The following is a 288358-nucleotide window of genomic DNA, read 5'->3' on the forward strand; positions in this document are numbered from 1 at the left end:
TTTCATCAATTTCATGCTTCCTCTGAGCAACATGGTTCTTCCAAGGTCCAGTAAGCTTTCCAACCAGAGGCACAGAGGTTGGTACCGACACCTGTTTGTCCTCTGTTGGGCAACGGTCTGTGATGTTTGGCATGGGGACAGTTGTGCCATCATCCAGTACCTTTCTGAATTCGCTCGTAGATAGCTCATTTCAGGGGATGCGGCATGCAAATTGTGGATGGATCTCCAATCAAATTGTAGTTGCCTCAGCCGATCACATCCCAACAATGCCATCCCCTTTTTGTTAACCACATACAAGCTCACTGTGACTTGTTGGTTGTATTTCACTGTCATGAATGACATTGCAACAAGATTTATCTTTTTTCCAGTTAAAGTTCTTAGCAGGCTTCAGTTGAGTATTTTGGAACTGCTTCTCAAACTAAATTTGTAGAATGACTGGAACAGCTGAACCAGTGTCTAATTCCATTTTAATTAATTTGCTGTTCACTTCTGGTATAAGCCATATTGTTTATTTATTCAACCAACACACATCAAAGTTGCTGGTGAACGCAGCAGGCCAAGCAGCATCTGTAGGAAGAGGTGCAGTCGACGTTTCAGGCCGAGACCCTTCGTCAGGACTAACTGAAGGAAGAGTGAGTAAGGGATTTGAAAGTTGGAGGGGGAGGGGGAGATCCAAAATGATAGGAGAAGACAGGAGGGGGAGGGATAGAGCCAAGAGCTGGACAGGTGATAGGCAAAAGGGGATATGAGAGGATCATGGGACAGGAGGTCCGGGAAGAAAGACAAGGGGGGGGGACCCAGAGGATGGGCAAGAAGTATATTCAGAGGGACAGAGGGAGAAAAAGGAGAGTGAGAGAAAGAATGTGTGCATAAAAATAAGTAACAGATGGGGTACGAGGGGGAGGTGGGGCCTTAGCGGAAGTTAGAGAAGTCGATGTTCATGCCATCAGGTTGGAGGCTACCCAGACGGAATATAAGGTGTTGTTCCTCCAACCTGAGTGTGGCTTCATCTTTACAGTAGAGGAGGCCGTGGATAGACATGTCAGAATGGGAATGGGATGTGGAATTAAAATGTGTGGCCACTGGGAGATCCTGCTTTCTCTGGCGGACAGAGCGTAGGTGTTCAGCAAAGCGGTCTCCCAGTCTGCGTCGGGTCTCGCCAATATATAAAAGGCCACATCAGGAGCACCAGACGCAGTATATCACCTCAGTCGACTCACAGGTGAAGTGTTGCCTCACCTAGAAGGACTGTTTGGGGCCCTGAATGGTGGTAAGGGAGGAAGTGTAAGGGCATGTGTAGCACTTGTTCCACTAACACGGATAAGTGCCAGGAGGGAGATCAGTGGGGAGGGATGGGGGGGAACGAATGGACAAGGGAGTTGTGTAGGGAGCGATCCCTGCGGAATGCAGAGAGAGGGGGGGAGGGAAAGATGTGCTTAGTGGTGGGATCCCGTTGGAGGTGGCGGAAGTTACGTAGAATAATATGTTGGACCCGGAGGCTGGTGGGGTGGTAGGTGGTTTATTTATTGTTAATTTTCAGACTGTAAATTTTAAGGCTACACAGTCCTGTGTCAATCTCATTGTTATTAGATTTTTCATCAACAGTGTGCATATTCATGCCCTTTTTGAATCTGCAACCTGACTTTTGTATCTTTTTTCTCTTCTCTGCACAGTGCATTTATTTTTGTTTACCCAACATTCTGTTTGTGTCTTTGTTGCATTTTCTGCAAGTTTCACCTTTAAATCTGCATTTGTTTGGTGTATGTGAGCCCCTGCCACAATGAATACACAATTTGTCTGGCCAGGCTGGTTTCTGTTTCGACAGTTCAATTTTATTCATGTTCACTTCCACTCCTGACTGCAACTCAATTGCGTCTCTGTCTGCAATTTCCTTTAAAAAAAGCTAATTCCACTGCTTGTTTGAATGTAAGCTGTGCTTCCGTTAGCCGTTTTTGAATGCTTTCCTTTTGACCATTAGGCGATATGTTGGAGGAGCAGAGTTAGGCCATTCAGCCCATTGAGCTCGCTCCGCCATTTCATCATGGCTGATCCCGGATCCCATTCAACTCCAGTCATCTGCCCTCTCTCCATATCCTTTGATGCGCCAACCAATCAGGAATCTATCGACTGCACTTTGCATATACCCACAGACTTGGCTTCCGCTGCAGTCTGTGGTGGAGCATTCCACAGATTCACCACTCTCTGTCTAAAACAATTCCTCCTTACCTCTGTTCTAAAAGGTCGCCCTTCAATTTTGAGGCTGTGCCCTCTAGTTCTGCATACCCCCACCAGAAGGAACATCCTCTCTGCATTCACCCTATCTAATCCTTTCAACATTCAGTTGTCTACAATTAGACTCCCACACATTCTTCTTCATTCCAGTGAGTATAGGCGCAAAGCTGCCAAACGCTCCTCATATGTTAACCTCTTCAATCCTGGAATCATCCTTGTGAATCTCCTCTGGACTCTCTCCAATGACAATACATCCTTTCTGAGATGAGGGGCCCAAAACTGTTGACAATACTCCATTCAGCCTGACTAGTGTCTTATAAAACTTCAGTATTATCTCCTTGTGTTTATATTCTATTCCCCTTGAAATAAATGCCAACATTGCATTTGTCTTTTTTACCACAGACTCAACCTGTAAATTAACTTTCTCGGAGTCTTGCACAAGTCCTTTTGCACCTCTGATGTTTGAATTTTCTCCCCATTTAGATAATAGTCTGCACTACTGTTCCTTTTACCAAAATGCATTATCATACATTTCTCAACACTGTATTCCACTTGACACTGTTTTGCTCATTTTTCTAATTTGTCCAAGTCCTGCTACAATCGCATTGTTTATTCAGCACTACCTACCCCTCCACCTATCTTCATATCATCTGCAAACTTTGTCACAAAGCCATCAATTCCACTGTCTAAATCATTGACAAACACTGTGAAAAGTAGTGGTCCCAATACTTAAAAAAAAATTTTTTTAATTCAATTTTCAAATTTAATTACATAGAATAATATCTACCCTCCCTCTCCCCTTAACCCTTCCCCATAACATACCCCTACCTAAAAAAAGAAAAAAAACAGAAAAAAAGAAAGAAATAAAAGAAAGATAAATTATAAAAAAAAGAATAACAAAATACCCCCCTACTAAAGTTGCGAGTAAAAAAACCCATAACATTACCCCCCTCCATTTTGCCAGCCATGGCTGCTGCCATGATTACACACATGAATCCCGTAGCAATCGATCAGTAGTTCTTCCAGCTCCCCCATAACAAAAAGAAAACATATATATAAAAAAAACTTTAATATCACTACTCCAAACTAATATTCCTCAAACTTTTACATTTCTTCACCTCTATCATATAATTAAGAATATATTTGTATATTCTTCCACCCTTAAAGATCCACCAAGTCTATTCCCTATCCCAGTCTTCATCTTTAATACATCTTGCTCCCCTAGATTTCTTTCTGTGTCTAGCGAATATTCAAAGATTCTTGTACAAACTCCTCCGCCTTCCGATAATCAGTAAAAAAAATTCTTTTTCCGTCAGCCAAAAAAATCTTCAACGTTGCAGGATGGCGCAATATAAATTGATAACCATTTTCCCATAGGACTTTTTTCACTGGGTTGAATTCCTTCCTTCTCTTCAAAAGTTCATAACTTATGTCAGGGTAGAAAAGAACTCTGTTCCCTTCTATCATCAATGGCCCGTTTCTTTTTTTTGGCACCTTGTGCAGCCGCCTGCAGGATCCTTTCTTTATCTTGATATCTTAAACATTTTATTAAAATTGATCGCGGATTTTGGTCATGTTGTGGTTTTGGTCTTAAAGCTCTATGTGCCCTTTCAATTTCAATTGACGGATTTCCCCCTTCCATTTGCAAAATTTCCTGGATCCATCTTTGAAAAAATTAATTGGATCCTCCCCCTCTATACCTTCTTTAAGACCAATAATCTTAATATTATTTCGCCTACTAAAATTTTCCAGCACATCCACTTTTTCCAACAGCCATTTTCTTTCTGTTGTCCAGGCAAGGGTATTATCTTCTATCTTGTCCACTCTAGCTTTGGTGTCCTCTATTATTTCTTTCAACTTTTTAATTTTCTTATCCATTTTCTCCTGTTTTTTTTCATAACATTATCAAACATAGTCTTCATGTTTTTAACATCTGTTTTTATTAATTTTAATTCAGCCATTATTTGCACTAAGGCCTCTCTTATGTCTCCACGATGTTTTTTACTTTTAATCTCTTCTTGTTCTTCTTCCTCCTTTTCTTCATCTGTATTCACCGGGGGATCTGATTCTAACTCCAAATCACTCTCACTTTCAGTGGCAATCGGATCTTGTAGTTCGGCTTGTACTGATTTGTGCATGCCCGCTTCTTTATGCATGTGCAATTCACACTTCTTCTTCCTAGAGACTGCTGCCATTGCCGCTCCCTCCTATTCTTCAATGCCGGAGACAAAGTGTGTCTCCTCGAAAGGAGATCCAACCTGAGCACGAGGTTCCATTGTAGTAGTAGGCCCTTTTTTCTTCCCATCTCGCGGTGTCATCAAAATGGTAGTCTTCTTCTGTTTCTGTTTATAAGGCATATCTTAAAATAATCTTGAGTAGTTTATAAGTAGTTTTCAAAAAATATTTATTAACTTTTCTTTATTTAAATGATACTTTACTGATTTTTTACAGGACAGCTGGATTTCCACGTCTCGATCCTACGTCATCACGTGACGTTCCCCGTGGTCCCAATACTGACCCCTGTGGAACACCACTAGTCACTGGCAGCCAGCCAGAAAAGGCCCCTTTTATTCCCACCCACTGCCTCCTCTATCCATGCCAGTGTCTTTCCTGTAACACCATACGATTTTACTTGTTAAGCAGTCACCTGTGAGGCACCTTATCAAACACCTTCTGAAAATCCAAGTAAATGACACCCACTGCTTCTGCTTTGTCCACCTGCTTGTTACTTCCTCAAAGAACTCTAGCACATTTGTCAGGCAAGATTTCCCTTCACAGAAACCATGCTGACTTTGATTTATTTTATCATTAGTCTCCCAGTACCCTGAAACCTTGTCCTTAATAATGGAATCCAACACTTACCCAACCACTGAGGTTAGGCTAACTGGCCTATAATTTCCTTTCTTTTGCTTTCCCCCCCTTCTTTTTTTTTAATTTTATTTTTATTTGGATAAGGAATTCACAATTATCATGTACTTTTTTCACACATATAACCTTTTCCATTTTTTTATATGTATAAAACTACAATTATTTATACATTCTTAAGTACACATTGAGATGATATAAAAGGAAAATAAACATTTAAATAGATAATTATGTACTGTGGTAAATCTAACCTATTAGGCTAAGTAATGAAATTAGTTGTTAAGAAAAATGGTAATAATAGTTTCCATACAACCCTTCTGGACCATTTCCACTGGTCCAAAATGTTGCATACAAGCCTATATACCAACCATTGTAGGTGTTTATATCCCAATTTGTTCGTGCTTGTTCCTGCCCGCAGACATAATTATCCAATCCCTATGTACTTATTTACTTAATTCTTTCATTTTTTTTATCCCTTTCCCAAATCTTTCCCTTTACTTGTGTTAATTCTCTATTTTCCAAAAAAAAACAACAAACATTTAGACTAGGGGTGCTTACGTTAGCAATATTACTGTGTTGATGAGAAGAGCAATATAAATCATTAGGAGAGTCATCTAAAGTCTGCTCGCATTGGGGTTATATATTCAATCCATTTATTCCAGATTTGATAAAATGTTTCTTTTTGAGTTCTCAGGGAGTAAGTCAACTTTTCCATTTTAAATATTTCCAAGATAATTTTGTACCAATCTTCTAATGTAGGTGGTATTGGATTTAGCCATTTTCTAGTGATTGATTTCTTACTTGCCGCTAAGAGGGCCTGCAGCAACTTTATATCTTCCTTCTGTTCAAGGAACAATACATGCCCCAAATAGAGCGTCTCAAAGTTCAGAGGTATCTGGGACCTAAGTACCTTAACTAATGTTCTATGAATACCTTCCCAAAATAGACTTAATTTAGGGCAATCCCAGAAAATATGAAAATGATTTGCCTCCTTGGAGCCGCACCTTCTCCAACACATCAGATTTGTATCTTTATATTTTTCCTGATATGGGGTCTTGAAGTATCTTATAATGTTTTTCCAACAATGTTTTCTCCAAGTCAAAGAATTAGTCGAGGAATGGAAAATTGCAAATGTCAAAGAATGGAGTGACATTTGCAATTTTCCATTCCTCTGGATTCTTGAAAATCATGACTAATGCATCTGTTATCTCTTCAGTAACATCTCTCAGGACTCTGGAATGTAGTCCATCTGGTCATGGTGATTTATCCACCTTAAGAGCTTTGAATTTGCCAGCACTTTTTCCTTTGTAATAGCAATGGCACTCACTCCTTGACACTTCCTGACACTCACGGACCTCTGGCACACTGACTACTGTCTTCCATAGTAAAGAATGAAGCAAAGTACTCATTAAGTTCATCCACCATGTCTTTGCCCCCTATTACTACCTCACCAGCAGCATTTTCCAGTGCTCCAATATTAACTCTCACCTCCCTTTTATTCTTTATATAACTGAAAAAACTTTTCAGTTCAAAGTCCACAAACTAAACAATCTCTTAGTGTATTTTTAAGACCATTACTGAACTGACAATGCTCAGACAATCACTTCAACTCAGCCACATACACTGAAATGGACTCTGCTTCTTTTTGATTCCACTTATGAAACCTAAATTGTTTAGCAATCAACAATGGCTTTGATTCTAAGTGTTTCTCTATTACTTTTACAATAGCAGCAAAAGGTAATTTCTGATGGTTTGGTTGGAGCAGTCAAACTTCAAAGCAAACTATAAGCCTTTAAACCCAATTAACTCAGCAAAATTGCTACTCGTTTCTCATTGGCTATTTCATTTGCTTCAAAATACTGTTCCAATAGCTCAATATACATGAGCCAAATGCCTGTTGTGTAATCAAACTTGTGAAATTTTCTGATGTAGCCAGCCATTTCTGATTTTTAAAAAATGATTATTATCACCCAGTACTCAATCTTTATGAACCCTGAATTCTTCCATTTTCAACTTAAAAAAAACTTGATCATGTCTTCCCTTCTGAAGACTGTCTCTATATGTGCTGGGCTGCGCTAAGCTGTTTTTTTACTTCAAACGTCTTGCTCCTTATCACATGGTAGCGTGATGACATATGCAATTAACGTAACTTTACACATAACCCATAATTAATTGTTCAAACAAATAAAAATGCTCAAACAACCTATATACAAAACTATTTAAATATTACTTGAATATTAAATTCACAACAGTTCTGAATGTTAGGCTGTTATTGTGACCAGTGGAACACTTGCACTGATAATTTGGTTGTTTGCGAACTGTGAAATGTGTTATTGATTCCGTGGGAATACCTATAAAATTACCAGATAATGTATATAAGTGTTAACTTTGCTATGATGCCATGGCAAATAAACCATTTGAAAATAAAAGGATGATGGAACTTGCAAATGAGTAGAAAGAAGGATAACATTGAATAGTGCCTCTCTGGAGTTGGTGAAATTAACCTGCATTATTTAAACATTCTTTGAATATACACAAGGTTGATTCTTCTCTCAGTGACTCATCTTTAACTAGCAATTCAGATAGAGCAGCCACATGAATATTGTGTCCACAAGAGTAGGTCATTGGCTGGTGATCTTGTGATAAGTGACTTATCATCTCCCTCTCCAAAATCTTTCAACCATCCATGCATAATGAGCCTAATAGGCTCTCAGCTTAACTAGATACACCATCCAACACATTTCTAGAAGCTCAAAATCACGCCAGACAAAGCACGTCCCTTGACTGTCACACCATGCACCATACCAACTAACCATTCTTCCCACAACCACTCTGCAACGGTTGCACAATTTATTCTACTCTGAAGCCAATACCTCTCAAGATCTTTCCTGAGCCCAACATATTGACGGCACTACAAAGAAGTCATACCAGCAGCTATATTTCAGTAGGAGTTTGATGAGATTTGATATATTAATAAGCTCCACGTTGCCATTGCCATTGCTTCAATATCTCCTTGAGTAATTGAATCCTCGATTTCCTCACCAGTGGTCCATCAGCCAGTCCTCATCGGAGGCTCGGAGGTGGAGAGGGTCGGCAACTTTAAATTCCTTGGTGTTATCATTTCAGAGGACATGTCCTGGGCCCAGTACAGAAGTGCAATTAAGATAAAAGTACGGCAGTGCCTCTACTTCCTTAGGACTTTGGTAGATTCGGTATGACATCTAAAACTTGGACAAACTTCAAAAGATGTGTAGTGGAGGGTATATTGACTGGCTGCATCATAGCCTGGTATGGAAACACCAATGTCTTTGAATGTAAAATCCTACAAAAAGTAGAGAATATGGCCCAGCCCATCTCAGGTAAAGCACTCCAAACTGTTGACCATATCTACATGAAACACTATTGCAGGAAGGCAGCATCCATCATGAGAGACCCCCACCACCAAGGTCATGCTCTCTTTTCTTGCTGCTACCATCAGGAAGAAGATACAAGAGCCTCTGGACTCGCACCACCAGGTTCAGGATCAGCTACTATCCCTCAACCATCAGGCTCCTGAACCAAAGAGGATAACTGCACTCATCTTCATTTCCCCTATCATTGAAATGTTCCCAAAATCAATGGACACACTTTCAAGGACTCTTCATCTCGCGTTCTCAATTTTTATTGTTTATTTAATTATTACTGTTGTTTCTTCTTTCTGCATTTGCACAGTTTGTTGCCTTCTGTTCTCTGGCTGAACACCCTAGTTGGTTGGTCTTTCATTGATTCTGTTATAGTCATTATTCTATAGATTTGTTGAGTCTGTCCACAAGAAACTGAATCTCAAGGTTGTATATAGTGACATATATGTACTTTGATAATAATACAATTTACTTTGAACTTTGACTCTTGCAAATTTCTTCTGATTGGTTGCATCGCCATCTGGTGTGGAGACACCACTGCACAGGATTGGAAAAAGCAGCAGCTGGTTGCAAACTTAGCCAGTTCCATCATGGTCACTAGCCTCCCTCCCAATGAGGTGATATTCAAAAGGCGATGCCTTTCAATACCTCCTACCTCACCTTTTTCTCTCCTTTTATATTATATATTGTAATTAACTCTATATTGTAATTTGTAGTAATTGTACTGCTGCCACAGAACAACGGATTTCACGACACACGTCAGAGATAGTAAACCTGATTCTGATTCTGGAGCATCAACACATCAAAGCTTCTCAACAGCATTTGCTAAACTGTAATCTCTGCCACCTTGAAAGTCAGGAGCAGCATTATGAGGTCCCGTTTAAGTTGCACTCCAAACTGACATGGAAACATTGCCATTGCTTCATCGCCACAGTTCGCAAACAACCAAATTATCAGTGCAAGTGTTCCACTGGTCACAATAACAGCCTAACATTCAGAACTGTTGTGAATTTAATATTCAAGTAATATTTAAATAGTTTTGTATATAGGTTGTTTGAGCATTTTTATTTGTTTGAACAATTAATTATGGGTTATGTGTAAAGTTACGTTAATTGCATATGTCATCACGCTACCATGTGATAAGGAGCAAGACGTTTGAAGTAAAAAAACAGCTTAGCGCAGCCCAGCACATATAGAGACAGTCTTCAGAAGGGAAGACATGATCAAGTTTTTTTTAAGTTGAAAATGGAAGAATTCATCATCATATCATCATATTAGAAGTGTATCCAAGCCAGTAAGTGCAAAACACTCAGGGATTCTTCAAACCAATCTATAAAGGACAAAATAACAAAGTGAGTCCAATCATGAAATGTGCTATTTTAAATAACTTATTTTCAGATGGGCCAACTACAAAACAATGGAGTTGATCTCAAAGTGGCACCTAATTATCAGGATATTGTGCGAAGTGCTTCACAACAGTTTTCACTCCGGTAGCATTGGGGTTAGTGTGGCCCTATTACAGCTTGAGGCGTTCTGGAGTTAGGAGTTCAATTCCAGCACTGTCTGCAAGGAGTTCAGACGTTCTCCCTCCGGGTGCTCTGGTGTCCTCCCACAGTCCAAAGATGTACCAGCGAGTAGGCGAATTGGTTATTGTAAATTGTCCTGTGATTGGGGCGAGTGGTTGGTTGCTGGGTGGAGTGGCTCGTTAGGCTGAAGGGGCTGTTCCGTGCTGTATCTCTAAATAAATAACATGAATGACATTTCAATAAACTTACAGAATAAAAGATGCAGAAAGCAATTAAAATCCCTTATCTGCTGGACCTCATCGACACCATTATGATCACTATTAGAAACTATAGATCACACAACTGATCTTCAACTTAATTACACTAATGAATTATGTAAAGATCTTGTTAGTCACTGACTTTCTTTAGTTTGAATGTTACTCAAGATAAATAATCTTGTTAACAAATTCAAATGTGTTTGAATGACATTCCATCAGTTCTTGATGTTAGGTATGATCTAAGGAAAATGGTGTTCCAAGGGAGACAAATAAAAAGATCACATTAACTATGCTTGCCTGAGTGTTTTATTTTTTTTAATTCTCGACATTTTGCAGACTTTGTTTTTTAATATATTTATTTCCAAAACTATAGATATGACTAACAAGACCAGCATGCATTGCCCACAAGAAATGTGGTTCTAGTTTAAAATGGCTCTGCTGAAGGTGGGCAACAACTTACTGGTGGTTCTGAAAGCAAGAATTACAACTAAATACTTTATTAATAACACTTTTTCTGTAAAAATAAATTATGGTAAATAATTTTTATTATTTACAACAAACAATGTTTACTGTAAATATTTTATTATTTACTGCGAACAATAAAGAGGTGAATGAAGGCGAGGCTGACTCGAGGGTTGAGGCATGTTCGAGGAGAAGTGGTCAGAGTTGGAGTGAGCAGAGTGGAGCAAAGTTGGGGCAGAGGAGAGGCAGATTCGGGGCTCATCCACCTAAATTGAGAGCGAGATTTGATTAATCTAAGCACTGGGCCGATTTGGAAAGGTCCTGTACGGGTACCAGTGTGACAGGCCCCGGGTCTTTGAGTGAGGAATGACCTGATAGTTGGATGATTTAAACACTGGGCCAGATGGATTAAAAAGGTAGGGTGTCAGTACAGAAATAGGCTACAGATGCAACGAATGATGGAGTTCATGTTCAGTACCAGTGTCAGAGTTTTTCTATTTCCCATAGCCTTTGCTGTATTCAGTGCTTCAGTTATGCTTCGATATCGTGTGGAATAAACTGAATTAGGTGAAGACCAGCTTCCATAATTGCAGGAGCAGTGGATCTATTTTCTGTCTGTCTGTTTTGTATTTTGTGTTGCACGTTTGTTACGGGTAATCTGTCGTATGGGTTGGAGTGTAGTAGAAGCAAATGAGTATAGTCACATATTCTTGCTTTGTTCAGCTTTGCTGGTTTCATTATAAAGGTTCGAATGTACTTTTTTCCACTTGGAAAGTTAATTTGGAAGTGCGTCATACACAGTCAGCTCCCGGAGTCAGTCTGTTAGTGGTTTCGATTTGCTTTCAAATAACCGCTACAAATAATTTGTGGGGATCTCAGGAGGAAGCCAAGACTGATCATCCACTCAACACCATAAGACCTCAAGGCATATGAGCAAAATTAGGCCATCCAGTCCATCTAGCCTGCTCCACCAATTAATCATGGCTGATTTATTATCCCTCAACTCTATTCCCATAACTTCTTCCCGTAATGTCTGACACCCTTACAATCAAGAAACTATCAACCTCAGCTTTAAATATATCTAATGATTTGGCTTCCACAGCCATCTGAGGTATTGAATTACACAGATTCACCACCCTCTGGCTAAAGAAATACCTCCTCATCTCTATTCTAAAGGATCCTCCTTGTATTCTGAGGCTGTGCACTCTGGTCCTAGACTCCCCTACTATTTGGAAACATTCTCTCCATGTCCACTCTGTCTAGGCCTTTCAATATTCAAGAGGTTTCAATGAGATCACCCCTTCATTCCTGTAAACTTCAGCAAGCACAGGCCCAGAGACATGAAACACTCCTCATGTTATCCCTTTATTTCCTAGGATCATTCTCGTGGTAGAAATGTTTCAGTATTACCTTTGGTGCGCACACAGAAGGCCCTGCCACCACTGTGGATGGGGATGTTCCTGAAACTTACTACTCCCATTAATTATTTAACTTCTGATGCCTTGGCGAAATAAGAATGTATCAACCTCTGTTCATACTCAATGCCTTGCCTCCATGGCCATTCATGACAAGGAGTTCCACAAATTCACCACCCTCTGGTTAAATAAATTCTTTCTCATCTCTGTTTTAAATAGACGTCCCTCTTTTCTAAGGCTGTGCCCACTGGCCCTAGACCCCTCCACTATAGGAAACATCCTCTCCATCTTGGCCTTTCAATATTCAATAGGTTTCAAAGAGATTCCCCACCTTATTCTTCTAAACAGCAGAACAAACACTATCAAATTAGTTTTTACCTCTGATTTTTGAATTTTCACACCATTTAAAGAATAATCTATGCCTTTATTTCTTCTACTAAAGTGCAAAACCATATATTTCCCGACACTATATTCCATCTGCCATTTCTTTGCCCATTCTCCCAACCTGTCTAAGTCTTTCTGCAGACTCTGTGCTTCTTCAATACAAATTGCCCCTCCACCTATCCTTATATTGTCCTTGTATTCTGAGGCTGTCCCTCTGATCCCAGACTCACCCACAGTAGGAAACATCTTTTCCACATCCACTCCAGACCTTTCAATATTCGAGAGGTTTCAATTAGATTCCCCCTCATTCTTCTAAACTCCAGCAAATACAGGCCTAGAGCCATTAAATGCTTTTCATACATTTATGCTTTTACTACTGGGATCACTCTTAGGAATCTCCACAAACTGTTCCAGTTGCTACCATCGGGGAAACGGTACTGCAGCATAAAAGCCAGGACCAACAGGCTCCGGGACAGCTTCTTCCACCAGGCCATCAGACTGATTAATTCAGATGCTGCTGTATTTCAATGTTATATTGACTATTCTGTTGTACATAACATTTATAATAAATTACTATAATTGCACATTACACATTTAAATGGAGACATAATGTAAAGATTTTTACTCCTCATGTATTTGAAGGATGTGAGAAATAAAGCCAATTCAATTCAACTTGAGATGAAAAGATCCAGTGTAGAAATCCAGATGGACAGTCTAGAGCGGGTAGAGATCCAGAGTGGAGTTCTAGGGTAGGTAGAAATCCACGGTGGGGTGTCCAGAGCAGGTAGAGAACCAAAACAGGTTGAAGAATGGTGATGGAAGGCACCTGTTCAGCTCCTGTTAAAGCCCATAGTCCAAGTTTGTGAGAGATGATAGTGTAAAGACACAGTAAATCCATATGCCTGCTTATTATAGATAGGGAAAGTGGCAGACAGCATCAAAAGAGTGACTGCAAATGAGCCATGACAAAGGGAACATAGAACTACAATGAAACATGCAGCTGCTGGCTTGTATTTCTTTACTTCTCGCCGAAGGCAAATTGTAAGCAGCTACTTCTGTCCAAACTGTGATCATCTAATTTTATATAAATGAGAGATCAGCTCTGAGAACTTTCTGATCTGAATAATGTAGCAGTATGAGAGTAATACATTTACTCAATATACGCTTTAGGGGGAAATCATTTATTTCCAAAAACCGTACATCCACAAAAATAATGAAAGTGCCTGTGCATGAACATGCAGTGACTTTAGGAACTGCAATAATAAGCCATATTGAATTAGAGCAGTGAAATTAAAAATGAGATTGAAGATAGGAAGATCATTTAGCCATCTTATTTCACTTGGCCAGAGGCTTCCCAATAGTCCACCAGTATAGCACCTCATTGATTTATGAATTTATCAGACCCTCTGTCTATTTTCTGTGAACTGGAAAGTTGTTCTACATTTTGTTACTCTTTATGTTCTAAAGAATTTTCTGACAACCATCTCAAAGCATTCTTCACTAGTTTGATTTGAGACTGCAGTCTAATTTATTTAACCGTTAACATTTTAAAAATATTATCTTTAAATAAAAGCAAAAGTGGGGGCAGATAATAGAGCAAAAATTAGCAAAAAGTTAGAGGATATACAGTATGCCCTCTTTTTGATTTTTATGTTGGCTTTGACTTCTCTTGTTAGCCATTTTGTATCATCTTTCCTTTAGAGTACTTCTTCCTCTTTGGGATGTATATATCTCGTGCCTTCTGAATTGCTTCCAGAAATTCCAGCCATTGCTGCTCTGCCATCATCCCTGTCAGTGTTCTTTTCCAATCAATTCTGGCTAACTCCTCCCTCATGCCTCTGTAATTCCCTTTACTCCACTGTAATACATTTGACTTTAGCTTCTCCTTCTTAAATTTCAGGGAGAATTCGATCATATTATGATAACTTTCTCCTTAGGTTTTTTTTGTAGCCTAAGCTCTCTAATCAATTCTGGTTCATTGCATGACACCTAATCCAAATAGCTGATCCCTCAGTAGGCTCAACCACAAGCTGCTCTAAAAAGCCATCTCATAGGCACTCCAGAAATTCCCCTTCCTGGAATCCAGCACAAACCTGATTTTCGCAATCTACCTGCAAACTGAAGTCCCCCATGACTGTTGTAACATTGCCCTTTTGGCATGTATTTTCTATCTCCCATTGTAATTTGCAGGCCGCATCCTTACTACTGTTTGAATACAATTCCCATCAGGGTCTTTCTACCTTGCAGTTTGTTAGCTCTATCCACAATGATTCAACACCTTCTGATCGTATGTCACCTTTTCCTAATGATTTGATTTCATTTTCTACCAACAGAGCAATGCCGCCCCCTCTGCCTTCCTTCCTGTCCTTTCAATGCAATGTGTATCCTTGGACATTTAGCTCCCAGCTAAAATCTTCTTTCAGCCATGATTCAGTGATGCTTACAAATTCATACCTACCAGTCTGTAACTGTGCTGCAAGTTCATCTACCTTATTCTGTATACTGTGCACATTCAAATATAACATCTTCAATCCTGTATTCACCCGTTTCAGTTTTGTCCGCCTTCTACATTGCAACTCACACTGTTGACTGCATTTTATCCCTATCAACAGCCTCTCCTCACTACACATTGCCTCTATTTGTAAACCAGCTACCTCACTTTCAGTACTATTATCTGCCTGTCCTGTGATACTTCTTGCAATGAAACAGGCAGCTCAGGACACTAGCTGTAGCATGCTTAACCTTTTCATTCCTTTTACATGGTCAAATTATTTCGTATTTAGCTAAGCTGAAGAAACAGACAAGAATGGAATTAGATAAAATTTCTAAACAAATTAAAGATTTAGATAACATTAACGCAACCTCTCCAAATGTTGATTTGTTTAAAAGAGTGGAATTACAATCACAATATAATTTATTATTAACTTATCCTATTGAAGGATATTTGCTTAAATTGAAAAGTCAGTTTTAAATTTTTGAGGATAAAAATAATAGGCTCTTAGCTTCCCAATTAAGGGCAGCTAGAGCTAAAAGACAAGTTTTAAAGATTCGTAAAGATAATGGAGATATAGTAAGTAATCATGAAGATATTAATAATATTTTTCAGGATTTTTATTCTGATCTTTATAAATCTCAATTTCCTACGGACTCTTCCAAAATGAGGGCTTTTTCACATAAGATTACATTTCCTCAAATTACTGTTGAAGATTAACAGACCCTTGATGCTCCAATTACTGAGCATGAAATTTAGAAAGCTGTGTTGTCAATGCAGTTAGGTAAAGCTCCTGGACTTGATGGTTATTCAGTAGGATTTTACAAAAAATTTGAAAAATTACTTTCTCCATATCTTTTGGAAATATTTCATGAATCTTTTGAGAAGGATCTTCTTTTTATGAAGCTTCTGTTTCCTTAATCCTTAAGAAAGATAAAGATCCTACTGAATGTTCATCATATAGACCTATTTCGCTGTTAAATGTGGACGCAAAAATTCTTTCTAAGATACTGGCTAACCGTTTGGAAAATATTTTAACTAAAATCATCTCTACGGATCAAACAGGCTTTATTAAAGGCCGTTACTCTTTCTCCAATGTTCGGAGATTGATGAACATTATATACTCATCACTATCCAAGGTACCCCAATGTGTTATTTCTCTTGACACAGAAAAGGCATTTGATAGAGTTGAATGGACATATTTGTTTAATGTATTAGAAAAATTTGGCTTTGGTAATAATTTTAATAAGTGGATTTAAATGATCTATAAGAATCCTATTGCTATTGTTATTACTAATAATTTCAGGTCTTTTGACAAGGTCCCACACAGGAGATTAGTGTGCAAACTTAAAGCACACGGTATTGGGGGTAAGGTATTGATGTGGATAGAGAATTGGTTGGCAGACAGGAAGCAAAGAGTGGGAATAAACAGGACCTTTTCAGAGTGGCAGGCAGTGACTAGTGGGGTACCGCAAGGCTCAGTGCTGGGACCCCAGTTGTTTACAATATATATTAATGACTTGGATGAGGGAATTAAATGCAGCATCTCCAAGTTTGTGGATGACACGAAGCTGGGCGGCAGTGTTAGCTGTGAGGAGGATGCTAAGAGGATGCAGGGTGACTTGGATAGGTTAGGTGAGTGGGCAAATTCATGGCAGATGCAATTTAATATGGATAAATGTGAAGTTATCCACTTTGGTGGCAAAAACAGGAAAACAGATTATTATCTGAATGGTGGCCGATTAGGAAAAGGGGAGGTGCAACGAGACCTGGGTGTCATTATACACCAGTCATTGAAAGTGGGCATGCAGGTACAGCAGGCGGTGAAAAAGGCGAATGGTATGCTGGCATTTATAGCACGAGGATTTGAGTACAGGAGCAGGGAGGTACTACTGCAGTTGTACAAGGCCTTGGTGAGACCACACCTGGAGTGTTGTGTGCAGTTTTGGTCCCCTAATCTGAGGAAAGACATCCTTGCCATAGAGGGAGTACAAAGAAGGTTCACCAGATTGATTCCTGGGATGGCAGGACTTTCATATGATGAAAGACTGGATTGACTAGGCTTATACTCGTTGGAATTTAGAAGATTGATGGGGGATCTGATTGAAACGTATAAAATCCTAAAGGGATTGGACAGGCTAGATGCAGGAAGATTGTTCCCGATGTTGGGGAAGTCCAGAACGAGGGGTCACAGTTTGAGGATAAAGGGGAAGCCTTTTAGGACCGAGATTAGGAAAAACTTCTTCACACAGAGAGTGGTGAATCTGTGGAATTCTCTGCCACAGGAAACAGTTGAGGCCAGTTCATTGGCTATATTTAAGAGGGAGTTAGATATGACCCTTGTGGCTACGGGGATCAGGGGGTATGGAGGGAGGGCTGGTGCAGGATTCTGAGTTGGATGATCAGCCATGATCATACTGAATGGCGATGCAGGCTCGAAGGGCCGAATGGCCTACTCCTGCACCTATTTTCTATGTTTCTATGTTTCCTTTTTTTTTCACTCTCGTGAGGTACTAGATAGGGATGTCCACTAAGTCCTTTATTATTTAATCTTGTACTGGAGCCTTTAGCTATAATACTCCGTGAAGCTAAAAATATTCATGGTATCTCTATAAATGGGACCACACGTAAGATTTCTCTTTACGCAGATGATCTTTTGGTTTATATTTTGAACCCTGAAGAATCTATTCCTAATCTTTTGGAAACATTAAATGATTTTGGAAAATTTTCAGGATATAAACTTAACTTAAATAAAAGTGAATTGCTTCCATTAAATGCTTCTGTTTTTATATATAACGATATTCCATTTAGAATTGTGAATTCTTTTAAATATTTAGGTATTATCATTACTAAAAAATATAAAAATCTTTATAAAGCTGATGTAGTTCCTTTAATGAACTATATGAAACAATTGTTTTCTAGGTGGAACCCACTTACACTTCCTTTAATAGGTCATATTCATGCTGTGAAAATGATGATTTTACCTGGATTTTTATATGTTTTTCAAAATATACCTATCTTTTTAACTAAAACATTGATTCTATTATTTTGTCCTTTATTTGGAATAATAAAAAAAAACAAGAATTAATAACTATCATTTACAAATATCTCAAAAAGATGGTGGACTTGCACTACCTAATTTAAGATTGTATTATTCGGCTGTTAATATTCAACAATTATGTTTTTGGCTATATTGGCTTAATAAGAGCCAAAAACCAGCTTGGATTGATTTGGAATTAAAAGCTATCAAACAATTTCATTTAACCTCATTATTAGGAGCTCCATTACCTTTACAACTTGCTAAAATTCCAAATGTAAATCTCTACCCCGTTATTAAACAGTTCTTACGGATTTGGTTTCAGTTTCGCAACTCTTTTAATTTTAAACAATTTAAATTGTCTAGCTCTTTATATCGAAATTTTCTATTTAAACCATATATAACCGATCCCATTCTTCTCTTATGGAGAAATAACGTTCTTTTGCAGATTTACTTTGTGGTGGTTGATTGATGACTTTTGAACAGTTAATTAGCAAATGTTCCCTCTCTCAGACACACTTACTGCAATATTTTCAGGTTAGACATTTTTTACAAAAATACTTATCTAAGTTTCCATATATGCAAGAATCTGATTAGTTGGATACTACTTTAAATATGAATCCTTTAGTGAGAGGTTCCATTGGTAGAATTTATAATTCATTTTTACTACAGAAAGATAACCTGAGGAGAGCTAAGGCACTGGTGACCCCTGTTGCCATCCAGGAGGTCAGTGTGGACGTGGTGGAGGATTACCAATACCTGGGGATACGTATTGACAATAAACTGGACTGGTCAAAGAACACTGAGGCTGTCTACAAGAACGGTCAGAGCCGTCTCTATTTCCTGAGGAGACTGAGGAGACATCTGCCCGACGATGCTGAGGATATTCTACGAGTCTGTGGTGGCCAGTGCTATTATGTTTGCTGTTGTGTGCTGGGGCAGCAGGCTGAGGGTAGCAGACACCAACAGAATCAACAAACTCATTCGTAAGGCCAATGATGTTGTGGGGATGGAACTGGACTCTCTCACGGTGGTGTCTGAAAAGGGGATGCTGTTTAAGTTGCATGCCATCTTGGTCAATGTCTTCCATCCACTACATAATGTACTGGTTGGGCACAGGAGTACATTCAGCCAGAGACTCATTCCTCCGAGATGCAACACAGAGCGTCATAGGAAGTCATTCCTGCCTGTGGCCATCAAAATTTACAACTCCTCCCATGGAGGGTCAGATACCCTGAGCCAATAGGCTGGTCCTGGACTTATTTCATAATTTACTGGCATAATTACATATTACTATTTAACTATTTATGGTTCTATTACTATTTATTATTTATGGTGCAACTATAACAAAAACCAATTTCCCCCGGGATCAATAAAGTATGACTATGACTATGAATATAACCTCTCACTAAAGATTAAACAAGATTGGGAGAGAGAACTTAATATGACTTTTGTTAATGAAGATTGGTTGTGAGTTTTGAAAATGATCAATTCTTCTTCGATATTGCAACTCCGATAAAGAAGAAGAGGGAGTTGTATGATGTGTATAGGAAGCAGGGAGTAAATAAGGTGCTTGAGGAGTATAAGAAGTGCAAGAGAATACTTAAGAAAGAAATCAGGAGGGCTAAAAGAAGACATGAGGTTGCCTTGGCAGTCAAAGTGAAGGATAATCCAAAGAGCTTTTACAGGTATATTGAGAGCAAAAGGATTGTAAGGGATAAAATTGGTCCTCTTGAAGATCAGAGTGGTCGGCTATGTGCGGACCAAAGGAAATGGGGGAGATCTTAAATAGGTTTTTTGCGTCTGTGTTTACTAAGGAAACTGGCATGAAGTCTATGGAATTAAGGGAAACAAGTAGTGAGATCATGGAAACTGTACAGATCGAAAAGGAGGAGGTCCTTGCTGTCTTGAGGAAAATTAAAGTGGATAAATCCCCGGGACCTGACAGGGTGTTCCCTCAGACCTTGAAGGAGACTAGTGTTGAAATTGCAGGGGCCCTGGCTGAAATATTTAAAATGTTGCTGTCTACAAGTGAGGTGCCGGAGGATTGGAGAGTGGCTCATGTTGTTCCGTTGTTTAAAAAAGGATCGAAAAGTAATCCGGGAAATTATAGGCCAGTAAGTTTAACGTCGGTAGTAGGTAAGTTATTGGAGGGAGTACTAAGAGACAGAATCTACAAGCATTTGGATAGACTGGGACTTATTAGGGAGAGTCAACATGGCTTTGTGCGTGGTAGGTCATGTTTGACCAATCTATTGGAGTTTTTCGAGGAGGTTACCAGGAAAGTGGATGAAGGGAAGGCAGTGGATATTGTCTACATGGACTTCAGTAAGGCCTTTGACAAGGTCCCACATGAGAGGTTAGTTAGGAAAATTCAGTCGCTAGGTATACATGGAGTGGTGGTAATTGGATTAGACATTGGCTCGATGGAAGAAGCCAGAGAGTGGTGGTAGAGAATTGCTTCTCTGAGTGGAGGCCTGTGACTAGTGGTGTGCCACAGGGATCAGTGCTGGGTCCATTGTTATTTGTCATCTATATCAATGATCTGGATGATAATGTGGTAAATTGGATCAGCAAGTTTGCTGATGATACAAAGATTGGAGGTGTAGTAGACAGTGAGGAAGGTTTTCAGAGCCTGCAGAGGGACTTGGACCAGCTGGAAAAATGGGCTTAAAAATGGCAGATGGAGTTTAATACTGACAAGTGTGAGATATTGCACGTTGGTAGGACAAACCAACGTAGAACATACAGGATTAATGGTAAGGCACTGAGGAGTGCAGTGGAACAGAGGGATCTGGGAATACAGATACAAAATTCCCTAAAAGTAGCGTCACAGGTAGATAGGGTCGTAAAGAGAGCTTTTGGTACATTGGCCTTTATTAATCGAAGTATTGAGTATAAGAGCTGGAATGTTATGATGAGGTTGTATAAGGCATTGGTGAGGCCGAATCTGGAGTATTGTGTTCAGTTTTGGTCACCAAATTACAGGAAGGATATAAATAAGGTTGAAAGAGTGCAGAGAAGGTTTACAAGGATGTTGCCGGGACTTGAGAAACTCAGTTACAGAGAAAGGTTGAATAGGTTAGGACTTTATTCCCTGAAGCGTAGAAGAATGAGGGGAGATTTGATAGAGGTATATAAAGTTATGATGGGTGTAGATAGAGTGAATGCAAGCAGGCTTTTTCCACTGAGGCAAGGGGAGAAAAAAACCAGAGGACATGGGTTTAGGGTGAGGGGGGAAAAGTTTAAAGGGAACATTGGGGGGGCTCCTTCACACAGAGAGTGGTGGGAGTATGGAATGAGCTGCCAGACGAGGTGGTAAATGCGGGTTCTTTTTTAACATTTAAGAATAAATTGGACAGGTACATGGATGGGAGGTGTATGGAGGGATATGGTCCGTGTGCAGATCGGTGGGACTAGGCAGAAAATGGTTCGGCACAGCCAAGAAGGGCCAAAAGGCCTGTTTCTATGCTGTAGTTTCTATGGTTTCTATGTGCCAATCACTGTTTAATTCAATTTAAAATTGTTCACCGTTATTATTTAACAAAGGAGAGACTATCCAAAATATTTCCTAACATAGACAACTATTGTGATAGGTGTAAAACTGAAGTAGCCACTTTGTCACATATGTTCTGGTCATGTTCTTCATTAAAATCTTTTTGGAAATTTTTATTTTCTACAATTTCTAAAGCTTTGAAAATTAATTTACAACCTAATACATTGACTGTCTTATTTGGAATAGTTCGGCATCATATTCAGGGTATTTCATCTTCAGACCAACATTTGTCACATTGTTGGCAAGAAGGGCTATTTTATTGAAATGGAAAGTTACTTCTGTCCCTACATTAATTCAATGGTTTTCTCAAATAATGTTCTGTTATGTCTTAGCTTGGAAAAAATTAGAAGTAGAACTTTTGATCCTCGATTCAATTTTGAGAGAAGATGGGGCTCTTTTGCCAAATATTATCATTTAATTTGAATTAATTTATATGGTTTCCTTCCAATCCTATTTTATATAAATGTGAATTGGCGGTTGGTGATTTATCTTCTTCATATATATAGATGATTGTAAGACGTATTGCTCTGGGAACTGGTTCCTAATGGGTTTTTTTTCTCTCTTTTTTCTTTTTCTTTCTCTTGTAGTTACTGGGGTTTTTTTCCTGTTAGTAGTTGGGGTTCTCTTTTTCCTTCTTTTCTTTATAAAAAGTATTTTTTTTCATTATCATATATTCTTCTTTTTTGATATTTTTACTTCAGCTTTATTAACTGTATATATATATTAATTTGTTGAAATCTTGTACTATTTTAAAGCTGTAGAAGATTATGTATCAAACCTTTTGATTCCTGACTTTGTTTGAGGTTTTACCAACATCTGCCTCCACAACCCCTCCACTATCTGTTCTGGCACTCTGGTTCCCGTCCTCCTGCAACTCTAGTTTAAACCCCACTGTGCAGCATTAACAAACCTTCCCACTAGGATATTAGTCCCTCTCCAGTTCAGGTGAAAACCGTCCCTTCTATCCAGGTCCCACCTTCCCTGGAAGAGAGCCCAATGATAAAAAAAATCTGACACCCTCCCTCCTTAACCACTTATTAAACTGTATAATCATCCTAGTTCTAGCTCCTAACTCCCTGAACTCCCTCTGCAGAACCTTGTCACTCATCCTACCCATGTCATTAGTACCTACATGGGCCATGACTTCTGGCTGTTCACCCACTTCGGAATGCTGAGGACTCGATCCAAGATATCCTGGATCCGGCACCTTGGAGGCAGCATTTGATCCGGGAATCTCATTCTCACCCACAGAACCGCTTGTCCGTTCCCCTAAAACTAACGAATCCTCTATCACCACAGTGTGCCTCTTCTCCCCACCTCTCTTCTGAGTCACAGAGATCCGACCACTGTGACTCTCCTCGGTTAGGTGATCCCTTGACAGTATCCAAAGTGATACACCAGTTGTGAGGGGGATGGCCACAGGGGTGCTCTGCACTGGCTCCTTAAACCCTTTCCCCTTCCTGGCTGTCACACAGTCTCCTGTGTCCTGCACCTTGGGTGTAACTTCCTCTCTATATATCCTATCTATCACCCCCTCACCCTCCCGAATGATCCGGAGTTCATCCAGTTCCAGCTCCTACTCCTTCATGGGGATTGTTAGAAGCTGCATCTGGATACACTTTTTGCAGTTGTGCAGTTGTCAGGGACACTGGAGGTCTCCCTGCCTTCACAAATCCCACAAGAGGAGCATTCAACTATCCTGCCTGTCATCCCTACTGTCTCAGCTGAGCAAATATAAAGAAGGGAAGGGGAAAAAAAACTTAGCTTAGAGCTTTTCCTTTCTTTTGCTTTCTCTGACTGAAGCCCCACTTTGCAGATGCCTCTAAATATAAAGGAGGATACCAGTAGCATGAATGGCAGTGATGTTTCACTATCAGATGAACTCAACGCCTTCTATGCCCCCTTTGAAAGGGAGAACACAACTACAGCTGTGAAGATCCCTGCTGTGACTGATGACCCTGTGATCTCTGTCTCAGAGGCCGATGTTAGGCTGTCTTTAAAGAGAATTAACCCTCACAAGGCAGAAGGTCCCAATGGAGTATCTGGTAAGGCTCTGAAAACCTGTGCCAACCAACTGGTGGGAGTATTCAAGGACATTTTCAACCTCTCACTGCTACAGGCAGAAGTTCCCACTTGCTTCAAAAAGGCAACAATTATACCAGTGCCTAAGAAGAATAATGTGGGCAGCCTTAATGACTATCGCCCGGTAGCATTCACATCGACAGTGATGCAATGTTTTGAGAGGTTGGTGATGACTAGACTGAACTCCGGCCTCAGCAAGGACCTGGACCCATTGCAATTTGCCTATCACCACTATAGGTCAACAGCAGACGCAATCTCAATGGCTGTTCACATGGCCTTAGACCACCTGGATAACACAAACACCTATGTCAGGATGCTGTTCATCGACCATAACTCTGCATTTAATACCATCATTCCCACAACCCTGATTGAGAAGTTGCAGAACCTGGGCCTCTGTACCTCCCTCTGCAATTGGATCCTCAATTTCCTAACCAGAAGGCCACAATCTGTGTGGATTGCTGATAAAATTTCCTCCTCGCTGACGATCAACACTGGTGCACCTCAGGGGTGTGTGCTTAGCCCACTGCTCTACTCTCTATATACCCATGACTGTGTGGCTAGGCATAGCTCAAATACCATCTATAAATTTGCTGACGATACAACCATTGTTGGTAGAATCTCAGGTGGTGACGAGAGGGCGTACAGGAGTGAGATATGCCAACTAGTTGAATGGTGCCACAGCAGCAACCTGGCACTCAATGTCAGTAAGACGAAAGAACTGATTGTGGACTTCAGGAAGGGTAAGATGAAGGATCACATACCAATTCTCATAGAGGGATCAGAAGTGGAGAGAGTGAGCAATTTCAAGTTCCTGGGTGTCAAGATCTCTGAGGATCTAACCTGGTCCTTGTGGTAAACCATATATATATGTTGTAACTGGGTTACCTGTCTGGACACGCCTCTCTGCTGACTGCCCCTGTGGCTCCTCCCACAGACCCCTGAATAAAGGCGATTGTGCCATTGCTCCTCCTCTCAGTCCAGGGGCAGATACTCAGCATGGTCGAGGTCACATTTTACTGCTAATAAAAGCCTTTCAGTATTTACTCTACTTCCAGTCTTTTGGAGTTATTGATGGTGCATCAATTTTATTAGCAGTAATTTTAAAGCATGGAACACGTCCTGAGACCCGACAAGTTAGACCTCGACCCGCAAACACCTGAAGCTGGAAACGCTTTCGAACTCTGGCTGGCCTGCTTCAAATCATACCTGAAGGAGATTGAAGTGACGGAGTCCGCCACGAAGTACAGAGTTCTCCTCTCCAGGGTCAGTCCACGGGTCTACTCGATGATCAGAGACCAACCGAGCTACGACGGCGCGATGAGCGCCCTCAAAAGACAATACCTGTGGCCGGTAAACACCGTCTACGCGCAGCATCGCTTAGCGACACCACAGCAACAGCCCGGGGAATTGAGCGCTGAGTTTGTCCAGGCCCTACAGACACTCGTGCGGACCTGCGATTGCCGGGGGCTGACGGCCGAAGAGCATGCGGAGCTCCTAGTGAGAGACGCCTTCGTCACGGGGACCAGGTCAGTGTATGTGCGCCAGTGGCTGCTGGAACACGCCGGTCTTACCTTACGTTCGGTGATTGAGCTGGCCGAAATGCTGGAGGCTGCTCTGCACAACTCGGAGGCTCTCCAGGCACGCAATCCCCGATGGCCTTGTGGGCGCCACAGACCCCGCAACCTGCCAATGAATTGACCACAGGTGCTGCCAGTCGCAAGTCCGCGAAGTGCTACTTCTGCGGACTTGAGAAGCATCCCCGGAAACGCTGCCCGGCCCAAGAAGCTACCTGCTCCAGCTGCGGAAAGAAGGGCCACTTCGCCAAGGTCTGTAGGTCCAAACCGCGAGCGGGATCGACCAGCGCCTCATGTGAGGCATGGGGTCACCATCTTGCCTGCACGTCGCCACCACGTGCGAGACATGGGGGCGGCCATCTTGGTCAGCACCACCTCCCACTGCCTACGACCCACTAGTGCTCACGGGGCACCCCACCACGCCGGACCAAGAGAGCAACTCAACTCTGGCCACCATGACCCTCGACCAAAGCGCTCCCCACCAGCTCGCAAGGTCAATGATGGACATCCTGGTGGAGGGGTGCAGGACAAGCTGCCTGTTTGACACGGGTAGCCGGAGAGTTTTATCCACCTGAACACGGTGCAGCATTGCGGACTCGCGATACGGCCGGTAAGTCAGAGAGTCGCCACGGCTTCCAGGTTGCATACAACAGACATTTGGGGGGGGTTCTGTAGCGATGCTAGTGGTGCAGGGCACAGAATATCGAGACTTTACATTACTGGTCATGCCTCAACTGTGTGCCCCTGTGCTATTGGGGCTCAACTTCCAGAGCCACCTGAAAAACGTGACAATGGAGTATGATGGGCCCCTCCCATCAATTACTGTCGTAAATCCCCAGTTTTGTAGGAATACGTCACATACCCGCTACTGACCACACACACACACCGACCCGCACACACCACCCAACATCATGCCAACTGCCACACTACCGACACCACTTGCGGCCTCTCCACCCTCAGGATCCCTCCCCCACCACTGTTCGCCAACCTGACCCCCGACTGTAAACCTGTGGCAACTAAAAGCAGGAGGTACAGCGTGGGGGACAGAGCTTTCATTAAGTCGGAGGTGCAGCGGCTGCTCAGGGAGGGGGTCATTGAGGCAAGCACAAGTCCTTGGAGGGCGCAGGTGGTGGTTGTTCGGAACGGGGAGAAGAATAGGATGGTTGTGGACTATAGCCAGACCATCAATAGATTCAGGCAGCTCGACGCGTACCCTCTACCCCACATCGCGGACATGGTCAGTCAGATAGCACAGTACAAAGAGTACTCTATCATAGACCTAAAATCCACTTACCATCAGCTCCCCATCCGCTGGGAGGACCGCCCTTACACTGCCTTCGAGGCGGACGGCAGGCTTTATCAATTCCTGCGCGTCCCCTTCAGTGTCAGGAATGGTGTATCTGTCTTCCAGAAGGAAATGGACCGGATGGTGGACCAGTGCCAACTTGAGGCCACGTTCCCATATCTGGATAACATCACCATCTGTGGTTACGACCGGCAGGATCACGACAACAACATCCAAAAATTTTTCCAAGCGGCCAAAGCTTTCAATCTCACCTATAACAAGGACAAGTGTGTGTTCAGAACCACCCGACTTGCTATTGTGACAAGAATACACATAAGATTAAGATGTTAGCTGTCCTGTGCTGGCACCAGTGGGATCAGCAGTTGGTCTGCCACCTGTCTTCAGGAGAGAGAGAGATAAGGAAAACAATGGAGCAGCATTTGGAGATGTTAATGAAGGGACGGGAGAGAGTAACGGAAGGAGAGCTGTCAAGATCGGCTCCCCCTTTGAACCCTGAACTGTTTGAAGTGATGGACAGGCGATACCCCAGCAGGGGGATAAAAAGGGACAGGTTCGCTAAGGCAGGACACACGACACCCCAAGGTAACGAGACCCTGGAAGCGATGCGTCTCTCACAAGTCGGTGGGAAGTTTTGGACGGCTGGTCGTGGGACAAGCCATAGACTCACAGGGTGGAAAGGCACGATCGGCGGGAACCTGGTGTGTGTCCACCCTTGCCTGGGTGCCAGGTTCACCGCAGAGAAACGATCGTATCTGGAAAGGAAGGGGTCACGGTCGGTGACCTCAGATGACATCACAAAGGACTCGCCCGAAAGCTGACTGCGAAAGTCTGTGAGGAAGCCGTTTGAATATTCATTCGTTTTGCTCTCTCTCTCCTTCCCCCCGCACTGTCCATCTCCCACGGCAGCGATTACTGCGAACTGAACTGAACTAAATTGAACTGAACTTTGCGTCACTTTGAAACTGGTCATTTACCCCTAGACAACGATAGAGCTTGATTGATCCTGTTATCTTAATTCTGTGTACATGTGTGTTTATCATTGCTGAACTGTTGCATTTATTATCCTTTTGATTAGAGTACTGTGTTGCTTGTTTCTTTAATAAAACTTTCTTAGTTCTAGTAATCCAGACTCCAACTGAGTGATCCATTTCTGCTGGTTTGGCAACCCAGTTACGGGGTACGTAACACTATCCTTGGGTGTGTTGTGGAGAATGGAGTCATTGGCCCTGACCCTGACCGTATGCGCCCCCTGTTGGAACTCCCTCTTCCCAACACCCTCAGAGCCCTCAAAAGGTGCCTGGGCTTCTTTTCATATTACGCCCAATGGGTCTCTAACTACGCAGACAAGGCCCGCCCCGGTCAAGTCCACCACATTCCCCCTCTCAGCCAAGGTCCGCGCGGCCTTCAGCTGCATAAAAGGGGACATTGCCAAAGCAGCAACGCATGCGGTGGATGAGTCCATTCCCTTCCAAGTAGAGAGTGACGCCTCCGACTTTGCGCTGGCTGCTACCCTCAACCAGACGGGAAGACCGGTGGCGTTCTTCTCCCCTACCCTTCAATGCCCTGAAATTCGGCACCCCGCGGTGGAGAAAGAGGCCGCTCAGTTGCATTCATGTTTAGTAACCAACAGCGGGGCAAAATCAAAAATGATAAAATTCTGAGGTGGAGAATCAAACTTCCCACCTTCAACTATGACATCATGTACAGGCCTGGGAAGCTCAACGAGCCCTCCGATGCCCTATCCCGGGGAATGTGCGCCAGCGCGCAGATCGACCAGCTGTACGCCCTACATGTAGATCTTTGCCACCCGGGGGTCACCTGGCTTTTCCACTTCGTGAAAGCCTGGAACCTGCCTTACTCCCGTGAGGAGATCAGGATGATGACCAGGGACTGCCAAGTCTGCGCAGAGTGCAAACCGCACTTCTACCGACCCGAAAAGGCACAACAAATCAAGGCCACCAGCCCCTTTGAGCAACTGAGTGTTGACTTTAAGGGCCCCCTTTCCTCCACCAACCACAATGTGTATTTTCTTAACGTTATGGATGAGTACTCGCGGTTCCCCTTCGCCATCCCCTGCCCCGATACCACTACCACGTCAGTTATAAAAGCCCTGCGCAAGCTCTGCACTCTGTTCGGATACCCATGCTATATCCACAGTGACAGAGGGTCCTCGTTTATGCGTGACGAGCTGCGCCAATACCTACTGGCTAGGGGAATTGCAACCAGTAGGACCACGAGCTATAATCCCCGGGGGAATGGACAGGTGGAGAAGGAGAATGGCACGGTGTGGAAAGCCACACTCTTAGCCCTCAGGTCAAAGGGACTGCCGGTCTCCCGCTGGCAGGAGGTCCTTCCCGAGGCACTCCACTCCATCCGCTCCCAGTTATGCACGGCCACCAATGCCACCCCTCATGAGCGACTCTTTTCTTTTCCCAGAAAGTCGACCACCGGGACCACCCTACCGTCTTGGCTGACGTCCCCGGGGCCAGTGCTGCTCCGGAAACATGCAAGGAGCAATAAATACTCCCCGATAGTCGAGAGGGTTCACTTACTTCAAGCGAACCCCCAGTATGCTTATGTGGTTTTACCTGATGGGCGGGAGGACACGGTCTCCATCTGCGACCTGGCGCCCGCAGGGGCACCGGGCCCCTACCCTGAACACTCCGTGGTGACTATTTACCCCATACCCACCGATATATATACACTTGAGACACCGTGCACTCCAAGCCCTACACAGACACCACACGACACTCCCATACTGGGCGCGACGCACACGCACGAGGGATTACCGACGCCTAACGTGCTGGCACCTGAAGTCAGGCCGGAGCCAGCACAACCACCATCGCCGGTGCAATCACCGTCGGTGCTACGTAGGTCACAGCGACGGACTCGACCGCCTGATAGACTTAACCTGTAAATATACTTGTAAATATTGTCAGTCACTTCACCCCGCAGGACTCTTTTTAAAAAAGGGAGGGGTGAATGTGGTAAACCATATATATATATATGTTGTAACTGGGTTACCTGTCTGGACACGCCCCTCTGCTGACAGCCCCTGTGGCTCCTCCCACAGACCCCTGAATAAAGGCGATTGTGCCACTGCTCCTCCCTCAGTCCAGGGCAGATACTCAGCATGGTCGAGGTCACATTTTACTGCTAATAAAAGCCTGGACTTTTGGAGCTATTCACGGTGCATCAGTCCCAACATATCGATGCAGTTACAAAGAATGCAAGACAGCAGCTATACCTCATTAGGAGTTTGAAGAGATTTGACAGGTCAACAATTTACACTCAAGATCTTCTATAGTTGTACTGTGGAGAGCATTCTGACAGGCTGCATCACTGTCTGGTATGGAGGGGCTACTGTACAGGACCGAAAGAAGCTGTAGAAGGTTGAAAATCTAGTCAGCTGCATTTTGGGTACTAGTCTACAAAGTACCCAGGACATCTTTAGGAAGCAGTGTCCCAGAAAGGCAGCATCCATTATTAAGGTCCTCCAGCACCCAGGGCATGCCCTTTTCTCACTCTTACCATCAGGTAGGAGATACAGAAGCCTGAAGGCACACACTCAGCGATTCAGGAACAGCTTCTTCCCTTCTGCCATCTGATTCCTAAACGGGCATTGGACACTACCTCACTTTTTAAAATATACAGTATTTCTGTTTTTTGCACATTTTTAAAATCTATTCAATATACGTATTCTGTAATTGATTTACTTACTTATTATTATTTTATTTATTATTTTTATTTTTTTTCTTCTATATTATGTATTGCTGCTAAGTTAACAAATTTCACATCACATGCGAGTGACAATAAACCTGATTCTGATTCCAAGGTTTTTCAGTCATACTGTATTAAGAGTAAAAGAGATGCAAGAGTGGAGATTGGTCTACAGCAAAATGACGCTGGAAGTGATAGTGGGGGACAAAGAAATGGAGGATTAATTTAATCAGCATTTTGCTTCAGTCATCACTGTGAAATATACCAGCAGTGTGGTGTGGCACACTAGTGTAGTGGTTTACACGTTTACAGTAACAGTGCCCTGGGTTCAATTCTTGCTGGTGCCTGTAAGGACTTTGTACATTCTCTCCGTGAACACGTGGGTTTCCTCCAGGTGCTCCGGTTTCCTCCCACAGTCCAAAGACGTACCAGTTGGTAGGTTAATTGGTCATTGTAAATTTTTCTGTGATTGGATTAAATTGGAATTGCTGGGTGGTGTGGCTCTAAGGGCCAGAAGGTTCTATTCTGTACTGTATCACAATAAATATATAAATAGAATTGGGGAGAGTCAGTGGTCAGAAGTAAGTGTAGTTGCTATGACTGAGGAGAAAGTGTTTGGGAAACTGAATGGTCTGCAGGTAGATAAGTCACGTGAAACAGATTGACTACACTCCACGGGTTCTGAAAGAGATTGTGGAGGCATTCATAGTAATCTTTCAAGAATCACTAGATTCTGGAATGGTTCTAGAGCACACGAAAATTGCAAACATCATTCCACTCTTTAAGCGGGGGGCGGGGGGCAAAGGAAATTACAAGCATCATCCTTAATAAAGCACAATAACATCTTCCCAACCACTGAAGAAAGGCTAACTAGCTTGCACAAGAAAGGGCAGCTGCATTCCATGCTGAGGACAATAGGAATGAAGTTGCAGAATCCCGGGAAATAATCTCCTAAACATCTTCAGTATGGAATCAGAGTTGGTGCCAGAGGACTGAAACATGCAAATGTTGCATTCTCATTCAAAAGCTGTGCAAAGCCAAGTGCAATAATTACAATCAATAATCAGGGACTATATTAGAAATCACCTGGACAAGTGTGCATTAATTATAGAAAGCCAACATGGGCATGGCAATGCCAAAACTCGTCCAACTAACTAGGAAGCAATTTTTTGATAAAGTAGCAGAGAGCTGAAGAGGGAATTGCAATGGATGAGGCATATATGGATTACCATAGTGCCATTGATAATATGCAATCTGGATTTTTGCCCATGAAATAAAGGGCCCTCAGCAGAATGGATGAAGATTCTGGCTAAGTTTCAGGAAACAGAGTAGATCTTAAAGGTTTATTATTGGACAAGGTTTATTAGTACCTCTTACTGAATAGCTGCAAGACCAAGGAGCTGATTATTGACAAACAAGAGAAAATCTGTAGATGCTGGAAATCCAAGCAACACACACAAAATGCTGGAGGAACTGAGCAAGCCAGGCAGCATCTGTGGAAAAAAAATACAGTTGACATGTCAGGCCGAGACCCTTCAGCAGGACCGGAGAAAAAAGATGAGGAGTAGATTTAAAAGGTGAGGGAGGGGAGGGAGAAACACAAGGTGATAGGTGAAACCAGATGGGGAGGGATGATGTAAAGAGCTGGGAAGTTGATTGGTGAAAGAGAAACAGGGCTGGAGAAGTGGGAGTCTGATAGGTGGGGATAGAAGGTCATGGAAGAAGGAAAAGGGTGAGGAGCACAGAGGAAGGTGATGGGCAGACAAGGAGACAAGGTGAGAAAGGGAAAAGGGGATGGGGAATGGTGAGGGAGGGGGTGAGGGGCATTACTAGAAATTAGAGAAGTCAATGTTCATGCCATCAGGTTGGAGGCTACCCAGAAGGAATATAAGGTGTTGTTCCTCCAACCTGAGTGCGGCCTCATCGTGACAGTAGAGGAGGCTGTGGATTGACATATCGGAATGGGAATGGGAGGTGGAATTAAAATGGGTGGCCACTGGGAGATCCTGCTTCTTCTAGCGGATGGAGCATAGGTGCTCGGCAAAGCGGTCTCCCAATCTACATCAGGTCTCACAAATATACAGGAGGCCACACCGGAAGCACTGGACACAGTATATGACCCCAACAAACTCATGGGTGAAGTGTCACCTCACCTGGAAGGACTGTTTGGGGCCCTGAATGGTAGTGACTTCAGGAGAAGGAAACTAGAGGTCCATGAGCTGGTCATCGTTGGAGGATCAGAGGTGGAGAAGGTCAGCAACTTTAAATTCCTCAGGGTTAATATTTCAGGGTGCCTGTCCTGGGCCCAGCACGTAAGTGCAATTACAAAGAAAGCATGGCAGTGCCTTTACTTCGTTAACAGTTTGCGAAGTGCTTGCATGACATCTAAAATTTTGACAATCTTCTGAAGATGTGTAGTGGAGAGTATCTTGACTGGCTGCATCACAGCCTGGTATGGAAACAGCAATGCTCTTGAATGGAAAATCCTACAAAAAGTAGTGGATACGGCCCAGTCCATCACGGGTAAAGCCCTCCCCACCATTGACAAACATTTACATGAAATGCTGTTGCAGGGAAAGCAGCATCCATGATAATGGAACCCCACCACCCAGGCTATGCTTTCTTCTCGCTGCTGCCATCAGGAAGAAGGTACAGGAACCTTAGGATTCACACCACCAAGTTTAGAAACAGTTATTACCTCTCAACCATCGGGCTCTTGAACTAAAGGGGATAACTTCACTCAACCTCATTTGTCCCTTCATTGAGATGTTTGCACAACCTATAGACTCATTTTCAAGGACCCTTCATCTCATGTTCTCATTATTTATTGCTTATTTATTATTATTACTTCTTTCTTCTTGTATTTGCAGAGTTTGTTGTCTTTTGCACACTGGTTGATTGCCCAAGTTGGTGCGGTCTATCATTGGTTCTATTATGGTTATTATTCTATAGATTTACTGTGTATACCCACAATATATAAATATCAGGGTAGTATATGGTGACATATATGTACTTTGATAATAAATTGTCTTTGCACTATGAAGAGATAATAAACCTTGTGCAATATGGTTTAATATTTTATATAAACATTATATATGTGCAGTGGTCCATATCAGGATAACACTTTTTTATAATTTGAAAATGAATGCTTGGTATTCATAACCAATAGCATCAAATTAAATTGGGGCAATTATAACTGCATGAATGTTGAGTTGTCCAGATCTCCTATAAGGTTAAGGAATATCCCAGTGGATGAATATGTGGCAGATCTTTTAAATATTACTACTACTACATTGACTCAGGCCTTTTAAGTAGCTGGTTTATAATGCTCAGTGCATATTTAGCCTAGTTAGGAAGAGAGATTCCAGAAAAAAAATGAATCAATTTTGCTATCTGCTGAAATTTTGTGAAATAGATGAGATCCTACAGTAAGTGCACCTGACAATGCAGATATCACTCGAATGGGGGGACTTTACTATAAGGTAAGGAGGTGGTCATTTAAAACTGAAGTATGAAAAAACAACTCACAATGGTTGGTGAACCTGTGGAATTCTTTACCCAGAGGATAGTGGCTGGATCATAGGAAGTAATTAAAGGGGAGGAAAATAAAAGTTTAGACGTATCAGCAAATTGGGGCAATGGGGGCCCAGCATAGAAAAGGAGACAAGGCCAGAAACTTGTAATCACAATCAAATTGAATAGTTGGGTAAGTTTGAAAGACCAAATTTGGAGGTATGGTGATCTGCGAGGGGGAAAGTTATGGACTAGGAGGAACTGTAAACAGGCACCTTCCCTGCATTCTCCCTCATTCCAGCTGTGGTCTCCACTACATAACCCTCTCCCTACTTCTTTCTTAACCCACTCCATTAAAAGTAGTCATTGCATTGTCAGCAGAGATTAATCAGTAGATTTAAAAAAAATGTGAGAGTTAATGTAAAAAAAGATTTTAAAATGGGATTTGGGGCCCTGTAGATAAAGTAAGCTAATGTAAAAGCATCGAAACAATTTCTGAATTTCTATGAGATTATTTTGGCTACAATTGAAGTTTTGTCTGTGGTTCTGGATATTCCATTTTGAGAAATGAAGCTAAGACTAAACATACAATTGGGAATTATCATGAGCCACCATACTGAGATTTTATCAGCATTCTCCATACAAGTATGGGGTTCTGAGATCCAAGAAAAAAATTTCCGATGCTTGCTGGTATTTTATTCATAAATGTAATTAATCCCTAGATGGCTATTTTTAAGGAACACACATTAGAAACAGAATCAGGTTCATTATCACTGTCTTATGTTGTTTTCTGACATCAGTACAATGAAACGACATAAAATTACTATAAATTACAAAACAAATAGATGGTGCAAAGAAAAAGGAATGACGAAGTTGTGATCATGGACCATTCATAAATCTGAAGATGGAGAGGAAGAACCTGTTCCTGAATCATTGAGTGTGCCCCATACATTCCCTTAAGATGCACTGAGCACTTGGAAACCTGGTAATACCTTGGCTAACATGCTAAAGGTCTGCAGGTCATATCTAATCAAAGCTCAGCTAAAGTTATTCCAGTGTGCCCCTGATACTGACAGAGACCATACAATGAAAACCTATTCATCAAATCCACAAAGTGTAGGGAAGAAAAACTTACAATTGATGTACCCAAACCTCATCCCAATTATAGCAAAATTATGCACAAAATCAATATTGCTTTACTCACTCTTGTTCTGAAGTATTATTCACCTGAAATGTGAACTTTTATTTCTCTCTTCCACAGCTACTTCCTAATTTGCTGAGTGTCTCCAGTATTTTCCATTTTTATCACATTCTCAAAATTCTGCATTAGGATGCTATCAAGGAAAATGAACTGTTTGCTCTTGTCATCATGGCAACATATGAAAACGTTTACTGGTAAGCGGAGAGGCAAAAAGAAACGAGCTTCAATCAGCTTGCGTCATATCTAACACGGAGAAGGAATGTGATGGTGCTCAAGGTCCGGAAACTGCACCAACAGAACTTCACCAGACAAGGCTGTTGAGAAGTGACTTCAGCCCAACATTTGCGACTGCTTCATCAGTACTAAGAACTAGATGTCTTCAGTGGAGTTCAGTTTCATTTGCAACTCTTGGAAGTGCCCAATTCTGTCTTTAACAGGACAGGATAAAATTTGGTAGGCATGGATCAAGGCTTCTGAATATTACAAATTCAAGTTTAATTGTCATTCATATGTAGCCAAACGTAACAGTGTTCCTCTGGGGTCAAGGAGCACCAACAGTCACACACAGCACAAGGCACATGTAGCACATATAATTACAATAGCTGTAAAACATACAGTCACAAAAATATGGTAATATTATACTCAAGTCCCTGTAGACTGATGGTTCCTGGAGCCACATTATCCGCAAGAACAAGCAGCAGTTCCTCACCTCGCACTATTGCAGCTGCAGCCGACTGCAATCCATCTTGTCTTCCACCGAGCGACCACTAGAGAGCAGCACTGATGGAGGGGTCCAGCCCCTAAACAAGCACGGATGCCCACCGTGCCCCACCATCTCCTCCCCTGGGTGGCTGCAACAGGGCACACAGCAGCTGAGCTCACACAGCTCTCTTGCCAATGAACCAGTGAACTGACCTTCGGTGTTCTACATTACCAACGTCCAACAGGGTCTTCCAAACACAAGAAAAAAGTCCAAGACAATCATTTTCACTTTTTTTGGGTCTGCACCTTGCCTCTGATGCCTTCCTGCTTGGATTGCTGCACAACAAATCCAGCTCCAGCGCTTTCAAGCAACTCATTGATGAGGTAGACCCTACAGTGCATGAATGGCGGTGCAGGCTTGAAGGGCCAAATGGCCTACTCCTGCACCTATTTTCTATGTTTCTATGTTAATATCCTGCAGTGCCTTGCGATCATAAAAAAGATGTAGAGGACGAACAATTACACCTTTGAGAGGCAGCTGCGATTAAGCCCGCTGCCATCTTACCGGAACAATGATGAGGTTTAAAAGCAAGGAAGAGAAATGTGATGTTAACACCAGGTAGCATGGTAAGACAAAAGACCTTGGAAAAGACAGGAAGTGGTGGAAGACGGGTAATTTGTACTGTTAAGGAAGTATACTTTCGTATTTGGATTAATTCAGTCTGGAAAATTGATGGCAAGGAAATTAGGATACTGGACAATGATGAAGGCATGCTATTGCAGTCCAACAATGAAGGAAAAAGAATGTAAAAAGTGGGTTCTGCATTGTTGTAGAATGGAAGAAGGTCATTTTCATGGAGAAAATTAAGTTCAGAGTTAATTGGTACACCACAGATTTGAATCTGTTCACTAAACTTGTAAAGTAACCAGGAGCTTTTAGAGCCAAGGTTAGATTCACATTAATGCTTCCAGGATAAAACAATTCAGAAGTATCTAGGTGAGTTAAATCTCTACTGATGTGAAACTTGGAGACACAGAGGCAGAAAAATAAACAGTTGGAGTGTGTCAGGCAGCATCTGCAATGGAATGAAATGGGCAGTCAACGTTTCAGGTCAAGACTCTTCACGCGGACTAAAACATAAAGGGAAGATAGCTAATAGAAAGACGTTAGCGAAACAGTTAAAGCAAGAGATGGCAGGTGATGGCTAGATCCACATGACAAAGAACAACAGCTAGATGGAGGAGGGAAGAGCAAAAATATGTGGCAAACCTGCAGCCGTGTATTGTACTGGCAGAAAGTCACCTCTGACTTCCACAGGTGATCAAAGCCTATCCAGTAAATCAATGAATCATAATTATTCTCAACAATTCACAATATATTTACTCAAATCAGACTGCCTTGTTCTGCTGACCTAATTCAGAGATTATCTAAGTTATATTATGTACTAAGAAACTAATTCAAAGTTTAAAATTCAAAGTAAATTTTATTATCTAAGTACATACAGTATATGTCACCATATACAACCCTGAGATTCATTTTCTTGAAGAAATCTGTAGAATAGTAACTATAACAGGATCATTGAAAGTTCAACCAGAGTGCAGAAGACAACTACTTGTGCGAATACAAATATAAATAAATAACGAGAGCACTACAGAGAGTGTGTTGCCCTTAAGGCATTTATTTGACTTTGTTGGGTCTGCGTTTTAAATGATTTGTTTGTAACTGTTTTCTAGTTAACGTTAAAGGTTGATAATTGTGTTACAGTTTAACAAAGGTAAATTCATTGTCTATGGTATAGCGCGGCATGCGATGACGTCACCTCGGGTTTCGCCGTGTCTTATGTGTAACCTCCAGTTCGGAGAAGGTGTGAAGGTGGGTGCCATGCGTGCAGCATGATTGTGAAGATTTCCGTTTCTACCCACAAAGAAACATTATAGAAGCAATGCCGCAAGTTCATAAGAATGTATTTGAAGTAAAAATATTAACGCGGTTTCTGTTAAGGAAGTGGCGGTTGGGGCAGCGCGCGTGCCGGCTTTTCAATTTCAAACGCGGGGTCGGCTCGAGCCCAATGGCGGTTTGACGGGACCCTCCTCGCCCGCTACTCGGGGCGGCTGGAGACTCTCGCTAAAAGAGGAGAGCACGCGTGGTCTCCAGAATGAAACAGACGCTGTATATGTTTGTATTTTTTTATCAACAGTTTTCACCATACGATGTTAATGTGGAAGAGTGAACCATAAATGGTTAACCTTACTGCAACTCTGTCTTTATTGGCTCCCGTTTAACTTGGTGTTTAGTCAGAGTTTCAACACACTGCACAAGAACACTGCAGAGAGAATGATATAAAGAGTCCTTAAAGTGAGATCATTGGTTGTAAGAACATTTCAATGATGGGGCAAGTGAGTGTAGTTATCCCCTTCTATTCAAGGGGTTGAGGGGTAGTATCTGTTCTTGAAACTGGTGGTGCGAGTCCTGAGGCTCAAGGTATCAACTATTGACCAAATATACAAAAATGTCCCTATCATTGTATGGAAAATATAATTACTGATTAAAAATACAGAGAGTGTTTCCGAAAATTAACTAAGTTATAATGACCTAGGCACAAATTTAATACTTCTAAAGATGCAAGTAAACTACAGATATACATTGTCAAAGCCCACACATGACTGGGGGTTCACAATTTATAGAACAAACCAATCTACCGTAAGTTAAATAAGAGTGTTACTTGACTGTCACCTTTTGCTTTGGCAGGCTAAGTATTTAGTCTGGCTAAATAAACTATCCGTGTGATTATGACATTAATGGAAAATAGACATCTTTCTTAACCTCTCTGAAAAGATTATTGGTCAAAAATTAAAATGAATATTGTGACTGCTGTTAACACAAAGGATTCTGCTCCAAGGTGTAGTAGAAACAAAAGCCAAGATAAATAAGATCACTCCAGTTTAAAATGATTTTGCCAAAGGCTGGATTCAAATTACTTTAGTTGACATAATGAACTGTTTTAACTGTTTTTTTTCAAAGTAAATACCATTATGCTCTCAATCAACTGTAGGATTATGAACTTTATTGACATTCAAAAGAAGAAGGAATTGTACCTTTGAATTGATTGTTTTTGTCAGTTCAATGCAGGGAATTAGTTACTTCAAAAGCACCTGAGAAACAAACACTTTGTGTCAAACTATGTACTGAATATGATATAAAATTCTATTTTTATTTGTGAATACTAAAATAAATAATTATAATTAACTCTTTTGACCTATGATTAGGGTTGGAGTTAGTGAGTGTGAGACATGCTATGTTGGCACTGGAAGCATAGCAGCACATGTGGACACAATCCTCACTGAGTTGATTTGGCACAAACAACACATTTCACTGTATGTTTCCATGTACATGTAACAAATCTAGCTTGACAAAGGTTTTTATTTTATCCACAGAAATTTAAAATAATTGGATCAATAACTGTGACTAGCCACTTGTAGCTCTTTGAGATTTGCAACTTGGAATGGTCATGCAAATTTACATTTATTTGTAAAATGAATAATACGTGATCCAGGTGCAATGCTCAGTTAAAAACAAATTCAAGAAAACCAAATTTGTACTTCAACAATTCTGAAATTTGTCTGCTCATTCTCCTTCATTAAATCACTGTGATGTCCTTTCTCTACTTTTTGCCACTCACAGGGAAAGAATATTGTTGGTTATAGTCAACTTGTGACTGGAGATTATATATATAAAGCTCTTGTTAAATGAGAATACTGTCATAAAATCAATCTCAGCATCAGCAAAGAGAATAACTAGGTTAATGGTTTCAGCATCAACAATGTCTTGTGATTCATTTTCTTACAAACTATCTTATCTTTCTATTTCGATTCCTAATTTCAAGTTTTGGAATCTTTTTTGATTCTTTATCAGTTTGTTTTAATTCACAGTGGAAATAAAGTTTGCTTGAGCTTTATTTTGTATGCGAATATTATGCGGGCACAGGAGCCTTAGGTCTCACACCATCAAGTTCAGGAACAGTTATTATCCCTCAGCCACCAGGATCTTGAACCAGTGGGGAAACTTCACTCAACTTCACTTGCCCCATTACTGAAATGTTCCCAGAACCTACGGATTCACTTTCAAGGGCTCTTCAACTCATGTTCTCAATATTTATTGCTTATTTCATTTTATTATTATTTTTCTCTTTTATCATCATCATCATCAGGTGCCATGCCCAGTTTGAGCTTTGACTGCCATGGCCCACACACTCCTGTTTCAGGTCAGGTGGATCAATTCATTGGTATTCATTTCCAGTTCTCTGGCTGCTGTCTCCATCATTATTTGTCTTTGTCTTCCTCTTGCTTTCTTCCCTTCAATCTTTCCCATAATTACCGTGCATTCTAACTCCTCTTTCCTAATCACATGTCCAATGAAGTTACGTTGCCTTTTCATGATCTCATACATTATTTCCCTTTCTGTGTTTGTTCTGTTCATGACATTCTCATTAGATATTCGTTTTGTCCATGTTATTCTTTGCATCCTCCTCAAAAACCACATCTCTGCTGCTTCAATTTGTTTCCTCATGTTACTAGGTATTGTCCAACATTCTGAGCCATATTACATAACAGGATAAACGTAACATTTCAGTACTCTGAGGCGGGTTGTCATGCCTAGTTTAGTATTGGTCAGTATACTCTTCATTCTCGTAAAGGTGTCTTTTGCCATCCCTATTCTTCTTTTGATGTCCAAGTCGCACCTGCCATCCGATGTCACCCAGCTTCCTAAGTAGCAAAAGTTCTGTACTTGTTTTATGTCTTCCCCATTTATTCTCAGCCTGCAGATAGGATTCTCTTTCTTTTTGGATATCACCACACATTCTGTCTCTGTTATATTTGCACAGTTTGTTCTCTTTTGCACATTGCTTGTTCGTCCACCCTGTTGTGTGTGGTCTTCCATTGATTCTAATATGGTTCTTGGATTTACTGTGTATGCCCGCAAGAAAATGAATCTCAGGCTCATATATGGTGATGTATATGTACATTGACAATACGTTTACTTTGAAATCTTGGTGCCTGCCTGCCCTGCAAAGACAATTGATCCTTTTGATGCTTTCATAATGATGGTGGCAGAATGGGAATTGAATAATTTGCCAGACATGCTGGAGATGTTTCAATAGATGTGAATAGAACAATACAAGTCCATCTGTTGCTGTAAAGTTATTAATGGCTTTGACATTTCTAATCCATAAGTCTGAACTTAAGCCAAGAATTGAAATGAACATGTGCCAGACACAGATGGGAGTTATTTGTTGGTAAAAGCAGATTTTAGGAATAAGCAATTGGAACTAGGAAAATTAAATGAAAAGGTATACGCTGACTAATAAAGAAATGACAATTGCCTGAAAATGTTTCAGTGTTCATTAGAGTCCAGAAGAAATACCTGACACTAATCATTAACTAGCCAGCAGTAATGCAACAAAGATGGATTTAAAACTAAGTGTAAGTAAAGAAACATACAAAAATTATATGAACAATAAAGGATAGGATAATAATGTATATTTTTAGAAACAAATGTAAAAAAAAACGAAGAAATCAATAAAAAGTTACAAAGGTTAAATTATCAAGCAGCAGAAGAAGATATAGGAAAAATACTCCACAGTCAGAAATAAAATTAAAAATCAGAATAGGGAGAAAGGCATTGAGGGAAATTCGGATCCAACATTTTAATTTGTATTATATTCAACTTGTTCTCATTGCTGAAGTATGAAGGCACACACGCAACTATTCAGGAACAGCTTCTCCCCCACTGCCATCCATTTTCTGAATGGACATTGAACCTACGAGCACTACCTCACTAATTTTTTTATTTCTATTTTTGCATTACTTATTTAAACTATTTTATATGTATTTACTGTAATTCATGTTTCCTATTATGTTTTGCATTCTACTGCTGCTGCAAAGACAACAAATTTCACGACATATACCTGTAATATTAAACCTGATTCTGATTCTTTGGAACTTGTACATGTACTATTTCTGTGTACAAATCATGTCTGTAATTGGGACGCCACTTGTTCACTCTTTACAGAAATGATTTGTTTTGCAAAGTTAAATCTGTGGATGCTGAAAATATGAAATAAAATTGGTAATTACTGGAATACTCAATAAGTCAGGCAGCATTTATGGAGAGAGGAGAATGTTAACATTTCAGATTAATGTTTTTGGCTGTTAATACTCAGAAACACTCAGCAGATTCTGCAGATGTGATGTTAGGTTTTCAACCTTAGGTGTTAACTCCATTTTTTCTTTTCGTAGATGTCGTCTAGCCTTGTGTCCGTTCCAGCATTTTCTATCTTTATTTTCAAATTTCCAGTTACTGCAATTTCTGATTTTCAAAGCAGCCCACACTCATCCTGGCATTCTCCAAAAATATCTCAGAGTGAAAGCGTCCTAAGAAAACAAACAATCATGATATGATTGAATTTTTAATGGCTCTAAGAGGAGAATTTTAAACTTAAATTATGCAATTATGAAGATATGAAATTAGATGTATTTGAAGGGGATCTATTAGAATACTTAGAACTTCAACATGAAAGAAAAATTCCAAGGGGTAACACCAACACTCATGGCTAAACAAACGACTACCAGAAGGGAAAAAATCAGGAGGGAACTAAAAACAACAGGAATTCTGCAGATGCTGGAAATTCAAGCAACATACATCAAAGTTGCTGGTGAACGCAGCAGGCCAGGCAGCATCTATAGGAAGAAGCGCAGTCGACGTTTCAGGCCGAGACCCTTCGTCAGGAGGGAACTAACTATCTTATAGGAAAAGTTTTCATGAGCATGTAAAGAGGAAAAGCAATTGAGTCTGGAGAAGTGATCATGAGAAAAAAGAAAGCAAAGTCAAAGTAAATTTATTATTGAAGTACATATATGCCACAATATACTACCTTGAGATTCATTTTCACATGGACACTTGCAGCAAAATAAAGAAACACAAAAGAATTAATGAAAAACTATACATAAACAAATACTGACAAGCAAAAATGTGCAAAAGATGATAAATTGTGCAAATAAAAAATAAATAATACGGAGAACATGAATCTTTGTAAGTGAGTCTGTAGGTTGTGGAATCAGTTCAGAATCGTGATAAATGACATTATCCTCACTAGTTCAGGAGCCTGATGGTAGTAGCAGATGTACTAAGCAGGTGCTTCACATTAGGCTTCACTCGAAGTTACATGTAACATTGTACTTTAAATTCCTTGGCGTCCTCATTGCAGAGGATCTGTCCTGGGCCCAACACGTAGGTGCCATTACAAAGAAGATACAGCAGCACCTCAACTTCCTTAGAAGTTTGCAAAGATTCTGCATGTCATCTGAACCTTTGACAAACTTTTATAGATGTGCAGTGGAGGGTATACTGACCGGTTGCATCACGGGCTGGTATGGAAACACCAATGCCCTTGAACGGAAAAGCTTACAAATGTAGTGGATGCAGCCCACTCCATCACGGGTAAAGCCCTCCCCACCGTTGAGCACGTCTGCAAGGAGTGCTGTCCAGGAGAGCAGCATCCATCATCAACGACCCCCACCACCTGGGCCATGCTCTCTTCCTGCTGCTGCCATCAGAAAGGAGGTACAGGAGCCTCAGGTTCAGGAACGGTTATTACCTCTCAACCATCAGGTTCCTGAACCAGAATCAGAATCAGGTTTATTATCACCGGCATGTGACGTGAAATTTGTTAACCGAGCAGCAGCAGTTCAATGCAATATATAATAGAAGAGAAAAAAAGGATAAAAATAATAATAATCAAACAAGTAAATCAATTATAGTATACGTATATCGAAAAGATTTTTAAAAAACGTGCAAAAAACAGAAATACTGTATATTTTTTTAAAAGTGAGGTGGTGTCCAAGGGCTCAATGTCCATTTAGGAATCGGATGGCAGAGGGGAAGAAGCTGTTCCTGAATCGCTGAGTGTGTGCCTTCAGGCCTTTGTACCTCCTACCTGATGGTAACAGTGAGAAAAGGGCATGCCCTGTGTGCTGGAAGTCCGTAATAATGGACGCTGCCCTTCTGAGACACCGCTCCCTGAAGATGCCCTGGGTACTTTGTAGGCTAGTGCCCAAGATGGAGCTGACTAGATTTACAACCTTCTGCAGCTTCTTTCGGGATAACTTCACTCACCCCAACACTAAAATGATTCCACGAAATATGGACTCACTTTCAAGGACTCTACCACTAGTTTTTTCGATATTAATTAAATCGTTTATTATTATGTATTTTCATTTTTTATTTGCACAATTTGTTGCTCATCCATTTTGCTGTGCGCAGTTGCAGTTTCTCATTGATTCCATTGTGTTTCTTTGTATTCACTGTGAATGCCTGCAAGAAAATGAATCTCAGGGTGACATGTCATTCTGAAGGCCCAATCAGTGGCAGGTGCAGCGCACGGCGAGGAGGTTACTCGCGGGTCAGTGGCGCTCATTTAAAAGGAGAGCTTCGTGGGCATTTGGTGTCATTCGGACGGCCCAATCAGTGGCAGGAGCAGTTCATAGAGGAGTAAATAAAAGTACAGAAGGAACAAGCAGAGCAGCCATAGTTCGGAGTGGGCCAGTGGGAGAGTGGGAGAGTCAGGCTTTGGCACAAAGGAGGCTACAGCTCGGAGGTATTGGCTCTAGGTAAGTCGTCCAGGTAAATTTCTGTTCAGTGTCCCTTTTTTCTTACTGTGTCAGGGGTACTGAGTGTAGTTTAAATGGCCATCGTGTGTTCTTCATGCCGGATGTTGGGGTCCTGCAGGATCTACACCTGCGTGAAGTGCATCCGGCTGCAGCTCCTTGTGGACCGTGTTAGGGATCTGGATGACCTTCGGCTTGTAATGGAGAGTGAGGAGATCATCGATTGGAGTTACAGGGAAGTAGGGTATATGGGGTGTCAGGGAGGGGTAGCACCTCTGGTGGGGGAACATGTCACGTCCTTTTCAGGGCGGTTAGTCCACCTTTGGTCCCCACCTGGCACTCAGCTCTCACCTGTGGCTCACCGAAGCTGTTTGCATGCGACAGCGGCCACACCCCGGGCAACGGCTTCGACAAGCCGGCTAAACCAGGTGAGGGTAGCCGATGGGTCTCAAACCCTCGGTGAGATAGGGAGTTGTCTATCCCAGCATGTGAAGACAGACTCTGGCGGATTGAGCTGACGAGACCAATGGAAGGTCCAACGGTCAAGAAGGCGGTCTCTGCAAGCGTCGTGGAACGTGTAGAGCAGGACAAGACATAGAAGACATCCTGGTCATCCACTGCGCCTAGTCCCAACTCCAGCCCTCTTGCCACTGGATCCAGATGGGAATTGGGAAGAGAGAGTGAGGCTGACGCTGCGCAACTCTCCCTCACTTAAATCCAAATCACGCGCTAGTCTCGACACCATCATAATGGTGTCGAGGTCCTCATCGACGTCAACGATGGACGAACAACACAAACACACAGGGAAGTAGCCATCCCTAAGATGCAGGAGGCAAGTAGCTGGGTGACCATTAAGAGAAATGGAAATGTGATTGGGCAGTTAGCATTGAGCACCCCTGTGGCCATTCCTCTCAATAACAAGTATACCATTTTGGATATTCTGTTGTGGGGTTTGACCTCCCAGGGGAATGCCACAGAGACCAAGTTACTGGCACTGAGCATGGGTCTATGGTGCAGAAGGGAACGAAGGAGAAGAAGGGAGCCGTAGTGATAGGGTACCTAGTAGTCAGAGAAACAGACACAAGATTCTGTGGATGTGAACAGGACACCCAGATGGTATGTTGCCTCCCAGGTGCCAGGGCCAGGGACTCGGATTGCATCCACAGCATTTTGGAGAGGGGAGGGAGAGCAGCCAGATGTTTTGGTACATATTGGTACCAGTGATATAGCAAGGAAAAGCAAAGAGGTCCTGAAAAGAGCATTTAGAGAGCTAGGTAAAAAGCAGAGAAGCAGGACCTCCTGGGTAGTAATTTCTGGATTGCTACCTGTGACACTCACCAGAGAGGGTAGAAACAGGATGATTTGGAAAATTAATGTATGGCTGAGAAGCTGGTGCAGGGGCCAGGGCTTCAGATTCTTGGATCATTGAGATCTCTTCTGGGGGAGGTATGACCTGTACAAAAGGGACAGGTTGCACCTGAACCCGAGGGGCACCAATATTCACACTGGCAGGTTTGTTAGTGCTGTTGGGGAGTGTTTAAACTTATTTGGTAAGGGGATGGGAACTGGAGTGATGGAACTCAGGATACCACAGATGGTAAAAGAAAAAAGCAAATAAAGTGTGCAGTCAGACTGTCAGAAAGGGCAGGCAGATATTGGGACATAATTGCAGCCAGCAGAGAGAGGTGAGTATCGGTGCATTATGGATGCAGAACCAGAAAGGGTAGTGAATGTGGCAGTCAAAGTGTTATATCTTAATGCACAGAGTATAAGAAATAAGATGATCATGGCTGAAGGATGGTTGTAGTTGGGAGCTAAATGTCCAAGGTTACACATTGTATCGGGGGGTTAGGAAGGTAGGCAGAGGGGGTGTTGCGGCTCTGCTGGTAAAGAATGGCATCAAATCATTAGAAAGATGTGACATAGGATTGGAAGATGTTGAATCCTTGTGGGTTGAGTTAAGAAACTGCAAGGGTAAAAGTACCCTGATGGCAGTTATATACAGGCCTCCAAACAGTAGCTTGGATGTGGACTATGGATTACAACAGGAAATAGAAAAGGTGTGTCAAAAGGACAATCTTATGATCGTTATGAGATTTTAACATGCAGATAGATTGGGAAAATGAGGTTGGTAATGGATCTCAAGAGAGTGAGTTTGTTGAAAGCCTACGAGATTGCTTTTCAGAATAGCTTGTTGTTGAGCCTAATAGGGGATCAGTTATATTGGATTGGGTGTTATGTAATGAACTGAAGGCGATTAGGAAGCTTTAGGTAAAGGACCCCTTAGGAGGTAGTGATCACAATATGATTGAGTTCAAATTGAAATTTGAAAGGAAGAAGGTGAAGTCTGACATAGCAGTATTTCAGTGGAGTGAAGGAAATTACAGTGGTATGAGAGAGGAGCCGGCCAAAGTAAATTGCAAGGCGATGCGGGCAGGGATGACAGTACAGCAGCAATGGCTCGAGTTTCTTGGAAAAATGAGAAAGGTGCAGGATAGATGTGTTCCAAAAACAAAGAAATAATCAAATGGCAGAATAGTACAACTGTGGCTGACAGGGGAAGTCAACGCTAATGTAAAAGCAAAAGAGAGGGCATACAACAAAGCAAAAATTAGTGGGAAATTAGAGGATTGGGAAGCTTTTAAAACCCTCCAGAGAGCAACTAAAAGAATCATTCAGAGGGAAAAGGTGAAATACGAAAGCAAGCTAGCAAACAGTATCAAATTGGATAGTAAAAGCTTTTTCAAGTATTTAGAAAATGAAAGCGAGTGGATACAGGACTGCTAGAAAATTAGGCCAGAAAAGTAACAGTGGGGGACAGGGAGATGGCAGATGAAATAAATAAATATTTTGCATCAGTCTTCACTGTGGTAGACACTAGCAGTGTGCCAGGTGTAGAAGGGTGTAAGGGAAGAGAAGTGAGTGCAGTTACTATTACAAGGGAGAAGCCACTCAAAAGGTGAAAAGAATTAAAGATGCACAAGTCACCCAGTCCACTGCACTAAAGGGTTCTGAAAGAGGTAGCATAAAGACAATGTGGAGGCATTAGTAATGATCTTTCAAGAATCATTGGACTCTGGCGTGGTTCCAGAGGAATGGAAAATTGCAGATGTCACTCTGCTATTTAAGAAAGGAGGAATTCACCAGAAAGAGAAATACAGAGCAGTTAGCCTGACCTCAATGGCTGGGAAGATGTTGGAGTCAATTGTTAAGGATGAGGTTATGGAGCACTTTGTGACACAGGACAAGATAGTCATAGTCATAGTCATAGTCATACTTTATTGATCCCGGGGAAAATTGGTTTTCGTTACAGTTGCACCATAAATAATTAAATAATAATATGTAAATTATGCCAGTAAATTATGAAATAAGTCCAGGATCAGCCTATTGGCTCAGGGTGTCTGACCCTCCAAGGGAGGAGTTGTAAAGTTTGATAGCCACAGGCAGGAATGACTTCCTATGACGCTCTGTGTTGCATCTTGGTGGAATGAGTCTCTGGCTGAATGTACTCCTGTGTCCACCCAGTACATTATGTAGTGGATGGGAGACATTGTCCAAGATGGCATGCAACTTGGACAGCATCCTCTTTTCAGACACCACCGTCAGAGAGTCCAGTTCCATCCCCAGAACATCACTGGCCTTACGAATGAGTTTGTTGATTCTGTTGGTGTCTGCTACCCTCAGCCTGCTGCCCCAGCACACAACAGCAAACATGATAGCACTGGCCACCACAGACTCGTAGAACATCCTCACAATTGTCCGGCAGATGTTAAAGGACCTCAGTCTCCTCTGGAAATAGAGACGGCTCTGACCCTTCTTGTAGACGGCCTCAATGTTCTTAGACCAGTCCAGTTTATTGTCAATTCATATCCCCAGGTAGTTGTAATCCTCCACCATGTCCACACTGATCCCCTGGATGGAAACAGGGGTCACCGGTACCTTAGCTCTCCTCAGGTCTACCACTAGCTCCTTAGTCTTTTTCACATTAAGCTGCAGATAATTCTGCTCACACCATGTGACAAAGTTTCCTACCGTAGCCCTGTACTCAGCCTCATCTCCCTTGCTGATGCATCCAACTATGGCAGAGTCATCCGAAAACTTCTGAAGATGACAAGCCTCTGTGCAGTAGTTGAAGTCCGAGGTGTAAATGGTGAAGAGAAAGGGAGACAAGACAGTCCCCTGTGGAGCCCCAGTGCTTCTGATCACTCTGTTCTACACACAGTGTTGCAAGCACATGTACTGTGGTCTGCCAGTCAGGTAATCAAGAATCCATGACACCAGGGAAGCATCCACCTGCATTGCTGTCAGCTTCTCCCCCAGCAGAGCAGGGCAGATGGTGTTGAACGCACTGGAGAAGTCAAAAAACATGACCCTCACAGTGCTCACTGGCTTGTCCAGGTCGGCGTAGACACGGTTCAGCAGGTAGACGATGGCATCCTCAACTCCTAGTCGGAGCTGGTAGGCGAACTGGAGGGGATCTAAGTGTGGCCTGACCATAGGCCGGAGCAGCTCCAGAGCTCCAGAGCGAGTCTGTCCAGGGTCTTCATGATGTGGGAGGATAGGACAAAGTCAGCATGGTTTCCTTAAGGGAAAATCTTGCCTGATGAACTTGTTGGAATTCTTTGAGGAAATTACAAGTAGGATCAATAGAGGGGATGTGGTGGATGTTGTATATTTGAATTTTGAGAAGGCCTGAAAAGAATCCACACATGAGGCTGCTTACCAAGTTAACAGCCCATGGTATTACAGGAACGTTAGTAGCATGGTTAAAGGCTGATTTATACTTGAGTGTCAACACGACGCCATAACCTACACAAGTGGCCTACGCGCGTTGTGAGCATTTATACCTGTGCATTGGTGTGTCTGTGTCACTCTGCAATTCAGGTACATCACATATGTGCACACACCTGCCTTTGCAAGGCTTCATGGTCATGGTAGTCTTTCTCGGGGTAAACAAGTTTAAAGCGAGCGTCTTTTTTTGTAAAGGCAAAATGTGTCCTCCATAATTCCAGAGGACTGTAAGGCTTTATGGAAAGCATTGCAGCCAGAGTTCCTTCCCTGCCCTTCAGTCGCCCAATGGGAAGCTATTGCACCATAGAAGGAAATGCGATGCTACCAAGTGGACCAATCACAGTTGTTGCAGTCTGTGTTGCCGCGACGCGTAGTTACATTTTGGGAGAGATGCGCGTCAGGCTATGGCGTAGGGATCCGCGTAGGCTCTGCGTAGGGTGCGCGGCTACGCCATACCTATGGCGTTGATTTGACACACAAGTATAAATCAGCCTTAAGGCATTGGCTGATTGGTAAGAGGTAGTGAGTGGGAATAAAAGGATCCTTTTCTGGTTGGCTGCCAGTGACTAGTGGCAGGGGTCAGTGTTGGGACCACTTCTTTTTATGATTTAGAAGATGGAATAGATGGCTTTCTTGACAAGTTCACAGATGATATGAAGACTGGTGGAGGGGCAGGTAGTGTTGAGAAAACAGGAAGGCTGCAGAAGGACTTCGACAGATTCGGAGAATGGGCAGGAGAGTGGCAAATGAAATACATCGTTGAAAAATGCATGGTCATGCACTTTGGTGGTAGAAATAAATATGCAGACTATTTTCTAAATAGGGAGAATACCCAAACTTCTGAGATGCAAAGGGACTTGGGAGTCCTTGTGCATAACACCCTAAAGGTTAACTTGCAGGTTGAATCGGTGATGAGGAAGGCAAATGCAATGTTAGCATTCATTTCAAGAGGACTAGGATACAAGAGCAGGGATGCGATGCTGAGGCTTTACAGTATAAGGTACTGGCGAGGCTTCACCTTGAGTATTCAAAGATTCAAGATTCAAAAAACTTTATTGTCATTCTAACCATACATCAGCTCTGCAGGGCAGAATGAGACAGCATTTCCCAGGAGCAGTGCAATCATAACATAACAAACGCAACACTAAATAATAAACGTAACAATAAATAGTAAAACACAACAGCCACATGTCAGTTAAAATCAAGTTATAAGTGTCCAGTGCAAGTTAAAAGTGTCCAAAAGCAAAGTCAGGTAGAGCAGCTATTTAGCAGTCTGACTGCCTGTGGGAGGAAGCTGTTTAGTAGCCTTGTGGTTTTAGTTTTGATGCTCCTGTAACGTTTGCCTGATGGCAGAAGAACAAACAGTTCATGGAGAGGGTGTGAGGGGTCTTTAATGATGTACCGTGTCTTCTGGAGGCATCGACTCTGAAAGAGGTCTTGGACAGAAGGTAGGGAGACCCCAATAACCTTCTCTGTTCCCCTAACCACCCTCTGCAAGGTTTTTTTTGTCAACAGCACTGCAGCTGGAGTACCAGGTTGTGATGCAAGAGGTCAGCACACTCTCAACCACGCCTCTGTAGAATGTAGTTAAGATGTTAGTGGGGAGTGATGCTTGTTTAAGCTTCCTCAGAAAGCGCAATCTCTGCTGGGCCTGTTTCACAATCCCAGTGGTGTTCCTGGACCAGGTGAGATTGTCCGAGATCTGCACCCCAAGGAACTTGATGTTTTCCACTCTCTCCACTGTGGAGCCGCTGATGCTGAGGGGTGTGTGCTCAGGCTGAGACCGTATGAAATCAACGATCACCTCCTTGGTTTTGGTGACATTAAGCATCAAGTTGTTATCACTGCACCAGCTCTCTAGATGTTTGACCTTCTCCCTGTACATTGTGTCATCATTTTTGCTGATGAGCCCCACCATTGTGGCATCATCTGCAAATTTAGTGATCAGGTTCTCCTTGAATCTGGCTGCACAGTCATTGTGAACTGTTCTGGGCTCCTTATCTAAGAAAAGATTGCTTAAGGAAAGGGTTCTGAGGAGGTTCACAAGGATGTTTCAGGGAATGAAAGGGTTATCATATGAAGAACATACCTGCCCTTCTTCTCATCTCTTTGCTCTGGCTATCTTCCCTCAGAGTTCCCAACCTGGGGTCCGCAAACCCCTTGGTTAATGGCAGGTGTCCATGATATAACAAAGGTTAGGAACCCCTGATCAACTCTCTCAGAACTGATTCAGTTCATGACCTGAAACATTAACTATCCCTTTCCTTCCACAGACACTTCACCAACATTCCATTGTATGTTTTAATTTTCTTTTATTGTAGGATGTTCAAGTAAATCTGCTATCAAAGTACAAAAAGACCATAAGACATGGGCAAAATGGCCTAATTCTGCTCCTATTGAGTCTGCTCTGCCATTCAATTATGGCTGATTCCGCTCCCCCCCCCCCCACCAGCCCCACTCCCCTGCCTTCTCCCTGTAACATTTGATGCCTTGGCCAATCAAGAACTTATAAATCTCTGCCTTAAGTACACCCAACAACCTGGCCTCCACAGCTGCCTGTGGTAAAAAAAGTTCCACAAATTCACCACCCTCTGGCTGAAGAAATTTCTCTGTATCTCTGTTTTAAATGGACATTGCTATATCCTGAGGCTTTAACCTCTTGTCCTAGACTGCCCCACAATGGGAAACATCCTTTCCACATCTACTCTGTCTAGGCCTTTAACAGTTATTCTGGGAAGCATCGGTCTCAAATATCGAAATCCTTCATAGAAATATTTGTGCCTGGTGATAGAAAATTTCATCCTTACAGTCCTGAACCCAATGGTTGTTACTAAAACCTGTTCTGCCATGCAGCAGCCACGCCACCCAAGCATGCCTGGACAAGATAGGAAACTTTCCAGCTTACATTGTAGGCAACATTTTCATTGACTTGAATTATGAATTGAAATAATAAACATGTTTATTAAAAAATGTTGCGTGATAGGGAAATTTCATGGTGATTTTCATGATCAGGAGCCCAAAATTCATAAGATACACCTAAAAGTATTCGGGAAGCAAAATCTTTGTTGTCCATTGGAATTAAAGGGATCTCGAGGCTCCTGCGCTGCCTGTGAGAAGTTTGTACTTTCTCCCCGTGACCACATGGGTTTTCTCCCACGGCACAAAGATGCACTGGTCGGTAGGTTAATTGGTTATTGTAAATTGTCCCATAATTAGGCTAGGGTTAAACTGGGGGATTGTGGGTGGTGCAACTCAGAGAGATTACTCTGCACTCTATCTCAATAAATAAATAATTACCTGAATTTTGAATTTGTGCCTGCACACGCTCTCAGACTTACACTTTTTCAATGAAGGAAGGCTGCAGGCTCCAAATACACACATAATTGTTATTAGGGACTGTGCATGCATCCAATAAATCCTGCAATTTTACTAAGGGAAGAAATAACCCCATTGACCGAATCATCCTGCACATAGAAACTTGTATTTTAATTTGTTTTTAGAGGTATAGCAGAGATATAGCCCGCTCTGCCCAATTGATCAATTAACCTACAAACCATTGCGTCTTTGGAATGTGGGAGGAAACCAGAGCACTCGGAGGAAACTCACGCGGTTACAGGTGGAACCTACAAACGCCTTACGGACAGAGGCTGGAATTGAACCCAGGTCGCTGGTGCTGTAATAGTGTGACTGCTCCACTGCTGTGCTCTTGTTACTTCGCTTCAGAGCATCACTACAGAAATTCCTAGGCCTAACCATCCTGAGCTGCTTCATTGATGATCTTCACTCATTAGATGGTTGTAAAATGTTGAAATTCCTTCATGGCTCCTCAATAAACTAAACGTTCCATATCTGCATTAGGCTGCTTGGGCAACACGCTGATTGCAGACTAATTTCAAATTTAAGAGCCTGGTGGACTGGCAAAGCACTTAACTTTGACATTAACGGTTTTGCTATTTGTTAATTGCTGATTAGATATCTGATCATTTGGGATCTCATAAGTATAATTTCTTAACTCACCTTCTGATACCCCGAAGTCATGTCACATTCTCCCATGCATCGATGAGAACAGTTCCATAAGCAATAAAGAACTCAATCCGCCACCCTAAACATTAATTCTCTACCATTTGCACATAGCGACCACAATGTGGATACGCTGCTGATACTGGTCTAACAGTAGCTTCCAAATACACAATCTCAGCCACCAAGGATAAGGGTATTAAAAAAACTCAGGAACACCTTTTATTGCGGATTCCCCTTCCATGCCGCGTCATTCTAACCCCGAAATAGAAATACATCGTAGTTATTTTCGTAATACACAAAATGCCTGCAGGAACTCAGCAGGTCAGGCAGCATCTATCCTTTCATTGTATCTTGGTTTAAATTCTGGAACACTGTGCGAGTACATGTCAAAGACGAAGCACAGTAGTTCAAGAAAGTACTTCACCAACCCCTCGAGGGAAAATAGGGATGGTCAACATATGCAATGCCCACACCATCCCAAAAATATTAAAAAGTCCAAACAAAATCTGGGTCGGCTCCCGGAGAAAAATATCAACGTTAGTCAGAGCTAACTCTATTACTCTTCTCTGAAGTAGTATTATCGTGTCTTTTACATCCAGCTGGTGGGAAGTCCTGCAGAGAGTTGAACTTGGCAAAGACACCAGGCGACACCGCAGGACTCCATCAGTCCGTCACTGGAGAACCAGCCCCGGTGATACTCACCGTAGAAGTGCAAGCTTGACATTAATATCTCTGGTCCCCATTCTTCTTCACTACCTTTTAATTTATCGCACGTACCGGGCAAGAACTACCTCCTTACCCCCGGGGAACTCGATGCCCGTATTAAACATGGCGGCGGCCTACTGGCGAGCGGACGATGATCGCGCACGCGTGGCTTTGCCCAGCTCTCGCCTTTCCATCCTGTTGAGGTCCCGGATCTCCCGACAACAAAAAAAAACCGCTCGGTCGGGTGCCCGCGGAAGCGCGCGTGCCCGTGTTAGCCTCGCGCTCCGCTGCCGTCGCCGGCACCGAGCTAAGTCCCCGGGCTCGGCAATGAGCGGCGCCAGGAACAATCGGGTGATGATGGAGGGAGTTGGGGCCCGAGTGGTGCGGGGGCCCGACTGGAAATGGGGCAAGCAGGACGGGGGAGAGGGGCATGTGGGTACCGTCAGGAGCTTCGAGAGTCCCGAGGAGGTGGTGGTGGTGTGGGATAACGGCACCGCCGCCAACTACCGCTGCTCCGGGGCCTACGACCTGCGCATTCTCGACAGCGCACCGACAGGTAAGGGAACGGAGGCCGGGCCAGCGGCTCATCATTGTTGCCTGTCCAAAGATCTGTACGGTGCAGGCCGCGCCGCGGCGAGGCCGAGAATCTTCATTGGACACAAAACAATTTTAAGTACTCTTTAAACATGTCCTCGTTAACAATGGATATGAATTACAATTAACTCCGAAAAATAGCAATTGAAGCAGGAAAACATTAATGTACTGCTGCAAATGAGGATCTGAGAGTAGTTACTGACGTTGAGTTGCCTATTGTCGCCCAAAAATAAACTTATGTAGAATTGGGCGATTTAAAAAAAAAATATAGCTTCTTCGCTGGAGTAGTGTAACTAAACGTACTCTTTCGGAATTTAATGCTTTCTTCCCTCTCAGCTTTACTTTTCACGAAATGTGTTTGTTATGTATTAGTTGAGAGCAATTCATTCGGTTGCTGTTAAAACAATCTGTGTTGTGATTAGAACTGACTACTTATTGAAAATAGAGCGTCAAAATTAACCACTACCTTTGAATGACCTTTTTTTTTGAATGAAAATGGATTATGACTGTTCACCCCCCCCCTCCAGTCTTATTGTATAAAGAAAGCATAGATTACATCATGGAAAAGATTTGCAAACTGCCATAGAGTCATAGAAGAGTACAGCACAAAAGCAGGCCCTTCTGCCCATCTAGTTCATGCTGAACCATTTAAACAGCCTACTCCTGCACCAGGACCATAGCCCTCCATAACCCAACCATCCATGTACATATCCAAACTTCTCCAAGTTTGAAATCGTCCTCATATGCATTACTCGTTCCACACTCTTGGGACCCTCTGTTTCAAGAAGTTTCCCCTCATGTTTCCTTAAATTTTTCACCTTTCACCTTTCACCCTTAACCCATGATATCTACTTGTAGTCCCACTCACCATCAGTCTCTCAAGTGTTTTGGTTGTTATTGTTGTACATCATATCACTGAGTCTGAAATATCTGCAAAGCTTTTTGTATGGATCCAGCTTTTATCTGAGGTGGTTGTCAGAAACAGTTATTTTTTTGAATCTGCACTTCTGGTGGGTTATTTAGAGCAGGTGTAATAACTTTTAGGGAAAGTACGTATTTTCAGAATCCAGTTGAGTCATCATGTAGGTTTCTATGTGCAATAAATCAATAGCTATTACTGGTAGAAATGTTAGTGTTATGAGCAAGAATATTGGTGTTATTTCATTTTGTTAGACTGTTACTATAATGGCACATTGGTGGTGATGATGAGCCTCCACTGGTCAGGGTCGACCATGGATGTTGTGTCCTAGTTATCTAGATACGCAAGCCAGGGCAGTACAATATGGAGATCAAGCTGTTGCCCTCTTCACGCATCTGATGAACCCAAAGGAACAGCAGAGACCAATACTGCTGGTGCCAAACTGTATCACAGGAGTTGCCAGTCAGCGTTAACTCCACGTAGGACTGCCTTAGACTCCAGCTCTGGATTTTTCCCTCTGGGTTTACCTCCGAAGCTCTCCCCATGAATGGGTACAGACGCAAGGCAGCAGAGGATTGAGATCAGAGATTTCGTTCTCCCAGATGAGCTGCCAACTATGGCTAATGAGCCCCATCTGCTCAAAAAATGATACAGCTAGGACCAAGTACTGGGTCCTTGGCTCTTTACAATCTTTAAGTTCATAGCCTTGGTAAGAGAGCAAGTAATTATATCAATTCATGGTAAAGTGAACTGATGAGGAAGATGTCAACAGTTTACATATGAAATATCTTAAGACTGTGGCTCATGAATTGTAATTTTGGAAAATGCCATGTTATTTATTTTAGTAGAAAGAAGAGAGTAATGAACAGTTACTTGGTGGTCTTGATTGTGCTTTTACTTGGTACACAGGAATTAACTGCATTTTACAGGAGCACCATTGACAGCCTCCTGACAAGCTGCATCTCCATCTGGTGTGGGAGCAACCAAGCGGCAAAATGGAAGCCCTTACAAAAGACTGAGAACAGCTGAGAGGATCATAGGGGTCTCCCTACCATTTATCAGGAGTGCTGCATACGCAGGGCCCTTAGTATTATCAAGGATCCCACCCATCCATCCAGCATCCTCTTTGACTTTCTACCATCAGGCAGGAGACTCTGATGCTTTAAAAACAAGAATGGTCAGGATGAGAAACAGTTTCTCCCCTAAGGCCAGTAGGCTTCTGAACTCCTGCCGCATCGCCTTAGGAGTGTCACTGGTTTATCTGTCCTGTACCTTACAATATTTAGTTTCTGCACTTTAGTTTGTTATTTATGTGTGATTCATCTGTAGATTTTATCCTTTACCTTCATGAGTTATTATGTGTACTACTGTGCTTTACACCCTGGTTCGGAGGAATGTCTCATTTCTATATACATTGTATAGTTAATGATGATAAACTTGACTTGCTGTAGTTAACGATAAGCAACTGCTATCACGACACATGCCGGTGATAATAAACCTGATTCTGAACCTTTCATGACAAGGCTTTGGAATACAAGAATAAGAAAGGCCTGTAGTAATATTCTTTGGTGAGATTGTGTCTGCAGTACTGGGCATAGCTTTACACCAAAGGAATAATATACTTACCTTAAAAGCAGTATAGGGTGCTTGGTTTGTTTGATGAATCTCTTGAATGAGGGGATTATTCTTTAAGGAGAAATCATTCAAGAATGGGCTATAATTACAGGGGTTTAAAAGAACAAATGGCGATCCTATTAAGTTTTCAGAGATTTTGAGGAATTGATAAGGTCAATGCTGAGAGGCTCTTTCATCTATTGTAGAGTCTATTGGACAGAATCACTCATTGAAGGGTTGGCAATTCAGGTACAAGTTGATGAGAAATTTCTTTACTCAGAAAGTTTGAGTCTTTGAATTCTACCTTTTGAATATTGTGGATAGTTGGTAATTAAGATTGATTTTTTAAAACAGAAAAAGAATAAAGGAATCTTGGGAAATGGGCATTAAATCTGTCGTAATTGGGTGGGAAGCTGTCAATGTCATTGAAATATTTGAGATTGTTTAACTTGAAGCTGCTGCGTGAGCAATTCAGAGTTGCTTTTGATAACAATGGTAACATTTGCCACTTTATCTGACACTTGGCACCAGTTTCACACTTTCAACATTGTTGGTTTGAGTGGATTTTTTTGCTTAATTATAAAAATGGCAAAATTGGCATAAGGTATTGCATATAGAAAATGTGTGCTTGCCTGTGTATTTAACTGCTTTGGTTTGTGTTGTGGAGACTGAACGTGAATTTTCTCTGAAGTCTTGTAGAAAAGGGAAGAATGAAGACATCATAAGCTTTCAACTGAGTGTATTGGAATAGAGAGGAACGCCAGCTTCAGTAGCATTACCAATAATATTGTTTTCACAATTGCCACTTGATGGGTTACCAGTGAGCTGTTGCTTGAAATTATGGACCTTAATGGCAGTGCAGTTGTAAAACAAGGGCCATGGCTCGCCTTTTGTTAGTTTTAGAAAATACAGCAAAGTAAAATGACCAAGGATATGGCAGAACAGGTGTAATGTAGAAAAATGTATAAATGTCAAGTAGTTTTTAAATATTGAGGGACTGAAGAGTGTTACTGTTCAGGGGATCTTGGTGTCCTTATACACAAATCACTGAGGAAGGCAAGTTGTATGTTAGCCTCTTTGGCAAAAGGCAGAAGAGTGGAGAGTTCTGCCCTGGTGACACTGCATTTTGGAATGTTAAATACATGTCTGGTCTACTGACAGAAGGATATATTTTTGAAAGTTCAGTAGATTAATTTCTTGCATAATGCTTTATCATATAAGAGATTAAATGGACTGGATGTAATAAGATGATTTCACTGAAATGTACAAAATGGTTAAGAAGCTTGATGGGGTAGACAGAGTTGATGCTTCACAAATATTAGAAAATCTGCAGATACTGGAAATCCAAAGCAACACACACAAAATGCTGGAGGAACTTGGCAGGCTAGGCAGCATCTTTGGGGGCGGGGGGGGGAGTAAACAATTGACATTTCAGGCCAAGATGCTTCCATCAGGTCTGTTGATGTTTCATCTAGCTGGGCTGTTGAGAATCAGGGGTTTTAGATATTAAGGGTGCCAATATTTAGAACGGATGTGAGAGGCAATTTCTTCATGCAGAGGAAAGTAAATCTTTGGAATTCTCTAACCAATGGGTTGTGAAGACTTGGTTGTTGATAAAAATCAGTAGATTCTTTGATATTAGGTGAAGTTAGAGATATGAAGTCTGTGTGTGCATGAAAGTGATAATGAGAAGAGAAGATCACCATTATTGATTATCGGAGCAGATATGAGGGCATAAAGAGCCTATTCTCATTTGTGCTGCATTCATTCTACCCTATCAATGAAGATCCAGTCAGGAAGGTGATAAAATATTTGCTGATTGCCCAGATGAGTATATTTGCAAAATCTAATGAATTTCATCTACACCCGTAACAAACCAGATTTGATTGCCATCTCTGTCAATGTAGTCATTTTGGATGCAGTACGTACAATTAACATTGCAGTTCCTCGACTAAGTTTCTGTAACAGCACTTTGCACTGTTTTATAATATCGTCCTGAATGGTGTTGTGGGAGCATCAGCTGCACATCTCATGTTGAAGGTTTGGTCTATTGTCACAATGTTAATATATTGGATATCTTTATTTACCATTGTTAAGGGCAAGCAATATAACCATTGCTGTTTGATAAAGTCCACAACCAGAAAACTGAAGTGTCCAGTAAGTTACGTAACCAGCATCGTCTACGTACCAAGAAAAATTAGAGGAAGCAGAGAGGCTACAGAAGGACTTAGACCAGTGGTCCCCAACCACCAGGCCACAAAGATGTGCTACTGGGCCACAAAGAAACAATATGATTTGGCGATATGAAGCGATATGAGTCAGCTGCACCTTTCCTCATTCCCTGTCATGTACTGTTGAACTTGAACCCGCCCCCATCAGCCGGTCCACAAGAATATCGTCAATATTAAACCGGTCCGCGGTGCGCAAAAGATTGGAGACCCTTGACTTAGACAGGTTAGGAGAATGGGCAAAGAAGTGGCAGATAGGAGATACTGTCAGGAAGTGTATGGCAATGCACTTTGGTACAAGAGTTGACTATTTTCTAAATGGAGAGAAAATACAAAAAGCTGAGGCACAAAGGGACTTGAAAGTCCATGTGCAGGATTCCCTAAAGATTAATTTACTGGTTGAGTATGTGGTGTGGAAGGCAAGTGCAATGTTAGCATTCATTTCAAGAAGACTAGAATATAAAAGCAAGGATATAATGTTGAGACTTTATAAAGTTCTGGTGAGGCCACAGTCAGAATATTGTGAGCAGTGTTGGGCCCCTTATCTTAGAAAGGACATGCTGAAACTGTAGAGGGTTCACAAAATGATTCCAGGATTGAACAGCTTGACTTGCGAAGAGTGTTTGATGGCTGTGGGCCTGTATTCACTAGAACTCAGAAGAATAAGGGGTGACTAATTGAAACTTAGCGAATGGTGAAAGGCCTTGATAGAGTGGATGTTCAGAGGATGTTTCCTATGATGGGAGAGTCTAAGAGCAGAGGGCACAACCTCAGAAAAGAGGGGCGTCCTTTTAGAATGCAAATGAGGAATTTCTTTGGCTACAGAGTAGTGAATCTGTGGAATACTTTGCCACAGGCAGCAGTGGAGGTCAAATCTTTACGTGCAGTTGCAAGAAAAGATTTGGGAACTCTTTGTAATTACCTGGTTTTCTGCATTAATTACTCATAAAATATAGTCTGATCTTCATCTAAGTCACAAAAATTTTACAAACACAATCTGCCTAAACTAACTCATCAATACTGAATACACCATTTAAACAATCACAGTCTAGGTTTAAAAAAAGTATGTGAACCTTGGGGTAATGCCTTCTGCAAAAGCTATTTGGAGTCAGGTGTTCCAGTCAGTGAAATGAGATTTGAGGTGTGGGTTGTAGAGATGCCCTATCCTGTATATTTTTTTTTAAAAAAGACACACAAAGTCAGGTTACTGACAGAGTCTGCTCTTGTCAAGAAAGATCTGTTCATGTGCACCATACCTCAATCAAAACAACTTTCAAGAGGACCTGAGGAGAAGAATTGTAGAGGTGAATGTGGCTGGAAAAGGCTACAGAAGCATTTCTACACCCCTAAGTGTCCATCAGTCCACAGTAAGAGAAATTGACGCAAATGTACTGTTGCTACTCTCCCTAGGATTGGACATCCTGCAAAGATCACAGCAACCGCACAATATGCAATGCTGAAGGAGATGAAAAAGAACCCAAAGGTAACAGCAAAAGACCTGCGGAAATTTCTAGAACTGCTAAAGTCTCTGTTCATCTGTCCATTGTAAGAAAAACATTGAATAAGAATGGTGTGCATGGATGGACACCACAGAGGAAACCACTGGTATCCAAAAAAATTGCTGCACGTTACAAGTTTGCAAAAGGCCATGTTCCACAGTGCTTCTGGGACAGTGCTCTATGGACAGATGAGATAGAAGTTTAAATTTTTGGCATAAATGCACGCCACTATGTTTGGAGGAAAAAGGGCACTGCACACCAACACCAAAACCTCATCATAATTGTGAAGCATGGTAGGAGGAGCACCATGGTTTGGGGCTGCTTTGCTGCCTCAGGGCCCTTCAGTTTGCAATCATTGAGGGAATAAAGAATTCAAAATTGTATCAAGACATTTTACAGGAGAATGTCAGGGTAGCAGTCTGCCTACCACTTAATAGAAGTTGGATAATGCAACAAGACAATGATCCGAAGCATGAGTAAATCAACAACAGAATGGTTCAAAAATTTTTAGGTAGCAGCTGAAGAAGTGGCTTACATATGGCAAGAAGTGTGAATGAGTTGTTGGGAAGTGGAATTAAGGAAAAGACTTGGATTGTTCTACATGTACATGAAGAACAGGAAGATGATGGTAGACTTCTCGGGGATAAAGGGGGACACATTTGCCTGAAGGCAGGGAGGGTCTTCAATGAATACTTTTCCTCTGTATTCACCAGGGTCAACATAGAACAGGCTAATCTGCTGGAGCATCTTGAGAGTAAGAACCATATAACAATTACAGCGCGGAAACAGGCCATCTCGGCCCTTCTAGTCCGTGCCGAACTCTTACTCTCACCTACTCCCACTGACCTGCACTCACCCCATAACCCTCCATTCCTTTCCTGTCCTTATAGCTGTCCAATTTAACTTTAAGCGACAACATCGGACCTGCCTCAACCACTTCTGCTGGAAGCTCGTTCCACACAGCTACCACTCTCTGAGTAAAGAAGTTCCCCCTCATGTTACCCCTAAACTTTTGCCCTTTAACTCTCAACTCATGTCCTCTTGTTTGAATCTCCCCCACTCTCAATGGAAAAAGCCTATCCACATCAACTCTATCTATCCCCCTCATAATTTTAAATACCTCTATCAAGTCCCCCCTCAACCTTCTACGTTCCAAAGAATAAAGACCCAACTTGTTCAACCTTTCTCTGTAACTTAGGTGATGAAAGAGGTAGTTTTGGAGCTTCTGAAAAACATTAAGATAGATAAGTCCCCAGGTAGGACAGGATAGTACCCCAGGTTACTTCGGGAAGTGATGGCTAAGTGTTGACATCCTCCTTGGCCACAGGAATGGTACCAGAGGATTGGAGGGTGGATATTGTTCCATTGTTCAAGAAAATTAATAGAGATAATCTTTGAAAGATCGGTGAGTCTTAATATTAGTGGTGGGCAAACTACTGCTGTAGAGGATTCTTAAGGTCAGGATTTATGAGCATTTGGAGAAGCAGTCCTGTTGGGGATAGTCAGCATGGCTTTATGAGGGGCAGATTGTCCCTCGCGAGCCTATTTGTGTTTTCCAAGGTAGTAGGATTTCTGTGGAATTGGCTTGCCCACAGAAGGCAGAAGGTGGTAGTACGTTCTGCCCAGAAGTGACCCCTACTCTTTGTGATTTTTATAAATGAGTGAAGTGAATTGGTGGGTTAATAAGTTTGTAGATGACACGAAAGCTGGTGTTGTGGATATTGCCGAAGGTTGTCGTAGGATACAGCGGGACATTGATGGGACGCAGAGCTGGGCAGGGAGGTGGCAGATGGAGTTCAATCCTGAAAAGCGTGAGGTGATATACTTTGGAAAGTGAAACTTAAAAAGTAGAATAATGGCAGGATTCTTAGTTTGGAGGATCGTTGGGATTTTGGGGTCAAAGTGATAAATCAGTCGAAGTTGCTGTTCAAATTCAAAGGGTAGTTAAGAAGTTGTGTGGTGTGCTGGCCCTCATTAAAGAGGGATTGAATTCAAGAGCTGCAGGGTAATGTTGCAGCTCATGAAACTCAGATTCGACCACACTTGGAATATTGTGTTCATTTCTGTTTGCCCCATTATAGGAAGGATGTGGAAGCATTTGAGAGGATGCAGAGATTTACCGGGATGCTGCCTGGACTAGAGAGCATGTTTATGAGGAAAGGTGAATGAGCTAGTGATTTTTTGTTTTGGAATGACAGAGGATGTGAGGCGAATTAATTGAGGTGTAGATGAGAGGCAAAGATAGAGTGAACAGCCGGTACCTTTTTTTTCCCAGAGCAGCAATAGCTAATACCAGAGGACATTGTTTTAGGGTGGGTGAAGGAAAGTTTAAGGGCAATGTCAGAGGTAGAACTTTTACACGGAGTAGTGAGTGCCTGGATACATGTCTGGGTGTGGTGGTAGCGGCTGATACAATAGGTACATCTGAAAGACTTCTAGATTGGCAAATGGGTTCAGGACAATGAGGTCCTATGGGTTGTGTATGAGGGGAGGGTTTGATAGATTGTGGAGGAGATACATATTGGCACAACATTGTGGGCTGAAGAGCCAGTACTCTGCTGTACTGTTATATGTTATGTTATACAGGGAAAGTGAAATACAGCTAACATCAAACAAAATGTTTGTGATCCGAAATGTTAACTTCATGACTCCTTCCTCAAGCATTGCGTAATCTACGGTGATTCTGGTACTTTTGCTTTTATTTCATCTTTTTGGCATGCGCTTGTTTTCTTTGATTGTTTGGCATATTAACCTTGTGCCAATAAATGTATTTTTCAATTCAGGTCAACCTAGGACTTTAAGTTCCTATAACATTGTTATTGACAATATCAGTGTTAGAGTGCAAATCTATAGCTCCCTGAAAGTGACAGCACAAGTTGATACATCATGTTGCAGCTGTATAAAACTTTAGTTTGGCCTCCTCTGGAGTATAGTGTGCATTTCTGGTCGCCACAGTATGGGAAAGATATGGCGGTTTTGGAGAGGTTGCAGAAGAGATTCGCCAGTTTATTTCCTGGGTCAGAGAATATTAACTAAGGGCGAGGTTAGACAAACCTGAGATGTCTTCTCTGGAGTGTTGATGGCTGAGGGACAATGTGATTAACTATATAAAATTATGAGAGATATAGGTAGGGCATATAGTCAGGGGCTTATACTTGGAGTCAAATACTGTAGGGTTGGGCAGTTTTGAGTATTCGTAGAGACTTCTTATCCACTGCAGTGCAGAATCCGTACCAGATAATAATGCAGCATGTTAGGATGCTCCGACTGTGCACCTGTAGAAGGATATGACTAGTCCAGCTCTCTACAGTCTCCTCAGAAAGTAGAAGTGTTGGTGAGCTTTCCTAATTGTGTAGAATGTGTTCTGCGACCACGAGGGGTTGTGTGAGATGTGCACTCACAGGAGTTTGAAACTTGTCACAGTTTCCACTGCTGTGCTGCTGATGTAAAGGGATGTGAGTAGGTCAAATTCTGAAGTCGTAGTCTTTGTTTTGTTGATGTTGAGGAAGAGATTATTTGCCTGACACCAGGTCTCTAGCTCTTCCACTTCCTCTGTGGTCCGTCTCATTGTTGTTGGTGATGAGCCATGATCACTGTTGTGTCATTGCTGAACTCGACAACGTGATTACTTGAGTGTTTGGCTGTGCAGTCGTGTGTGAGCAGAATGCACAGCAATGGGCTTAGCACACAGCCTTGGGGGGCACCTGTGTTGATGTTGATGGGGAGGCATGAGCGGTTGTGTTTCCTGACTGGGGCCTGTTGGTTAGGAAGTCCAACACCCAATTGCACAGTGGTGTATTTAGACTGAGGAGTAAGAGTTTGTTCAGCAAGGTCTGTGGGAAAGTAATGTTGAATGCTGAACTGATATCCAGAAACAACATTCTGACATAATTGTCCTTGTTTTTTAGGTGTCCCAGCGCCAGGCACATGACAGATGCTGTGGCATCTGTCGTAGAACAGTTCTGATGATAAGCATATTTGTGATTGTCCAGTGTGGTAGGAATGGTGTTTTTGATATGTGCTATCACCTGTTCAAAGCACTTCATGTTGATTAGTATCAGTGGCACAGGGCATTTAGTTCCATAAGTACAGAATTCTTTAGTACAAAGATGATGGTGGCTGATTTGAAGCATGTGGGGACAGCAGCCTGGATGAGTGAAGAGCTGTAGATGTCTGTGAAGACGTCAGTGAGCAGGTGTGCACACTCCCTGAGTGTTTGGCCTGGCTTCCTTATTGGGGTTGATTCTCTGCAGAGTCCTTCTCATGTCTGCTGCTATTACAGACAGTGGTTGCTCACCTGGGTAGTGGGGTAGGGTGACTTTCGTGGCCTGCATTGTGTTGCATGTCTCGAAGCGTGAATAAACGTTGCTTAGAGCATCATGGAGGGAGGCGTCATAGGTAGAGTTGAGGCTGTGTTTCCTTGTGTAGTCAGTAATGCCCTTGATGCCACATACACTGGGGATCGCCAGTTGGACAGGTGTTCCTGAATTTTTTGTGTGTAGGTGGTCTTTGCCCTCTTGATGTCTAAGATGAGGTTATTCTTGGCTGCTCTGAGAGCTGTTCTGTCTCCAGACTTGAAGGCAGTGGAAAGGAAGATGTTGTGAAAGAAACCATAAGACATAGGAATAAAATTAGGCCATCTGGCCTATCAAGTCTGCTCCTCCATTCAATCATGGCTGATCCTTATTTTTCTCCTCTTCAACCCTAGTTCCAGGCCTTCTCCCCGTAACCTTTGATGCCAAGAACCTATCAATCTCTGCCTTAAATACACCCAACGACCTGGCCTCCACAGCTGCTTGTGGCAACAAATTCACCACCCTTTGGCTAAAGAAATTTCTCTGCATCTCTGTTTCGAAAGGGTGCCCCTTTATCCTGTGGCAGTGCCCTCTTGTCCTAGACTCTTCCAGCATGGGAAACATCCTTTCAACATCTGCTCTGTAGGGGCCTTGCAACATGCGAAAAGTTTCAATGAGATCTCTCCTCATCCTTCTGAATTCCAGCGAGTACAGGTCCAGAGCCATCAAATGTTCCTCCTATGATAACCCTTTCATTCCTGGAATCTTCCTTGCAAACCTCCTCTGGACCCTCTCTGATGCCAGCACATCTTTTCTAAGATGAAGGGCCCAAAACTGTTCACAATACTCAAGGTGAAGCCTCACCAGTGCCTTATAAAGCCTCAGCATCACATCCTTGCTCTTGTATTCTAGACCTCTTGAAATGAATGCTAACATGGCATTTGCCTTCCTCACCACCAACTCCACCTGCAAGTTAACCTTCAGGGTGTTCTGCACAAGGACTGCCAAGTGCCTCTGCATCTCAGATTTCTGGATTTTCTCCCCATTTAGAAAATAATCCGCACATTTATTTCAACTACCAAAGTGCATGACCATGCATTTTCCAACATTGTATTTCATTTGCCACTTTCTTGCCCATTCTCCTAATCTGTCTAAGTCCTTCTGCATCCTTGCTGTTTCCTCAACACTACCTGCCCCTACACAAATCTTCATATCATCTGCAAACTTGGCAACAAAGCCATCTATTCCATCATCTAAATCATTGCTGTACAGCATAAAAAGAAGTGGTCCCAATACTGACCCCGGCGGAACACCACTAGTCACTGGTGGCCAACCAGAAAAGCATCCTTTTATTCCCACTCGCTGCCTCCTACCAATCAGCCAATGCTCTAACCATGTAAGTAAGTTTCCTGTAATAATACCATGGATTCTTAACTTGGTAAGCAGCCTCATGTGTGGCACCTCGTCAAAGGCCTTCTGAAAGTCCACATATACAACATCCAGTGCATCCCCTTTATCTATTCTACTTGTAATCTCCTCAAAGAATTCCAACAGGTTCGTCAGGCAGGATTTTTCCTGAAGGAAAATACTTTGGCCAACTTCTCTCTCATACTACTGTAATTTTCCTTACTCCACTGAAATACTGCTACATCAGACTTTACTTTCTCCCTATCAAATTTCAAGTTGAACTCAATCATATTGTGATCACTGATTCCTAACGGTTCTTTTACCTTAAGCTCCCTAATCACCTCTGATTCATTACAGAATGCCCAATCCAGTACAGCTGATCCCCTCGCAGGCTCAACGACAAACTGCTCTAAAAAGCTATCACTTAGGCATTCAACAAACTCACTCTCTTAATCCATTACCAACCTGATTTTCCCAATCGACCTGCATGTTAAGATCTCCGATGACTACCATAACATTGTCCTTTTGACTCGCCTTTTCTAGTTCCTGTTGTAACCCGTGGTCTACCTTCCAGCCACTGTTGGGAGGCCTGTATATAACTGCCACAACGTCCTTTTACACTTGCAGCTTCTTAACTCAACCCACAAGGATTCAACATCTTCTGATCCTATGTCACATCTATAAGACCATAAGATATAGGAGCAGAAGTAGGTCATTCGGCCCATCAAGTCTGCTCCGCCATTCGGTCATGGGCTGATCCAATTCTTCCAATCATCCCCACTTCTCCCCATATCCTTTGATGCCCTGGTTAATCAAATATCTATCTATCTCTACCTTAAATGCACCCAATGACTTAGCCTCCGCAGCCACTTGTGGCAACAAATTCCACGGATTTACCACCCTCTGACTAAAGTAATTTCTCCGCATCTCTGTTCTGAATGGATGTCCTTCAATCCTGAAGTCGTGTGTCCGGGACTCCCCTACCATGGGAAATAACTTTGCCATATCTAACCTGTTGAGGCCTTTCAACATTCGGAATGTTTCTTTGAGATCCCCCCTCATTCTCCTGAACTGCAGGGAATACAATCCAAGAGCTGCCAGCCGTTCCTCATATGGGAACCCTTTCAATCATGAAATCATTCTTGTGAATCTTCCCTGAGCCCTCTCCAATGTCAGTATATCATTTCTAAAATAAGGAGCCCAAAACTGCACACAATACTCCAAGTGTGGTTTCACAAGTGCCTTAGAGCCTCAATATCACATCCCTGCTCTTGTATTCTGTACCTCTAGAAATGAATGCCAACATTGCATTTGCCTTATTCACCACTGACTCAACCTGGAGGTTAACCTTTAGGGTATCCTGCACAAGGACTCCCAAATCTCTTTGCATCTCTGCATTTTGAATTCTCTCTCCAGCTAAATAATAATCTGCCCATTTATTTCTTCCATCAAAGTGCATGACCATACTCTTTCCAACATTTCATCCTTCTACTGATTTGATGCCATTCTTAACCAGTAGAGCCACACCACTCTTTCTGCCTACCTTCCTATCCCTCCGATATAACATGTAACCTTGGACATTTACCTCCCAACTACAACCATCCTTCAGCCACGACACCTGGCAATCTGTAATATTGCAACAAGATCATCCACCTCATTTCTTATACTACACACATTTAGATACAACACTTTGAGTACTGTATTTGCTATCCTTTCTGATTCTGCATCCCTAATGATTTGGTACTCAGCCTGTTGGCTGCAACTAAGTCCCATCACTTGCCTGCCCTTCCTGACAGTGTGATTGCATGCTATCTTAACTTTTTTACCATCCATCCAATCCCAAGTCCCTTCACTCCGGTTCCCACCCCCTTGCCAAATTAGCTTAAACCCTCCCAAACAGCTCTCACAAACATGCCCGCAATAATATTGATTCCCCGCAGGTTCAGGTGCAACCCGTCACTTTTGCATAGGTCATATCTCCCCCCCAGGAGGATCCCAATGATCTAAGAGCCTGAAGCTGTGCCCCCTGCACCAGCTTCTCAGCCACACGTTTGTCTACCAAATTGTCCTGTTTCTACCCTCACTGGTGCGTGGCAGGAATTTACTACCCAGGAGGTCCTGCTTCTCCGCTTTCTACCTAGCTCTCTAAATTCTCTTTTCAGGACCTCTTTGCTTTTCCTTCCTATGTCATTGGTACCAATATGTACCAAAACATCTGGCTGCTCCCCCTCCCTCTCTAAAATGTTGTGGATGTGATCTGAGACATCTCTGACCCTGGCATCTGGGAGGCAACATACCATCCGGGTGTCCTGTTCACGTTCATAGAATCTCTTGTCTGTTCCCCTGACTATTGAGTCCCCTATCACTACCGCTCCCTCTTCTCTCTCTTTCCCTTCTGCACCACGGACTCCTGGTCAGTGCCTGTAACCCGGTTGCCATGGTATTCACCCGGGAGGTCATCCCTCCCCCAAAAGTTTCCAAAACAAGTACTGTACTTGTTTTTGAGGGGAATGGCCACAGGGGTGAACTGGGGCTTGAACTGCCTATTTCCATTTCTCCTGACAGTCACCCAGCTACTCACCTCCTGCAACTTCGGGGTGATACTTCCCTGTTACTTCGATCAATTATGTCCTCACTTTCCCACACACGCCGAAGGTTATCCAGTTGCTGCTCCAGATCCCTAACACGGTCTTCAAGGAGTTGCAACCGGATGCACCATGCAGATGTAGTTCCCAGGAGACTCTGGATCTCCTAGTTCTCCAACATCCGGCACGAAGAACACACCACAGTCATTAAAATGGTGCAATAAGAGAGGAAAAAAAGATAAAAAGGAAACCTTAACAGATGATTTACGCAGAGCTGATGCTTCTTCTGAGCTGAAGCCTCTTTCGAGTCAAAGTCTGTCATTTCTACTCGCTTATTGGCCTACTCCCGCCAATAGCCACTCTGCTTATACCCTCTGTACTTTTGTTTGTAGAGCTCTGTTGACGCCGCTAATAGGCCCCACACAATGGACAAACACCCGTGAAGCGCTCTTTTTCAATAACCGCTGCCGACCTGCGAGAAACACCTCTTCTTCGTAGAGCACTGTTGACACCGCTGATAGGCCCTGTACCTTGAGACACTGCTTTGCATCTTGCTGAATGTATGATTGCGCCCATAATCTAATACTGTAGGAGGTAGTGGATAGCATTCATTGATGGGAGATGCTATCTGTTTTGCTATGGATTCAGTTTGTGGATCCAACTTGGAGATAAGTATCCTAAAAATTCCTGCTTGGAGTTTCATGTATGGAATGGACACTTCCAAATCAACAAGTAGTCCACTAATGCTCGATTGAAGATGGGAGAGAAATTCTCTCAACCTTGGCTTTTTTCACGTTTTCAATTTCAGTTTTCTGAATGTTCTTTCTTTCTTTTTAAATCTTTTTATTGAGTAAGTATACAAAAAAGGTAAGCCATATAAACATTAATACAATGTTAAAGTATAATAAAATTCCAAAAGATATCAATACCAAAAAGAAAATACTACAAACAATGTAATTTAAGCATAAGAAACCAAGATAACATAATAATATACTAAATTTTATATATATCAATGGAAAAAAAAGAAAAAAAAACCCCAAAAAAAAACCCACCGTGCAGCTAACTAAAAGCAAGGCAAAGCAATGGGCTAACTTGAAACCAAACAGAGTTAAACTTAAAATCACGTCCTCAATCCCGACCTCCATTAAAAACAGTGAAAAAAAAAACAAGAAGGGTAAATATTACATTAAATGAAAATATCGAATAAAAGGTCCCCAAATCTGTTCAAATTTAAATGAAGAATCATAAAGGTTACTTCTAATTTTCTCCAAATTCAAACATAAAATCGTCTGAGAAAACCAAAAAAAGGTAGTTGGAGCATTAAGCTCTTTCCAATGTTGTAAAATACATCTTTTCGCCATTAAAGTAAGAAATGCAATCATTCTACGGGCTGAAGGGGAAAGATTACTAGAAATTTTAGGTAGTCCAAAGATAGCAGTAATAGGGTGAGGAGAGATATCTATATTTAATACCTTAGAAATAATATTGAAAATATCTCTCCAAAAAGTTTCCAAAGTAGGGCAAGACCAAAACATATGAGTTAAAGAGGCTATCTGCCCCGAACATCTATCACAGAAAGGATTGATATGCGAGTAAAAACGCGCTAACTTATCTTTGGACATATGTGCTCTATGAACCACTTTAAATTGAATTAGGGAATGTTTAGCACAAATAGAGGAAGTATTAACTAATTGTAAAATCTGCCCCCAATCATCCACAGAAATGGTAAGCCCCAATTCCTGTTCCCAATCTACCCTAATCTTATCAAATGGAGCTTTCCTAAGTTTCATAATAATATTATAAATCATAGCCGATGCACCTTTCTGACATGGATTAAGGTTAATTATCGAATCTAAAATATATGTAGGAGGAAGCATTGGAAAGGAAGAAAGTATAGTACTTAGGAAATTTCTAACTTGTAAATATCTAAAAAAATGTATTCTTGATAAGTTATATTTATTAGATAGTTGTTCAAAAGACATAAGGGAACCATCTAAAAATAAATCCAAAAACCGTAAAATACCCTTAGTCTTCCAAGTTTGAAAAGCGTGATCCGTAAAAGAGGGAGGAAAAAATATGTTACCTAAAATAGGAATCGCTAACCCGAATTGATTAAGATCAAAAAATTTTCTGAATTGAAACCAAATGCGCAAAGCATATTTAACTATCGGGTTAGAGACCTGCTTAAGACGTTTCGAATCAAAAGGGAGAGAGGAGCCTAAAATAGAACCAAGTGTATAACCCTGAACAGATTGTAATTCCAATACTATCCATTTAGGAATAGATAGTATGTCCTGGTCAAGTAACCAAAATTTCATATGTCGAATATTAATAGCCCAATAATAGAATCTAAAGTTAGGTAATGCTAAACCTCCATCTCTCTTAGCTTTCTGTAAATGTATTTTACCCAGTCTCGGATTCTTATTCTGCCAAATAAATGAAGAAATTTTAGAGTCAACTTTATCAAAAAAAGATTTAGGAACGAAAATTGGTAATGCCTGAAACACATATAAAAATTTTGGCAAAAAGAACATCTTAACTGCATTAATACGACCAATCAAAGTTAAATATAAGGGAAACCATTTAGATGAAAGTTGAGTAATATGGTCTATTAATGGTAAAAAGTTAGTCTTAAATAAATCTTTGTATTTACAAGTAATTTTAATCCCAAGATATGAAAAGTAATTATTAATCAATTTAAATGGAAATTTATAATATAAGGGAAGATGTTTATTAATCGGAAAAAGTTCACTCTTACTAAGATTTAATTTATAACCTGAGAAAAGACCAAATTGTGCTAATAACTCTAAAACAGCAGGAATGGATCTCTCAGGATTAGAAATATATAAAAGTAAATCATCAGCATAGAGTGATAATTTATGGGACTTTAATCCCCGAGTTATCCCAGTAATATTTGAAGATTCTCGAATAGCAATTGCAAGAGGTTCTAATGCAATATCAAATAATAGGGGACTAAGAGGACAGCCTTGTCGAGTACCACGAAAGAGAGGAAAAAAGGTGAGTTTAAAGAGTTAGTACGAACCGAGGCTACAGGGGAGTGATATAACAGTTTAATCCAGGATATAAATTTCAAGCTAAAATTAAACATTTCAAGCACCTTAAATAAATAAGGCCATTCTACTCTATCAAAAGCTTTCTCGGCATCTAAAGAAATAACACACTCAGGAACATTTTGTGAGGGAGTATAAACAATATTTAACAATGTACGAATATTATAAAAAGAGTAACGACCTTTAATAAAACCCGTTTGGTCTTCCGAAATAATAGAAGGAAGTACTTTTTCTAGTCTATTTGCTAATAACTTAGAAAAAACTTTAGAATCAACATTTAATAAAGATATTGGTCTATAAGATGCACATTGAGCAGGGTCTTTATCCTTCTTTAGTATTAGAGAAATTGATGCTCTATTAAAAGATTCAGGAAGTTTACCAAGTTTCAAAGAAGCCTCAAAAACCCTACAGAGCCAAGGAATCAATAAAGAAGCAAAACATTTATAAAATTCAACGGTAAACCCATCAGGGCCAGGAGCTTTCCCCAGATTCATAGAAAAAATAACATTCTTAATCTCATCCATTGTAATGGAAGTATCTAATAAAGAAGACATATCCTGTGAAATCTGAGGGAAGTCTAACTTATCTAAAAAATCATTCATATATTTAGAATCTCGAGGAGACTCTGATTGATATAAAAAAGAATAAAAATCACAAAAGGTTTGATTAATCCCCACATGATCCAGTATCAATCGATCATTTTGGTTATAAATCTGATTGATTTGAGATTTAACATAATTAGATTTCAATTGATTAGCCAGCAGCTTGCCAATTTTGTCACTGTGAACATAAAAGTCACTTCTTGTTTTCTTTAATTGGTTTACAATCGAGGACGAGAGTAATAAACTGTGTTCCATTTGAAGTTCAGTTCTTTGTTTGTATAACTCCTCAGAAGGAGCCATAACATATTTCTTATCAATTTCTTTAATCTTGTCCACAATTGCCATCTCCTCCTGCTTCTGTTTCTTCCTCAAAGCAACAGAATACGAAATAATCTGACCCCGAATATAGGCTTTAAAAGTGTCCCAAAGAGTGTTAACCGAAATATCTTCTGTATGATTAATTGTAAAAAAAAGCTCAATCTGTTCATTCATAAAATTAACAAAGTCCGAGTCCTGAAGCAACAGCGAATTAAAACGCCATTGTCTATTATTTGGTATATTGGCCATAATTTTAATAGAAAGCTTAAGTGGAGCATGATCCGAAATGGTTATAGAATCATAATCACATTTAATCACTGAAGGAATAAGACGAGAATCAATGAAAAAATAATCAATTCTTGAATAGGAATGATGAACATGTGAAAAGAAGGAAAAATCTTTTTCCTGAGGATGCAGAAAACGCCAAATGTCCGTCGACCCAGAATCAGAAAGGAAAAAATTAATCAAATTTGCAGATTTATTAGGTAAAGTCCGTAAAGGAGCCGAACGGTCCAAAGCTGGAGACAAACAGGTATTAAGATCTCCGCCCCAAATCAATGAAAACTCGTTCAAATTCGGAAACTGACCAAACAATGATTTATAAAATTCCGGACAATCCATATTAGGAGCATAAACATTAACCAAAACTACTTTCTTATTAAATAGTAAACCACTAACCAATAAAAATCTACCATTCGGATCAGAGATAATATCCTGTTGTATAAAAGTAACTGAAGAATCTATAAAAATAGAGACGCCTCGAATCTTAGCATTGGAGTTCGAATGAAATTGTTGTCCCTTCCAGAATTTAAAAAAACGTAGTCTGTCCCCCCTCCGTACATGGGTCTCTTGTAAAAACAAAATTTGTGCTTTAAGTCTCCGGAACACTTTAAAAACTTTTTTCCTTTTAATAGGATGATTAAGACCATTAGTATTCCAGGAGACAAAATTAATAATAGGCTCCATAAATCCTAAAGTCAACCCACAACAAGGAGGATTGATGATAGGCGAGACCCACAAACCCGGAGAGGAAACAGAACATACAAAAGATACCGGGAAAAAGGACGCAACCAGTACTTCAATAATGTATATAGCCCAAAGAGAAACAAACTAAAACGTGAAGCCCCTCCCACCACCCCCCGCCCCAAGACCCCAAGGCAAAATCTAAAGCAGACCCGCCAGAAAGAAGCAAGCGCTAAAACTACCCCCATGACTTCCGGTATACGCTCCCTAAAAAAAAAAAGGTATAAATATGAAAAGGATCAGCTAATTGTAAAACAGTAAAAAAGTAAGTAAAAAAAAAAGTTAGCTCAATTAAAATACCCACAGAACAGAACAAAAGCCGGAAAATATATATTAAAAAAACCACAGTAAACCTCAAACCCATGAATAGACACAGCAACAAGAAAAAATAGGATTATTGACATAAAGTGGTTATAAAAAGCAAAACAGAATAAAATTTAAAAAAAACTACAAAATTTAAGGCCACACAGGAAATACGTAAAATGACAAAAGGGAAGTAACCACCCAGAATCCCCTGGGAAAAGAAAGAAATGACGCAGTTAAAAAGAAAGTTTAGCGACCATATTAAGAAATCAAAAATAAACTTTTCTGCCCAGATAGGGCACGAAAAAGTTAAAACCAACCAATTCACAGCCTCCGATCAACGGAGAGAATTAAAAAAAGACAATTAAGATGTTGAAGATGAAAGTTGATCCAGATAACTCTGGGCATCCGATGGAGAATCAACAAAACGAAGGGCTCCATCTAACATGCGAATCCTTAGACGTGCAGGGTACAGCAGCGCTGGTCTTAAATCCATCTTATAGAATTCCGACATCATGGATCTGTAACGAACCCGTTGGTCCCAGATTGGTTTACTGAAATCTTCCACGAATCGGAACTTAACATCCGAAAAATCAATGAAACCTTTAGATCGAGCAAATCGAAACAGTCTCTCCTTATCTTGAAAATAATGAAAACGTAAAATAACATGCCTAGGTCTATCTGACCTAGACGAATATGATGGGATTCTGTGAACACGATCCAGAAGCGGTGGTTGGTCAGGAAATACAGTAGGGAATGCATCTTTTAAAAGTTGAGAAAAATATTTCATGGGATTGTTGGATTCCACGGCTTCCCTCACCCCGATCATTCGTAAATTCTGCCGTCGCATTCTAGATTCCAAGTCAGAGTTTTTAAAAGTCAAGTTTCTTCTTCATTACATTAATTGTTTCTTCGATTTTCCCCATCTTAAGCTCACTTTGTTGCGCAAATTTTTGAAGATCAGATATAGCCGACTGATGTTCCGCAATAAATGTTTGCATCTTATCCATTGAATCGGCAATTTTCTGGAAATTAGTTGAGATTTCCGCATGAATCAGGTCTTTAACAGAACCTGCAATTTCCGTACGAATCATCTCCCTAACAGAGGTTGAAATTTCCCTCTGAATTAACTCCGATATCGCTTTCAAAGTCACCGGTGATTCAGTCGGAGGGAAATCCGTAGCTTTCGGTTTAACCGGAGGTTTACCATCCTTGCCGTCTTTCCCGTTCTTAGACATAGCAGATCTAAGTATCATCCAATTGTCGGAGAGTTCAGTTTAATTCAAAGTATTGTAAGAATTGATGCCTTAATGGTTAATTAAAGTATAGCTGACCATAGAGAAAAAAAACTCAGAGGTAATGGAGCGAGTCAAGAACGCGACTTCACTCCATGAGCGCTACCGGAAGTCCCCCCAGTTTTCTGAATGTTCTAATGTCTTTCTCTTTTCGCTGAGACTACAGTCAGTTTTGGACATAAAGTCCTAATCTGAGGCCTTAAATTACATCTCAAGGCTACAGGTGACCTCTGTGTTGCAGCAGTTGGGTAATAGAAATTAGCCCTAATAAACTTCACAAATTGCTGAGAAGCAAGATAAATTTCACTCTCATGAAATTTATGTCAATTTTTATTTTCAGATCACATTCATTTGTGCATATGCAAATTATGTGGCTTCACATCATCATGATGCAGATGGTTTTCTGGAATGCAGTCCCCATTTCCCCCCTGCCCCGATAACAGGAGTCATTGTTTTCCTGCTAACTGATGGCTTTGCTTGTTGCTCAGTGGCCAGGGTGGGGTCAAAGCACTCGGCACAGATGGTGCTCGGTGCTCAGTGTCGGAAGGCTGGTCAGAGGCTCGACGTTTTCGGACGGACTCAGTGTCGGCTGCGGTCGGGTGCTTCCAGGATGCTGCATCGGCAAGTTTGCAGCACTGGAGGCTCATGGCAGGGAGAGTTTCTCCCTTCTACCGTCTGCGTGAGATGTTGGGGCTATCGGTACTTTGAGACTTTTTTTTTACCGTGCCCATGGTCTGCTCTTCTCAAATTACAGTATTGCTTTGCACTGTTGTAACTATAATGTTATAATTATGTGGTTTTTGTCAGCTTTAGTCTTGGTCTGTCCTGTGTTTCTGTGATATTATACTGGAGGAACATTGTATCATTTTTTAATGCATGTATTTCTAAATGACAATAAACGTGGACTGAGTGTCTCATAATCTAATCTAATTTGCATGGGATAGGAACAGACAAGTTAAGGAAATGTTCAATTGGAGTAAGGGGAAATTTGAGGCTATCAGGCAGGAACTTAGAAGCATAAATTGGAAACAGATGTTCTCAGGGAAACGTACAGAAGAAATGTGGCAAATGTTCGGGGGATATTTGCGTGGGTTTCTGTATAGGTACGTTCCAGTGAGACGGAAAGGATGGTAGGGTACAGGAACCCTGGTGTACAAGGGCTGTTGTAAATCTAGTCAAGAAGAAAAGAAGAGCTTACAAAAGATTCAAAAACTAGGTAATGATAGAGATCGAGAAGATTATAAGGCTGGCAGGAAGGAGTTTAAGAATGAAATTAGGAGAGCCAGAAGGGGCCATGAGAAGGCCTTGGTGGACAGGAGTAAGGAAAACCCCAAGGTATTCTACAAGTATGTGAAGAGCAAGAGGACAAGACGTGAGAGAATAGGACCAATCAAGTGTGACAGTGGAGAAGTGTGTATGGAACCGGAGGAAGATAGCAGAGGTACTTAATGAGTACTTTGCTTCAGTGTGCACTAAGGAAAAGGATCTTGGCAATTGTAGGGATGACTTACAGCGGACTGAAAAGCTTGAGCATGTAGCTATTAAGGAAGAGGATGTGTTGGAGCTTTTGGAAAGCATCAAGTTAGATAAGTCACCAGGACCAGACGAGATGTACTCCAGGCTACTGTTGAAAGTGAAGGTGGAGACTGCTGAGCCTCTGGCGATGTTCTTTGCATCATCAATAGGGACAGGAGTGGTTCCAGAGGATTGGAGGGTTGCGGATGTTGTTTCCTTATTCAAGAAAGGGAGTAGAGCTAGGCCAGAAAATTATAGACCAGTGAGTTTTAGTTCAGTGGTTGGGAAGTTGATGGAGAAGATCCTGAGAGGCAGGACTTATGAACATTTGGAGAGGAATAATATGATTAGGAATAGTCAGCCTGGCTTTGTCAAAGGCAGGTCATGCCTTACGAGCCTGATTGAATTTTTTGAGGATGTGACTAGACACATTGATGAAGTGTATATGGATTTCAGCAAGGGATTTGATAAGGTACCCCATGCAAGGCTTATTGAGAAAGTAAAGAGGCATAGGATCCAAGGGGACATTGCATTGTGGATCCAGAACTGGCTTGGCCATAGAAGGCAAAGAGTGGTTGTATACGGGTCATATTCTGCATGGAGGTCAGTGACCAGTGTTGTGTCTCAGGGATCTGTTCTGGGACCCCTCCTCTTTGTGATTTTTATAAATGACTTGGATGAGGAAGTGGAGGGATGGGTTAGTAAATTTGCTGATGACACAAAGGTTGGGGGTATTGTGGATAGTGTGGGGGGCTGTGAGAGGTTACAACGGGACATTGATAGGATGCAAAACTGGGCTGAGATGTGGCAGATGGAGTTCAACCTAATTTACATCAGTGGTGCACAAGTGGAACTGGTCAAAAGCTTTAAGTTCCTCAGGGTCAATATCACAAATGATCTGACGTGGTCCAACCAAGCAGAGTCCACTGCCAAGAAGGCCCACCAGCGCCTTTACTTCCTGAGAAAACTAAAGAAATTTGGACTGTCCCCTAAAACCCTCACTAATTTTTATAGATGCACCGTAGAAAGTGTTCTTCTAGGGATGGTATGGAAGTTGTCCTGTCCAAGGCCAGAAGAAGCTGCAGAAGATCGTGAACATGGCGCAGCACATCACACAAACCAATCTTCCGTCCGTGAACTCACTTTACACCGCACGCTGTTGGAGTAGTGCTGCCGGATAATCAAGGACACGACCCACCCAGCCAACACACTTTTTGTCCCTCTTCCTTCTGGGAGAAGACTCAGGAGCTTGAAGACTTGTACTGCCAGATTTGGGAATAGCTTCTTTCCATCTGTGATAAGACTGCTAAACTGACCCTGACCCGGATCTGGGCCGTACCCTCCAAATATCCAGACCTGCCTCTCGGTTTTTTTTGCACTATCTTACTTTCCAATTTTCTATTTATGATTTATAATTTAAACTTTTAATATTTACTATCGATTTATAATCCAGGGAGCGGGAAACACAGAATCAAATATTGCTGTGATGATTGTACGTTCTAGTATCAATTGTTTGGTGACAATAAAGTATAAAGTATGTGTATACTGTTATTGATTTACCTGTTTATTATTATTTTTATTTTGTTTTCTGTCTGCTAGATTATGTATTGCTTTAAACTGCTGCTGCTAAGTTAACAAATTCCACGTCATATGCCAGTGATAATAAACCTGATTCTGATTTTGAAGCATGTAGAAATTTGAACACATTGCTATATGGTGATGGACCCCTTGCCCCTTGCTTTGTATGATCCAAGAAAGCTGTCCATTGAGTTGGTCAGGCATTGGTGGCAAACCCTGCTAGAAAATACAGAATTTTATTTACTAATAATAAACAATCTTAATGCATCCTGTATATATGTCACAGGATCTTAATGGATTTACTTGGAATGTAAGGCTGCAGTAGTCTGTTTGCGCAAGCCTTAACATGATTTCTGCATTATTTGACATATTAGGATATAACTCACTGAATGTCAATAGTACTTGATCCACCAAAAGCTCTTCAGTACAATTTTCTTTAGCATAATCAATTTGTAACATATTCTGAAATTAAATATTTTTTGTATGTTGCTACAAAATGCTGTGATCTTTACTGAGAATGTTTCTCTTGGCTAGCAGTTGTTTACTTAGACAGCTCATTTCATTGTATTAAGACAAATTAGGCAGCATGGCGGAAGCCTCATCCATGTAAATCAGAATCAGGTTTAATATGGGTTTATAAAATTTTTACGATGTATGTCAATGGTTTGGACTATGAGATTGATGGATTTGTGGTAAATTTGCCGATGATACAAAGATAGGTGGAGGAGCGAGTAGTGTTGAGGAAACAGAAAACCTGCTGAGAGACTTAGATAGCTTAGGGGAATGGGCAAAGAAGTGGCAAATAAAATATGTTGGAGGTGTATGGTCATGCACTTTGATGGAATAAATAAACTGGCAGACTGTTATTTAGATTGGGAGAGAATTCAAAATGCAGAGGTTCAAAGGGACTTGGGAGTCCTTTGGCAGGATACCCTAAAGGCTAACCTCCAGATTGAGTCGGTGGTGAAGAAGGCAAATGCAATGTTGGCAATTATTTCTAGAGGTATAGAATATAAGAGCAGGGATGTGATATTGAAATATAAGGAACTCGTGAGACCACACGGAATATTGTGTGCAGTTTTGGGCTCCTTATTTTAGAAATGATGTACTGACCTTGGAGAGGGTTCAGAGAAGATCCACAAGAATGATTCCAGGAATGAAAGGGTTACCGTATGAGGAATGTATTCCCTAGAATTTGGGAGAAAGAGGGGGGAAATCTCATAGAAACATTCTGAATGGTAAAAGGCCTGAACAGATTGGATGTGGCAATGTTATTTCCCATGGTAGGGGATTCGAGGACAAGAGGACATGACTTCAGGATTGAAGGATGTCCATTTAGAACTGAGATGCGGAGAAAGTACTTTAGTCAGAGGGTGGTAAATCTGTGGAACTTGTTGCCATGAACGGCTAAGTCATTCGATGTAACTAAGGCAGAGATAGATAGGTTTTTGATTAGCCAGGGCATCAAAGGTATGGGGTGAAGGCAAGGGAGTGGAGATGACTGGAAGAATTGGGTCACCCATGATTGAATGGCGGAGCAGACTTGATGGGCTGAATGGCCTACTTCTCATATACCTTATGGTCTTAATATCAGGCATTTGTCTCAAAGTTTGTGAACTTTGCAGCAGCAGTACAATGCAATACATGGTAATATAGGAAAAAATACTGAACTACAGGCAGTGTATGTACATCAAGTGGTTAAATAAGTAGTGTAAAAGCAGAAATAAAAAGAGTAGTGAGGTAGTGTTCATGGGTTCAATGTCTATTCAGAAATTGGATGGCAGAGGGAAAGAAGCTGTTCCTGAGTCACTGAGTGTGTGCCTTCAGGCTTCTGTACTTCCTTCCTGATGGTGACAGTGAGAAGAGGGCATTGATGGCTAATTTTGAGTAATGTAGTATTTTATGAAATAGTAAAACAGGAAATTACTGTAGTTTTTTAAACTTTGAATTAATAACTAAGAGTAAACAATATTGCACCATTATCGGAAAGCAGCTTAAGATATTGAGGGACAGCTTGCAATTGTAATTTTAAAAAATGATTCTAAATTGAGGACAATCATTGAATTTGTAAAACACTGATGCAGTCAAGAGTGACCATGAGAAAATTTTCACTGGGTATCTCTTTTTCAGCATTAAGTGGTGTAGTGTATCGGAAGAGTAGAATACAGGTGTCCCCTGCTTTTCGAACGTTTGCTTTACGACACCTTGCTGTTACGAAAGACCTATATTAGTTGCCTGTTTTTGCTAACAGCAGGTGTTTTTACTGTTATGATAAAAGGCAGCGTGCTGCCCAAGCAGCCAAGCTCCTATCCCGGAACTGCATTCTAGCCAGCATTGCTTAAACACGTACCTGTGAGCATCTGTGCTTTATGTCGATTTATTTTGAGCATTGGTTAGCAAGATGAGTTCTAAGGTATCGGAAAAGCCTAAAAGAGCTCGTAAGGGTGTTATACTTAGCGTAAAACTAGACATAATTAAGCATTTCGATCGTGGTGAATGAAGTAAGGACAAAGTGAGTTTGGCTTGTGGAAGTTGAGGAAGATGATGTTGAAGAGGTTTTGGCATTCCGCGACCAAGAACTGATAGATGAAGAGCTGATGTAATTGGAAGAGGAAAGGATAACAATCGAAACCAAATGCAGTAGTGAACGGACCGAAAGTGAAGTCGTCCAGGAACTGAACGTGAAGCAAGATTTTCGCTGCAATTGACAACACTTCAATGATTACAGAAAAGTACGACTTTAATTCTGAAAGGGTACGTAGGCTTAGGGCATATTTGCAGGATGGTTTGAGTGCTTACAAAGAACTGTATGAAAATGCGAGGCTAAGCAATCAAGCATAGTGTCGTTTTTGAAGTCTTCCACATCAACCTCAGCAGACGATGAACCTCGACCTTCAACATCGAGGCAGGCAGACATAGAAGAAGATGACCTGCCTGCCCTGATGGAAACAGCCGACGATGAGATTGCAGTCCAGTTTCCCACCACACCAACCTCCGACTCGGCCTAATACACCATCATCGGTGTGCTCGGCGCTGCCTTCCCGATTCCGGTAAGAGAATGTTCCTGCCGGGAGCGCTTGCGCTGAGTGTCTCAGCCGGGAGCGGTTGAGTGAGATTTTCGCTGCGCTAGACAGTGCTCCAATGATTGCAGAGAAATATTTCTACTTTATATAGGCTGTGTATTTATCATATCTTTCCTGCTTTTACTATATGTTACTGTTATTTTAGGTTTTATGTGTTATTTGGCTTGATTTTGTAGGTTATTTTTTGGGTTTGGGAATGTTCAAAAATTTTTCCCATATTAATAAATGGTAATTGCTTCTTTACTTTACGACATTCTGGCTTATAAACCGTTTCATAGGAACGCTCTACCTTCAGATACTAGGGGAAACCTGTATCTGGTATATTGCAAAATGATGTAGAATATATGCCCTTCAGAGATCTATGTCTATGCAAACCATCAAGTACCCATTTATTCTAATGTTACGGTAATGACTTTTTATTTTCCTGCATTCCCATCAACTAGTCCAGGTTCTATTTGAACTAGAGCATGTAAGAGAATGTGCAAATTCCATATTGTCAGCACTGGAGATCAGGGTTAAGCTTGGGCTGCTGGAGCTGTAAGCCATCAGCTCTACTTGCTGTGTCATGGTACCACCCCCTTTCCAATTCTGATTTCATTTGCATTTGTTTCCCCCCCCCACCTCCCACTAACAATTAAAATATATGCTTAGATTTCCATTTACTTGGCTTGCTTTATTTGATGTCTACCTATTATAACTTCTTCAATTTTATAGTTACATGATTTTCTAGAGGACATCAAGGTGAAGTGCTCCTGCGAAACTTGTCTTTTGTGAACCATGCAGCACTCATTTATGGTGGTAGATTTTATTTATTTAGAGATACAGCATGATAACAGGCCCTTCCAGCCCAACAAGCCCACGCTGTCCAATTGCTACCATATGAACAATTAACCTACTAACCCATGCATCTTTGAAAATCGGAGGAAACTGGAGCACCCCGAGGAAACCCACATGTTCACAGAGAGAACATACAATCTTCTTGCAGACTGCGGCAGATTATGCACTAACCAATATGTTAGTGTGCCACCCTTTTTATGTTTGCAGGTGTTTATGATTCCTTGACATTGTTATAGCCGGGGATGGTAATGGGGATAAGCTCCCACTACCTATTAAATACATCCAATGGGTGTACATCTCAAATAGTCTCTGACAAACAAGTTCAGCTCCTAGCCATACATGTGGCTTAGTTACTAAGCCTGGTGGAACAGTTTGTGCTGACAGGAGATGGAGCAAAAGTGGGTCACTGGAACCTTAAAACCAGTTGCTTTGGGCAGATGGGGCTCATCAGCTGTGATTGGCAGCTTATCTAGAAGAGGAAAACTTTGATCTCAAACCTCTGCTGTCTTGCAGCTAACCCACTCATGGGGAAGGCTTCGGGAGTAAATCCTGAGGAAAACTCCAGAGTTGGAGTCCCTAAGGCAGCCCTACGTTGAGTTCGATGCTGACTGGCACCTCCTGCAATGTCAGTGGTACCAAACTGTATCGGTCTCTGCCGTTCTTTTGAATTCATCAGCTGCTTGAAGAGGGGGAGCCTGGTACATGGGCAACAGCTTGTTCTCCAAATCATACTGACCTGGCTTGCATATCACGTAGGCAGCTGGGATGCTACATCTATGGTCAACACTGACCAACAGAGGGCCTCAAGATATTCATATGTAATAAATGTGGTTTAGCAGTTTTGAAATCTAAAACACTGTTTGAAAATTTTGCTGTAACGATTAATTTCATCAGCTTCTGTTTGTAGTCCTCAAGTTTCTTCCACTCTCCTCTTGTACCTAATAAAGTGGCCACTGAGTGTATGTTCGTGCCTTTCTGCTGACTATGCTTGAATACACTTCAAGGTTCAACATGTGTGTTCAGAGATGCTCCACTGCACAACATTGTAGTAATGCATGATTATTTGAGTTATATTGCCTTGTGTCAACTTGAACCAGTCTGGCATTCTCCTCTGATCTCTCTTGTAAAAAGGCATTTTCACCTACAGAACTGCTGCTCACTGGATTTTTTATCTTTTTCTCGCACCATTCTTTGTGAACTCGAGACTGTTGTGCGTGAAAATCCCAGGTGATCAGTAGTTTTTGAGGTACTCAAACCACCCAGTCTGGCACCAACATTTGTTCCATGGTCAAAGTTACTTGAATCACATTTCTTTCCCACTCCAATGTTTGGTCTGAACAACACCTGAACCTCTGCATGCTTTTTTGCATTGAGTTGGTGTACCAAATAAAGTGGCCACTGAGAAAAACATTAAACAAATACTCCAATGAAGGATTTAATCATCAAAAGTGAGTGTCACATTGGGGAACTGACAGGGAGAAGCTACAAAAATATAGAATAACATAATTTGTGGAATTAGTGTAATCAGATTACTGGGGTTAATATGATTTAGCAATTTGACCAAAGAAAATGATCAACGAGTGACCTGTGCATCTGTACAGGAAATCACTGTAGAAAATTAGTTTTACTCAATTGGTACACTAAAAATGTGTTATTCTACACTAATTCTGAGTCAGCTTCCTGCAAATTAAAAAAAAAGAGTTGCATTAAGGCACGTACAGTAAATTGGTATGAATGAAGTTCGTCATGGTATTACACTCAATTCTGCACATCTGGTGTATACCAGTGAAGGAAGAGTATTAACCCTAAGAAATGGTGCTCTTCATGGCAGCCAACTATACCCATGTTCATTGAAGACTATGGAGGGGACCAAGAGGGACATGGTGGTCTGGCACCATTGGACAGGCAGACAGCCTATTGTAATTATTTCAATTTTTTTGCATCGTTTTGTTTGTTAAACAATTTTTAACAGAAGCTTCAGTAAGTTATACCTTCATTGAAACATAGAAACATAGAAAACATACAGCACAATACAGGCTCTTCGGCCCACAAAGCTGTGCCGAACATGTCTCTACCTAGGCTTTACCCATAGCCCTCTATTTTTTTAAACTCCATGTAGCTATCCAGGATTCTCTTAAAAGACCCTATCGTTTCCGCCTCCATCACTGCTGCCAGCAGCCCATTCCATGCACTCACCACTCTGAGTAAAAAAACTTACCCCTGACATCTCCTCTGTACCTACTTCCAAGCACCAAATCACACAATTTATCTGCATCCTTCATTTTGCATAGATGTGGTTACTGCTAGCATTGCTGTAAGCATCTTTGTACATCTGAATAAGAAGGTTAATAATGGAGAACTGCCAGTAATATCATCACTGAAGCATCCAATGAATGGAAATGTCAGCAGTTAGATGCAAGAGAAAACATGCCATTGGTTTTGGCACACCTTTCTAAGTTATGGCATGCTAGAGTGGCTTGCACTGAGTTGTGAAGCTGCCCAATCAGGTATCTGATTTCTGTAGAGTGCCCCTTTTAAATAGGCACAATGCTTCACTTCATGTAGAGGAAGGATGAACATGCATATTGCGATGAATATTGATAGCTTTTTGCAGAGTGTCGGATTCCATTAAAATATTAAGTGTGCCAAGGTAAATACTGTACAAATGACTCTTGTTGGTGTAATTTCACCAGAGAATGATCATTAACACAGTTTAAAACATTAGTTAAATTACTTTCATCTGATTAGGACGCAGACAAAATGTCAAGACAGGAAAAGTTAATTTCTAGGCTGCAGTGTCCAACAAACATAGTTTAATTTTTCTTTTGTTGGTGTAACTGAGTGGTTATTTTAGGACTAGCACAGGCCAGGCAACTGTGGTGCCATTATGTCTTCGCCCCCATCACCCAGGAGATGTCCTGTTTTCATTGCTACCATCCTTTAGGAGGTATAGGAGTCTGAAGATACACACTCAGCAATAAGACCGTAAAACAAAGGAGCAGAAGTCGGCCATTCGGCCCATCGAGTCTGCTCCGCCATTTTATCATGAGCTGATCCATTCTCCCATTTAGTCCCACTCCCCTGCCTGTTTACCATAACCTTTAATGCCCTGGCTACTCAGATACCTATCAATCTCTGCCTTAAATACACCCAATGACTTGGCCTCCATTGCCGCCCGTGGCAACAAATTCCATAGATTCACCACCCTCTGGCTAAAAAAAATTTCTTCGCATTTCTGTCCTGAATGGGCGCCCTTCAATCCTTAAGTCATGCCCTCTCATACTAGACTCCCCCATCATGGGAAACAACTTTGCCACATCCACTCTGTCCATGCCTTTCAACATTCAAAATGTTTCTATGAGGTCTCCCCTCATTCTTCTAATCTCCAAGGAATAAAGTCCAAGACCGGACAAAAGTTCCTCATATGTTAACCCTCTCATTCCCCGAATCATTCTAGTGAATCTTCTCTGTACCCTCTCCAACATCAGCACATCCTTCCTTAAATAAGGAGACCAAAACTGCCCACAGTACTCCAAGTGAGGTCTCACCAGCGCCTTATAGAGCCTCAACATCACATCCCTGCTCCTATACTCTATTCCTCTAGAAATGAATGCCAACATTGCATTCGCCTTCTTCACCACCGACTCAACCTGGAGGTTAACCTTAAGGGTGTCCTCTAGGAGGACTCCCAAGTCCCGTTGCATCTCAGAACTTTGAATTCTCTCTCCATTTAAATAATAGTCTGCCCGTTTATTTCTTCTGCCAAAGTGCATAACCATACACTTTCCAACATTGTATTTCATTTGCCACTTCTTTGCCCATTCTTCCAATCTATCCAAGTCTCTCTGCAGACTCTCCGTTTCCTCAGCACTACCGGCCCCTCCACCTATCTTCGTATCGTCAGCAAACTTAGCCACAAAGCCATCTATTCCATAATCCAAATCGTTGATGTACAATGTAAAAAGAAGCGGCCCCAACACGGATGCCTGTGGAACACCACTGGTAACTGGCAGCCAACCAGAATAGGATCCCTTTATTCCCACTCTCTGTTTCCTGCCAATCAGCCAACGCTCTATCCATGTATGTAACCTTCCCGTAATTCCATGGGCTCTTATCTTGTTAAGTAGCCTCATGTGTGGCACCTTGTCAAAGGCCTTCTGAAAATCCAAATATACAACATCCACTGCACCTCCCTTGTCTAGCCTACTGGTAATTTCCTCAAAAAATTGTAATAGGTTTGTCAGGCAGGATTTTCCTTTAAGGCATCCATGCTGAGTTCTGCCTATCTTGTCATATGCCTCCAGGTACGCTGTAACCTCATCCTTGACTATCGACTCCAACAACTTCCCAACCACCGATGTCAATACAGGAATAGCTTCTTTCCCTCCGCTATCGTATTTCTGAATGCGCAATAAACCCATGCACAGAACGTCACTTTTTAATTTTTCTTGCTCTCTTTTTATATGCATTTCATTTAAAAAAAATATACTTATTGTAATTAGAGATTTATTAAGATTGTTTTACAATGTACTGCTGCCACAGACAACAAATTTCTTGACATAGGACAGCGATAGTAAACCTGATTCAGACTTTGAAGTGCTGCCAGTAATTAAAGATGCTGCAAAACTGAAATAACAAAAGATGCAAGTATTTGGCTCAAGCAAGATCGTGTGGGAGAGAGGGAACAGTTAACATTTTAAAGTCAGCTGGAAAAAAAGCATTGAAATATACTGAAGATAGATTTGTTAAGCCCCCGGCTACCCTCGGTTGGCACCATTCTCTTAGTCTATCGTGATCTCCAATCATAGATGTTATCTGTATTTTCTTCATCTTGCTTTTTGGCAACACTTGTAATTTATTCTTTGTTCTAACGAAAGGATATCAACTTGTAATGATAAATGTTTCTTTCTGCACAGAACATTTCGGAGTTGTTGATTATTTTTAGCTTTATGTACTTTGGGCTCATATAGAGATAGGGTAACTAATGAGACAGTACTCCAATGTGTCCATACAAAAAGATCTTTAATGAGAACATTAAATGAGAGGAAACTTAAATTCCTGGGCCATGTCAGCAGAAGGGGAGAAATAGAATGCCTTACATTACAAGGCCGTATGCTTGGGAAATGCGGAAGAGGAAGGCAAAGAAGAAAATATACAGACACTGTGAAAGAACCAACAGATCTAAGTGTGCTAGATATCACTGACGCTGCATGGGATCGTTCGATGTGGAAAGCCATGATTGCTCAAGCGTGTAACGCGCAAGGCACATGAAGAAGAAGTAGTACTTTGGGATTTCAACAATGTTTTATGTAAAAATATATTTTAAACAGATGATAGGGAATTCAAAGTTGTTTTGATGAGAATCTTGGGTGAATGAGTAAATTATGTCTTTGACTATATTAAATCAACTGGCACATAGCATGTAATGTGCAAAAAACAGAAGCATTGTTGCAAATATAAAACTGTGAATGTGCAAATTTGGAGCTGGACATCACTGTAGGGAAAATGCAGGGGGATGCATTTTAAAAGTAAAGAACAGATAAAGTCTTAGTTTTTGTTAAAAATTCTTGAGGATGCCAGACTGTTCAGAGTACAAATATAGAAGTAACTAAAATTGTGAGTACAAAAATCAGTTAAAAATGCTAATAGAAAATGGCCAGAATACAATCTTGACTGTCCACAACTATCAGGGAGACTTCTTCACGTGTTGAGTAGCAATGTAGGAGTTTTCCACAAAAAAAAACGAGGCCAAATTGATGGATCACCCATGACCTGTTCGAATGGCAGAAGTAATTTGATGAGCTAAAGAGTCAAATTTTGACTTTTGGGTAGTGAGTCATTGCGGCAAGTGAGTATATATTGTGAAAGCTGTCTGTACTTTCAATCCAAATGGAACGATGAGTTTTTTTTTCTTTTGTTGAATTTTTTTAAAGGAATCAAGCACGATGGAACTATGTGTGATACGTGTCGTCAGCAGCCAATTATTGGCATTCGGTGGAAATGTGCAGAGTGTACCAATTATGACCTTTGCACTGTTTGTTACCATGGAGATAAGCACCATTTGAGGCATAGATTCTATAGAATCACTATTCCTGGAAGTGAAAGGTAAGAATGTAGAAAATTTTACAATGCTTTTGATTTCCTTATTTTTGTTGACCTTTATCCTGCCATGTAATGTTGTAACATTCTAGAATAATTTTTCATTTAATGCTACTGGCTTTAATAGAAGCTTGTTGAACCTGTTCAGTAAGTGTCATAGTCATACTTTATTGATCCTAGGGGAAAGTGGTTTTCGTTACAGTTGCACCATAAATAATAAATAGTAATAGAACCATAAATAGTTAAATAGTAATATGTAAATTATGCCAGTAAATTATGAAATAAGTCCAGCACCAGCCTATCAGCTCAGGGTGTCTGACCCTCCAAGGGAGGAGTTGTAAAGTTTGATGGCCAAAGGCAGGAATGACTTCCTATGATGCTCTGTGCTGCATCTCGGAGGAATGAGTCTCTGGCTGGATGTATAGGCCTGGAAGGACCCAATTTCAATTTCTAATCTTGCAAAGTTAGCCAATTTAATTCAGGTTGATGAAAGGGTTACTGCTATCTGCTTTGGTTATCCTTTGTTGGTAAACGTTCCATTTACTGTTTAACATTTACCTCTGTAATATCATAGAGTACCAGATGATGATGTGGGATTCAAAGTTGTTAACGGGCAGAATTTCATTTTTCTTTTTTTCTCCAATTCAATCCCTATTTCCAGATTTCAGCGTCCAGCTGCTGTGTCACTGTTGAATTCATTCAAAATGCCTTTTTTTTTAAAGGATTAAATTTTCTTATTATTTTCCAAAATCTTACCATCTCTACAGATTGCATTAATTGTACAGTAAAATTCTGATAACTTGGTTGTTTGGAAATACTGGTGGTCAGCATCTCACTGTGAAAGTAAGTTTGAGGTTTAGACAGTTCCTCTCTTACCTTCATTCAGGACTCCAAACAGTCCTTCCATGTGAGGCAATACTTAACCTGTGAATCTTTAGGGGGACCACTTTATCAAGCACCTTCGCATCATCTGCAAAAGGTGGAATTTCCTGGTGGCTAACCATTTTAATTCCTCTCCCCGTTCCTGTTCTGACATGTCGGTCCATGGCCTCTTCTTTTACCACAATGAGGCCACTGTCAGAATGGAGAAGCGATACCTCATATTCTGTCTAGGTAGCCGCCATCATGATGGCCTGAACATTGATTTCTGCTTCTGGTTAACTTTTTTCTCCTCCATCTTCCTTCTTCCTCTATTCCCATTCTGGCCTCTTGCCTCTTCTCACCTCCCCCTGGTGCCTCTCTTTCCCTTTGTCTCATGGTCTACTCTACTCTCTTATTAGATTCCTTCTTCTCCAGCCCTTTACTTTTCCCAATCTCCTGGCATGACCTATAACCTTCTTGCTAGTCCTCCTCCTCTCCCCCCATCTATTTATTCAGCTGTCTTCCCCTTTCTTTCCAATCCTGAAGAAGTCTCTGCCTGAAACGTCAACTGCATTTTCATTTCCATAGATGCTGCTTGACCTGTTGAGTTCCTCCAGCATTTTAAGTTTATTTCTGAGGATTTTGAAATATGGCCAGATTTCATGCAGTAAATCAGATGTGTAGCTCAAGTAGGCCACACATTTTAATTCCACATCCCGTTCCCATTCTGATATGTCTATCCACGGCCTCCTCACTGTCAAGATGAAGCCATGCTCAGGTTGGAGGAACGACACCTTATATTCCATCTGGGTAGCCTCCAACCTGATGGCATGCACATTGACTTCTCTAACTTCCGCTAATGCCCCACCTCTCCCTCGTACCCCATCCGTTATTTATTCTTTCTCTCTCTCTCTCCTTTTTCTCCCTCTGTCCCTCTTGACTATACCCCTTGCCCATCCTCTGGGGTTTCCCTCCCTCCCCCTTTTCCCCCTTTTCCTTCTCCCTGGGCCTCTTGTCCCATGGTCCTCTCATATCCCTTTTGCCAATCACCTGTCCAGCTCTTGGCTCCATCCCTCCCCCTCCTGTCTTCTCCTATCATTTTGGATCTCTCCCTCCCCCTCCCACTTTCAAATCTCTTACTAACTCTTCCTTCAGTTTGTCCTGACGAAGGGTCTGCCCGAAACGTCAACTGTACCTCTTCCTAGAGATGCTGCCTGGCCTGCTGCATTCACCAGCAACTTTGATGTGTGTTGCTTGAATTTCCAGCATCTGCAGAATTCCTCATGTTCCAGAGTGCTTGTATGTTTAACCTTAATCTGATTTGTTGAAAATACTAACTGAAACTCTGAGTTCTGTTATCCACTCTTAAATTTACTAGGGCTCAGTTTCCCACTCCCATTATTCATCAGGTTAACTGAAAAAATTACTATACTATTATGCAGCATATTTTGTTTAGTACAATTTTGAAATGACATTGTTTTGCATATTAAATAAATTGACATCAAGTTCATTAAATCTGTGCTTCGAGTGCCACCAAAATCCTGAGGCTGCCAGATTAGTTTTACTGTTATTCAATTCCGCTATTGCCCGATAGAAACTTCTGCTGAGTCAAGATGGAATTGAATACTTTGTTGGATCTTGGTTGATGCCAATTGAGGCTTGAAGTTAGCATGCTAAAACATGCTGGGTTAGAATTTATCAGGTATAATATATTAAATTCAGATTACCTTGTAAATGAAGGTAATAGTGGTACCTGGCCTTAAATCAGACAGCACAGTCAATGGAGTTCAATTTTATAAATATCCAGAATATCCTATTGTTTTGATTTTTCAAGCCATGCCATTTTCACCAAAATGAATATTAAATTTTGATTTTGTGGAAAAGTGATATTATTTGTTTTTTTTTGCCCACTGAATATCCATTTGGGTTACACAGCCCTGTCATAACCTGATCAGATAGTGTATCAACTCCGTGATGAGATTGGGTTTGGTATCTAAATAACATGGGCTTGGGTTAGAGTGGGACAGCTTTTTATAAATTAATATATTAATTGCCACCTTTTGACAATATTCTAAGAGATTTATCATTTGTTATATTAAAAAGCTGAATTAAAAACCTTTGTGAAATAAAATCAGATGTTTCATTTGACCTATCTGAAGTCCTTTGCAATTCAGCTTGGTATAGCAACAGGCCCCATCTTTAGGATGCCTCCTTCCAATCTGGTCCATTTGAGGAATGGCATTGAGTGATGAACATGTATCTGGTTTTTCTAATAATGCTCCATTTTCATTTATTGTGAGGCTGGTCTGTGCAGGCCAGTATTGGAAGCTCTGAAAATAAGTTCTAACAGATTAATAACATTGGACTAAACTAGTATTGTCTAAAGTTTGAGGCCCCCCTGCAAAATGTAGTCTGGTGGGCAATACAGGAGATATCCTACCTATGTAAGGTGATGTTAGTGGGCATCCTGCAGAAAAGGACACACAACCTCTGGCTTCGATACACAACCTACTCTCTTGTAACCTACTGAGCTCTACTCTGGCCATCTCAGCTCTGCATTTGCTACTCCGGGCCTGACATCAGATTGTGCTTTCACAAGATGAGCAAGATGTGAAACCAAAACTGAGGCAAAGTCCCAGTTACCAGATAGCACTAACTTACGGTAGATCCTAACAACTCCACAAGTGATATTTGAGGCAAAAGTCTGGCTCCCTGCTCTCTGATTCGAGCCTGGTGAATCTGCCTGTTTAGTTTGAGTTGTTTTATCAAAAAAATCGTTGTTCTTTGTCATGGATCATATTTGGATTGTCTGGTTGTGGTCATACTGGACTTTAATTTTACCTCAGCAGATCTCTGTTATCCCTAATCCAGGGATACCTGCAAAGAAGATGGTTTATTGATATTTGGGAGGATAAAGAAACAGTTATCTGACCACATTGAATGGAAATGTAAATTAAATCTGTAATAATCGCACAATTTTTGTTTTCTTTCTATTAGAGTTTTGCTGGAGTCTAGACGCAAGTCAAAGAAGATAACAGCAAGAGGCATTTTTGCTGGTGCAAGGGTAGTACGTGGAGTGGATTGGCAGTGGGAGGACCAAGATGGGGGCAATGGACGTAGAGGAAAGGTGAGCAATTTATTGGATGTTTGGGTTTTGTTCAATATTTAAATTAGTTATTTGGCAGAGCTGATCTAAAGTAGATGAGAATTAACACCAAACTCCTTGTAATCCAGGGAGCGGGAAGCGCAGAATCAAATATCGCTATGATGATTGTACGTTCTAGTATCAATTGTTTGGCGACAATAAAGTATGAAGTAAAGCAAACAAACTTACACTGGGTAAATCATATACTTTCCTGTCCACATACCTCAACTCCATTTTATCCCCCTTTGTTCATTCCCTTCCCACCTACATCCACACCAGTTAACATGCTCTCAATCTCCTCAACAATTTTCGATTCTCTGGTTCTGATCACCCCATTTTCACTATGGATGTCCAGTCCCTAGGCACGTCTATCCTCCATCAAGAAGGTCTTTAAGCTCTCTTATGGTAAATAAGACATAGGAACAGAATTAGACTATTTGGCCCGTCTAGTCTGCTCTGCTATTCAATCATGGCTGATACTTTTTTCCCTCCTCAGCCCCACTCCCCGGCCTTTTCCCTGTAACTTTTGACACCATTGCCAATCAAGAACCTATCAAGAAATGCCTTAAATACACCCAATAACCTGGCCTCCACAGCTGCCTGTGATAATAAATTCCACAAATTTGCTACCCTCTGGCTAAAGAAATTTCTCCACATCTGTTTTAAATGGACGACCCTCTCATACCTCCACAATCTTTACCACTACCTCTTTCAGAACCCTAGGGTGCACTTCATCTGGCTCGGGTGACTTATGTACCCTTCGATCTTTTAGCTTTTTTAAACACTTTCTCCCTTGTAATAGTAACTGCACTCACTTTTCTTCCCTCACACCCTTCAACATCTGGCACACTGCTAGTGTCTTCCACAGTGAAGACTGATGCAAAATACTCATTTAATTCATCTGCCAACTCCTTGTCACCTGTTATTATTTGTCCGGCCTTATTTTCTAACAGTGCTATATCCACTCTCGTCTTTTATATACTTGAGAAAGCTTTTATGATCTACTTTGATATTGTCTGCTAGCTTGGTTTCATATTTCATCTTTTCCCTCCTTAGTTGCTCTCTGTAGGGTTTTGAAAGCTTCTCAATCCTCTAATTTCCCGCTAATTTCTGCTTTATTGTATGCCCTCTCTTTTGCCTTTACATTAGCGTTGACTTGGTCAGCCATGGTTGTACTATTTTGCCAATTGAGTATTTCTTTGTTTTTGGTACACATCCATCCTGCACCTTCCTCATTTTTCCCCAAAACTCAAGCCATTGCTGCTCTACTGTCATCCCTGCCAGCATCACCTTACAATTTACTTTGGTCTGCTTCTCTCTCATACCACTGTAATTTCCTTCACTCCACTGAAATACTGCTACATCAGACTTTATTTTCTCCCAATCAGCTTTCAATTTGAACTCAAATCATGTTGTGATTACTGTCTCCTAGGGTTTAGAACATAGAATAGTACAGCACAGTACAGGGCCTTCATCCCACAATGTTGTGCTGACCCTCCAACCCTGCCTCCCATATAACTCCCCACCTTAAATTCCTTCATATACCTGTCCAGTAGTCTCTTAAATTTTACTCCACCACTGACTCAGGCATTGCATTCCACACACCAACCACTCTCTGAGTAAAAAAAACCTTCCTCTAATATCCCCTCCGAACTTCCCACCCCTTACCTTAAAGCCATGTCCTCTTGTATTGAGCAGTGGTGCCCTGGGGAAGAGGCGCTGGCTATCCACTATATATTCCTCTTAATATCTTGTATACCTCTATCATGTCTCCTCTCATCCTCCTCTCCAAAGAGTAAAACCCTAGCTCCCTTAATCTCTATTCATAATCCATACTCTCTAAACCAGGCAGCATCCTGGTAAATCTCCTCTGTACCCTTACCAGTGCTTCCGCATCCTTCCTATAGTGAGGTGACCAGAACTGGGCACAGTACTCCAAGTGTGGCCTAACCAGAATTTTATAGCTGCATCATTACCTCACGACTCTTAAACTCTATCCCTCGACTTATGGAAGCTAACACCCCATAAGCTTTCTTAACTACTCTATCTACTTGTGAGGCAACTTTCAGGGATCTGTGGACATGTACCCCCGGATCCCTCTGCTCCTCCACACTACCAAGTATCCTGCCATTTACTTTGTACTCTACCTTGGAGTTTGTCCTTCCAAAGTGTACCACCTCACACTTCTCCGGGTTGAACTCCATCTGCCACTTCTCAGCCCACTTCTGCATCCTATAAATGTCTCTCTGCAATCTTTGACAATCCTCTACATTATCTACAACACCACCAACCTTTGTGTCGTCTGCCAACTTGCCAACCCACCCTCTTACCCCCACATCCAGGTCGTTAATAAAAATCACAAAAAGTCGAAGTCCCAGAACCGATCCTTGTGGGACACTACTAGTCACAACCCTCCAATCCGAATGTACTCCCTCCACCACGACCCTCTGCCTTCTGCAGGCAAGCCAATTCTGAATTCACCTGGCCAAACTTCCCTGGATCCCATGCCTTCTGACTTCCTGAATAAGCCTACCTTGTGGAACCTTGTCAAATGCCTTACTAAAATCCATACAGATCATATAGCGTTCTTTTACCTTAAGATCCGTAATCACCTCCGGTTCATTACATTACACCCAATCGAGTGTAGCTGATCCCCTGGTAGGCTCAATGACAAACTACTCTAAAAAGCCATCTTGTAGGCATTCAACAAACTCATTCTCTTGAGATCCATTTCCAACTTTATTTTCCCAGTCTATGTGCATGTTGACATCTCCCATGACTATCATAACATTGCCCTTTTGACATGCCTTTTCCATTTCCTGTTGTATTCTGTAGTCCACATCCCAGCTACTGTTAGGAGGCCTGTATATAACTGCCATCAGGGTCCTTTTACTCTTGCAATTTCTTAACTCAACCCACAATGATTCAGCATCTTCCAATCTTATGTCACATTTTTCTACTGATTTGATGCCATTCTTTAGCAACAGAGCCACGCCACCCCTTCTACTTAACCTCCTATCCCTCTGATACAACATGTAACGTTGGGCATTCAGCTTCCAGCTACAATCATCCTTCAGCCTTGATTCAGTGATGACCAGTACATCATACCTGACAATCTGTAATAGTGCAACAAGATCATCCACCTATTTCGTATACGTCATGCATTGAGATATAACACATTGTCTACTGTGTTTGCTACCATTTTTGACTCTGCATCCCTAATGAACTGATATTCACCATGCTGGCTGCAATTTTGTCATATCATTTGCCTGCCTATCTTGGCAGCCTGACTGCAAGCTATCTTTGCTTTTTTGCCATTCATTCTATCCTGTGTCCCTTCAATCCATTCCTACCCCCCCACCCCCCCACCAAATTAATTTGAAACCTCCTCACAGCTCTAACAAACCTGCCAGTGTGAATATTGGTCCTCCTTGGGTTCAGGTGCAACTTGTCCCTTTTGTATTAGGTCATACCTCCCCCAGAAGAGATCCCAATCATCCAAGAACTTGAAGCCCTGCCTTGCACCAGCTTCTCAGCCATACATTAATCTTCAAATCATCCTGTTTCTATCCTTACTGGAGTGTGGCACATGCAGCAATCCAGAAATTACTACCCTGGAGGTCCTGCTTCTCAGCCTTCTACCTAGCTCCCTAAATTTTCTTTTCAGGACCTCATTGCTTTTCCTTCCTATATCATTGGTACCAATATGTACCAAGACATCTGGCTGCTCTCCCTCCCTCTCCAAAATGCTGTGGACACGGTGTGAGACATCCCTGACCCTGGCACCAGAGAGGCAACATACCATTCGGATGTCTCATTCACAGTGTCTGTTCCCCTGACTATTGAGTCCCCTATCACTATCGCTCCCCTCTTCTTCCCCTTTCCCTTCTGTATCATGGGCCTATGTTCAGTACCAGTAACCTGGTCTCCGTGGCATTCTGCTGGGAGGTCTTCCCCCACAACAGTATCTAAAGTGATATACTTATTTTTGAGACAAATGGCCACAGGGGTGCTCTGCGCTAACTACCTATTCACATTTCCATTTCTCCTGACAGTTACCCAGCTACATGTGTCGTGCAATTTAGGGGTGGCTGCTTCCCTGTTACTCTGATTATCTTCTCACTCTCCATTACAAGCTCAAGGTCATCCAGATGCTGCTCCAGATCCCTAACATGGTGTTCAAGGAGCTGCAGCTGGATGTACTTCATGCAGATGTAGTTCCCTGAGAGACTCTGCGTCTCCCAGGTCTCTAACATCCGGCATGAAGAACACACAACAGCCATTCACTACACTAGGTACAGTAAGAGAGAAAACAAAAATGAATCCGTAACAGAAGCTTACCCAGAGCCAATGCTTCTTTCAAGCCGAAGCCTCCTTTGAGCCAAAGCCTGACACTCCTACTCTTACCACTGACCTGCTCCCAACAATGGCCGCCCTTCTGTACTTTTAAACAAGTGTTGCCGACCTGCGAGAAAGCTCAACGCTGTGGCCTGCTGCTGCCACTGATTGGGCCCCCAGAATGAGCCTGAACGCCTGTGAAGCTCTCCTTTCAAACAAGCGTTGCTGACCTGCGAGAAACCAGGTCGTTTCTTTCTCGACAACAGACCCAACCAGTTCCCCTCCACCACCACCCTCCTCCATCTGGTGGAACTGGTCCTCACTCTCAACAATTACCCTTTCGGTTCTTCCCACTTTATCAGGGTGTAGCCATGGGCATCCATGTGGGCCCCAGCTCTGATCAATGTACAGTTGATCAGAAGTGGTCAATTCTTACAAACTGTTGTATTCACTAAGTCCTGAGAGTTGTATTACACCTCATTACAAATTTTGATGCTATTGCTTAGATTAGGTTCACCTTTTTTGGAAAAGTGTGCAATATCAAAGTCAGACAGTTGAAGTGAAGCATATGTGAGGATTCTGAAGATCAGTGTCCTTTCAGTGGACAAAATGGAGGTGTTCTGCGACATCTACATTTGGTTTATCCATTGGAAATGACCCCCTCCCCCAAAACATCCCCTAGATTCTGAGATATAACACATTGTCTACTGTATTTGCTACCATTTTTGATTCTGCATCCCTAATGAACTGATATTCACCCTGCTGCCCGCGATTTTGTCATATCATTTGCCTGCCTATCTTGGCAGCCTGACTGCAAGCTATCTTTGCTTTTTTGCCATTTGTTCTATCCTGTGTCCCTTCAATCCATTTCTACCCCCCCCCCCCAATTTGTGATTAGAAAATCACAAATTCACTGTCACTGTTCAAGAAAGTAGTGCGTCAGAAATTGTTAAAGTGGACCAGTTAGCCTATCATCAGTCAATAGGAAATATTGGTAGCATTATTGAGGAAGAATAACAGCCAATGTAGAAAGTTGCAAAACAATCAGGGTAATCATGGTTTTATGAAAGGGAAGTTGTGTTTGGCACATTTATGAGAGTTCTTTGAAGATATAATAAACAGGTCGATGAAGAGGAACCACCCTTGAGTATCCATATGGCATTTGATAAGATGCCACATAAAAGATTATCACTCAGGATAAGGGTCATGGGCTGGTAGTAATAAACAAGCGCAGATTGAGTTTCAGCTCACGAACAGAAAAAGTCAGGATTGGGAAAAAAACGTAGTTCAGAGCAGGTGGAGGCCATCTGGCCTTTTGAACTGCTGTCTTTGAGATCATAGCTGATCAGTATTTTAATGTTATTTTTCTACATTGTCCTCAAAACCTTTGATTTGCTTGATAAGGAGAACTCTATTGAGCTGAGTTCTGGGTGAGCACATATAAGTTAGACAGAAAGATATGGGCTCCAATTAATAATGGATGCATATCCACAAACAATATAAAGTTGTTAATATAATTGAATGAATACAGCACAAATGAGCAACATTGGTGAGAGGAAAGAAAGTGTTAGTGCTTGGAGCTGAAGCCCTGCATCAGGACTGACTTCCTCCAGCAGATGGCCGTGTTGCTCCAGATTCTAACAACTACAGTATCTGAATGGGTATATAGTTGAATTTCAATATTTTTGACCTTGGCATTGTATAACAATTAACTTGATACAGCAGTGGAGGGAATTTCAGGCTTTTTTGAGATGTACAGTAAATTGCAGAGGGTTGAATAGATATCCGTACTTAAATAATCATGAACTGAACTTCATTGTTCCTTTATACATAACTGATCAGGTATTTTAATTGTGTGGTAAGGTATGATTTCTAATGCTAATATTTCTAACCAAAAAATAGTTAGTGGAATATCTTTTTTCAATTGTCTGCACTGTTGAAATTTAAATGCTGCTTGTTCTTTAAAATTGGAAGTCTGGTAAAGCTGATAGATATACTGAAAATTACTTAACTATCTGCTGGAATGTTTCTTGCGTTTTCCCTTCGCATGAAGGATTTTACTGTACCTCAAGCACAACAGAAAGAAATAAAAGAAATATATAATTTATTTTTTAAAAAGGATAAATAAAATGTAATATCATATAAAAATAATTCTCAAAAAGTCAGGATGCCTTTTTTGTTGCTCCTATATTTCTTACTGGTCTCTGCATTTACAGTCTTGGTGCTGTTTCATGACACTCAACCAAAAATACAAGATTGAGGGGAGAATTTTTCATTCAATGGCTACATTACATTTTGTGTAGTTGTAGACTTCCTTGTTAATGTACATACATTGGAGAGGACAAACAATACTAAACATTATTATATCAGACAAACTTATTTTGAGAAACAATGCGGTTTCTTCAGTCATTGGATTGTAGTGTATTATGGTAGAGAAATGCAAAGCAAACTGGTGAAGACATTTAAATTATAGATTTTTTTAAACAAATAGTAAGGCTTTTGAACTGTATTACATATTATATGAAGAATAAACAAATTGGAAATATTTTGAATTCTTGCAGAGGATACTGTTACAAAAAACTATAATTTATCTAAGATGTAAGCAGGCATCTTCAATATTTTTGACTTCCATTTTCAATTTGATATGTTAATGCAATGGACTGCTATGAAAGGAGCAACATTTCTGATAAATGGAAAGTGAGATGATATTTATTGAGTCATGGGAACATGAAATTACATGGGAACATGATATTAAATGATGTCATCAATTGAGGGGAAAAGCTGCTGGACAAAGCATTGGTTTAAAACTGAAGGATGCATGCTTGGTGAAAATAAGTACTAAATTTGGACATTTTCCTCGGATTAGAATTCATCAATGCCATGCTATTGAAATTTAGTGTTCTTGATAAAGAAAATGCTCAGTGTATAATAAGTGATGGCTGTGATAAACTACTTAAATTATTTAGTAACCTGTAAAGGTAGCAAAAGAGGTATTTGTGTCATGGATACATGGCCTCCATCGTGTATGAATGGCTAAATTAAAATCATAGTGGAAAGGGAATTCAAGTAAATTATAAGGAGATTGAAAAAAATCATCTAGTACAGAGCCTCTAGGATATTGCCTTGTATTTGCAGGTTTTTTATTTTATAAATAAAGGTAGTATAGTAGACTGATTCATTGAGATAATTATTGCTCTTAGTTTTGACATTTTTATGTATGTGTTTTATTGCATACTTTGCTAGGCTGGAGTTGATAGCTGTTTCCTCCTCGATCAATCTCTAAACAGTTTCTTCTGGAAGAGGGTTTGTGAGTATTTGTGAGTATCATGGAAGGTGTTGGCTAAGGTGTAGTTAAATTGTTTAATTTCTATCTTGGCTCACCTTTCATTTGAGGGAATCTAGGAGGGAGGAGTTTTAAGACACAATTTTTAGGGAAAATTAAAATTTCAAGCAGATTCCAATAAATTTGGAGACAATTTTGTCCCCAGTTCTTTATTGTGTTGTTAAACTGTGCCATGGAATATTGCTGAGGACACTATTTCTAATTATTAGTATATAGATTATGAACACGAGGAAATCTGCAGATGCTGGAATTTCAAGCAACACACATTAAAAAATGCTGGTGAACGCAGCGGGCCAGGCAGCATCTATAGGAAGAGGTACAGTCGACGTTTCGGGCCAAGACCCTTCGTCAGGACTACCTGAAAGAAGAGATAGTAAGAGATTTGAGAGGGGGCGGGGGATCCAAAATGATAGGAGAAGACAGGAGGGGGAGGGATGGAGCTAAGAGCTGGAGAGTTGATTGGCAAAAGGGATATGAGAGTATCATGGGACAGGAGACCTAGGGAGAAAGAAAGGGGGAGGGGGGAAGCCCAGAGGATGGGCAAGGAGTATAGTGAGAGGGACAGAAGGAGAAAAGCGAGAGAGAAAAAAAAATTAATAATAAATAAATATGGGATGGGGTATGAAGGGGAGGTGGGGCATGAACGGAAGTTGGAGAAGTCAGTGTTCATGCCATCAGGTTGGAGGCTACCCAGACGGAATATAAGGTGTTGTTCCTCCAATCTGAGTATGGCTTCATCTTGGCAGTAGAGGAGGCCGTGGATAGCCATATCAGAACGGGAATGGGACGTGGAATTAAAATGTGTGGTCACTGGGAGATCCCACTTTCAAATCTCTTACTATCTCTTCTTTCAGTGAGTCCTGGCGAAGGGTCTCGCCCCGAAACGTCAACTGTACCTCTTCCTATAGATGCTGCCTGGCCTGCTGTGTTCACCAGCATTTTTTATGTGTGTTGCTATATAGAATGTGAGTTTAGATTAAAAGAAAAAGTATATTCAGAAAATTAGGCCGCTGTTTGTTAAACCTGTTTATAGTTTTATTAGAATATGGAGAAAAGTAACGTGAATAGATAGAGAAGGAAGTGGGATAGTCAATACTTGTGGGCATTGGAAGATAAGATGGATTGAGTAGTACTTGCGCTGTAAAATGTTTGTTTATTGGTGGGAGCAGAATGCACTCTGTTACTCTTGCTGTCTTGAATCATCATCACTGAAACAGATTATCTTGTCACCATCATATTATGTTCGTGGTTCCTTGTTTTGTTGAGATAAGCCCCAAGTATTTCCGACGCTATTGCAATAAATACTCTCAATAATCTGCATGTCCTGAAAGGGATGTGAAAGTTGTTGTATAAATGCAGACCTTTGTTTTTTTTTTCCCCACAATGATTAGAATTTTGTAATTTGAGATGCTATTCATACTTGTCGAATATGTAAATCTAATCATTGGAACCAAGGTTTTTGTTACAATTTTGATTATAGGTTATTGAATAAAGCTACTGTAGTTTCTTAGTCTGATGTTACTAGGGGAAGATGGTTTCTCAGTCTGTTCCGGTGGAATTCCAAAAGATGGAGCATTTTAGGCAAATGTAGGGTAAGTCAGCCTGAGGATCAGATGGGATTAGATGGGATTTTGTTAGCTCTGAAATATTTTCTTCAATCCCTTTACAAATCTGCCTCGTGAGAAACTTAAGGAATTGGTGGACAACTTTGCTAATGAGGTCCTCCATCCAACTGCTTTAGTTGTCACTCGACAACTTGCTTTAGTTTTTGTCTCATCTCTACTCATCATTTCATTTTGTTGGGGATTATTGATCTCCCTATTTCGTCTTGGCTATTGACCACCTAGCTTTCAGCTTTTTACCTTCATGTTTGCTGACGTTATAAATTCAGAAACAGTTAATACTCTCCAAATGTCAACAAAATACCAATCTTTGGAGAATGCGGAAGCTTTCTGCAATGTCCTTTAACTTCTGAAAGGTGTTGTCATTTATTTCAAAGAGCTCTATGTGTGACACTCTCCAATATGGTTCATTTATAATAGTGCAGAAATGGTTATGCTCTGTTTCTGTTTTGATGGTAGTCTATACCTTTTGTTTTACTGCAGAATTTCTCATCTCAACTGAAATATCTGCTGTTGTTCATTTGAGTGATCTATCTTCATTTTTTTTTTCTTGCCAAATCCAATGTGACCTATGAATTTTATCAAAGAGCTTCTAATCCCGTTGATGTGTAGTAGCTTTTTGAGTCTCCCACAATACTTTTCAATATAAAGTTCTACAAGAAGTCAGTGCTACAAAGAGTCAGGACCCCACATCTAAATGTTGACCATCCCTTTGCTTCCACATTGCATAAGTCACTGAGTTCTCCAGCAGATAATTCTTGAGTCCATATTTAAATCTCCTAGATTGCTACTAATTTTAAATTGTAACCCCCATTGCTCTGCTTTACGCTCATTTCTTTTTGTTTTAAAATAGTTTCTCATTATTGTTGTTGGTTCCTATCAGCCATCGTTCCTCCAAGAGGAGATTAAAACCAAAACTTATGAAATATTATCTGTGCAAACAAGATCAATCCTTCCACTGTCAAGGAAGTGAGGAATTGTTTGCTGCACACAGAATGTTGAAGCGTATCCTACTGAAATTGCTTTATCTTCTGCGGCCTCTGCTGACGTATGTTATCACACCTGCCAGGTTTTGATGCTTTGCCATTCTTATTCACTGCTGTTCTTTTGGTGCTTTCCATAGACCTTATAGTGGTTTTCCTTTCTTTTACAACTATTTACTACCTCCAACTTGTACCTAGATTTTCGGACATTGCTATAATGATTTGAATGTCTTTTTTCTAGGTGACTGAAATTCAAGATTGGAGTGCTTCTAGTCCTCACAGTGCAGCATATGTTTTGTGGGACAATGGAGCCAAGAATTTGTACAGAGTGGGGTTTGAAGGCATGGTAAGTGATGTAATGTTTTACTTTCAAGGTAAAGAGATTAGGTATTGTAAATCGAGCTTATAATTTTTTGGTGGCAATATGATGTGTGCAGTATTTATGCTGTACATGAATAATAAGTTTATAGATGGGAAAAGGTTATGTGTGTACACCAAGGCAAAGATTGTTCTTCATGAAGATCACTGAAGTATAACTTGCATTATATTCTATGCAAATAAAATTTGGATCACCAGTTCTCATACTTTGTTTATGTTTTAAAGTTACTTTGCAAACCAAGCAAACAGGTCTTTTGACCTTGACTTTGAAATTGTTTGTTTCTCGCACCTTTGAGTGACCAGAATTTCTGATTCCCATTGATTTCAGCTTGAAATTCCAGTCTGGCACACCGCTATTATATCCTTAAAGTAGTTCTTTTATGTCATAATTGGATAATTAAACGCAGAAATAACACAGGCTGACTCGTATCTTCTAGTCAATAGCAAAAGATCTTCCGTGTTACTGTAATCCAGCATCTTTTCCAGTGCAGTGCTCTCAAAAGAGGTCTAAGATGAAATTGAAACTTATAGCTGAAAAATAGAAAATATAAATTAGAAAAAATACTTCAGATTAAAACCATATATGGAAAACACAATATTGGCAAAAAACATTGGATTAAGGGAGAATCCTACCTCCTTTGTCTGTGCCAATGGTGTAGTGGTATCCACACTCGGACTTCAGAACAAGAGGTCCAGGGTTTGGATCCGGCTGGCTCCTTGCAGACTTTTGATCATTCTGGGTTGAGGGTCGAGCTAGCAACTTATAATTACAAATATAAAACACAAAATAATTGATTGCATAAGTATTCACCCCCTTTAATATAACACACCAAATCATCACTGATGCAGCCAATTGATTAGATTAGATTAGATTCAACTTTATTGTCATTTTGCCGAGTACAGATACAAAGCCAATGAAATGCAGTTAGCATCTAACCAGAAATGCAAAGAATAGTGTTATTTACAAAATAACTGCGAATAAAAAGTGCTGCAGCACACAAATATAAAAGTACTGAGACAGTACAATATGGGTGCAATACTGCTTAGCGCTCTGATGTGAGGTTCAGCAGGGTCACAGCCTCAGGGAAGAAGCTTTTCCTGTGCCTGCCGGTGCGGGAGCAGAGGCTCCTGTAGCGCCTACCAGATGGGAGGAGAGTAAAAAAAAGCCCATGGTTAGGGTGAGATGCATCCTTGATAATGTTTTTCGCCCTGCCCAGGCAGCGTTTATGGTAGATGTTCTCAATGGTGGGCAATTGGGTGCCGATAATCCGCTGGGCAGTTTTCACCACATGCTGGAGTGCTTTGCGGTCCAATACGAGACAATTGCCGTACCACACTGAGATGCCGTTGGTGAGTATGCTCTCAATGGCACAGTGGTAAAAGTCTGTCAGTATCCTGGGACAGAGGTGAGTTTTCTTGATGCTCTGCAGGAAATAAAGGCGCTCTTGTGCCTTTTTGATCAGGATGGAGGATTTCAGGGACCAGGTGAGATCCTCGGAAATGTAGACACAAAGGAATTTGAAACTTGATACACGCCCCACTACAGTTCCTTGAATGTAGATGGGGACGTGAGTGTGGCTCCTAGCATGCCTGAAGTCCACAATGATCTCCTTGGTCTTCTGGGTGTTAAGGGCCAGGTTGTTGTCGGCACACCACGTGGCCAGGTGCTGGACTTCGTCCCTGTAGGCCGTCTCGTCATCCCCTCTGCTCAGGCCAACCACCGTGGTGTCATCTGCGAACTTGATTATAGAGTTAGAACCATGTACAGGAATGTGGTCATAGGTGAAAAGGGAGTACAGAAGAGGGCTCAGCACACAGCCTTGAGGCACGCTGGTGTTCAGGGTGAGAGTGGAGGAGGAGAGGTTGTCTAACTTAACAAATTGGTTGTAGATGTTACATAATTATTTAAATGGAGGTCACTGTGTGCGGTCAAGATGTTTCAATTGATTATAGTAAAAATACATCTGCATCTGGAAGGTCCAACTGCTGGTGACATGGCAAAAACTACACTCTGAAGACAAAAGAACACTCCTTGCAACTACGCAAAAAGGTGAAAAGCACAAGTCAGGAGATGGATACAAGAAAATTTCCAAGACACTAGATATCCCTTGGAGTACAGTCAATTCAGTTATTAAGAAATAGAAAGAATATGGCACAGCTGTAAATCTGCCTAGAGCAGGCCTTCCTCAAAAACTGAGTGACCTTGCAAGAAGGGGACTAGTGAGGGAGACCACCAAGAGACCTGTGACAACTCTGGAGGAGTACAACAACTGTTGCCTGGGTGCTTCACAAGTTGCAGCTTTATGGGAGAATGGCAAAGAAAAAGCTACTGTTTTTTAAAAAAACACATAAAATCTCGACCAGAGCTTGCCAGAAGGATGTGGGAGGCTCTGAAGTCAGCTGGAAGAAAGTTCTATTGTCTGATGAAGCCAAAATTGAGCTTTTTGGCCTTCAGACTAAACGCTATGTTTGGTATAAGCCAAACATTCCACATCATCAAAAACACACCATCCCTACCATGAAGCATGGTGGTGGCTGCATCATACTGTGGGTTGTTTACTGTAGTAGGCCCTGGATGGGCTTGTGAAGGTAGAGGGTAAAATGTTTGCAAAATACAGGGAAATCCTGGAGGAAAACCTGATGCAGTCTGCAAGAGAATTGTGATTTGGGAGATGATTTGTTTTCCAGCAAGAGTCTGCCAACTGGAAAGCTTCTATTCAAATAATGCAATCCAAAGAGAAGCTTCCAACGCTATCCAAAATTATTCAAATGTAACCACCAGGGGACACACTGAACAATTGAATATGCATCCTGTGGCCACCTGGAAGCACATTAAGCAGCAAGTAGTTATATGAAATACAAGCAATTAATTGTTAAACTGCAAAGAAAATAACAACAGAACAGTCAGATCCAATCTATAATCTGTTTTGATTAATTCTATAGAAACAAAAGTCGTGGAACCATTTGTAAAGTTATAATTTATTTTTTGGTTTACTTGGTACTTGAGTGAAATTATATTAAGTGAATAGTTTGTTCCTTGTGCTTTTTTTTTAACAAAAGTATGTTGTGTAACAGCAGTAATATTCTTTCTTTTTCCCTATTTTTTTTAACCAGTCTGACCTGAAATGTGTGCAAGATGCAAAAGGCGGTTCCTTTTACAGAGATCATTGTCCTGTTCTTGGTATGTAACTGCAGCCGTTTTTTATGAAGGCCCACAGAAGCTAACTGACTAGATGGATGAAAATAGGGATTTTAGCATGTAATGTATTCAAGATTCTGGGTTTATTTCTGTCATTGTTTTCTATCAATAATCATCTGAGCTTAAAAGGCTGCTGCATTTTGATCATAATAGCATGATGATGACTTTGCAAATCTTTTTCTTTTGCCCTTTTGTTGAACTTGTATTGCAGCTGTATCATAGTTTGTGATCAATCCAAGGATTAATCCATTGCCTTTTGATAATGGTTCGTCAAGGGATGCACTGCCCTCTTCCAGTCACACATTGGCATTTCCATATCACCTTGGACTAGTTAATGACAAATATTAGGTGATAACTTCTCTGCCAAAAATCTTGGGGAAAAACCCTGAAGGCAGCTTTTGGTCGAATATGGTACCACAGAACTAATTCATCAACATTGATTGCAAAGAAAATTCCTCAAATAATTATTCAATTATTATGTAGTTGTTGGAGGCCAGTTATTTCTTTCCAGGATTAAGCAGCAGAATTTTACTGAGGCTTGATTACATTCAAATGCACATTCCTGTAGATGCTGGAAATAAGAAAGAAAAATTGAAAATGCTTAAACACCCAATAATTTTGGTGGTGTCTGTGGAGAGAGGAACGGGTAAAGTTTCAGGTTGATGATTTTTCATTAAAACTTAGAATACTTGAAAAGTTTTAGGATGTGGTTTGGATTGTATGGCTAAAGGTGTAGAGAACAAAAATAAATGTTTATGATTGGTGGAAAAGAAGAGAAATGAAAATAGAACTGATTATGTTGGTAATAGCCTTTGGAGAGTTGAAAATGCAGAACATTTATCTGAAAATACGAAAGGACTTGGGATGGTAAAAAGCTGGAATAAAAGTGGTTCAACAACTCTCTCTGAAATTGTCGTATCTGGAAAGCTGTATTTTCCCAAACAAGATGTTATTACACAAGCTCATTTTGTACATTATTGGATCTTAATGGAGGCAGAGGCGGAGAACCAGGAAAAATAGAGATTCAAGTGACTATCTCATGATTTGAGTGTTACAATTCAGCTGTGTCTAGTTGTATTATTGGCCGCCTTCCATGAAGGAAGCTTCACTGATGATTGAACTAAATTCAGGACTGGTGGTAAAGCAATACATGGCTATGTTCAGCAGGATTCAGGATGCTTGACCTGATGAGTGTTAACATGAAAGAGAGACAAGTTGGAAAGAGGCTAATCTCTGGCTGAATTGCTGTCTTTCCTTGAAATTACAAAATGGCCTGCAGTTCACTTTCTGACAACCAGAAGTTGAATTTAACTAGTCATGCAAGGGTTCATTATCAGTATGAATGAGAATTTCGTTATTCTTTGGCCATAGCTAGTTATTCTGCAATTTTCCTGAAGCAAGTAGCTTTTCTCTTAAGTGTAGGTTTTAGGATTTTGGCTTCGCTGGCAAGCCATTTATTGCACATCCCTAATTCTTCTGTGTGGCTTACAAGGCCATATAAGAGGGCATTGAAGAGGCAACTGTATGTAAACTCGTGTGGGTAAGGATGTCATTTGTAAAATAGAGTATTTTAATGACAATCCAGAGAATTTATAGTCAGGCCTGCTAGTTCTCTTTTTAATTTAAAATTGACAGAATTTATTTTTAGCTGCCTTGGTGGTGTTTGAACTCTGGATCACTGAATGGTGGTTACTGGGTCGTTAACCTAAGCTTCTGCTAATTGGTAACAACCATTGAGCCACATTGTCATTTGCACCTACAGTAAGAATGCATTGAAATATCCTCTTTTTCCTTAATAATTTTACTGCTATAGTCCCGCCTGTTGTGTACATACATCTACTGATGCCTCTGGACACATGTTCCTGGAATCATTGGGTGTTTTGGGTCTTTCAACATCATACACCCTCCTCCAGGTGACCCAGCTGGAGCTGATCAGACCCCAGCTTGTGTCCAGGTATCTAGCTACTTATAACTCCATGGCTCCCCTCTTTTGAGCCACAGCCATCTTGAGGCCCTCTCTGCCGCATCGGTGGTACTGCGGATGGCTTTCCTCTTCCTCTCTCCCTCGATGCCTAAATGTACAGAATATTGATAGCTATTAATTGCACAATAGTTTGTAAGTATTATAATTATTTGCTTTAGTTGTGGTAGAAGCTGCTTTGTTTAATCATTATTTACAGCTTACTGAGCTGCACTAAATACAAGGATAAATGTCATTGCACCTTGTTAAGGTTGGCTGAATGTAACAGTTGTTTTAATAACTTCAGCTTCCTTTTCCACTGCAGTTTGAAATGCAGATTTACTCTAAAGCATTTTTTCATATTTCTTACAAACTTTTGAATAATTTACAAATAGAAAAAACAAAACTTTGTAGTATATGTGATAATAGATGAGTAATGGAATGATAGTAATAAATTTTATTTATATTAGGGCCTAAGTGCATTCATATTGTTACTTTTCAGACAATTCAGTAAGCAGATTTTAATGAAAGGAGTGGAAGTATATAGAAAACTTATAAAATTGGGCAGAGAAATAAAGCATATTGCAAACATTCAGTTTATTAAGATGATAGAACCAAAACCACAGAACACTCATTTTTAAGGCACTTTATATACAGTTTTAAAAAACGCGAACAACAGGAATTCAACAGATGCTGGAAATTCAAGCAACACACATCAGTTGCTGGTGAACGCAGCAGGCCAGGCAGCATCTCTAGGAAGAGGTACAGTCGACGTTTCAGGCCGAGACCCTTCGTCAGGACTAACTGAAGGAAGTGTTAGTAAGAGATTTGAGAGTGGGAGGGGGAGGGGGAGATGCAAAATGATAGGAGAAGACAGGAGGGGGAGGGATGGAGCCAAGAGCTGGACAGGTGATTGGCAAAAGGGATATGAGAGGATCATGGGATAGGAGGTCTGGGGAGAAAGACAGGTGGGGGGGGGAACCCAGAGGATGGGCAAGGGGTATAGTCAGAGGGCCAGAGGGAGAAAGTGAGAGAAAGAATGTGTGTATAAAAATAAATAACGGGTGGGGCATTAGTGGAAGTTAAAGAAATCGATGTTCATGCATCAGTGTAAAGATTATCTAAGCCTTAGTGATGTGTTGGTGTTCAAGGGATATGGGAATTCTGTGTTGAAGATAGTTTGAGGTTGGTTAATAAACCAAATGACAATCTGCACTATAATTTGATGAGGTGGTTGTTTGGTTTGTTGGGTCGTGTTTGCCTTGTATTATGTTTCTGAAGGCTGCATTGGTACAACTGAAATATCACTTCCTAGTTGGAATTCCAATGCTTTTAGTGATGTGTTTATCTGATGTGTATGTGCTTGTCCTTTTCTCTTAACTCCTGTCACCCTTAACAGATATTTTAGTTTGCCTTTGTTAGGTTGAAAGTCGATGATCTAATATCTGCTCTGTCTTTGTCCTCTGCATGTTCCTGCTTTTATTCTCTTAATTTAAGATTCTTCCTAGCAATGTGATTTTAAAACTAAATGTACTTTGTTCCTTCGCAATAGTCTCTCATCATTAAATTTCTTCTGGAAATCTATATAGAAATTCTATATAGTCAAGATTCAAAGGTTTATCTGTTTTTAAATGCTGCGTGAGATAAGTTGTATTTGAAAGTTGGACAGTAATAGTGTTAAGTTGGTATATTCTAAGAAAAGAAGCGCAGATGGTGTGAATGGTTCATCATAGCACTGATTGTTGTTTCTGATAGATAGATATACTTTATTGATCCCGGGGGAAATTGGGTTTTGTTACAGTCGCACCAACCAAGAATAGAGCATAAATATAGCAATACAAAAACCACAAACAAACAAACAACAAAATGCAAGCTATGCCAGATGGAAAGTAAGTCCAGGACCAGCCTATTGGCTCAGGGTGTCTGACCCTCCACAGGAGGAGCTGCAAGTTCAATGGCCACAGGCAGGAACGACCTCCCGTGCTGCCCAGTGTTGTATCTCGGTGGAATATGGCTGAAGTCCAACAGCAAAAAGTTCAATATCTGGTCTACAAACATGTTCCTCGATCGTAATATGACCCGGATTGCACCATCTGTTATTAACCAGAACAGTAAGCCCCCAACTCCTTTACGCTTACTGCTCTCAGTGCACTTCCGGTCAGCCGGAACGGTTTGGAAGCCGTCCATGGAGAAGCTTTGATCGGGTATGTCCTCGTGCAGCCCTGTTCCAGTGAAACACATAACACTACACTCCCGAAATGTTCTCTGACGCCTGGCTAGCGCTATGAACTTGTCCATTTTATTACCCACCGAACTCCTCTTCTCCATAAGTCTCTGTTGTCTCGACCCGGTCCTCTTTCCTCAACTTTTTGATCCCCATCTGCATCCTCTGTGTGTTTTCCTCCAGATTTCAGCGGGGGGTGTCTGCCACTCTGCTCGCTAGACCAGCCGGCATAAGCTCAATCAGCTGGTCCCTGGAATACACAATGCTGCCATGCTTCTGTCCCGCTAATAAGACGTGTCTGAATGTAATTATTTCCAGTGCTAAAAACCCAAATAAAACTCCTCCTACCAGCATGTTAGTAAGGGTGTAGCTTCGACGTGTTACCATACAAAAAAAAATACAGAACATAACATAAGTTAAAAAGTAAGAATATGGTCTGGAACGGCTGTAACAGGCTGCATGCATGACCGGCGCATGCGCACTCATAGTTCACCATGAAGAGTGATTGAAGTGACTGGTGGGTTCATAATGACAAAATCAATGATGGTCAAAACCTGAATTTGCTAAAATAAGTGCATCTTCAAGAGTAGTTTACTCTGAAGTGTATTTTGTTGTCTATGCAAACTCATTAGATCTTTACCATATTAATCTTGACCTCATTAATGTGTAGCTAGAGGTAAATAAGGAAAGGTTTGGAGGGATATGGATAAGCACAGGCAAATGAAATTTTCTCAAGAGTCATTAAAAAGTACAGCATGGAAACAGGCTCCTTGGCTCAGCTAGTCCATGTCAAACTCTTTTAAGCTGCCTACTCCCATCCACCTGCACTGGGACCATAGCGCTCCATAACCCTAAAATCCATATACCTATCCAAACTTAGCTGAAATGTTGAAATCAAGCTCGCATGAACTACTCGTGATGGCAGCTCAGTCCTCACTCCCACGACTCGCTGAGTGAAGAAGTTTTCCTTTAAACTTTTCACCTTTCACCCTTAACCCATGACCTCTAGTTGTAGTCCCACCCAACTTCAGTGGAGAAAGCCTGCTTACATTTACCCTATCTATACTGCTCATAATTTTGAATACCTCTATCAAATCATCTCTCAATCTTCTACATTCCAAGGAATAAAATCCGAACCTTTGAATGTAGGTTCTCAGACCTGGTAACATCCTTGAAAATTTTCTCTATACTCTTTCAAACTTACTTACATCTTTCCTGTAAATAGGTGACCAAAACTGCACACAGTACTCCAAATTAGGCCTCACTAATGTCTTATACAACTTCAACATAACATCCCATCTCCTGTACTCAATGCATTGATGTATGAAGACCAATGTGACAACACTTTGAATTATGGACCTATATTCCCAAATTCTCAGCTCCCTACTGTTCACTGTCTAGCCTGGTTAGTCCTACTGAATCCACCTTGTACTTATTTGCATTATATTCTATCTGCCTTTTCTTAGCCTATTTTTCCAGCTGATCCAGATCCCCCTGCAAGCCATGATGCCCGTCTTTGCTGTCCACTACACCCCCAATCTTGGTGTCATCCTTAAATTTACTGATCCATATTATCATTGCGTTGTTGATTCAGATGACAAACAGTAATGGACCCAGCACTGATTGCTGCAGCACTCTACTAGTCACGGGCCTCCAGCCAGAGAGGCAACCCTCTACTACCACTCTTGGCTTCTTTCACAAAGCCAATGTCTAATCCAATTTACTACTTCATCTTGAATGCCGAGAAACTGAACTACTTTGACCAGCCTCCTATGCGGGGCCTTGTCAAATGCCTTACTAAAGTCCATGTAGACACCACCCACTGCCTTGCTTCATCCACTTTCACGGTAACCCTCGAAAAACTCTGTAAGATTCATTAGATATGACCTACAATGCACAAAGCCACGCAGTCTATCTCTAATTAGTCCATATCTATCCAAGTACTGATTTACCTGGTCCCTTAGAATACCTTCCAATAACTTTCCCACAACTGATCTCAGACTCACTGGTCTGTAATTTCCTGGTATATGTTCAGAGCCTTTCTTAAAAGGCGGAACAACATTGCCTGTCCTCTATTTCTCTGGTGCCTCTCCTGTTGCTCAGGATGATTTAAATATATAGGCAACTGTTTGTTATGGGCAAATTGGGCTGAAGGGCTGGTTTCTATACTGTAAGTATCTATACTCTGACTAAGTTAATAGCTTTAAAAGAAATTTGTAGTAACTGGGTGGTGTGGTAGTTAAGTTTCTATGCTATATAAATAGAACAAAAACTGAGCAAGGAGGAATATCAGTGTTTCTGTTTAAGAAAGTTGTACATCTGATTCTTTAAAGTCTTTAACTGAAGCTGTAGGTTTAGGGTAATCATCTGAAAAGGCAAACAAATCATTTGTATATTTAATGAATGAATCCTTATAGGTTTGGATTAATAATTTTGTCCACCAGGTGTCATCTTAATGTACACTTGTTAAGACAATTTCTATCTTGTATGATAAAATTAATTTTATTGTACTCTGAAGGCGATTGTTTAATTTGCTGTGGGTACGTGGTAAAGCTATCACCACTTAATGTAACAGTGGAGTAACTCGAAGAACTTTCCAAGTGTCAATGTGCAATTAATCAGAGAGATCCAGGGTTTATGTCAGTGGTTTGCTACTCTGTAGCTTATGGATTTGGAAATGAATTAAGTATCAAGAGCTTTTAACTACTTAAACTCTCCTGTTTAATTAAAAATAACTTGAGTAAATATTCCTTTATAAGTGAGATATACACTTTTTAAGATAAACTGAATTGTAACTACAGTGAATCAAATTTTTTAGCTTCAAAATCCTTTTGTACAAATATTCACATTTCAGCTTGTGCATATCCCAGTCTTTATTTAACATACAAAATATTTGAAAAGTTAATGAAACTTGTTATATTTTTTGATTTCTAGTTTGCTAGATGAGTATTTTTTTAAGAGTAATTGGCTGCTCTGCCTATTTGGTGATATTAGAAGCTGCTGTATGCCAGAGATTTCTAGAACTGAAGATAATACCATGGGGCATTGGTTATGAGATTGATAAATTTCAAAGATTGGGAGTTCTAATTATTTCATTGCTGGCTGCCAAATCCAGTGTATTGTTTTATTATTTCCCCCGGGATTAATAAAGTATGACTGACTAACTAACTATTAATGTATTCTTTTCAAGATAATGAAATGATCATTCATATTTTACTTTTTCCATTTTTGGTAATAAATGTAACTAGGTGAACAAAATGGGAGTCGGAACCCTGGTGGCCTACAGATTGGTGATCTTGTAAATATAGATCTGGATCTAGAAATTGTTCAGTCATTACAACATGGGCATGGTGGTTGGACAGATGGCATGTTTGAGACATTAACTACCACCGGCACAGTCTGTGGCATTGATGAAGATCATGACATTGTTGTACAGTATCCAAGTGGGAACAGGTATGTGGGCAAAAGCTCTGAAGGGAAACGCAAAAATTATATGTTAGAAATAAGACAAGTTCATTCCTCTTTGGTTCTTAAAGTTCTTTGCGATTCTTCTTCTGTAGGTGGACGTTCAATCCTGCAGTTCTGACCAAAGCTAATGTGGTTAGAAGTGGAGATGTAGTACAGGGAGCAGAAGGTGGGTCGTCACCATTTAATGTTGGTGACCTGGTTCAGATTTGTTATGACCTGGAGCGAATCAAACTTCTTCAGCGTGGTCATGGAGAATGGGCTGAAGCTATGCTTCCTGTAAGTGAAGGTCTTGTCCTTTAAGCTACGTTTTGAAGTGTTCTTGTGCTATGACTTTTGGTGTAGTTTCCCATATTTTGGCTGCTAAGTTTGGTGTCTTCAACCTGATCTAAATTGAGTGATTCCTTAAAAATAAGACTTTTGCAAATGCAAAAATGAATATTTGTGTATGTGAGAAATGTGAAATTAAAACAACAAAAGGCAGCAAATAGGTAGTATATATATCTAATGTTCAGGATAATAACCATTTATGTAATCTTGCAGAGCACTCTGTTGAAAGGCAGTTGATCTGAAATGTTAGCAAAAAGAAAAAGAAATCAGCAGGTCAAGCAGCATCTGTAGATGGAAAAGAGAAGTATTGCCATTTTGAGTCAAGACCCTGTATCAGGTTGGTGGGTATTAGAATAAAGATGGCTCAGGTATTCAAGGGAGGAGTGGGACATGAATGGAACCAAATGTTGGGGGGAGGCGGGGAAGAGAAATGATGATCAGATGGAGCCAAGTGTGGGAGAGGGGGTAGGTAGGTAGAAGTTGAACAAAGGGAGGGAGAACCAGGGTGGACTGGTGGATGTGAGAAAAGAATGTAGAGATATCATAGAATGTAGAGATACTAGCATGGGTAGAACATTGGCTGACTGGCAGAAGGCAAAGTGTAGGAATAAAAGAGGACTTGTTGGCTGTCAGTGACTAGTGATGTCTGCAAAGGTCAGTGTTGGGTCCTCTGCTTTTCATCTTGTATGTTAATGATCTGGATGATGGAATTGATGGCTTTGTGACCAAGTTTGCAGACGGTGCAAAGGTAGGTGGAGGGGCATGTACTGTTAAGGAAGGACTTGGGACACATTAGGAGAATGATCAAAGAAGTGGCAAATGGGATATAGTGTAGGGAAGTGTATAGTCATACATCTTGGTAGAAGAAATAAAAACATAGGCTATTTGCAGTCCCAGCAAAATGCATATGCATTTTTCTTTTGTTTTAATTTAGACATTGGGGAAAGTTGGGCGTGTGCAGCAGATTTACTCTGATAGTGATCTGAAAGTAGAAGTGTGTGGGACATCCTGGACTTACAACCCTGCAGCTGTTACTAAAGTGGCATCAGCTGGATCTGCTGTGAGCAATGCTTCAGGTGGTGCGTATAAACCTCTAAACAAATGTTATTCTTTTGACCTCTGTTACAAAACTTTGTCTTTTTACATTGAATGAGACATTTTAATACAGATTTCTTTCGTATTCAATTTGTTGCCTTCACTGAAAGCAAGAAGGAAGCTTAAGTGAAACTTAAGCTTGCTTTTGTCAACATTGTTGCTTCACTTAGCACATCACAAATAAGCTGAAAGTCAAATGTGGGCATAGAAGGGAGAGCTAGATACAACTTGACAAAACATGGATGAGGACGTAGCTTGAATATTGTATGTAGTTTTTGTTGCCTCATGATAGGAAGGATGGAGTTGCACTTGAGAGACTGCGGGGGATGTTGTCTGAAAAGGAATGGTTGTGTTCTGAGAAGAGACTGGATAAGCTGGATTTGTTCACCTTGGAGCAGATGAGGTTGAGTGGAGACCATATTTAAAATTGAGAGGTTTGGATAATGAGAAACTTCCCAGTGACAGAAGTGTCCCCGATCAGAGGATTTGGATTTAAGATGAGGTTTAGGAGCTTTGGAGTAGTGCTTGAAGTTTGCAGGACTGGCAGCATCTGTGGAAAAAGAAATGGAGTCGCAGTTTCATGACATAGACTCCCAGTTTTGATGATGGCTCAGAATAGAGGGGCGTCCTTTAAGAACGGAGATGAGGAGGAATTTCTTTAGCTAGAGAGTGTTGAATCTGTTTAATTCTTTGCCACAGGCAGCTCTGGAGGTTAAGTCTTTATGTATATTTAAGAGAGAGGTTGATGGATTCTTGATTGGTCCAGGCATGAAGGAAAATGGGGAGAAGACAGGAGATTGGGGCTGAGAAGAAAATTGGATTGGCCATGGTGAAATGGCGGAGCAAACTCGATGGGTCAAATGGCCTAAGTCTGCTCCTGTGTCTTATGGTCTTAATTAAGGGCAGTCAAATTGATGTGTTAGGGAAGGGAATGAGCTGTCTGGATTTTTTTTGAGGAGCTGATGAGGAGGGTCCAAAGATGCAGCTGGTATATCTTGCATATCATCTACGTTTATTAAAATTGAATAAATCTTTCATATCAATGAATTTTTGGACAGATGGAGTATTGCTGTTTGGCTGAGACGAGACGCAATCTAAAACTCATCTAATTACATTAGATATTGTTTTAAACATGATAGAGTGGGAGGGAATAAAGAGCAAGGGGTGGCATTACTAGTCAGGAAAAATGTCATAGTAGTGCTGAGACAGGACAGAATGGAGAGCTTGTCCACTGAGGCTGTATGAGTGGAACTGAGGAATAAGAAAGAGTAGAAATGTAGAGCTACTAGGACTTGATGTTTCAATCCCTATGGTAAGCTGGCACTCTCGATGTTGGCAGTGTGTTTGGAGTGGTGACAAGGAGGGAGGGTAGGTACGTCATCGGAGTCATCAGGTGGGCACCCTCCTTCTTTGACGTTTCGTTGATAAGCCCACGATGTCTCCAGAGGGCTCAATGGTGCTACCTGGCGTCCCAGATACACCCCCTTCAGTTCCATACCCTCCTGTCTTCATCTTGCAGCCCAGTTGTTGTCTTTCCTTTTAATCTAAATCCAATTGCTGCTTTCTTCTGCTGCATTTGACAAGGACTTGATTGCTTGTTGGAGGGAGTGACCCCTCACCCCCATCTTCTTCAGTAGACTGGTCGTAGATGTAGCAACGAATCCCCTGCATCCGACTTCTACAGGGAAAATCTTGGTCTTCCAGCCATTCTGGGCAGCTTCAGTTGCCAGTTCAGAGTACTTGGTCTTTTTTCTCTCATAAGCTTCTTGGACACCATCTTCCCATGGTACTGTCAATTCCACAACATATGTCAGCTTGGCTGTTGTGGACCACAGGACCATGTCTGGCTGGAGTGTTGTAGCTGCAATGTCCAGGGGAAACACAAGCTTTTTTCCAAGTCCACGTCCATTTTCCAATCCCGAGCAACCTGCAGAATGCTTACATTTTTTGATGTTATGTGGTGCTCTGAAGGTGGCCTGCTGGTACAAATCGTGTAATGTGGACGTTTGCTGCCAATGTTTATGGGAGAGCATTTGTGATGATGAGCACGTAATGGAATTATATTATAGATCACCCAATAGTCAGTGGGATTTAGAAGATCAAATTTGTAGAGAGATCACAGACTGTTGCAATAAACACAAGGTTGAGATCGAAAGTGATTTTAACTTTACACATATTGACTGGGACTCCTATACTGTGAAAGGACGAGATGGGATAGTTGTCAATTGTGTTCAGGAAAGTTTCCTTAATCAATGTACAGAAGTCCCAATTGGAAAGAATGTGTGATACTGGATTCCCTGTTAGGGAATGAGTCAGGGCAGGTGACAGAAGTGTGTGTAGGGGATCACTTTGGATCTAGTGATCCTAATTCAGTTTGTTGCAAGATGATTATGGGGAAGGATAGGATCTGGCATGTGTAGATTGGGACAAGTTGTTTCCTCGCAAAGGCAGGCTTAGAAAGTGGAAGGCTTTCAAAAGTGAAATTTTGAGAGTAATGAGTTTTGTATGTCCTTGTCAACAAAAAGCAAGGCTAACAGATTTGGGGAACCTTGGTTTTTGAGAGATATTGTGGCCTTTGTTTAGAAGGAGGAGATGTATAGCAGGAATAGGCAGAAAGGAACAAATGATGTACTTGAGTATATGAAATGCAAGAAAACACCTTCAAAGGTAATCAGGATGGCAGGTTTTGTTGTTGGTGTGCAATGTACATTTCTGCCAAAAAGTTCAATTCTCCTCTCATCTGTCCCCAGAACATTGGCCCAGAAGTGTTGTAGAACATCCAGGTGCTCTTTTGCAAGCTTGACATTTGCAGCAATGTTTTTTGCAGAGCAGTTGTTCCCTCCGTGGTGTCCTTCCATGAACACCATTCTTGTTCAGTGTTGTTCTTATAGTGGACACATGAACAGAGATTTTAGCAAGTTCTAGAGATTTCTGCAGGTCTTTTGCTGTTATGCTTTTTCACCTCTTTCAGCATTGCATGTTATGCTTAGTGTGATCTTTACAGGATGCCCACTGATAGAGAGAGTAGCTACAGTACTGAGTTTCCTCCATTTGTAGACAATTTCACTTACTGATGAAATGCTTTTGTATCCTTTTCTAGATTCATGCATTTCTACAATACTTCTTGTAAGGTCTTCTAAAAGTTGTTTTGATCCTGGGTGGTACTCTGTCAGTAACCTGACTTTGTGTGACTTTTTATAGGGTAGGACACCTCTACAACCCACACCTCCAATCTCATCTCATTGATTGGAACACCTGACTCCAAATAACTTTTATAGAAGGAATTATCCCAGAGGTTCACATACTTTTTCTAATGTGTAACACCCTGGGAAATGTTCCACTGCTAGTGTAATGGTTTCTCTATAGCAGCAGTGTTTGGGTTATGACTAGAGGTAACGGGGGCCTTGAAATGTGCGCTGTCCAAAGAGGGGAGTGTTTTCTTTCTTGTGTGGTTGAGAGTGAGGGATTTGTGGTCTTTTGTTCAGCAGAAGGTGGAGAGAGAAGATGCCAGAACATAGAGGTCCAGGACTGTAGGATGTATTGGACTTGGAATGGGGCCTGGAGGCAATGACGCTTGGGGGAAAGTGATGTAGAACTAACAGATGGGAAACCGTGAGCTCCAACGAGCACATTAGATGGATTCATTAAAATGGGCCCTTTTTGTTTACTTTACTAACCTAGTCAAATTAAGAATTATAAAGCTCAATCGTTTAATTGCATATCGTGTACTGTTTGTTATTTTGTGGTACTGATTTGTAACAGGGGAACACTTCACAAACAAGAGGTTTTGTACCTCAGATTTAACATGTTTGGCGAGACCAGAGACTGTCTTCCCTAGACTAACATGGCTGGCCGAACCTGAGGGTTACACATGTGATATTGGATCATTTTTTTCAATAAATAAAAAGACAAGTATAATTTTTTTTGTGTTATTTAATTGGACTCTCTCTAGCTAGTTAAAATTTGACTTGCATGAAGATCTGATCACACTTTTGGTCATACTTATGCAGAAATAGAGAAAATTCTACAGGGTTCATAAATTTTCTAGCACCACTGTTCACTGTGATTTTAGCATTTAATTTCCAAGCTTCAGTGAGATGACTGTACTCATTTGTTCTTTCCTCCATTTGACTCTGATAACATCACAACTGCTTTTATCAGTTTTGGTCTTTCAGTTGCAAACAATTATTTATTTTGTTATAGCTTGCCCTCACCTGAGCTGCTGCTTTTAACTCTTGAGCTACATCAAGAGGAAGTCAATGAGTTAAGTTAACGAGTGTTTATTTTTATTAGGTTGAAGGCTGAATGCTGCTACTAACTTTTTTTAATTCCTGAATTTTTGTTTCTTCAGAGCGTTTATCCCAATTATTAAAAAAACTATTTGAAACACAAGAATCTGGGGACATCAATGAAGAACTTGTTAAAGCTGCAGCCAATGGTGATGTTGCAAAAGTGGAAGAAATAATGGCAAGGCCAGACGTTGATGTGAGTGTTTTCAATACTTCTGCCAGCATACTCATGTATTTTTGTGGAAATTGAGAAAAAGTGTCAAAGCCACATCTAAGCTAAATCATTTCTCTAACACAAGTCAAAAAGTCCGATGGATTTCTGTTGGGATTTAAAACTGATATCTGTTAGTTTTTGCTTTCAAGTTTCTATGGAAAAGATGTTCCAGTATACAGGACCACAGTGTGGTGGTACTCAGAGGATATTCTATTGCTTCTGATACTTTAGTAATTTTTCTAAAAAGAGCAGTGTTTCACAGATTGACTTTATTTAGGAGAGTGATATAATGTATTGTTTCTTTTTTCCAAAGTAATTTACTCCTTGTGAAACCAAATATATTGCTTGGGGTCCTTTTACTCAAGCATCATCACCTATCTGTGTTTTGAGTGATTTTTCTTAGAACGTTCAGCAGTCCATTTTTTTTGTACATGTACAAATCAAATGTATTATTGCATATAAACCAATTTTTAATTACTTGCTTCAACAAAATAAACTTGTGAGATTTTAATTGTTGAATTGAAGCTAGCTAAAAATTTGTAATGAATCAAAGTCATTACAGCCCAGTTATGTTTCCTACATCTTTGACAGATGTGACAGTAGATCCTGAGCCCCTGCTCTGTAATTCCTTTTAGCTTTGACAGGTCACCATCATCCTGCGTCTTAATTGTTTTGTAATGTATGATAATCAGAGGCACTTAAACCGTTCATGTAGATTTTAATAGAAAATTTGTTTTAAATGGAAGGATTAAGTGAAATACCTTGACCTGATAGAAATGAATTTAAAGCATAAAGGTAAGTAAAGTGAAGGAATGTGACTTGCCTTTTTAATCAAGATGCTCACCTCATATTCATGTGAATAGAAAGCCAACCGACTTCTGTTTCATTGCTGGATCAAGTGCTTCATTGAGTAATGTAGCAGAAGATTGGTTACCTTAAGACATTGGAACAGAATTAGATTATTTGCCCCATTGTGTCTGCTCTGCCATTTCATCATGGCTGATCCATTTTTCCTCTTAACCTCGTTCTCTTGCTTTGTCCCTGTAACCTTTCACACCCTGACTAATTAAGAACTTTTCAACCTTTACCTTATACACACCCAATGACCTGCCCTCCACAGCCACCTATGGCAACAAATTCTGCAGATTCACCACCTTCTAACAAAAACAATTCCTCCTCATCACCATCTTAAATGGTTGTCCCTTTATTCTGAGGCTGTGCCCTCTGGTCCTAGACTCCCCCACTATAGGAAGCATCCTCTCCACCAAGCCTTTCAGTATTCAACAGGTTTCAATGAGATTCTTCCCCCCCCCGCCCCCATTCTTCTAAATTTCAGCGGGTATAGGCCTTGAGCCAGTAACCCTTTCATTTCTGAAATTATTCTCGTGAACCTCCTCTGAACCCTCTCCAGTGTTGACATATCCTTCCTTAGATAAGGTGCTCAAAGCTGCTCTCAATACTCCATGAGGTCTCATCAATACCTTATAAAGCTTCAGCATTGATGCTTGCTTTTATATTCTGGTCCTCTTGAAATGAATACTAACATTGGATTTGCCTTCCTCACCACTAACCCAATCTTCAAGTTAACCTTTTGGGAATCCTGTATGACGACTCCCAAATCCATTTGCACCTTGGATTTTTGAATTTTCTCCGTGTTTATAAAATAGACTATGCTTTTATTCCTTCTACCAAAGTGCATGACCATACACTTCCCTACACTACTTCATCTGCCACTTCTTGCCCATTCTCCAAATCTGTCCAGGTCCTTCTGCAAACTCTCTGCTTCCTCAAAACACCTGCCCCTTCACCTGTTTTTGTATCATCTGCAAACTTGGCCACAAAGCCATCAATTCTCTTATCCAAATCATTGATGTACAACTTAAAAAGAAGCAGCTCTAACACCGAACCACGTGGAACACCACTAGTCACTGGCAGCCAACTGGAAAAGGCTCTCATTATTCCTACACTTTACCTCCTGCCGATCAGTCAATCTTTTATCCATGCTAGTATCTTTCCTGTATTACCATGGGGTCTTATCTTGCTAAGCAGCCTCCTGTATGGTATCTTGTCAAAGGCGTTCTGAAAATTCAATTACACAACATTCAGTGACTGTACTTTGTTTAACCTGCCTGTTATTTCCTCAAAGAATTCCAACAGATTTGTCAAGCAAAATTTTGCCTTCAGGGAACAATGCTGACTTTGGTATGTTTTACACCAGTACTTGACCTCCAGTTTGAACAAACAGATGTGGAAGATGACCTGCAGGAGAAACATCACTGGCAGTACAATTGTCAGATTGCAAAAATCTCAGAATTCTTTGAAATCAATTTCATTTTCTACTTTTCCACTGATCTGATTAGTCAGCTATCTTTCAATAGGTTACAGCTTCTGTACAACATATCCAATTTTGTGTTCTCTACTAACTTTGTAATGTTCCCTGTATTTTTATTTAAATCATTTATTTGCATCCACAGAAAAGCAAGGTACTTAACAGTGTAGAATATCTTTTGAAAGCAGCTTTTAGATCACTAAATTTGATGTTGTATATTAGCCACTAAGTCAGTTTTGGTGCAACTTGACGCTTTCACTTGTATTCCAGATCTATTTGCCATCTTGAAAAGTGCTTTAATCCCCGTGGATTATATAAATACATCATCTTCATTGAAACTCTTGGTTCTTCTGCAGGAAGTTTACACATTAATTAGAATGAGAATTAGAATTTTATTTTTTACATTCATTTCACAACATGAGGGAGGAAAAATCTTTGTTGTGTCTCCATCACTATGTCCAAGCAATAAGGAAAGGAAATATGGAAGGATATTGCCCAAGCATGCAATACATAATACATTTGGTACATAATTATTTTATATACATGTATGTACAGTCAGAGATGCAATCAGATTAATGTGTTTTAATAAATCTGATGGCCTGGTGAAAGAAGCTGTCCCTTAGCCTGTCGGTTCTGGCCTTTATACTGCGGTACTGTTTGCCAGGCGGAAGCAGCTGAAACAATTTGTGGTTGGGGTGGCTGGAGCCCCCACTGATCCTCCAGTCCTTTTTATGCACCTGCTGCTGAAACTGTCCTGAATAGAGGAAAGTTCATGTCCACAGATGTGTTGGGCTGTCCGCACCAGTTTCTGCAGTGCCCTGCAATTGAGGGTAGTACAGTTCCTGTACCAGGTGCTGACAGCCAGTCAGGATGCTCTCTATGGTAGCCCTGTAGAAAGTCCTGAGTATTTGAAAGTCCGGAGTATTTTGGAGATTCATGCCAAACTAATCAGTTCTCTGAGATGAAAGAGGCAATGTTGTGCTTTTTTTTTTACCACACAGCCAGTATGTACAGTCCAGGTGAGATGCTTGGTGATGTGTATACCAAGGAACTTGAAACTACTCACCCTCTTCACTACAGTCCCATCTTCACTACAGCCTGTCTCCGTTCCTCCAGTAATCCACGATCAACTCCTTTTTTTTTGACATTGAGGGAGAGGTTGTTTTTTTGGCACCTCTGTATCAGGCGTTGACTTCTTTGTAGGCTGTCTCATTGTTGGAAATACCAATGTCATGTCATATGCAAATTTGATCAGCAGGTTGGAGCTGTGTGTGGCAACGCAGCTGTGGGTGTATAGAGAGTAGAGGCAGGGGTTCCTTTGTTGAGGGGCAGAGGTGAGGGTGCCCATCCTTGCCATCTGCCAGCGATCCAACAGGAAGTCCAGGGTCCAGCTGCACAAGTTGGGATGCAGGCCAAGGTCTCTGAGTTTCTTGTCAAGCCTCGGGGAATTCTGGTGTTGAATGAGGAAAGTCCAAGAACAGCATTCTAACATAAGCATCCCTCTTCTTCAGGTGAGTGAGGACAGTGTGTAGTGTTGTGGCTATTGTTGGGACTCCATTGTGGGTGGTAGCAATGTTGCAGATGTAGTCCTTGACCAGCTTCCCAAAGCATTTGCTTATGATTGAAGTGAGTACGACAGGACACCAATCATACAGACATGTTATCTTGAATTTCTTTGGTACAGGGACAATGGTGGATGTTTTGAAGCAAGAGGGAAAGAATAGAAATGTCTGGACGCTCCAGCTAGTTGTGCCACACACAATTTGAGTACTTGCCCCGGGATGCTGTCCAGCCCTGCTGCCTTGTGGCTGTTGGTTTCTTGATGTTGCCTTAATTGATCTAGACTAACAATCTGTACTTGAGTATGATTCTTGTACTGAATCTAACTATGTATTGTTTGAATACATAATTATCAAAAAATGAATTTTCAAAAAGATTTCTCAATTCTACTTTCTCAATGGTTAATTCAAATGTCAGTTCTAGAACTTCATATTTTTTAATGAAATATATGTTTGAATTTTTTTGCAACTTAGAAGCGTTAATTTAGAATTTGGACTGCACAGTGTTTATGGACTTAATTATTGATTCTGTTTCAATCTTGCAGGTGAATGGTCAGTGTGCAGGACACACTGCAATGCAGGCGGCAAGCCAGAATGGACATGTGGATGTCCTGAAGCTGCTTCTCAAACACAGTGTTGATTTAGAAGTTGAGGTAAGTTTATTTTTTGTGGATTATAGAAATTGTTCTCAAATGTAACATTGTTCATATTCTAGCATGTACCGTGAAGTTAGTTCCCAAACTTAACTGCTGTGCAACACATGGGCACTGGTGCTGAAGGAGAAATTATCGCCTCCTTGGTACAAAAATTAGGCACAAGTGCAAAAGAGCAGTGAATGTGGGTATAATTGTCAGAGATTTACACATCTATGAAAATGTTTCTGTTGGTTTTTAGAGCATAGCAAAAAGTGGTAATGTGTTTAGAGGTGTACGCTAATCCATTTGTTCTGCTTTGAACAACTAGGAAACTATTGTTCCAATTTTTGATTTTTATTTGTACTTTAAGATTAAATTTGTCTTGTTTATTAGATCATTATCATTTACAAAGTTAAAGGGTCAATTTTTTGGTGTGAAAATTACAGTGGTAGAAATTATTATTCAAGTGATATATTGGGCCAGATTTGCTGGAATTGTTTTGTTGACCACACTTGCTGTCCACTTGCTTGGATGTAGCTCTTCCAGATATGGAGAACCAATTTTGCTGACCTCTTCACCAAAGAAGTGAGTGCTCCTTAAAATAGAGCTGGTAGCACAGTAAAACAGCTGGTAAACCTGTCATCTGACGCCTCTAGGTTCAATTTGTTCCCAGCTTCATGTGACAGCCTCTAGATCCCAAAGATGTGTGGGTCAGTAGGCTATTACTGCTCATGTGTAGGTGAGTTGGAGACTTTGGGTACATTGATAGCAATATGGGGATACTTCCAAAAAAAAAAAGTTTGTGATCAAGTTGTTGTAAATCAGTACATTATGATCATTATTGATTTGGTGATAGTTTTTTCCGTGCTTTATCACTATACGACAAGGACTTAAGGCCGATTTATACTTGTGCGTTAAATGTACGCCATAAGTACGGTGTAGCTGCGTACCCTGCGCTGTACTCTACGCCGAACCCTATGCTGTAGCCGAACGCGCACCTCTCCCAAAATGTAACTACACGTCGCGGCGACGCAGACAGTGACAACTGTGATTGGTCCGCTTGGTAGCATCGCGTTTCCTCCTACGCTGCAATAGCTTCCCATTGGGCGACTGAAGGGCAGGGAAGGAACTCTGGCTGCAATGCTTTCCATAAAGCTTTATAGACCTCCGAAATTATGGAGGACCCTGTGCTGCTTGACGCCAGTTTGTAGCTAGCTGCTACAGCCTGTTGACTTCCATCTGAAGCTAAAACTCGAATGGTTATTGCCAGTCTCTGAGTATACTGTGCATACATTGATGCAAAATAAATGGCTGGAGACGATGAACCAAATTGTCAAATCTACCTGCCGACATCCGAAAATATTTGAAATGCATTTGCTTGTCCATGTCTCTCAGTGGCTGGACAAGCACAGAAAATTCACCCTCCTTCAGTTTCAGTCGCCATTGTTTGAAGTTTGAGTTTCTTCGTGTTGAGTTTCAACACGAAGAAACTCAACGCAGTGGCATAGAAACCTCACCGCCAACTAGCGTTTTGTCGGTGAATTGCAGAGCGACGCAGATACACCAACGCACAAGTATAAATCAGCCTTTAAGAGGTGAGTAAAGTATAATAGGCATATCACCAACCCTGTCTCCCAAATGCACAATGGCCTTTAACAGCTCGTTGAAGGATGCTGCGTGTCTCAGAGATGATTAAACACTGGTCAAATGACTCTGTGATTAAGAAGGCATATGGTGCATTGGCCTTCATCAACTGTGGGATTAAGTTCAAGAGCCGAGAGGTAATGTTACAGCTATATAGGACCCTGGTCAGACCCCACTTGGAGTACCGTGCTCAGTTCTGGTCACCTCACTACAGGAAGGATGTGGAAACTATAGAAAGGGCACAGAGGAGATTTACAAGGATGTTGCCTGGATTGGGGAGCATGCCTTAAGAGAATAGGTTGAGTGAACTCTGCCTTTTCTATTTGGAACGACAGAGGATGAGAGGTGACCTGATAGAGGTGTGTAAGACGATAAGAGGCATTGATCTTGTGGATAGTCAGAGGCTTTTTCTTAGGGCTGAAATGCTAACACGAGAGGGCACAGTTTTAAGGTGCTTGGAAGTAAGTACAGAGCAGATATGTCGGGGTAAGTGTTTTACGCAGAGAGTGGTGAATTCGTGGAATGGGCTGCTGGCAACGGTGGTGGAGGCAGATGCAATAGGGTCTTTTAAGAGACTCCTGGATAGATACATGGAGCTTAGAAATATAGAGGGCTATGGGTAACCCTAGGTAATTTCTAAGTAAGTACATGCTCGGCCCAGCATTGTGGCCCGAGGGGCCTGTATTGTGCTGTAGGTTTTCTATGTTTCTATGTTAATATTTTAATTATTAAGTAAATTGCTCAAATTATAAATAATTTTTCTATAAGATTAAAATCAGTAAAGATATAGTCAAGTAAAACAACTTGCATTACTGGCACTTTTCTGTAAGATGCAACCCTGTTCAAATGAATGACTGGTTGTCCCTGCATAAAAGTAACACTAGCCCTCCCCCTTTCTAACAAACAGTGTTCCATTGCTAAACTTCGGTGCAGAGCAGACTTCGATCTGTTGGAGAGTTTTAAAGTAGAAAAGCACTAGGGCAGTTCCACTCTTTTGACCTTGGGTCCAAGTCCAGTGGTACAAGTAGACGACACGTCTGGGGTCTTCCTTGGTTGCAGTGGACAGCCATGAGTACTTCTGTGTCTCATTATGCCCTTCAGTCTCCTTAAAGCATTGCAGAACTACCTTCCTGGCTGTTGGATCTCACTGTTGATCTCATCCTCCCAGTCTCCCAGAGCTGACTTAGCACGCTAGGACAGGCCTGTTCTTATCTCACTGGGGTATGGGGCCTTCTGGCTACCTTCACGTGGTTTAGCCCCCTGTTGAAGCAGTTTATCAGGGTGTACCACTATCACATGCAAACAGCTACTTGAAGGCACAGATTGAGAGATGAGTGTCCAGTGGGGACCAAAAGTGATGAACTTCCCGCAGAATGGACACGACGAGCCCTTAAGCAGAGGTGCTACCCCTTCCTGGCCAGCTCATGAGCAAATTATAGCCTCAATATAACTAATATGGTGGTAGACTGCCAGTTGCTTGTGTGTAGGAGATAAAAAAAAAATTACAGAGTATGTCTTTCCTGTCACTGTCACTGTCTGAAGCATGCCACTGTATGATACGGTTGTTGGTAGATTTTTGACTCCAGAAGAACAGTTGATGATCGTTGGGAATTGTGTTCTTTTTGCTTATCGTGTATTTTTTTTATGTTGCATCAGATCTGGAGTAACAATTGTTTGGTTCTCCTTTACATTGATGTCCTGATGAATGACAGTAGAATCTGCAGAGATCTATGTGAATCAGGCAAATGGTAAAACGTCTCCTCAGCCAAAGAAAAGAAGCTCTTACTGAGGAAACAAATCCTAAACCAGAAAATGTAATTTAAATTTAACATTAAATCGTACTATGAAAATAAAGTTGTGACATTTATGGTGGTGCTGGACCAGCTGGAATTATATGGGAGAAATAAAATGTTAAAACAAAAAAGACATTTTAATTTTTATTTAAAATCTGAGGAAGGGGATTCCATGTTAATAGATGTTTATTACCAGTAGTAACTAAAGAAACACTTATGGACCCTAACCTTTCTTGAAATGTTTCACAGGTATCTAGATGGTAAATACAGCACTGTCATATATTGCAGTCCCAAGCCTTCCAGTGCTGAGTCTGTCATCAAAGTATCAGTGTAGCGAAGTTTTGTGAAGAAGGAAGGTAAACCAGACAACAAATAACTGCGCATTGAAAAATAGCAGAAAATAATGCTCCAGTGCACTTCATAATATTGTTGACCACTGGTAGCCTCAAATTTATTCTTAATGTAAACTCCAGACCAATGTCTTTTGGAAAACAAAAGTTTGCAAGATTGAAGACTAAGCCCAAGGATCCAATAATTGACATCTTTCTAAGGAGGTCAATAGATATTGTGAAAGCTCTGGATATCATCTAACAAAATTCAATAGGTTCCAGAATTATTCCTCTGAATTAGGAGATGGTTAATGTGATCCCACTAATAAAAAAGGGAGAGGAGGAAAATCTTACCTGTTAGCTTAACATCACTAGGAGGGGAAAATAGATGAGGGGCACCTATTTTGCAGTTTATTCCTTATTTATTCATTCATTGAAAGTTAGTCATGGAATCATTAGCAAAGAGTAGAAGAAAAAACTGTTCTCTGATTAGCGGGTAGTGACTAGTGGGCACTTACTTGGGCCCTCAGCTATTAATAAGAAATCTCAACGATTTGGCTAAGATGGACTAAACAGCAACCTAGATTGTTTGTTGTTAGAAAGTGTAGAAGGTTGCAGGTTACAACAGGACATTGATAGGATGCGGATCTGGGTGGAGGAGTGGCAGATGGCGTTCAGTCTGGAGAAGTGTGAAGTGGTACTCTTTGGAAGGTAAAGGCAGGATTCTTAGTAGCGTGATGGAACAGAGAGATCTTGCGGTTCTTATCCATAGATCCCTCAAAGTTACAGCACAAGTTGATAGAGTGCCTAAGAAGGCTTGTACTGAGTTGGGGGTTGATCTCATGAGTGATGAGGTAATGTTGCAGCTCTAAAACTCTGGTTAGAGTTGGAGTGTTGTGCTCAGTTTTGATTGCCTCATTACAGGAAGGATGTGAAAGCTTTTGAGAGGTTGTAGAGATTTACCAGAATGTTACATGGATTAGAGAGCATGTCTTGTGAGTTAAGTTGGTGTGATCTAGGGCTTTTCTCTGGAACATAAGAGGATGTGAGGTGACTTATTATTTAGGATGATGTTTTGGGGCATTTGGAGGCAAGTGATAAAATAGTCCAAAGTCAGCATGGTTTCATTCAGGGGAAATCTTGTCTGACAAATCTGTTGCAAATCATTGAGGAAATAACAGGCAGGATAGACAAAGGAGAGTCATTGGATGTTGTTTACTTAGATTTTTCAGAAGACCTTTCACAAGGTGCTGTGTATGAGGCTGCTATACAAGAGCCCATGATATTTCAGGTGCCAGCATGATGGTGTCGCTTTACAGCGCCAGTGACCCGGATTGATTTCCCACTACTGTCTCCACAGAGTTTGTATGTTCTCCCTGTGACCATGCAGCTCTCCTCCAGGTGCTCTGATTTCCTCCCACGGTCCAAAAATGTACTAGTTAGTGGATTAATTGGTGATTGTAAATTGTCCTGATGTTAAATAGGTGGGTTGTTGGGCAGTGCGGCTTGTTGGGCCGGAGGGCCTGTTCTGCACTTGTATCTCCAAATAAAGATTGGCTGACTGGCAGGAGGCAAAGAGTGAGAATAAAGGGGCCTCTTCTGGTTGACTGCCGGTGATTAGTGGTGTTCTGCAGGGATCTGTGTTGGGACCGCTTCTTTTTATGTTATATGTCAATGATGTGGGTGACAGAATTGATGGCTTTATGGTTAGGTTTGGAGACAATACAAAAATAGGTGAGGGGGCAGGTAGTGGTGAGGAAGTAGGGAGTCTGCAGGAGGACTTAGACAGATTGAGAGAATGAGCAAAGTAGTGGCAGATGGAATAGTGAATGGAACAGTGCAGGGAAGTGTCTGGTCATGCACTTTGGTGGAAGAAATAAAAGTGTAGATTATTTTCTAAATGGGAAGGAAATTAAAAATTCAGAAGTGCAAAGGCACTTGGAAAGTTCCTTAAAGGTTAACATGCAGGTTGAGTTGGTGGTAAGGAAGGCAAATGCAATGTTTTCATGCATTTCAAGAGGACTGAAATATAAAAGTGAGGGTGTAATGCTGATGCTTTATGAGGCTTTAGTTAGATTGCACTTGGAATATTGTGAAGAGTTTTGGGCTCCTTATCTAAGAAAGGATGTGCTGGCATTTGGAGAGGGTCCAGAGGAGATTCATGAGAATGATTCCAGGGATGAAAGAGTTAACAATGAGGAGTGTTTGATGGCTCAGGTCCTGTACTTGTTGGAGTTGAGAATAATGAGGTGAGATTTAATTGAAACCGATCAAATATTGAAAAGCTGAGATAGAGTGGATGTGGAGAGGATGTTTTCTTTAGTGGGGGAGTCTATTTGCCAAGTCATCGGGTGTATTTAAAGTAAGGTTGATAGGTTCTGGATTAGTCAAGGTGTCAAAAGATATGGGGACAAGTCAGGCGAATGAGATTGAGAGGGAAAATAAATCAGCCATGGTGGAGTGGATGGTACAGACCTGATGAGCCAAATGGCCTAATTCTGCTCCTATGTCTTATGGTTTTGTGATGTTAAGATGATAAAAAGAATAGATTGAATGGTTAGCTAGTGCCTTTCTCCCAGGGTGGCAATGCCTAATATGAGGGGGCTTAATTTTAAGGTGATTGGAGGAAAGTATAGGGTGGATGTCAGAAGTAAAGTGGTAACTTTTACACAGAGTGGTAACTTCATGGACCATACTGCCTGGTTTGGTGGTAGAACCATATACATTAGGGTCATTTAAGAGACCCTTAGATTGGCACATGGATGAAAGAAAAATGGAGGGCTATGTGAAAGAGTTAGATTCTTCTCTTAGGTTAAGTGGATAGTACTGTGCTGTAATGTCGTATATTCTACTTTCTGTATATTGAGAACTGAGTAATAAGGGAACAATGCAGAAAATAGGCATGAAATTTGAAGAACCCAGGTATGGGGTGAAAGGGCCAGATAGTTCCTTTCTGCTCCCATTTCTCAGAAAAAATTGATGAGTATCAATAAGTTAGGAAACAGTGCAGGTCTGTAACTCCAATCTTGTAATTGTGCTAAGGTTTGTGGCAACCTGTGAATAAATGTATATAATTTTTAAGAATCATGAGTTTTTTGACAGATCATTGATGTACTTAAATGCAAATAAGTTTGGATCAGTTTGGACTGCCAAAATGTCGATGAATTTTTAAATGGTGAACTGAGAGAAAGTGTGATTGGGTGAAGTTACTATTATGTGATGGTTAATTACTAAAAAAAAGGCGATTGGGTATTAGCCTTTTTATCTGGAGACTTGAAAGATTAACAGGAGCTTTTCCAATAAAGTGATAATTGGATCACAGCAAGAATTGTTCACCATTCTGGCATCTCAGCCGGAAGAAATCCATCTGAGATTTACCAGAATTTTGCCAGCTTCAGTTAGGATGAGAGAAGACATAAATTAGGTTTGTGTTCCTTTGAATCTCAAGTGATGGTATACACTTTTGGAAAAAATTAATTATGGTTTGGATAAAAGCTTTCTTGTGTTCCTGAGGCTGTACAGAACAAGGGCATAGAAGCTTAAAAACAATGTTTGGAGAGAAGTTAAGACAATTTTTTATGCAAAGAACATTTACAAAGCATTTGTTTTAAATGCTACATCAGTGTATTGCAAATTTCAAATTGATTTCATTTGATCGCTAATGCAGCATCAAGAAAATATGTGAAATCTCAAAAAGATCCTTCAGTGAGAGCGATATGTGTGGTACCCCACCAGTGGCAAGAGATACTGCTGAAATACACCAAAGATGAAATTTGTGCATGAAATGCACTGACCTTGGATAGCGCTACTTGACCAAAGATGATAGTTATTGAACCCAAACAAGAGATAATCTGCAGATGCCGGAAATCCAAACAACACACACAAAATGCTGGCGGATCTCAGCAGGCCAGGCAGCGTCTATGGGGGAAAGATGTATAATTGACATTTTGGGCCAAGACCCGTTGGCAGGAGTCAGATGGCTAGAGCCCAGTGGACAAGTGGCTTTCTTGGGGAAGCCATATATGACATTCCTATTGGTCTGAATGCTAGAGGCAGAGACAATGGTGAACAGGCATTAAGGACACAGATGTTTGGGAAAGCAGTAATGGAGATTGTAGTTTTAACATATCCAGTGTACATGACCACACGGTACAGTGATGTTTCTGATTAGTCAAAAGTACAATAACTATTGTATACAGTCAGTAACCATTTTAATTGGCAATTTTGAAGTAATTATGCAGAAATCCAATAGACATTTTATCCTCATGAAAAACACACGATAGGAAGCCATTTGGCCCATTGAGTGTGTACTTCATACAATACCTATAAAAAGTATTCACAGCCCCTTGGAAGTTTCAATATTTTACTGTTTTACAAACATTGAATCACAGTGGATTTAATTCAGCTTTTTTGACACTGATCAACAGAAAAAGACTTTGCTGTCAATGTGAAAACATATCTCTACAAATATGAAACACAAAATAATTAACTGCTTAAGTATTCACTCCCTTTGATATGACATACCAGATCATCAGTGGTGTAGCCAATTGGTTTTAGAAGCCACATAATTAATTAAATGGAGATCTGTGTGCGTTTCAATTGAATGTGGTAGAAATACACCCGTCTCTGGGAGGTCCAGTTGCTGGTGAGTCAGTATCCTGGCAAAAACTAGACCTTGAAGACAAAAGAACATCCAGGCAACTCCACGAAAAGGTTGTTGAAAAAACACAAGTCAGGAGATGAGTACAAGAAAATTTCCAAGTCACTGTATATCACTTGGAGTACGGATAAGTCAATCAGCAAGCAATGGAAATAATATGGTACAGCTTTAAATTTGCTTAGAGGAGGCCGTCCTCAAAAACGGAGTGAGCATGCAAGAAGGGCACTAGTGAGGGAGGCCACCGAGAGACCTATGACAACTCTGGAGGAGTGGCTGAGATAGGCATAGAACAACTGTTGCCCAGATGCTTCACCATTTCCAGCTTTATGGGAGAGTGGCAAAGTGAAAGCTACTATGGGGGGAAAAAATACTCACATGGAATCTTGGCTAGAGTTTGCCAGAAGGCCTTTGAATTCAGCTGGAAGAAGTTTCTTATGGTCTGATGAAACCAAAATTGAGCTTTTTGGTCATCAGACTAAATGATCATCAAAAACCCACCATACCTACCACGAAGCATGGTGGTAGCTGCATCATGCTGTGGGGATACTTCACTGCAGCAGGCCCTGGAAAGCTTGTGAAGGAGAAGGGTAAAATGAATGCTGCAAAATATGGGGAAATCCTGAAGGAAAACCTAATGCTGTCTGCAAGAGAACTGTGACTTGGAAGGAGATTTATTTTCCAGCAAGACAATGACCCCAGGCATGAAGCTAAAGCTACACAGGGATGGCTTAAAAACAACAAAGTTAATGTCTTGGAGTGGCCAAGTCAGAGTCCAGACCTCAATCCAATTGAGAATTTGTGGCTGGACTTGAAAAGGGCTGTTCACTCACTTGCCCCATGCAATCTGACAGAGATTGAGCAGTTTTGTAAAGAAGAATGGGGGGGAAATTGCAGTGTCCAGATGTGCAATGCTGATAGAGACCTATCTACACGGATTCAAGGCTGTAATTGCTGCCAAAGATGCATCTACTAAATACTGACTTGAAGGGGGTGAGTAATTATGCAATCAATTATTTTGTGTTTAAAAGTTGTAATAAATTTCTACCAATTTGTAGAAATTTGTTTTCACTTTGACACGAGTCTTTCCCTGTTCATCAGTGTCAAAAAAGCCAAATTAAATGCACTGTGATTCAATTTTGTAAAATAATAATATGTGAAAACTTCCAAATGGAATGAACGCTTTTTATAGGCACTGATTTTGAATCTGAACCCCAAAGCTTTGTATTTTAACCTATCTGCTCATGAAGACAATGACATGTCTTTATGCCTTGTATTCAGTGGTATGTATCTATTCTTACCAGATTTAATCCCTAATGGTATAATTTATGAAGCAAAATTTTTTTTCATTTTATTGGTCCAAACTGGTCAGTATATTTCTTGCCATCAATGTTCCACTTAATATTATTCTCTAAATTATTCTGTGTAAGCCATGTTTCTTCCGTAGTTAGCTAAATTTAATCAATATTTTTTCCCTTTGTATCATTTGTTTTTTTTTCCCTTTCCAATCAATAAAGCTAACAAGAAAATTGGTCCTTTTTTCGGTGTTTCTACTAACACACAGAGAAACGAGGGCACCTGAGAGAAATGCGTGCAGTTGCAGGGATTGCTGCTTTATAGTGATTCAGAAGTTTCTTGAAGGTATCACACAAACTTCTCCTTTTACTGCTGGCCAAATTTTATCAACATTCTGCCTCATGGAAATGGTAATGTGCGTCACTAATTACCCAATTATTTCCATATACATTTGAGCTTGCATATTTTCTTCTTTTAATTTAAGCTATTAGTTAATCTTTAAAAGGATTCACTATATTCCCGTATACTTATTTCATTGGCTCAATCCATAAGTAGGTCAAATAAAAAATATATACAGGGTAATAAACTTGTAGTTTAATTAATTTTCCTTTCTTTGAAAGAAGGCATTGATAGAATAAACTAAGTAGGGTGTATTGCAGAGATCCAGATCTATTTTAGTTTGACCTTTAAACTCCATTGAGAGCATCTATCCAGAACAATCATGAATTTTTAATTTTGCTTTAGTCGCAAATGACTAGGTGTCACCTGTTGGAAATGTTGGAGGAACACTCAACAAATGGACAGAATGTACAGCAATTGAAGAAGTATTAATTGCAGTGTTTTAAAAGGCCTTTTGGCAGTACAGTAAAGAGTTTCTTTGCGTTGTTTATTGTGTTTTTTTAATTAAAGGATAAAGATGGAGACAGAGCCGTTCACCATGCATCATTTGGTGATGAAGGAGCAGTTATTGATGTTTTACATAGAGGAGGAGCAGATCTCAATGCTCGGAATAAGCGGAGACAGACTCCGTTGCACATTGCTGTAAATAAAGGTCATTTGCAAGTTGTTAAAACTTTGCTGGATCTTGGATGTCACCCAAGCCTTCAGGTAAGAAATTCACTCCTAAGTGTTCAAATAGAAGTTTAAAAATTTATGATGTACCATTTCATTTCACCGCTTGGTATTTATGGTGGAACTGTTACAATTAGTCAATAATACTAAAACTAATATTGATTTAAAAAAAATATAAAAGTTCAAGTAGATTTAAAAACATTCATTATCATTATTTATAACTGCTGATCAAAAATAGTATTGATTGACTATGGCCAGAAATGTTATCCACAGAGAAATTAAAAATGAAGTTCTTTATAAACATTTGTTTAATCCTTATATGGGACTTCAATTTATTCCATCATTTTATATAGAAGCAAATTGTAGGTATATTAAGTGCGATTTTACACATTGTCTACACTTGCATTAGTTTTAACTTCATTTTACAGTTAAGCAGTCTCTGAATATAAATGAAAATTGCATGGCTGCATTGGAAGTTTATTTTACATTTTTAAATTATAGTAAATGCTTTCATGATACCTCTGGAAAAGATTCTATAATTCTCTAATTTGACAATTTATTGAGAATTAGGTGATCGTAAAAAATTTAGTTTATATTGGGAATTTTGTGAACAAATTGCTTTTGAATATATTAACTTCTGAGACATTATTCAGCAAAATACCGTTAAAAGTAAAGAGATGTCACTTAATAAATTTTCGATAGTTCTATGTTCTTGGACATTATAAACTACATTGAAAAGCATATATTTTTGTTATTTGTTTTTATGAGGGAAAAACTGTCTATATTTTTAGCACTTAAGTATTCTTTGAAGATAATATCTTTACAGAGATGTACTTGTACTGTTTCTATGATCTTGTTTCTGCTTTGCCTCCAAAGCACCTGTAAATACTGAATACAAAACTCTCTTAATATTTCTACAGGACTCTGAAGGTGACACACCTCTTCATGATGCAATAAGCAAAAAAAGGGACGATATGCTCTCGGTGCTGCTTGAATCAGGAGCAGATGTAACGATCACTAACAACAATGGTTTCAATGCTCTTCATCACGCTGCTCTGCGAGGAAATCCTAGGTATGGTTCAAATATTATTTAAATTCCTGGAAAAATACTATATAATTTGTTGCTTGATAATTTTCCAATGTTCTTGGTTACTTATTATGTTGGGAGTGTGCTTTACTGGAATACTTTGAAGTCACTCCCATGTTATGAAAAGCTTTTATAAAACAACCATATTTATCTGCTCTGCTTGTAAATGTTTTTAAGCAAATGATGTACCATGATTTATTTGTCACATAGTTTTATGCGTGGTATCACCCAGTTCAGTGGTCCCCAACCACCAGGCCGCGGACCGGTACCGGGCCGCAAGGAAACGGTATGATTTGGCGATATGAGTCAGCTGCACCTTTCCTCATTCCCTGTCACGCCCACTGTTGAACTTGAACACACGCAAGGTCATCAGTGACCCAAGACGCAAATGACTTAAGACATGCAAAGGAATGGGTCTGTGACCCATCTGTGAATGTCCCCGGTGAATCATCCACATCAGCGCGGGAAGAAGATGAACTCCTCGAGCTTGCAAATGATGGTGGGCTGAAAAGTATGTTTGACATAACATCTCTGCCGGTATTCTGGATCAAACTCAAGGCTGAATATCCTGAGATAGCCACGAAAGCACTGAAAACGTTGCTTCCATTTCCAACATATCGCTGCGAAGCGGAGTTTTCTGCAATGAACGCAACGAAAACTAAATTGCGGAATAGACTGGACATAGGAACCCCCTTTGAGTATCACTGCCTCCCATCACCCCTCGATGGGACCGTCTTGTTGCAGGAAGACAAGCCCAGGGCTCCCACTGATTCAGCGATATTGGTGTGTTGCAATGATTTTAAATGTTCATACGAGGAAAATATGCGCTGTGTGTTTAACATCCAAACGTTACTTAAAATGTTATAATGCTATTGACTATAAGTGACTTATAATTCAGTGGTCCCCAGCCTCTGGGCCGCGAAGAATGCAGCAGTAGCCAGAACGCACCCAACACACCTTTAAGAAAAAAGCTGAAATAAACAAGCTAATTAATTACGTGCCGGGCAGCACCTAATCAATTAGCTTGTTTATTTCGGCTTTTTTCTGAAAGATGTGCTGGGTTTGTTCCGGCCACCGCTGTACCGCTGCATTCTTTGCAGCAATGTATCGGTCCGCAGCCCGGAGGTTTGGGACCACTGTTATAATTGACTTAACGCCATATTCATGCGAGGAAAATATGTGCTGTGTGTTTAATATTAAATTCATTAGATAAACTCCTTTAGAAACGAAATTGAGTGATTAGGCACTTATAAGTGACTTATCACCTATATTCTGGTCGTGATTAACACCTACCCTACCCCCCTCCCCCCCATGGTCGGCTGGTCCACAAGAATATTTTCAATATTAAACCGGTCCGCGATGCATAAAAGGTTGGGGACCTCTGACCCAGTTTGTTAATGATGACAAAATCTGGTGGGAATTAGAATGTGCACGTACTGAATTTACAGTATCTGTAGAACTTGTTCCTGAAGCTCCACCTCAGCTAAAAAAGTTGGTGGGTTGTGACTACAACTTTTAATTAATTAAATTTGTAATGCCCATACTTTTTTTTTAATCTCTTATAATCTGCTCTTTTCTCGTAGTTGGGTAGTTCATTGCCTATTTTAAATGACTTCGTAAATTCTTCAAATTCTTACCACCATTACTGATTCATGATTGTATTAGAAGCAAATGTTAAATGACGTGCCTTAATTTTTTTCTCCATCTACTTTTGTAGGTGGATAAGATCATTTGAGACATTAACGTATCTTGCACTTGTGAATGAGAGAACAATAGAATTATTCTGTATTAATTTTTGTTGCGCTATTTAGAACTAGTAGGATATGGGAAGAAATAGCTGTGGCAAAACAAAACCTGAAGGTTGTGAACAATAATATAGGCATAAACTAGAAACAAAACTCGTGTATCAACTCTATGTATTGTCATCGAGTTACACCAGTTGTAAATTGTGGATTGTAAACCATTGGTAAAAGATGGCTCTATATCTCCTTTCTGTCAAAGTGGAATCCATTGGATGAATATAGAAGGTCAATCTGAAAGCTTTCAACCATTTTCAACCGGAATTGCAAAATGGATTCTAATTCATTTGTATCATCTCTGAAATCGCTGTTCAAACAATTTGTTTTTGGCCGACACAGTATATGAAAATTGGCTGGATGTGCAGGATTTTTAAAACATTTATTTAGAGATGCTGTGCAGAATAGGCCCTAACGGCCTTTTGAGCCGCACTGCCCAGCAACCCCCGACAACTGTGATTTAACCCTAACCTAATCACGGGACAATTTACAATAACTATTTAGCCTGGTACGTCTTTGGAATGTGAGAGAAAACTGGAGGACCTGCAGAAAACCCACGCATTCTACGCGGAGGATATACAGAGACTCCTTACAGAGGATGCCTGGATTGAACTCTGAACTCCACCCTGAGCTATAATAGCGTCACGCTAACTGCTACGCTACCATGGCACCCGCTGCCTGTCTAACCTGGGATGCCATCCAGGTGTCCTGAAGTACTAAAGACTTGCACTCCAGAATCTAGCTAGAAACTGTTACAGTACACTGCAGTACTGGTATTTAACAGACAATGTGGAAAATTGCCTAGGCAAGTTCTGTTCAGAAATAAGAGGACAAATCCAATTTGTCCAATTAGTACTCTTCTCATTCTCATCTTAGACTGTGATTTTTGGATTAGGTTTGCTGACTTCCACTGTAGGTCTATTGGTTTTGAGGGGACAATAGATAGTGTTGACTTGTAGATTTTGCTACGGAAAATGCTTTGTAGGTCAAGTGGGTGGATGTTTAGGGAGGTGGTATATTACTTTTGCCTTCTATGCTGATCTTCTGTATGGTCTTTATGCATGGAACTTAGAAACATAGAAAACCTACAGCACAATACAGGCCCTTCAGCCCACAAAGCTGTGCCAAACATGTCCTTACCTTAGAAATTATGATGATTGTGAAGACACGTAGTCCTCTTTTATTGTCATTTAGTAATGCATGCATTAAGAAATGATACATTATTTCCTCTGGTGTGATATCACAAAACACAGGACAAACCAAGACTGAAAAAACTGACAAAACCACATAATTATAACATATAGTTACAAAACAGTGCAACAATATCATAACTTGATGAAGAAGTCCGTGAGCACAGTAAAGTTCAAAGTTTCTCAAATGTCCCACATCTCACGCAGATGGGAGAAGGAAGAAAATCTCTCCCTGTCATGCCGACCACAATCCGACTCTGAGTCATCCGAAAACTTCAAGCTCTGATCAGCTGTCCGACACAGAGTACTGAGCGCCATCTGTGTCCGAACGATTCAACAACCTCCTCGGTCACCAAAAGCAGGCAAGGCCGGGGATTTTGAGGCTTACCCTCTGAAAGATTCACGAGCACACAGTTACGACAGCAGCGAACGGGCGTTTCAGAAATTTCTCCAGATGTTCCTCTGTGCTTTCACGGCCATTCTCCATCAAATCAGAATGGTCCACGGCCCCTATTTAACAGATACAATATTATTTTCACTGGAGAGCTGTGCACGTGTGGCGCGCTGCCATCTTCTCCTCCCGCCGATAGGGAGACTGAATTACCTAGAATTACCCATAGCCCTCTATTTTTCTAAGCTCTATGTACCTATCCAGGAGTCTCTTAAAAGACCCTGTTGTATCCACCTCCACCACTGTCGTCGGTAGCCCATTCCATGCACTCACCACCCTCTAGATTTAAAAAAAAACTTGCCCCTGACATCTCCTCTGTACCTACTTCCAAGGACCTTAAAACTGTGCCCTCTCATGCTAGCCCTGGGAAAAAGCCTCTGACTATCCATATGATCAGTGCCTCTTATCATCCTATACACCTCTATCAGGTCACCTCTCATCCTCCATTGCTCCAAGGAGAAGAGGCCGAGTTCACACAACCAATTATCATCAGGCATGCTCCCCAATCCAGGCAATCCTTGTAAATCTCCTGTGCACCCTTTCTATGGTTTCTACGTCCTTCCTGTAGTGAGGAAGGATGAACTTGGTTCATGATATCACTTTAAATGTTCCTTCTCTTTGTTTAGTCACGACCTGGGTGTTTCCAGGGGTTGTAGCAATTCTTTCATGGATGTTTTTAAAGGATTTTTAATTCTTTTACTCTCCCCATCTAGTAATCTCTTGTCAAAGGCTGCAAATGACTTGGGAGCTCAGTGCTGGGAACTTGGCCTGGCATAGGATATTGACACTGGTTTGCGTATTTGCAAACGGATTTGAAGTATTTTGTCATGTGGTGTTACCTCTGCAGTTGCTTCAAATGCCTGATACAGGTAGTTTGTATCTTGAGGAAAATAGGAAGGCAGGGATCACTGCTGCCCAGAGTTATGTGCTGGGTTAAGATATTAATTTTCAAAGAACTTTTTCCTGAGACCGAATATTGCTGTGAAGTTGATGGTATCATTCACAATGCTGTCAATTAACCAATAACTTGTTCACTGATGTTGCTTGAATTTTGCGCAAGTACACTGCTCCAGACCTCGTTTCAGTCTTAGTCAATGCATGAACAGAAGTGCTAAATTCCAAAGGTTAAGGTTACTGCCTTTGACATTAGTGAAGTGTTTGACTGATTGTCACATCAATGGGGCTGATCTAAAGTAAAGTAAAAGGAAATTTGGAGAAAAGCAGTGATTTTTAGTGAGAAATTAGTAGGAATTCAGAGCTGTTTTGCTCACTGCTGTTTCAAGTATTCAGACATAGAAATGCCAGAAACGGGCGGAGGTGAAAATGAAACGATTTCACTACTCTAAGTTAGGACCTACGAAGAAGTTATCATCAACCATATTGAATGTTACCTTTGGACTCCACTGTACACAGCTCTCATCTTTGACTCCAAGTAGCTGTTTGCATGTGACAGCGGCCACAGCCCAGTATAGTGTTTTGACAAGCGGGCCAAACCGGGTGAGATTAGCTGCTGGGTTTCATACCCTGGTGAGATAGGGACGTGCATGTCCTAACGTGCAAAGTCATCTCCTCTGGTCTGGGCGGATGAGATGTACAGTGAGATCCAATGGCCAGGAAAACAGTTCTGCAATGCTCCGTGGAGAGCAAAGGGCAAGACTAGGCTCAGAAGAATTAGTCATCCACTGCAGCCAGGGAAGACCCCAGTTGTGATGTCTAATCATACCACACATTCCAAGGTCGGGAGAGTGGACTGCGCCAATGTAATGGATTTTCCACTTTAAATATACTCCCAAGAAGGGTTCCTGTCATTGTCGAATATAGCAGATACACACCAGTACTTTTGATAGTATTCTAATTTGTTCTGTATTTCATTTAAATAAATAATTTGTTACTCAGTTAAACAGCAGTTTGTCTTTTTTTTTTCATACTTTTTTAACTATTTCCATGAAACTTTGGCTAATTGGGGCAGCCGCTTAGTTGAGCCAAAATGTACTTGTCCTAATGTGTCGCAATTAACTGGAATCCATTGTAATTTTAAAATTGGTTTGTAACGAAGAGGATCACTGACTGAAATAACAAAGTATCATGAAGAAGTGACTAAACTGAGAATATATATTTTGGGTAATGTAGGGATGGAAAGTATTGTAAAGAAGGAATATTCAAGATATTCCTGGTAAGGTGCACTGACTGGAATCTTAAAGTCTATAATAATTGTCTTATGTACTAAACAATACTGTACAGATGAGGAAATTAACTGGACTTTGAACCTGAAAGAAAATTTTAACAATTTGAATGCTACTTGCATACTGTAAATCAGTTGGGGCAAAAATAAGACATGCTGACGATCTTGCACAACAGCCTGTCATTTCTCTCAGCTTATGTCAGAATAGCATTACATTTGTATCATTGTATATGCTTCAAGAGTAAGTCAAAAAGAAACGGAGTACAAGTTTGGAGGAAATATAATACTGTGAGCAATGGGTAATTCAGGTGGCCCAGACAAGGATGGGGGGCAGGCAAGGGAGAAAATGTTACCTCTCGCATGGCACAGGTCACAATTAATTTTGAGTCATTCATCCAAAACAAATTTAAATAATGTGAACTGTGCTTTTATGTACAAAAAGCTTTATCTTTAGAAATTTTGTGGCTATATAAAACTGCAATAAAATTTCAAATTGTAACATTTAAAGTAGGGAACAGTTTATATTTAACAATATAGCTAGTCAATTAATTCTGTAATTATAAACATAATAAATTATGGAAAACCCATGTAAACAAAAATTAGTTATGGTGGCTGAAAACCAATTGTACTGCAAGAAACATAACTGGTACAGATGAATTAGAAACAGCAATTGCTTTAAAATGTTATGTTTATTGATATGAACAGTATGGAAAGAGCAACACAATAAACAGTAGCTCATGTGAAACAAACGGTAAATATGAATTTAAGTCAGCTTGTGGTGTAGTGGCATCAGCACTAGACTTTGAGGTGGATGGTCCTGGGTTCAAATCTGGGCGACTCCTTGCAGTGTTGAGTTAGCAACTCAACCTTGTAAACAATGTTTCCTCTGATTTGTAATGAGCAGTGTGCGCTAAAATCTTTGCTGTGCGATTTTTTGCCTAGTGACAACTGAATAAGTTCTTCAATTAAAAATAGTATAAATAAGCTACTTCTAAAATCTGCAGACAAATCATCGCAAATTCCACTTTGTCAGCACAGTCCGCGTCAGAAACCAGAAAAGAAAATGTGATGTTCATGATTGTGAAATATACTTAACATGTCAACGAGGTAGAGGGAGACAACCTGTTGTGTACGTTTTAAATTCCATTGTGCACTAGTAGCAGAAGGTGTGTGCGTGCGCACAAATGCACACCTTAAAAGGGAACATTGCTCAGAAAAAAACACAAAATGCTAAAGAAATGGCATGTTTGCCGCCCGATGCGCCGCAAGGTGCAGAGAGGAATAACTGTGAACTTGGAGTGGATTAGGGATCATAGAAAACAGGTGCAGGAGTAGGCCATTTGGCCCTTCGAGCATGCACCGCCATTCAGTATGATCATGGCTGATCATCCAACTCAGAACCCTGTACCAGCCTTCCCTCCATACCCCCGATCCCATTGATTTCTCTTCACTGATACCAGAGTCAATAATTATAGATTATTTAGTTACTCAACTTTTATGCCATTTCATACCTATCTAAAGCAAATTTTAACTTGAGTGACTTTCTATTTTAAGATAACTTGAATAAAACTATATTATTAAATAAGTAATTGATATGTCCTGCAAGAACAAAACATGGGATTAGAGGCTTTTCCATTAAGCAGCTGAGCAGTTATGTTATGGTGCAGTAAAGTTGCAGTATCATCTTTCTGTTGGCAATAATTCATACATACGAAAGCACCCACCTGTCAAAGCCCTCTCAAACCTTGTGTTTTGAGAAGATCTCTCATTCTTCCATACTTCATTGAATACAGATCCAACTTATTAGACCATTTTTCAAGTGTAAACTCCTTCATCCAGGGAATCAACCTGGTGAATCTTCCCTGCACTGTTTCCTTTGCAAGTTTATACTTAAATATGACCAAAGACTGTTTCCTCAGCGCCTCCAGCTGCTATATTCCATTCCCTAATGGGCAAAGTTCCATTAAGGCCCTAGTTGTTAGCATGTAGATACATGAAATAATGTTTCATGCTCCAGGATCCCCACTTTACTGCAAGATTTTGCAGTTTTACTCCATTTAACCACTCAATATATTGTGACCAACCCAATGTGCTCTTATCTTGTATCATAGACTTTTATGTCAAATGCCTCTGGAACTGTAAATGTCATGCTCTACATAGCATTTGAAAAGTAAATGATTTAATTGTAACCCTCAGGTTCTGTCGGCTGAGTAAGTCTAAGGAAGACAATCTCTAGCCCCGCCAAACGTGTGAAATTGAGGTCCAAAACCTTCTGTTTGTGTGGATGCTGCGTGATGTGTCACCCTGTTACAAATCAGTACCACGAAATAACTGACAGTACACCATATGCAATTAAACGATTTAGCTTTATAATTCTTAATTTGACTAAAAGATTAGTCAAGAAAGACAAAAAGAAAAGGGCTCATTTTAATGAAACAGTTTAATGTGCACAAGTTGGAGCTCATGGTTTTCCTTTCGCTGGTCCTCCATCAATTTCCCCGGGCTTTGTTCACTCCCGGTCCCACTCCACATCTACGATCTCTCCTTTCTGGCGTCTTCTCTTTCCATCTCCCACCAAACAGGACCCAGATCACCTCGGTGTCAGGCACACAGCACGAAAACACACTCCCCTCATTGGATGGCTTGCACCCGTTATCTCTAACCATAACCCAAACACGGCTTCTACAGAAAGACCATTATGTTAGCAATTGAACCTTTCCCAGGGTGTTACATAATAAAAAGAAAATACCAGCCAAGAATGTGAAAACTATTTGGAGGAATTATTAGAAATTTGCAGCACAAAAGGAATTCATTGTTGTAATGCCAACTGGATGTGAAGCATTTAGCTCATTCCCATTTCCTTGTTTGCAGTGCATTGCCTTGTAGATTATGGTTATTCAAGGACCATCCAGATATTTTTTTTAAAACCTGTAATGGGTTCTGCCTCCACCATCATTTCAGACGCACTCAGTGAGTGTGGGGGAAGAAAAATCTTAATCTAACTAGGATCATCAGCTTCACAGCTAAAAATGATTTCATTATTTTCATTAGTTATTCTTTGAATAATATTGAGGCTTTTTGCTAACACTGGTAATTTTCTCTTTTGTACACTCCAGCCTTGATGTAGTCAGAAGGATGGTACTCAACCAACATCTCGATAAATAAAAGCTATGGAAAATTCAGTCAGTTATGTTTGGCAGTGCCGTTGTGAGTTTGATGTGTGAGTAACAGAACTTTCTACGGTGGCTACAGTTTTCTTGCCAAATGGAAAGTGAAGCATGTCCTGTTTGCCTTTGAACCTCAACCCAGTTCTTTGGCTCTTCATGGTGACTGCACCAACTTGATATTGCTAGACTAAGGATTTGCTGTCAAGGTTCTTCTAGTTATTAGGAATATTGAATTTTTTCAGACCTTGCTAAATCCTGTCGGTGTGTCAAATCTCATTTATTTTCTGTGTTCTGATGCTGAGATACATCCTAGGATGCACTGGGTCACATCATGAGTAATGTAATCTGAGGTCATCGGGTGTTTCGGGTCTTTCAACAACACTTGCCCAGACGACCTAGCCAGGGTTGATCAGGCTCCAGCTTGTGTCCCAGCAACATTGGTCCACGGTTACACTACTTGATCCACAGCCGTCTGGAGGCTCATTCAGCAGCCTCTAAGACAATTCTGATGGCTTTTTTCTTTGCAGCCCTCACATAGCCATGGGAAGAGTAGGTTCTGCAGAGCAAACTGCTAGTAAAACTTTACACCCCACCTCTGTAGGCTCGTATTGTGCCATCTACTGTTGTCTTTGTTTTCTTGTTAATAATAAAATGCCATAGCCAAATTTAAGCACAATTTTATAGCTGCATTCTTACTGAGTTAAAGGCTTTCTGTAAGTTCATGATTATTGTGTAGACTTGATTCCTGTTCTCAGCTTTCTCTTGTATAAATTCCAGTTATGAAGAACATGGCTGATGTGGAGCCAAAGGGTCAAGGGTTTAAGGTAATGAATCAAGGCTGGCATTTCCTTGCACACTTTCAGGTTGCTTGTTAAATAGAGGTCCCAACTCTTAATTGATAGGAAATCAAGGAGTTTGGTCAACACTTGTCTCTCACTGAGCTTGAATAAAATTTAATATTTGGTCTAAATTCTGTATACAAATTGTTTGCTATGTTTGAATCTAATGGAATAGACACTACATTTAAAGTGATTGTTAAAGTAATTTAAAGTAATTGTTAAGTGAAGAAGGAGGACACTACCGTGGCTGACAAGTGAGGTCCAAGCCATAGTAAAAGCAAAAGAGAGGGCATACAAGGAAGCCAAAACTATTGGGAAGCTAGAGGATTGGGAAGCTTTTAAAAACTTAGAAACAGAAAACCTACAGCAAAATACAGGCCCTTCAGCCCACAATGCTGTGCCAAACATGTACATACTATAGAAATTGCCCAGGGTTACCCATAGCCCTCTATTTTTCTAAGCTCCATGTACCTATCCAGGAGTCTCTGTGTGTGTGGGGCGGGGGGGGGGAGGTGCGGAGTCTTACCCCTGAAGGAACTTGCAGAAGGAAACTAAGAAAGTCATTAGGAAGGAAAAGATGAATTATGAAAGGAAGCTGGTGACTAATATCAAAGATGATACCAAAAGCTTTAAGTATTACCCTCACTAATTTTTATAGATGCACCGTAAAAAGCATTCTTCTAGGGTGCATCACAACCTGGTATGGAAGTTGTCCTGTCGAAGACCGGAAGAAGCTGCAGAAGATCGTGAACACGGCGCAGCACATCACACAAACCAATCTTCCGTCCTTGGACTCCCTTTGCACTGCATGCTGTCGGAACAGTGCTGCCAGGATAATCAAGGACATGACCCACCCAGCCAACACACATTTCGTCCCCCTTCCCTCAGGGAGAAGGCTCAGGAGCTTGAAGACTTGTATGGCCAGATTTGGGAACAGCTTCTTTCCAACTGTGATAAGACTGCTGAACGGATCCTGACCCAGATCTGGGCCGTACCCTCCAAATATCCGGACCTGCCTCTTAGTTTTTTTTTTTGCACTACCTTACTTTCCCTTTTCTATTTTCTATTTATGATTTATAATTTAAATTATTAATATTTACTATTGATTTGTAATCCAGGGAGCGGGAAGCGCAGAATCAAATATCACTGTGATGATTGTATGCTCTAGTATCAATTGTTTGGCGACAATAAAGTAAAGTCAATATATAAAGGGTAAAAGAGAGTCAAGGGTAGATATAGGACCAATAGAAAATAATGCTGGAGATATTGTAATGAGAGGTGCAGAGATGGCAAAGGAACTGAATGCGTATTTTGCATCAGTCTTCACAGTGGAAAACATCTGCAGTATACCAGACATTCAAGAGTGTCAGAGAAGTGAAGTATGTGCAGTGAAAATTACGACAGAGAAGGTGCTCAGGAAGCTTAATGGTCTGAGGGTGGATAAGTCTCCTGGACCTGATGGAATGCCCCCTCGGGTTCTGAAGGAAGTAGCTGGAGAGATTGCGGAGGCATTAACAATGATCTTTCAAGAATCGATAGATTCTGGCATTGTACCGGATGACTGGAAAATTGCAAATGTTACTCCACTATTTAAGAAGGGTGGGAGGCAGCAGAAAAGAAACTATAGACCTGTTGGCCTGCCATCAGTGGTTGGGAAGATGTTGGAATCGATTGTTAGGGATGAGATTACGGAGTACCTGGAGGCACATGACAAGACAGGCCAAAACCAGCATGGTTTCCTGAAAGGAAAATCCTGCCTGACCAACCTGCTGCAATTTATTGAGGAAATTACAACCACGGTAGACCAAGGAGCTGCAGTAGATGTGGTGTACTTGGATTTTTAGAGCGTCTTTGACAAGGTGCTGCAAATGAAGCTGCTTAGCAAGATAAGAGCCCATGGAATTGCAGGAAGTTACTAGCATGGGGTTACAAAGATACGTGGAGGGGTGGGTAGTGTTGAGGAAACAGAGAGCCTGCAGAGAGTCTTAGATAGTTTTGGGGAGTGGCAAATGAAATATAGTGATGGAAAGTGTATGGTCATGCACTTTGGTGGAAGAAATAAATCTATTATTTAGATGGGTCGAGAATTCAAAATGCAGAGATGTGCAGGATGCCCTAAAGGTTAACCTCCAGGTTGAGTCGGTGGTGAAGAAGGTGAATGCAATGTTGGCATTCATTTCTGGAGGTGTAGAATATAAGACCAAGGATGTGATGTTGAGCCTCTATAAGGCACTCATGAGACCACACTTGGAGTATTGTGTGCAGTTTTGGGCTTCTTATTTTAGAAAGGGTATGTTGACATTGGAGAGAGTTCAGAGAAGATTCACAAGAGTGATTCCAGGAATTAAAGGTTTACCATATGAGGAACGTCTGGGTGCTCTTGGGCTGTGTTCCCTGGAGTTCAATGAGAGGAGATCTCATAGAAACATTCCGAATGTTAAAAGACCTGAACAGGCTAGATATGGCAAAGTTATTTCCCCATGGTAGGGGAGTCTAGGAGAAGAGGGCACGACTTCAGGATTGAAGGACGTCCATTTAGAACAGAGATGTGGAGAAATTACTTCAGTCAGGGGGTGCTAAGTCTGTGGAATTTATTGCCACAAGTGGCTGTGGAGGCCAAGTCATTGGGTGTATTTAAGGCAGAGATAGACAGGTTCTTGATTAGCCAGTGCATCAGAGGGTATGGGAAGAAGGCAGGGGAGTGGGGATGACTGGAAGAATTGGATCAGCCCATGATTGAATGGTGGGGCAGACTCGATGGGCACAATGGCCTACCTCTGCTCCTATATGCTATGGTCTTCTGGTCTTAAGACAGGAAATAAAAGTGTGGTAGCGTTCATGGGTCAATGTCTCTTCAGAAATCGGATGGCAGAGGAGAAAAAGCCATTCCTGTGCCTTAGTTGAGTGTGTTAAGTGTGTGCCTTCAGGTTCCTGTACCTCCTTCCTCAAGGTAGCAATGAGAAGGCGGCATGTCCTGATTGATGGGGTCCTTAATAATGGACGCCACTTTTTTGAGTCATCACTCCTTGAAGATGACCTGGATACTATGTAGGCTAGTGCTCATGATGGAGCTGACGAAGTTTACAACTCTCTGGAGCTTACTTGGATCTTGTACAAGTAGCCCCCTACCCCCATATCATACAGTGATGCAGCCAGTTAGAATGCTGTCACATTACATTTGTAAAAAGTTGCATTCAAGACAAGTCAGGGAAATTATAATAGAGAAACATAAAACCGTGGAAGGGTACAAGACAAAGGCACTGAACCTGTTTCTGGAGTTCAGTGTAGTCCATCATGAAGAGGTGAAAGAAATGCGACAGCACAGCCACACTGCCTAGGTCAGGCTGCCCCTCCAAACTTGTCAGAGAAAAATAGCACTTGTAAGAGAGGTTTCTGTGAAGCCAACAGTCACCTGAATGAGCTTCAGAAGTCAATGGCTGCAACTGGAGATGAAATTCATGGCTTTGCAGTCTTTAAGGCCTTGCACAAAAATGTTATTTATGGAAGAGTGGCAAGGAAGAAGCCCTGGATTTTAAAAAGAATTATTATAGTCAGATGAGACAAAAGTGGAACTTCTTGGTCTCAAAACTAAGGTGTAAATCTAGTACTGTTCATCAGCCAGGTAACACTATCCCTGCTGTAAAGTATAGTGAAGGTAGCATCATGCTATGGGGATGCTTTTCAGCAGCAGGGACTGGAAATCTGCTCAGGATTGATGGGAAGACGAATGCTGCTAAATCCTGGATAAAAACCTGCTACCCTCTGCTCGAAAGCTTAAACTGGGGAGGAAATTCGCCTTTCAATTTAGCCACTAGCCAGTAGTCTGTCAGAGTCTTAACAGTTAACCTGGGATATTTATGAAGGAGATTGATTTAAGCAGGATTTTCTCCTCCTAAACATATTATGGATGTTATTGATAAGTAGGTAAAATAAAATTATTTTGAGTCTGTTTGATACTCCTTTCTTCAACACCTCCCTCCCTCCACCCACACTTTTAAGATGAATGTCAGTGATATTGTCATCATGCATATGTTTTAACTTGATTTTGCATAAGTTTATATGTAATCTTCATGCTGCCTACTTATTATCAGTGCACATCTGATTTCTTAATGTGTTTTGTTTAGTCCTTAGCCCAAGTACTGGATGTGCCTTTCAACTTGTGTCAGTCAGTATCTGTAACTGCATTGCAGATGTTTGAAACTACCTCTGTGAAGGTGACAAAAGGATGTTCAAGGATACTGCTGTAAAACCATGAACAAATTAGCAAAAAAACATTTTAGTTATCTCTGATTTCCAGATATCTTGGCTGTGCATCTTGTCTTTTTGCAGTCTTATAAAAGACTTAAAACTGTTGAAATGAGTATTTTAAATCTAAACGTGTTTATTTGCTAGGAAAGCTTATAAGATACAGCAATGAGACAGTTTTATGTATTAGATGTTTGGTGTGTCATATAATATAGCTGATAATACAGCAAAATCATAGGTACATATTTTAACTGAAATAGGTAATGAATATGTTAAATTCACAGATATCTCAGTACATACGAACATGTATATATGAATCCAAATGAGTGTTTTGTGACCTTTGTGTGATTTTTCACAATCAATCAAACAGTTGTAATGCCATGACATTGTTTCAAAGTTGATCACTTTAAAGAACATCTTCTACCAATAATTTGCTCTGAATCCAACAATTTGCATACCTCATTAATGTTTTTGCTTTCTCAGTGGTATCATACTTCCTGGCAATAGTAAATATTCAAATACCACCATTAACCTCACATTTTAACTTGTAGGGATTTTAGTTTGTTCATCTTTACTGATGCAACAAAAATGAACTGTCTGCCAAATGCCATCTCATAACCGTAGCTCAGATAAGTTTTGTTTGTTGTTCTTTTTTTTAGAATACTCCATTGTTTCAATGTAAATATACAAATAGCTTCAAATTGCATTTAGAGAATAGCAACATACAAGGAGTGCTGGTGAAATCAGCAGACCAGGCAGCGTCTATGAAAAAGAGTAAGTAAACAGTAACATTTCGGACCAAGATTCTTCATCAGGACTCTGGCATTTTGTGTGTGTTGCTTTGGATTTCCAGCATCTGCAGATTTTCGCCATCTTTAGAGAATATCATTTAGTTTTTCCTTTGTCTAAAAAGTAAACCTGAATTAGAATATTTGAAAACCAGTTATTAAATTAATCTATTAGGCTCCCAACTTCATAGAATGACATTGTCAAATGTATGGATGGAAAGTGAGTACTGTTTTCAGTCTTGCTCCTATTGTGATTAATGCATAGCTATAGCTGGCTGAAGGGGACCAAATCCGTTGAAAAGTTGACTTGGTTCCATTTTCAATCTGCAGATGCTGGAAATGCAAGCAACACACTCAAAATGCTGGAGGAGCTGAGCAGTACTGGAGAAAAAAAGATGAGGGTTCATTTTACCAGCTTTAGGAAAGCATTGGCTATTGAGAAATGTATTTCTTTATGTTCTCAGTTTGCCAGCTTCCCCTCCTCAGTAAAACCGTTGATATTATTTGTTTCTACATCTTTTGGTTTAAACATTCGCAGTTTTGTCCTTGAACACCTGTTTGAGCAGAGTTGATTTGTTCAGAATGTTCCACTAGATGAATTATTATGACTAATGTTACATTGTGTTTCGTAATTGGGTGTTCTGCTTAATGCTGCTTCTAGCACCATGTCACTGTCATTTTATTCAAGTGTCATGTGGTGCAACTGTAGTGACAAAGTCAGCTGTAAATTGAGTTCACAATAAAGCAATAAAATGCGTTTGGATGGCTGGTTGAAGAGCAATGTGCTTTCAAGCAGTGACTATATCCAGAGACCACTGGCAACTGTGCTAGTACGTGTCAGTTGCTGGTCCTGGGACCATATTGTTCCTTTCAGGATGCATTTGGTTTCTGGAAGGGTGTCTCATAGGCCCAACACAGCATACCACATTACAGGATCCCTTCCATGTGGTCAGCTGTACTTCCTAAAGTGCCTTGGTTGTCATTGAGGCCCTAGTGCAGTGCCTGTCAGATGTGTTTTCACAAGTATTCAAAAATATCCAGGAAGTACTGAAGAAATGCAAGTTTAAAAAATACAGACTAAAATTAACAAGCAATACTTAACTGGAGGAACTCAGTGGGTTGAGTAACATCTGTAAGGTGAGAGGTGGTGGAGGAACTGTTGACATTTTGAGTTAAATCCCTGCATCAGATCTCATAAGGTCCTGGTGCGGGGTTTCAGCCTGCAATATCCTCAATTCTTTTCCCTCACCCCTCACAGATGTGACTCAACCCACTGAGTTCCTCCAGCAAGTGCTTGTCATCCACGTCCCAGCATCTGCAGTTTCTTGTGACTGCAAAGATCCTTGTACAGATAAAAGTAAATGCATTTGAACTAAAGTTGTCAATGTTTACGTATGGTGCTGCAGGCAGATATTTGTCCTCTTTCACTTCATTGGACTGTTGTACAACAATAACTTGAAGACCGAGAGAGAAAATTGAACACCTCTGTGCAGAGCCATTGGTTAAGACACATCCACTGGCACAGTTCAGATCTGGTTGACACTTACCTGGACCAGAGACTGCAGTTCCTCCAGTAGATCTGTGATTTTGATGCTTTAATGCTAAATAATATCAACATCTGTGTACTGTGTGTAAGGCAGATGCTTGGAAAGTTTAATGTACAATCAGCAAATGCTCAAGTTTCTGTATGATCTGAGGTAGTCTGTTTGAAAGGTGTGACTTTCGTGATTGGAAAAGATGTATAGTACTGCTTTAAAAAGGAAGTGTTCTACTGTTATTGTATTAACAGTGACCTGCCTTCTGTTCTTGAAATGTGTCTGATTCGAAAGGTAAATGAAAATTCTCAAAGCAATGTGTATTTTTGATTTGTATTTTGCCAGTATTTGTTACTGGAAGGTCCGACATAGATTTGGTTAAAGTAATGCAAAACAAAGCTCCTTGAATATGAACGAAGTATGATATTTTGACTTCTGGTGTAGTAGTGAGAAAAGAAAATTGCATTTTGTTTTTCTGTGATCGTTCATTGTATTAAGAATAGGAGTACAGTGGATTTTGGTTAATTTGAACATATCGGGACCAATTCATTTTGGCCCAGTTAAGTGGCTGCCCTGATTAGCCAAAGTTTTACAAACAGTTAAAAAGATATAAAGAAAGACTAATCACTTTTTAATGGAGTAACAACTGTGTATTTAAATGAAATACAGAACAAATTAGAACACTACAAATACTATTACAGTACTATAAAACTGTTAGCTCCTAATAGTTATCGACAAATCCCGTGTATATTGCTGTGTTCTGTTGATTAGCTGTAAAGAAACAAAATCAGTGTAGACACCTTGTGCAGATAATGGACTACCTCTTCCCACCTCCCCACCTCCCCCCCCCGCAGCCTTTCCTCCCCACCTCCCTCCCCCCCGCAGCCTTTCCTCCCCACCTCCCTCCCTCCGCAGCCTTTCCTCCCCACCTACCCCCCCCCACACAGCCTGTCCTCTCTCACCCCCCCCCCGTGGCTCTCTTCCCCGTCTTCCCCCCCCCCAACAGCTCTCTTCCCCGTCTCATGACATCAGGCTGGAGGCCTGATCTGAGAGTGATTTTATTATGGCAGAAGAGGAGGCCATGGGATGACATGTCAGAATGGGAATGATGATTGAAATTAAAATGGTTGGCTAGTAGGAATTCTGCTTTTTTGCTGATGGAGCGAGGAAGCTCAACAAAGTGGTCCCCCCGCAATCTCCATCAGGTCTCTCAAATGTAGAGAAGGCCACATTGGGAGCACCGGATACAGTAGATAGTTTCACGGTGAATTGTTATCTCACCTAAAAGGACTGTTTGGGGCCCTGAATGGAGGTGAGGCAGGAGGTGAATGGGCTTGGAGGACAAATGCCAGGAGGGATATTAATGGGACAAGGGAATCACGTTGGGTTGTGGGAGGTAAAAATGTGTTTGGTGGTGTGGTCCCATTGAAGATGGCAGAAATTGTGGAGGATAATGTGTTGGATGTGAAAGCTCATTGGGTGCTGTGAGGACAAGAGGAATTCTATCCCCGTAAAGGCAATGGGAAGATGGGATGAGCACAGATGTCCACAAGAAATGGAGGAGATGTGGGTGAGGGCAATATCAGTAGTGGAATCTTTGGTGGAATCTGATCTTTGAAGAAGAAAGACATCTTCGATGTCCTGGCAAGGAAAGCCTCATCCTGGGAACAGATGCAGCAGAGATGAAAGAATGAAGAAAAAGGAATGGCATTTTTACGAGAAACAGTGAGAAATAGTCAAGGTAGCCATGTGAATCAGTAGGTTTATAAAAGATACTGGTAGACAGTTTGTCACCAGAGATGGAGACAGATGGAGAAAGGGGAGAAGGGTGTCAGAAATGGGCCTGGCGAATTTAAGGACTAGGTGGTAGTTTGAGGCAAAATTGATGAAATTGACAAGCTCAGCATGGGTGTATGAAGCAACACCAATGCGGTTGTCAATGTAGCACAGAAAGAGTTGGAGAGTAGTAGCAGGGAAGGCTTGGAACATGGATTTTTCCATGTAGCCAGTGCAAAGGGAGCATAGCTGGGGTTCTTGCAGGTACTCATGGCTACATCTTGCATTTGGAGAAAAGTGGGAAGAGCTGAAAGAGAAATTGTTGAGGGTGAAGACCAGTTCCGCCAGACTGAGGGTGGTGTTGGAGGGACTGGGTCTGTTGTTGAGAAAGAAGTGGAGAACTTTAAGGGACTGGGTCTGCTGTTGAGAAAGAAGTGGAGAGCTTCAGGGCTGCCTTGATGGGGGATAGAAGTGTATAAGGACTGGGCATCCAAGGTGAAAATGAGGTGATCAGGGCAGGGAATTGGAAGTTGCTGAAGAGATCGGGAGTGTGTGAAGTGTTGTGGACATAGGTGGCAAGGGACTTGAAGCAAGGGGGATAACATGAAGTCGAGATATGTGGACACGAGTTTAATGGGGCAGGAGCAGGCAGAAACACTGCGTCTACCCAGACAGTCAGATTTGTGCAGTGCAGGGTAAATAAATTATGAAATTGGTGAATGAGAGGTCTCCAAAATTGATGAGGTTTGTGATGGTGCTGGAGACAATATCCCGATGGTTTTAAGTGGGGTCATTTTTAAGAACTAAGTAAGAGGAGGTGTCTGAGAATAAATTGTGACATAGGGTGTGTAGGAAAGACGATGTACTTTCTGCATGTAGCTTGGAGCTTTGTAGAAGGTGGGTAGGACCATTTTAGAATGTACCGGAACACTTCAGAGCCAATTAAGTGCTTAAATTGTAGTTGCTGTAGCATAATGAAAAATGTAACAGAAGGGAAGAGTGGAATTATGAATCTCTCCAAATAGTTGCCAATATTTTGATTGAATTAATTAGTTATCAACTTCTATTTAAATTTTCAGAATCTAAAATTAATTTCCATCAGAAGGCTGTAAAGGGACTTTGTTTATGTAAATTTGATTGAACACACTCACTGGAACATGCACATTATTAGCTCAGCCTTCAGGAATTGCATGTTCCTAATCAAAAGATATACTAAGGTATTAAAATGTTGTGCGTTAACGGCTGTTTTACCAGTGCTTTCTTCAAGATTCAACTATTGGTGCATTTTGAAGGTTTTTGTTATTTTTTATGAACAGAATTCAGAGACTGAAATGTTAATATTTAATATTGTTATTTTCTAGCTGTGCTGCACCTTATTGAAAATGCTCTGTCTCACATTAATAAGCTTAACTTTACATTTGTAATGCTTTTTTAAAAAAAAATCACAGAAGAATCAACCTAAAGGGTGTTCTGTTTCGTTATTCCAAATTAGTCAAATCACTGAACTTTTGTGTGCCAATGAACCTTTGACAGACAATGGTATATTAAAAGTAACTTAAGCTGCCAATATTGTTGTAGCTCTAATATTAATTTAAACCAGAAATGATCTATTGTTCACTAAGAATGCTACTGACATTAGTAACAGGTAAGTTATTGGAAGTATTTTTTAAATGGGACTGGATATTTGGTTAGACAGGGACTGATTAGGAATAGTCAACATGACTTTGTGTATGCTAAGTCATGTCTAAGCAACCTTTTCAAGTTTTAGCAAAAGCTTTGACAAGGTCCCACATGGGAGGTTGGTCAAGGAGGTTCATTCATTTGGCATTCAGGATGAGATAGTAAATTGGATTAGACATTGGCTTTGCGCTAGAAGCCAGAGAGTGGTAGTAGATGATTGCCTCTCTGACCTGGAGGCCTGTGACTAGTGGTACGCCTCAGGGATCGTTGCAAGGTCTGTTACCATTTTGTTATCTGCCATGATGTGGATGATAATTGTAGTAAACTGGATCAGCAAATTTATGGATAATACCAAGATTGGGGGGGGGGGGGTGTAGACAGCAAGGAAGGCTATCAGAACTTTTAGTGGAATTTGGACCAGCTGAAAAAATGGCAGATGGAATTTAATGCAGACAAGTATGAGGTGTTACAGTTTGGGAGGATATACCAGAGTAGGCCTTGCACAGTGACCTGTAGGGCACGGAGGAATGTGGTAGAACTTGGATCTGGGAATACAGATCCACAATTCTTTGACAGTGGTGTCACAAGTAGATAGGGTTGTAAAGAGAGCTTTTGGCATATTGGCCTTCATAGATTAAAGTACTGAGTACAGAAGTTTGACTGTTGCATTGAAGTTGTGTAAGACATTGATGAGGTCTGATTTTGGAGTATTTTGAGCATTGGTCACCTGCCTTACAAGATAGATAACAATAAGATTGAAAGAGTCCAGTGAAAATTTACAAGGATGTTGCCAGGACTCGAGGGCCTGAGTTACAGGAAAAGGTTGAATAGGTTAGGATTTTATTCTCTAGAACGTAGGAGAATGAGAGGAGATTTAAAAGTGGTGTACACAATTATGAGGGGTATACAGGTAAATAGGGTAATATAGGATAAATACAAGCAGGCTTTTTTTGCTGAGGTTGTGTGAGACTAGAATTAGAGGTCCTGAGTTAAGGGTTAGAAGTGAACTGCTTAAGGGGAACATGAGGGGGAACACCTTGATTCAGAGGGTGATGAGTGTGGAACAAGCTGCCAGTGGAAGTGGTGGATTCTGGTTTGATTTCAACATTTAAGAGAAATTTGGATAGGTACTTGGATGGGAGGGCCAATGGTCTGGGTGCAGGTAATAGGATTAGGCAGGTTAATAGTTAGGCACAGACTAGAAGGGCCAAAGAGTCTGCTTCTGTGCTGTAGTGCTCAGTGATTCTTGTAAATTACTTGCTTTGGTTTCCCATTTTGTGTAGCATTGCCTCAAGATTTTGTCTTTTGTAGTAGGCGTGTTAAGAGCAGAATTCTCAATTTATTGGACAAACAATAAAATTTAATTAGCTCAGAAGACCAGGAATACTGTCCTTATGTTTTATCAAAACCTTTTCTATGAATCACCAGTACTGTATTTTACTTTTCCAAAAGCTTTATTGGTAAGAGTTCTGTTTTGCTGTATTTCACATTTGTATTGAATGTTCTGTGAATTCTACAAAGAAAACCGAATGTCATATTTTGGTCGGTAGTGTAATGCTTGCTGCTTTATTCAGGAGGAGTTGAATTTATTGCACTTAGATACTTCATGTTGTTTGACATGTTTTAATGAAGATTATTTCAATTTTGTTCTTTCTACATCTTCAGTTATATTGGATGACTTCTACAAATTAAACTTCAGTTTGATAACTCGTCATTTAAGCTGGTCTTTAAGTTGCGCTGTTCGAATATTTAAAAATATATGCAGGATGCATATTTAACAAACAGCTGTATTAAGCAAAATACTCAGATGTGCATTTTCCTTTAAGCTTTATATAAAGGTGTAAAGTCAGGCAACACATTGCTCAGTGGCTTTTATTACTTTCCAACCAAATTTGTTACCCGTATATGTGTTCAACAATGAAAGAGAAATCACTGGCATCTCTAGGCAATATGTATCTAACGGTTTTATTTGTTTTCTATTGTATGTTTTTTCCCACATTTTGGGTGCTTTGTGTTCTTCTTAGTTGCTGATTGCCTACCAGAAATACATACTTCTTTACATTCCATAGTTGTTTAAGTTCATATGGGCATATAAAGAAGTATGTGTTCCAGGCAGGGAAAACATTTGCAGATCATTTCTCTTGAATATAACTGCTCTAAAATTATGTATTTTGCTATAAGATTCATCTGTGGTTGAAACGTTCTTCCCGCAGTATTAACAGTATTGCAAGGTTGAACTTGCATATTAGAAATATTGCAGAAAATGCCGTCTTTAATCAGTTTTGTCAGCTGGAGGTTAATCTTTCACCAAATCTTTCATCAAATACCAGCAGTTGCACTTCATTTTCTGTTCTCTATCCACTTTTCCTTTACCTGCAGAAATTACACGGATGCTTCTCACCACATTTCAAATTTTTTGTGATCTGTTTTTTGTGTGCACAAAGATTTCTTGATCATTATTTGGAATTATTATTTTTGAGAACCGAAGTTTGTTGCAGTATTTTTGTTTGCATGCAGAACATTAAGGGCATCAGTCATTTTAGTTTTGGAGCCCAGTACGCTAAGGTTTGTCTTTACTCATTTGACACTTTTAACTAGTATCCCTGATGCTCTGCTACCTAATTAAAGTTCTGATGAACTTGAAAATTATTTCTCAAAATGTTGAGCCATTGTGTGTTGTATAAAGTACAAGCAAATTATATTTTGCAAGGAAACATTATGATCATAAAGCATTTCTTTAATATAGCATTTTCTTTGTGCACTTGATTCTTCCAGAACAGGGAAGAACGACAAATCTGTTCAAGCTTTCTCATCAGTATAGACAGTACATATGTGAAATATAACTGTTTGCAGTTAATGACTCTTTTTCTTCCCACCCCTCTTTCCTAGATTCCACAAGTAATTACTGCCTTAGAAGGAAAATTGCTTGTTTCCAATTGATTATGCAAAGAAAATAGTGCAGTTTAAAAAAAAATACACAGTTGAAGTTGCTGCTTGGATAGGTTGATTAAGAATTCTTGAGATTTATGAACAATTTAACTGTGAAAGTGCTTTGAGTATGGCGCGGTACTTTTCGCTGTAATATTTCCATGAACGTGTTCTCTGCACATTTGTATTCAGGAATTTCAGTGTTAAACAACAGGATAAGCATTGTAAATTCTTGAAGCACAATATTTTAAAAAATATTGGGAGGTTGAAAACATTTAGAGTTGCAGTTAGAGCAGAAGCAGGGCAAACAGAAGCACTGCAGCATTTAAAAAATCAAGCAGGCAAGCTGCATACTTAAAATAGGTTATTGTCGCAGCAATTTCTACTAGTTTCATGCAGGCAAACCGGTAGTTTTTAAAACTAGCTATATTGAAAACTAGTTAGAAGACAAGCAGGAATCCATGTGTTTTGCTCAATTTTTGTTAAGACAGTTGCTACTGTTGTCTTTTGTCATTGGGATTCTATTGAGCAATGGTTTAAGGTCAATCCAAATCTCATACAATTGAAATTACAGCTTTAATTTTTTTTTACTTGGATTTTGTGGGACGCATGCATATAGCTAACAGCTGGCATTGACAGCAGCACATTAACCATCCTCCTCATAAGCAATATAAGTTTGTTAAAAACATGCAGTAAATTTTCAATTAAATTAACAACCTTGAGACTGCAGTCATTCAGGCAAAACTATTTGCTGCAGTAGCTAAATCATCCCACTTTTTCTTGGGAAGGCTACACAGATAGCTGAAACAGACACCGCACTGAAAAAAAAATATTTTTTTAAATGACAGCATGATTCTATTGTTAAGGTTTATGGGGAAATTTAAAGAAGTCTTAAATGGGCAGCTTATACAAACCTTAGCAGCTTTCCTTTCTCAAAGAAATGAAAGAAACAAACAAGATTGGCCTACATTAGTGGGAAACAAATACCTTATGCTTGCCCTGCCAGAAGTTGAACACAGCAGGGTTGTTGCTCAGGTGATAAGCAGAAGCTGAGAAGCAGAAAGATAAAGAGGGAGAGAGAAGGATGCTGAGAAATATTCGGCACTTTAGGTGGAAAGATGGATCTTCTGCCTGCTTCGACGCTGCACTGCGTCACTTCTCACTTCTGGCTTTACGTATAGATTGAACATCTGTTGGAGAGTACTATGCTTCTTCAAAGGTCAGGTCTGCTGCCGAGGTCAGGGTTTCCGCACTCGAAAAGCTGCTGGATACATTTTACACTCGGAAGGAAAAACTAAACTGTGCTAGCTTTATAGTCAGCTAAGCATTTGAAACATGCATTACCAGGCAACCAAGCTCTTCAGTATCGCTCCCTCCCTGACCATATTTAGTCAACCATAGCAAAAAATAGCCTTTCAGCTGTCGATCCAAGAGCTGGGGAGTTCTATCGTGCGATCAGCCTATTGATTGCTTCTCCTGCAGATCCCTGACAAGGCTGTGCCATTTGGCTTCTATTTTTAGTTGAACCAAATAAAGCAGTCTCTCATGTTTCTACTAATATTTCGTAGCTTTTTGGTGTTCCTATACTGCACATGGTAGAGTCTGATGCAATCTGCACTATACTTAGAAGCACTGCAGAGAACCAAGGGAAAGAAGGAAGGAAAATAGATTGTGTAACTTGATCTCATTTGTAATATAAATTACTGAGAAAAATGTGACTAGTGTAGAGGTAGTATTATAGCAAACGTACCAAGTCTTGCATTACAAGTTTCTCAACTAATTTATTTTGTAGAAAATTTCACGATTTGGCTATTTAGAGCAAAACATTTCATAACTGTTAAATATTATATTTTTGAATTTATAAAATAATCTGCTGAATGACATTGCATCAGATATTTTATCATTAACTTTTTATTGCCAGTGCATTTGTACCAAAGATGTACACAATAGTTCACTGTGGGGGTTAAACTAATCTGTGCTGAAAATCATTCTTACATCCTAAAGGCTTATTCATCTGTGTCTTTTGAATGAAACCAAATCTAATATCTTAAGGATATTTAAGACCCTATTTAAACACCGGGATTACAGTTGGGCAAATCCTTTGCTGTCTTGAGCAGTTGAAAATATACTTTCCCTTAGCAAATCAGAATTAAGAAATTGGTGGTGGATGGATAACAATCAATATGTTTACTCTGAAAGAACTGGGAGATTTCTCTGGACTTGCATACAGGCCATATATGTCTGGTAGATGAGGAATAGAAAAATAGAGAATATCCTCTTAATCCTTCACCAAATAAGTTTTTTAGTGTATATTTTACCCAGCATTTTGTAAGTAACTAATTCCTACTTTTCCTTTAAATTAAACACTAACAATGTGTCATAAGTAATCCCAAGAGATTTGAAGTGTTGAGGTTTACTTTAGCAAATCTGCTCAATAAATTCAAGTAAATCAGTACAAGTAATATAAAGAATGCTGCAGTTGTTCATTCTTGTTAAAGTGCACTCCAGCAGAGAAATAGACCCTTTGTCCCATCCAGTTTGTGCAAAACTGTTACCCTGCTTAGTCACATCAACCAGCCCCTGGAACATAGCCCTGCATACCCCTCCCATCCATGTGCTTATCCAAACTTCTGTTAAATATTACATTTGAATTCGCATTGGCCATTTCTGCTGACAAGCTGTTTCTGCACTTGCACCACCCTCTGAGTGAAGAAGTTCCCTCCTCAGGTTCTCCATAAATATTTTACTTTTCACCCTTAACCTATGATCTCAACCTTAACTCAGGTCCTCAAATCCTGGCAACATCCTGGTAAGTTTTGTCTGTATTTATTTTTCTTGTTCTTACTTGAAAGATCAGACCATTTTAGAAGGTGTTAGAGGCCTGGGAGAGCAGTGATTTGCTATGCATGCTTCAGTTCCTCAGTCATCCTTTTCCATTTCTGTACTTTATCCTACCAGCGATGGTGGGCCATTGAATTATCTCTGGTGTTTGATTCCCAACTCTCACTTGCTCTCTAATTTTATACCTTTCATTTCAACTTATTAAAGTAATTCTCAAAACTTTTTGTAGACAAACCATCAGAGCCTCTGAATTAAATTCTAGTTCTGGTGCACGAATCCTTGATCTTTTCTCCAAATGAAACAGCAACCTCCATTTATCTAGGTTCTTTTGTGATCTCAAGACATCACCAGACCCCTGTGGTCAATTGTACTTCTGAAGTACAGTGACTATTATAACATGGAAAACATGCTAATTTGTGCACTTTAAATTCCTCCAAATAGTTCAGCCTCCCTTGGGATCATGGATAACTTCCTTCTACCTCATTTTCACGCAAGATTGGGAACTTGGGAACATGCCACCTGTGGTGGAAGGCACTGACATGTGGATAAATTAAGAAATAATCTGCACTACTTCCATTTATCAATTTATCCTAGCATTCTATAGCCTTATTCATTTTAACCAGTCAAGCCCAGGGATTCCCAAGAGATAGTAAAGGGTGTGTGTGTTTTGCAGATGTCTGTTAATTCCATAGTTTGCTTTGGTGAACTAATTGATCATGACACAAAGGTTGGGGGTGTTGTGGATAGTGTGGAGGGCTGTCAGAGGTTACAGCGGGACATTAATAGGATGCAAAACTGAGCTGAGAAGTGGCAGATGGAGTTCAGCCCAGGTAAGTATGAGATGGTTAATTTTGGTAGGTCAAATATGATGGCAGAATACAGCATTAATGACAAGACTCTTGGCGGTGTAGAGGATCAGAGGGATCTTGGGGTCCAAGTCCATAGGACACTCAAAGCTGCTTCGCAGGTTGACTGTGTGATTAAGAAGGCATACGGTACATTGGCCTTCATCTGTCGTGGGATTGAGTTTAAGAGCCGAGAGGTAATGTTGTAGCTATATAGAACTCCTGGTCGGACCCCGCTTACAGTACTGTGCTCGGTTCTGGTCGCCTCACTACAGGAAGGATGTGGAAACGATAGAAAGGGTTCAGAGGAGATTTACAAGGATGTTGCCTGGATTGGGGAGCATGCCTTATGAGAATAGGTTGAGTAAACTTGGTCTTTCCTCCTTGGAGGGATGGAGGATGAGAGGTGACCTAATAGAGCTGTACAAGATGATAGAAACATAGAAAATAGGTGCAGGAGTAGGCCATTCGGCCCTTCGAGCCTGCACTGCCATTCAGTATGATCATGGCTGATCATCCAACTCAGAACCCTGTACCTGCCTTCTCTCCATACCCCCGATCCCTTTAGCCACAAGGGCCATATCTAACTCCCTCTTAAATATAGCCAATGAACTGGCCTCAACTGTTTCCTGTGGCAGAGAATTCCACAGATTCACCACTCTCTGTGTGAAGAAGTTTTTCCTCATCTCGGTCCTAAAAGGCTTCCCCTTTATTCTCAAACTGTGACCCCTCGTTCTGGACTTCCCCAACATCGGGAACAATCTTCCTACATCTAGCCTGTCCAATCCCTTTAGGATTTTATACGTTTCAATAAGATCCCCCCTCAATCTTCTAAATTCCAGAGAGTATAAGCCTAGTCGATCCAGTCTTTCATCATATGAAAGTCCTGCCATCCCAGGAATCAACCTGGTGAACCTTCTTTGTACTCTCTCTATGGCAAGAATGTCTTTCCTCAGATTAGGGGACCAAAACTGCACACAATACTCCAGGTGTGGTCTCACCAATGCCTTGTACAACTGCAGTAGTACCTCCCTGCTCCTGTACTCGAATCCTCTTGCTATAAATGCCAGCATACCATTTGCCTTTTTCTCTGCCTGCTGTACCTGCATGCCCACTTTCAATGACTGGTGTACAATGACACCCAGGTCTCGTTGCACCTCCCCTTTTCCTAATCGGCCACCATTCAGATAATAATCTGTTTTCCTGTTCTTGCCACCAAAGTGGATAACCTCACATTTATCCACATTAAATTGCATCTGCCATGAATTTGCCCATTCACCTAACCTATCCAAGTCACCCTGCATCCTCTTAGCATCCTCCTCACAGCTAACACTGCCGCCCAGCTTCGTGTCATCTGCAAACTTGGAGATGCTGCATTTAATTCCCTCGTCTAAGTCATTAATATATATTGTAAGCAACTGGGGTCCCAGCACTGAGCCTTTTGGTACCCCACTAGTCACTGCCTGCCATTCTGAAAAGGTCCCATTTATTCCCACTCTTTGCTTCCTGTCTGCCAACAAATTCTCTATCCACATCAATACCATACCCCCAATACCGTGTGCTTTAAGTCTGCACAGTAATCTCCCGTGTGGGACCTTGTCAAAGCCTTTTGAAAATCCAAATATACCACATCCATGATGAGAGGCATTGATCGTGTGGATAGTCAGAGGCTTTTTCCCAGGCTGAAATGGCTAGCACGAGAGGGCATAGTTTTAAGGTGCTTGGAAGTAGGTACAGAGGAGATGTCAGGGGTAAGTTTTTCACGCAGAGAGTGGTGAGTGCGTGGAATGGGCTGTGGTGGCGGTGGTGGAGTTGGAAATGATAGTGTCTTTTCAGAGACTCCTGGATGGATACATGGAGCATAGAACACAGCACAGCTTTGTGGGCCAAAGGGCCTGTATTGTGCTGTAGATCTTCTATGTTTCTATCATGACTTGGAGCTTACCTTTCGAATGTGCTCAAATGCAATTGTTGCCTAATTTCGAAGGCTGTGGTTCTGGACTAAAGGGATAAGCAGAGCATTTTCCCACTAAAGACTAGTGTCACCCCGGTAGAAAGCTCTCGATCAGTGGTTCCCAACCTGGGGTCCTTGGACCCTTTGGTTAATAGTAGGGGTCCATGGTATAAAAAAAGGTTGGGAACACATGCTCAACATGGACTAATATTCGAGCAACGATTCAAGAAGCAGCTTTTTCGCCTTTTGTTAATTAACTCTTTCATCTCATTCGCATTAAACTAATCTGTGGTAGATGAAGCAGGAGCCTTTTCACTGTAGTTAATTACCGTGTGGCTCCAGGGCATTCTAGATGCTGAAAGTGCTCTGCTGCTCTTGCTAGTAAGGAGCTGTTTGTGAGTTACTGCCTGAGGCTACGTCCACACTACGCCGGATAATTTTGAAAACGCCGGTTTCGAATAAAAATGACAGGCGTCCACACAAAGCATTTTTCAAAATACCTCTGTCCACATTAGACGGATATTTGGGCGAATCTCCTACTGGGCATGTGCAGGACACACAGAAAACAAGCGAAGAGGACACGGTATACTTGGTGTGTGTTTGTCCAGTTACAGAGTAGAAAAACTTAAAAGGAATTGCTCTTGGCTCTCGCGCTGGAGGACTTAAAACCAAAAAAAAACAAATACTGGAGCGTATGGAGGCAACTGACCGGGAGTTCACGGACAGTATGGCCCAGCTGACGACGAACATTGAAAAACTGACTAACTCTGTTGCACTAATAAAGCACCTTGTTAAATATATAAAACATGTCTGCGTCAGTGTTATCTTGTATTTCCATACAATGTTACATTAGGCTGTTACACATCTATTGTCAGAGAAGTACTTGCATAAGTAGGTAAACCACCTTCATACAAGCAAGGACAGAAAACAGGGCAGAGTGAGTATACTTATTTATTCAGTAAGCTATGGGTCAACGTATTTGGTGAGTACATTTCTAACTCTTCTGGCTTCAGTCTCGTTGCCGTTTGTTCTGAATTTGTTAGGTTCTGCAAAGCGCAGAATCAAATATCGCTGTGATGATTGTACGCTCTAGTATCAATTGTTTGGCGACAATGAAGTAGTAATAATGATAACAATAAGAAGAAAACAATGAAATGCCGGGCTGCCGCCATCTGTTCCGGCATGTCATGACAGCAGTTTTAAAAAGCTCCGGTTACCCCGTACACAGTGCAACGGATATTAGGTGTTTTCAGATTTATTCACTGTGGAGACCGTTTCTGAAAATCTCCGTTTTCGAGGGATGAAAACGCCGTTTTTAGTGTGGACAGAGAGTCAAAACGAAGAGAAAAAGCTTCGTTTTCAAAATTACCGAGCGTAGTGTGGACGTAGCCTGAGTAGAGCTGTATTACCAGGCTCCTTCAGATACTCATTATTAATATTATTGTTACTTTTGTATTGCCACCTTGTTTTGGAATGAGGTTTGTTTAGATAGAAACATAGGAAACCTACAGCACAATACAGGCCCTTCGGCCCACATTGCTGTGCCGATCATTTACTTACTTTAGAAATTACCTAGTGTTTCCCATAGCCCTCTATTTTTCTAAGCTTCATGTACCTATCCAGGAGTCTCTTAAAAGACCCTGTCGTATCCACCTTCATCACTGTTGCCGGCAGCCTATTCCATGCACTCACCACTCTGCGTGTGAAAAAAAAACAACTTACCCTTGACATCTCCTCTGTACCTACTTCCAAGCACCTTAAAACTGTGCTCTCTCGTGTTAGCCATTTCAGCCCTGGGAAAAATCCTCTGACTATCCACACGATCAATGCCTCACATCATCTTATACACCTCTATCAGGTCACCTCTTCATCCTCCACCACTCCAAGGAGAAAAGGCCAAGTTCACTCAACCTGTTCTCATAAGGTATGCTCCCCAATCCAGGCAACATGCTTGTAAATCTCCTCTGCATCCTTTCTATGGTTTCATCCTTGAAAATCTCCTCTGCATCCTTTCTATGGTTTCCACATCCATCCTGTAGTGAGGTGACCAGAATTGAACACAGTACTCCAGGTAGCATCTGACCAGTGTCCTATATAGCTGCAACATTACCTCTCAGCTCTTAAACTCAATTCCACAGTTGATGAAGGCCAGTGCACCGTATGCCGCCTTAACCACAGAATCAACCTGCACAGCACCTTTGAGTGTCCTGTGGACCTGGACCCCAAGATCCCCCTGATCCTCCACACTGCTATCATATTTGTCCTACCAAAATGAACTACTTCACACTTATCTGGGTTGAACTCCATCTGCCACTTCTCGGCCCAGTTTTGCATCCTATTGGTATCCTGGTGTAACCTCTGACAGCACTCCACACTATCCACAACACTCCCAACCTTTGTGTCATCAGCAAATTTACTATCCCATCCCTCCACTTCCTTGTCCAGGTCATTTATAACAATCACAAAGAGTAGGGGTCCATGAACAGCTCCCTGAGGCACACCACTGGTCACCGACCTCCATGCAGAATATGACCCATCTACAACCATTCTTTGCCTTCTGTGGGCAAGTCAGTTCTGAATCCACAAAGCAAGGTCCCTTTGGATCCCATGCCTTCCTACTTTCTCAATAAGTCTTGCATGGGGTACCTTATCAAATGCCTTGCTGAAATCCATATACACTACATCCACTGCTGAACCTTCATCAATGTGTTTAGTCACATCCTCAAGAAATTCAATCAGGCTCGTAAGGCACGACCTGCTTTTTGACAAAGCCATGCTGATTATTCTTAAATCATATTATGCCTCTCCAAATGTTCATAAATCCTGCCTCCCAGGATCTTTTCCATCAACTTACCAACCACTGAAGTAAGACTCACTGGTCTATAATTTCCTGGGCTATCCTTACTCCCTTTCTTGAATAAGGGAAAAACATCTGCAACCCTCCAATCCTCTGGAACCTCTCTCATCCCCTTTGATTTTGCAAAGATCATTGCCAGAGGCTCAGCAATCTCCCTCCCTCTTCTCCCACAGTAGCCTGGGGTACATCTCGTCCAGTCCCAGAGACTTATCCAGCTTGATGCTTTCCAAAAGATCTAGCACGTCCTCTTTCTTAATGTCTATATGCTCAAGCTTTTCAGTCCGCTGTAAGTCATCCCTAAGTCGCCAAGATCCTTTTCCATAGTGAATACTGAAGCAAAGTATTCATTAAGTATCTCTGCTATCTCCTCTGGTTCCATACGCACTTTCCTACTGTCACAGTTGATTGGTCCTATTCTTTCACATCTTATCCACTTGCTCTTCACATACTTGTAAGATGCCTTGGGGTTTTCTTTAATCCTGCTCGCCAAGGCCTTCTCATGGCCCCTTCTGGCTTTCCAAATTTAATTCTTAAGCTCCTTCCTGCTAGCCTTATAATCTTCTAGATCTCTATCATTATCTGATTTTTTGAACCTTTCGTAAACTTCTCGACAAGATTTTCAACAGCCTTTGAACACCACGGTTCCTGTACCCTACCATCCTTTCCTTGTCTCTTTGGAACATACCTATGCAGAATACCACACAAATATCCCCTGGACATTTGCCACATTACTGACGTAATGAGAACATTTATTTCTAATTTATGCTTCCAAGTTCCTGCCTGATAGCTTCATAGTTCCCCTTACTCCAATTAAACGCTTTCCTAACTTGCCTGTTCCTATCCCCCTCCATTGTTGTCATAAACAAGATAAAATTATGATCACTGTCTCCAAAATGCTCTCCCACTGAGAGACCTGACACCTGACCAGGTTAATTTCTCAATACCAGATCAAGTATAGCCTCTCCTCTTGTAGGCTTATCTACATATTGTGTCAGGAAATCTTCCTGAACACACCTAACAAACTCCACCCCATCTAAACCCCTTGCTCTAGGGAGATGCCAATCGATATTTGGGAAATTAAAATCTCCCACCATGACAACCCTGCTGTTAATACACTTTTCCAGAATCTGTCTCCCTATCTGCTCCTCGATGTCCCCGTTACTATTGGGTGATCTATAAAAAACACCCAATAGAGTTATTGGTCCCTTCCTGTTCCTAACTTCCACCCACAGAGACTCAGTAGTCAATCCCTCCATGACTTCCTCCTTTTCTGCAACCGTGACACTATCTCTGATCAGCAGTGCCACGCCCCCACCTCTTTTGCCTCCCTCCCTGTCCTTTCTGAGACATCTAAACCCTGGCACTCGCAGTAACCATTCCTGCCCCTGAGCCATCCAAGTCTCTGTAATGGCCACAACATCATAGCTCCAAGTACTGATCCACGCTCTAAGCTCATCAGCTTTGTTCATGATGCTTCTTGCATTAAAATAAGTCACATCTCAAACCATCGTTCTGAGCGCACCCCTTCTCTTTCACCTGCCTATCCTCCCTCTCGCACTGTCTCCAAGCTTTCTCTATTTGTGAGCCAACAGCCCCTCCCTCCGTCTCTTCGGTTTGCTTCCCACCCCCCAGCAATTCTAGTTTAAACTCTCCCTAATAGCCTTAGCAAACCATCCTGCCAGGATATTGGTCCCCCTCGGATCCAAATGCAAACCTGCCCTTTTTGTACAGGTCTCAGAGGTCCCAATGATCCAGAAAAATGAATCCCTGACCCCTGCTCCAATCCCTGAGCCACACATTTATCTTTCACCTCACTTTATTCCTATACTCACTGTCGCGTGGCACAGGCCGTAATCCTGAGATTACTATCTTTGAGGTCCTGCTTCTCAACTTCCTTACTAACTCCCTGTAGTCTGTTTTCAGGACCTCCTCCCTTTTCTACCAATGTGTACCACGACCTCTGGCTGTTTATCATCCCACTTCAAGATATTGTGGACGTGATCAGAAGCATCCCAGACCCTGGCACCTGGGAGGCAAACTACCATCCGTGTTTCTTTCCTGTGTCCATAGAATCGTCTTTTTTTTTAGTGATACAGCGCGGTGTGGGCCCTTCTGGCCCTTGGAGCCCCGCTGCCCCAGCAACTCCAGAACCTTGATTACCCTGACCAATTAACCTACCTGGTATGACTTTGGACTGTGGAAGGAGAGTAGAGGACTCAGAGAAAACCCACAGTTTCCTTATTTCAGACCCTTCCCACCAACATCCTCTACACTTCATGTGCTCACAATCTCCTCAACAACTTTCAATTCCCTGGCTCCGATTGCTTCATTTTCACCATGGATGTCCAGTCCCTGTACATTTCTATGCCCCATCAAGAAGGCCTTAAAGCACACCATTTCTGTCTTGTCAACAGACTGGACCAGTTCCACTCCACTACCACCTCCTGGCAGAACTGGTTCTCATCCTTAACAATTTTTCTTTCAGCTCTTCCCACTTCGTCCAAACTCAAAGTGTAGCCATGACCACCCACATGGGTTCCAGCTATGCCTGCCTTTTTACTGGCTGTGTGAAACAGTCCCTGTTCCTTGGAAATGCTTCCTAACTCTTTGTGCACTGCATTGGTGCTGCTTCATGCACCCATGCTGAGCTTGTCAACTCCATCAACTTTGCCTTCAACTTCTGCCCAGCCCAGCCCTTAAATACACATGGTCCATTTCTGACAGCTCTCTCCTCTTTCTTGATATCTCTATCTCCATCTCTGGAGACAGGCGATCTACTGATATCTTTTATAAACCTACCAATTGCCGTGGCTATATCTCTTCCAGTCTTGTCTCTTGTTAAAAAGCCATTCCCTTTTCTCTGTTGCTACATGGCTTCACCTACCACCTTCCAGCTTGTACTACTTTCCCTTCCCCCCAGCTCATTATTCAAACATCTTCCCCCCTTCCTTTCCAGTTTGGTTGAAGGCACTTGGCCGAAATATAGACTGTTTGTTCCTTTCCATAGATGCTGCCTGACCTGTTGTATTCCTCGCTGATAATGCCTCCTCCTTGCTAATCATCAACACTGGTGTACCTCAAGTGTGTGTTTAGCCCACTACTCTACTCCCTCTATACCCATGACTGTGTGGCCAGGTATAGCTCAAATACCATCTATAAATTTGCTAATGATACAACCATTGTTGGTAGAATCTCAGATGGAGATGAGAGGGCGTACAGGAGCAAGATATACCAGCTTGTTGAGTGGTGTCTCAGAAACAACCTTGCACTCAGTGTCAGTAAGACGAAAGACCTGATTGTGAAATTCAGGAAGCGTAAGACGAGGGAACACAAACCAATCCTCATAGAGGGATCAGAGGTGTAGAGAGTGAGCAATTTCAAGTTCCTGGGTGTCAGGATTGCTGAGGATCTAACCTGGTCCCAACATATCAATGCAGCTATAAAGAAGGCAAGACAGCAGTTATATTTCATTTAGAATTTGCAGGAATTTGGTTTGTCACCTAAAACACTCAAACACCTATAGATGTACCCTGGAGAGCATTCTGACAGGCTGCATCACTGCCTGGTGGAAGGCAGGGGCTACTGCACAGGACTGAAAGAGGCTACAGAAAGTTGTAAAATTAGTCAGCTCCATCTTGACCTCCATCGTGCCCAAGATATCTTCAAGCATTAGTGCCTCAGAAAGGCAGCGTCCATTATTAAGGACCCCTATTACCCAGGATATGTGTGTCTGTGTATATGTATGTGTGTGTATTTTTCTTTTTTGTACTATTTTTAATCTAATATGCATATATTTACTGTAATCGGTTTACTTATTTTTTCTTTCTATATTATCATGTATTGTTTTGTACTGCTGCTGCTGAGTTAATAAATTTCACGACACATGCAGGTGATGATAAATATGCTTCTGTGTGGAAAAATACCCTCCTTATATTCAGGATTCAAGATCTTTTAATGTAGTTTCCAGTACACAAGTATAAAGGAGAATGAAATAATTGTTACTCTGGATAGGATGTAGCACAAAAAAGCAATAAGATTCAGAACACAATAATAATGAACACAAATATAAACGTGAGAGATAACTTTTAAGCATAGGTTTCCATAGGCAGCCATCGATCCCAGTGGATCATGGGTTTGCACCTCTGGTGGACTGTGTCCTCTCCAGGGTGCAAGCCTGGGCGGGAAGATTTGAAGAACTGGCTGTCGCCCATGCATCAGGTTCCTCCTCTCCACATCACTGATGTAGTCTTAGGGAAGGACAAGCACCGATATAGCTTGGCACCAGTGTTGTTGCAGAGGTTGCCAGAGTGAAGTTGTAAACAACATCAAACTGCCTGAAGGACCCCGACTCCAGATTTCTTCCTCGCGGTTTATTCCCGAAGCTTTTCCCAAGACTGCAAGGCGGATGAGCCCCACTTGCATAGGTTACGTGTCCATAAAGTGACGCTAGGCACAAGAGTGTCTGTACATAATGTGACTGACGGGAAATAATAAAATTGTGGTGGTTGGTGGCGTGAAAGGGTGTGTTAGTGGGAGGGGGCCTTACTGGTTGGGGAAAGAAACTGTGGTCCTCGTGTGGATGCTCTATAGCCTCTTCCCTGATGGGAGTGGCACAAACAGTCTATAAGCAGGGTGGCTGGGATCCTTCATGATGTTACTTGTACTTTTCCTGCACCTTTCCGTATATACTTCCTTGATGGCAGATAATCTGGTACCAGTAATGAATTGGGCAGTTTGACCAGCGGTTGTAGATGCAGCATGTTAGCGTGCTCTCTATTGTATATGTGTAGAATGGCATGTATAGATGTGCATTGTCCCGCTCTCTTCAGTCTCCTCAGAAATTAAGGGCATTGGTGATCTTTCCTGATTGAGGACTGAGAAGTTGTGTGAGATGTGCACTCCCAGGAGTTTGAAATTGCTCGCAGTTTCCACTGCTGTGCCGCCAAAGAAGTGTGTGAGTGGTATGAGTTATCCTGAAGTCGATAGGCATGTCCTTTGTTTTGTTGACATTGAGGAAGATGTTATTTGCCTGACGCCAGGCCTCAAGCTCTTCCAGCACACCTCCGTAGGCCATCGCATTGTTGTTGGTGATGAGCCCCACCTCTGTCACTGGCAAATGATTACTCGGGTGTTTGGCCATGCAGTCATGTGTGAGCAGTATGCACAGTGGTGGGCTCAGCACACTGCCCTGGAGGCACACGTGTTGAGGACTATGGGGGGAGAGGATTGGTTGTACATCCTGACTATCTGAGGTCCGATAGTAACATTAAACCTCCTTCCTATCACCTCAATTCTTTGTCCTCAAATTTTATACATTTCTACCATCGGAAACAAACACTCGCTTTCAGCTTATAACAATTAGCTTTATTTGTCACATCTCCATCAAAACATACAGTGAATTGTATCATTTTGTGTCAGCCACCAACACAGACTGAGGATTTTGCAAGTGGTAGCCCGTAAATGTCGCCATGCTTCCAGTGCCAACTCACTAAACCTAACCATACACCTTTGGAATGTGGGAGGAAACTCACACGGTCACAGGGAGAACGTACAAACTCCCCACAGACAACAGCAGGTATCAAAACTCAATCAGCTATCTGGTACTATAAAGCAATTGTGCTAGCTAGTACACTACTGTACTGCCCTTTATCTCATATAATTTTCTGTGCCTCCGTCGTGTCACCTTACGACCTTCGTAGCACCAGGGAAATCCTTAAGTATCCAGTCGCTCCAAGTAATTGAAGCCATCCAATCCAGGCAACATGCTTATGAATCTTAGATAAACAAAGGCTCCAATTAATGCAAAAGCAAATTATTTTACTTGTTATGATTCCTAATGGCAAAACAAAGCACAATTTTAAAAAGCACTCTAGGCTCTATATTGACTTTTGACCAGGCAATTCCAAACAGATGGTGATCGTGACCACCTGCAGCTGTGGGTTGGATGGTGTGAATGTATGTGGTGAAATTGGTCTGCAGGGTTTCTGCAAGGTTCTTGAAAGACCCACGGTTGTGACAGCCCTACCGACCAGGCCCCCATAGTTTGTACCAAGTGGGAGCTGCAATTCATTATGGCCAGCGGAAAGACCCTTTAAAGAAAAAAAGAAAGATTAGTTTTATTTGTCATATGTGCATTGAAATTTTGAAACAAACAGTGAAATGTGTCACTTGCATCAATGACCATCACAATCTGAATATGTTCTCGGAGTAGCCCGCTAGTGCAGTCACGCCCATGTCTTACTTAATCCTAACCTGTATGTCTTTGGAATGTGGGAGGAAACCAGAGCACCTAGAGGAAGCCCATGTGGTCACAGGGAAGATGTACAAACTCCTTACAGACGCGGTGGGAATTGAATCCTGGTTGCTTATTGTTAGGGCAACACTCACAACACGCTGGAGGAACTCAGCAGGTTGGGCAGCATCTGTGGAAAAGATCGGTCGACATTTTGGGCCGGAACCCTTCGTCAGGACCCTTCGTTGGTCCTGATGAAGGGTTCCGGCCGGAAACGTCGACCGATCTTTCCCACGGATGCTGCCCGACCTGCTGAGTTCCTCCAGCGTGTTATGAGTGTTGCTTTGACCCCAGCATCTGCAGATTATTTTGTGCTTATTGTTAGAGCTGTGAAGAATTGTGCTATACTACCATGTCCTCACCCTAACAACAGCCTGCTAACACGGCTCTGTTGCATTATTTCCTTGTAACTTCCATTACTTCCAAGGATACCGGCTTAGCACACATTCTTGAGGTGCAGCTGTGTTGTTTCTCAGCATGGAGGTGATGTTGTTGCCGATCTGTACTGATTGTGGTCTCCTGATGTGAAGTTGAGTAGTCAGTTGCTGAGAGAGGTACAGAGGCCCAGGTATAGAAGTTTGGTGATTAATACTGAGGGGTTGATGGTATTAATCATGGAGCTGTAATCAATAAACAGAGGTCTGATGCATGTTTTGGTGTTGTCTAGGTACTCCAAAGCAGAGGACTGTGCCAGTGAGATTGTGTGTGCTGCAGTTGTAGGCCAATTTCAGCAGCTCCATGTCCTTGCTCAGGAACTAATTCTAGCTATAACTAACCTCTGAATGACTACCAGGTGATAATCTTTGTGGCAGCTTTTCTTGGGCATCAGTATGATTGCCATTTTGAAGCAATCAAAAACTTGGGTTTTCTCTTGATTCCCATTGACTCCATTTTACCCAGGGCTCCTTGATCCCATACTAAATCAAATAATACCTTGATGTCATGTGCAGTTGCTCTCACTTCACCTCTGAATTCCTTTTATCCGTGTTTGGAGAAGTCTGTAACAGGCCAAGAGCTGAGTGAGTTTGGCAGGTTCTGCACTTTTGGGAACAAGTTCTTACTGTGCAAGTGCTACTTGGTAGTACTATTGCTTATTGCTCCTATCTCTTTGTGGCAGTAGAGGAATGGGGTGGTAATTGGCATTGTTTTATCTGTCCTGCTTCTTGTGGACAGAACGTTCCTGGGCAATTTTCCACGTTGTTGGGTGGATACCTGTTTTGTAGCTTTACTGGAATAGCTTGGCCGAGGGTGAGGCAAGTCTGAAGCACGAGTCTTCAGTACTATTGCTGGAATGTTGTCAGGGTCAATTGCCTTTGCTGTATCCAATATCTTTAGCAGTTCCGTAATATTCACATTGAATGACAACTGCCATCTGTCATGTAAGAAATCACATGAGGAAGATTGGGTGGATCAACCACTTGGCACTCCTAGCTGAAGATCTTGCAAGTGTTCCGTCTTTCTCTTTTGGACAGATGTGCTGGGTTTCCCCATGAAAATGGGATGTTTCTGGAGCCTTGTCAGTGAGTGTTTAATTGTTCAAATAAAAATCCTGTGTGTAAACAAGTTAAGTGGTGATGACCAGTGTTGGAACAAAGGAAACTAGTTTGTGTGAGAAGTGGGACACAGATCGTGGAGATGATTACAAAAATATGGAAAGGCAAGCTCGTGGAACAACTTGAACACATGAAAGTGAATTTTAGAATTTCACGGTTACAAGCTATGAAGGCAAACGTATAGATTATAAATGGGAGTAGACCACTCAGTTCCATTAGCCTGCTCAGCTATTTGGTAAGCTTATAGGTAATACAAAGATAATTGGTAGTTGTCTTTTTATGAGTTCAATCCTCTCTATCAGGATATGAATACAAGTACACTGATGTATCTTTATACAATTGGCAGACCAATTGAATAACTACTTTGGCTCTGTCTTCACTAAGGACATAAATAATCTTCTGGAAATAGTAGGGGACCGAGGGTCCAGTAAGATGGAGGAACTGACGGAAATATATGTTAGTAGGGAAGTGGTGTTAGGTAAATTGAAGGGATAAAAAGCAGATAAATCCCCAGGGCCAGATCGTCTGCATCCCAGACTGCTTAAGGAAGTAGCCCAAGAAATAGTGGATGCATTAGTGATAATTTTTCAAAACTCTTTAGATTCTGGACTAGTTCCTGAGGATTAGAGGGTGGCTAATGTAACCCCACTTTTTAAAAAAGGAGGGAGAGAGAAACCGGGGAATTATAGACCGGTTAGCCTAACATCGGTGGTGGGGAAAATGCTGGAGTCAGTTATCAAAGATGTGATAACAGCACATTTGGAAAGTGGTGAAATCATCGGGCAAAGTCAGCATGGATTTGTGAAAGGAAAATCATGTCTGACGAATCTCATAGAATTTTTTGAGGATGTAACTGGTAGAGTGGATGGGGAGAACCAGTGGATGTGGTATATTTGGATTTTCAAAAGGCTTTTGACAAGGTCCCACACAGGAGATTAGTGTGCAAACTTAAAGCACACAGTATTGGGGGTAAGGTATTGATGTGGATAGAGAATTGATTGGACGACAGAAAGCAAAGACTGGGAATAAACGGGACCTTTACAGAATGGCAGGCAGTGACTAGTGGGGTACCGCAAGGCTCAGTGCTGGGACCCTGGTTGTTTACAATATATATTAATGACTTAGACAAGGGAATTAAGTGCAGCATCTCCAAGTTTGCGGATGACACGAAGCTGGGCGGCAGTATTAGCTGTGAGGAGGATGCTAAGATTCACACAGAGTGGTGAATCTGTAGAATTCTCTACCACAGGAAACAGTTGAGGCCAGTTCATTGGCGATATTTAAGAGGGAGTTAGATATGGCCCTTGTGGCTAAAGGGATCAGGGCGTATGGAGAGAAGGCAGCTACAGGGTTCTGAGTTGGATGATCAGCCATGATCATACTGAATGGCCTACTCCTGCACCTATTTTCTATGTTTCTATACTATTGACGGAGTTCCAAAGGATTGAGAATTAATTTGAAGCCTATTAAATATTGAAAGGCTGAGATAGAGTGGACGTGGAGAGGATGTTCCTGTAGTGTGGTAGTCTAGAACCAGAGGGCACAGCCTCGGAGTAGAAGGATGTCCCTGAAAGAACAGAGATGAGGAGAAGTTTCTTTAGCCAGAGGGTGACAAAATCTGTCGAGTCCTTCTGTGGAAGGCAAGTCATTGGGTATATTTAAAGTGGAGGTTGGTAGGTTCTTGATTAGTAAGGGTGTCAAAGGTTATGGGTAGAAGTCAGGAGAATAGGGTTGAGAGGGATAATAAATCAACTATGATGGAAAGGTGGAATAGACTCAGTAAGCTGAATGACCTAATTCTGCTCCAATGTCTTATGGTCTAAATTTGAAACTGTATTTTAGGAGATGGAGAATGATCATTAATGACCCCCTTGTGTTCTGAGGACATTCTGAGGTGCTTTATACTCAGTTACTCAAAATTTAGACACTAACTTAAAGGAAATTCCAGTAACCAATTTACCCATAAGAATCAGTGAGAGAAGGTATTAATTACTCTGTGTGATTATATTTTCATAAGAGCTTTGGAAGAAATTGTTTTGTTTTCACCTGAGTGGGTAGATGGAACTTTGGCTTAAAGTCTCATAGAGTCACAATATGGAAATGGCCCTTTTGTCCACCAGATCTGTTACTGAATTGTCATGCTAGACTACATGCTTGTACTGGAAAAGAACTTGAATGCAAACTTCTGAATTTGTAAAAGAATAATAATTTTAAAAATTGTCTTTGTCACATTTCTGATCTGTTCAAAAATGTTCCAAGGGTGTTATCAACTGAAATAGGTATACTTATAAGGAACATTCATCCATTTTATAATCAAACATTTATTAAATGGTAAAAACCAGTGGGATGCACAAGATTTGATAATGATATCAGTACATCTGAATTTCAGCTTCAGATTTTCACTATATATTGATAAATATGGAAACAGTAATTTCTGGAAGTTTTTGATTGAAGTTAAGATAGGACTTCCAATATATTGTGCATATGAGAGATTACAAAGGAGTGGGGAAAGCGGTGGTAAATGGAGTTAGTTGTGGGTTAGCATGAAATCGTCTACTCTGGTTCTGAGTAAAAGAACTTAGAATGTTTTCTGTGTGGTAAGAGATTAAATGTGACCATGAAAGAAGATTTAGGATACTTGTATTTAAATCTCTGATGGTTTAATTGTGGGTATATAAAAAATTGTGTAAGCTACACAGCATGAAATACTGCAGGAAGTTTTGCCCTGCATTTTGTTGTTTTCCAGTGTTCACTGAGATAGCCAGTCATGTTATATACAACTCTGTTGGTATCTTGGTGTCTTTGAATCACAGTAGCTGGAGCTGCTTTGCTTCGTTTCAAAATTGCCCTTCATCCCTACACACAGTACCTTCTGTAAGACTGGCTATTTAATATAAATATGTTCAACTCCCTTTGTTTGTTATAATGTTCTTTGAAGTGTAGAGTTTTTTTTGATAATTATGTTGGTGATTCTGTTCCTGGATATGTTTAAGGTATCTTTTTTTAAAAAAATTTCTATGACATTGAAATAACCTCCACTTGCATGAATTGGGCTCTGGTTATTGTACCCAGATCCCCAGCTGACTTGGTAGACAGCTGATTCCTATTTTAATGTGTGACAATGACTCTTGCACTTGTCTGTGACACTTGTGTGGCTCACATGGGATGTGTTATATCTTCATGGTCTTTTCAGTATCAAATTATTTCCACCTGTTTTGAAATTTTTAATAACTAATGTTAGATTTTTGTGTTAGTGCTGGATTTAAATTCTCACCTACTTAAATAAGGGAGAAAGCATGTGATTGTTACAATGTTTAAAATAATTTTTATTGAACCTATTAACCGTACTTCTTGAGGAAGTTTTGAGTACGCTCATTTTCTCAGAAATGTGCTGCAGTCGTGCTTAAGATTTCTATAAAAATATAATAAAATTTGCTCAAGAATCATCATTCTGTTTGCACTCAATCTGTCTACTTAAGTGAATTTCAATGAACTGGGAATTATTTTTACATGTTTTCTGTTTCTGGTGATTTTTAGAGTTTAGAGAAACCAGGTCAATGCAAGCTTAATGTAACCAACGTGCGATAGAGCATAAGTGCCAAACCACTTGTAATTTAGTAAAATTTGCTAATTGAAGGACTTCAACTTTTAAGAATTTGTGGTGATGAAGAATGGAAATGGTACATGGATTGATTACTGCTTATGTAGCAAGCCAACGTGGACTTATTAGACTGAGCAGCTCACTTTGATATTAAGTAAATTCCTATGTTTGCAAAAATCTGAAGGCATATATTTAGCTCTGAATTTGCTTCATAATTTGAACATTTATCTGATTCGTGGCTTATTCATTGCCTCTACAAAGAGTATTCCTGACTCTGTTTGATAGAGTTGAGACTCCTCTTAGTTTATTTTTAATTGGTTAACTTTGTGTGAAAAGAGTAAGAGAGATTTCCAGCACATTTATAATTTTTAAAGATTGGCTTTATTTGTCATATGTACAGTGAAATGCATCTTTTTCATCAAAGCAAATCAATGAGGATTGTGCTGGCGACAGCCCACAAGTGTCGCATTGGTTCCAGCACCAACACTGCATGCCCACACCGTAATATCAATCAGTTTGATATTTTTAGTAAATTAATCAACTTATGATTCCTTTAATATAAGATCTTAGCGCTAAACTACATTTAAAATTTACAAGAAATTGAAACCCAAGAGCAATAAAGTCTGTAACTGAGACTTTTTTGCATTTACTACAGATTAATCAAGTGAAATTAACTTGTACCTGTTCTTGCATTCATTGAACCTTATTAAGATGCTATTTAATGAATATACCTGTGTTTACTCTTGTCTCTAGCAGGAATAAACACTGTGGCCCAGAGTTTACACTAACTGTAGAACTGTCCAAGGTCACAGTTTACTTCCCCATGAAGCACATTTTGACTTGGTCTTCTGCCCGGAAGCTAGGTCCCAGCTGATCTGCAAGGCCCTGCACAAATCAGTGCAATACCTCCAACTGACATCCCATGCAATCACCACCCCCATGCTCTCAAAATACTTGACAGACGCCAAGACTTACTAGTTGGCAAAGCTGTTAATAATTGTCTGCAAATCAAAACTTCAGATGCAGGAAATCTGAAATAAAACAGAAATTGTCGTGGGTAGTCCGCAGATCAACCTGCTATCAAAAACATTCTTTTAATGTGGACATTTTAACGTTTGATTGTTCCCGGTGTTCAAAAATGTTCCAAAGCGCTCATGCTTTTTTAAAATAATAAGAATAATACAAATGTTATACTGTATAGAAAACATTAAAAACATGAGAGTAATGCAAAACAATTAACATTTAAATCAACTGAATTAATTATGTAAAATAAAATGCCTTGTACCTATTCTCTCTGTTCACAGCTTTTTACTATTGAAATCAGTGGGCGTGCTGGATTTGTGCCAGGTTAATCTGCGCAAGGGCAGGAAAATGTGCTGAAATTTATGCTGAGCAACTGGGCTTCAGGGGGAGTTGCCTGGGATTACAGTCATTTGAGTTGAAGTTTTACTTGTGTTCAGGAGTCCTGAACTTCTGCCAAGTAGGTTAAAACAAGCTTCGATAAAGGCAATTGCCTGTTCCTAATCAGAATATCTGGGCCAAGCATAGATGGTGAACTTAGAGTAGATAGAAATGGTTAATAGATACAACATTTTATACCAAGCTAACCAATTAAATGTAGATTGATTTTAAGATTAAGAAAACATCTAGTCAATGGAATACATTCTATTACAGCTCATAATGAAATATAAATATTTTAGTCAGGAAGTGTATAACTCACACCGGTGAAGAAGCCTGTGATACAGTTTAGTACTGTGGGATGTATGTGGCTGTCTGTGTTTACATGTTGAACATGGTCATCATGAAAGTGAATTTGGCAGATCTGGAAGAGTTGGTTTGACAGTCCTGCAAGTAACCGTTACATGGCACTTGCTTGTCAAAGTTTCAATGTTTTCTAGGTTTTAATCCATTTGGGGATGGAATGGATGGTACATTATTTGACGTATTATTGGGCACAAGCACGTGCACTCACTCATTGTTATACAGAATCACAAATAAGTTTAATATCACCAGCGTATGTCATGAAATTTGTTGTCTTTGTGGCAGCAGCACAATGCAATATATAATAATACAATAAAACAGTGATGCAGCCGGTTAGAATGCTCTCCACGGTACGTCAGTAGAAATTAGCAAATGCCTTTGGTGACATACTGTATCACCTCAAGGCGGCAACCTTGCTGTTTCTTTAGCAGTTTGCCTGTTTTTTATGAGGCCGAGTTGCTAGCTCGATGCTCAACCCAGCACGGATGGAAATCATACAAGGATCTGGCTGGATTTGAACCCAGGACCACTCTCCTCGAGTCTGGTGTGGATACTGCTACACCACTGGCCAGCTGTGTGGGCTGTGGTTAAGGTTAACTAAACAAGGAATGCTTGGAGAAAATTTATTTTGAATTTTCGCTTTTACATTTTTTTTCTGTCAGTTTTTTACATACATAGCCTGATCTTGGTAGGAGGTAGCATTTATTGGTGGTATTGGCCAAGTAACAATTCCACATGTATTGGCAGTGAGTGGACCTGTTCCTGGTGGAGAGTTTTACAGTCAAGCTTTATGCCGTTGTCAAGCAACCAAATTTCTTGTAAGTTATATTGATAGGAGTGAGCAGCACAGGTACATTGGTAATCATGTCTACATAGAAGTTTTGCATTGGCTATCTAAATCCTAAACCATACTCTGTTTTCATAAGTTTAATATTTTCTGTCGTTCTTGATATTCCCAGCTTCACAGAAAACTGTTTTGCTATTCTCTCCTTGGAATGATATCTTCTCATCACAGCCATCTTTTTGGTGAATACATGCTGTTAATGTCTATTTTATAATGTAATGCTTAAATTTCACACAGTCCTCTGGTGCCTTAATCAAACCTCTAGCTCTTCATGCTTGCATAATTCCCTCAAGCAATTGTAAGAGCCTGTTGAAGCAAACTGAAAGATCGCACGGCGTTTGTATTTGAATAACACGTAATTTATTAAAAACTGGTGTACACCTGAAGATGAGCCAAAGCTGAACTACCTGAGTATGGAATGGTACAGCTTTTACACTCAGTTGATGAGATTAGCAGTAAAACTACATTTTGATAACAGAATAATGGCTACAGGAAGACATAATTAAGTAACAGACTAGGTCTTGACTAGAGAATAAAATGATTATCCACAGGCTTTGCAGTAAATCCAATTTTCTATTACAATGGGTGTATGCTATAAAAGAATTAGTGAAATTTCTGATACTTGGGTGTCGTCACTGCTGCGTTCCATGTCTCTACTTTTGTCTGTGGTTCCCTATTAACATATTAGCACAATCCATATCTCTATATACTAATTATTATCCCTCACAATCCTTTCCCCTTCAATAGTCTTAATGATTTCTGTTTTTATTCCCTTTAACATTGGTATTTGTCAATGCTAATTATAGATCCCCCTGCAGTTTACTTGGCTCATATCAACTAATTTACTGTGTATTAGAAACTATAACTTAGAAACTTCATGTTCCATGCACTGCTTAGTAGATATACTCACTGAAATATTAAGTGAACTTAAACCAAAAATGAACAGAATTCTTTTGTATTTTTATGTGGGCTTTCTGTATCGCTATTCCTTTAATGAGTTGAAAAACACTGGGTGCTGTATTTGAGTTTTGACTTGGATGGAGTATTTGAGAAAAAGATCCGATGAAATTAACATTTGACATCTTTTGTTACCACAGTGCCATGCGTGTATTACTTTCCAAACTTCCAAGGCCATGGATCGTGGATGAGAAAAAGGACGATGGATATACTGCTTTACATTTAGCAGCATTGAACAATCATGTTGAAGTGGCAGAATTATTGGTTCATCAGGTATGACTTTGTGCTCAAAAGGTTTACATTATGGAAATTGAAACATTTCATGGCAAGATCTGTTAACTATAATTTCACCAGTGAAGTAATTTGCAAAAATTAGCTTCATTTTTTGAAATCATGGAATCAGATTAAGTGCGGGTACGTACAGGAGTAGTGCACATTGCAGCAAGAATGATCAACGGGGTCAGGAGGAGAGAGATATTTAGAAGTATAGTATCCAGAGAGTTCAGTAGAAAAGATAATTTTTCACCTGAGTTAGAATCTGGAAAATTAGATCGTGGGTGCTCTTCTGATGTACACAATGGTGAATTAATTTAGAACTGCTACAGCAAAGACTAAAACATTTGCTTAGATTGTTTTCTGGAAATGCTGTTGACTTTCAGAGCTGCTTGCTGTACTGATTTCTTTCATCCACAAGTTCCTGAAGTTCTCCCTTTAACAGTGTTTAATTCAGTTGGTGCAGATTTTGTGCATTTTTTTCTCAATTTGCAGATAAGTTACTCAAGGTGTGTGTAGCAGCTGAAGATCTAAATTCTCTCATAATTTTTCAGCCTTCACTTACCAGGAGGCTGTGTCATTGGGGACTTGGAGATGGTTTGATCGAGATGTTGCACAAGTGGTATTTGGTTGGTAGACAGAAAATCTGTAAATACATATTTACATGCCTTATTAATATAATTTAGGTGTGAACATAGAACATAGAATAGTACAGCACAGTACAGGCCCTTCGGCCCACAGTGTTGTGCCGACCCTCAAACCCTGCCGCCCATATAAGCCCCCACCTTAGATTCCTCCATATACCTGTCAAGTAGTCTCTTAAACTTCACTAGTGTATCTGCCTCCACCACTGACTCAGCCAGTGCATTCCATGCACCAACCACTCTCTGAGTGAAAAACCTTCCTCTAATATCCCCCTTGAACTTTCCACCCCTTACTGTAAAGCCATGTCCTCTTGTATTGAGCAGTGGTGCCCTGGGGAAGAGGCGCTGGCTATCCACTCTATCTATTCCTCTTATTTTCTTGTACACCTCTATCATGTCTCCTCTCATCCTCCTTCTCTCCAAACAGTAAAGCCCTATCTCCCTTAATCTCTGAGTACAGTATTTACATATTTTCTGTCGACCAACCAACTATTATATTTTGTCGCACTCCTATATATCCAACAGGTAAGCTCTCAATCTTCAGCCGGGATATATATTACAAAATTTATATCTGATTCTGCCATCAAGTCTGGCAGAACCAAATTGCAGTGATGCCGGTCAGGAGGTAAGATCAGGATGAAATTGGAGGAGAAGGAGAGAAGATCTCATTTCACTGTTGAGAAGAATGCAGGTTGAGTAGGGTGTTAGGTCTTAGGATCATGTGATGAATGGATGATTTCTGAATAACTTGTAGATCTACGATCCAAGAAGAACATCTGCATTCTATCAGCCCACAAGAATTACTGGAAAGGTACTTGCCTGTTTCATCTAGCAATTTGAACCTCTCTTCATTTAATATTGAAGAGGGGACAAGTGGGGGAAATGATCTTGGACATTAATAAGGTGTCAACAGACATGCAACAACAGGGTGGCACTGACACTTAATTGCTATTACTGAACGTCTAGCTCCCAGTTAAAACATCGGTAGGATATTGGAGTGATTCCTGATGAATGCACCTACCAGGATACAGTGTAGAATCTGCATAATTCCTGAAGAATGGTGGCATGCGAATCATACATTGAAAGCTTAATTCCTTTCCTCCTCATGCTATTGGTAAGTAGTGTAAGAATAGTGAATACCAAGGTGAACCTGTTGGAATCCGGCAGTCCCTGAAAATAGGCATGTTTTCTTGATAAAGGGTAACTCATAAAGATACCTTGATCTGTTAATCATGGGTATAGGGTTTTTGATATGTTAATGAAGTAGGCCACCACTTAAGATGTACTGACTAATAAATTGTTTGACTGAAGACCCACTTATCTCATAATGTGTACCTTTTTCTAATTGAGCCTGAATTATTTGAATCTGTGGTTGCTCACAGTGCATTTGAAGCGTATGTTATTCCATAATTCATAAAATGGTAAGGAGAGAGGCATAAATAGGGTAGATAATAAAGATTATAAGGCTAACAGGAAGGAGCTTAAGAAGAAAATTAGGAGAGCCAGAAGGGGCCATGAGAAGGCCTTGGCGGGCAGGATTAAGGAAAACCCCAAGGCATTCTACAAGTATGTGAAGAGCAAGAGGATAAGACGTGAAAGAATAGGACCTATCAAGTGTGACAGTGGGAAAGTGTGTATGGAACCAGAGGAAATGGCAGAGGTACTTAATGAATACTTTACTTCAGTATTCACTATGGAAAAGGATCTTGGTGATTGCAGTGATGACTTGCAGTGGACTGAAATGCTTGAGCATGTAGATATTAAGAAAGAGAATGTGCTGGAGCTTTTGGAAAGCATCAAGTTGGATAAGTCGCTGGGACCGGATGAGATGTACCCGAGGCTACTGTGGGAGGCAAGGGAGGAGATCGCTGAGCCTCTGGCGATGATCTTTGTTTCATCGATGGGGACGGGAGAGGTTCCGGAGGATTGGAGAGTTGCGGATGTTGTTCCCTTATTCGAGAAAGGGAGTAGAGATGGCCCAGGAAATTATAGACCAATGAGTCTTACTTCAGTGGTTGGTAAGTTGATGGAGAAGATCCTGAGAGGCAGGATTTATGAACATTTGGAGAGGTATATTATGATTAGGAATAGTCAGCATGGCTCTGTCAAGGGCAGGTCGTGCCTTACAAGCCTGATTGAATATTTTAAGGCTGTGACTAAACACATTGATGAAGGAAGAGCAGTAGATGTAGTGTATATGGATTTCAGCAAGGCATTTGATAAGGTACCCCATGCAAGGCTTGTTGAGAAAGTAGGGAGGCATGGAATCCAAGGGGACATTGCTTTGTGGATCCAGAACTGGCTTGCCCACAGAAGGCAAAGAGTGGTTGTAGACAGGTCATATTCTGCTTGGAGGTCGGTCACCAGTGGAGTGCCTCAGGGATCTGTTCTGGGACCCTTACTCCTGGAGATTTTTATAAATGACCTGGATGAGGAAGTGGAGGGATGGGTTAGTAAGTTTGCTGATGACACAAAGGGTGGAAGTGTTGTGGATAGTGTGGAGGGCTGTCAGAGGTTATAGCGGGACATTGATAGGATGCAAACCTGGGCTGAGAAGTGGCAGATGGAGTTCAACCCAGATAAGTGTGAAGTGGTTCATTTTGGTAGGTCAAATATGATGGCAGAATATATTATTAATGGTAAGACTCTTGGCAGTGTGGAGAGTCAGAGGGATCTTGGGGATGCTTAAAGCAGCTGCGCAGGTTGACTCTGTGGTTAAGAAGGCATACGGTGTATTGGCCTTCATCAGTCGTGGAGTTGAGTTTAAGAGCCGAGAGGTAATGTTGCAACTATATAGGACCCTGGTCACACCCCACTTGGAGTACTGTGCTCAGTTCTGGTCGCCTCACTACAGGAAGGATGTGGAAACCATAGAAAGGGTGCAGAGGAGATTTACAAAGATGTTGCCTGGATTGGGGAGCATGCCTTATGAAAACAGGTTGAGTGAACTCTGCCTTTTCTCCTTGGAGTGACAGAGGATGAGAGGTGACCTGATAGAGGGGTATAAGATGATGAGAGGCGTTGATCGTGTGGATAGTCAGAGACTGTTTTCCCATGGCTGACATGGTTGCCACAAGAGGACACAGTTTAAGGTGCTGGGGAGTAGGTACAGAGGAGATGTCAGGGGTAAGTTTTTATAACAGAGAGTGGTGCGTGCGTAGAATGGGCTGCCGGCGATGGTGGTGGAGGCGGATATGATAGGGTCTTTTAAGAGACTTTTGGATAGGTACATGGAGCTTAGAAAAATAGAGGGCTATGTGTAAGCTTAGTAATTTCTAAGGTAGGGACATGTTCAGCGCAACTCTGTGGGCCGAAGGGCCTGTATAGTGCTGTAGGGTTTCTATGTTTCTATAATTGGAATCTTATGCCATATCCATAGTTGCTGCTTTTAAGAGTCATTTAGGCACTTAAATAGATATTACATTTATGGTCCTAAAACAGGCTAATTTAGTGTAAATGTGTATAAATGCCAGCCGGATATAAATGTAGTGGCATCAGCACTGGACTTCGAGGCGAGTGATCCTGGGTTTGAATCTAGACAGCTCCTTGAATGCTTTCTATCTGTGCTGGGTTGAGCATTGAGCTAACAACTTGGCCTCATATATATTTTAAAAAATCAGACAAAGTGCTAAAGAAATGAGAAGGTTGCTACCCAATGTCAAACAGGGCGTGGAGAGGAATAACAACAAATGTCCACATTGAACAGAGTGAGCTCATTGCCCGTTTGTGTACTATATAGTTCTGACTGATTAATTCAGGAATTAAAGTAATTTAAAAAAAATTACAACCAAGTATTGCTAATTAGTGGGGTGCCACAGTAGTGTAGAGATTAGTGCAACACTATTACGGCTCGTGGCATCAGAGTTCCATTCCAGCGCCCTCTGTATGTTTCTTCCCGTGTGTTTCCACCGGGTGCTCCAGTTTCTTCCCACGTCCAAACGTGTACTGTTTAGTAAGTTAATTGGTCATTGTAAATTGTCCTGTGGTTAGGCTAGGGTTAAATTGGCGGACACGGCTTGAAGGCCTGGAAAGGCCTCTTCCATTCTGTATCTCTAAATAAACTACATGAGAAAACTAGAATGATCACAATAATAAATTTCTAATACTTAAATATAGCTTGATTTTTATGAGACTTGGGAGTATGGGCCATTCCAGGATTAAGAGCACCAACTTGCACTCAGGAACAGCTTCTTCCCCTCTGCCATCTGATTCCTTAGTGGACATTGAACCCTTGGACACTACCTCACTTTTTTAATATATATTTCTGTTTTTTGCACGATTATTAATCTATTCAATATACATATACTGTAATTCATTTACTTACTATTATTTTATTTTGTATTTTTCTTCAATATTATGTATTACATTGAACTGCTGCTGCTGAGTTAACAAATTTCATGATACATGCTGGTGATGATAAACCTGATTCTGACAATCCTACATATCAGCGAGTTGACTTGAGTACAACCATTCATTCCTACAAAGGGCAGAACTAGTTTATTTTAGTAAATGTTCTATTCATCAATTTTGTGTGCTTGTGATGTCATCTATTACAATACTAGAAATATGGATACTATATCAAGTGACTTTTGTGTTTTTTCTGATTTGTGACCAAAATCAACACGGCCATCTGTAAAAATAAAACTTACTTGTTATGTGGGGCTGGCCTGCATTATGTAGTTGGAAAAATTGCTGTATCACTTAAATCACAAAGTTCATTGGTTCTTTTTTTCAGGGCAGTGCTAACCTGGATATCCAGAATGTGAACCAGCAAACTGCATTACATTTAGCCGTTGAACGCCAGCATACTCAAATTGTTCGGGTAAGGTAGAATCCGAAATCTAAATAGCAATTTGTGGAAATTGATTATTGAAAAAATGGACTCTCAAATACTGTACTTGTGTAAGTTTGCATCAAAATGCTTGTATGGCATTGCTACTTGGTATTCCTGTACTCAGCAATTACTGTGATATGGAATTGACCTCAAATATCTTGTAGGACTATTATTATTATTTATATAACTGCTTAGATTTTATTTTGAGAAGCAGAATTGACATCGACATACACTGACAGTTTTGTGTTGTACTAATTCTTGTTTTGTATAAAGTAATAAGTCTTTCAACTCATGCTGTATTCTGTTTCAAGATTAAACAGTTCATTGATATCTGTTTAATGCTTGGGGCATTCCAGAAACGAGAGCACTAACGCAGCCGCTACCTTGTGGCATTCCTGTAATAATAAATAAGCCCATGAAATGGTGTGGAGAAGACTGCATTTGAGCCTACGTGTTGGTGCAGTCACGTGGCATTGAGATGTGAGACCTCGGGTTGCTTCCTGGCTAGGACAATGAATAATGGTGTTGCTGGAAACTGGCAGCCTCTGTTTCTTATATGAATTTAGAATTTATTTAAATCTTCCATCCATCCCACAATGTGAATGAGTAACACACATCAAAGTTGCTGGTGAACGCAGCAGGCCAGGCAGCATCTATAGGAAGAGGTGCAGTCGACGTTTCAGGCCGAGACCCTTCATCAGGACTAACTGAAGGAAGAGTGAGTAAGGGATTTGAAAGTTGGAGGGAGAGGGGGAGATCCAAAATGATAGGAGAAGACAGGAGGGGGAGGGATGGAGCCAAGAGCTGGACAGGTGATAGGCAAAAGGGGATACGAGAGGATCATGGGACAGGAGGTCCGGGAAGAAAGACAAGGGGTGGGGGGGGGGGAGACCCAGAGGATGGGTAAGAGGTATATTCAGAGGGACAGAGGGAGAAAAAGGAGAGTGAGAGAAAGAATGTGTGCATAAAAATAAGTAACAGATGGGGTACGAGGGGGAGGTGGGGCCTTAGCGGAAGTTAGAGAAGTCGATGTTCATGCCATCAGGTTGGAGGCTACCCAGACGGAATATAAGGTGTTGTTCCTCCAACCTGAGTGTGGCTTCATCTTTACAGTAGAGGAGGCCGTGGATAGACATGTCAGAATGGGAATGGGATGTGGAATTAAAATGTGTGGCCACTGGGAGATCCTGCTTTCTCTGGCGGACAGAGCGTAGATGTTCAGCAAAGCGGTCTCCCAGTCTGCGTCGGGTCTCGCCAATATATAAAAGGCCACATCGGGAGCACCGGATGCAGTATATCACCCCAGTCGACTCACAGGTGAAGTGTTGCCTCACCTGGAAGGACTCACAGGTGAAGTGTTGCCTCACCTGGAAGACCTTGATCCTCTCGTATCCCCTTTTGCCTATCACCTGTCCAGCTCTTGGCTCTATCCCTCCCCCTCCTGTCTTCTCCTATCATTTTGGATCTCCCCCTCGGAGCCAACTTTCAAATCCCTTACTCACTCTTCCTTCAGTTAGTCCTAACGAAGGGTCTCAGCCTGAAACGTCGACTGCACCTCTTCCTACAGATGCTGCCTGGCCTGCTGCGTTCACCAGCAACTTTGATGTGTGTTGCTTGAATTTCCAGCATCTGCAGAATTCCTGTTGTTTATGTGAATGATTAAAAACCTTTGTGTTATGACTCCGTTGCAGTGTACAGACATGGGAATTTAAAAGTCGAGTGGCCTGTAGAAAGAAGCTGTTCTGTAGCCTGTTGGTCCTGGCTTTAATGCTGCAGTAGCATTTGCCAGATGGAAGCAGCTGAAATGGTTTATGTTTGGGGTGACTAGTGACCCCAATGATCTTCCAGGCCTTCTTTCTGCATCTACTCCTACAAATGTCGTCATTGGAGGGAAGTTCACATTCACAGATGCACTGGGCTGTCCGTCCCACTCTGTGCAGTTCCCGTACCAGATGGTGATACAGCCAGTCACTGTGCTGTCAATGGTGTCCCTGTAGATGGTCTTAAGGATTTGGGGGCCCATGCCAAACTTCAGTCGCCTGAAGTAGAAGGGATGCTGTTGTGCTTTTTTTTTTGCCTCAAAGCCCGTGTGTACATTCTAGGTGAGATCATTGGTGATGTATATACCAAGGAACTTGAAGCTACTTGGCTTCTCAACTGCAGACCCATTGATGTTGATCGGGCCGAGCCTGTCTCCGTTCCTCCTGTAATCCACAATCAGTTCTTTTGTTTTTTGGACATTGAGGGAGAGGTTGTGATCTTGGCATCACTGTGTCAGGGTGTTAACCTCTTCTCTGTAGGTTGTCGCATCACCGCTAGAAACATGGCCAATCAAAGTCGAGTCATCTCCAAAGTTGATCAGATTGGAGCTGTGTGTGGCAGTACCGTTGTGGGTGTAAAGGGAGTAGAGAAAGGGACTCAGAACACAACCTTGGGGTCCCCTGTGTTGAGGGTCAGAGGGGCAGAGGTGAGGGAGCCCATCCTTACCACCTGTCAGCAATCCGATAGGAAGTCCAGAATCCAGCTGCACAAGGTGGGGTACAGGCTGAGGTCTCTGAGCTTCCTGTCGAGTCTGGAGGAAATTATGGTGTTAAATGCTGAACTGTAGTCCAGGAACAGCATTCTAATGTATGCATCCCTCTTCTCCAGGTGAATGAGGACGGTGTGTAGTGCTGTGACTATGGCATCATTGGTAGACCAGTTCTATCTGTAGGCGAATTATAGGGGTCCAGTGTAGGTGGTAGCTTGCTCCAGATGTAGTCTTTAACCAGCCTCTCAAAGCATTTGCTTATAACCAAGGTCAGTACGGCAGGGCACCAATTATTCAGGCATGCTACCTTGGTTTTGTTAGGTCCAATGACAATGATGGACGATTTTAAACAAGGGCACTACACACTGGTAGAGGGAGAGATTTAAAATGTCCATAATCACATCAGCCAGCTGTTCAGCACACACTTTGAGGATGTGCCCTGGGATGCCGTCCACTCCCGCTGCCTTGCGGCTGTTGACATGTTGGAATGTTCTACGTACCTCAGCCTCGGAGTTGACCAAGGTGCAGGTCTCGTCGGCAGCTCTCCTTGAGGGTTCAGTCCTATCAACCTTGGATCGAGCATGAAAAACATTTAGTTAAAAAAACAAACAACGTAGATCCTATGATCTTTCTGGGACCATCGTTGGAGGCGATGTCTCTCTTTCTGTCCCTCTTCATTGTTCTCCCCAGTCAGGAGATTTCTTTGTAATAACCTCAAAAGCACCAACCACCATTTTGAATAAAAATTTTTAATAAAACTATTAATTCCATTATTTTGAGTATAATTATCATTTTCTGATGAAATAAGGTTATTGAATCTTTAAACCATGTCCCTTGTTCCATGGACTAAATGCCAAAAAGTATTTCAACTTGAACAGCATTTTTTTTTGAAGTATTTTGCTCTTGTCTTGGGATTCTATTGTTTATGTATTTATGGGAAATGTTCACTCTTTTTGTGTCATACAATTTGTAACAATTTTCTAATTCAATAATAGTTTGACTAAAATCTAGAATTAAAATTACCAGCCTCATTTTTATTAAGATATATAGTCATCCAATTTAGAGTTCAGTAAATATATAGTTGAAACAGATGTGCCTTTAAGAGAACATTATAACTGTGAATTCTAATTAATTATTAAGCTCTTGGTTCGTGCTGGTGCAAAGTTGGACATCCAGGATAAGGATGGTGATACGCCGCTTCATGAAGCCCTGCGCCATCATACTTTGTGTCAACTTCGTCAACTACAGGATATGCAGGATGTGGGGAAAGTAGACAGTGGCTGGGAACCCTCCAAAAACACGGTAAGTATAATTTATTGGTGTTAAAGTTCCATGCTAAATATGTATTTTATGTATTAATTAAGGAGGATAATGCGTGAAAAGTAGGTTATATGCAGTATAGAGTTACTAGAACAACACTATTAAGGCAACTTGCATGGAGTTTAGAAAGTTGAGTCATAATCTTATTGAGATCGTCTAATTTATTTAATGGATTAAAATAGGTAGATATAGAGAAGTGATTCATGTGTAGAATCCAGAAGAACAGAGCATCAAGTTCAAGTTTATTGTCAACTGACTAAATATGCAAAACCAAATGAAACAAATTCCCTCTGGATCATGGTGCACCCACAATACATATATCACACGCAGAACTTAAAGCAAAATATTACCACAAGTAAGTTAATAAAATATGATTCAAAATGCTTGTAGTGTGCAGCACAGATAAATAGTACGGTATATGTATACAGCTCGCTGTCATCATGACAAGACCTCAGTGGTGGCAGGGTTTTCGTTAGTCCCACAGACTGGTGTAAGAAGCTGTTACCCAGTCTGGCAGTCCTCCTTCCTGATGGTAATGGATCAAAGATATTGTGGGATGGGCCATAAGGATCCTCAACAATGCTTTGGGTCCTTTGTCTACAACGCTCCTGGTAAATGTTACAAATCGGGGAAGAGGGGGAGACTCCATTGATCCTCTCAATGGTTCTAACTATCCTTTGTTGGATCTTGAGGTACGATGCTTTGCAGCTTCTGTACCACATGATGATGCAACCAGACAGGACACTGTTGATGGAATGGGGCAGGAGACCTTGCATCCTTGCATACATCAATCTCTGAAAGTTTAGATGCTGCTGTGCCTTCTTGACTAATGAGGTATTGTGGGTCCAAATTAAATTTTTCTGTGCACACCAAGGACCTTTGTGCTCTTCACTCTCACCATGGCAGAGCCAAAAATGTGCAATGAAGAATGGTCAAATCTGTGCCTTCCTAAAGTCTGCAATCATCTCTTGTCTTGTTAACGTTGAGACTTGGATTGTTGTTCTCGCACCATTTGGCAAGCGTCCCTACCTCCTCTCTGTATGCCAACTTAACATGTTGCTGATGAGGCCAACTAAAGTTCAAAGTAAATTTATTATCAAAGTACCGATATGTCACCGTATACAACCCTGACATTCATTTTCTTGTGGGCATACTCAGTAAACCCGATAACCATAATAGAATCAATGAAAAACTGCACCAACAGGTCTACCAGTGTGCAAAAGATGACAAACTGGGCAAATACAAAAAGAAAGAAAGGAAATAATAATAAATAAATAAGACCGTGAGACATTGGAGCAGATTTAGGTCATTTGGCCCATTAAGTCTGCTCCACAGTTTCATCATGGCTGATTCATTTCCCTCTCAACCCCATTGTCCTGCCTTCTCTCCATAACCTTTCATGCCCTGACTAATCAAGAACCTATCAACCTCTGCCCTAAATACACCCTATAAACCTGCCCTCCACAGCCTCCTGTGGCGACGAATTCCACAGACTCGCCACTCTCTGGCTAAAGAAATTCCTCCTCATCTCCATTTGTAAATTAACATCCCTTTATTCTGAGGCTGTGCCTTCGGGACCTAGGAGAAAATTCCTGTCCACATCCACTATGTCTAGGCTTTTCAATATTTGATAGGTTTCAATGAGATAAGACCATACATATAGGAGCAGAATTGGGCCATTTGGCCCTTCAAGTCTGCTCCATCATTTCATCATGGCTGATCCAATTTTCCTCTCAGCCCCAGTCTCCTGCCTTCCCTCCATATGTCTTCATGCCCTGATCATCAACCTTTGCCTTAAACATACATGAAGACCTGGCCTCCTTAGCTGCCTGCGGCAAAGAATTCCATAGATTTACCACTCTCTGGTAAAGAGAGTCCTCCTCATATCCATTCTAAAAGGATGCCCCTCTATTCTGAGGCTGCGTCCTCTTGTTTTAGACTCTCCCACCACAGGAAACTTCATCTCCACATCCAATCTGTCAAGGCCTTTCTATAGATTTCAATGAAGTCACCCCTCATTCTTCTAAATATTAGCAAGTAAAGGCCCAGAGCCATCAATTGCTCCTCATACAATAAACTTTTCATTCCCAGAATCACTCTCATGAACCTCCTCTGAACCTTCTCCAATGTCAGCACATTCTTTCTTAAATAAGGGGCCCAAAACTGCTCACAACAGTCCAAGTGAGGACTTACCAGTACCTTTATAAGGACTCAGAATTACATCTTTGCGTTTATATTCTCATTCCACAAAATGAACACATTTGCCTTCCTCACCACCAACTCACCTTGCAAATTAACCTGCAGGGAATTCTACACGAGCATTCCCAAGACCCTTTGTACCTTGAATTTTTGACTTTTCTTCCCATTTAGAAATAGTAGGTGCTTTTATTCCTTCTACCAAAGTGCATCACTATACATTTCCTGATACTGAATTCCAATTGCCACTTAATTTGCCCATTCTCCTAATCTGTCCAAGTCCTTCTGCAGCCTCCCTGCTTCTTCAACATTTCCTGCCCCTCTTCGTATTGTCCACATACCTGGCCACAAGTCATCGATCCCGTCATCCAAATTATTGACACACACCTATCATCTGCCACCTTGTGCTACTTCCTTCCCTCCCCCACCTTCTTCTCCAACTCAGACTTCTCCCCTTCCTTTGCAGTCCTGTTGAAGGATCTAGGCCTGAAACATCAACTGTTTACTCTTTTCCATAGATGCTGCCTGGCCTGCTGAGTTCCTCCAGCATTTGTGTGTGGTAGCATTAGTGTGTGTTATCAAATCCTTTTGGTAAAAAGTAGAATATGGAATCAGATTCAATATCACTGGCATATGTCATGCAATATGTGCTGCAGTTCATTGCAATGCATAACCAAAAGTATGAATTACAATAAGAAATGTATAGTCTATATAGTTTCATTGTCCATTCAGAAATCTGATGGCGAGGAGGAAGAAGCTGTTCCTGAAACTGAGTTGTATGTCTCTGGACTCCTATACCTCCTTCTAGATGGTAGCAATGAGAAGAGGGCATGTCCTGGGTGGTGGGGGTCCTTAAAGATGGGTGCTGCTTTTTTGAGGCATCGCCTTCTGAAAATGTCCTCAATGCTAGGGAGGCTGGTGCCCATGATGGAGCTGGCTGAGTTTTCAACTTTCTGCAGCTTTTTCAGATCTTGTGCAGTGTCCCCTTCATACCAGACAGTGTGGCAACCAATTAGAATGCTCTCTACAGTACATCCATAGAAATTTGCAAGATTCTTTAGTGACAGGCCAAGTTTCCTCAAACTCCTCATGAAATATAGCTGCTGCTGTGCCTTCTTTGAAGATCTATCCAAAGCCCAGCAGCTGCAAAAATGTTAACACCCAAGAACTTGAAACTCTTCATCTTTTCCACGGCTGATCCCTCGATGAGGACTGGTGTGTATTCCTTTGACATCTGCTTCCTCAATTTCTTGATCTTACTGATGTTGAGTGCAAGGTTGTTGTTTCAACACCACTCAGCCAGGTGATATATATCACTCCTGTATGCCTCCTCGTCACCATCTGAAATTCAGCCAACAATAGCTGTATCACAGGCAAATTTATATATGGTGTTTGAGCTGTGTCCAGCCACACAGTTCAGGGTGTAGAGAGAGTAGAGCAGTGGGCTAAGCACACATCCTTGATGTGTGCCAGTGTTAATTGGCGGCGAGGAGGAAGTGTTACTTTCAATTTACACTGACTAGATTCTTCCAATGAAGAAGCAAAGAATCCAGTTGCAGAGTTAGGTACAGAGGCCCAGGTTTTGGAGCTTGTGGATTAGTTCTGAGGACATGATGGTGTTGAACTCTGAGCTGTAATCAATAAACAACAGCCTGAGACAGTGAGATTGCCTCCGCTGTTGACCGACTGTGGTGATAGGCAAATTGCAGCAGGTCCTGGTCCTTGCTTAGTTAGAAGTTGTTTCTGGCCAGGACCAACCTCTCAAACTACTTCGTCACAATAAATGCGAGTACAACTGAGCGATGGTCATTGAGGCAGCTCACCCTGCTCTTGGGCACTGCTATGATTGTTGCCCTTTTGAAGCAGGTGGGAACTTCTGACTGCAGCAATGAGAGATTGAAGATGTCCTTGAACACTCCTACCAGTTGTTTGGCACAGGTTTTCAGTGCCCTACCAGGGCCTGACACCATGGAAGGGTTCACCTTTATGAAAAATGTTCTGACGTGAAATATATTGGGTCAATTGGAGTACTTTTGATACCAGTCGAATTTTTTCAAAATTTAATTTACCTTTTTAAAATTCAGTCTATAAATGCCTGGGAAGAATGTTACACCTTGTTTTCTCATTTCATTTCAAAATATGAATTCTTGGATTTGATCTACATAGGAGCAAAAATAAAGTAGCATAAAAGTTTTGGATTTTTTTTTTGTGAGAAGTAATGCACAATTAAGCATGCAAGTACTGGGAAAGCAATATTTTTTGTGAATTATCAAAGACTTTGAACTTGAGTGCTTTAAAATCCTGTGCAGATAACACAAAAGGGAAGCATCCACATAATTACCTATTCTTTATTTTCCTTGAATCATTACTCCTGTCATTTTTTTTGTGAAATCAATTTGATAAAATAAGGGTTTTGTAGTCTAAAATGGGGAGACATGACTTTTCCTTGCATCTATGATTAAAGGTTAGAGTATTTTAATTCAAGTTGTTCTAGTTATAAAATTATTTTTTCTGTCTAGAAAACATCAAGGTGTCCTTATTGCATGCTCCTTTGGAGGGCATCTTTCAGAAGAGTATGCCAAAAGAATATTTAAAGATACTACCGTTGATTTAAATGTACCAAATTCTGAGATGTTGTTTGCATGGATAATTTGATTCCAAATCTAGTTCTTTTAAATGAAACAGCAAATTATTGTTTAGAGTTTGAACAAGTTTAGCAGCTGCAGTCAAATCAGTACTCAAATCAAAGGTACAATGCAAACATTTTTAAAAATCTGTTTTTAACATTGTTAATTATTATGTGCATTGTTATTATAAATTTGGATCAAATTAATGTTATGTAAGTGCATAGGCTTCCTACAGGGACTCCAGTATCCTGCCATGTCCCAAAAATATGCAAGTTGGTAGCTGGTCACTCTAATTTGTCCTTAGTTTTTTAAGTGAATAATAGAGCTTTAGGGGTTCTGATGGGAATATAGATGAACATAATGGGCTAGGAGAGTCTTAGAATGAAAACCATGCCTGAGTTTTTTTTTTAATGGAAAGTCTGTGAGCTAATGGACTTGTTTCCATCCCCTGTACCTTTTGTGTGAAACCTCAGTTTGTGTTGGTGATTGCATATTGATTGATCTAGTCAGTCTGACTAGGGAAGAGGGGTCAGGTCAGTTTCTGAGAAAAGACAGCTTATGCATCTTTAAGCTGGCATGCGTCCAAAAGAAAGATTTGTAGTCTCTTGAGTTAAAACTTAAGTTGTAAAAAAAAAATTACGAGTTTCAATATGCTTGTTGTTTTAGAAGCTACATCACAAGCAGAATCATTCTTTAAATTCAGTTGCCAAAGAAAAGCATGGAATATTGACTGAACTGAAGGCTGATGATACTCCTGAAAAGCTTTTTTCATTTAGTTGCTTTTGATTGCTTACATTAAAGCCCTTATTTAATGTCACTTTCAGAGAAACAATATCTCAGTATTTTATTTTGCGCATACAGCAATTGAAAATGAGATAGCTGCAAAACATGAAAATTGTAGTTACTTCATCTAGATAAACTAGATCTGCAGTTATCTTGATAATAGGTTTACATAATCGTTCAACAACAACTTTTTAGTTTACAGATTGACAAATACGTTTTAAGGCATTTCACAAAAATGTAATCAAACAAGAATTAATAACATGTTTATAAAACGAGATAACAGATGCGAGGAAGGTAGTGAATTAGAAAGTTTTATGGAGTTACTGGGCCTATACAAATGACAAAGCCTGGAATAATTTTGTTGTGGATTACTGTGAGGGGGACAGGCGAGACCATGAATAGATATAAAATTATTTTAAATTTGAAAATGATGTAGGTAAGTGGCTACAAGGATGATATATGAGTGGAATATAGTGCAGATAGATATAATGATGGCTGAGACTGCATATATTTTAAATTGCCTAATTATTGAGCAAAGAACTTCTATTTTCAATAATTAATCTGTCTCCATCTCTGGAGACAAGCTGTCTACAGACATTTTTTTATTTTATAAACCTAATGATTCCCACGGCTATCTTGACTACTTCTTACCGCCCTGTCTCCTTTAAAAATGCTATTTCCTTTTCTCCGTTCCTTTTGTCTCCACTGCATCTGTTCCCAGGATGAGGCTTTTCTCACCAACAACCCCATGAGCCTCCACATCCAACATATTCTCCACGACTTCTGCCACCTTCAGCGGGATCCTACTAAACACATTTTTACTACTGCCTACCCACCCACCCACTCTGTTTTCCACAGGGATTGCTCCCTCCGTGGTTCCTTTGTCTACTTGCCTTTCCCCACTAATCTCACTCCTGGCACATATCCCCACAAGTGACAGAAATGCTCCATCTGTTCATTCACCTTCCTCATCACCTCCATTCAGGGCCCAAAACAGTCCTCCTTTGTGAATCTTCACCTGTGAATCTGTTGGAGTTGTCTATTGTATCTGATGCTCCCGATGTAGCCTCCTACATGGTGAAACCTGTGCAAATTGGGGGACTGCTTTATCGAGCACCTTCGCTCCATCTACCAAAATCGGAATTTCTCAGTGGCTAACCATTTTAATTCCTATCCTCATTCCCGTTCCAACATGTTGGCACATGGCCTCCTCTTCTGCCATAAGGCCACTCTCATATTGGAGGATCAACATCTCGTATTCCATCTAGGAAGCCTCCAACTTGATGGCATGAACATTAATTTCTCCTTCTGTTTTTTCTCTTCTGTTTTCTTTTCCCTTCCCCTTCCCTCTTCTATATTCCTCACTCTGGCCTCTTACTTCTTCTCCTCACCTGCCTATCACCTCTTTCTTCCCGTCGTCCCATGGTCCACTCTCCTCTCCTATTAGATTCCTTCTTCTTCAGCCCTTTACCTTTCTCACCCACCTGGCTTCACATATCACCTTCTAGCTTGCCTCCTTCCCCTTCGCCCACTTTTTATTTTGGTGTCATACCCCTTACTTTCCAGTCCTGATGAAGTGTCTCGGCCTGAAATGTCAACAGTTTAATCATTTTCATAGATGCTGCCTGACCTGTTGAGTTCTGCCAGCATTTTTGCATGTTGTTCTGTTTTCGATAATTAGCTTTTTTTGACATTAGACATCGCAAGCTGCCAAACTTCATAAATTTTTCTTTAAATCAATTTTCCTGCATACCATTGTCTCTGGTGTTGATGCCATAAGCAGTCTCAACCAAATGATTGATCAGTGTGAGAGAACCAAGCTTCTGACTGAACTGAAAGAAGGGGTTAAAAAGGGGAGTTTCAGAGAAAAGGAAATTGGCAAAAATATGTATGTGGTGAAGTTATCTCCATTTTGGAGATGAAAAATTGAAAACTTGTTGGAAAGCCATTAGTGGGTGCTGTAGATTTCCTAATAATTTTTATTAAAACTGAGTAAAGAGACTCCTTTTGAAATTGTGCCAATGAAATGAAATTAGTCTGAAAACACTCTATATAACTGTAAAACATAAAACCTGTGCTGACACAATTTCTGAAAATAGTTCAGCAAGTTATACTTTTGTTCTTCAGTGCTTTTTACAAATCTCAATGGTCCTCAGGATATTTAATCATGGAGACATGTTATGTTAAAATTGATAATTCTTCCTTTCAGTTGCTTATGGGCCTTGGGACACAAGGAGCAGATAAAAAGAGTGCTGCCTCTATTGCTTGCTTTCTAGCTGCAAATGGAGCCGATCTTGCTATTCGGAATAAAAAAGGACAGTCACCACTTGATCTATGCCCAGATCCAAACCTCTGTAAGGTCCTGGCCAAGTGTCACAAGGAGAAAGTCAGGTTTGTCTGCCTGTATTTATTTATCATTGTTGTAATTGTAGATGATATGTGTCAGTGGTGTGTGCTGATTTCAAATATCTTCAAAAGTGTAAACTCTTAATTATTTGGCATTGTCCTTCTTGTAAGCTTATAACTTGTTCAGACGCACAGCAAATCTTCGAAAATAACTGAAGGAGATTTAATAATAAAGATCAATAAATAGTACAAATTGGTATCCCTCTACAGTAATAACATTTTACACAAATGATTTTTTTGTAGAAGTTTCCAAATATCGTATGTAAAGCATTGAAAGGCATCTCCACAGAGCAAAAATATATGTTATATTTGACTACAGAAATTCAGATTACTGCAGAAAAATTGTTGTAAATCACAGCTTTGTCCCAATGTTGCTCAGGCCTTGAGGGGGTGGGGACGAGTGAAGAATACTCCTTTTTACAAATTGCTGTGTTTTTCTTGGAAATATTTGAAGTAATGCAAGGGTGGCAAATTGGACCAGGTCTCTCCCTCCTGTTCCTTAAACCCTGAAACATCTCACAACCTTCAGCCTGGTATCAATGCCCGTTGGGATACTAACCTTGGCCGGATGTGGAAGACTCCTCTTCTACGTCCTGGAGTCTAGCAGCGAATAGCTGTGTGTCCCTGAGCATCAGAAGGCACAGTGCAGAGACCCTGTTCTGACAATACTGAGAAGGCAAAGCTGGTAACAGACCTCTTTGCCTTTTGTCAAAACCAAGTGATTTTAATAGTCACAGGGCACGGGGGCAAAGAACCAGGCCCGTTGGCCCATCTAGTCCACGCCAAATTATTGTTCTGCCTAGTCCTATTGACATTCCCTCCCCCCCCCCACCGCCCCCATTCATATACTTAACTGAACTTCTCTTGACTATTGAAATTGAACCTGAATTCCACTTATGCTGGCAGCTCACCACCCTCTGAGTGAAGAAGTTCCCCCCATGTTTCCCTTAAATACTTCACCTTTCACCCTTAACTTATAACCTCTAGTTCTAGTCTCACGTGACCTTAGTGGAAAATGTCTGTTTGCCTCATTTTCCTACGCTTCAGGGAATAAAGTCCTAACCTGTTGAACCTTTCCCTATAATCAGGTTCTCGTTTCCTGGCAACATCCTTGTAAATTTTCTGATCAACAGAAAAAGATTTTCACGTCAAAATGAAAACAGATCTCTACAAAGTGATCTAAATTAATTACAGATATAAAACAGAATCAATTGTGGAATTGAGTTTAAGAGCCAAGAGATAATGTCGCAGCTATATAGGACCCTGGCCAGACCCCACTTGGAGTACTGTGCTCAGTTCTGGTCGCATCACTATAGGAAATATTTGGAAACCATAGTAAAGGTGCAGAGGAGATTTACAAGGATGTTGGCTGGATTGGAGAACATGCCTTATGAGAGTAGGTTAAGTGAACTCGGCCTATTTTCCTTGGAGTGACGGAGGATGAGAGGTGACCTGATAGAGATGTATAAGATGATGAGAGGCATTGATCGTGTGGATAGTCAGAGGCTTTTTCCCAGGGCTGAAATGGCTAGCATGAGAGGGCACAGTTTTAAGGTGCTTTGAAGTAGATACAGAGGAGATGTCAGCGGTAAGTTCTTTACGCAGAGAGTGGCGAGTGCGTGGAATGGGCTGCCGACAACGGTGGTGGAGGCAGATACGATAGGGTCTTTTAAGAGACTCCTGGACAGGTATATGGAGCTCAGAAAAATAGAGGACTGTGGGTAACCCTAGGTAATTTCTCATGTAAGGACATGTTCGGCACAGCTTTGTGGGCTGAAGCGCCTGTATTGTGCTGTAGGTTTTCTATGTTTCTGTGTTAGAAAATAATTGATTACGTAAGTATCCGCCCCCTTTAATATTGCACACCAAGTCATTACTGGTGCAGTCAATTGGTTTTAGAAGTCACATAATTAATTCAATGGAGATCATCTGTGTGCAGTCAAGGTGTTTCAATAGCTTGAAGAAAAAATATCTGTACCTGGAAGGTCCAACTGCTGATGAGTCAATATCCTGGTTAAAAACTACACCATGAAGACAAAAGAACACTCCAAGCAACTCCGCGAAAAGTTTATTAGAAAGCACAAGTTTGGAGATAGATAAGAGAACATTTTCAAGTCACGGAATATCCTTTGGAGTACAGTTAAGTTAATCATCAAGAAATAGAAAGAATATGGCACTGCTGTAAATCTGCAGAGAGCAGGCAGTCCTCAAAAAGTGAGTGACCATACAAGAAGGGGAATAGTGAGGGAACCCACCAAGAGATCTATGACAACTCTGAAAGAGTTATGTTTGGCATAAGCCAAACTCTGCACATCATCAAAAACGCACCATTCCTATCATGAAGCATGGTGGTAGCTGCATCATACTTTCGGGATGCTTCACTGCAGTACCCCTGGAAGGCTTGCGATGGTAGAGGGTAAAGTACAGGGAAATCCTGGATGAAAACCTGATGCAGTCTGCAAGAGAACTGTCGCCTGCGACAAGGTTTGTTTTCACCCTGAACCGATCCCTGCAGCACAACACCAGTCACAGGTCTCCAATGTGAGAGGTGACTATCACTACCACTCTCGGTTCTCCCATGAAGCCAATGTCGAATCTAATTTCTGAGTGTAAAGCAACTGAACTTTTTTGACTAGCCTCCCATATGGGACCTTGTTGAAGTGCATGTAGACACACACACTGCCTTTTGTTCACTGCTTGGTAACCTCCTTGGAAAAACTCTGCCACACACAAAGCCAATAATTTGCAAGTATCTCTTAACGTTAAGAGATATTTAACTATTAAAATGTAAGGAAATTTAATTAACTTGGATTTTTAATAACAATATTTTGAGATGATTATATTGCTTTATTTGTTTTATTTGACTCCCTGATGCATAAATCTGCGACCACTAAACTCCAAGGAGATTTTGGATCCTACGTCTTGTCTGGTCTGGTGGAGAGTTCAGGTCAACACAATCTGACCCAATATGGAAATGTGCTTCCCCTGCTTCACAAGTAACTGAGAGAACAAAATTGCATTTCCAAACCAATGTAGTTTTAACCTATTTCACCAAGAATTGTTGAGACATTGCAAATAATCTCAGGAATAACCTTTAATCCACCAGTCCACTGTAGCAGAGTCCATAGTAGCTTTGACAAGGCTTTGTATTGGGGATTTCTGTCAAGATTGAGCTCTTCTGTCATAGGATCCAGCAACAGCTGACCTGGTGGATTTGGCTTCCTGAATTGGTCGAGGCTTCTAAATTTCACATGAGATATGCAAAACCCTTCTGGCCACACTAAGCATGGATTCAGCCAAACAGAACAGGGTGCAGATAATATTTCGAATACTTGAAATTACTGGTGTCGGTAGCAATTTTGAATGACTAAACCACAATGGAAGTACAGCTGTAGAGAGCAAGGAATGGAAACACTGATTTTTTTAAAAAAAATTAAGTATGTACCTGATACTTCCTAGAGGTCTCTTAATTTTAAGCTGAGCTGTCTCATCACCACATGTCCCAGATCTGTGCAGATGCAGTTAATCTTGGCGGATACCAGAAGTGCTACTTTTAATTAGTAGCCAGAATTTGCACTGTGCAGTTCTATCTTATTTAGAAAAGTATCTGAGAGTTAATGTAACCTTAGAATCCTACCTCCTGAGAGGCAACTACCTTGTTTGTGGTATTGGAAGAAAGTTTTACAGATTGTTTAAACACACCCATCCTTTAATTTTGTATTTGATTTGACTTAAATTGTAGTTGATACAATTATAAGAAAATTAATAATTTTCTTCCTTATTTCAGTGGACAAGTGGGATCACGTAGTCCTTCTATGATTAACAATGATACAGAAACTTTGGAAGAGTGCATGGTTTGTTCAGATATGAAACGTGACACCTTGTTTGGACCTTGTGGACACATTGCTACTTGTTCCCTTTGCTCACCACGTGTTAAAAAATGCCTTATTTGTAAAGACCAAGTTCAGTCTCGAACAAAGGTAAGAGAGCTTCTTTATGAATATGGATGTTTCTGTGCAATTCAGTTAATTTGAATCTTGGGTAGAGTGTACTTTCTTTCTCCCTCTCTTTCCTCTCTAAATTGCCTACTTTCACGTGTCCAAAATCTAAAAAGTTCTGGTAGACCTCTTCTGATTTTGGGCTCATTCACAGAAAGGGTCAGGTTGTGAATGGTTATTGTATGGGTTCAGATTTAAGTTTATTGCCTTAAGTACCTGAGTTAGATATATCATGAAATTTAGCTGTTTGCAGCAGCAACACAATATACTACAAATAGAAAGTTCCATAAATTTAAATTAACACTTAAGTGAATAGATTGATACTTCTCGATTCTTTCATGAAATTTTTCATTTTAGTATTTTCCTTCCCTTCCTTTTGCTCAGTTTAGTGTACAGATGATTTTTGTGATTGAAGTGAAACATGGAAATTTGGTCACGTTGAGAATGCTAGATCAGGCTTTGACTTGCTGTAATTTTATATGGCCTAATTGCAATTTTTGTTTTTCTTTTATTTAATTACTTGATGAAATTATTACATATTGATAAAGAATTACTATATTAGACCTTTTTCTTAATATTCTTGATGCAAACATTGAAATAGCAGGGAAAAAAACTTTGTATAATGCAAAAGTGTGATGATTTAGCTTGATTTAGATATTGGTCGGCAGGTGGTGCAATGGCATCAGTGCCAGTTTCCAGAGCGAAGGCTCCAGAGTTCAAATCCAAGTCCGGCCCCCCCCCCCGAGCACGCTTTCCATCCATGCCGGGTTGAGCTTCGAGCTAGCCACTCGGCCTTTTTATATATAAAAACAAGGGTCGAGTCAGGAAGGTTCATATCGTGACCTGGTTAATCCGAAAGGAGACCAATCCTGACACCACACGCCAGACCAGAATGGCTGACTGTCTGGTGCGACACGCTAAAAAAAAATTTAGATATCTGTGATCTGTGGAATTCTCTGCCACAGCAAACTGTTGAGGCCAGGTCATTAGCTATGTTTAAAAGGAAGTTAGATATGGCCCTTGTGGCTACAGGGGTCAGGGGGTATGGAGGGAAGGCTGGGTTCTGAGTTGGATGATCAGACATGATCATAATAAATGGCGGTGCAGGCTCGAAGGGCCGAATGGCCTACTCCTGCACCTATTTTCTATGTTTCTATGTTTCTATATTAATTTGCAGACTGACATGAAGCTAATCCATTTACCCACAGATTGAGGAATGCGTGGTATGTTCTGATAAGAAGGCAGCAGTGCTATTCCAACCTTGTGGTCACATGTGCGCCTGTGAAAGTAAGTATGATTACTCTAATTGGCATTTCTGTAAATTTATTTTTTTCTCCATTTACATATTTTTAGATGTGGAAACCAGTTTTTTTCATCTGTCTTTTCTTTTTTGTCTTTGATTTTTCTAATACCTATTTCTGATTTGATGACTACTCTGTATGCCTGACTGAATGTAAATGTTAATACGGTTAATTCAATGGAAATGACAGAACATAATGGTAACAAGTATTCCATGTGCCCATTAGGAATTGTTCCCCATGTGGAATCTCAAAGAAAATGTCGTCTTGTAGATAATTTAAAAATAAGTTTATAAAAGAGAAATTAGTTTTTATCACAATACATTTAATAAATAATCGCCATTGCATGTAAAGTAAAAAAAAATATTATTTTGACATGCTGCTTTTAGAGTCAGTAATAGAAAACTTCAGCACAATAACAGTCTCTTCAGCCCATGTAGTCCATGCCAAGCCTTTTTAGCTGCTTTGTCCCATTGAACTACATCTGGGCCATAGCCCTCCATACTCCTTTAAACCATGTATCTATCCAAACTTCTCTTAAACATTGAAATCAAAATCGCATCCGCCACTTGCACTGTCAGATTGTTCCACACTCATCACCCTCTGAGTGAAGATGTTTCCCCTCATGTTCCCCTTAAACATTTTGTCTTTTACTCTTAACCAATAAGCTCTTTTTGTAGGCGCAACCCGACCTTAGTGGAAAAATGCCTGCTGGCATCTACCCTACTTATAACCGTCCAAGTAACTGTTTGCGTGCAACAGTGGCCACACCCCGGTACACCGCTTCAACAGGCCGGGTAAACCAGGTGAGGTTAACCAGGTACCTCCAATAGGGATATGCCTACCCCAGCATGTGAAGCCAGTTCCAGCAGACTGGGCGGATGAGATCAACTGCAAGATACAATGGCCAAGAAGCTGGTACTGCAATGCTTTGTGGAGAGTGAAGGGCATGATAAGACACAGAAGGTGTCATGGCCATCCACTGCAGCTGAGGAAATCTTCAGTCGTGACAATTTTTCGTACTATTGGACCAAGAGTTTTGAGGCCAAGAGAGTGGAACTTTTTCACTATAAATCTCCTTTTGCACAGGTTTCAACGTCACTGTTGGAAACAACGAACAACCAGCAAATACCCTTCATAATTTTGTATACCTCTATCAAATCACCCCTCAATCTTCTATGTCCTAGGCAATAATGTTCCAACCTATTCATCGTTTCCATATAACTAAGGTCTTCCAGACCTAGCAACATCCTTGTAAATTTTCTCTGTACTCTTTCAACTTTTGTTTACATCTTTTCTGTAGGTAGGTGACCAAAGCTGCCCACAATACTTTGAAATAGACCTCACCAACATCTTGTACAACGTCAACATAACATGCCAACTCCTGTACTGAATACTTTGATCTTTGAAGGCTAATGCTTCTTTACGACCCTGTCTACCCATGATGCTACTTTGTGGATTACGGACATGTATTTTCAGATCCCTTTGTTCTACCACACTCCTCAGCACCCTACCACTCACTGTGTAAGATCTAGCCTGGCTGGTCCTCCCAAAGTGCTACACCTCACACTTGTCTACATTAATTATATCTGCCATTTTTCATCCAATTTTTCCAGTTAGTCCAGATCCTCGCTGTCCACTACACCCCCAGTCTTGGTGTCATCTGCAAATTTGCTGATCCAGTTTTCCACATTGTCAAAAATAGAGGGATATGGCTAACCCTAGGTAATTTCTAAAGTAGGTACATGTTCAGCACAGCATTGTAGGCCGAAGGGCTTGTATTGTGCTGTAGGTTTTCTATGTTTCTATCATCCAGATCATTGATCTAGATGACAAACAACAGCAGACCTAACATTGATCCCTGCAGTACTCCACTAGTCACAAGCCTCCAGTCAGAAAGGTAACCATCTACTACCACTCCTGGCTTCTTCCACGAACCCAATGTCTAATGCTGTTTACTACCTCATCCTGAATGCCAAGTGGCTGAACCTTCTTGACCAATCTCCCATGCGGGTCCTTGTCAGATGCCTTGCTGAAGTTCACGTAGATAACATCCACTGCCTTGCCTTCATCAACTTCGGACCCTCGCTCCCAGTCCACTCTGTCTGGTGGTCTGCCAGCTTTTTCCACACGCGTCTTCCTCCTTCTTCTCTCGCCGACAAAAGACCACGAAAATCTCTTCCAGACTCACAAGAAAGAACAGCATTTCTCCCAAACAACAGGAATTCTGCAGATGCTGGAAATTCAAGCAACACACATCAAAGTTGCTGGTGAACGCAGCAGGCCAGGCAGCATCTGTAGGAAGAGGTGCAGTCGACGTTTCAGGCCGAGACCCTTCGTCAGGACTAGAGAGGATCTAAACTTCTTCGGTGTAGGCATCACCGGAAGAGGCTTCGCAGTAGTGAATTTAAACGCAAACAACAGGAATTCTGCAGATGCTGGAAATTCAAGCAACACACATCAAAGTTGCTGGTGAATGCAGCAGGCCAGGCAGCATCTGTAGGAAGAGGTGCAGTCGACGTTTCAGGCCGAGACCCTTCGTCAGGACTATGATGAAGGGTCTCGGCCTGAAACGTCGACTGCACCTCTTCCTACAGATGCTGCCTGGCCTGCTGCGTTCACCAGCAACTTTGATGTGTGTTGCTAGCATTTCTCCCATTGGATAACATACATTCCAAAGCCCTGTTGTCTCTAGTCATAACCCAAACATTGCTGCTACAGAGAATCCATTACATTAGCAGTGGAACATTGCAGAGGGACCGTTACATTAGCAGTGAAACCTTACAGCATGTTACACTGGTAACTTCCTTTAAAAAAAATTCCATAAGATATGGTTAGATACAGCTATCCCTAATCAGGCCCTGTCTATCTAAATACTCGTATATCCAGTCCCTTAGAATACCTTCCAGTAACTTTCTCACTACTGATGTCAGGCTCACTGGCCTATAATTTCCTGGTTTATTCTTAGAGCCTTTCTTAAACAGTGGAACAACATTAGCCTCCTCCAATCCTCTGGTACCTCACCTGTCGCTAAGGATGATTTAAATATCTCTGCTAGGGGCTCTTGCAATTTTTGTACTTGCCTCCCACAGCATCCAACAGAACACCTTGTCAGGCCCTGGGGATTTATCCACCCTGATTTTCCTCAAGACAGCAAACATCTCCTCGTCTGTTATCTAAATAGGATCTACAACCTCACTGCTGCTTACCTCACTTCTGTAGGCTCTGTCAGTCTCCCGAGTAAATACAGATGCAAAAAAAGCCACTTAAGATCTCCCCCATTTCTTTTGGCTCCACGTGCAGAATACCATTCTAATCTTCCAGATGACTAATTTTGTCCCTTGCAATCCTTTTGCTCTTAACATATCTGTAGAATCCCTTAGAATTTTCCTTCAGCTTGTCTGCCAGTTAAGGCTGATGCCTTCTTTCAGCTCTTCTAATTTCTTACTTAAATGGTCTAATCCTGACTGTACCACCTAGAATTTGCCTTGATATCTAATTTGCAAGCTCTAGTTCTATGGTTCCTCCAGTCCTGCATCTGACCTTGAACTTTCGTCAATACCAACAACCAAGCCCTCTGTCCACTCGAGACTGCCTGTGGTTTGGAATTCATTGTGCACAGTTGCATTAGATTAAATGTTCTATATCACAACTTTGTTCACACTTTGGAAGGACCAGTGCTGTAAAGGAAGTTGCATTCCTCCCAAAATGTGACTCAATTTTTTTTTACACTTGTGTCTTTTTGGAGTTGTGATATAGAGCATTTAATCTAATGTAACTGTGCACAATGAATTCCAAACCACAGGTGGTCTCGAGTGAAGCAATGAAAATATGTTTATTTTTTCAATGCATGTGTTTTTATTGTAAGTTCCTGTTTCCCCAAGCTCTGATGAAAATTGTCTGCTTGTTCTTGTGTCATTTGATCAAACCTGAATAATGTTTGAAGTATCAGTCTGAAAGATTCTCGGTGCAGCTGCTTGAACACTCCTGCTGCGGCCATTTGGGAATTGATTACATGTGCATGACTATTTAATTTGTTTATTTAGAGATAGTGTGCAGTCTTGGCCTTTCTGGCTCTTTGAGCCCCACTGCCCAGCACCCCCTAATTTAACCCTAAACTTACTCATAGGACAATTTGCTGTGATCATTAACCTACTGACTGGTACATCTTTGGATTGTGGGAGGAAACCAGAGAAAATCCACACATTGCACAATGAGAACGTACAAATGCCTTACAAATGATGTCTGAATTGAACTCCAACACCCTAACCGGTGATAACGTTGAGCTAGCCACTACCTACTGTGGTGCTTAGTTTTACTTTCCTCCCGTTGAACTTGGACTTTATGAAGATCAGCAATAAGATGGGGTTTTACACATGGTGAAAGGCATATCCAAATATGGTCCACACATGAAATTGCTGAAAAACTTTAACTAGCTAGCACCTCTGCTTTAGTCCTGACGAAGGGTCTCGGCCTGAAACGTCGACTGCACCTCTTCCTACAGATGCTGCCTGGCCTGCTGCGTTCACCAGCAACTTTTATGTGTGTTGCTTGAATTTCCAGCATCTGCAGAATTCCTGTTGTTTACCTCTGCTTTAGGCAGCTTTGACTGTTGTAAGTTTCATTATCTATCATTTACAAGAGCACAATCATTGCTTTCTGTGGCAGTAGGAGGAAAAGGGAGGCAGTAAATAATGTCACCCTTCATTCATACTATTTCATTGTGTTCCTTGGAATGCACGTGAAGACCCCACTTCATTTGAAGATATAGAGACAATCTATGCAAATTCACTAAGACCTTTTACCTATGTCCTTAGGGTGATGTAGTTATAATGTTGCCATCTCTCAATTACTCATCATTGTGGTCTCCTTTTGTGTAAGTTATGAATCCTATTTCTGCATCACAGGATTGTTTCCAGTTATATTCAGAAGTTAGATTTCAATTGAGCCAAAGTTTTTAAATTGCTGGTAAGGCCTATATGTGCTCAAACTGAAACAGTTGCTTTACAATAAAGATTCTGAACTTGAAAGGTCATGTCAATATCATTAATATTACTAATATCATAGTTTAGACTACTCACCCTCTGTCAGTAGAAATTAGTACGTTTACTCCATTTAGACGTATAAAATCTAAGGACAGTGTGATCCACCCTTCAAACACCACTGAAGCTGATCTAACCTTGAGCTCATCTTTTAAGTAGCTTAGTTATATATTGAAACCTGATTGGTGGTGGGATTTGGGACAATAAATTTGACATGAACTAAGTCTCCAATAACTCTGTAGAATGAATAATGGGCTGATAAGTACATTGGTAAGGGTCTAGTATCTACTTACGAGCCATTTTTAAAATGATCACATGCTGGTGTTGTCTTGTTCACCTGCTGTTAACACATGCATTTTCAAACTAATTGCAATTTTGTAAGTATTTGTAAATGGTAATATATATACAAATTGTTAACTGGATCATTTTTTTAAAACTTTCTCAGATTGTGCAAGCCTGATGAAAAAATGTGTGCAATGCAGAGCAGTTGTGGAACGAAGAGTGCCTTTTATCATGTGTTGTGGTGGGAAAGGTACGGAAGATTCCAATGATGATCTTAGTGAGTTAATTCTTAACACAATCCATTTTTTATTTTCTTTGGATCTCCTTTGCATTTAAATCTTGATATTTGTGTGGTATATAAATGAGGCTGAATCTGAAAGAGTCTCAGCCAAGACATCGACTTTCTCTTTCTTTCCGTAGATGCTGCCTGACCTCCTGAGTTCTTCCAGCATCTTGTCTGTGTTACTCTGGATTTCCAGCATCTGAAGAATCTGTTGTACTTAAACTTTATTCTATTTTCACTGGTGTGACATCATCTACACCAGTGGACTGTAATTTTAACTGTGTAAATGAAATCAATTGGGCCTCACGTTTGTCCCCCTTCGCCCACACCTCAGCGAGTTCCGTGTTCACCATGATGCGGAACTTTTCTTCCGCCATCTCCGTCTCCAAGCCAACTTCTTCAGCAAGGACTCTTCCACCCCCACAGATGACCCCTTCTCCCGTCTTCAACCCTCCTCTTCTTCATGGACACCCCGCTCTGGTCTTCTGCCTGCTCTGGATCTCTTTATCGCTAATTGCCGACGGGACATCAACCGTCTCGACTTCACCGCACCTTGTCCCCATTCCAACCTCACTCCTTCGGAACGCTCTGCTCTCCACTCCCTCCGCACTAATCCTAACCTTATTATTAAACCCGCCGATAAGTGGGGTGCTGTTGTAGTCTGGCGTACTGACCTCTACCTTGCCGAGGCACAGCGACAACTCGCCAATGCCTCCTCTTATTTACGCCTCGATCGTGACCCCACTAAGGAGCACCAGGCCATTGTCTCCCACACCATCACCGACTTTATCCGCTCAGGAGATCTCCCATCCACTGCTACCAACCTTATAGTTCCCACACCCTGCACTTCCCGTTTCTACCTCCTACCCAAGATCCACAAACCTGCCTGTCCTGGCCGACCTATTGTCTCAGCTTGCTCCTGCCCCACCGAACTCGTTTCTGCATACCTCGACACTGTTTTATCAATCCCTTCCGACCTATGTTCGTGACACTTCTCACGCTCTTAAACTTTTCGATGATTTTAAGTTCCCTGGCCTCCACCGCTTTATTTTCACCATGGATGTCCAGTCCTTATATACTTCCATCCCCCATCAGGATGGTCTCAAAGCTCAACGCTTCTTTTTGGATTCCAGACCTAATCAGTTCCCCTCTACCACCACTCTGCTCCGTCTAGCGGGATTAGTCCTTATTCTTAATAATTTCTCCTTTGGCTCCTCCCACTTCCTCCAAACTAAAGGTTTAGCTATGGGCACCCATATGGGTCCTAGCTATGCCTGCCTTTTTGTTGGCTTTGTGGAACAATCTATGTTCCGTGCCTATTCTGGTATCTGTCCCCCACTTTTCCTTCGCTACATCGACGACTGCATTGGCGCTGCTTCCTGCACGCATGCAGAACTCGTTGACTTTATTAACTTTGCCTCCAACTTTCACCCTGCCCTCAAGTTTACCTGGTCCATTTCCGACACCTCCCTCCCCTTTCTAGATCTTTCTGTCTCTGTCTCTGGAGACAGCTTATCCACTGATGTCTACTATAAGCCTACTGACTCTCACAGCTATCTGGACTATTCCTCTTCTCACCCTGTCTCTTGCAAAAATGCCATCCCCTTCTCGCAATTCCACCGTCTCCACCGCATCTGCTCTCAGGATGAGGCTTTTCATTCTAGGACGAGGGAGATGTCTTCCTTTTTTAAAGAAAGGGGCTTCCCTTCCTCCACTATCAACTCTGCTCTTAAACGCATCTCCCCCATTTCACGTACATCTGCTCTCACTCCATCCTCCCGCCACCCCACTAGGAATAGGGTTCCCCTGGTCCTCACCTACCACCCCACCAGCCTCCGGGTCCAACATATTATTCTCCGTAACTTCCGCCACCTCCAACGGGATCCGACCACTAAGCACATCTTTCCCTCCCCCCCCCTCTGCATTCCGCAGGGATCACTCCCTACGCAACTCCCTTGCCCATTCGTCCTCCCCATCCCTCCCCACTGATCTCCCTCCTGGCGCTTATCCGTGTAAGCGGAACAAGTGCTACACATGCCCTTACACTTCCTCCCTTACCACCATTCAGGGCCCCAAACAGTCCTTGCAGGTGAGGCAACACTTCACCCGTGAGTCGACTGGGGTGATATACTGCGTCCGGTGCTCCCGATGTGGCCTTTTATATATTGGCGAGACCTGACGCAGACTGGGAGACTGCTTTGCTGAACATCTACGCTCTGTCCGCCAAAGAAAGCAGGATCTCCCAGTGGCCACACATTTTAATTCCACATCCCATTCCTATTCTGACATGACTATCCACGGCCTCCTCTACTGTAAAGATGAAGCCACACTTGGGTTGGAGGAACAATACCTTATATTCCATCTGGGTAGCCTCCAACCTGATGGCATGAACATCGACTTTGCTAACTTCCGCTAAGGCCCCACCTCCCCCTCGTACCCCATCTGTTACTTATTTTTATGCACACATTCTTCCTCTCACTCTCCTTTTTCTCCCTCTGTCCCTCTGAATATACCTCTTGCCCATCCTCTGGGTCCCCCCCCCCCTTGTCTTTCTTCCCGGACCTCCTGTCCCATGATCCTCTCGTATCCCCTTTTGCCTATCACCTGTCCAGCTCTTGGCTCCATCCCTCCCCCTCCTGTCTTCTCCTATCATTTTGGATCTCCCCCTCCCCCTCCAACTTTCAAATCCCTTACTCACTCTTCCTTCAGTTAGTCCTGACGAAGGATCTCGGCCTGAAACGTTGACTGCACCTCTTCCTACAGATGCTGCCTGGCCTGCTGCGTTCACCAGCAACTTTGATGTGTGTTGCTTCAATTGCAATTTAGATGAGCAAAATGAGGGATTTGGTATTGACAATAAGCTTGTTTGTGCATACAACTTAGTTACATTGTTTCTTTCTTAAATCTTGGGTGACTGTCAGGAGAGGGAAAGGGAACAGGTAGCCAGTGCACCCCTTTGGCCATTCCCTTCGGCCATTCCCTTCAATATTAAGTATACTACTCAGGATACTGTTGAGGGGAGATGACCTGTCAGGTTCTGTGATTCAGAAAGGAAGTGGGAAGAAGTGGAGAGTGCAGTGGTGATTAAGGGTATATTAAATAGGGCAGCAGGAATCAGTTTCTGTTGATGTGAAGGAGACACCCAGATGGTACGTTGCCTCCCAGGTGCCAGGGCCGGGAATGTCTCAAATCAAGTGCACAACATTCTGCCTACTCCCATCAACTTGCACTAGGACCATAGCCCTCCATACCCTTACCATCCATGTACCTATCCAAACTTGTCTTAAACGTTGAAATCGAGCTTGCATGCTCCACTTGTTCCACCCTCTCATGACTCTCTGAGAGAAGAAGTTTCCCCTCTGGTTCCCCTTAAACTTTTCACCTGTCATCCTTAACCCATGACCTCTGGTTGTAGTCCCATCCAAACTCAGTGGAAAAAGCCTGCTTGCATTTATCCTATCTATACCCCTCATAATTTTGCATACCTCTATCAAGTCTCCTCTCGACACTCGATGTTGCAAAGAATAAAGCTCTAACCTATTCAGTCCTTCCCTAATGGCTCAGGTCTTCCAAACCCAGCAACACCCTTGAAAATTTTCTCTGTACTCTTTCAATCTTATTGACATCTTTCCTGTAGGTGGTGACCAAAAATCTACACAATACTCCAAATTAGACCTCATCAATGTCTTGTACGACTTCGTTATAACATCCCATCTCCTATACTTAATACTTTGATTTACGAAGGCCAATGTGCCAAAAGCTTTCTTTACGACCCTACCTACCTGTGAAGCTACTTTTAATAAATTATGGGCCTGTATTTCCAGATTCCTTTGTTCTACCATACTCCTCAGTGCACCACTGTTCACTGTGTAAGACCTACCCTTGTTGGCCCTACCAAAGTGCAACATCTCAAACTTGTCTGCATTAAGCTCCACCTGCCATATTTCAGCCCATTTTTCCAGCTGGTCCAGATCCCACTGCAACCCATGATAATCTTCCTTGCTGTCCATTACATCCCCATTCATGGTGTTATCCACAAATTTACTGATCTGAGGTGCAGAGGGACTTGAGTCCTCATGCAGGATTGCCTAAAGTTCACTTGCAGGTTGAGTTGGTGGTATGCAATGTTAGTAGTCATTTTGAGAGCACTAACGTATAAAAGTAAGAATGTAATACTGAAGCTTTATATGGCACGGATGAGGCCTCACTTGGAGTATTGTGAGTAGTTTTGGGCCCCACAACTTAAGAAAGAGTGTGCTGGCATTGGAGAGAGTCCAGAGGAGATTCAGAAGAATGATCCCAGGAATGAAAAGGTAAACATATGAGGAGCGTTTGACTGCTTTGGGCCTGTATTTGCTGGAGTTTAGGAGAATAAGGGGTGATCTCATTGAAACCTATCGAATATTGAAAGTCTAGATAGAGTGGATGTGGAGAGAATGTTTCCGATAGTGGGGGAGCCTAGGGCCAGAGGACACAGCCTTAGAACTGAGGGATGTCCATTTAGAATAAAGATGAGAAAAAAATTTCTTTAGGCAGTGGGTGGTGAATTTGTGGAATTCTTTGCCTCAGATAGCGGTGGAGGCCAGGTCATTTGGTATATTTAAGGTAGAGGTTTATAGGTTATTGATTATCAAGGACATCAAAGATGCCTGAAGGCAGAAGAATGGGGTTGAGAAGGATAATAAATCAGTGGAGCAGACTCAAAGGGCCAAATGACTTAAATCTGCTCCTATGTCTTACAGTCTTATTATCCCTTTATACTTAATGAAATTGACACACTGTTCTTGAGAATGCATCCTGAAATTTCAGAGAAGGATTACTATGCAACTTGCACTTGTGGCGAAGAGTAGTCCGCTATTGGAATAATTGACTAATAACTTGTGAGAAGCGTTGACGTAGCACCCTATTGCAACAGCCAGGTATTAGTAATAATTCAGAAATATATTGAGGTATAATATCTTAAAATGTCTCTGTAATGCTTGTAAAATAGCATTATAATGGTTATTTTGATAAGTACATGATGGAAGGGTCATGGTGGTCTATCAAGCAGCTGGGGGTTGATGAGTCTAGGCAAAATTGGGCACAAACTAGATGCATCGAAGGACCTGTAGCTATGTGCTTAGTGCTCTATGGCTATAATGGTGAGTTGAAACAGCAGAAAGCTTTCATTAGACTTTATTTTGTTTAATGTGGCATGATAGCTGGTGAGTTTAAAGGATTTTGAGCATGTGACAGAGACTCTTTATCACCACAAAGATTGAACTACATAGCATAACAACTTGAAAGTGAGTGAGACCATAAATGCAGTTGACCTAACTCCTTTACAATAATGTCAAATATGATATTATTCAGTAAAATGCTCACTTCTGTGGTTTTTATCATTAAAAATGGACTCTTGTATTGCAGGCAGTGGAAATATTACTCCCCTTCAACGAGACAAGGACAATACCAATGTCAATGCTGATGTACAGAAGCTCCAGCAACAGTTGCAGGATATCAAGGAGCAGGTAAAATGCTACCGTGAATGAGATTGGATCTCATTGTAATTTCTCGTTTCAAAAACCAGAATCCAAACATCTAATGCTCAATTTTTAAATGCAGTGCAGATTAAATTAATAAGATCTGCTTTCAGAAATGATTAATACAAACAACTAGTGTCCACTCCAAGTTCATCTTAGATCTTTTTCTTTTTTAAGAATAATAGTTCTTAAAGATTTCTCCAGATTACTGTTCTAATTTGGTAATTATTGGGAGTTTGGCGAGTGGGGGAAACACTTAATTTATTACACTGAAGTTGTGGCATGGATTTATAGAAAAAAATAAATCCGGCCCTGATTATGAGACATAGATTACCTCATAAATGCAATCCTCTTCGCAAATTTTGGAATCAGAGTTATTTCATTCAGATTTGATATTTTTAAAAAAGCACAGGAATACAGCTAGAGGCATTATTTAAACACAAGGATGTATTTGCTAGTCATTCATTAATAATTTGAGTGCAAGTGCTCCAGTTTTAAAATTCTGTAACTCATTTTTTCTATTTCTGTATTCTATTTCTTGGTCAACTCGTTTAACCCAGTGGAATCAAATGTTTTTTTCGGCAATTGCCTCTGACGTGGGCCGACATTTACGTGCTAGGCGGCAGCTAATTAATTAGCTTGTTTATTTCAGCTTTTTTCTTAAAGGTGTGCTGGGTGCGTTCTGGCTACCGCTGTACCACTGCATTCTTCGCAGCCCAGAGGTTGGGGACCACTGAATTATAAGTCACTTATAAGGCAATAGCATCATAACATTTTAAGTAACGTTTGGATGTTAAACACGCAGCGCATATTTTCCTCATGTGAACATATAAAATCATTGCAACACACCAGTACCGCTGAATCAGTGGGAGCTCTAGGCTTGTTTTCCTGCAACAATATGGTCCTAGGAGACAGCGATACTCAAAGGGGGTTCCTTATGTCCGGTCTATTCTGCAATTCAGTTTTCCTTGCATTCATTGCAAAAAACTCTGCTTCGCAGCGATATGATGTTGGAAATGGAAGCAACGTTTTCAGTGCTTTCGTGGCTATCTCAGGATATTCAGCCTTGACCTTGATCTAGAATGCCGGCAGAGATGTTACGTCAAACATACTTTTCAGCCCACCATCATTTGCAAGCTCGAGGAGTTGATCTTCTTCCCGCGCTGACATGGATGATTCACCGGGGACATTCACAAATGGGTCACGGACCCATTCCTTTGCATGTCTTGGGTCATTTGCGTCTTGGGTCACTGATGACTTCGCGTGCGTAATAACCTCGTGTGCATTGAAGTTCAACAGTGGACGTGACAGGGAATGAGGAAAGGTGCAGCTGACTCATATCGTCAAATCATATAGTTTCCTTGCGGCCCGGTAGCACGTGCTTTGCAGCCTGGTGGTTGGGATCCACTGCCATAGGCCTTATTTCTCAAACAACGCCAAAGCATTTTTCTCTAGGTATTTTTCTCAACCGTGTGTTCTGAGAAAGTAAAATGGAAATGAGAGACAAAAAGGCCAAGAGACTAGTTCTTCTGGATTTCTTTGCAGCAAAATCCTTGATCAGATCACTAAAGTCCAGTTTCCGAACAAGATCACTTTCAAGTGACATTAGAGTAAGATGACTCAGCCTGTCCTGTCCCATTGTGGATCTGAGCCTATGTAGTTGCCATTATCAGGCCTGCCAAATATGTCACTGGAGCCTCGGATAGCCAGTCCCCTCTCGACCTAAAACTTCACAACCACCAACACTCTTCTCAATACGTGGGTCCAGTAGACAAACGCTGACTCGAACTGTTTTTGCAGTTCTGTATCTATTCTTCCGCTGTCAGACACTAGTGTAACGTAGGTCAGTATCGTTTTCCTGTGGTGTTCGCTATTTTCATGCTCTCCTATGTGCTCAGCGGCATGTTTCCAGTTGCTAAAGCCAATTTCAAAGATGGACTGATAGTTACCATCACTGAAGATGCAGCATGCAAAACAAAACACACAGCCGGTGGAAGGGGAATATAAGAGCCATTGCCTTGATATGTACTCAACATTTACGAGCTTGCGTTTGAAGTGAAATTTGGAGAAAAAACGTCTCTGCTGTTTGTATACTCATTCCGAAGCTTTGATATCCACATCCTTATTCTGGCAGGACACTGGGACTTTCATAGCCCAGTACGCTCGGACTGAATCATCTAACGTTTCCTTTCCCCAGCGAGCAGGATCAGTGCTGTAAGGATCCTCAGTAGTGTTAACGTTAATGGCGGCCCGATTTAGTTGTTCGGAGGCCTCTGTGGTCAGGAATCCCAAAATCATGCTCTCTGCCTCTTCAATGTCAGCTGCTGACTGTGGCAAGGACGGTGGACCTCTGCTAACGCTGGTGCTGGTGCTGGCACAAGCTGTTGAACAAGTCTCCGTTTGTCCACCGGTCTCAGACTGTGACAAGAGTGATGGTACTGCTGCATTATCGAGAACAGGTTTAAAAAATTCTGTCAATTTCAGTGTCTTTTTTAATGCTTCTTTCTCATGGTCCTCTTTTTCTTGTTTCTTTTTTTCTTTTCTGTGCTCCACCCTTGTATTTTTTTTTGTCCGCCATGATGATGGCTACCTATTTTGGGCCCCTCTGCTGCTCAGGCCCCTGGGCTGCAGCCCAGCCTAGCCCTGCCTAAAGTCCAGCCCTGCTCATAATGTGTGTCTTTTTCAGTATCTTTCACTGACCCTTGTATATTATTAAGGGTTTTAAGATGCTGTGATATAAAGTAAGAATAAGATTTTGTTGGTAAAAGCCATGAAATTTATAGCATCTGTGCATACATAATCAGATTTGGAGGTCTGGAATTTAACTCACTGAGTCTTTCTGGTCTTTGTCTTTAATGACGTATTATTTTTAAATATTTCTAGTTGTTCTTAAAAGCATTAATCTTGAAATACATAATTGGTTCTATTTCTTAATTTCTAAATATTTTATAATGTTGGAAGCATTCCAAACTGTTTTAAAGCCCCAATAGCTTTTACAGCTGACTGGTATTAAAGCTGACAGCAGGGTTTCAGGTAGGGTTTCTCCATTGTGTCATAGAGAAGGCCCTCCCACGGCTCAGGGCTTTATTGGTGCACTTAAGGGCCTTTCATACCAGCAAAAATAGTCATTTGTATTCAGATTAAGTAAGATTGGATTTGGAGTGATTGCAGCAAAATCTTACCTATTGTTCCCCTTAAATCCTGATACAAGGTAAATCCAGCTATGTATGGGGAAGTGGGTTCTACTAGCTTGTTGAAAATATTTTGACTGTTTATGTGTTTACCTCTTTGTTTCTTCCTGTACATTGCATTTAAACTGCATATAAAATGAAAATTTATTTAGTTCTGTGAAAATAGGAAATTGAGGAAGGTACTAAGTTCAAACCTTGAATGATTACCTAATACAGCCTTCATGATTAGTATTTGCATGTGACAAAATTCCTGTTAGGCACATTCATTTTAGTGGAATGCCACTACATGTCAATAAAATCATCTGTGTGAAAATAAGACATTACCGTGCTTTCCTGCTAAAATGAATTGTATTTGATGTTCAGCAGAACATGTAGTTAACAGTGTTTGATTTGTAATTTGTTTCAGACTATGTGCCCTGTTTGCCTAGATCGTTTGAAGAACATGATTTTCCTCTGTGGACATGGGACATGTCAGCTTTGTGGTGATCGAATGAGTGAATGTCCTATCTGCCGCAAAGCCATAGAACGCAGGATTTTACTGTATTAAACTGAGAAAGTATTGTCTGAGTACAAAACACAGAGCACTACACCTGTATCATAGTCCAGAGTAAATTATTTTTGGTAGCCCTTTTGTTTGTAGTATCATGGATGGATCATAAAGTCTGTAGCCTTTTCTATGTTATAATGTTACACTATGGGAACTTGACAATTTATATGCACAGTTCTTTATAAGCAATCATCAAGGTGACATGTTGAGTTGGTTTGTATGGTTGGTATCAGCTCTCAACCTAGCTCCAATTGCATTCCTGCAGTTGATTTTTTTTAAATGCTCTTGGCTACAGTAGGAAAATAGCAATTTTTTTGTCTGATCAAGAACAAGATATAACTTCTGAGTTAAAGATTTTCTTGGTAATTTTTAAAATTTGTTTTAACAAATTCAAGGTATATGCATAAGTTCTTTTAAATGTGTTTAGGTTTGCAAACATATTTCTGTTACAGATGTGCTTAATTCAGCAGAGGCTAATTTTCTGGAAATTTATCATCTGCAACTCAGTAATTCATCTTAAAAAAAGACATGAAATTAAATCTGTTTAAAATTTGCGATCCAGTTAATCTATTTTATCTGGAATACAGGTGTTTAAAATGTGCTGTTTTAAGGAGAATAATACCTCAGCAATTAATAGGGTGCTATCCTGGGTAGGATTGGGAATTTTAAGTTGTTAAAATGTACCTTGTTATGCTGTCTAATTTTAATACTGCAGAATTCTCACCTTTTTTCTCCATAAAGCTGGCATCCGTTATAAAAATCCCCTTTAATTTGCAGGGTCTATCAACTAGAAGAGCATGATTAGGATGTCTTATTTTAGTAGCACCTTTGGTAAATTATCATTTATCAAATTTTGTGAAAATATTAAAATAGTAGTGTTTTAAATAAAAACCAAAACCAATTATGTTTGGTTTGTGCTGCAAAAGGTGATTTTGGGGGTGGGAGGGAATGAGATGTTTCTAGTAATTGATAGGTAAAAGGCAGCTGAAAACTTGCCATTCAGTGATAGGTTTTAAATGGTTTGGGCCTTGTACTGACAGAAATTAATGTTACATTTATAAACTAGTTGAAATTGTTAATTGTGAATATATTGTTAATTTGGGAAGCAAGTGATTCTATATTTTTGCATGTTTGGACATATTGGTATACACTAGTTCAAATTGTAATCATGGTCTTCATTCTTACAGGGTTTAGGCACATAAAGATATATAAAAAACATATTTTCTTTGAGCGACGGCCTCTGTGCTTGGTAACAGTTCACATCCAAAAAAAATTTGAAGTGTGCTCTAATGCATACACCAATCATATTTGCATTGCTGGATTGCTGAAATATAGAGTAACTTTAATTACGAACCATCTTGTATGTTAGTTATGTTATGGGTCTAGTGCTTTTAAAGAAAGGGAATTTTTGAAGGAACGTATTATGCAAAATTAGGTTTAAGGTGGTTTATTGATGCCCACAAACTTGTTCTCTTGAATTTTGTATGTTGATGCCATTTAAACATTTTAGCTCCAAATCAACTGAATATGCTGTCTGTCCCATCCATTGTCTTAAATGCAGTTATAATTTGCAAAGAAAAGCTGCTATAATACTGTTGGCACCATCTTTCTGTAGAAATGAATATTGCATCTTGGAGATTCAATACAATGAGCTTCTAAATTTTATTATATGGAATAAAGTAATTCTGAAGTTCCAATTCCAGGTTAAATTTGAATTAAAATAGCTTCGATGAAGGAAAGGTGAGGGATCTGGATCAGTAACAGCGTTTGAAACAGTACTGAAATTATTTACAATTACATTGTAGATAAATTAAATACACAATTGCTAAATAATTTCTATTTTGAAATCTCTGGAATATGCACGTCTCTATCATGTTTTTCTAGTAAACATGGCACTGGCACATTGATAAAGTAAATCCAGCAAGGTTTATGGCTTCCTTCATCCACAATAGCAATTCTGAATGCCAGTTGAATACCTATCATCAGATTGAATAGTTTCAGTGTTCCTATTTTGAAAATGTACAGGGAAGCCTCTTTCACTATTTGGTTATTTGGGCCTCCTGTGTCTTGGTAAAACTATTTTCATTGCTCTGTCATTTCTGAGAAATTTGCAGCCTGCATGATGATTAAGGTTTTTTTAAAAGTTTTTAAGATTATCCTACAATACAACTCATAATTGTTTTTCAGAATGGTTGAATGATTTAACTATTTCACTTCATTAAATTGTACAAATATATTGAACTTAAAATGTTGAAAAAATTGAAATAAGGTTTGCACAAGAACTTTTTTTCTCTAACTGCAACTCATAATTGAAATGAATAATTCCAAATTTCAGTTCTTGACTCCTAGGTTGTTAGCTTAAAGATCAGAAAACCACTGTATTTAATCTGTAAATATCTCTTGATTACAGTTCTGCCTTTATTGTCATTGAAAGTTATCAATAATAATATAGCATTTCAACAATTATTCACACTACCTGAATACGTTTTTGATTGATTAAAATCAGTGTTCCTAGTACGCCCAAGTGGAACTGGAGTGATGGAAGTCAAAGGGTTAGTTGGGTGGGGAAGGGGAAAGATTGTGATGATGAGTTGTAACCAAGTAGATTTGAGGGAAATCATAATTCACAAACTTGGCTCTGTTTCTTACAAAAAGATTGTCAAATAACTTCACATTTAGGTGAAACGTACTTCACAACTGTAAATTTTTGTTCATTTTCTACTCTGCAACTTATGCTGTACTGATTGCAATTGCAGGTTTGTTTTGCCTCATAAGCTATTTACTAGCAGTGAAATACACCAAGAACTAAGGATAACTGCTTCGTGATCATTTAGAATTTTGCCTAAGGATTTGATGCTGTAGTTTTTTTGTGTTAGTTGCTTATACTTTGGAATTTCATACATGATTAGCATTAATTTTGTGACAGAATGAACTTGCGTGTAAAGTTGTTAAGTCGTTAACTTACTGCCTATTGATTATGTTATGTATAGTAATAATGTTGTTTTTGTAGCATTCATGCAAATTGCCTGAAAATACTTGTTTTTGCCAAATATTTAAACATTCAAAAGCTAATTACTAGTGGATAAGTTGACATTTTGAATTTATTTCTACCCTTTTGTTAACTGCCTTGTTTGTCTCTGTTTTGAAAAGAAATTTGTCTGCTTTTAAAGCAGTGTTTCCTTCATGAATTAAATTTCCTCTGTCTTATTCCTTGCAACATTAATGTAGTGGGTTAGGACTGGGAATTAAAGAACTTCGCCTTCTATGAGGTAAATTCTGACCAAACTGTCTCACTGCTCATTGTTTTTGCTATGTTGTTTAGTGTCTGAACTGTGCTTCTTAATGAAAATTGCACAACCAGGTCAAAGCTTTAGAAATAAAATGTCATTTATATCTTTTGGTTAACCTGCCTGATTTTTAAAAACCAAGGAGGAAGAACATTTGAATCATAACTTGGGCACAACACTTATCCATCATTCGCAGTAGTAGTGAGGTTGGGGATGGCATTAAACAGGAAATTAGAAATGCGTGCAATAAAGGAACAGCAATTATAATGGGTGACTTCAATCTACATATAGATTGGGTAAACCAAATTGGTAAGGGTGCTGAGGAAGAGGATTTCTTGGAATGTATGTGAGATGGCTTTCTGAACCAACATGTGGAGGCCATTCTAGACTGGGTATTGAGCAATGAGGAAGGGTTAGTTAGCAATCATGTCGTGAGAGGCCCCTAGGGTAAGAGTGACCATAATATGGTGGAATTCTTCATTAAAATGGAGAGTGACATAGTTAATTCAGAAACAAAGGTTCTGAACTTAAAGAAGGGTAACTTTGAAGGTATGAGGTGTGAATTAGCTAAGATAGACTGGCAAATGATACTTAAAGGGTTGATGGTGGATATGCAATGGCAAGCATTTAAAGATCGCATGGATGAACTACAACAATTGTTCATCCCAGTTTGGCAAAAGAATTAAACCAGGGAAGGTAGTGCACCCGTGGCTGACAAGGGAAATTAAGGATAGTATCAATTCCAAAGAAGAAACATACAAATTAGCCAGTAAAAGTGGCTCACCTGAGGACTGGGAGAAATTCAGAGTCCAGCAGAGGAGGACAAAGGGCTTAATTAGGAAGGGGAAAAAAGATTATGAGAGAAAGCTGGCTGGAAACATAAAAACTGACTGTAAAAGGTTTTATAGATATGTGAAAAGAAAAAGATCGTTTAAGACAAATGTAAGTCCCTTACAGTCAGAAACAGGTGAATTGATCATGGGAAACAAGGACGTGGCAGACCAATTGAATAACTAACAACAGGTATTCCGCAGATGCTGGAAATTCAAGCAATGCTGCCTGGCCTGCTGCGTTCACCAGCAACTTTGATGTGTGTCAATTGAATAACTACTTTGGTTCTGTCTTCACTAAGGAGGACATAAATAATCTTCCGGAAATAGGGGACCGAGGGTCTATTGAGATGGAGGAACTGAGGGAAACACATGTTAGTAGGGAAGTGGTGTTAGGTAAATTGAAGGGATTAAAGGCAGATTAATCCCCAGGGCCAGATGTTCTGTATCCCAGAGTGCTTAAGGAAGTAGCCCAAGAAATAGTGGATGCATTAGTGATAATTTTTCAAAACTCTTTAGATTCTGAATTAGTTCCTGAGGATTGGAGGGTAGCTAATGTAACCCCGCTTTGTAAAAAAGGAGGGAGAGAGAAACCGGGGAATTATGGACCGGTTAGCCTAACATCGGTGGTGGGGAAAATGCTAGAGTCAGTTATCAAAGATGTGATAACAGCACATTTGGAAAGCGGTGAAATCATCGGACAAAGTCAGCATGGATTTGTGAAAGGAAAGTCATGTCTGACGAATCTCAGAATTTTTTGAGGATGTAACTAGTAGAGTGGATAGGGGAGGACCAGTGGATGTGGTATATTTGGATTTTCAAAAGGCTTTTGACAAGGTCCCACACAGGAGATTAGTGTGCAAGCTTAAAGCACACAGTATTGGGGGTATGGTATTGATGTGGATAGAGAATTGGTTGGCAGATAGGAAGCAAAGAGTGGGAATAAACGGGACCTTTTCAGAATGGCAGGCAGTGACTAATGGGGTACCGCAAGGCTCAGTGCTGGGACCCCAGTTGTTTACAATATATATTAATGACTTAGACGAGGGAATTAAATGCAGTATCTCCAAGTTTGCAGATGACACGAAGCTGGGCGGCAGTGTTAGCTGTGAGGAAGATGCTAAGAGAATGCAGGGTGACTTGGATAGGTTAGGTGAGTGGGCAAATTCATGGCAGATGCAATTTAATGGGGATAAATGTGAGCTTATCCACTTTGGTGGCAAAAACAGGAAAACAGATTATTACCTGAACGGTGGCCGATTAGGAAAAGGGGAGGTGCAACGAAACCTGGGTGTCATTGTACACCAGTCATTGAAAGTGGGCATGCAGGTACAGCAGGCGGTGAAGGCGAATGGTATGCTGGTATTCATAGCAAGAGGATCTGAGTACAGGAGCAGGGAGATACTACTGCAGTTGTACAAGGCATTGGTGAGACCACATCTGGAGTATTGTGTGCAGTTTTGGTCCCCTAATCTGAGGAAAGACATCCTTGCCATAGAGGGAGTACAAAGAAGGTTCACCAGATTGATTCCTGGGATGGCAGAACTTTCATATGATGAAAGACTGGATCGACTAGGCTTATACTCGCTGGAATTTAGAAGGTTGAGGGGGGATCTTATTGAAACGTATAAAATTCTAAAGGGATTGGACAGGCTAGATGCAGGAAGATTGTTCCTGATGTTGGGGAAGTCCAGAATGAGGGGTCACAGTTTAAGGATAAAGGGGAAGCCTTTTAGGACCAAGATGAGGAAAAACTTCTTCACACAGAGAGTGGTGAATCTGTGGAATTCTCTGCCACAGGAAACAGTTGAGGCCAGTTCATTGGCTATATTTAAGAGGGAGTTAGATATGGCCCTTGTGGCTAATGGGATCAATGGGTATGGAGAGAAGGCAGGTACAGGGTTCTGAGTTGGATGATCAGCCATGATCATACTGAATGGCGGTGCAGGTTCGAAGGGCCGAATGGCCTACGCCACCTATTTTCTATGTTTCACCATATAGGATTAGTAAATAGTCTTGCAGTTCACTTAAAACAGTAGAAGAAATGCATACTATTGCAGACCATTACATTGAGGTAAATTATGTTTAATTTCAAATAGAATGCAATTATGAATAGCAACACACACAAAATGCTGCAGGAACTCAGCAGGCCAGGCAGTGTCTATGGAAAAGAGGACCATCAACTTTTCGGGCTGAGACCCTTCATTGGGACTGGAAAAGAAGGAGGAAGAAGTCAGACCAAGAAGGTGGGTGAGTAAAAAATACAAGGTGGCAAATGATAGGTGAAACCAGGGGAGGGGGTAAAGTGAAGAGCTGGGAAGCTGATTGGTGAAAGAGATAAATGGCTGGAGAAGGGGAAATCTGATAAGAGAGGACAGAAGACCATGGAAGAAAAGGAAGGGGAGGAGAACCAGAGGGCAGGTAAGCAGATAAAGTGAGAGAGAAACAGTGAAGGATGTGGGGGGTGGGGAGCAATTACCAGAAGTTGGAAAAATCCATGTCTGTGCCATCAGGTTGGTGGCTACTCAGACGGAATATAGTGTTGAACTTCCAACCTGAGTGTGGCATCATCGTAGCTCTAGAAGTGGCCATGGACTGACATGTCGATATGGGAAGTAAAGTTGAAATAAGTACCCACTAGGAGACTCAAGGAAATCTGCAGATGCTGGAATTTCAAGCAACACACATAAAGATTGTTGGTGAATTCAGCAGGCCAGGCAGCATCTATGGGAAGAGGTACAGTCAACATTTCGGGCCGAGACCCTTCGTCAGGACTAACCGAAAGAAGAGATGGTAAGAGATTGGGGAGGGGGAGGGGGAGATGATAGGAGAAGACAGGAGGGGGAGGGATGGAGCCAAGAGCTGGACAGTTGATTGGCAAAAGGGATGTGAGAGGATCATGGGACAGGAGGCCTAGGGAGAAAAAAGAGGGGGGGGGCCCAGAGGATGGGCAAGGAGTGAGAGGGATGGAGGGAGAAAAAGGAGAAAGAGAGAAAAAAATTAATAATAATAAATAAGTAATGGATGGGGTACGAAGGGGAGGGGGGGCATTAACAGAAGTTAGAGCAGTCAATGTTCATGCCATCAGGTTGGAGAATACCCAGATGGAATATAAGGTGTTGTTCCTCCAACCTGAGTGTGTCTTCATCTTGACAGTAGAGGATCCACTAGGAGATCCTGCTTTTTCTGGCGGACAGAACGAAGGTGCTCGGCAAAGTAGTTACCCAATCTACATCAGGTCTCACTGATTATACAGGAGGCCACACTAGAAGCACTGAACACAGTATATGACCTCAACAGACTCACAGATGAAGTGTCACCTCAACCGCAAGGATATTTTTGGGCCCTGCACGAGGAGGTGTAGAGGCAGGTATGGCACTTGTTCCGCATGCAAGGATAAGTACTAGGAGGGAGATCAGTGGGGAGGGAGGAATGGACAAGGGAGTTGTGTCAAATTGAAGTTGCTTAGGGAGCAATTCCTGTGGAAAGTGGGTTGGGGGGGTGGGGGGAAAGATGTGCTTGTTTGGGTCCCAGTGGAGATGGCGGAAGTTACAGAGAATTAAGTGGAGACTAGTGGGGTGGTAGGTGAGAACAAGAGGAACCCTATCCCTGGTGGGGTGGCAGGAGGATGGGGTTGAGGGCAGATGTGCACAAAATGGAAACGATGCAGTTGATGGTGGAGGATTCCATCATCCAAATTGTTGACATACGGAAAGAGCAGTCAGTCCCAACGTGACCACTGCAGAACACCACTAATCACCAGCAACCAGCCAAGGAAAGGTTCCCTTTATTCCTACTCTTTGGCTCCTGCCAGTTAGCTAGTTTTCTATTCATGCACAAACGAAAAAATCTGCAGATGCTGGAAATCCAAGCAACACACTCAAAATGTCAGAGGAACATTTTGTGTGTGTTTGTATTCATGCATGTATATTTTCTGTAATACCATGGGCTCTTGTTAAGCAGCTTCATGTGGCACCCTGTCAAAGGCCTTCCGAAAAAGTACACAAAATCCATCGACTCTCCTTTGTCTATATCGCTTGTTATTTCTAGAGAATTCCAACAGATTTGTTAGACAAGATTTCTTGAGGAAACCTTGCTGACTTTGGCCTATTTTATCATGTACTTCTAAGTATCCCAAAGACTCATCCTTAAATTGGACTCCGAATATTTTCCTGATCACTGAAGCCAGGCTTTCTTCTGCCTTCACAAAGAATGGAGTGACATTTGCAAATTTCCAGTCTGTTGGAACCATTCCAGAATCTAGTGATTCTTGAAAGATCATTACTAATGCCTCCACAATCTCTTCTACCTCTTTCAGAACACTGGGGTGTAGTCCATCTGTTCCAGGCAACTTAACTACATTAAGAACTTTCAACTTTCCAAGTACAGTCTCCTTGGTAACAGCAACTACACTCACTTCTGCTCCCTGACACTCTTGAATTTCTGGCATACTGCTAGTCTCCCACAGTGATGACTGACCCAAAATACATACATCCGCCATTTCTTTGTTCTTCCCCCTGTGCCGTGCTCCCCCCCTCCCCCCAATTCCAACTCCAGCTTCATCTCCAGTGGTTCGGTATCCACTCTCACCTCTCTAACTCTATATATCTGAAATACTTCTATTATACTTTTTTTATATGATTGCCTACCCTACCTTCATATTTTGACTTTTCTCTCCTTATGGCTGATTCAGCTGTGTTCCGTTGGTTTTTAAAAGCTTCTCAATCCTCTAACTTTTCACTAATTTTTGCCATTTTGTTTGCCCATCTCTTTTTCTTATATCCTGTCTAACTTCCTTAGTCAGCCATGGTTGCCTCATCTACCCTTTGGAATACTATTTCATTTTTGGGTTGTATCTATCTGAATTGCCCCCAGAAACTCCAGACATTTCTGTTCTGCCATCATTCCTGATGGTGTCCCCTTCCAACTAACTTTGGCCAACTCCTCTCTCGTGCCTTTGTAATTCTTTTTACTGTACGTCTGACTTTATCTTCTCCATCTCGAATTGCAAGGTGAATTCTATCATATTATGATCTCTGCCTCCAAGGGTTTCTTTACCTTAAGCTCTCTAATCAAATCTGGTTCATTACACAACATCCAGTCCAGAATAGCCTTTCCCCTAATAGGCTAAAGCACAAGCTGCTCTTAAAAAAAAACATCTGATAGGCATTCTACAAATTTCCTCTCTTGTGATCCAGCACCAACCCAATTTTCCAATCTACTCCATAATGAAATCCTCCATGACTATTGTAACATTGCCAATTTTCCATTCCTTTTTAATCTCCTGTTGTAATACTTATCCCACATCTTGGCTCCTGTTCAGATACCTGTACATAACTCCTTTTCACCCTTGCAATTTCTTAACTTGTCCACAAGGTTTCTACATCCTCTGATCCTATATCATCTCTTCCTAAGGATTTGACTTTGTTTTTTACCAACAGAACCACCTTTGTCCACCTGCCTGTCTTTTTGATATAATGTGTATCATTGAATGTTATGCTCCCAACTATGATCTTTGAGCCATGACTCAGTGATGCCCAAATCGCCATACCTGCCAATTTCTTAACTGCACTGCACGATCATCTGACTTATTCCACATACTGCATGCATTCAAAATGTAATGCCTTCAGTCCTGTTTCAGTCACCCTTTCAGATTTTGCTCCCATGTTACATTTCAACTCATCCCACTGACGGCAATTTAGCTCAATCAACTGCTTGTCTTTCCTCTCAGTTACTACATTCTGCATCTACTTGTATACCAACTTTCCCCTCCTCAGCCCTATCACTCCAGTTGTCATCCCCCTGCCAAATTCGTTTAAGCCCTCCCCAACAACTCTAGCAAACCTGCAAGGATATTGGTCCTTCTTGGGTTTAGGTGTAACCAGTCCTTTTGGACCAGGTCATGAGCTCCCCGTGATCCAGAAATGTGAAACCCTGGCACCTGCACAATTCCTCAGCCAAACATTAATCTGTTAAATCATCCTATTCTTATCCTCACTGGCAGTAATCCAGAGATTACTACCCTGGAGGTTCTGCTTTTCAGCTTTTTAACCTAACTCCCTATATTATCTCTTGACAATTTCCCCCCTTTTCCTACCTATGTCATTGGTAACCAGTATGGATCATGACTTCTGGATTCTAATTGAGACCAAAACTGCACAAAGTACATGAAAGTGATCTCACTAAAGCCTACAAAGTAAAATGCTGTTCATCATGTCCTACAAGGCCTTCGCAATAGAAGTCAACATTTCGTAAGAAATAGGAGCAGGAGTCGGCCATCTGGCCCATCGAGCCTGCTCTGCCATTCAATAAGATCATGGCTGATCTGGCCAAGGACTCATCTCCACCTGCCTGCCTTTTCCCCATAACCCTTAATTCCTCTACTGTGCAAAAATCTATCCAACCTTGTCTTAAATATACTTACTGAGGTAGCCTCCACTGCTTCACTGGGCAGAGAATTCCACAGATTCATCACTCTCTGTGCCTTTGCCTGTAGGTAAATGTGATTTCATTTGCTGTGCCTGTACGTAAATGTGATTTTATTTACATGGGCATCCTAATCTCTTTGGTCAATTAAACTGCAATGAATAGTATTATTTTTCTATACTTTTTAAGTATAGAAGTAACAAAAGTCTCCTTCTCATTATACACTATTTGTCACCTTTCTGCCTCTCACTTTGACTTGTGCTCAATTTGTAATCATAATAGGCACATCATAATTGTTTGTAGGGAGTTTGGGGAGATTTGGCATGTCAACAAATACACTCAAAAACTTCTATGATTGTACCATGGAGAGCATTCTGACAGGCGGCATCACTGTCTAGTATGGGGGGGCTACTGCACAGGACCAAAAGAAACTGCAGAAGGTTGTAAATCTGGTCAGCTCCATCTTGGGTACCAGCCTGCAAAATACCCAGGACATCTTTAGGGAGCTGTGTCTCAGAAAGGCAGCGTCCATTATTAAAGACCTCCAGCACCAAGGGCATGCTCCTTTCTTACTGTTACCATCAGGTAGAAGGTATAGAGGCCTGAAGGCAGGCACACAGTGATTCAGGAACAGCTTCTTCCCCTCTGCCATCTGATTTCTAAATGGAAATTGAATCTTTGGACACTACCTCACTTTTTTTTAATATACAGTATTTCTGTCTTTTTTTCCAAGTTCTTTTAGTCCATTCAATATATGTAATTGATTTACTTGTTATTTATTAATCATATAACCATATAACAATTACAGCACGGAAACTGGCCATCTTGGCCCTTCTAGTCCGTGCCGAACTCTTACTCTCACCTAGTCCCACCGACCTGCACCTAGCCCATAACCCTCCATTCCTTTCCTGTCCATATAGCTATCCAATTTAACTTTAAATGACAACATTGAACCTGGCTCAACCATTTCTGCTGAAAGCTCATTCCACACAGCTACCACTCTCTGAGTAAAGAAGTTTCCTCTCCTTTAACTCTCAACTCATGTCCTCTTGTTTGAATCTTCCCCCACTCTCAATGGAAAAAGCCTATCCACGTCAACTCTATCTATCCCCCTCATAATTTTAAATACCTCTATCAAGTCCCCCCTCAACCTTCTATACTCCAAAGAATAAAGACCCAACTTGATCAACCTTTCTCTGTAACTTAGGAGATGAAACCCAGGTAACATTCTAGTAAATCTTCTCTGTACTCTCTCAATTTTGTTGACATCTTTCCCACAATTCGGTGACCAGAACTGTACACAATACTCCAAATTTGGCCTTACCAATGCCTTGTACAATTTCAACATTACATCCCAACTCCTACACTCATGCTCTGATTTATAAAGGCCAGCATACCAAAAGCTTTCTCCACCACCCTAACCACATGAGATTCCACCTTCAGGGAACTATGCACCATTATTCCTAGATCCCTCTGTTCTACTGCATTCTTCAATGCCCTACCATTTACCATGTATGTCCTATTTTGATTAGTCCTACCAAAATGTAGCACCTCACATTTATCAGCATTAAACTCCATCTGCCATCTTTCAGCCCACTCTTCTAACTGACCTAAATCTCTCTGCAAGCTTTGAAAACCTACTTCATTATCCACAACTCCAGCTATCTTAGTATCGTCTGCATACTTACTAATCCAATTTACCACCCCTTCATCCAGATCGTTAATATATATGACAAACAACATTGGACCCAGTACAGATCCCTGAGGCACACCACTAGACTCCGGCCTCCAACCTGACAAACAGTTATCCACCACTACTCTCTGGCGTCTCCCATCCAGCCACTGCTGAATTCATTTTACTACTTCAATATTAATACCTAATGATTGAACCTTTCTAACTAACCTTCCGTGTGGAACCTTGTCAAAGGCCTTACTGAAGTCCATATAGATAACATCCACCGCTTTACCCTTGTCAACTTTCCTGATAACCTCTTCAAAAAATTCAATATGATTTGTCAAACATGACCTTCCGCGCACAAATCCATGTTGACTGTTCCTAATCAGACCCTGTCTATCCGGGTAATTATATATACCATCTCTAAGAATACTTCCCATAAATTTACCCACCACTGACGTCAAACTCACAGGCCGATAGTTGCTAAGTTTACTCTTAGAACCCTTTTTAAACAATGGAACAACATGAGCAATACGTCAATCCTCCAGTACCATCCCTGTTTCTAATGACATTTGAAATATTTCTGTCAGAGCCCCTGCTATTTCCACACTAACTTCCCTCAAGGTCCTAGGGAATATCCTGTCAGGACTCGGAGACTTATCCACTTTTATATTCCTTAAAAATGCCAGTACTTCCTCTTCTTTAATAATCATAGTTTGCATAACTACCCTACTTGTTTCCCTTACCTTACACAATTCAATATCCTTCTCCTTACTGAATACCGAAGAAAAGAAATAGTTCAGAATCTCACCCATCTCTTTATGCTCCGCACATAGCCGTCCACTCTAAGGGACCAATTTTAACCCTCACTATCCCTGGTATCATGGATTCTTGATTACCTGACTGGCAGACCACAGTACGTGTGCTTGCAACACTGTGTGTCCGACAGAGTGATCAGCAGCACTGGGGCTCCACAGGGGACTGTCTTGTCTCCCTTTCTCTTCACCATTTACACCTCGGACTTCAACTACTGCACAGAGTCCTGTCATCTTCAGAAGTTTCCCGATGATTCTGCCATTGTTGGATGCATCAGCAAGGGAGATGAGGTTGAGTACAGGGCTATGGTAGGAAACTTTGTCCCATGGTGTGAGCAGAATTATCTGCAGTTTAAGGACTAAGACTAAGGAGCTAGTGGTAGACCTGAGGAGAGCTAAGTTACTGGTGACCCCTGTTTCCATCCAGGGGGTCAGTGTGGACATGGTGGAGGATTACAAATACCTGGGGATACGAATTGACAATAAACTGGACTGGTCTAAAAACACTGAGGCTGTCTATAAGAAGTGTCAGAGCTGTCTCTATTTCCTGAGGAGACTGAGGTCCTTTAACTTCTGCCGGACAATGCTGAGGATGTTCTACGAGTCTGTGGTGGCCAGTGCTATCATGTTTGCTGTTGTGTGCTGGGGCAGCAGACTGAGGGTAGCAGACACCAACAGAATCAACAAACTCATTCGTAAGACCAGTGACGTTGTGGGGATGGAACTGGACTCTCTCACGGTGGTGTCTGAAAAGAGGATGCTGTCTAGGTTGCATGCCATCTTGGTCAATGTCTCCCATCCACTACCTAATGTACTGGGTGGGCACAGGAGTACATTCAGCCAGAGACTCATTCCCCTGAGATGCAGCACAAAGCGTCATAGGAAGTCATTCCTGCCTGTGTCCATCAAACTTTACAACTCCTCCCTTGGAGGGTCAGATACCCTGAGCTGGTCCTGGACTTATGTCATAATTTACTGGCATAACTTACATATTACTATGTAACTATTACTATTTTCTATTACTATTCTATTACTATTCATTATTTCCATGACTATTACTATTTACTAATAGTAATATTACTATTACTATTTCTATTACTATTTATTATTTATGGTGCAACTGTAACGAAAACCAATTTCCCCTGAGATCAATAAAGTATGACTATGACTTTGCTATTAATTGTAGAAAGCCTTTGGATTTATTTTCACCTTACTTGCCAAAGCAACCTCATATCTTCTTTTAGCTTTTCTAATTTCTTTCTTAAGATTCTTTTTACATTCTTTATATTCCTCAAGCATCTCATTAACTCCAAGCTGCCTATATTTATTGTAGATCTCTCTCTTTTTCCGAACCAAGTTTCCAATATCCCTTGAAAACCATGGCTCTCTCAAACTTTTAACCTTTCCTTTCAACCTAACAGGAACATAAAGATCCTGTACCCTCAAAAATTCACCTTTAAATGACCTCCATTTCCCTATTACATCCTTCCCAAAAAACAAATTGTCCCAATCCACTCCTTCTAAATCCTTTTGCATCTCCTCAAAGTTAGCCTTTCTCCAATCAAAAATCTCAACCCTGGGTCCAGTAGTATCCTTCTCCATAATTATATTGAAACTAATAGCATTGTGATCACTGGACCCGAAGTGCTCCCCAACACATACCTCCATCACCCGACCTATCTCATTCCCTAACAGGAGATCCCACTGCCCCCTCTCTAGTTGGTACCTCTATGTATTGCTGCAAAAACTATCTTGCACCCATTTTACAAACTCCACACCATCCAGCCCTTTTACAGAATGGGTTTCCCAGTCTATGTGTGGAAAATTAAAATCTCCCACAATCACAAACTTGTGCTTACTACAAATATTTGCTTCCTTACAAATTTGCTCCTCCAATTCTCACTCCACATTAGATGGTCTATAATACACCCCTATAAGCGTTGCTACACCTTTCCCATTGCTCAGTTCCACCCAAATAGCCTCCTTAGACAAGTACTCTAATCTATCCTGCCGAAGCACCGCTGTAATATTTTCTGCGACAAGCAATGCAACACCTCCCCCTCTTGCCCCTCCGATTCTATCACACCTGAAGCAACGAAATCCAGGAATATTTAGTTGCCAATCACACCCCTCCTGCAACCATGTTTCACTAATAGCTACAACATCATATTTCTGTTCTTAGTGTTATGTTTTATTTTATTTATTCTTTTGTTTCTCTCTCTGCTAGATTATGTATTGCATTGAACTGCTGCTGCTAAGTGAACAAAATTCATGTCACATGCTGGTGATTATAAACCTGATTCTGATTTTGATCCTCATTCTAATTTATTTAAGTAGTGGTTCACTTTATTTAAGTAGTGAGAACTATTGCTGCCCCTGTTGGTAAAAGGGCCTATTTATTCCGATCTATACCGTCTAAATTCTATTAACCAGTTTTCTATCACCACCTATGGCAAAACCCAGCCTGAGTCTTTATGATGTGGATTTCTTCATTGAATGCCTTTTAAGTAATCTAGCTGCATCCCCTGCTTTCTCCCTTATTGTGCTCCGTAATCATGTCCACTTTGTAAGTAACATCATTAAAAACTTTTCTTGTCAAACCCAAAGTTTCCTCTTCAAGCATCATAATTGCAACTTCTTAAAAATTCAAAGTAAATTTATTATCAAAGTACATTATGTCAGCATATACAACACTGAAATTCATTACCTGTGGGCATACTCAGCAAATCTATTTGATAGTAACTATAACGGGATCAATGAAGATCAACTAGAGTGCAGAAGACAACAAACTGTGCAATGGCAAATATAAATAAATGATAAAAACATGAGACGATGACCTGGTCATGGAAAGGGAGATAGTTGATTGTGGGTACGTTCCAATGATGGGACAAGTGAAGCTGAGTATAGTTATCCCCTTTTATTCAAGAGCCTGATGGTAGTAACTGTTCCTGAACCTTGTGGTGCGAGTCCTGAGGCTGTTGTACCTTTTACCTGATAGCAACAGAGAAAATAGAACATGTCCTGGGTGGTGAGGAATCTCTTGTTGATGATTGCTGCCTTCCTACGACAGTGTTTTATGTAGATGGGCTCAATGCTTGGGAGGGCCTTACCTGTGATGTAATGGGCCGAGTTCACTAATATTTTTGTAGGAATTTCCGTCAAAGGCATTGGTGTTTTCATACCAAGCTGTGAGCAGCCAGTCAATATACTCTGCACTACACATCCACAGAAGTTTGTCAAAGTTTTAGATGTCATACCAAATCTTCGCAAACTCCTAAGAAAGTATAGGCATTGCCATGCTTTCTTGGCAATTGCAATTACATACTGTGTCTGGGACAGGTCCCCTGAAATAGCAACACCCAGGAATTTAAAGTTGCTACCCCTCTGATGAGGACCTGCTTTTGGACCTCTGATTTCCCTCTCCTAAAGTCCATAAGCATTTCCTTCCTCTTTCTGACATTGAGTGAGAGGTTGTTGGTATGATATGACTCAGCTAGATTTTCAATCTCCCTCCTATACGCCGATTCATCACCACCTTTGATTTGGCCGACGACAGTGGTGTCATCAGCAAACTTGAATGTGGCATTGGAGCTGTGCTTAGCCACACAGTCATAGGTGTAAAGCAAGCAGAGCAGGGGGCTAATCACCCAGTTTTGTGGTGCCTAGTTTACAAAGTATGGAATTGCAACACACGCCTTTCATTTGTTCTATTGTACTTCTTTGTTCTGCAGTGAATGCCTGCAAGAAAATGAACATATACAGTGGTATGCAAATGTTTGGGCACCCCGGTCAAAATTTCTGTTACTGTGAACAGCTAAGCGAGTAAAAGATGAACTGATTTCCAAAAGGCATAAAGTTAAAGATGACACATATCTTTAATATTTTAAGCAAGAAAACTTTTATTTCCATCTCTTACAATTTCAAAATAACAAAAAAGGAAAAGGGCCCGAAGCAAAAGTTTGGGCACCCTGCATGGCAGTACTTAGTAACACCCCCTTTGGCAAGTATCACAGCTTGTAAACACTGTAAGCACTGTACAAAAATAGCCACTAAGAGTCTTTCAATTCTTGTTTGGGATATTTTCGCCCATCTTTCCTTGCAAAAGGCTTCTAGTTCTGTGAGATTCTTGGGCCGTCTTGCATGCACTGCTCTTTTGGGGTCTATCCACAGATTCTTGATGATGTTTAGGTCAGGGGACTGTGAGGCCCATGTCAAAACCTTCAGCTTGCGCCTCTTGAGGTAGTCCATTGTGGATTTTGAGGTGTGTTTAGGATCATTATCCTGTTGTAGAAGCCATCCTCTTTTCATCTTCCGCTTTTTAACAGACGGTGTGATGTTTGCTTTCAGAATTTTGCTGGTATTTAATTGAATTCATTCTTCCCTCTACCAGTGAAATGTTCCTAGTGCCACTGGCTGCAATACAAGCCCAAAGCATGATCGATTCACCCCTGTGCTTAACAGTTGGAGAGGGGTTGTTTTCAGGAAATTCTGCACCCTTTTTTCTCCAAACATACCTTTGCTCATTGCGGCCAAAAAGTTCTATCCAAAAGGTTCAAAGGAACATCTAAACAAACCTGATGCATTTTGGAAACAAGTCCTGTGGACTGATGAAGTTAAAATAGAACTTTTGCTTTGGGCCCTTTTCCTTTTTTTGTTATTTTGAAACTGTAAAAGATGGAAATAAAAAAGTTTTCTTGCTTAAAATATTAAAGAAATGTGTCATCTTTAACTTTATGCCTTTTGGAAATCAGATCATCTTTTACTTGCTTAGCTATTCACAGTAACTGAAATTTTGACCAGGGTGCCCAAACTTTTGCATGCCACTGTATGTAATTTGATAATAAATTTATTTTGAACCTGATTGTACACACCTGGTTAAATGTGCTGCTCTTCCCAAATTGAATATCAGTAACAGGCTCATTTCTTTTACTTGAAACTTTTCCAGATCTCAAGAATTCTGTAGGGTTAAGCTCAGGATGAAGGTTATATTCAGGGAATTTATAATCAATCATTTCAGTTCCTATCATCTGGTATTTTTTCATTGCATAATGCCAGATACTCACATCATAACTTTGATTTATTATTTTCTGTATACTATTTGTGTTTTTTTAAACTTGTAGATAATCTTTCTTTCAAGTCTTATCCATTTTCACATTAGCCATTTTAAATTTCTACTGCCTGAGTTGCGAAGGAAGCAAGATTGGTTTTGTAGCTGTCTTCGTTTTTACAAGGATGTAAAGGCCTTCTCATCTGTTTTCATATTTCATAATGGTTGCCTCAGACCAGAATGAAATATGAAATCGAAAGGCTGTTCAAACATATTTTCAAAAGTTTGACCAGCATACTGCAGTGGATTTTAATAGATAGAAGCCTTTGGTGCTAGTAGATGGTTTGAGGCCATTCAAGATGACTGGTAAAAGATAAGGAGGAATGGAAAATCCACATGAGTATTTCTAACGCTTAATAAGTCAAGTTAATTTAGTTCCATCTGCAGACTTGTGTGTTTTAATAGTCTGATTATGAATATATTAGCACGCTGAATAGGTTGCCTGCTATTAGATGGCCTCAATTTCATTTCCGTCAGAATTGGGCAGAAGTTATTATCTATGGGCAATAAGTGATTTATGGGCCAAGTGAAAGGACGATCACTCTTCCATTCCCACAACCTTTTCTGCCATACATATAAACTGCAGGTGAACAATGCATGGACTCACAACCTAACTAGTGGTATCTTAGCCTGTTGGCAATGAATTTAGCCCACTGCTCCAGTTAAAATGAATTGAATTGAATTGACTTTGTTACTTACATCCTTCAAATACATGAGGAGTAAAAATCTTTACGTTATGTCTCCATTCGTGTGCAGTGTGCAATTATAGTAAGTTATAATAAATATTATGTACAGCAGGATAGTCAATATAACATAGCAATACAGCTGTGTCAGCATGAATTAATCAGTCTGATGGCCTGGTGGAAGAAGCTGTCCCGCAGCCTGTTGGTCCTGGCTTTTATGCTGCCCCGATGGTAGCAGCTGATGTCTATAGGGTTTAGCCTGTCTCCATTCCTCCTGTCGTCCACAACCAGCTCCTTTCTTTTTGCGATGTTTAGGGAGAGGTTGTTTTCTTGACACCACTGTGTCAGGGTGATGACTTGCTGTCTGTAGTTGCCTCATTGTAGTGTCATCAGCAAATTTATTGAGCAGATTGGAGCTGTGGGTGGTGACACAGTCATGGGTATACAGAGAATAAAGGAGGGGGCTTAGCACACAGCCCTGAGGGGATTTGTGTTGAGGGTCAGAGAGGCAGAGGTGGGGGAACCCACTCTTACCACCTGCTGATGATCTGACATGAAGCCCAGGATCCAGCTACACAAGGCAGGGTGAAGGCCGAGGTCTCTGAGCTTCCACCCAAATGTGTGTGTTGCTGAAAACTGACAGGCCTGATGTGACAAATCTCTGCAGAAAACTGTATGAGATCAATGCTGGATATGCCCAGCAAGTCAGGCAGCATCTATGGAAAGCAATAATGTTAACACTGTTGGCTGAACAGCCCCTCATTCAATTTTGGAAAGGAGCAATACAGATATTTTGAGTTGCACAGGATGAAGGAGGAATGTATATGGAAAAAGAAATGCTTTAGATTGATAGTTTAACGGAGAATTCTCCTTGCCATCACCACCATGATCTTCCTGTGTGTGTGTGCCTGCAGAGCTGGCAAGGATCAGAGTACATGTGAACAGCTTGTTCTCCGTCTGGGCACCTGTAATGTCAACTATTTCAGGTCGCTTGCTCTCTTCTCAACTTGTGTCAGCTTTCCCTGCTCCCTCATCCCTTAGCATGATTTATCGCTTTTATCTTTCCATGATTTAGACAAATGAGGTGGCTAAAATTCAGAGGTTTGCAGATATGGTAAAGCTCCATTAATCTGACACTACTGCCAAACCACTTTTAATTCTTCTCAAACGTTTCACAGTACAATGGTGTAATAAAATTTACAGCGATCCTGCTAAGTTTCACAGGAGTTTGGGACACATTGAGGCAAACATCCCACCCTGCAAAAACTCATTTCAGGGAGGTAGCACCATCAATTTGCGGGAGGCTCCCGGAACTCCCGGGAGAGGTGGGATGTCTGCAATAGAGTAGCTCCCTAGCAGCTGGCCAGCTAGTTTAAATAACGTTAGCTATGCTAATAAACGAATGACACCTGTTAAACTCACCTCAACATGTCTTTTACAGTCTTAACCCACCATGGGTAGTAGAAAAGTCACTGTTGCAAACAGTGCAGCGAGCAACACTGTCATTATTTCGACCCCTATTAGGCAGGGGTACACTTTAGTGTAGTCTGGGGTGATGTACGTTTTATATCTTTTTTTTTGGAACACTCTGCCGTGGCGCTCTCTCGCTCGCATTGTCTCTCTCGTAGTCACTCGCACTTGCTTTCTCTCTTGCGCTCTCTCTCGCGCGCGCTCTCGCTTGCTTTCTCTCGCGCGCTCTCTCTCTCGTGGTCGCTCTCGCTCTCTCTCTTGCTTTCTCTCGCTCGCTCGCTCTCAAAAAAATTGATTTCCGGGATATTGTATATAATTTGCGGGCATCAGGGAGCCACTATTCATATGCGGGAGACTCCCAGAACCTCAGGGAGAGGTGGGATGTCTGCATTGAGGTGAGATTAAGGGAAGTTTAGCAACCGAGGGCTAGTGAGTGGAAAGAGCACAGGAGCCGGGGCCTTAGTGATTTAGCAGGAGTGGTGACAATTGAGGTCGCGGTGCATTAAAGGAAGTCTGAGATCCAGTGCCCAAAGTGTGAAATGGACATCAGTGACTTCATAAAATGTGCAGGAACAGGAGCCCTGGTGTGTTAAAGAGAATGTGGGAGCAAAACTTAACACAAATTTAGTTCCTCAGCACTGGCTATTTTGTTGATACCATAAAAATATGAAGTCACGGCTTAAAAAATATAAAGTAAACGGCAATTCTGTGCAAAAGTCTTTGGCACACGTACATAGCTAGGGTGCCTAAGACTTTTGCACAGTACTGTATTTGTCAAAGTGGAGCAGAGAACGGATTTGTAAGCCTGGTGAGGGCAAAGGATGCTGGGAATGGTGAGGGGAAATCACTGCCAGAGGGGTGTGGACCAAGCGGCAGGGAAGGAATACCAGGTGCTCCTGTGACACCAGGCTATGCCATTTGATGCCAAACAACTGGTTTATTGATCATTACAGATTGTCTCCCTGATGCTTCCCTCTCCCTCCCTGCTCCCTTCCCCTTTTCTCAATGATGATTCCCCTCTCCCTGACCACTTCCCACTTTCAGTCAACAATAGAGATCCGTATCAGAAACAGGTTTATCATCACTCACATATCTCATTAAATTTTCTTTTTTAAGCAACAGCTGTACAGTGTAATATATAAAACTATTACATACTGTGCAAAGGTCTGAGGCACCCCAGCCATACTTCATACTTTATTGTCGCCAAGCAATTGGTACTAGAATGTACAATCATCACAGCTATACTTGATTCTGTGCTTCCCACTCCCTGGATTACAAATGGATGGTAAATATTAAAAATTTAAATTATAAATCATAAATAAAAAATAGAAAAATGGAAAGTAAGGTAGTGCAAAAAAACCGAGAGGCAGGTCTGGATATTTGGAGGGTACGGCCCAGATCCGGGTCAGGATCGGTTCAGCAACCTTATCACAGTTGGAAAGAAGCTGTTCCCAAATCTGGCCGTACGAGTCTTCAAGCTCCTGAGCCTTCTCCCGGAGGGAAGAGGGACGAAAGGTGTGTTGGCTGGGTGGGTCGTGTCCTTGATTATCCTGGCAGCACTGCTCCGATAGCGTGTGGTGTAAAGTGAGTCCAAGGACAGAAGATTGTTTTGTGTGATGTGCTGCACCGTGTTCACGATCTTCTGCAGCTTCTTTTCGGTCTTTGACAGGACAACTTCCATATCAGGTTGTGATGCATCCTAGAAGAATGCTTTCTACGGTGCATCTAAAAATTAGTGAGAGTTTTAGGGGACAGGCCAAATTTCTTTAGTTTTCTCAGGAAGTAAAGGTGCTGGTGGGCCTTCTTGGCAGTGGACTCTGCTTGGTTGGACCAAGTCAGGTCATTTGTGATATTGACCCCGAGGAACTTAAAGCTTTTGACCTGTTCCACTTGCGTACCACCAATGTAAATTGGGTCCTGCGGTCCGCTACTCCTTCTGAAGTCAACAACCAATTCCTTTGTCTTGCTGACGTTGAGGGATAGGTTATTGTCTTCGCATCATGCCACCAGGTTCTTAATTTCCTCTCTGTACTCAAACTCATCATTACCCGAGATACGGCCTACAATTGTTGTGTCATCAGCAAACTTATATATTGAGTTCGTTGGAAACTTGGCTACACAACCATGGGTGTGCAGTGAGTACAGCAGGGGGCTGAGTACACAGCCTTGTGGGGCACCGGTGCTCAGAGTGATTGTAGAGGAGAGCTTGTCCCCTATTTTTACAGCCTGGGTCCTGTCTGTGAGGAAGTTGAAGATCCAGCTGCAGATCTGAGTGCTAAGGCCCAGATTCCGGAGCTTAGGAATCAGTTTATTTGGAATGATGGTATTAAAAGCAGAGCTATAGTCAATGAAAAGGAGCCTTATGTATGCGTCTTTATTCTCCAGGTGTTCTAAGGAGGAATGTAGGGCCAGAGAGATGGCATCTGCCATTGACCTGTTGCTCCGGTAGGCGAATTGCACTATATATATATGTGCCTAAGGCTTTTGCACAGTACTGTATATACAGAGTGCAATAGGTTTGTAATACAAGGACTCGACACAAAAAATTGCTGGACATGTACAATTGATCAGATGGCATTTGGAAAGTGAGAAGCTGATTTCCTGTACTCCTCTTCAGCAGAACTCCAGATTTTGTTTGTATTGAGAAGTATTTATCCGTTCATTGGATATAGGCATGTCTAACACCAACATTCATTGGCCATCCCGAATTACCACAAAGTGAGGTGGTGATTAAGAATCCACTACACTGGTTGGTCTGGAATCACCTGTAGGCCAAACTATGCAAGGTGGCAGGTCTCCTTCTGTGGAGGACAATAATCTCACAGATTCATGGATATTGTTCCTGAGATAAGCCAGCCTTAGCTTCCCCAGCTGCCATGGGATTTGAACTCGTTCCTCTGGATCACTTGTTGCCAACATTTTAACTTGACCACCACTGTCAGCAATTGTCGATTACTAAGTACCAGACAGAAAATGCTAGAGGAACTCAGCAGGTCAGGCAGCATCTGTGGAAAAGAATAAACAGTTGATGTTTCAGACCAGAGCCTTCTTAAGGACTCAGACTCTTCTTAAATGTCTCAGCCTGAAACGACAACTGTTGATTGCTTCCTATAGATTTTGCCTGACCTGCTGAGTTCCTCCAGCATTTTGTGTGTGTTGCTTTAGACTTCCTGCATCTGCAGGTCTCCTCATGTTTGCGATTTGCTGATTACTCACCGATGATTACGTTTTCCTACCAAAGCTATTAATGTTTCTAATGTATGCTATTCTGAAAGTGAATGGATTCTGGATTAATGGGGTTTGTTAGATCATAATGAACCAGAATTTGATGAGCTCTTGCCAACCATATGCATTGCGTGCTTCCAAAAAAAAAATCCAAAGTGATCCTCCCAGTGGAAATTTTGAGTGTAAGGGTCAATGAGGCACCTCTGTACTATATCTAGATCATGCTGGTAGAGGCGAACAAACCCAAGGCAGCAAAACAAAGAAAAAAAAACGATAGCTAGCTAAAGCAAGTTTGCTTTTGAACCAGAGCTGTTAAAAATTGCATGAATTGGTTATTGAAATAAATGTAAAATGTGTTCAGAGCAATGAAAAAATTGTTAATAAGCTTTTAAAATCAAATGTCTTGTATTAAAAATACTTAAGCTATGACTTCCCAAATTTCCTCGTTCTGTTTCACTGAAATAAATGCACTCTTTATTATGTCACATCCACCCTGTTGGAGCACCTTTATGTGGATCTTCCACAATCTGCTCCCGTGGCGACTCCAGCATTTGAACACATTTGACGAAACAACAGAGAATTTATTCCTCTCCGTGGCTTGTGGTGCATTAGGAGGCAACCTTGCCGTTTATTTAGCTGTTCTCTGTTTTTATACGAGGCCAAGTTGCTGTCTCGATGCTCAACCCAGCACAGGTGGGAAGTGTACAGAGAGCCAGCCAGATTTGAACCCGGCCCTGCTCGCCTCGAAGTCCGGTGTGGAAGCCACGACACTACCGGCTGGCTAAAATACTGAGTTGCTGCCAGCATATTATGAGCCTTGTGTGAAAGAGAGAGAAAAAAAACCTGAAGTTACAGTCATGCCCCAAGACATCAGAGTGGAATTAGTTCATTTGGCCCATTGAGTCTGCTCTGCCATTCGATCATGACTGACCTGTAACGCTTTCAACCTCATTCCCCTGCTTTCTGCCCCTAACCTTTGACACCATTACTAATCAAGAAACTGTCAACATCCACTTGAAGTATACCCAATGACTCGGCCTTCACAGCCAACTATGTCAGTGAATTCTACAGATTTACCATCCTCTGACTAAAGAAATTCCTTCTCTTCTTAGTTCTAAAGGGACGTCCCTCTATTTTGAGGCTGTGCCCTCTGGCCTGAGACACCCCCACCACAGCAAACATCCTCTCCATGTCCACACTATCTAGATCTTACAATATTCGATAGGTTTCACTCAAATCCCCACTCATGTTTCTCAACTTGAGTGAATACAGGGCCAGAGCCATCAAACACTCCTCATATGTTAATCCTTTTATCTCTAGAATCATTCTCATTAAACTCCTCTGGGCCCTCTCTGACGACAATATATACCTTCTTCGGTATGGGGCCCAAAACCACTAACAAAACTCCAAGAGCGGTCTGACCAGTGTCTTATAAAGACTCAGCATTACACCCTTGGTTTTATATTCTAGTCCTCTTGAAATGAATGCTAACATTGCATTTGCCTTCCTTACTCAGCCTGCAAGTTAACATTCAGGGAATCCTGCACGAGGACTCCCAAGTCCCTTTTCACTTCTGATTTCTGAATTTGCTTCCTGTTTAGAAAATAAGTTCCGTGTGATTTACTTACGATAAACTGAAATTCCAAAGCTGTGCTTAAGCCTAAACCAGAGAGGTTAGAATTTTGAATGCAGTCATTGAAAACTTTACATTGCAGAGTCAATTCAAATAGTAGCAATTCAGCTTTGACCACCAACTAGTACTTGGTTTACACAATGTTAATATCAGTAATACGAGCAATCCTGACTTCCATTTTCTATCTGTAATTTTTTTTCCACACCAGAAAAAGAGATCAAATTAGAAACAACTTTTGAAACTGGGGCTGCAGTTCATCTCATGGTAACAGATTTGATGGTCATTTACATTACAGCTGATGTTAATGGACAAATTATTCTGCAAAGGCAACATTTATTTAACAATCATTTGGACTCTAATTTTAACTGAAAGATATTGGTATATTTTCACCACCATCTTTTTCTGGAACATCATTTGTAAGTCATTCTTGGCTTAGCTACAAATAATTTGATTAAAATTTGAACAGGATTTCTGCTGGCTTTCAGGAAAAGGTATTGTCTTCAAGATACGAACCAACAACAGAAAGTTTGGAAGCAATTTCTCTTGCCCTAGCTCACAGAGTAACAGCTAGTGTAAAGAGAAAACAGGAGGAAAAAGTAGCATCTTATTATATCTTTCATAAAAGACTCGACTTCATTTTCAGAGAGCTATTTTAAAACTGGATCCTGTAGGCAATTTGTTCTGCCATACTATTGAAATCAGTAATACTAACACGGCAGTTTGTTGCTACACAGAAAACTGTGACCTTTCTACTGCAAATTTTTAAAGAAAAACAGGTACTTTCAAGCACTGTGTGTTAGCATGAAAGAATGGCTACCAAACAGGAAGTTTAGAGACATTTGTGAACTCTGCATTGGTGAAGCACTGAAATGATGAGATTGAGTGCAGAAGTCCTCATTCCAGAGGCTCTGAACAAACGAACACCAGATAGATAGAAGAAGACCACAAGATGAAGGAGCAGAATTAGGCCATTTGGGACATTGACTGCTCTGCCATTCCATCATGGCAGATTTATTACCCATCACAATCCTATTCTCCTGCCTTCCCACCCCCACCTCCCCCATAACATAGAACATAGAATAGTACAGGCCCTTCGGCCCACAATGTTGTGCCGACCCTCAAACCCTGCCTCCCATATAAGCCCTCACCTTAAATTCCTCCATACACCTGTCTAATGGCCTCTTAAACTTTACTAGTGTATCTGCCTCCACCACTGACTCAGGCAGTGCATTCCACGCACCAACCACTCTCTGAGTAAAAAACCTTCCTCTAATATCCCCCTTGAACTTCCCACCCCTTACCTTAAAGCCATGTCCTCTTGTAAAGAGCAGTGGTGCCCTGGGGAAGAGGCACTGGCTATCCACTCTATCTATTCCTCTTATTATCTTGTACACCTCTATCATGTCTACATCCTCATCCTCCTTCTCTCCAAAGAGTAAAGCCCTAGCTCCCTTAATCTCTGATCATAATGCATACTCTCTAAACCAGGCAGCATCCTGGTAAATCTCCTCTGTACCCGTTCCAATGCTTCCACATCCTTCCTACAGTGAGGCGACCAGAACTGGACACAGTACTCCAAGTGTGGCCTAACCAGAGTTTTATAGAGCTGCATCATTACATCGTGACTCTTAAACTCTATCCCTCGACTTATGAAAGCTAACACCCCGTGAGCTTTCTTAACTACCCTATCTACCTGTGAGGCAACTTTCAGGGATCTGTGGACGTGTACCCCCAGATCCCTCTGCTCCTCCACACTACCAAGTATCCTGCCATTTACTTTGTATTCTGCCTTGGAGTTTGTCCTTCCAAATTGTACCACCTCACACTTCTCCGGGTTGAACTCCATCTGCCACTTCTCAGCCCACTTCTGCATCCTATCAATGTCTCTCTGCAATCTTTGACAATCCTCTAAACTATCTACAACACCACCAACCTTTGTGTCGTCTGCAAACTTGCCAACCCACCCTTCTACCCCCACATCCAGGTCATTAATAAAAATCACGAAAAGTAGAGGTCCCAGAAAAGATCCTTGTGGGACACCACTAGTCACAGTCCTCCAATCTGAATGTACTCCCTCCACCACCACCCTCTGCCTTCTGCAGGCAAGCCAATTCTGGATCCACCTGGCCAAACTTCCCCGGATCCCATGCCTTCTGACTTTCTGTATGCCTACTGTGTGGCACCTTGTAAAATGCCTTACTAAAATCCATATAGATCACATCCACTGCACTACCCTCATCTATATGCCTGGTCACCTTCTCAAAGAACTCTATCAGGCTTGTTAGACACGATCTGCCCTTCACAAAGCCACGCTGACTGTCCCTGGTCAGACCATGATTCTCTAAATGCCAATAGATCCTATCTCTAAGAATCTTTTCCAACAGCTTTCCCACCACAGATGTAAGGCTCACTGGTCTATAATTACCTGGACTATCCCTACTACCTCTTTTGAATAAGGGGACAACATTCGCCTCCCTCCAATCCTCTGGTCCATTCCCGTGGACAACGAAGACATAAAGATCCTAGCCAGAGGCTCAGCAATCTCTTCCCTCGCCTCATGGAGCAGCCTGGGGAATATTCCATCAGGCCCCAAGGAGTTATCCATCCTAATGTATTTTAACAACTCCAACACCTCCTCTCCCTTAATATCAACGTGCTCCAGAACATCAACCTCACTCATATTGTCCTCACCATCATCAAGTTCCCTCTCATTGGTGAATACCGAAGAGAAGTATTCATTGAGGAACTCACTCACTTCCACAGCCTCCAGGCACATCTTCCCACCTTTATCACTAATCGGTCCTGCCTTCACTCCTGTCATCCTTTTGTTCTTCACATAATTGAAGAATGCCTTGGGGTTTTCCTTTACCCTACTCACCAAGGCCTTCTCATGCCCACTTCTTGCTCTTCTCAGCCTTTTCTTAAGCTCCTTTCTTGCTTCCCTGTATTCCTCAATAGACGCATCTGATCCTTGCTTCCTAAACCTCATGTATGCTGCCTTCTTCCACCTGACTAGATTTTCCACCTCACTTGTCACCTATGGTTCCTTCACCCTACCATTCTTTATCTTCCTCACCGAGACAAATTTATCCCTAACATCCTGCAAGAGATCTCTAAACATCGACCACATATCCATAGTACATTTCCCTGCAAATACATCATCCCAATTCACACCCACAAGTTCTAGCCTATAGCCTCATAATTTGCCCTTCCCCAATTAAAAATTTTCCTGTCCTCTCTGATTCTATCCTTTTCCATGATAATGCTAAAGGCCAGGGGGTGGTGGTCACTGTCCCCCAGATGCTCACCCACTGAGAAATCTCTGACCTGACCCAGTTCATTACCTAATACTAGATCTAGTATGGAATTCCCCCTAGTTGGACTGTCCACATCCTGTGACAGGAATCCGTCCTGGACACACTTAACAAACTCTGCCACATCTAAACCCTTGGAACTAATCAGGTGCCAATCAATATTAGGGAAGTTAAAGTCACCCATGATAACAACCCCGTTATTTTTGCACCTTTCCAAAATCTGCCTCCCAATCTGCTCCTCGGTATCTCTGCTGCTACCAGGGGGCCTATAGAATACCCCCAGTAGAGTAACTGCTCCCTTCCTGTTCCTGACTTCCACCCATACTGACTCAAAAGAGGATCCTGCTACATTACCCACCCTTTCTGTAGCTGTAATAATATCCCTGACCAGCAATGCCACCCCTCCTCCCCTTTTTCCACCCTCTCTATCCCTTTTAAAGCACTGAAATCCAGGAATATTGAGAATCCATTCCTATCCTGGTGCCAGCCAAGTCTCTGTAATGGCCACTACATCATAATTCCACGTATGTATCCAAGCTCTCAGTTCATCACCTTTGTTCCTGATGCTTCTTGCATTGAAGTACACACACTTCAGCCCTTCTACCTTACTGTCTTTACACCATTTATTCTGCTTCTCTTCCCTCAAAGCCTCTCTATATGTTAGATCTGGCTTTACTCCATGCACTTCTTTCACTGCTCTACCGCTCTGGGTCCCATCCCCCTCGCAAATTAGTTTAAACCCTCCCGAACCATGCTAGCAAACCTACCTGCAAGGATATTGCTCCCCCTTCAGTTCAGGTGCAACCCATCCAATCTGTCCAGGTCCCACCTTCCCCAGAAGAGATCCCAATGATCCAAAAATCTAAAACCCTGCTCCCTGCACCAACTCCTCAGCCACGCATTCAACTGCCATCTCTTCCAATTCTTATCATCACTGTCACGTAGCACTGGCAGCAATCCTGAGAACGCCACCCTTGAGGTCCTGTTCTTCGGCCTTCTGCCTAGTTCCCGAAACTCACACTTCAGGGCCTCATCCCTCTTCCTGCCTATGTCGTTGGTACCAACATGCATCATGACTTCTGGCTGCTTTCCCTCTCATACCAGGATGTCGTGCACCCGGTCAGAGACATCCCAGACCCTGGCACCAGGGAGGCAACAAACCATGCGGGTGTCCTTCTCACGTCCACAAAATCTCCTGTCTGCTCCCCTGACTATAGAGTCTTCAATGATGACAGCTCTCCTCTTCTCCGTCCCACCCTTCTGCACCACCGGGTCAGACTCAGTGCCGGAGGCCCTGCCACTGTGGCTCACACCTGGTCGGTTGTCCCCGCCAGTAGTATCCAGGATGGTAAACTTATTATTCAGGGGAATGGCTACAGGGGTGCTCTGCACTACTTGTCTGCTCACCTTCGCTTTCCCCCCTCTGGCTGATTGATGCTCTGACTAATCAAGAACCTATCAATCTCTGCTTTAAATATACTCAATGTCTCGGCCTCCACAGCTGTCTGTGGTAATGAATTCCACAGATTCATTATCTTCTGGCTGAAGAAATTTAGTTACCTTCTATTGTTTTTCAAAAGTTTCCCAATCCTCTAATTTCCACAAATTTTTGCTACATTATGTGCCCTCTCTTTTTACGCTGTCTTTGACTTCCTTTTTTAGCCATGGTTGCATTCATCCACCATTCAGAACATTTTGGACATGTATCAATCCAGTACCTTCTGAATTGGCCCAGAAACTCCAGACATTGCTGCTCTGCCATCATCCCTGCTAGTGTCCCCTTCCAATTAATTTTGGCCAACTCGTCTCCTCTCATGCCTCTGTAATTCTCTTTATTCCATTGTAAGGCTGATACATCTGACTTCATCTTCTCCATCTCAAATTGAAAAGTAAATTCTTATCATATTATGATCACTGCCTCTTAAGGGATCCATTACCTTAAGCTCCCTTTTCAAATCTGGTTCATTACCACCGGATTTACTGGGGCCGGGGACCCTGGGCTGGAGGCCCTAATGAGCCCCTGCCGACACAGTAAATTGCTACTGTTCAAGCAAAAAAAGGCAAGAGCAAGAGCGAAGGTCGTACTGGTCTAAATAGCAAAGCTGTGGACCAGGATATTGATTTAGTACAATACATAGGCTATAAACTCACAGGCCTTAAGAGGGAGGATAGAAAGTAATGTAGATTCTTAGTTAGAAGGACAGCAGCTAAAGCACTCAAAAATTGACCTAAGCTTAGTTTGCTTAGTAAAGTTATGAGGGCGATGAAGTATGATGTACCCAATCTTAAATCTTTATTTAGCTGTTGCTGCACATACCATAGGCCTTCTCTCTCAAACAATGCCAAAGCATTTTTATCTCGGTATTTTTCTCAACTGTGTGTTCTGAGAAGGTAAAATGGAAATGAAAGACAAAAAGGCCAAGAGAGATGGCACTATGGCAAACTAGGAAACTAGACAATACTCCAACAATCTGTTTGAAAAATGAGATCGAGCACATACTAACCTATTGCTGTGCTGTGTGGCTTGCAGAGTAAAGACCACTTACTACTTACTGAGTTTGTTAACTGTCAACTATTAGCCTATTGCCACAAAACAGGAACAGCACGGACACACAAGCCTAGATATTTACAAAGTCAGAAGCTTGTTTTTCAAAATTAATGCCTAGTTCTTTTGGATTTCTTTGGAGCAAAGTCCTTGATCAGATCACTAAAATTCAGTTTCCGAACAAGATCACTTTCAAGTGACATCAGAGTAAGATGACTCAGCCTGTCCTGTCCCATTGTGGATCTGAGCCTATGTAGTTGCCATTATCAGGCCTGCCAAATATGTCACTGGAGCCTCGGATAGCCAGTCCCCTCTCGACCTAAAACTTCACAACCACCAACACTCTTCTCAATACGTGGGTCCAGTAGAAACACTCTGATTCGAACTGTTTTTGCAGTTCTGTATATTCTTCTGCTGTCAGACACTAGTGTAACGTAGGTCAGTATCGTTTTCCTGTGGTGTTCGCTATTTCCATGCTCTCCTATGTGCTCAGCGGCATGTTTCCAGTCGCTAAAGCCAATTTCGAAGATGGACTGATAGTTACCATCACTGAAGATGCGGCATGCAAAACAAAACACAGAGCCGGTGGAAGGGGAATATAAGAGCCATTGCCTTGATATGTACTCAACATTTACGAGCTTGAGTTTGAACTGAAATTTGGAGAAAAAACGTCTCTGCTGTTTGTATACTCATTCCGAAGCTTTGATATCCACATCCTTATTCTGGCAGGACACTGGGACTTTCATAGCCCAGTACGCTCGGACTGAATCATCTAACGTTTCCTTTCCCCAGCGAGCAGGATCAGTGCTGTAAGGATCCTCAGTAGTGTTAACGTTAATGGTGGCCCGATTTGGTTGTCCGGAGGCCTCTGTGGTCGGGAATCCCAAAGGCATGCTCTCTGCCTCTTCAATGTCAGCTGCTGACTGTGGCAAGGACGGTGGACCTCTGCTAACGCTGGTGCTGGTGCTGGCACAAGCTGTTGAACAAGTCTCCGTTTGTCCACCGGTCTCAGACTGTGACAAGAGTGATGGTACTGCTGCATTATCGAGAACAGGTTTAAAAAATTCTGTCAATTTCAGTGTCTTTTTTAATGCTTCTTTCTCACAGTCCTCTTTTTCTTGTTTCTTTTTTCTTTTCTGTGCTCCACTCTTGTATTTTTTTTTGTCCGCCATGATGATAGCTACCTATTTTGGGCCCCTCTGCAGCTCCGGCCCCTGGGCTGCAGCCCAGCCTAGCCCTGTGATGCACCATCAATAACTCCAAAAGACTGGAAGTAGAGTAAATACTGAAAGGCTTTTATTAGCAGTAAAATGTGACCTCGACCATGCTGAGTATCTGCCCCTGGACTGAGAGGAGGAGCAATGGCACAATCGCCTTTATTCAGGGGTCTGTGGGAGGAGCCACAGGCGCAGTCAGCAGAGGAGCGTGTCCAGACAGGTAACCCAGTTACGGCATATATATATATATATATATATATATGGTTTACCACACCCTGCCTAAAGTCCGGCCCTGATTACCACAGCACCCAATCCAGAATTGCTTTTCCCCTGGTAGTCTCAACCACAAGCTGCTCCTAAAAAGCCATCTGTTAGGCATTCTACAATTTCCTTCTCTTGGGATCCAGCAACAACCTAATTTTCCCAATCTAGCTGCATATTGAAATTCCCCATGACTATCATGACTTTGCCCTTTTTACATGCCTTTTCTACCTCCTGTTGCAATTTGTATCCTACATCCTGGCCACTATTTGAAGGTCCGTATATAGCTCCCATCAGAGTCTTTTTACCCTTACAGTTTCTTAACCCTACCCACAAGGATTCTACATCTTCTGATCCTATGTCACCTCTTTCTAGGATTTGATTTCATTTTGTTACCAACAGAGCCATCCCACCACTTCCGCCTACCAGCCTGTCCGTACGATAGTGTAGAAAATCTGTTGCTGTAGATCTTAAAGAAAATTAATTTTGACTGCAGGTTCTGGCCATGTTGGATAGGGGAAGTGGGTCAGGAATTATCTCCAATTTATGGCTAGGAAAGTGAAGGAGAGACTCGTAACATTTGAATAAGATTTGAAGACTTATTAAGATCACGTAGATGTAGTCAAAAAGAACTGGAGAAATATTTTTTATTTTGTGTTCTTCTGGAAAAACCATTTGTACTTTTTGAATTAGGTGAATCTGATTCAAATTCTGGATTTGTATTTGTTTACTCTGGTCACATCACAAGATCACAAGATCACAAGACAAAGGAGCAGAAGTAGGCCATTCGGCCCATCGAGTTTGCTCCGCAGCTCCCCCATGAGCTAAACTATTCACCCATCTAATTCCAATTTCTGGCTTTTTCCCCATATCCCTTGATACCCTGACTAATTAAATATCCGTCAATCTCCTCTTTAAACACCCTCAATGGTCGGGCCTCCACAGCTGTATGTGGCAACGAATTCCACAAATCCACGACCCTCTGGCTAAAAAAATTTCTCCTCATCTCTGTTTTAACTGGGTATCCTCTAAGTCTAAGTCTATGGCCTCTTGTCCTGGACTCACCCACCAAGGGAAACAACCTTTCCACATCTACTCTGTCCAACCCTTTCAACATTCGAAATGTTTCTATGAGATCCCCTCTCATTCTTCTATACTCTAATGAATACAATCCAAGAGCCGACAGACGCTCCTCATACGTTAGCCCCTGCATTCCAGGAATCATCCTCATAAATCTTCTCTGCACTCTCTCCAACATCAGTACATCCTTTCTAAGATAGGGGGCCCAAAACTGCACACAGTATTCCAAATGAGGCCTCACTAATGCCCCATAGAGCCTCATCAACACCTCCTTACTCTTATACACTATTCCTCTTGAAATGAATGTCAACATAGCATTTGCTTTCCTTATCACCGATCCAACTTGGTGGTTAATCTTTAGGGTATCCTGCACATGTATCAGGATACAGTCGAAAACCTTCTGGTTGTGCACCAGTCAGATTATGACATATGACAATGTAGTTAAATGAAAGGACAGAGTGCAGAATGTAGTGTCACAGTTACAGAGAACGTAGATACATAAAGGGCTGCAACAGTGTAGATTGGGAGATCAAGTTTAATTACATGAATTAATTCATTTTTCTGCAATTCTGTCCTCTTTAGGATAGATTGCTATACACAGATGACACATCTGGTCACAAGAAATTAATGGTGCACTTAATGCAGCCATTGTGCCAACATGAAAGGGCCAATGTCTGCTACTAGTAAGATGGATAGGCTGCTTAGAGAAGTGATTGAAAGCACAGAAACTGAGAGCGTGGCCGCAGAGGGCCTGCCTCTGTAACACTAACTGCTAATATTGGCATAGCAATGGCAGAATGCAAGTTCAACTGTACAGTCCTTGTCTGTAGAGTTCTTTGTTTCTTACTGCATATTCCACTCACACTTGCGCTCTTCGCACTCCTTGCAATGTTAAGTTAATTAGGGAATTTATCCAAACCCATCATGTATTGACTAATTTAACCAAATGCAAAAGTCATATGTGTTAGTGATTTTGAAAATTTGTGCATTTTATTTGCTTTCTGAGAGAGTCTTGATATAGAAAATGTCTTCATAGCAGAGGGTGCAAATCCCAGGAGAGACATTCCAAGCCATATTCTCCCAAGCCCTAGTGATGACTTACAAAGCCACATACACAGAATGCTGGAGGAACTCAGCAGGTCAGACAGCATCTATGGAGAGGAATAAACAGGTAACTTTTTTGGGCCAAGACCTTTCTTGGATGAAGGGTCTCTGCCTGAAATGTCAAAGGTTTATTCTTTACCAAAGATGCTGTCTGACCTGCTGAATTCCTCCAGCATTTTGTGTGTGTGTGTTGCTCTGGATTTCTAGCATCTGCAGAATCTCTTGTGTTTATGACCTAAAAAGCTAGATTGCTGGAGATCTAGAAATAGCTTTCCTGTCTCCTGCAAAATAGGACTTAATTTTGTGTCTGTGGCTATAAAATATCCCCTAATTAATTATACACATTTACTTGTTAAGAAGAACTTCTTTAAAAAGTAAGATTTATCTCATTTATTTAGTGTAATAAATGCTGATAATTGTTGCAGCATTTTATTCCCAGTTTGGCTCTCCTGACATTATCTCATTGAAGAATTGAATAACAACTTAATAGTCATGTGTAACTAAAAACCAGCTGGCCTCACAGCACTGGATGCCAAGTAGCTGTCATATATCTCAGTCACTTGGTCTTCTAATTCAATTTGTTGCTGTGGATTCCACATGATGGCAGTAAAGGCTTTTGCTCCATATGCGGTAGGATTAAGATAACAATAAAGACCTAGCTATCACTTAGGTTAGCACACAAACTGCTGGAGGAACACAGCATGCAGCCTCTATGGGAGTGGGGGGTGGGGGTTGTGAATAATCAGTTGACGTTTCAGGCTGAGCTCAGTGCTGATGAAAGGCTTTGGCCTGAAATGTTGACTGTTTATTCCCCTCCATAGATGCTGCCTGATGTGCTGAGTTCCTCCAGCATTTTGTCTGTGTTGCTCTGGATTGCCAGCATCTGCATAATCGCTTGCGTTTATGATTTGTTGGCTATGACTCAAACTTGATTGAGAAAGGATCTCGTGCTTTCCTGGCATGTATGCTGAATAAACTCCTCTCTGGCTTCCAGCCAGATGCAGGTATCAATTCTATGTTTCAATGACAAACTCTGTCACCTTCATCAGGGGTGATGCCTGGGCATGTTTAGTCCGGTGATATTTATACCCCTGTAATCCGTCCCTCCTGATTGGTTCGTCCTCATCCAATCAAGTTTCCGCTGTCCCACCTTGGTTACAATGAAATTCCAGTTCTTTCTTAGAAAGAGATCTTCATTTTTGTTAAAATTCTTTCCCTCTAGATTTATTTCAATTACTTCCTTCACCAGGTGGTCCCTAAACCCATTGGCGTGGCACGGTAGTTTTGTACCACTGAAATCAATCCTATGGCCATTGCGTATGCAATGTTCTGTTACTAGCAATTTCTCCGAGTAACCCAAGTGGATACACCTCCTGTGCTCCTTGATGTAGGTTTCCACCGTACGTCCTGATGGCTGATATAAACTGCTCTGCATTCACAGAATGCCAGCTGTCCTTTGACTTTAAGAAGAGAGGAAGGCAAAAGAAAGGAAATTATAGGCCAGTCAGCCTAAACTCAGTGTTTGGCAAAGTGTTGGAGTCTCTTGTTAAGGAGACAAATCATAAAATAAGCCGAAGTCAGCATGGTTTCTGTAAAGGGAAATCTTGCCTGACAAATCTGTTCGAGTTCTTCGAGGAAGTAACAAGCAGGGTGGACAAAGGAGAGACAGTGAATGTCATTTACTTAGATTTTCAGAAGGCATTTGGGAAGGTGCCACCCATGAGGCTGCTTAACAAGATAAAATCCTATGGCATTACAGGAAAGATTCTGGCATGGATAGAGGATTTGTTGACGGGCAGGAGGCAGTGAGTGGGAATAAAGGGCGTCTTTTCTGGTTGACTGCTGGTGACTAGTGGTGTTCCTCAGGGGTCAGTATTGGGACCATTGCTTTTCACATTGTTTGTCAGTGATTTAGATAATGGAAATCATAGCTTTGTGGCAAAGTTTGTGGATGTTATGAAGATAGATGGAAGTGCTGAGGAAGCAATGCGATTCCAGCAGGACTTAGACAAATTGGAAGAATGGGCAAAAAGGTGGCAGATGGAATACAGTGTTGGGAAATGTATGATAATGCCTTTTGCTAAAAGGCACAATAGTGCAGACTGTTATCTAAATGGGGAGAAGGTTCAAACATCAGAGGTGCTGAAGGATTTAGGAGTCCTCATGCAAGACTCCCAGAAATTAATTTACAAGTTGATTCTGTGGTAAAGAAGGCAAATGCAATGTTGGCATTTATTTCAAGGGGAATAGAATATAAAAGCAAGGAGATAATGCTGAGCCTTTATAAGACACTAGTCAGACTGTGCTTGGAGTATTATCAACAGTTTTGGGCCCCATACCTCAGAAAGGATGTGTTGTCATTGGAGAGAGTTTAGAGGAGGTTCATGAGGATGATTCCGGGAATGTAGGGGTTAACATATGAGGAACATTTGATAGCTTTGGGCCTGTCCTCACTGGAATTTAGAAGAATGCGTGGGGATCCCATTGAAACCTACCAAATGTTGAAAGAACTAGATAGGGTAGATGTGGAGAAGACGTTTCCTATGGTGAGGGTATCCAGAACTAGAGGGCACAGTCTCAAAACTGAGGGACCACCATTTAGAACAGAGGTAAGGAGAATCTTTTTAGATAGAGAGCAGTGAACCTGTGAAATGCTCTGCCACAGACTGCGGTGGAGGCCAAGTCCATGCGCGTATTTAAGACGGAAGTTGATCGTTTCATTATTGGCATCAACGGATATGGCAAGAAAGCAGGTATATGGGGCTGAGTCAGATCCTGGATCAGCCAAGATGGATTGGCAGAGCAGACTCGATGGGCTGAATGGCCTAATTCTGCCCCTAATTCTTATGGTCTTATGGACCCACATAAGCTGTGATTTGAGCTTCCCTATGGGATTGTGGATGGTATTAATCCATCATTTCTTCAGGATCCTGGCAAACCTTCCAGAAATGTGGAAATGTAGGGAAGACAGGCAGTAGCAATAAGTTCTTCCTCATTGTTAGGTTTCCTGGTTTTTCTGTCAGGCCTTTAAAGGGCCCGATTGATTTCCTACACCTTGTAGCCATTCTGTACGAACATTGTGAGTAATCGTTTTATTTCTGCGTGGAGACTCTCTGGGTCTGAAATAGTTTTTTTTAACAAAGACAAATGTCTCGCTCTAATTAAGAACTGGAATTCGATTGTAAGCAAGGTGGGACAGCAGAAACCTGATTGGATGAGAACTAACCAATCAGGAGGGAGGGACTATGGGGGTATAAATACCACTGGACCAGACATGTCCAGGCATTATCCCTGATGGAGATGGCAGAGTTTGTCATCAAAATGTCAGTTAAAATTGAGACCAGTACCCGGCTAGAAGCCCAAGAAGAGTTTGTCCATTAAACTTGATTATTTAAAAATATGTTGAGATTAGTTTATTAGATCTAATGCAGCTTTGGATTTTATTTTATGATCATTGGACCTGATTACAGGACAGATGTCACCTGTATTTCATGTGAAGTCCAGAATCCTGTGCACACGACAGAGTTCCAAACAGCTAATTACTATTACCTGCAACTTACCAGTTCACTGTTGGGGTTGGGGTTGGGGAAAGGGACATAAGTATACATCTTCTACAAGTATAATTTTCAAATAAGCACAGATTAGTTGTTTGAACTGCTGCGTCAAAGAGAAATATCCTCTCTAGCTTTCAGACAAAAACAAACTCCAGCAGCACTGAGGGGGAAAAGTGAAACCAAAGTAATAAGATTAATTGAAAATCACTGTAAATAACCTCCCCTTTAGATGATAAGTTTGCACAATTCATTCCAGAATATAATGCAAATTATTTTTGCATATGTTTTATAAGAACTTAAAAGGTTCATACAATAGCACTGTAGTTAACACAACACTTTACAATTCCAGTGATCAGGGTTCAATTCCCACCACTGCCTGTAAGGAATTTGTGCATTCAACCTGTGACCACGTGGGATTCCTCTCATGGTCCAAAGACATACCAGTTGTTAGGTTAATTGGTCATCTTAAATTGTCCCATGACGAGGCTAGAATTAAATTGGGGAAGGGCCTATTCCACGCTGTAACTCAATAAAAAAATAAAACATAGGAACAGGTAATTAAAAGTAAAAATGCATGTGGCTAGTCCCAGGTTGCTTCTTTCATTTATCTGATTTATGTATATCTTTTGTTAAAGTTACTCTTGTTAAAAGTCACTATCCTTTGAAGGTAGGAATAGGTGACTTCATTGGTGGTTGAGTTGACATTTTAAATTTAGGTGCTAAGTGTTCTAATCAACTCATTGTCTCATTTTTTAATTATACATTAACATGATTTGATGGGCTTTTCTAAGCAGTAAAGGATTGCAGTTTTGCAGCTCCATTGTGTTTTGTGAAATGGTTCAATCCCAGAAATTCCTAGAGTGATGATTTAAGTGGAGACATCAAATATATGCAAGGACCATGTTAGTTCCAGGTCAGTTGACTGAGGTTATATCTAGATAAATATGTCCAATCATAATTGCTTTTCCTTTCATTTTCTCCAGAATGGTTTTGAAGATAAGTTGCTCTCCAACTTTTTAAAACCTGGTATACTTTCAAAAGTTTAGAAGAGGACACCTAGATGAAAGCTTGATGCTATCTGCAATAGAAGTTGTTAACTCAACTTACTGTTATCTAAGGAATTGACATTAGATGTATGGTGGAATGAAAGTTATTTAATGTGAGATGACTTGTGAAATTATAGCAGGTGACTCTGACCTTCTGTTAGCTCCAGGAAAGCCTTGCGTAAAACCTGCTGACACAGTGGCTGGACAGACAATGTATGCAGTGGACAGGTTCAGGACTCTGACTATACACTATGGCATTCAGTTTGCATTGAGGATGAACTGGTGTTGGAACTCCTGAAGTTGGTTAACCCTTTGGCAGACTGCAGACAAATGCAGCAATGCAGGGACTAGTGAAATTTGGTTGATGTATAGGTTGTACGTAAGCCACTATCAAATAGAACCATTTTCAGAATAAGAGCACAGGAAACAGTGGAAAGCCTCTCAAAGTCGAGTGTGGAGCGAGCTGCCATCTGACGTGGTAAATGCGGGCTCTCTCTGAAGTTTTAAGAATAAATTGGATAGGTACATGGATGGGAGAGGTCTGGAGGGTTATGGATTGGATGCAGGTCAATGGGACTAGCGGAATAATGTTTCGGCACAGACTAGAGGGGCCGAATGGCCTGTTTTCGGTGCTGTAGTGTTCTATGGTTCTATGGTTCTAAGTCCAACCCCACATCCCCATCATGAGAGATGGAAATGTGTAAGTCCAGCCAGCAGGGTTCTGGTAAAGCGTTGGGGCCCATCCCTAGTACAGTAGACGCAATGGATTACAGAAACATTGAACTCCAACCATGCCATTGACTTTGGACAATGGAGACCAGAGGTCATCAATGGTCAGTGCTCCACTGAGAGCTAAGGGCCTAAGAAGAAGAAATAATAGAATGGTAGTTTCCTCCCCATCTGTTGACAGAGGGGAAGAAGTTGTTCCTGAATTGTTGAGGAGGCCGGAGCCTGGGGAGACAGATAAGTGGGTAACAGTTAGGAGAGGGAAGGGCAGGAGTCAGATCCTAGAGAGTATCCCTGTGGCTGTACCCCTTGACAATAAAAGTTCCTGCTTTGGTACTGTTAGGGGAGACGGCCTACCTGGGAGAAGCAACAATGTTCGTTCCTCTGGCACAGAGTCTGGCCCTGTGGCTCAGAAGGGTAGGGAAAGGGAAGAGGATGGCAGCAAGTGATAGGGGACTCTATAGTTTGGGGGTCAGACAGGCGATTCTGTGCAAGCAGGAAAGAAATGCGAATGGTAGTTTGCCTCCCAGGTGCCAGGGTCCGGGATGTTTCTGATCACGTCCACGATTTCCTGCAGTGAGAGGGAGAACAGCCAGAGGTCATGGTACATATTGGTACCAACAACATAGGCAGGAAAAGGGAGCAGGTCCTGAAAACAGACTACAGTGAGTTAGGAAGGAAGTTGAGAAGCAGGACCACAAAGGTAGTAATCTCAGGATTAATGCCTGTGCCATGTGACAGTGAGTATAGGAATAGAATGAGGTGGAGGATAAATGCGTGGCTGAAGGATTGGAGCAGGGGGCAGGGACTCAGATTTCTGAATCACTGGGGCCTCTTTTGGGGTAGGTGTGACCTGTACAAAAAGGACAGGTTGCACTTGAATCCCAGGGGGACCAATATCATGGTGGGGAGGTTTGCTAAGGCTATTGGGGAAAAAGAATTGCTGGGAGTGGGAACCAAACTCAATAGACGGAGGAAGGGGCAGTTGGCTCACAAGTAGAGAAAGCTTGGAGACAGTGTGAGGGGGAGGATAGGCAGGTGATAGAGAAGGGATGCGCTCAGACTGATAGTTTGAGATGTGTCTATTTTAATGCAAGGAGTATTATGAACAAAGCGGATGAGCTTAGAGCGTGGATCAGTACTTGGAGCTATGATGTTGTGGCCATTACAGAGACTTGAATGGCTCAGGGGCAGGAATGATTACTTCGAGTGCCAGGCTTTAGATGTTTCAGAAAGGACAGGGAGTGAGACAAAAGAGGTGGGGGCGTGGCACTGTTGATCTGAGATAGTATCACGGCTGCAGAAAAGGAGGAAGACATGGAGGGATTTTCTACAGAGTCTCTGTGGGTGGAAGTTAGGAACAGGAAGGGGTCAATAACTCTACTGGGTGTTTCTTATAGACCACCCAATAGTAACAGGGACATCGAGGAGCAGATTGGGAGACAGATTCTGGAAAGAAGTGATAATAACAGGGTTGTTGTGGTAGGAGATTTTAATTTCCCAAATATCGATTGGCATGTCCCTAGAATGGGGGTTTTAGATGGGGTGGAGTTTGTTAGGTGTGTTCAAGAAGGTTTCTTGACACAATATGTAGATAACCCTACAAGAGGAGAGGCTATACTTGATCTGTATTGGGAAATGAACCTGGTCAGGTGTCAGATCTCTCAGCGGGAGAGCATTTTGGAGACAGTGATCACAATTCTATCTCCTTTACCATAGCATTGGAGAGGGATAGGAACAGATAAGTTAAGAAAGCATTTAATTGGAGTAAGGGGAAATATCAGGCTATCAGGAACTTGGAAGCATAAATTGGGAACAGATGTTCTCAGGGAAATGTACGGAAGAAATGTGGTAAATGTTCAGGGAACACACATAAAAGTTGCTGGTGAACGCAGCAGGCCAGGCAGCATCTATAGGATGAGGTGCAGTCGACGTTTCAGGCCGAGACCCTTTGTCAGGACTAACTGAAGGAAATGTTCAGGGGATGTTTGCATTGAGTTCTGCATAGATATGTTCCAATGAGACAGGGAAAGGATGGTAGGGTACAGGAACTGTGGTGCACAAAGGCTGTTGTAAATCTAGTCAAGCAGAAAAGAAAAGCTAATGAAAGGTTCAAAAAACTAGGTAGGAAGCTGCTTAAGAAAGAAATTAGGAGAGCCAGAAGGGGCCATGAGAAGGCCTTGGTGGACAGGATTAAGGAAAACCCCAAGGCATTCAGCAAGTGTGAAGAGCAAGAGGATAAGACGTGAGAGAATTGGACCATGGAAAAGTGTGTGTGGCACCAGAGGAGATAGCAGAGGTACTTAATGAGTACTTTGCTTCAGTATTCACTACGGAAAAGGATCTTGGCAATTGTAGGGATAACTTAAAGTGGACTGAAAAGCTTGAGCATGTAGATATTAAGAAAGGGGATGTACTGGAGTTTTTGGAAAGCATCAAGTTGGATAAGTCATCGGCACAGGATGAGATGTACCCCAGGCTACTGTGCGAAGTGAGGGTGGAGATTGCTGAGCCTCTGGCAGTGATCTTTGCTTCATCAGTGGGGACGGGAGAGGTTCCGGAGGACTGGAGGGTTGAGGATGTTGTTCCATTATTAAGGAAAGGGTCTAGAGATAGCCCAGGAAATTATAGACCAGTGAGTCTTACTTCAGTAGTTGGTAAGTTGATGGAGAAGATCATGAGAGGCAGGATTTATGAGCATCTGGAGAGGCATAATATGATTAGGAATAGTCAGCACAGCTTTGTCAAAGGCAGGTCATGCCTTACGAGCCTGATTGAATTTTTTGAGGATGTGACTAAACACATTGATGAAGGTAGATCAGTAGATGTAGTGTATATGGATTTCAGCAAGGCATTTGATAAGGTACCCCATGCAAGGCTTGTTGAGAAAGTAAGGAGGCATAGGATCCAAGGGGACATTTCTTTGTGGATCCAGGACTGGCTTGCCCACAGAAGGCAAAGAGTGGTTGTAGACAGATCATATTCTGCATAGAGGTCAATGACCAGTGGTGTGCCTCAGGGATCTGTTCTGGGACCCCTACTCTTCGTGATTTTTATAAATGACCTGGATGAGGAAGGTGGAGGGATGGGTTAGCAAATTTGCTGCTGACACAAAGGTTGGAGATGTTGTGGATAGTGTGGAGGGCTATCAGCGGTTACAGCAGGACATTGATAGGATGCAAAACTGGGCTGAGAAGTGGCAGATGGATTTCAACCCAGATAAGTATGAGGTGGCTCATTTTGGTAGGTCAAATATGATGGTATAAAGTAGTATTAATGATAAGACTCTTGGCAGTGCAGAAGATCAGAAGGATCTTCGGGTCCAAGTCCATGTGTCACTCAAGGCTGCTGTGCAGGTTGACTCTGTGGTTAAGAAAGCATACGGTGCATTGGCCTTCATCAATCGTGGGATTGAGTTTTGGAGCAGAGAGGTAATGTTGCAGCTATATAGTACCTTGGTCAGACCCCACTTGGAGTACTGTGCTCAGTTCTGGTCGCCTCACTACTGGAAGGATGAGGAAACCATAGAAAGGGTGCAGAGGAGATTTACAAGGATATTGCCTGGATTGGGGAGCATGCCTTATGAGAATAGGGTGAGTGAACTCAGCCTTTTCTCCTTGGAGCAACGGAGGATGAGAGGTGACCAGGTAAATGTGTATAAGAAGATAAGACGCATTAATCAAGTGGATAGTCAGAGGCTTTTTTCCACGTCTGAAATGTCTAGCAAGAGAGGGCACAGCTTTAAGGTGCTTGGAAGTAGGTACAGAGCAGATGTCAGGGGTAAGTTTTTTACACAGAGAGTGGTGAGTGCATGGAATGGGCTGCCGGCGACAGTGGTGGAGTCGGATTCGATAGGATCTTTTAAGAGACTCCTGGACCGTTGCATGGAGCTCAGAAGATTAGAGGGCTATGGGTAACCCTCGGTAATTTCTAAGGTAAGGACATGTTTGGCACAGCTTTGTGAGCTGAAGGGCCTGTATTGCGCTGTAGGTTTTCTATGTTTCTATGTCCAGGATGCTGTGGAGGCTGGTGCCCATGATGGAGCTGACTGAATTCATAACTTTCTGCAGCTTATTTCGACATTGCTGTCCAAGGTCATCAATGCAATTATATTGGTAACTCTTTGGAATAAGGCAAACTAACTTAGTCCGTAATATTTACAGTTACTCAAAGATCTTTTGTCAGATTTGGTGATCAATTTGTCTGGTTGATGTTGCTGACATCAATTGTGTCCACTGTAATTGGCTGCTGTCCAGTAAGTGCACCAGAATTCTATTTAAAATACTGTTGCACATTTTAATGTCAGGTTGAGTTGGTGGCAAGGAAGGCAAATACTATGATAACATTCATTTTGAGAGAACTAGAGTATAGACCATATGGCCATAAGATATAGGAACAGAATTAGGCCATTTGGTCCATCGAGTCTGTTCCGCCATTTCATCATCGCTGATCCATTTTCTCTCTCTGCTCCAGTCTCCTGTCTTCTCTCCACATCTCTTCACGTCCTGACAAATGAAGAATCTATCAACCTGTGCCTTAAATATATGTAAAGACTTGGCCTGCACAACCGCCTTTGGCAACAAATTCCACAGATTCACCACTAAAGAAATTCCTCCTCATCTCCAGTGTGATAGGTCGCTGCTCTATTCTGAGGCTGTGTCTTCTGGTCCCAGATTCTCCCACCACAGGAAACATCTCTCCATATCCACTCTATCAAGGCCTTTCAACATTTGATAGGTTTCAATTAGGTCATCCCTCATTCTTCTGAATTCTAGTGAATACAGCCCCAGGGCCATCAAACACTCTTCATATGAAAAGCTGTTCAATCCTTGAATCATCTTTGTAAACCTCCTTTGAACCTTCTCCAGTGTCAACACATCCTTTCTAAGATAAAAGACCCAAAACTGCTCACAATACTCCAACTGAGGCCTCACCGGTGCTTTATAAAGTCTCAACATTCCTCTACCAGATTAACTCAACGCCTTCTATGCCCACTTTGAAAGGGAAAATATAACTACAGCTGTGAAGATCCCTGCTGCACCTGATGACCCTGTGATCTCTGTCTCAGAGGCCGATGTCAGGCTGTCTTTAAAGAGAGTGAACACTCGCAAGGCAGAAGGTCCCGATGAAGTACCTGGTAAGGCTCTGAAAACCTGTGCCAACCAACTGGCGGGAGTATTCAAGGACATTTTCAACCTCTCACTGCTATGGGTGGAAGTTCCCACTTGCTTCAAAAAGGCAACAATTATACCAGTGCCTAAGAAGAATAATGTGAGCTGCCTTAATGACTATCGCCCGGTAGCACTCACATTGACAGTGATGAAATACTTTGAGCGGTTGGGCCATGACTAGACTGAACTCTTGCCTCAGCTAAGACCTGGACCCATTGCAATTTGCCTATCGCCACAATAGGTCAACGGCAGATGCAATCTCAATGGCTCTTCACATGGCTTTAGACCACCTGGACAACACAATCTCCTATGTCAGGATGCTGTTCATCGACTATAGCTCAGCATTTAAGACCATCATTCCCACAATCCTGACTGAGAAGTTGCAGAACCTGGGCCTCTCTATCTTCCTCTGCAATTGGATCCCTGACTTCCTAACCAGAAGACCACAATCTGTGCGGATTGGTGATAACATCTCCTCCTTGTTGACGATCAACACTGGTGCACCTCAGGGGTGTGTGCTTAGCTCACTGCTCTACTCTCTAAATACCCATGACTATGTGGCTAGGCGTAGCTCAAATACCATCTGTAAATTTGCTGATGATAGAAACAATTATTGGTAGAATCTCAGCTGGTGACAAGAGGGCATACAGGAGCGAGATATGCCAACTTGTGGAGTGGTGTCACAGCAACAACCTGGCACTCAACGGCAGTAAGATGAAAGAGCTGATTCTGGACTTCAGGAAGGGTAAGACGAAGGAACACATACCAATCCTCACAAAGGGATCAGAAGTTGAGAGAGTGAGCAGTTTCAAGTTCCTGGGTGTCAAGATCTCTGAGGAACTAACCTGATCCGAACATATTGATTCAGTTATAAAGAAGGCAAGACAGCGACTATACTTCATTAGGAGTTTGAAGAGATTTGGTATATCAACAAATACACTCAAAAACTTCTATAGATATTCCGTGGAGAGCATTCTGTCAGGCTGCATCTCTGTCTGGTATGGGGGCGGGGGGCTACTGCACAGGACCGAAAGAAGCTGCAGAAGGTTGTAAATCTAGTCAGCTCCATCTTGGGCACTAGCCTACAAAGTACCCAGAACATCTTCAAGGATGGTTTCTCAGAAGGGCAGCAGCCATTATTAAGGACCTCGAGCACCCAGGGGAACATTATCGAGGGGAACGGCCGCAGGTATACTCTGCACTGGCTGTGCATTTCCCCTCCTTCTCATGACAGTCACCCAGTTAGTTACCTGCCTCCAGCAATCTCGGGGTGACTACCTCCCTGTAGCTCCCGTCTGTCACCTGCTCATTCTCCCGTATGAGTCAAAGGTCATCGCGCTGCTGCTCCAGTTCCTTAACACATTCTCTCAGGAGATTGCCCTTGGCGTACTTGATGCAGATGTGTTTATCCAGGGGTCTGGAGGTCTCCCAGACTTCCCTCATCTCACACACTAAACAGAACACTGCCCCTGGAGCCACTCTCACTAACCTACTATGCCCTAACAGAAGAAGAATGAACAAGTAAGAACAAAAAGAGAGAAACTTACCAGATACTTTACCTCGCTCAAGCCTGATCAAGCTGAAATTGAAGGCATGTCTTCAGGGAGCGGTGTCTCAGAAAGGCAGCATCCATTATTAGGACCTCCAGCACCCAGGGCATGGGACACGCCCTTTTCTCACTGTTACCATCAGGTAGGAGGTACAGAAGCCTGAAGGCACACACTCAGCAATTCAGAAACAGCTTCTTCCCCTCTGCCATCTGATTCCTAAATGGACATTGAACCCTTGAACACTACCTCACTTTTTAAATATACAGTATTTCTGTTTTTTGCACAAGTTTTAACCTATTCAATATATGTATACTGTATAGTGAATAAGATTTACTTATTTATTATTATTATTATTTTCTTCTAGATTATGTATTGCATTGAACTGCTGCTACTAAGTTAACAAATTTCACGTCACATGCCGGTGATAATAAACCTGATTTTGATTCTGATCCTGATCTCACCCAAGCCTGATGAGCCAAAGCCACTCTAAACACTGGCACACTCAAAGAATGGCCGCCCCGCTTGCACCTCACCCTTTCTAATGAATCCATCTCGTTGATTGGTCAGTCTAGCTCGGAGAAACTGCCCCGAAGCACTGCCTTCTAAATCTTGATTGCAGACCTGACGGAAAAGGTAGCTGTGTTTATGCACTCCATCTCACTGATTGGCCTCAGCCAAATATAAGAGCAAGGATGTAATGCTGAGTCTTTATAAGGTGTCAGACCGCACTTGGAGTATTGTGAACAGTTGTGGACACCGTATCTCTGAAAGGTTGTGTTGGCATTGCAGAGACATCAGAGGAAATTCATGAGGACGATTCTGGGAATTAAAGGATTAACATAGGAGGAGTATTTTATGTCTCTGGGCCTGTACTTGCTGGAGTTTAGAAGAATGGGGGGGGGGTGGGGGAACGATCACATTGAAACCTATCAAATTGAAGGGCCATGATGAATTGAGGGGGCAGGCTTGATTGGCTGTGTGGCTTAATTCTGGTCCTTTGTCTCATGGTCTTATATGAGTGAGCACTGAATTCACAAGGGAATCCTCAAGTGCAAGTAGCCTGTCTTTGCCTGAATGGAGGAGGTAGAAGACTTGGATGGAAGCATGACCTTTGTATGAAAGTTGTTAAGACTCTAATGTCAAAGTCATTGGTGGCGTGTTAATGATGCTATCATTATTGGTACCTGAGTAGTAGCGTAATGAAAGATCAGCATTTCCTTTGGTTTGAAGCTCACCTACCTTCTTGTGAGATCATGAAATTGCTTCTCAACTTGCTCTTCTGTAGAGGGATCTCACTCGTTGAGGTAGTTATTCTGGCCAGCTCCTGCCATGCTCTTCATATGCTACTCCTGGCCTCTATCTCTGCCAGCAGGATTTTGATCGCCATCTTTCCTCTTTTCCCCTCTCTCCACCCCCCTACTCCTCTCTCTCCTCCTTCTCTCTCTCCATTGCAGCTTTAATATACTGCATGTCCCTGCTATTTGCCTGTCAGGCAAGTGTGCCTTTAAGTATTTCCTTATGTACTTAATTGTATGAGGAGCCATCCCCAGCCCTTATTAATGCATGTTTCTGGATGTAAATAGCCATGGCACTGTTACCAACACAGATTTGGTCAATGTCACGAAGTTTCGTGGGCAATCAGAATGAAAATGAGAATTAGGTTTATTATCACTGGCCGTGATGTTTGTTGTTGATAATAAACCTGATTCTGATTCTAAAATGCTACATGCTGCACAGATACGGCACAAGAAAAATGATGAAGGGTCTCAGCCTGAAACAGTTTACTCTTTTCCATAGCGCTGCCTGACCTGCTGAGCTCCTCCAGCAGTTTGTGTGTGTTGATTTGGATTTCCAGCATCGGCAGATTTTCTCATGTTTACAAGAAAAAAAAGGGTGATATTCTGATTTCAAGATCACCAAGTGATGTGGGGACTGAACTTTGACAGAAAAGACATTTAAAGAATAAACTAATTATGCATAAGTCATTAGCTTAACTATTATAAATGTGAACTTTTCGGCATTAATGCTACATAGTGAATTTATTAAATATGCAGCACTGCATCTGAGCTTGGAGGTTACATAAAGCCTAGAACTGTTCCAACCACTGACTAACTCTGATAGCTTTCAAAATATTCTCTGTGCATACACAGAAGTGGTGCAGATTACAATGCCTATCGTCTTGACAAAGCAAGAACTAATCACCTGTAGTGTTCAGCATATTGATTGATCAATAAATGCTATGCAACAAGGGAGAGGTTATAACCATCAGGAAAGTTTGAACAGGTTTGGAAGATTATAAATAGGAAGAATGGAGGATGACTTCACATTGATAACATTATAAAAGTGAAGAATTGAAATGTTGCAACGTATGAGAATTCAGAATAAAGACCTATAAATATGTGTAGTGACACACTATAATGCAAACAGGACAAATTTCTTTATCAAACAGGGATTAGGCTGGGATGGATGAGGAAGCCCCTGAATTATTGTAGCCGTGTACCAGCCCAGGGAGACACACGAGAGGCTAAAGTGCTAGTGTTGCGAAATGTAACAGGGTGCTACTTAACGTGTTGTCCTTGAATGTAAGAATGAAAAGGCATCGCACAGTTTATTCCTGTAGATCATTTTTATTATGAAAATTGTTTATTTTGATTAAGAATGGAATTCACTGGATATGGAGTTGTTGCAGTTGAAGTGAGGCGGGAAGTAAGTAAGGCAGAACGGGGCCGCAGGACATCCTGATGGTAGGGGATGAGGAAGTGCAGAACAAGCCTGACAAATGGCAGCCTAGATCTTCCAGGATGCTGCATCGGCAAGTTGGGCGGCCCTGGAGGTTTACCGTCTGCGTGAGATGATGGGACTTTCGAGAGACTCTGAGACTTTTACCGTGCTCATGGTCCGTTCTTATCAAATTACGGTATTGTTTTGCACTGTTGTAACTATATGTTATAATTATGTGGTTTTTGTCAGTTTTTAAGTCGGTTTGTCATGTGTTTCTGTGATAACATTCTGGAAAAACATTGTATCATTTCTTAATGCATGCATTACTAAATGACAATAAAAGAGGACTGCGTGTCCTCGTAATCTAATCTAATCTAGACACGAGGAAATCTGAAGATGCTGGAAATTCAAGCAACACACATCAGAGTTGCTGGTGAACGCAGCAGGCCAGGCAGCACGTCTAGGAAGACGTACAGTCGACGTTTTGGGCCGAGACCTGACGAAGGGTCTCGGCCCGAAACATCGACTGTACCTCTTCCTAGAGATGCTGCCTGGCCTATTCTAATCTAGATCTGGTGGTGCCATTCGACCTTTCAGCCACTCCTATAGCAGGAGTGCCTAAGACTTTTTTGTATTTTGACCATAGACCATAACACATAGGAGCAGAATTAGGCCATTTGGCCCACTGAGTCTGCTCTGCCACTCAATCATGGCTGATCCTTTCTCTTCTCTCCTCAGCCCCACTCCCCGGCCCTCTCTCTGTAACATTTGATACCATGTCTAATCAAGAACCTATCAAGCTCTGCCATAAGTACACCCCAATGACCTGGCCTCCACAGCTGCCTGTGGTAATAAATTCCACAAATTCACCACCACTGGCTAAAGAAATTTCTCCGCATCTCTGTTTTAAATGTACGCCCTCGATCCCTCTCGTCCTGGACTCCCCAACCATGGGAAACATCCTTTCCACATCTACTCTGTCTTGGCCTTTAACATTCGAAAGGTTTCATTGAAATCCACCCCCACCCCTCATCCTTCTAAATTCCAGCAAGTACAGACCCAGAACTATCGAACGTTCCTCATATGATAGCCCTTCCGTTCCTGGAATCATCCATGTCAACCTCTTCTGAACTCTCTCCATTGCCAGCACATCTTTTCTTCCATGAGAACCCCAAAACTGTTCACAAAACTGAAGAGGATGGCTCGCCAGTGCCTTATAAAGCCACGACATCATCCCTGCTCTTGTATTCTCGACCTCTTGACCTATTTGCTGTATCTGTCAACAGGGAGCGGAGAGGGTGTTTGTAAATCTGATGGAAACAAAGGATGTTGGGAGTGGTGAGGTTGGAGCATCGTAGGAGGGTTGTGGGACAGGTAGCAGTGAAAGTGTGCCAGGGATGAGGGAGGGGTGGTGTGGGTGCAAGCACACCCAGCCCTGAGATCCCAGGCAAGTTCATTTCATTCCAAACCATTGGTTTATTGATCATTACAGGATGGCTCGCTGGTGCTTCCTGCTCCCAGCCCTCCTGCTTTTCCTTTTCCCAACCATGATTTCCCCTCTCCCTATCCCCTTTCCACTCTCAGTCCACATCTGAGACCCATATCAGAATCGGGTTTATCATCATTCAAATATGTCATGAAATTTGTTTTTTTTTGCAGCAACAGTACAGTGCAGTATATAAAATTACTACAGTATTGTGCAAAAGTCTTGGACACCCTAGCTATATATATATATATGCCTAAGAATTTTGCACAGTACTGTATTTTAATATTGTGTAACTCCTAGCACAATGCAACATGTTAAGACAGCCTTTCTTTAATAGCAGTTTCTATATGAGTTATAAGATGCTGGATTTAAGAACTGATTTAGCGTTAGAGCATGTCTAATATTTTCACTGTAGTGAGTGGATTGCCACATACACCATTTCCCCTTGTGTCTCTGGTTTATTTTAACTCTAACTGTTTTACCTTGACTGGATTTAAACAGCGTGCACTTGTTACCGTGATGGTCTGGAAAATTCATCTGTGTCTGTTAGCAGCTTGAAATTTAATGACACTTTCAAATGCATACTTCTGTACTTCCATGTATAAATCATCGTGAAATTCCCGCCATAAAAACAGAATTGATTTAAGTAAGTTATTTGTTTTGGTCAGTTTATAAATTGTTCTGCTGTGATGAGAACAGGCAACAGCACCTCTTCTTCCATCCACAAAGACATGGTGGAAGTCACATACACTCTCTTCACTCCTGTGTTCTGACGCTCAATCCAAAAATTAAAGTAATTAATTGTGCACATTTTCAATACTGGTAATTTAGTAGAAATTTATACCAGATAAGGGTCCTGGAAAACAATGAGTGCTTCCTGAGCCCTCAACACAATCAATTCCTGCGGATCTGTCGGTTGTCTTTCCTGAAAGTTTTTGAGCAATGCGCACTTGTGAGACCCATGGCCCAGGGAGACAACCTGAGGACTGACAGGACAAATTGAAGACTTTTCAGAATGGCCACAGCTCTTTTCCTGGCCAAGAGTTGGCAGTTCTTTCCTTATTCCTTGGCCTGGTTGCCCTTCATGTTGCTTGGGAAACTCTGGGAGCAGGAAATGAAAGCAATTTTTATCTCCGACCCTAGGTGAACCTAATTCCAGGGGTTATGGTAGTTTCTCCTGTCTGCGATTACACAGTCTCCAGTCAGGAATTTCTTTTATCAAATGCACGTATTCTTGATTGATCATCTTTCGGATTCTGTCTTCATTGTCCGTTGTTATTATTGTCCAGAACAGTAGTTGCTAATTCGACCATGAACGCTGATACAAACAAAGTTTGCTTTTGCAACTGAAATTCAGTTCTAATGCTTCATTCCCCAAAGTTTGGTTTAGCTCCTGGCTAGTTTAGTAAATCTTCATTTTGAACATGTGAGTGCTCAAAACACTGGAAAATCTATTTATGAATGAAAGTTATAAAAGTTAAGATTGCGGATAGATATTAGACAGATTTGAACAGATATAAGAGTTATTAACAAGGATGAAGCAACTTCTACTTACCCAGCACTTTCAACATGACAGAAAATTCAATGTTTTACAGGAGTGTTTCCAAATAAAATGTGACACTGAACAACTTGAGGTGATACTATAGAAAAAGCCTTTTGCCTAGACGTAGACAAATGCTTAAGGAATGTCTCAAGCAATGATAAACAACTTTCTTGCAGGAAAAGTCAGACTGACAATCAGAATAAATCTGAAGGCCATTTATATTTTATTCAGGCAAACCCCAAAACTTAGGTGGTTAGCACGGTTCCCACTGAGCTGCGTGGGTGTGCGGTTGCACAGTAATTGAAACGCTCCCACGCACACAGCCCCTACTGGCCTGCAGCTGGAGTAAAGGTAGACCAGAAAAAGTTTGTGAAACATGAAAGATTCTCTTTGTTGTACTGTATTTCAAAATATTCTTCAATTAATAAATAAAATCAAAAGTATCTGATTTCTCAATTTTCATGCTAAATATCCATGGTTTGAATATTACAAAAAAAACACTTAAAGTACCGTGCAGTTTTCAGGCTATGTAAAAACTTCCTACTCAGAACAATTGTTGGTCCGCTCAGCTGTAAAAAAAAAATTAGCAGAAAGGTTGGAGGTTAGCAAACTTTTTGAATCCATTTTAAGAGATATTTTAAATATTAATTCAGAAGCACACAGCTTAATCAGAATAAGTCAGAATCCAAATCAGAATCAGGTTTAATATCACTGGCATATGTCATGAAATTTGTTAACATAGCTGCAGAGGTGCAATGCAATACATGATAGTTTCAAAAAAAAGATAAATAAGTAAATCAGTTATAGTAAAAATATATATGTATATTAAATAGTTAAATTAAAAATAGTGCAAAACAGAAATAATGAAAAATGAGGTAGTGTTTATGGGTTTAATGTCTATTTAGGAATCGGATGGCAGACGGGAAGAAGCTGTTCTTGAATCGCTGAGTGCGTGTCTTCAGGCTTCTGTCTTCTGTAAAGGGGAGGCTGTGTCTGAGTAATGTGTTTTTGGGAAGCTACAAAGACATATATAAAAGCAGTGGGTTTAACATTGTCTACATGGACTTTAGTAAGGCTTTTAGTTGGGTTCCACGTGGCAATCTGTTCAAAACAGTACCGAAGGAAAGCGCAAATTGGATCCAAATTTGTTCAATGGCAAGAAGAAAAGCGTTATGATTGATGGGTGTTTTGTAACTGGGAGGCCAATAATCAGTGGGATTCAATGCTTCATTCCTTGCTTTTGTAGCACTATATATTAATGATATAGACATTGAAGTATAATGATATGGATCCTAAAGGGCAGACAGATAGTAGCATAGCAGTTAGTGCAACATTTACAGGACCAGCTGTAAGATCGGACTTCGATCTCACGGTGTCTTACAATTAAAGTGTCTGCATGCGATGGTTTCTCTCTCCCTCTCCCTCTCCCTCGCTACTCGCTACTCCTGTGTTCGAATGGTCTCTCTCCCCCTCGCTTGACCTTAGCAGGTGATGGTGCCAGGGTTCTGGATCTTGAGCAAGGTTTGATCAGTGCGGCTCGTGGGTGGACCGTATGGTGCGGGTGGACTGTATGATGCGGGTGGACCGTATGATGCGGGTGGACCGTATGGTGCGGGTGGACCGTACGGTGCGGGTGGACTGTATGGTGCGGGTGGACCGTATGATGCGGGTGGACTGTATGATGCGGGTGGACCGTATGGTGCGGGTGGACCGTATGGGTGGACTGTATGGTGCGGGTGGACCGTATGGTGCGGGTGGACCGTATGGGTGGACTGTATGGTGCGGGTGGACCGTATGGTGCGGGTGGACCGTATGGGTGGACTGTATGGTGCGGGTGGACCGTATGGTGCGGGTGGACCGTATGGGTGGACTGTATGGTGCGGGTGGACCGTATGGTGCGGGTGGACCGTATGGGTGGACTGTATGGTGCGGGTGGACCGTATGGTGCGGGTGGACCGTATGGGTGGACTGTATGATGTGGGTGGACCGTATGATGCGGGTGGACCGTATGGTGTGGGTGGACCGTATGGTGCGGGTGGACCGTATGGTGCGGGTGGACCGTATGGGTGGACTGTATGATGTGGGTGGACCGTATGATGCGGGTGGATCGTATGGTGTGGGTGGACCGTATGGGTGGACTGTATGGTGCGGGTGGACCGTATGGGTGGACCGTATGGTGCGGGTGGACCGTATGGCTCGCATTATGATGTATTTCCGGCTTCTGGTTGCTCCTTTTTTTTGTTGATGTTTTGGGCGGATTTGATCGGGGTGGCCGGTAGATAACGAACACCGAGCTGAACTGAATATACCTGGACTTTTTTCAATTTTGTGATTTTCACTCTTTTTATTTGTTGCCGTGGGGGTGGGTGGTTAGTGTACTTCTGCAAGTGTTCCATGGTGTCTCTTTGTTTTGTGACTGTCTATGGGTAAGACGAATCTCAGGGCATGCATACTTTGAGAATAAGTGTAATTTGAATCTTTGTGATTCTGGCCTCTGTCTATATGTACGTTCTCCATGCCATGCTTCTGACACCAGCAGAACATGCCCGTACCTCAGCATATCTTGGGGGGAAGCTGGAGCAGCCGGGGGTAACCCACGGTCACGAGGAGGACGTGTGAACTCCTGACAGACAGAGGCAGGAATCGAAGCCTGAGCTCACAGCTGGCTCTGTAAAGTGTTGCACTACTGTGCAGCCCCTGTCCAACTGTGCTGCTAACGTACTTGCAGCAGCGTCTTGGACACCTAGGATCAGAGACAGCACATTGACAAGAAAAGCAAAAATTAAACACGGGTTATACAGAATTATCCAAGAAAGAACAGAATTGGAACAAAAAAACTGGGACGATACTGCAATGGGTGCTGTGCTAGCATACTACATAGTCATTTTGAACTTGGTGAACATAACCTTTACTTTCTGCACAGTGCAATCTCACCAACACCGACAGCACAAGTGGAGCAATACTTGTTAGAAGAGTGGATGGCTGTACCTATGTGAACTGGGATGGGTGATGTCTGCACAGTAAGACACAACCTGTGCTCCACAATTCTAGAAATTGACCAAAATTGTTTTAATACCTTACTCTGCCTGGATCTAACCTGGTCCCAACATATTGATGTTGTTATAAAGAAGGCAAGACAGCGGCTACACTTCATTACAAGTTTGAAGAGATTTGGCATGCAACAAATACACTTAAAAACCTCTATAGTTATACTGTGGAGAGCATTCTGACAGGCTGCATCACTGTCTGGTATGGGGGGGCTACTGCACAGGACCGAAAGAAGCTGCAGAAGGTTGTAAATCTAACCGGCTCCATGTTGGGCACTAGCCTACAAAGTACCCAGGGCATCTTCAGGGAGTGGTGTCTCAGAAAGGCAGCATCCATTATTAAGGACCTCCAGCACCCAGGGTATGCCCTTTTCTCACTGTTACCATCAGGTAGGAGGTACAGAGGCCTGAAGGCACACATTCAGTGATTCAGGAACAGCTTCTTCCCCTCTGCCATCCGATTCCCAAATGGACATTGAATCTTTGGACACTACCTCACTTTTTTAATATGCAGTATTTCTGTTTTTGCATGTTTTTTTATCTATTCAATATACATAATTGACATACTTGTTTATTTCTTATTTTTATTTTATTTTATTTATTTTTTTCTCTGCTAGATTATGTATTGCATTGAACTGCTGCTGCTAAGTTAACACATTTAATGTCACATGCCGGTGATAATAAACCTGATTCTGATTCTGATTCTGCTCTTAGATAACCTGGGCTCTGTGAATGCATACGCTCTGAAGAGAGACAGAGAGAAAGATTCATCCTATGCTCTGTTGGAAAATGGGCTTCCAAGAGTCAAAAACTGCTCAGTCAGATCTGTTGTAAGAATCCCTCAAAAAAGAGATCTCAGTGACTCAAATAAACAAAACATACAATTATTCCTGGAGCCAGCTGTCTGGATAGTTTTTCTGGTCTATGAAATTATAACAGTGGATGACAAAGATTTTGCTTACTGAATACTTTTGGGTGTATCTTATGGATTTTGGGATGTTGTTCATGAAGATCACCATGAAATTTCCCAATTACACACCATGTTTTGAAATCACCTAAATCTGTTACTACAATTCATTGCCTTGCTTTTAGTTAGTTGCACGGTGGGTTTTTTTTGGGGTTTTTTTTTTCTTTTTTTTCCATTGATATATATAAAATTTAGTATACTATTATGTTATCTTGGTTTCTTATGTTTAAATTACATTGTTTGTAGTATTTTTTTTTGGTATTGATACCTTTTGGAATTTTATTATACTTTAACATTGTATTAATGTTTATATGGCTTACCTTTTTTGTATACTTACTCAATAAAAAGATTTAAAAAGAAAGACAATTCATAATTCAAGTCAGAATAACTGATGCTAAGATTAAACAAGCCATTTTTGTTGGTCCACAAATCAAACAGGTTATCGATGACAGGTAATTTGACGTACTTCTCGTGGGACCAGAGAAAATTGCATGGAAGGCATTCAAAGATGTTGCCAAAAATTTTCTTGGCAAACTGCGTGCAGTCAAGCATATAAAATCATGAAGTGCATCATGTCACTAATGATTCATCTTTTACATTCCCATTTGGACTTCTTCCCTGCAAATCTTGGCACTGTCAGTGACGAGAATGGTGAAAGGTTTCACCAGGACATTGTGGTCATGAAGAAACGGAATCAGGGAAACTGGAATCCATCAATGCTGGCTGATCATTACTGGCCACTTGAGCGAGAAGCCTCAGACACTGAGTACAAATGAAAATCGTCAACAAAACATTTTTAGCTTAGTTGAACTATTGCAAAGCATCAGCATCGTTATGCAATTAAATGCACTATATTCAATAAAAGTTAATTTCTTGTTTCTCTAATTCCTACATGACACAAATAGTCTGAAATTGTATTTCTATTCAGCTTCAATCGGAGAATCATAAACAAAACAAAATTCTGAGGAAGCAACACTTCTGAAAAATTTGTTGCCAGTGTAAGTGGTGAAATTCTCCTCAGCCTGTGAACCCAGAGACAATTGAGGAGACTAATTACGTTACCGAGATAAAAGGCAAAAGGCTGTTTCAAACTTGACGCATCAAATACCTGCCCAAATTACACTTGGCTGCTTATTCATATAATTTGTAATTACTAAAACTGAAAGCCCGTACTAAAACCTGTACTTGAACAAAAAGCATTTGCTGGAAAGTTTCTTGCATCTTTATCGGACAACATTCAATTGTCAATTTGTTAAAATTGGCTATTTGTCTGAAATCTTATTGAAATAACATACACCAATACTAACAAATGAAATTGTGTTTGGTCAGCCTCGAATATAATTCAGAATTATGACTGTATCATTAAAAGTCAAATGGAACAAATGCCACAGATACAGAAGAGAAGGACACGGGAGTGCTAAGGACACTATTCCTTTCGACCAAAAGCAGGAAACATCTGATGAACAGAAAACAAATAGGATGTGAAATTTGGGTAAGGTTTTTCTGGATGAATGTACTAAAACCTTCATCAAGAATAACCTGCCTGTGAATTCAGTGGACACACATCAAAGTTGCTGGTGAATGCAACAGGCCAGGCAGCATCTCTAGGAAGAGGTACAGTCAACGTTTCGGGCCGAGACCCTTCGTCAGGACTAACTGGAAGAGAAGCAGAATTCCTCGTGTTTACGTTTGTGAATTCAGTGGGATCTGAATTGACTTGATCAGTCCATGAGCTTCAGCAGTTCTCTGTTTGACCACTAGATGGGGCACTTTGCAATCCTGCACATTCCTTCTTGGGCAAAGGCATAAATAAATTACAGTTCAATGTCTGCTTTTGTATTATGGAACTTGACGGCTAAACACAGAACAAACAGTGATAGTGACTGTGCAAAAGACTCCCATTATGGAACTGCTGAGAGATGTTGAGTATTCAATCTGCGACCAGTTCAGAAATGATGAGATTTGAGGCTGAATCCTTCATATTCTTGATTAACATCTTTCTTACTGTCTATCTGCACTGCATTTTCTTTGTACTGTAACACTTCATTCTGCACTCTGCTATTGTTTTACCTTGTACGTGCTCAATGCACCGCTGTAATGAATTGATCTGCATGGGCAGTGTGCAAGACAAGTTTTCCCAATACATGTCACAATAATAAGCCAATTTACCAAATGCTTTCTGCTGAAGTTTGGACAGATGCACATACATGAAGTAGCTAGGGAAATTAATAAAAGTGGCTCAGATGTTTTTATAGATTTGATAAATAATGCATTCATTCAAAGTAGATCTCATTAAGAAACCTCAAAATGGTGCTGAACCATTGAAACTAAAGAGAATTTTTATTTCCCATTAATAGTCTATACAATTTGAATAATGTATAATTATTTTCATCATATTTTGTTGAATAAATTACAGTGATGTTCTACTAATCAATCAATAATATAAACAAGCCTGGCTGGTATTATCTGAATAAATGGTGTAGCATCACTGGATATACTGTAGTTCCGGTAAGGTAGTGAGATGTTTGGTTTCAGCTGCCTCTCCTGGTCCAACTGATGGTGTAATTAGACCATAAGTCATAGGAACAGAATTAGTCATTCGGTCCATCAAATGGTCCATCCTTCCATCATGCCATCATGGCTGACTTGCACATGGGGGTATGATGTTCTTGGTATTGGTTGTGCAATTTATTTTTGTTTGTGCATGGGGAGGGGGAGTTTGATGTTTTTCTTTGAACAGCTTCCATGGTTTTCTTTGTTTGGTGACTGTGGGGAAGACACACCTCAGGGTGGTATACTGTTAACATACTTTGATACTAAATGTACTTTGAACTCTGAATTTCGAACTTTAATTATCGCTTTCAACCCTAGTTTTTAAGCAAGCAAACAAAATATGCCTGGAAACAAAAGGAAAGGCAGTCTGCATTGGAAACAGAATATATCGGAGTGATGCAAATATTTGTGAAATCAAGCATGAAAATACAAAGATTAAAAACGAGTTCTTGTATTTTCTGATGGCATGCATTACAGGCTTCTCAGGAGCAACATATTCCTGTAACTTTCAGATATGCAGAAAATACATTGGTGGCATGCCTGCTTCATGAAACATTCATTTTCATTTCGCAGAAATTGACTTTCAGCTCTGCACTCTTAACATTTAAAGCACATTCAGTAAAACCATAAATAAAAACAGAAAACGGTGGGAACACTCGGCAGCTCAGGCAAGATCTGTAAATAACTGCTCTCTCCGCAGATGCTGCCTGACCATTTCCGTTGTCTTTGTTTCAGATTCTCAGCATCTGCAGATTTCGTTTTTGATTTTTCACACCAATCAGCTAAGCATATTCACAGCACTGAAAAGTCACCCTTGGCTGCCATTTTTCGTACTATTTCTGCCGGTTAGCACCAATGCTTTCCGTAAACTTTCTGAGGGCTCATGGAAAGTGGATCTGTCCACCATTGCAAATTGTTCAGCCTTTGTGTTTTTCTTACGATTGCCAAGACCCTGCTGGATTTGAGAACGGCAGGACTACCCCACTTGTGAGTTTCTGGATAAGTGGTGGATCAGTGCAGGGATTGTTATGTACCATGTCGATGCCCACTGCAGTCACCCAGCGAAGGAGGCTTCAGGGGTGGTGCACAGTCCTGCAAGCCGTTGTCTTGGATGTTTTTCTTGTGATCACAAGACCCTGCTGGACTTTACAAGTCCGATTCTTTGGCGAGACCAACAGCGGGGGAGCTGCACGGTCTCAGCTGCTGTGCGGACCGAGCCCTCACAGGTGCCGCCTGTTGCCGTTCCCCCGGAGAGAGAGCAGAGGCGTGGTGGGTGTGCTGGAGTCCATGCTGGACTGGAGACTGGCTCTCCTCAATGCTGCTGCCCTTCAGAGTTTGTGCTCATTTGTGGCTTCGTTAGCACGTGATAAGGAACAGCTGTATGCTTGTTCTTACAGAAAAGTGGCCCCGGGCCAACCTCCCAGGCATCGTCAATCTTCAGGCCATATGCCACTCAGGGACTGGGATATGTTTTGTCGTGACCGTATGTTTTCTGCTATCATAACCCTATGTGCCAAATATCTGCTGTGTGTGACTCCTGGTACTGCGTTTCGTAGCGTGGCCCCAGAGGAACGCTGTTTCATTTGGCTGTGTATGGTTGAACGGCAATTGAACTTGAACTTGTAATTTATAGCAAAGGAGACAATTTGATATGAATGCTGAAAGACACAGCAAGGAGAGGTAAATAAAATGAAAATTAATTATGTACACAATGGAAATTAGTAAAATAAACAGGAATGCTAATTCCTGTAAATCTAACAGAGCAGTGGGAATTGAACCCAGGTCACAGCTACGGTAAAGCATTGCATTTCGCCACTGTGGCGCCCCATTATATTATCATGTCATAAACCAGAAAAATCTACCCAGACATCTGACTTCAGGGAGTTGATTCTCTTATTCAGCTCATGGATATAAAATGTTCCTTTCCAACTCCAGGCTCAGAGTTCCATTTTAAATTCGCAATCTTTGGCCAAGGTAAGACGTCAAATTTTACAAGAATAATGATTTAATTAACTTAGAGGTGAGACCATTCCTCGTTCTATAATTTTAGATCCTATACACCATCAGGAGATATTTGATGCTGAAGGGTGATAGACAGGATGGTTCACCAGGGTTAATATAGGTGAAATTTTCACCAAGGTTCACCATGGTCGCTCAGAGTTCATTTGATAGTTTGCTATTATGCAGTATAAGCTAGCAAGTTGCTGTTATCATTCTTATCTTTATTGGACCTGTATACTAAGACTTTGCATTCTGCTTTCCTGTTGTGAACTTCCAGACTTTCAGTCCTGTCTGTGCTCTACACTAACAGGTTCACCTTTGATTCCAGAGTCTTAGCATAAAGATTGAGGGAGAATGCTGTTGCTTCCCTTAATTAATTTTTCATTCTGCGCCCATTTCATAACCCTGTTCAGTAAGATTTCGAAAAAAGAGCTGTTTTAAAAAAATGAGTGTGTTAGATCGTATTACATATCGGTGCTGCCAAATAAGGGTTGTTACTGGTGAACAGTGCCTGTATTTTGATTTAAGTCTTAGATGTACAGTGACCAATGCAAACGTAAGCCTTCGGGAACATGAGAATCTGTCAGGTCAGCAGAAAAGGTCATTGGCTGTGGTCTACCATCACCACAGGACTCGTATGTGTCCAGGACAATGCAGTGGACGGGAAAAATCATTGCAGACACTAGTCATCCTGCAAACTGCCTTTGCCAAAAGCTTCCCTCTGAAAAGCGCTATAGGGCTATTAAACCTAAAACTTGACGCCATCTTAAAAACTTCTGGCCAGTTAATCTCATCAGCCATTCTAGCTACCGCGCCCCCTATCCATTACTTCAGTCCCTGTAGTGCAAACACTTTAAACCACTTTTTATAATGCTGTTTACACTGTAAATACATGCTGGCATTTATGTATTTGTGCACATTTTATTTAATATCCATACTTTAATCCCTAGTGTTTTAAGTACATTTTATATAATTCTTTTGAATAACTGTTGAATCTTACTGTTTTTGTTGCATGTCGCACACCAACACACCCCAGCAAATTCCTAGTACATGCAGATGCTAATCAAGTTGATCTTTGATCCTTGAATGGAGGGCAAGGGAGGAGGAGGAGGAAGAATAGAAAGGATCGATATAGCAGTTACATTGTATATTCAGAATCAGGTTTGATACCATCGGAATATGTTGTGAAACTTGACTTTGCCCCAGCAGTACACAACACTACAAAATAATAAAGAAAAGACATGAATTACAGAAAGTATCTATATATTAAATAGTTAAATTAAATAAGTAGTGCAAAAATAGAAATTAAAAAAGTAGTTCATGGGTTCAATGTCCATTCAGAAATTGGATTGCTTTTAATTTTCTATTGTGTTCTTTATTTCTTGTGCTGCTTTGCATCCAGGATAACAGTAATTTTTATCTCCTTTACACTCGTGTACTAACAATATTGCATCTTAATCAACCATGGGGTGGAAGTGAGAGCAAATGTTTGTGGAACTGAATGTATAACTTTAAAAAGTTCAATTTGGGCTCCATTTTCAATGTGTTTTTCTTGACTTCCATGTGCAGTGTAACAGCAACGTGGACCACTCTTCTCATAACCTTCTCGAAGCTGAAGTCGGTATCACATGGCCTTTACCTTAAAGCAATTTGGCAACTGTCGTAGGAAATGCTGAAGGGTTTAATCAAGTATTATTACCACATGTTTAAAATTAACTAATGCCTTATCTCCTGTTGGCAAGGTATAACTTTCAGAGATTGCACAGCATAATGGAAATAGTATGGATATGCATTTTCACATGTCGCTGGTCCTTCAGGTAAATATAATGAGCAAAGTTGCTCAAGTTAAATGAATTCAACAACAGGGGACAGAAATATCTTTTCCACTGTGGAGGAAACAACACCGAGTTTGACACCTTCTTGTACCTTTATATTGGATTGACTCTTTGTCCTACGTTCACAAAAATGAACAAACCTGGAAATCAGAAGCTTCATAAGTAATCTTTTAAAATGTTAAAGCAGATAACATAGATCTTATGGCAATAAATCTTCTGTACAAAACTTTTTATTTTATTGTTGGCTTCGATGCCTAACCATTTTTAAACTTTGAATTTCATAAAGGTGTATATGAACATAACATCATTTTAAAGATATGCATAATATAATATTGAGGGCACAGAGAAAAGCCAATACAAGCTACAATATAAAACATTCTTATCACAGCTACTTTATTTTCTTATTTTTGGAAAAGCAACTTTACTGACCCTTTAAAGTTTAATACCAACACCACTCAGGTATTTGTAGAATGACTATTGATTTGGTATAACCCCATGGCTATAAAATTTGATAAATATGTTACTTATTAACTTTTTCTGGAGGTCATTTGTTTGTTTCTCATAGGTTATGTTAAAAGCTCCCACAAATCCTTAAATCAGCATTATTGATTTTTTTTATTGAAACTCCAATGATGATGTGTCAACTTTAAAGTGGGCACGTCAAGGTTAATAGTTCATTTTTGCATTGCATTTTGGGAATGTGAAGATTTAAGCTCTTTTTTAACCTGGGGAAAATGTGCTTTAGGAGCAAAATACAACAGTTTAAGTTCATTTCATTTGCTGTCACCATTTCTTTTGAGTAAACTGTTTCCTTGAAAATGTTCTTTTCTCAAGATTTTCACTTGACGCCGGGAAGGATTGTCTATTCTCGTGCCCTTCTCTTGCATGTGGCCTGTTAAGTGTTAACTTATAATGTCAGCGCAATGGCGCCATTCACAAACAAAACTTGATCAACACTGCTACCAGTCACATTATTTGATTGCCTTTCAGTCTGATAGCTATCAAAAACTGTCTACCTGCGCTATTTTAGAATAGTTACTGACCTAATCTATTATTTGAATAATAAAAGAAAGCAGCAATGAGATGAAGTAAACAATAAATGTACGTGGAGCAAATAATGGATTCTTTTTATTAAAGCAATGTTGACATAGGAATCCACTATGAAATAAAATGTAATTTTAATGGACATGCAAAGTGTAGAGAGGAAAGTTCTGCTGCGCTGAGCACAATCAGTCAGCCCATTGTTTTTGCAGCAGCTCCCTCAGAAAGCAATCTGGTTTTGATGAATTGTCATCAGCTTGAAAAGTTGACACTGTTTCTCATCTCCCAGATGATGCCTGACCCAGAGAACATTTTCTGGTTTAATTTTTATATCAGGTTTCAAGTAATTTGCTTTTGAATAGAACTAATTTGACTCTATGTGTTTCCACATGCCTTGCAATTTTTTTTTTCTCTCTTGCAGTGTTTTTCCAATTCCATCAAAATCTACTAATGAACTCTGCTTCCACCATGTTAACAGGCAGTGCCTTGCAAATCAAGTTTTTTTCCCTTGTATACCTTCTGATTCTTTTGCTTTTGTGTGCCATTTGCCTTCATCAACAAATCACCAATTTGATACTTATTCAATCCCAATTGTACAGATCATTTACTGATTTATGCTTTTGGAGGACATTTGGATTCCCTTGCTTCCAATCTATCTATGTCTTTGACCTTCATTCATTTTCTCACTTTTTTTGTCAGTTTTATATTCTACCCTATTTTCTAGTGTAGCTCTTGTGTAGCATTGTAATACTATCCTTATTCAGAACTGCTGTCCCACCCTAAATTTCATGAATACCCTTTCTGCAGAAATGATAAACAACCAGGCCAAATCAGGCCAAATCTATCAGAATCAGGTTTATTATTACTGGCATGTGACGTGAAATTTGTTAACTTAGCAGCAGCAGTTCAATGCAAAACATAATCTAGCAGAGAGAGAAAAAAAAATAAAATAAAACATAATAAATAGTATTAGTGCGTGGCCAAGTGGTTAAGGCGTTGGTCTAGTGATCTGAAGGTCGCTAGTTCGAGCCTCAGCTGAGGCAGTATGTTGTGTTCTTGAGCAAGTCACTTAACCACACATTGCTCTGCGACGACACCGGTGCCAAGCTGTATTGGCCCTAGTGCCCTTCCCTTGGACGACATCGGTGGCGTGGAGAGGGGAGACTTGCAACATGGGCAACTGCCGGTCTTCCATACAACCTTGCCCAGGCCTGCGCCCTGGAAATCTTCCAAGGTGCAAATCCATGGTCTCATGAGACTAACGGATGCCTAAAAATAATAAATAAACAAGTAAATCAATTGTGTATATTGAATAGATTTTAAAAATGTGCAGAAACAGAAATACTGTATATTAAAAAAAGTGAGGTAGTGTCCAAAGCTTCAATGTCCATTTAGGAATCAGATGGCAGAGGGGAAGGAGCTGTTCTTGAATCGCTGAGTGTGTGCCTTCAGGCTTCTGTACCTCCTATCTGATGGTAACAGTGAGAAAAGGGCATGCCCTGAGTGCTGGAGGTCCTTAATAATGGACGCTACCTTTCTAAGACACCACTCCCTAAAGATGTCCTGGGTACTTTGTAGGCTAGTGCAAGATGAAGTTGACTAGATTTACAACCTTCTGCAGCTTCTTTCGGTCCTGTGTAGTAGCCCCTCCATACCGGACAGTGATACCGCCTGTCAGAATGCTCTCCACAGTACAACTATAGAAGTTCTTGAGTATATTTACTGACATGCCAAATCTCTTCAAACTCTGGATAAAGTATAGCCGCTGTCTTGCTTTCTTTATGACTATATTGGTATGTTGGGACCAGGTTAGATCCTCAGAGATCTTGACACCCAGGAACTTGAAGCTGCTCACTCTCTCCATTTCTGATCCCTCTATGAGGATTTGTATGTGTTCCTTCATCTTACCCTTCCTGAAGTCCACAATCAGCTCTTACATCTTACTGATGTTGAGTGCCAGGTTGTTGCTGCGACACTACTCCACTAGTTGGCATACCTCACTCCTGTACAACCTCTTGGCACCAGCTGAGGTTCTACCAACAATGGTTGTACTGTCAGCAAATTTATAGATGGTACTTGAGCTATACATAGCCACACAGTCATGTGTAGAGCAGTGGGCTAAGCCCACACCTTGAGGTGCGCCAGTGTTGATCGTCAGCGAGGAGGATATGTTATCACCAATCTGCACAGACTGTGGTCTTCTGATTAGGAAGTCGAGGATCCAATTGCAGAGGGAGGTACCGATGCCCAGGTTCTGCAACTTCTCAGGATTGTGGGAAGTAAAATTATTACATTAATATTATTGCATGAGAGAGTGGTGAAGGCAAAGGCTCTCAACATTTTAGAAAGTATCTGGATGAGCACTTGAATCAAGGACATCAGAAGTTCTGGGGAGAAAGCTGGAGACTGGGGTTGAGAAGGTTAATAAATCAGCCATGATGGAATGGTGGAGCAGACTCAATGATCTAATTCTGCTCCTATGCCTCATGGTCTTATGATCTAGGTCAGGGGTCCCCAACCTTTTTTATGTCATGGCTGCCACCCTTAACCGAGAGGCCTGTGGACCCCAGGTTGGGAACCCCTGGTCTAGATACACGTGACTAGTGGAAGCAGATAGGACAGCAATGTTTGAGAGACGTAGGAATAGGAAAGGAATGGAAGGATAAGGACCATGTGCAGGCAGAGCTTCATGTTTGCAACAGTCATGGTGGCCCAGTTGCCTGTTCTTGTACTGCAGTGTTCCATGTTCAGTACGTTCTCTAACATACTGACGTAGGAACTCACCAGTCTTATCATGAAAGGTTAGATTTCTTGCAAAGTAGAAAGCAATGGATGAAGCAAGATGGTCTCTGTGAAGTTATGAAAGAACATTGGGAAGAGCACGGAGAGTCGATTCATTGCAGAGTAAGTTTTTGAGTGTATTTGTGGACATACCAAATCTCTTCAAACTCCTAATGAAGTATAGTCGCTGTCTTGCCTTCTTTATAACTGCATTGATATGTTTAGACCACCTGGATAACACAAACACCTACGTCAGGATGCTGTTCATCGACTATAGCTCAGCATTTAATACCATCATTCCCACAATCCTGATTGAGAAGTTGCAGAACCTGGGCCTCTGTACCTCCCTCTGCAATTGGATCCTCAACTTCCTAACCAGAGGACCACAATCTGTGCAGATTGGTGATAACATATCCTCCTCGCTGACAAACAACACTGGTGCACCTCAGGGGTGTGTGCTTAGCCTGCTGCTCTACTCTCTATATACATATAACTGTGTGGCTAGGCATAGCTCAAATACCATCTATAAATTTGTTGACAATACAACCATTGTTGGTAGAATTTCGGGTGGTGACGAGAGGGCGTACAGGAATGAGATATACCAACTAGTGGAATGGTGCCACAGCAACGACATGGCACTCAACGTCAGTAAGACGAAAGAGCTGATTGTGGACTTCAGGAAGGGTAAGACGAAGGAACACATACTAATCCTCCTAGAGGGATCAGAAGTGGAGAGAGTGAGCAGCTTCAAGTTCCTGGGTGTCAAGATCTCTGAGGATCTAACCTGGTCCCAAAATATCGATGTAGTTATAAAGAAGGCAAGGCATTGACTATACTTTATTATATGTCAACAAATACACTGTAAAACTTCTGCAGTTGTACTGTGGAGAGCATTCTGACAGGCTGCATCACTGTCTGGTATGGAGGGGCTATTGCACAGGACCGAAAGAACCTGCAGGAGATTGTAAATCTAGTCAGCTGCATCTTGGGTACTAGCCTACAAAGTACCCAGGACATCTTTAGGGAGCGGAGTCTCAGAAAGGCAGCATCCGTTATTCAGGACGTCCAGCACCCAGGGCATGCCCTTTTCTCACTGTTACCATCAGGAAGGAGATACAGAAGCCTGAAGGCACACACTCAGCAATTCAGGAACAGCTTCTTCCCCTCTGCCATCCAATTCCTGAATGGACATTG

The 288358-nt window shown here is 41.3% G+C and overlaps 1 protein-coding gene and 1 long non-coding RNA gene across 3 annotated transcripts in view; one reads left to right on the forward strand and one right to left on the reverse strand.

Moving 5' to 3' along the window:
* The first annotated feature begins 54134 nt into the window (after positions 1-54134).
* On the forward strand, positions 54135-223867 carry mib1 (MIB E3 ubiquitin protein ligase 1). Of its 2 annotated transcripts, none has more exons than XM_063065926.1 (21): positions 54135-54460; positions 88604-88775; positions 92628-92757; positions 103303-103407; positions 106554-106620; positions 114071-114275; positions 114383-114566; positions 115552-115696; positions 120064-120197; positions 124649-124756; positions 135367-135564; positions 136449-136600; positions 182838-182970; positions 188350-188436; positions 192119-192280; positions 200114-200295; positions 204098-204290; positions 205517-205595; positions 211094-211207; positions 216620-216720; positions 220330-223867. In XM_063065926.1, exons 1-21 carry the CDS (start codon positions 54232-54234, stop codon positions 220468-220470), a joined length of 3021 nt encoding a protein of 1006 aa, XP_062921996.1. In that variant the 5' UTR covers positions 54135-54231; the 3' UTR covers positions 220471-223867. The 2 variants fall into 2 exon arrangements, with proteins under 2 accessions (XP_062921996.1, XP_062922003.1); XM_063065933.1 differs by having other exon boundaries at positions 211094-211180.
* A 61500-nt stretch (positions 223868-285367) lies between these two features.
* Positions 285368-288358, reverse strand: part of LOC134355709 (uncharacterized) — a 17748-nt gene continuing 14757 nt past the window's right edge. The window contains exon 4 of the long non-coding RNA XR_010020165.1: positions 285368-285652. This is a non-coding gene — a long non-coding RNA (uncharacterized LOC134355709). The remainder of the gene's footprint in view (positions 285653-288358) is intronic.

This window comes from Mobula hypostoma, chromosome 1, assembly GCF_963921235.1.
Source record: "Mobula hypostoma chromosome 1, sMobHyp1.1, whole genome shotgun sequence".
Taxonomy (NCBI): domain Eukaryota; kingdom Metazoa; phylum Chordata; class Chondrichthyes; order Myliobatiformes; family Myliobatidae; genus Mobula; species Mobula hypostoma.

Bases quoted from the DNA above. Each gene is read 5' to 3' on its own strand.
- mib1 (XM_063065926.1), top strand. From the start codon at position 54,232: ATGAGCGGCGCCAGGAACAATCGGGTGATGATGGAGGGAGTTGGGGCC. The intron at 114,276-114,382 runs GTATGTGGGCAA...CTTCTTCTGTAG, and splicing joins CAGTATCCAAGTGGGAACAG to GTGGACGTTCAATCCTGCAG. The intron at 216,721-220,329 runs GTAAAATGCTAC...AATTTGTTTCAG, and splicing joins TGCAGGATATCAAGGAGCAG to ACTATGTGCCCTGTTTGCCT.